Consider the following 248327-nt stretch of genomic DNA (forward strand, 5'->3'; position numbering starts at 1 on the left):
CCTGGCAAAATGCTGAATAAAGAAGGAGAGATTTTGACTCTGTGTGGCTTGAATGCTTTAAACAAACAAAAAAAAAGCTTAATTGAGGTAGAATTGACTTTCAATAGATTATATGTTTAAAGTGTACAATTTGATAAGTGTTGATGTGTAATACACCGACGAAGCTATCCCAACAATCACAATAGAGAACATATCCTTACCCCCCAAAATTTCTTTGTGGCCCTTTGTAATCTCTCCCTCCCACCCTTCCTCACCCCACCATCCCCAGGCAACTGCTGATATGCTTTCTGTCACAATTGATTAGTTTGCATTTTCTAGAATGTGACTGGCCCAAGGTCATCCCAACGCTAGCACCGACCCTAGGTTGGGGGGCTGGAGCTTCTGACTTCTGGTCTCAGCATTTTCCTCACAATGTGGGCTGCCCTCTGTGAAGGACTGGACATCTCCATCACGAGCCCAGCCAAGAAAGTGCCAGCACCGGGAATATCCCTGGGATACCCTTGATTCCAACCCCAGGGTCAATGTCATATACTTTAATATAGGCGAAGAAACACCATAGACATGTTGAAGGTCCACAAGAATGACCATTTTGCTTTTCACTTTATTCTAAAATGAGTTCTTGTGCATCATAGCAGAAAAAAATGACATAAATACTGAACCTAGCTAATTTAGTAGAAACCATTTAAAATAAAGATACTAAGTAATGGATTGCAAGTAGAATTAAAATAAATGATCCAAAATACAAGTCTCACTTTACAGACTACAAGGCTCATTCACTTGTCTTTTTCAGCCTCACAACACCCCTAAGGGTAGGAGGAAGAAAACAGCTATCTCCATTTTGTACATAGAGAGCTAAGGCCCATGATATGCTCCAGAGCTCAGACCTTTGAGTGTCAAGGCTAAGGCCACAGTCATGTTCTCAGCAAATCCAAGGTCCTTCCCAACGTGTAAGAGAAGTATAAGCACCTGGATCCCTGGGCATGTCCGCTTAAAAACGGACAAATCTGCTTGTTAACGGGACTAGACTCAGTGGACTTGGTACAAAAGTGAATTTCACAAAGAGCTTTGAAGAGCATGTGTCAGCGTGTGGCAGTGATTGGATGCGTATAACCTGTCCTTGGTTATTTGAAGAAGAGGAGGTGTGTTTCTGAGCAATCAGGCTCCCCGTGTGAGAAAGGAATATTTCCACAGCATTTCAAGGAGGTCCAAGGAGCTGGTGGGTGGACCCCAAGATGCCCTGGACCCAGGTTCTCCCACCAGGAGACCTGGCGTGCTCACAAGCAATGGACCTGCATAGGGGAACCAGGACTCCTGTAAGCCTCCTCACAGAAGCGATGGTGACACTGTCCATGGGCTCCCCTCAGATGACAGTCACATTGCTACTTGGCCCATCCCTTTGGTCTTGTGTTCATCCACCCAGAGTCCTCTTGATCTTTCTTCCTGCTAACGACTTTTTCCCCATGATGGTCCAAGGACTTGGGCCTTTCTCTCCACTCCCGCAAAATGGTTATAGCCCTCATTTCTAATAATCTTTTGAAACAACCTCTGCTTTCCCTTCTCCCTATTTACCCTCCGTGCACACGCACCCACACACAGACACAGAGCCCGTTACGGAATTGCCTTCCTTAGATACCCTCTGATCACAAGTGGGAGTGATGAATGATGCAGCAGTGGGCTGCCCCTGTGGTCAGGGAACATGTGGTTCAGCATGGTTTCTACCCTGAGTTGTTCAGAAATAAGGAACTGCTTCTCCTCACACATCCCCTGTACGTTTCATTTATATTCCAACTTCCACCATGCTAGCCTTGGCCAACCTGCCCATGGAAGCCAGGTCTGATGGCTTTTTTGAGAAAATGGATATGAAAAAAGATGAGGGGGCAAGTCACCGAGAAATCAAACCCCTTTCCCCAAATCACAAAGAAAAGCCAATCCCCACCGGGGTCAAGAGCAGGATCCAAGGGCTCCTTTTGGATGCACAATGACTTCACTGCTTATGAAACCACAAGGTCTGAGCATTGGAATGAACCTTACCAGATCTGTCCCTTAAAGAGTAAAGTCAACCCCAAAGTTTTCCGGATCTGCAAATGAAATTTGGATTGGTTAAGAAGCAGCGTGGCGTCTCTCCTCACTCCGAGCACAAACCCCTGTGTGCTTAGCTCTGTTCCAGCTCCAGATCTGCTCCTTGGCTGTGCTGCATCACTCCAGGCTCAGTCTGGGAATAAGCCACCACAACGCCCTCCTTCTCTGCACTTCGACAGCAGGACGGCGGTAAGTGTCACGAGTGGGCTCCTCACTTCCTGAAACAGTCTGCACGTATATGTGGGCTTCTTCTGCTCCCATGATATTCTTCTCCTGTGTGGGTAACCTCCTAGGATTCTTGAGGAAACAAACACGTTTTTAAAAAAATACATCAAAGACTTTTGCTTCTGGCCAAGTTGGAGTAACAGCAGCCAGATTTACCCTCCCACCTGAAACAACCAACCATCAGACAAAATGTTTGGAACAAATAGTTTTCAAGACTTTGGACATCATCAGTGTGATCATTGATAAGGTTGGGTTTTAATCTACCATCTTCCTATTTGTTTTCTATTTGTTCTATCTGTCTGCTGGTACTTAAAATTTTTTTCTGTCTTCTTCTGTATAGATTTTAGAAGCACCTTATTGAATTCTATGAAAAATATTTGTTGAGGTTTATACTGGAATTACATTTATTATACAGATCAATTTGAAGTTGTTTGATATCTGTATACTATTGAGTCTTCTTACCAGGAGCATTGAATACCAGCTCCCATTATTTAGGTCTTACTTAATATCTTTTACTGAAGTTTTATTATTCTCCATAAAGGGATTACATGTTTTTGTTAGATTTATTCCTTATCGTTCTGTGTATTTTTATTACCACTACAAAATGGTATTTTTTAAAAATTACTTTTTCTAATTAATTGTTATTGATTTTTAGAAATGTGAATTACTTTTTAATATTGATTTTATATCCAGTAAACTTGTTAAAATATCTTGTTAGTTCTATTAATTTATCTGTAGATAATTTGGCTTTTCTATGTAGATAATCATATCATCTGTAAATAATGACATTTTTGTTTCTTCTTTTCCAGTCTTATGCTTTCTGCTTCTTTTTCTTTTTTTTTCTTTAATCTTTATTGAGGTATAATTGACAAATAAAATTGTAAGATATTTAAAGAGAATAGTGTGGGCTTCCCTGGTGGCGCAGTGGTTGAGAGTCCACCTGCCGATTCAGGGGACACGAGTTCATGCCCCGGTCCGGGAAGATCCCACATGCCGCAGAGCGGCTGGGCCCGTGAGCCATGGCTGCTGAGCCTGCGCGTCCGGAGCCTGTGCTCCGCAACGGGAGAGGCCACAACAGTGAGAGGCCCGCATACCGCAAAGAAAAAAAGAGAATAGTGTGATTATTTGACATACGTATACATTGTGAAAGAATTCTCCTGCACTGAGTTAATTTCTACTTCTTTTTCTCATCCTGCTGCGTTGACTAGGACCTAAAGTATAATATCAAATAGAACTGGTAACAATGAGCATCCTTGTTTTGTTTCTGATCTGAAAAAGAATCATTAACATTTTACCTTTAGGTATGGTATTTGCTGTAATTTTTTTTAAAAAAGATGTCTTGTTTCAAGTTAAGGAAGTGCCTTTAAAATTTTTGGTTTGCTAGGAGTTCACATCACAAATGGCTGTATAAAATTTTTGAATTCTCTTCTATGGAAATGATCACATGATTTTTCTCTTTTACCAGTGAAATAAGTGATATTAAATTAATTTTCTAATATTAAATAAATCTTGAATTCCTGTCTAGCCAGTAAAAATATAATGAGAACCTCCTTTGTGCTTACCCTGTACTTCTCCTGTACACCAGAGGCTTTAAGACCCTTAGCTTGTTTGCCATGTGAATGATGTATAGTGATTATAACCAAGAGTTCTTACCTCAGCTATCCTGGGACTGTCATAGATTTCTGAAATTTCACAAGGCCTCTCACTTTCCTAAGTTGTTTTAAAAAATAAAACAAAATAAAGAAGAAGAAGAAATGAAAGGTTACAGCATTTGCCCATGACCATGATTAAAACCAGCGGTTCTTAAACCTGGCTGCACATTAGAATCACCAGAGAGCTTTAAAAATAAAACAAAATAAACAAACAGATAATAACTCCCCCCTCCCAGAAAAAACAAACAAGATATACCACTGTGAATTACTTCAAAAATAATCCAGGTTGACAGTGTGGAAAAGTGGGTGGAAGTGGAGATGAAACAAGATTGGCCGTTGTTAATAACTAGATTCATTATACTATCTCTCTACTTTAGTATCTGTTTAACGTGATCCATCATAAAATGTTGGGATATTTTTGGTACCAATGCCACAGCTCTTTTGTTCAGATATTCTGATTTAATTGGTTTTGGTGGTTGGTATTTTCATAGCCTCCAAGATGATTTTAAAGTGCCCTGAAAGACTGAGGAACCATTACTTAAATAATACCACCAACAACCACAATATTTCTTAATATATTTAAAGTTTACAGCTTGTCAACACATCTTTATACCCATGATCTCATTCCATCCTTACACCTTTGCTTACCTCTTAAAATAAGTTGGGTAGGGACTTCCCTGGTGGTGCAGTGGTTAAGAATCCGCCTGCCAATGCAGGGGACATGGGTTCAAGCCCTGGTCCAGGAAGATCCCCACATGCCCACGAAGCAACCAAGCCCTTGCACCACAACTACTGAGCCTGCGTGCCACAACTACTGAGCCTGCGCTCTAGAGCTCATGAGCCACAACTACTGAGCCTGCGTGCCACAACTACTGAAGCCTGCGTGCCTAGAGCCCGTGCTCCACAACAAGAGAAGCCACCGCAGTGAGAAGCCTGCGCACCACAGAGAAGAGTAGCCCCCACTCGCTGCAACTAGAGAAAGCCCGCGTGCCACAATGAAGACCCAACGCAGCCAAAATTTTTTTTAAAAAAATTTTTAATTAAAAAAATAAGGTGGGTATATTTTTTTCTTCTTGGCCACACTGCACAGCTTGTGGGATCTTAGTTCCCCACAAGGGCAAGGAGGGATTGAACCCTGGCCCTTGGCCTCTGAGATCACGGAGTCCTTACCACTGGACCGCCAGGGAATTCCTGAGGTGGGTAGTTTTTATGACTCTTATTTTGGAGTTGAACTAACCAAGAAACAGAAAATGTTAAGTCACTTGTCCAGGATCATATAAATCGTACAGTGGCAGAGCCAGGGTTAGAACCTACGTTTTTTACTCCCCGTTAACGCCTACCACTGTGAGAACAATCAGGAATGTTCATAAATAAGGATGGAATTAGAGCCCAGAGTCCACACAACACGGTTGTATCACAACCAAGGACCCTGGCTGGACATGGGTCAGGGTGGCCCTTGAATTCTGAGCCTGGTCTCCAGAGCAATCTGGTATTTGGATGGGGTGGAGTTGGGAGATTCCCTTGTGACTGATGTGTGTTCAGAAGTGGGGAAAGGACAAAGATAAACAGAGGCACATACTCCTGGATGTATCCCTACGATAGACACCTCAGGGTCTGTTTGTCTCCCATCTTTCCTATGATCACCTCCATCCTCTTTGTGAAGCTTGTGGCCTTGTTTCTCAAGGTTAGAGAACACACCCACTGTACTGACGTGTTTGCCGTAGCAACAAACGTCCCTCTCCGCTGCAACTTTTTGCCATTCCGGATACCATCCTCAAGTGACACAAGGGTTGTGTGACAAATCAGCTCTGCCTGGAGGATAATATCATGAGTCTGAGACAGAAATTGAGGCACAGAAACATCCACCACCTTGTCCTCAGAAAACAGACATGGGTCCTGACACCCTCAGCCCAAAGCCAGTTCATCAAATACCGATTCTTGCCAACAGGTCCAGACCCAAAGAAGCTGCTAATCACCTCGGTGGACTCACTGCTGCTTCTTCTTTGGTGAATCAGAGTAAATAGTAAGGCCACCAGCAGGGCCGTGGCCACCAGGGACGGGATGCCAGCTGCTAACCCAAGAGAGGGTCCACAGTCCTGCACAGAGAAAGTAGTCAGGTTCTCCCGGAAAAAAGGAAGAGTTCGATTGATTAAAAGTAAAACAAAACCCTACATGGACCCTAAGTATCGTACACAAAGTCAAAAGGGTAATGAAATAACAGTGAAAAATTGTTTGCAATGTACATGACAAACGGCTCATTTTCATAGGAGTTAATGTACATAGTTTAAATCAATTGGAAAAGGGTGATAATTCAGTAGAAAATTGGACAAATATATGAACAGGCCATTCCTAGGAACAGAAATACAAATGATGCATCAACACAGGAAGAGCTGAAATACAGTTCAAAGCAACGATTAGATACCATTCTTATCTATTAGTCTGGCAAAAAGTAAAAGGTTTTAGTGTATCCCACACCATTTTGATATGAATTTTTTTATTTATTTACATTAAATGCATGAGCCAATTAACTTTCAGACTCCCATTTTGCTTTGATCTGAGTGGAAATAGCCATGCTTGTAGCCCCATAAGTTTTCAGATTTGCAGATTATTTGAAAATACCAAAGATGGTGTTCAGAATCCCTACACATATGCAACTGTTGTATAATACTGGATTCTTCTTCGTTTTGGGGGGGGGTGATTTTACTAAAGAATGACATAATACGTAAAAGTATATGCATTATAAATATACAGCTTGATGACTTTTCATGTGATGAACCCACCCATGTAACCAGCACCCAGATGAAGAAACAGAACATTACCAGCCCCCCAGAAGCCCCTCGGGCTCCGTTCCAGTCACTGCATGTGTAACCTCTATCCTGAAATCCATCACCGTAGGTTAGTCTTGTCTGTTTTTCAACGTCATCTAGATGCACGTAGAAAGTATGTAGTCTCTTGTGTCTAGCTTCTTTTGTTCAACACTTTGGGAATCATCTGTGATTTTGCGTGTTCTCCTTCCCTTTTGAACTGAGTTGGTCATAAGAATAATAGTTGAGGAAGATTCTGTGCTTGGTGACAGTTCACATATCAAATTTTAATCCTCAAAATGAATGCATGAGATGGGTACAGCATTATCCCCATTTTCTAAATGACCAAACTAAGGCTCCATAATTTAAGTGATATACTTACTGCTCCTTTCCCGCTGGTAACAGCTGGGGAGGAAGTCTGGGTGGAAAAAGAACATACGTCTTAAGAAAACAAAATCTATAGAATGCACATCACACAACACAGTCTGTCCAAGGTTAAGCTGTAATGCCTAAAGTATATACCTTTGTTAAACTTTTTATTAAAAACAACTGCCGAACAGAACCCTCTTTGATTGCTTCTCAGGTAAGAAGGAATAAAATTGGGTTACAAGGAGAAAGAAATCAGAAATTCAGGTAAGGTCTTCATTATTCATCCTGTGGATTTGCCATAACAGGTTTCAGAACTCAAAAAGTTTTTCTCCTGTCCCAAGTCCCCACACCCTTCCCAGCACACTTTGGGCCTACTTGTCCCCGTTGCTAGAAGGGAAAAAAGTTAAATACCAGTGGAAGCCAGGTAAGGAGGGCTTACCTGTTTCCAAACTGCAGTGAAGCAAATGGTTTGGGCAGGTATCTGAAGTTGTGAATTATCCATGCTTCTGGGATAATTCTACATTGAATGAGTACAGTACATGTTCCCATTTCACATCACCACTCAAGGAGGGGCACTGGATTTTACCCATTTATGAGATATATCAGATGAGAGTCTTATCTGGATCAATAAATCTCAGGGCACAGAGTTCCACATTAGCAACTGACCCGCGTAAGCTACGCTAGGCGGTGCCGTGTGGGGTTAAGAGCATGAGTCCTAGGCTCACACTAGCCGGGATGAAATGGCGATTTCTCCACTCACAAGCTAACGAACCTCATTTCTTCATCTATACAATAGGACTGTGAGTACCTACCTCTAGGATTGGTAAGAGGATCAAATGAGCGCCAGGAGTATAAGCTTTTGTCATTCCTTTAAACTTGGCAAAGCTCTGGCCAGACCTGTTATATATTGAATATTCTCATCAACCTCAGTGAGTACACTGGAATTCCAGGGGCTAGGACTTTTGACAGTTATGCTCTATTTTACAAAAAAAAAAAAAAAGATCCAGATCTCAGAGAAGTTATAGGTCTTCTCCCAGGTTTCATAGATAACCATAAATCTAATCTGAATGTGGATGTTTGCATTTCAAGCCTAAGCCTCTTTCCCAGAGAGCTGCCATCAAAGGAGAGATTTGCTAACCAGGTATTGACACTTGGTACTTAAATGGCTACAGTTTTTAAAAATAGAACTACCATATGACCCAGCAATCCCACTACTGGGCATATACCCTGAGAAAACCATAATTCAAAAAGAGTCATGTACCACAATGTTCATTGCAGCTCTATTTACAATAGCCAGGACATGGAAGCAACCTAAGTGTCCATTGACAGATGAATGGATAAAGATGTGGCACATATATACAATGGAATATTACTCAGCCATAAAAAGAAAAAAATTGAGTTATTTGTAGTGAGGTGGATGAACCTAGAGTCTGTCATACAGAGTGAAATAAGTCAGAAAGAGAAAAACAAATATTGTATGCTAACGCATATATATAGAATCTAAAAAAAAAATGGTTCTGAAGAACCTAGGGGCAGGACAGGAATAAAGACACAGACGTAGAGAATGGACTTGAGGACACGGGGAGGGGAAAGGGTAAGCTGGGATGAAGTGAGAGAGTGGCATTGACATATATACACTACCAAATGTAAAGAGATAGCTAGTGGGAAGCAGTTGAATAGCACAGGGAGATCAGCTCGGTGCTTTGTGACCACCTAGAGGGGTGGGATAGGGACGGTGGGAGGGAGGGAGACGCAAGAGGGAGGAGATATGGGGATATATGTATATGTATAACTGATTCACTTTGTGATACAGCAGAAACTAACACACCATTGTAAAGCAATTATACTCCAATAAAGATGTTAAAAAAGAAAGAAAGAAAGAAAGAAAATTTAAAAAACTAAATAGCTACAGTTTTACGGAAGCGCAATCTCACCCCACCCCTACCTTAAAGCTGCATCTACCTTAAGGGTTCTATTTCTCAGGGTGATGCCAAGAGTTGCATATCGTTTTGGGTAAGACGTTCAGGTTACAGAAATTCACTTAGGCTGGCTTTGGCCCCCCAAAATGAGTTACCTCTAAGGATTCAGGGGTACCTCATGGAGCCCATGGGCAGTGGGAATCTGGCCTCTCTAGGGACTGAAGCTGGGGACCGGGAACTTGTCAGAACCAAAGCCATCCCTCCTGGGATCTCTCCATCACTCCTGGGCAGAATGGCCTTTCACCTGTACTTTTCTCTGCCTGTTGGCTTCCTTCTTTCTCTCTCCAGATGGATTTTTCTGCCCTCATGAACACCTGCTAACCGTACCAGCTAATGCTTATGGAGAACTTACTATGTGCCAGGCTGTTCAAGTACTTTTCCTGTATCAACTCATTTATTCTTCACCATAGCCAGTGAAGCAGGACTATAATGATCCCCATTTTACAGAAGAGAAGAGTGAGGCACAGAGAAGTCAAGTAACTTGTGTAAGGTCACACAGCCCTAAGTGGCAGATGCTGAGTGGTCTGGCTCCAGGGTCCAAGCTCTTAACCGTTGGACTACTCTGCCTTCCATGACCAAATGCAGCATCCCAACCCAGTTTTTATACTTGACAGTTCAGTATGACCCAGTAGGGGCTGACTTGCATACATGGCCCTGTCCCCAACTCCCTGCAGAGAAGCTCTCATGAGTATCCACTTTTCCCTACTTCCCAGGGCTCTGGTGTTCCCAGTCATCCAGCTGCACCAAAACGGAAGGGTTCTATGGTAGAAATATAACTGCCAGATAGGGTGGCCAGCCGTCCTGGTTTTCCACAGAAATTGTCTAGGTGGTAGCCCATTCAGTGCTAAAACCAGACAGCCCCAGGCAGGCTGGGGTGGCTGTTGTCCTACATAGGTTCAAAGGGAGGAGGGACAGTTCTCAGAGAAATGTGCTGTGAACCAAGGAGATGCTCCCAAAGTGATGACTCACAGCGTAAGGGCCTCCCTCTCAACCCATTCACCCTCACCACCCCAAGCAACGGCTTCTTGCTTCTCTGAGTTACCTTCGTAGGCTGAGCCAAGACAGGATAAGACAGAACCCGGGGTCTCTATGGACCTGCTGGCTTTGAGCAGCCAGGTGGAAAGTGCCAGCAGTGGCCATATTAAAAGGTTTTGACAGGTAAGGAGAGGGATAGGGGAATTTGTCTGCAGACAACAGGCAGAGGCAGAAGCAGGGAGCAGAGAGGTTCCGAAGGCAGGGCCGCCCCGGGAGGGTAGAGCAGGTGCCAGGGAGTCACGGACAGATGTCAGGGCCGCCAGTGGCAGCAGAAGGCCGGCAGTGAGTCTCGAGGTTCGACCTTTCTGCTGCTCTCCAGAATGATGCCCCCACGGTATAGTAAACATGAGCACGGGCTTAAGCATCCTCTTTCCTGGCGGTTCAGTTTATTCTCTTTGAATAACCATATGACTTTTCAGAAAATTTTGGCACAGCCAAAACCACTGAAAAACTGGGCCAGGAAAACACACCTGGCTCCATCACAGCAGCACTTCTGGTCAGAAAACAATCCTGGCGTGCTATCTCTACACAACACGAGAACAGAAGATGGAGAATCAATTCTGGATTGAAACGGTCCACCATCATCAACTGCAAATCTCCATGTGGGCTTACAACTAAATGTCACAATCCAGAACCATAAAAACATTCATTCTTCTTGACCCAATAATTCCCCTTCTAGGCTACATTCTAAGGAAATCAGCTTAAGTGCTGACAAGGATTTATCTATACCTACGTTTATCACAAAATCATTCTTAATAGTGATTAATCACTTAAAGAAATAATTCACTTGAAATATCATGGGACCACCCTCAGTATGGTTATAAAGGTGGATGGAAAATATTTATCATATAAAATTATGGGTAGAATAAGAAGACCATGGTACAAAAGCAACAAAAGTCAAAATTTATGTAGAGTCAGACAGGACTGGAATTATTGTCCCCAGTGTTTTCTGCTGATGGCAATTTAGCTGTTTTGGTTTTTTGCTATTTTCCTTTTCAAAATGTGTATTTATAATTTTTATAATTGAAAACATTTCTCTCAGCACCCCCAGCTCTTCGCAATGCCTTTGAAACCTGTGTAACTTGTTGCTCCACATGAGCTTTATGTGGTGGCATCCTGGAGGCCCAGTGTCAACTCTGCACTGATCTCTGCTGACCTGCCTGGTGAACGGGGACCGCTGTACTCACTGTGTTGGCCGGCAGTGTGAAGTTCAGTGAAACACTCTGGAAGAGAGAAAGAAACATTAAAGCTCTCAGGCATGGTCAGCCAGGCTCCTCCCCTCCACCAAATGTCACTGGCCCTGGCGGATTCCAGGAAAATTTACTGACCCACAGGCTCAGTCAGTCCCAGCCTCCCCTCCCAGTCTTGGCCCCAAAAGAGGGCAGGGGAGCAGCGGAGCCTGAGGTCATGAGCTCCTCCCTCAGCATCAAGGCAGTCTTGGCCTCTCTCCTTTTCCAGGTCCTCAACCAGGGCCAGATTAAGGGACCAGCCAGTGAAGCTATTGCCTGAGCAGTCCTGACCCAAAAGGGCAGCAGAAACATTACTAGATATTCAGCAGAGTGCTAAAAATTGTTTTTTTCCCCCGGAACTCCTTTCAGGGAGGAAACTGTGTAAAGTGATGGTGCTTTCTTCTTGGGGTGGGAAGTAAGACCCCCCAGAGGCTCCAACAAGAACACCTGCTCCGGGCTTCCCTGGTGGCTCAGTGGTTGAGAGTCCGCCTGCCGATGCAGGGGACACGGGTTCGTGCCCCGGTCCGGGAAGATCCCACATGCTGCGGAGTGGCTAGGCCCGTGAGCCCTGGCCGCTGAGCCTGAGTGTCCGGAGCCTGTGCTCCGCAACGGGAGAGGCCACAACAGTGAGAGGCCTACATACTGCAAAAAAAAAAAAAAAGAACACCTGCTCCTTCAACCTCCTCCCAGGAAGAGAAGCTGAGGAAGACAAGCTTCTGTTTTTGCAGAGTCCAAGGCAGGGGTTCCAGGCTGGAGCTGAGCTGGTCAGAATGACAGAGGAGATGCTAACCCTCTGTGCCCTCCCCTCACTCAGCACCCAGCCTTACCTCTCCCCCAAATATGGCATCAATACTTAAAGATTGTCAGCTCAATGGGACACCAACATGTTAGCCTGCCCACGTGCCCACCTACCCGGGTCAGACCCTGCCCAGGGCCTCCAGTGGCTCCTTCCTTCTCCCTTCTCCCAGTTTGGGCTCTTTGATGCCAGTTTTTCCAGGCTGTTCTTTACCCAGTCCCTTCTCTGCCTGGATGTGAAAAATGGGTGAACTTTACTCCAACTCAGCTGGTGACGCTTTCTGCCCCTTGTTCAGGGAGCTGAAGTCATGTTTCTACTTTCCGGACCCCTGCCCCACCCCCCGTGCGTGTCCACCGCCCCTGATTCATGGCTCATTCATGCCTCATTCAGCCCCAGCCTCCCTGGTTCCCCATAGCTTGGCTTAAACTCCAGCTCCTGATCTTCCTGAAGCCTCCCAAGACCTGGTTCTGTCATTCTAGAAGCAATGTGTTTGCTAAGTTTTAAAATTAAATGTTAGCCAACAATGGGAAGATTGGGAAGGATTATAGAATCCAAGAGAATCCTAACATTTCAGACCTGAGGTGCCTTCAGGATCATCTACCGCAGAACTCTCATTTTTTAAAATGCATGTTTATTAGAGTATAATTGCTTTACAACGTTGTGTTAGTTTCTGCTGTACAACAAAGTGAATCAGCTATACGTATACATATATCCCCATATCCCCTGCCTCTTGCGTCTCCCTCCCACCCTCCCTATCCCACCCCTCTAGGTCGTCACAAAGCCCCGAGCTGATCTCCCTGTGCTATGCAGCAGCTTCCCACTGGCCATCCATTTTACATTTGGTAGTGTAATATGTCAATGCTACTCACTCACTACATCCCAGCCTCCCCTCCCCCCTCGTGTCCTCAAGTCCATTCTCTACATCTGTGTCTTTATTCCTGCCCTGCCACTAGGTTCATCAGTACCATTTTTCTAGATTCCATATATATGCATTAGCATATGGTATTTTTCTCTTTTTGACTTACTTCACCCTGTATGACAGTCTCTAGGTCCATCCACCTCACTACAAATAATTCAATTTCATTCGTTTTTATGGCTGAGTAATATTCCATTGTATATATGTGCCACATCTTCTTTATCGATTCATCTGTCGATGGACATTTAGGTTGGTTCCATGTCCTGGCTATTGTAAATAGTACTTCAATGAACATTGTGGTACATGTCTCTTTTAGAATTATGGTTTTCTCAAGGTATATGCCCAGTAGTGGGATTGCTGGGTCATATGGCAGTTCTATTTTTAGTTTTTTAAGGCATCTCCATACTGCTTTCCATAGTGGTTGTATCAATTTACATTCCCACCAACAGTGCAAGAGGGCAGAACTCTCATTTTACAGAAGAGGAAGCTGAGGCCCAGGGACTCCTCAGAAATTACCTCATGGATATATGAGAACAGCTGGAGCTTATCTCTTAAAACAGGCCAAGTGGGATTGGTCCATGTGACTCAAATCCAACCTGGAAGATGGCTCTAGAGGCAATAGTCCCAATATATGCAAAATTGATGAGACACCTGTTTTAGCTAGCTTTCTGGAAGGTTGGAATTCAGAGAGGTTAATGAATGAGAAATTCCTTTGTGAACTAAAAATATTTCAGGCACCTACAATGTATAGTTCCCCCTACCCCTTGCCCCAGAGATTATGTCTTTCAATTAGGATGTCCCCAGCCAGCCAGCACGCTTCAGTGGCAACTCTTCACTTCTCTGTCTCTTAGCAACAGGGGGCCCTCACTTTATAGAGAAGAAAGTCGATGAAGAATTTGAACAAGTTGCCCAAATTCACATGACTGGGTCTTTTGGTGACAACCTCTTTCTATTACATTACAGGCTTCTTCAGGACTTCTAGAGTTTCTGCAGAATAATTGGAGCCCCCAATTATTTTGCACCTTCTCTTCCAGGACAGTATTAGGACAAGAGGGACATCTGGGCCACCTAAGGTCAGGGTCTTCCTGCTCAAGGGATCTAACCACTACCTTTCATGGTTATGCCAACTGAGCCTGCAGAGGACACTGGATGGTCTCTGCATTAAATGCAGCTGCCCAGAGCCTTACCTCATCAGTGAGCACTGGGTACTGATGTCAGCAGATCCAGGACAAAGCTTCCTTTGGGGGGGACAGCAGAAGGGAGGAGCAGCAACAAGTGGGCCATTGCACGTGCTGTTTATCAACATTCAGATGACGAAGGTTTTGGCTAATTTCAGAAAGACATTTCTATTTTGTAGAAGCACACTACAGTGCTCTCATGGAAAGAAAAACATCACATAAATGTGGGTGGAGAAGAATCTCATGCAGTGTCCTTTAGAGAGGCATCTGGGTGGGCAAGGCAACCCTGGGCTTGGAGCCCCCTGATCTGGATTTGAGTCCAGACTCAGCCACTGAGTAGCTGTGTGGCCTGGGGAAAGTGAATCAAACTCTCTGGTCTCCATTTCCTCGCAACAAATCTATTCTACCAGGCACTGTTTTTCCATCCTCAAAACAGGGATACTATTCACTAAGCCCAAAGGAAATAATGTCTGTGGCAGCTCTTTCGAAACTACAAAATACTCCAGGTGGAAGATCACGTGGTGTCATATTCTTCATGGCCTAGTCAGCACAGAGTGAGGCACAGGGAAGCCCCTGGGAAGATCTTGTTGGATGGAATTGTCTACATGGATTAGCAATATTCCAAGTACTGGGATTTGGTACAAGGCACTCATTGCTAGTCTAAGCACTAGGGGATATCTGCATAATGGTTCTGAAGGTACATCAGGATCTCAGTGGCTGAGTGTCACTCATTATGAGTCTACTGTTTGTGATGGGAAGGAGGGGAGATGGGATAACCACCACTCACTGTTATGAGCGAGTGGTCACACACTGTACTCATAACCTTCCCACAAGGAGAGCACTCTCATCTCTACATCATGGGTGAGGTGACCGAAACCAGGACAGTTTTCTCAAGGTCCCCAACTAGTAAGTGGGAGAGGCTAGACCACAGATCTTCCCAACTCCAAAGCCTGAATTCAACTCCTTTTTTTTTTCTTTTTTTAAGTTTTAACATCTTGTTAAAAGACTTTCAAGAGTGCTTCTCTGGTGGTGCAGTGGTTAAGAATCTGCCTGCCAATGCAGGGGACACGGGTTTGAGCCCTGGTCCGGGAAGATCCCACATGCCACGGAGCAACTAAGCCCATGCGCCACAACTACTGAGCCCGCGCTCTAGAGCCCGCGAGCCACAACTACTGAAGCCTGCGCACCTAGAGTCCATGCTCTGCAACAAGAGAAGCCACCACAATGAGAAGCCAGTGCACCGCAATGAAGAGTAGCCCCCGCTCACCACAACTAGAGAAAGCCCACGTGCAACAACAAAGACCCAATGCAACCAAAAATAAATAAATAAAATAAAATAAATGTATTGGGGAAAAAAAAAGATTTTCAAGAAACAAGAATGCAGAGGGCGTCTTCTTTAGAGGACAGCCTTCTTCCTAGCCTTCTGAACCCCTCCTGAACTGCCCTTTCCTCAGGAACTGGGTCCTGACTGTTGAATTCTGACCCCCAAGTCTCTACTCTGGCTACTCACCCAGTTCCTAGTAGATAGAAATGCGGCTTCTGGGTCAGGAGAGCTCTTCCAATGTGGTGCCAGCAGGCAGGGCCCCTCCCCACCCCCTGAGGCCCAGAGGTGGGAGAGGTCACCCCTCTAACCTGGGCCTGCAGCCCTTCAGTCCTCCTGTCGCTCACCCCTCCCATCCTACATTTGTTCACGTGTTCATGCTTCTAACAGACTTTACTCCTAGACGTCAACTCCTTTTAATAATCTCTTTAAAAAGGAATCACAGAAGCCTCTTCTAACTTACCAAGTTTCATTCGATTGAGTCATAAGCAAACGTGTATCAAGTCAATAAGAAAGGTGGAAGGTTTCTGATGCAACTTATGACTCTCCCTGTTGCTGATCACGCAGCAGAAGGCAGACTGAACAAATAAGGATAAAGGCATGGGTCGGACCCATTGCTTCAACTGGGAGCTGAATTTAGCTGAAACATTTACGTTGCACCCTTGTATGTGGGGTTTTAAAAACAAAACCTTATTAGTAAAATATAAGATGGAATCAGCAAATACTAGATAGACTGTTTTAAAATGATTGTACATTGGAAAAGAATGAAAAGCCAAGCTCCTTAACTTCTTGCCCCAAGGGTACAGTTATATTTGAATTAGGAGATGTGTAATGTAAAAGTCTGGGGATTGTTGTTTATAGAGAGAAATGAAGGTTAGGCAGAGGAAAGACGCTAACTCGCACTCACCATTTCCGACAGCCTCCCGAGAGCTTTCTCCAAACACTGCCGTCAGCAAGCTCCTTTCTTGCTGGTGTTATTGGCTTGTGTCTTGCATTTGTAGGAACATCCAGCTGGGAGAGCAAGGGTGACAGGAGAAGAGGTGGCTCCCACAGAGCTCTGGCCAAGCCATTTATGGTCAGGGGAGTAGCCCAGTCTTTGGCCCACCCCTTGGGGAAGATGGTCTCCTGCTTCAGGGCCACTGTGTAAGGGCCAGGTCATCTACCTTCGTTGTCTTCATTTTCTGTCTTTTTTACTTTTCAATCCCCTTCCTTGGTTACACCTCCGTCTCAGCAAAGAACCCAGAGCTGGCCTGAGAGCTTGGCGACTCCTGAACCAACATCTCTTTAGAAACAATGGGTTACACAGGCTGAGGGAGGCTGGCCACTCCACCTCCAGCTGCCAGGCAGTGGCGTGATCCCCGTCCCAGCAATGATGGAGTCAACACATCACCAGCATCGATGTAGGGGCCTGGGAGATGGGGGCTGGAGCCCGCTCTGTGTTGGAGGCTGTAGCTGCCTCAGTGAGCACACACCTCAGGCAATGAGCCGCGTGGCGGTGCGTTACCTTCACCCCCTTTCTGTTCTCAGGTTTTGATGGGGAGCCTCACAGAGCTGGAGGAAGCCATGAATGTGTGCTGTCTTATAATTCTTAGGAGTTCTTTGTTAGGAGTTTGCTTCTTTAAAACAATGAAGGAGTTGGAGTCTCATGTCCACAGAACAATTAAAACCAATCATTTGGTCATTTCAATGAGTGCATTCATTCATTTGCTAAACAAATCTTTTTGACAACTTCTCTATGTCACATGTTATTCTGGGCACTGTCCTGGGCTTGGTGATAAAGACAAATGAGGCCCGAACTCTCAGGGAATGTATGTTCCAGCGAGGCAGATGGATAACAATCTGAACAAAACAGCAAAAACCACTGTGGAGGAGCAAGCGGGGCGTCAGGGAAGAGTGACTGGAGTGACCAGGAGGCAGTTGCTTTAGATGTCTCTGAGAGCTGACATTTAACATGCACGGGAAAGATGAGAAGAGGGTCCCAGGTGGAGGGAACAGGAAATGCAAAGTCCCTGGGATGAAGCAGGCTTCCTGTGCTGGGACCAGAGGGAGGCCAGTGTACCTGCAGGGAGGGACCTGGAAGAGGTTAAAGACAGAGTGAGCTAGGGGCCCCTGATGTGAGCAGGCAGGGCATGATAAGATTTCCATCGTAGAGCAATGGGAAGACTTTCAGGGCTTTTGAGAGGGAGAGGGGATGATCTAACTGATGCTGACAATATTACCTGGTCTTCTCTGTGGAGCCTGGATTATAGGGGACACAAGTGTTAACCTGGAGACTGGTTAGCAGAGTCCAAGTGAGTGGTGATGCTGGTTGCCCTGGGATGAGGACAGTGGAGATGGAGAGGAGTGAATAGGTTTGTGGCTTATTGTGGGGATAAAGGCAGCGAGACTTGACGATGGAAGAAACGTGGGGCAGGGGAGGGGAGAGAAGGGGATGGGAAGATCAGAATGAAGCCGACTCCTGGGTTTGGGGCTTGACTAACAGGCGTGGAGGCACCATCTGCTTAGGCAGGTGATACTGGAAAACGGGGTGTGGGGATCCAGGCACTGGGATGCTGTGCTGAATAAGACCTATGTGGCCTCTGCCTCATGGGGCTCCCAGTCCCCAAGACTCCACAGTGACGGCTAAACTGAATCCACAGGTGCCTGGACGTTGGGGAGAAAGCACAGTTCAGAGAGGCCTGTGTGGAAAGCCTCGGCTGCCCTTCTGGACCGTGTGAGGTCTTAGGCAAGTGAAGTAACTTCTTCCAGCCTCCGCCTGAATCTATAAAGTGGAGAAAATACAGTTTACAATGACTGGACTATTTAAATCAGCACAACTGGTACAAATTATGCTTCTAACTTTGCTTGGTGGGCATAGAATCACACCTGGGCCCGAGAGCTGGACCAAGGAACTTGAGTTGATGGCCCCCGTTCCCTCTGACTAGGCTGTCTGTGGACAAGGCCAGCAAGGTCCTTTTGGACTCTTTTTGTTTGCTCTGCATCCACTGTTCACCAACTCTCCCTCTGATGAACACGTTACTTCTTTAGAAGAATTGCTAAGACCTCCAGTCAGAGGGTGCTCTGGCCTAAGAGTCTGGGTCAGTCATGGTTCTCTGGTCATAAGCATCAAAACAGACTCTTTTTAATTTAAGAAGAAAGTGAATTGGTTGGTTGAGTGTAGGGGAGCTCACAGAAAGAAGAGAGGGCAGGGACCCCAGTTCTGGGTTGTTCCTGAGGCTTCAGCAGCAAGGACTCCTAGACAGTCCTCTCAGGATATCCTCCCAGGGAAAACCAGCTCCGAAGTAGCTTGGCCCTTTTGCCCCTTGACCAGGACTCCCATTCCAGGAAAAGGATCTGATTGGTCTTGAGACAGACTGGGATCTGGGACCTGGGGCCCTTTGCTGCAGTGTTTGCACCTGGACAAAACTCTCCTCAAGCAACAAAATACAAAGAAACTATAAGGGACTAAAAATAACTGTGTGCATGTGTAGTTGGGGCAAATCATGAACAACAAGACACAAAAAGACCAAAAAACCCAGCTGCCACTTCTGAGATATCCAGAGCAGAAGCAGGGTACTGTGCATACACCCTGCACATGGCACCACCAACGGGGTGAGCAGACCACCTAAGTCACCCTTCTGGCCTGACCCCTACCCTCACCTCATATAAGGGACGAGCTCGCCTCCCTCAGGGAGTGAGCAAGAGAACCTGTTACATGTTTTTGCTCCCTGGCGCTGCAGCAGGAGTCCCAGTAAAGCCTTGCCTGAATTTCTCGTCTGGCCTCTTATCAATTTCCATTGATCAAAGAGTCCAAGGTCCCTGGTTGGTAACAGTCTGGTTTAGGTCATGTGCCCAAGGAGGACCTAGGCCTGGCTGACAGTCTGCTCAACGTGGGTCCTTCCAATGTGAGACGAGATGGTTCTGCAAAGGGAACTTGGCATCATCACCCAAAGAAGAGGTTATGGGCGAAGTTAGGTTATCGGCTCACTTCCTCTGGAAGGTATCGGATCTGAGAATTAACACCTTAGAAACTGTAGAAGAGATGCCCTTAGCGGGTGAGAGGTTAGAGCTGCCAATCCTGCGATTCTCTAATCATTCGTATTTAAACCTGTACAGGCCTGATCACACTGATAGTTTGCCAGGCGACAACTGGTCAGTTTAAAAAGCTGGTCCGGGCTTCCCTGGTGGTGCAGTGGTTGGGAGTCTGCCTGCCAATGCAGGGGACATGGGTTCGTGCCCCGGTCCGGGAAGATCCCACATGCCACAGAGCGGCCAGGCCCGTGAGCCATGGCCGCTGAGCTTGCGCGTCCGGAGCCTGTGCTCAGCAACAGGAGAGGCCACAGCAGTGAGAGGCCCACGTACTGCAAAAAAAAAAAAAAAAAAAAAAAAAAAAAAAAAAAAAAGCTGGTCCATTCCAAATAATAGGTGGTCTTATTCTGTTTTTTAAATATCTTTATCTAAAATATCAGTAGGGAAGTAGTGATGAAGTAAAAATGTGAAAACAAACGGAAGGATTCTGGTCATTTCCTGATCTATGAATGTCACACGTGAGAATCATTAGTGGGGTCCACCAGATAGTTCTAGTTCATTTCATTCTTAACGTGAGTTATGAGTTGTTTTGGCCAATGACATGTGAGTAGAAGTGATGTGTCACTCCTAGGCAGTCATGAGAGGCAGTGTATGATTTGTCACACTCTCTTTCCCTCTGCCACAGAAATCAGCAAGGCTCCAGGTAGCAGCTGCTCCATCAGCCTAGTCCTGACTGAGGATGGTGTGGAAGGGCTTCCAGACACCAGAGATGAACACATAGTATGAACAAGAGATAAGCCTTTCTTCTGTAAAGACCCTGACATGTGAGGGTTTTTTGTTGTTGTTGTGGCATAAGCAACCTTATCCTGACTGACACATAAAGCATTCATACCACTGGGGCTCATCCTTTAGGTACTGGTGACTGCAAAAGGGCAGAAAAGTCATAAAACCTTGACACTCTACATATAGCACAAAACAGCTGCATGTGTTAAATAGTTTTGCATTAAGACTGAGTGTTTTTTAAAACATGGTGCCATATTACCCTTCCCTGATTTGACCCACAAAAGTCCAAACACACCCTAAAGTCTCTTCACCTGGTCAACCTCAAAAGACTGTCCTTGATCAGATGGCGTCTCTATCCTTGTGTTAGAACTGGACCCTGTATCAGCCAGGGCCCCCACAGGAAATGATATACTCAACTCGCTATATGTAAGGGGACTTATTAAAAGGACTATTTATAAAGGTTCCCCTTGGGGAATAATGCAGTATGAGGGTTAGACGGGCAGAGTGTCATTTCCCCCCCCAGGTCTGAAGGGACAAGTGAAAGGAGTGGCTGCCAGAGTCCAGAGAGACAGCCCCCTTATAGGAGCCGTGACCTTCAGTTTTAGACATCACATGTGGTCCTCAGGCTCAAAACCAGGTGGAGAGAATTGCTGAGGGACAAACGGAAGACGTCTACCACATCTAGCACGGTTACAGCTGCAACCATCGCCACAACGTTCGTGTTGTCAGATTCCAGACTATCTGGGTCCAAGAAAGGGGGCAACTTTGAAGCCCTCTTTAGCTTTGCTCATGACTTTCTGGCTCCAACAGGGAGCTCTGTTCTGGAGCCAGGCACTGGGTACTCACCAGAGAGTAGAAAGCCAGAGAGAGGGTCCCCTTTTTTTATCTCCTCCCCAAGTTCTCGTGGTATTGGAGAAAATGATCACGAAGATCTTGTCTGAACTTATGATACAAATCCAGGTCACATCAATAAGTCCTCATTCTTTAATGAAACATTTCTTTCTAGACATATGTTAACTCCTCTCCCCTTTCTCTCTGAAACTGACAACATTTCATGAAATGTACAATTACACAAAATAAAAAATACAATATATTTATAGATAATGCTCTAAACGGTTTTTCTTTTCCTTTTTTCTTTTTAAAGAATCCTTCTAGGCATTTGGGATTATTTTTCAGAAGTTCAGTCTACAAAGGAAACTTGAAAAACATCTGCTGAAGCCAAAGGAACACTTGTTGACACACTGGACAATAACAATACCACGAATTATCTGAGATGTATCAAACAGACCAGATCAATGGCAAACCCCAGTGTGATTTGCTAGTTAACAAGACTTTACAAATGATTTAACCAGGCTGAGCATTTCATGAGTAATATGAAACTTAACTTTAGAGGAAAATAGTCTTACAGTGAATCGATACACAGCCTCATTTTCTGTTTGGAGAAATTCCACAAGCTGAAGTTAATTCCAGATCCTTACCCTGCCCTGGGATCCAGGTTCCAGCATCTACTAGACCAGATTACACTAGAATTGGACCAGGCTGAAGACCCAGACCCCAAATATTTCATTGGGTCATCAAGATAATTCTCTGAACTGAAGCCAGTCTTCTTGGAGCTCTGTGACAGCCCCAAGGACAAAGCAGGCAGGGGTAATGTCCCCTGGGATATGTGCAGGAAGGTCACTGGCATTTGGAAGAGCCAAGGCAGGGGCCTGGGTCTTTCTGCTGAGTGGACTTTCTCTCGTGAAGCCAGCTGTGCGTTTGTTTTAGAACCTGCACCATGCGTACGTCCTGTGAGTCTGAGTCTCCAGGGGAGTGGTCTGGCCAGCCCCAGCTGAATCAGAGCTTGTCTTTTCTAGGAATACGTCACTCACAGAAGGCCTAAATAAAGGTTTTCATAAGAGACCCATTGTTTCAAATTGGCCACAGGTTGATAATGGTTGAAGTTGTGTTTTTGAAAATATTCATACTAGAGAGAGAAAACTAAGTACCATTGTTTCATGAGGGTGGCAAATACTGAGGTGGAGCTGACTGTTTCTGACTCCCTCTCACTTTTCCAGGGAATTCACTAATCGTATTCAGACTTCTAAAGGCTGAAACTACAGAATTTTCATGTTCTTGGAGAGAGACCCTTACCAGTCACCATATGCATCCTGATTTCAGTTTCAACTCTGAAGATCAGATGGGGCAAAATAAAAGCCGCCAAAACACAAAAATCAGAGAAATGGAATCCACCCTATGAGGCAGGTAAGGCCTGAACCAGTGACAAGCTGCTCTATGTGCTGAATCAAAGTTCCCCTGGGAACAGGGGCTGTGATAGATCACAATATAAGAATGTAGGCTGAACCTCCATTCAGGGCCAAGAAAGGCCAAGAGAGAGCTTGGTGAAAGAAGACCCATAAAACACAGCACAGGGCTTCCTTGGTGGCGCAGCGGTTGAGAGTCCGCCTGCCGATGCAGGGGACACGGGTTCGTGCCCCGGTCCGGGAAGATCCCACATGCCGCGGAGCAGCTGGGCCCGTGAGTCATGGCCGCTGAGCCTGCGCATCCGGAGCCTGTGCTCCGCAACGGGAGAGGCCACAACAGTGAGAGGCCCGCGTACCGCAAAAAAAAAAAACAAAAAAAACAAAAAAAAAACCAGCGCAGGTCCAGAAGGGCCTACTCAGTCAAATCAGTGGGTCAGTATTTATCACACTGCATTGATTAAGGCTCTGACAGTTGATCGTTTACATTCATACATATATACAGACATATATTATTATTAATAATACTTTGTTTTTTTGCTGTTTTAAGGAAAAAATAGTCCCATGCATTTCTTCTACCTTTCTTTGTATTCTTTTTTTTTCATCTTTTTTTTTTTAACTCCCAGCAATCATTTTAATTAGACATAGTCCTCTGGGGGTATATTCTGATCTTTAAAAAATACCACCTTTAATCTTTTGCAAATACTTTGTTTCAAATGAGGTTGATTTATCCCAAAGGAATTCTGGTGCTTGGGAGTGATCTCGGCTCTCAGCAAAAACCCTCTCGTGCGCTGTCCTGTGTTCGATACCAATCACACGGGACTTACGGTTATGTAAACATTATTTTAAAATCATTCCAACATAAATACTCTTTTAAAGCTAACATACCACAGCTTTTAGCTCATAATGCCCATAGATGCCTTAATGAAATGCCATTCAAAACTACCTCACTGTTTAAAGTACCCCCGGAGGTTTCAAAATTATGTAAACAACATCCTCTACACTTCTCTAGGACAAGTGCCAAGTGTGGTGAATTCTGATTGCAGGTTGGTGACTGAGTGCTAGTTAGTCTGAGCAATGTCACCCATGCACTCTTGAACCCGACCGGTTTCAGGAAGTTAGTCACAGTAGACTTGTTCTACAAGGTGTTGATTCTTACATAACTTATAATTAACCAGTTTTCAATGATGTTAACCCCACAAAGGACCTGAATGGTCCCTCATTAGATATCTTTGCACGTCTTGCAAATGCAGTTTGAGTTGGTTGTCAAGAGTCAAGGTCAACCACAGCAAGTGCCTCCAAAGCTGGAGGAATAGATGTCCTCAGCCCATGGAATCCCAAGGCCAGGTGGAGTCTTCTCCAAGTCAACAAGGGCAGGAGGACAAGTCAGGATGTCTTCTTCTTGGCAGATTAGGGACTCTTACCAGCCAGTGTTCTGCTGAAGTCACAGCAGATGCCTTAGTCCTCTAATGCAGTTAGGGATGGGGGAGCCCAACGTGGGCAGGGAGAGCCGATGATGCAGAGGAAAAGCTGGAGGTCTCCTTGCTACGTGACAAGGATTCTCACACACCAGCTCCCTCTGTGCACTGCTTACTGTGATGCTTTTTTAGTCCTGACGCCCATATTCTCAGGTTTCATGCGTGACGTGTCCCTGGCAGAGAGATAGCAAAAGTCTGCAGCCAAAGCTGTGAGGAGCACATGTGCTATGGCCAGGCTTTTATCCTCATTGTGCAGTGTAGACAGAAGATGACCCGAGTCTCCAGGACATGGTCACACTGCCTGACACCTATGGAAGCACGTCCAGAAATAGAGGAAGGACCCACCCAAGAGTGGGCTTTTGCCTCATAGGAGCAAGGGACAAGGAGAAAGAACAGGCATAGCCTGAATAGTCAGGGACGTCAAATATTAATCTTTAAAACTCCATGATTGATAACATTGCAGCTGGAATCAAAGGAACATCTTCTCTCCTTGTTTTGGCTGAACTTCATCAGATACACACACCTCCAAGGCTAGATTTTGGGTTTTTGTTTGAGAATAATACTGCAGACTGCTTTAGAGCAAATCCACAAGGTGCCATTGCTATAACAAAAACATTCTCATTTCCTGTTTTTCAAGAACAACATTATTTCTTCATGTGCAGGGCATCCTGAAACTTGGTGCTCGTGTACTGGGCCTGAAAGCCCTTCTTGTTGACGGTGTCGTCCGTGTGGAATCGAATCATCAGAGAATCCCCTGCAGAGTAGATTTCTTCCAATGGCTGAGGGGAGGAGAAAGGAAAACCAGAGGGACTTTAAGCCAGTTGGCTGTGGTTGGAGTTTAAAATAAGGAGAATGAGACAGAACTTTACACAAAGACATAGGATGGCTGATGATGCCGCAAGGCATCCCTGGCACCAGAGGCTCTGAAGGGCTACAAAACAAGCTCTTTTTCAAAGGAAAGCTTTTCAAATTCTGCTCCAGAGAGCACCCCCGCCCCCTGCCCCAGCCCTGCTTTTCCAAAGACAATCTGAAATGCATAGCTCATATAGAATCTGTTATTTATTAAGTGCATAGATTAATTAAGTGCACTTCTCTAAGCACTTTCAGATCTCATCTCATGTAAACTTTACAACAACTTTATAAGGCAGGTTCTCTCTCTATTCTATACTTGAGGAAACTGAGATGAGACTCAAGTTCACACAACTAGATAGGCTGCAAGCTCAGGTTTTTCTCACTGTAAAGTGTATACCATGAATCATCCAGCTCTAGGGTCACCACTGTGATGTGTCTTCCAGGAGACCTAGGACAAAGACCATTGTTGAGGTCTATGTCCTGTCCAAGGACAAAACATGGGATGGAGTCACTACATTTGTCAGAAAGGTTTTGCCAGGTGGTGGATGAAGGGGAGCCAGGTTCTGAGGCTGCTGTCTGCCAGATTCTAACAGAACCAAACTGGGCTTCCCATACATTTCACTGCTCAGGACCCTCCAAGGTTTTCCTCTGCATGTGGACCCCACAGTTTGAAAGACTTTAGCTCTCAAAGGCACTGCATCAGCTAAGTCACACTTCGGCATCCTTTCTTCTTTGGAGGGTGAGAGAAGATGAAGGGAAATTATTCAAAGACTCATGCAAATGCCAGTCTGAGGTTCTGTTTAGCACAAGCACTAATGACTCTAAAATGATTTAATGTAAGTCCAGCCAGTTGCGAAGAAGCTTGAGTGATCAGCCCTGGAGGGGGAGGAAAGGAGAGAGCTAGGGGCCCAGTGTGGGCAGTGCCCAGCGCGGTACAGCCAGAGAGGGCCCAGGACACTGAACTGGCCGGTCCACACACTTTCACTGAGCACCAACCACATGCCAGGCCCTATTTCAGGCGCTGGGGAAATAGTGATCAAAACAGGCCTGCCCTGTCCTGAGGAGGTGGCCCAGGAAAGAGGTGATAATGAGAAAAATGATCATAACCTTGAGCATAACTAATATGTTTGGAGTAAAAGAGTGATTCATAATTTTCACAGGCACTTGGTTTTATTGGGAGAGAGAATTGTGAATATGTGGAATATGCAGAAGTATAATTAAAAAAAAATTTTAAAGCCTGAAGGCTAAAGAAAAATGGGGGGGGGGAGGTAGGGGGCCGGGAGAGACGAACCCTTTGCAAAACTAGGCAGTCCTAAAAAGGACTTGCTCTTACCTAGCTGACCTCGGTATTAGGTCCCCGGTACCTCCCAACCTCCTCTGCGACTACCCTCCAGTTTCCCTCTGTGCTCCAGCAGAGCGGGCCTCCTGGCTGGTGCTATAAGCGGCAGGAACTCTGACGCACGTGTGTCTGACCCAACAGCTCCGCGGCCCGCCTCCCCCGCCTCCCCGGGACTCACCCCGGAGCCGCAGAAGCGGCCGAGCCTGGGCGCCGTGCTGTCGTAGCCGTCGTACGCCTCCATGTAGTCGTAGCCACAGTCGGCCTCCTCCTCGACCTCAAATGTCCGGAATATCAACTCCACGCCGTAGCCGTCCTCCGCCACGATCACCCAGTCGCAGCGGGCCTGGCTCGGGTAATTGTTGTCCCCAAACTGGGCATGGGAATAGAGCTCTTTGGTCTGCACTTCGGCCTTCAGCCTGCCCCCGCACTCTAGAGCGGAGAGAGAAGCGCGATGCCCCCTCCGCACAGAGAGCACACGCTCCGCGCCCCCTCTTCCCGGCCCCCAGTCTCTCTTCACACCCTCCGTACAAGCCAGTTTTCTCCACAAAGCCTGGTGCGTGCCCTGTGCGAAGGGTTGGGAAAGTTTCATCAGCCCATTTTACTGAGGAGTAAAAGAGATCCAGGAGTTTCAGGGCTCACTGGGGAGTCCAAATTGACCCTTACGTACAAACCAAGGTCCTGTGTTCCCAGATTGGGCCATAGGGAGGCCTCGGGGAATACCGGGGCATGCTACTGACAAAAGCCTTTTCCCCTCTCCAGTTATGGAGACCTGGGGCCAATGGATGATTTGCCCGCCTGGTCGCTGGGATGTGATGGATCTTTACCACTTTACTGCCTGGAAGCGCTAGAAGCATCTGAAAAGGGCTCACACTTGCCCGGCCGACTTACTGTAATTTGTTATTTTGCCAGCAGAGGGCACCAAAAGCACATCAAAACTGCTGGTGAGCTCTCAAACCTGAAACCTCAGAATAGACCTGGCTGGAGCCTGCATTTGAGAGTCTAACTATAGGCCAGCTTTGAAACCCCTGTGAGTGTTACAGGCGAGCTGCGCCTTGTACTTTGGACTTGTATTCTGTAGCCTTGGCTTCTGCATTTTTTTCACTGGGACGGTAACTCTGGTTGGCCTGAGTCCCATCCTACCATGTGTCTAGGCTGCTAGAGACCACATAATAAAAATGTGTAAATGAGAGGGATGGGAAATTAGAAAGCAACAGAAATTCTGAAGGCAAATTCCTCCACAGCAGGTCCTCAATGTGCTCCACGCCTCCTCCCGCTGGCTGGCCTGTCTTCCACACTGTCTGGTAACATTCCCCAGCCCAGCTGGAGCTCCATGTCCAGCCTGGCCCCAGTCCTGTCTGACTGCCAACTCTTAATTGTGCTCTAGCTTAGAATTTCTTCCAGGTCTGAGCTGTCTTTGGGAAATTTCAAACTCTTGAGACATGGCTGGCAAGGAAATGGGCACTTAGCAGGGCAGGATGCCTTCCATCCATCCTGCCAGATCCCCTCTCCATTCTTCCCCACCTGCTCTGGGCCCCTGGAGGCAGACCTCTGGGTCTACACGGATGAGCCCTTTGCCTTCATGATCCAGCCACAGGGGACACCAGCAGATCAGAGGAGGGAGGAGAGAGGTCAGGGCATTAGTCCCAGGCCCCCTCCTTGCCTGGTCCTCGCTCCTGCTGGGGGGTCCTCTGTTTGCCCCCCTCTATCTCTAGGCTCCAGGAACCGTTCCCTCCTCTGGTATCCACGCCGGGGGTAGTAACAGCCTTGCAGCCTAGCCCTGGTTGCAGCACTGTCACCATGGTGTCCTCACACCCTGCCCACCCTTCTATAAACAGTCCCTATGAAATTCCCCTCAAATAACGATTCTACCTGAGTGTGCCCCCATTGCCTGCAGGACCCTGACCTACCCTGAGCGCCCACACTCAGTCTGCAGGGACAAGAGGGTGACGTCACTAGTTAGTGGCTTTTCAACTTTACCGGGGAAGTGACAACGCAGCCGTGAACAGTGGGGAGTTTTCTCCCAGGCAAGGGCCAGCCAGACGGAGAAGGTGCTGGCTGTCATTTTGTCTCGCCTGATTCATGTTTTCTGGTTCTGGGAAAAAACTGGGAGGAGGGGCTGTTAAAGGGATCAGAAAGCCTCACAGTGGTCATCACCATGATCTCAGACTCTGCGTGGGCTGCACGGTCACCGCTTTGCCAGAGGGCCAGGATCAGAGAGACAAAGTTGCTTCAAGGGCTCTAGTCCCAGGTAGTATCCTTTAAATGGCTAAACAGCAGAGCCAATGTGCTTACTGACTTTCTTCCGTTTAACACAGTAAATAATGTAAGTTATATGCATAAACATTTTCCTCCAAAGGGCTGAATAAAATTATTTATTTCAAGTGAGGAAAAATAATGGGGAACAAAAACACTTTTCATTTTCTGGAACTGGTCCTTGGAGGGTACAAGGGGCTACTCTCCACCACTCAGCACCCAGACTCAGGGTTTCACAGACCAGCAAAATTACAAGTAAAATTTTAAAGGTGCGGTGGGGGGCGGTGGGAGGAAGAAAGAAAGGGAGGAAAGAAACGTGGCGCCGACAAAGGGTTGCCCCTTTAAAAGGTTGTCAGTGAAAGACATTAAAAGAAAACAACCCTTCCCCCTATGGTTGCCTATGTTTCATGTTAAAAGGGACATGTTATCATACACTGCTCATCCCCCATAGTCAGAATGAAAGGTGGTCCTTTCCCTGCCTTCATCACCCATCTATCTCCAGTCCACGTGGGGATCAGCTGAAGGCCGGGCTCCCAGCCCACGCACCTGTGCTGTGCATGGCTTGGAATCCTCTCCTCTGCACCGAGGCGTCCGAATAAAACCGGAGAAACAGGCTGCTGCCCGAAGCCACCACTGGGTCTGGCTTCTTGCTGCCGCAGAAACGGCCGAGGACCGGGGCCAGGCTGTCGGGCCCATCGTACAGCTCCAGGTGGTCATAGGCGCATTCCTGGTGCTGCTCGATCTCAAACTCGTTAAACGTCTAGGGATGGAAGAGCAGAAAGTGAGGCAAGGTCACTTCAGCCGGGGCGGGCCCCCCTCTCCAGCAGTGGGAGAGGAAGGGGCACGAGGACACGCATCTGCCCAGCCAGCTGTGCAGGTGGCATGGAGCCCGTGGTGATGGTGGCCACATCTGTTGAGCAGGTCTCCAGCTGGTGCCTCTCTAGTCCCCAGAACAACCCTATGAGCTATTGCTACCATGACCACTTTGCAGATAAGATGGCCGGGGTCAGAGGGTTTCAGTGCTTGTTGGTGTCTGTGCTCCTTCTGGCATGTCCTGCAGCTTCTCCCTCAACAATGGGAGCAGCAGTGACCGAGGTGTTCACTCTGACCCAGGGCTGTTTTTTGTTTGTTTGTTTTTGCGGTACGCGGGCCTCTCACCGCTGTGGCCTCTCCCGTTCCGGAGCACAGGCTCCAGATGCGCAGGCTCAGCAGCCATGGCTCACGGGCCCAGCCGCTTCGCGGCATGTGGGATCTTCCCGGACCGGGGCACGAACCCGTGTCTCCTGCATCGGCAGGCGGACTCCCAACCACTGCGCCACCAGGGAAGCCCTATGGGCTGTTTTAAATGCTTTGTAAGTAGTAATCCTCACGACCCTGTGAGGTGTCTACCATGATAACCTCCACCTTACAGATGAGGAAACTGAGGCACAGGGCTGTCGGATAACTTGCCCAAGGTCACCCACTGGCAGAGTTGGGCCATGACCAGGAGGTCAAGGAGCCCTTTTGTCCTTAACCTCTGCACTGCACTGTGTGAATGAGCTTCATGAAGTGCGTGCTACTCCACGTCATTGTCCTGAGAGTGGCTGGCCAGAGTTGAATACTTTTTTCCATGCAGAGCCCCGCATTTTCTCACTCAATTCTGATAATACTGTAAGGGAAGAGCTACTATTACCTCCAGTGTGCAGAAGGGGAAACCGAGCCTTAGGAAAGTTAAGTGGCTTGCCCACATTCAAACAGCTAGAGAAGGATGGAGCTGAACTGGACCCCCAGCCAGCCTGACTCCAGGTCACACTCCTAACCATCACCAGGCTATACTGCCTCCCTCCTCTCTGTCCCCCCAAGACCGTCCCCTGAAGCAGGCCAGGGCAGCCCCATAATTCCAGGCTGTAAACCAGGCTCTGCAGCCCCAAATGTAGGGCTTCTCAGGCGCTGGGCACAAGACTGGCCAATGGCCTGCCCATGGCTATGAGGGGGATGGGACAAGGTGAGAGGGGACAGTTTAACTGAAGACTTGGACCAAATGACAGAGAGGGAGAGAGAACATTAGCTGGCGGTTGGAAGGGATCGCAATTCACAAGAAGGGGCCCAGGGTGACAGAGTAGAGATGGAGGTAGAGAGGGAGAGATAGAGGGGGCACTGGCTTTCGTAAGAATGACACACGCATCTTGTGTGTGAGCTTTGCAATGGGCAAAGCTCTTCACACTGATAGGAAGGGAGGTGGGGCCGGAGAGTTGGGGTAGGGATGGTGGCCAGGAGTAGGAAGGGGGGGCTGGTGGGACCAGGGTGGGCAATGCAATGGGAGGGTGATGGTGGGCCAGGGAGACGGGGCGCTCCCCAAAAGTCCATAGGACACCCTGTGGCTATCCCTGTGCAGTCAAACACTAGCTTCCTGGTAAGTATTCAGCCCACACTCTGGTAGCAAAAAGGTAGAGCATGATCAGTATACCCACCATCCACTTCCCAAGGAAGTATTTAAGAACTAGCGCATATGTATGTGCCTCAGATAAATTGGAGGTCTGGGTTCACTCTGGCCACTGTGATCGGTTGCTTTATTTCCTCAGTACTGTAGAGAACAGGAAAAGACGTGTGGGGCTGTTACTAAAATCCTGTGGCCCTTCCAGGGAAGCGCCACTACCAGTTGTGCAAATTGCGCGTTCCCAACCCCAGGGCGCGCCATTCCCCCGCCGTCTTCAGAGATTTGTGTTGCCATGGCGATCGTCTTCCCGCAGATGGCAGCCTTTCTCTAATGCACTCGCTTGAATTCACCCTCGCCCAGATTCAAGGCTGCTCTGACTGACCCGGGAGAGCAGCCGAAAGCATTTCCTACACGGACAGCCATGCATATGAGGTGCCCACATGGGCACCTGTGGTCAGGGGCCCTGCCTTCACCCCTCGATGCCCCAGGCCTGCACCCGTGCCCAGCCTGGGCGCCCATTCATCCACCTGTCCTCCTCACCGCTTTCGCCAGTAAAGACCCACGCAAGTCCCTGGGCGATTGTCTATTTATCATCACCTTCTCCTTTGTTCTCTCCCCTTCTCCCTGCATTATTGGTCCATAATTCAGGGGGACATCCATATACATTCTGAAGAGCTTAGCTATCTCCAGAGTTAGAATGACCCATTTAAAAACTATTTGTCTGCTGGAATACAACAACTTCTCCAGAAGGCAAGAGGGTTTGTTTTACACTCCACGATCTGGGAGTCCCTGGTGGCTGAGAAATAAGACTTGCAGGAAAAACTCATTTCTCTTTTGAAATAACTGAGCATGGTAAGCAGACCACCACAATCATATGCATAGATGGGACTTTAAAGAAAGGCTTGGAAGACATATATATTTTAATTCAAGAGAGAATTAGCATACATAACTTAACCTCCTATTGTTAACTGGAAAAAATGTAAGTTGTAGAAGAATATGAATAATAGAATCCATTTGAGAAATGTGAGCAAGAAAAAGGATATATATTTTTTCCTGTGCATACCCACACAGAAATTTCTGGAAGAATTCACAAGAAAATGTTCAGAGAAGTCATTCCTAGAGTGAGCATGGGGATCTGTAAACTTGATTTCCACTTTCCAACACTCTGACTGACTACATTTTTTTTTTAACCTTGAGAATGTTTTCTTTTTTCTTTTTTTTGTAAAATATTATAACTGGAAACTATTGAATCTCAAACAGCGCTTCAGATCTGTGTGATGGGTGCCAGGTCATACTGACACCACTGTGAACAGGTGCTATTTACAGAGCTTTTCTCACCCACCACCCTGGGCGAAGGGCTTCAGGTGCCTCCTCTCTTTTAATCTGCACAACAGCCTGGAGAGGTAGGTTTCATTAGCAGCCCCATATTCCAGATGACAAAACTGAGTCCTGGAAATGTTGAGTAACCTCCCCAAGTTTCAGAGCTGGGAAGAGGCCGAGCAGAGACTCAGACCCGTGTCAGCCTGATACCGAAGTCCGTGTTGTCCATAAACTTTGAAAATAACTCACAAGTTTCACCCTGTGGCCTGCGGTTGAAGAGATGTTCCAGGTACACTCCCTCCGGCTCGGGTATTTGTCAGGCCAGTTGGGGCTCACCAGGGTCCCCTCTGCACTGCTGATCTTGTGCACACAGCCAGCTGGGGGTGACAGGAAGGGACACAGAAGAGAGAGAGAGGTAATTCATTTGTGGGCAGCAGAAGAGGCATTCCGGAAGAGTCTCTTCCCTGACCTCTTGTCACGTGGTCATAATATGTGAGGGCAGGGTTTGGCCTCAGTAAAGAGTCCCCCAGCTCAGAGATCTGCTGATTTATTTGGCTTTGCTGCCTTCCTGGAGTCAGGTCACCTTTCTTACTACTGCTATTCTCATTGTGATTGTCGCTGGAAATATGGTAGAGTTAGTGGTTGAGACCACAGGCCCTGGGGTCAGATGGGCCTCAGTTCAAGTCCTGGTGCCACCACCTACAAGATGGGGGACTCTGAGCCTTGGTGTCCTTATTGGTAAAAGGGGTGCCAACATTGTAGTGGGGATGCATGGATTAAATGAGATAATGCATGTGAAATGCTCAGTAAGTGCTAACAAAGATCTCCATCACTATGCCTTCTGTCTTTTAGTTTCCAAAGCAATTTCAATTGGAGGCTACAGATGTTGGCCTGGTTACCATGCTATTTGCAAAGAGCGGTCCTGCGACTTGCTTAGTAAGTAACGTTTTGGCCAATAGCTAGAATTTGTCTCTATCTGTGTTGAGCGCTGCACTAAGCACTTTGATTGCATCCTTTCATTTAATCCTTTCCACCTTCTAATTGAGAAAATAAGCTGAGAGATGGCAAGTGACCTGTTGGTCGGGGGTAGAGCCAGGCCTGCCTTTGCTCTTGCTGATTAGGAAATAGAGGGCACTGAGGAGGTACCACTGTTGTCTCTGCCCTGTGGCTTCAGGCTGAGGCAGCTGGAGGTTGAGGGTGGGTGAGAGGCAGGGGCGGCTGCACGGAGGTTCCCCCTCATTGCTGCCTCTGCTCCGCAGCCCCACAGAGAATGGGCGCCAACAAGGGCAGCAGCTCAGACGTGGGATGTTGGCTGCCGCACTCCCTGCCACCCTGGGGGAACGCATACAGTTCACCTGATGGGACCTTAGCGGAGTTATATCTCTCCTGCCCCCACCCCGCCAGAGGGGCTAAACAAAGTTTTTTTTAAGTTCCAGAATGACAGTTCTTCCAACCCACCTCTCAACCCAACCTGTGACCTCCTGTGTCCAGGTCACAGCGCTGGGCTCGAGGGTGGGCTTCTGAAGATGTCTAAGCTCATTCTTTAACCTTCCGGGGAGGCCCTGACGAGTCTGTGTGGCGTCCCAGCCGGTATCTCTTAATTCTGAAATGTTTATCCCAGAACAGGGGTGTGAGGTCTTCACATCTTCCCTCACCCTGATGTGCATGCAGGGCTCTGTGGTGGGGACAAGGCCTGGAGGCCTGTGTGTTCATCGAGATGCTCAAAGTCCCTTTGCAGGATGGGGTAAGAACATGGGAAGGCCTTTCCCAGAGTGACTGGACACGAAAAGCCGTCTGGCCTCCCAGTAGTGAATGGAGCAGGGACCAAAGTCTTCCCCAAATTCTATTTTACTATTAGACCTGCAAATGGTAAATATGATTATGACATAGATGGCTGATCTCTATCAACATTTCAAGTGCTTAATATGTGTCAGCCTGTCTGAAATACTTTCTAAGCATGCTCTCATTTAACCCTCACAAAAACTTTAAGAAGGAGGTATGTTTAGTCCCTTTGAAACAGAAGAGGACACTGAAGCTCAGAGAGGTTAACTAAGTCGCCCAAGGTCGCACAGCTGGTAAGTAGCAGAGCCAAGATTTAAACCTAGGTGGTCTGATTCTGGAGCCTGGCGTTTAACCACTTTGCAATAATAACTGCAGGAGAGCACTCAAGGGCCCCTGCAAGCTTCCTGAAGGAGGGACTGCCCTGGTGGAAATCACTCTTGAGCAGGAAGGTGGGAGGAGGGAAGGCAGAAGCTGAGCCTCAGTTTGGGGCTTGCTAGACCTGGAAGAAGCGCCCCTCGCTTTCACTCTTACGCATGCACACACTCGGGCAGCCAAGGCGAGCCTCCCAGCGCCCTCCACCCCAGCCACGGTCAAGACTCACCCTCTTTGCAGTCCTGCCGGTTCTCATGGAGCCGGTAGCCGTTCCTGCACCTGCACAGGTAGCTCCCGAAGGTGTTGACACATTCGTGCTGGCACCCGCCGTTGTCCTGGGCGCACTCGTCCTTGTCTGTGGAGATCAACGGACTCTCCTAAGAGGAACCACCAACTTGGGAACGTCCCTCACAGCCCAGAACCCAGCTCAAAAGGAGTCTCCACCAGGGAGTCTCCCTGTTTGTCCCAACTCTGATTATCCTTCCACGGGGCCGAGGGTGGGGCAGCATTCCTTGGATACTATCTGGCCCTGGTACATACTGAATTCCCCATGCTCCTAAAGCACTTTAATGTATATATAGGTTCTCCCCTCCTGCTCCCCACCCAAACCAAGGAGCTCCTTAAAGGATAGGCTAGTATTAATAATAATATTAACAATAATAAAAATAACCACCGTGCACTGAGTATTTACCCTGTGATGGACACTAATCACTCTATTATACCCTCTGTATTATCTAAGTTAATTCTCACACAACCTTAGGAGGGAGGTGCCTTTGCCCCCAAACCCTCTGTATTATCTAAGTTAATTCTCACACAACCTTAGGAGGGAGGTGCCTTTGCCCCCAAACCCTCTGTATTATCTAAGTTAATTCTCACACAACCTTAGGAGGGAGGTGCCTTTGCCCCCAAACCCTCTGTATTATCTAAGTTAATTCTCACACAACCTTAGGAGGGAGGTGCCTATGCCCCCATTTTACAGGTAGGAAAACTGAGGCTGAGAACGTTAACATGCCCAAGGTTACTCAGTGAGCAAGCAGTCTGTGTGACCAGATGCCTGGGCTGTTACTCCACGGCCCCACACCTCCTCCTGCCTGTGGAGCAGGTAAGCGTGCGAGCCTTGGGCCAGGCGGCCCAGTGCCAGCCCTGCTCCTCCACTTCCAGCTGTTGTGACCTTGGGGAGCCCTTGACTTCTGTACCTCAGTTGCCTTACCTGTAAAGTGGAGTCAGTTATGGTGTCCTTACCTCACAGGATTGTTGAAAGGAGGAAACGAATTAGTACAGGGAAAGCACTTAGAACAGCATCCAGCCCCGAGTCAGTGTTAGTTTTTATTTATTATTATGGATGGACTCAGATGTCAGCTGTTGCTGTCATTATGGATCTTGTAGCTCAAGCCGGCACAGCATGCAGCCCTCTCCTAAGCCAGCTTCCTTCCCTGTTAACCAAGGACCAACCTCCATCCCCAGCCCTCCCACCAGGATAACTTCAAGGGTCAGGGACATCTCCCTGCTCTCTGTACCCTCTGCCCACTGCGGGTAATGTGTCACTGAACACTTGGTGCTTTAGTTTTGCCCTCTGATTCTATGAGGACAACTAAGAATCCTTAAAGAGCCCGTAAAAAATAAAGAGATGAAGACCACCCAACACTTCAGTGCTGGAACCACGGGCTAGAAAGAGGCAAGGAAGGCTCCTCCCCAAGCCCTCTGGGGGAGTACAGCCCTGCCCACACCTCGGTTCCAGACCTCTGGCCTCCAGAGCTGTGAGAGACAACATTTTTTGTTGTTTTGAGCCACCTGGTTTGTGGTCGCTTGTTTTGGTAGCCCTGCAATAACATAGCCACCACGCTATAAAACCCGGACCGAGGCAGAGACACTGTGAGGGCAGGGGCAGCGGGCAGAGAGGAGCGGGCGGGTGCCCCGAGGCTGGGAGCCCACAAAGCCGTGTTGCCCTCAGCCTGTGGTCTTGCCCCCAAACCCGCACACCTGAGAAGAAGTGGGCCCTGAAGCCGCGTTTGGAGACCGTGTTGTCGGACTTGAACTCCACGCGCATGTTGTTGCTCTGTGAGGTGATGACCTCGGGCGTCTCGGAGCCACAGAACTTGCCGTGCAGCCCGGCGTCAGGGGACAGGCCGCTGCGCACCTCCACGAAGTCGTACTTACACACCTGCAGGGGGGAGTCATGGGGAGCCGCCCGGTGCCCGCCAGTCCCCGCCGCAGACCCTGGCGCATGGCAGGGCTGCCTTCCTGAGAGCTGCACCCTGCCAGGTGGGCAGTCGAGCTCTGTCAGGCCCAGCGGGAGGGTCCTCTCGACTCTTACTGGGATCCCTCCAGCCCAAGGTGCAGACAGGGGGCACGCCTGACTAGCTGTCCAGCTTTAGGGCTCTGCCTGGGCCTCGGCTGGCTGACTTGATCATTCCATGACCACCGCCCAAGGGAGGGAATGGGGTTTTTATGCCACCCTGGTCCCCAGCTGCATCTCACCGCCTCCATTCCTCCCAGCTGGATGCCAAGCCCCAGATTCCTACCCCAGGGGACGGACCTGTCCTGACCACCTCGCACCCCCCGCCCCCAAGACCCACCTCCTCCTCTCCTGTCCTGATTCTCCTCGGATTTATCAGTGATGAGAGGACCAAAGCCCTCCATCTGCAGAGGGTGTGCCGCTGGAACTGCCTCACCAAACACCCCCCAGATTCCGCCCAGCTACAACCCCACGACCCTAGGAGGCCACCTCCCCACCTGCTGAGCCCCTCGGCAGTTTTCAGCCCTGAGCCACATCCCAACACGCTCCCCAGTCAACTGGAGTGCAGAAACATACATCATTGCCTTCCAGTTCAAACACTTCAAACTGAAGGGAGATCCGGTACTGAGCGGGGGCCACCACTTGCCAGACACAGTTTTTGTTGGTAGGATACTCCTTTGGCCACCCAGGACTGGTGATGGTTCCATTCAGCTTGGTAATGAAACCGCCACAGGCCACTGCATGGGGGGGGAAAAAAGCAAGATTCATCTGGTTTTATTTCCAAGTGGCTGCAATTTCCCCCAAGCAGCAATAAGCCCTGCTGTTCTTTAATAACAGCAGCAATAAGAACAACAACAAATAGACCATCTGAACTGATTACTTCAGCCTCCTTTCTTCTAGTCTGTTTCAACTGAGGATTTGGAGGGAAGGAGTGGAGGACAAGTCTTTACAGCTTTTTTAAGAAAGACGATGCGTTTGTGCTTTATCTCTCACTCAGTGGCATAGCTGGGGACTTCACATGACTTGGACCAAGGATCACACACACACTTGTAGCTGCCCAGAGTTGCAAGATTTAGAAATGTTTGCACCAAGCTAGGCAATGTCCCTGGGTTCCACGAACAAGCAGACTCATTCAGGTGGACAAGGAAAACACCACCAGCCAGGTAGGAATGGAATGAATGAAATGCACTATTCGTTGAGTCACACCAAAGTGCTCATACTTATTCTTTGCTTTTATTTGCTACCTTAGTAATCATATGAATTTCACACAGTCACAGAAGAAAATGAACCATGGTTCCACCTGCACAATTGCTGGGGTGGAGTCCGATAAAGTCATCTCACGTTTGTGGCTTCATCGAGTTGTTTTTCCCCCCAGGAAGGAGGTGGATCATCCCCACAGCTGTCCATTGTTACTTCACAGCCAACCAGCTGCTCCATCTTCATCTGCCCCCCTCTCCTAAGACTTGTCCCCCATCCCCTCTCACTCCAGCTTGGCAGGTCCAACACCAACCTTCACACGCCTTCTTGTCAGAGGCCAGCTCATAGCCAGGATCACACACACACTTGTAGCTGCCCAGAGTGTTCACACAGCGCTGCTCACACCCGCCGTGATCTGGCCAGGAACACTCATCCACCTCTGTTGGGGAGGAAGTTGACCATGGTTAAGTCATCACAAAGCTGCTGGGTCTGTTCCCTGTCGCTTTCCACATCCCGGGATTCCCTCTAAGAAAAAGAGCAACTCCTGGTGACCACCTTCCAAGGAGTCCCCTGTCCACGTCTCAGAAACCAGCAGCAGCCACAGCAGCGAGTGGGATCTTGACAACACACAAGACTAACTTGTTAGCCAGAAGCAGGGCTCCTTTGAGAGGAGACTGGGCCTGGTATAACTTCATTCTTTGCAGGGTTCAGTCAGCAGTATTTGTGATCTTAGAAAATCTCAAAGTTTTCATACCAAAGACGATCAATTTCAATGCCGTAAAATTGGGGGTCCCCCATAAATGCAGAACGTCTCAGGACATTAAGCGAAGGGTAAGGACAAAGGGACACGTTCCTAGATGAAGATGTATAAGTATTCTCCAGGGATAGAACCAGAAGCTGTGATTTAGCATTTTATCACTAATCTGAAGAGGTGACCTTCAAGGTTACAGAAGACGCTGGCGCTTAGGTGAGCCAATGCCTCCAGGAGAAACCACAGGAAGAGGCCACAGAGAGACAGAGTTAGCAGGGGAGTTACATGGGATTCAGCACCGGCAAGTGTCCGATGATGTGTCTGGGGCAATTAAATAGCAGCAAGCAGGACGCTGTCCAGAGGGAGAAGGTGGGACTCATTGGAGAATCTCCCTGGACATGTCAGCCCATGCACCACTAAAGAAAAGAAAAACCCAGTTCATTGGGCATCTCCAAGAAGAGTATCAGAAGTAAAAGGAAAAGATCATTGTTTTCTGTTGCCAAGTTGTGGTACATTTATCCCTAAAGAGCATGCAGGTTGTAGCCTAACACAGCTGCAGAGTCTAATGAAAGGACAACTAGACACAGAGACATCTTCAAACAACAATAACAAAAGCCCAGCCTAGGAAGAAGAAAGGGTTGGAGAGTGGGTGGAAGTGTTGGTTCCTAACGCCAGGGAAGGCAAGAACAGAGCAAGGACAGAATTCACGAAATCTCAAGAGACCTCGCATTACACATAAAATAAATGAGGACATTTTCAAGTTGGTAAAGACTTGAGAAGATCCCCAGTCCTGCCACCTCAGCAAGGATCCATTTAGTAACATTTCTGGTAGGTGGCTTTCCAGACCCTGCTGGAAAACACCTAGATAGGAATCTTACTGTTTTTAAAGGTATTTCTTGTCCTTTGAAATTTGAATTGTTAAAAACTCTGACTCCTTGCAACTTCCAACCCAATGGTCCAGCAGAAAATGCAAACCTTCCAACCACCATATCTCCTTTTTCCAACTCAAATAAACTCCAACTCAAACACATTTCCTTCCAATCTCCCTGATCCATGATGCACAAAATACTCATTACCCAGTGGCTCATCACTGGGTGCAGGATAGTTTGTAAATATCCCATCATTTCATAGAGTGAGGAGTAAACTTAGGTGACTCTAAGAGTGATGTGTTCTTGGGCTCAACAAAAGCTTAAATAAGTCAGTCAGTAGGGGACACTGGGCTTAGGAGACACGCTCTAGACAAGGGGTTGAAGTTGTCCATAGCTTCAAATAAGTATAGGTATTAAGTTTGCTAAAGTAGTAACAATCCTGCAATTGTTTACTACTTTACAGTAGGCAAAGTACTTTCTCTGACATTTGCTGAAAAGTATAAAAGGAGGAGAATCAATAACAATGAGGAACAGAAAAAGTCCAGTCTTTAGAGTGAGCCAGACAGACCTGGGTTGGATTCACCAGGGGATCTTCCTTCAATAAACTGGATGGTTTGACCTTTCTGAGCCTTCCTCCACTTTTAAGATGAGAATAATATCTGCTTTTAGGGTTGTGGTGATTGAAAATGATGCCTGTGAAGTACCCAGCATATAGACACTCAGTACACATTAGCTATTGCTCTAGAAAAGAGCAGGGTTCCTTTTGAAATTCCAGTGGATGGAGAGACACAGTGATGGGAGTAGTGAAAAGGATAAGGTTACCTGGCATCCCTGAATCAGGGAAGAGTAGAGTAGGCCTGGAGAGGGGAGAGAGAGACAAGGCAGGAACAGAAAGAAGGAAAAAGTGTCAAGGACGGGCCAATGAAGGAAGACTAGACGGGCAGGAAGGCAGCACAGCAGAGTCAAGAAACTGGAGGGAGGGCGGAAAGGAACCATGGAAAGAGCCCATCAACATAGAGCAAGTTAAACAAAGGGCCAAGCTAGGTGGTTGGGGGAGAGGAGACTGATGCCAGAAGATGCGATAGGCAGGACACACGATTGTCATAGGCAAGAAAAGGAGGACCACTGATAAGTCTCCTGGCACCATCTTAGCCATGTGGAGGGAGAGAGGCTGGTGGATTGGATTTGCACCTAAAGCAAAGGGAGTATATTTCTTCCAAAGACTAGAAGGGTAGGGTGTTCGGCCCAGGAAGATGGGTAAAAGGTAAACCTTTACACCTGAGCTCTCTCCAGAAAGAGCAGTGGGATGTTTGGCCATTTCCACCCCTGCTCCAGCTCGGGTATATGGTGTGGAAGTGAATCAGGGGCCCTGCTCTCAGGGGGAGCCTGGGTGTCCTCTGCATCACCTCCACACTGGAATGAAGTATCATCTGCTTCAAGCCCACAGGCTCATGCTTGCTCTGGGCTACAGGGGCCAAGGCCAAGCAACCCAGAAAAATCTGGGAGAGTGTGGGGGTGGGAGAAGAAGCTGAATCAGGGATCAGCTTTGCTGACTCTGGCCTTTTTTTTTGCCTTCTCCAAGTAGTACCAGTGAAAGAAGGAACCATTCTGAGGTTAGATAATGAGATGACTGAGGTAGGATCCCAAACATTGTTTCAGAGAGAGTTAAGGAAAGGGAAGGCAAGGCACATCCCTAAGCTTTTGAAGTACCTCGAAGGGAGCCAGTCCCCCACATCACAGATTCCATGGTGGCCCATCAGCACTGGGACTGTGGAGCATGGGAATCAAGGTGGGAAACGCTCCCATTCTTTCTGTGGGGAGTGTGGCACCAAAATGGCCTTGCCAACCCGAAAATGCACTTGCCATCTCCCCAAGTAAGTGGAGATGCGAGGTGCTTTGCCTGCTGCCCGGCCAGCAGGCTCTGAGAGGGACTTCCATCTGGCGCCAGGAGAGGGATGCAGAGGCCAACTGGCACCCTGGACAGAGCCACGTGCCAGCTGGGCCCTGGGCAGAGACTCCCGCCAACTGGCACCAAGGCAAGAGCTTCTTTGGCTGGTCCAACTCTTCTGCGTGGCCTTTGTAGTTACTCTTCCACTTTCTTTCACTGGAGAAGTCCTGACACACGCACTGGCCCCTGTGTGCTCACAGGACATCCTACTGACAGCCTTGCTGGAAAAAGGCTGACAAAGAGCTGGCTGTGTCAGGGCTCTAGACCTGGGCTAACCTGTGCTAGATCCCATGTGACTACTGAACACTTGAAATGCAGCTATTCTAAATTCAGATGTGCTGTGAGTGTAAAACACACTGGATTTCCAAGACTTAGTGTGGAAAAAAAAAGCCATAAAATCTCTCATTAATATTGTGTATATTGGTTACATATTTAAATGATAGTATTTTTGATATATTGGATTAAATAAAATATAGTATTAGGGCTTCCCTGGTGGCGCAGTGGTTGAGAGTCCACCTGCCGATGCAGGGGACACGGGTTCGTGCCCCGGTCTGGGAAGATCCCACATGCCACGGAGCGGCTGGGCCCGTGAGCCATGGCCGCTGAGCCTGCGCGTCCGGAGCCTGTGCTCCACAACGGGAGAGGCCACAACAGTGAGAGGCCCGCGTACCACAAAATATAGATATATATAGTATTAAAACTAATTTTGCCTCTTTCTTTCTCTTCTTCTTTTTTTTTGTAAGGTGGCTGCTGGAAAGTTGAAAGTTACATTCGTGGCTTGCATTTGTGACTTGCCTCCTCTTTCTGTTGGACAGCACTGCTCTGCACTGTGGTCTCTGGCCTCATTCATCTGCGTGGGAACCCTGAAAGGTAGGCAGAGCAGGGAGCAAGAAGCCCAATCCACAAACGAGAATCTGAGCCTTATTCATTCATCCGCTGCCCTGTAAGTATTTATTGAGCCCACTGTGGGTCTGGCACTGTGACTACGGCAGAGGACAAAGCAGGCAGGATCAAGTCTCAGAAAGGAAAACTGACCTGCCTGAGAGTAGTGAGCTGGTAAGAAGTGTGAGGGCAGGGCTAGACCCCGAACGGCAGAGGCTAAATCCAGGGCCCTTCTCCCTATACTCCCATGGCAGAAGGGTGACGAGTGTCAGAATCAAATCAAAAATTCAAATCCCTTCACTTTACTTTCTCTTTTCTCTGCAGAGGAAAGAGAGTGGGCTGTGAAGTCCTGCACATGCAGGGCCTACTTCTAGCTCAGCCACCTTAGAACTTCAGTTTCCTCAATTTTAAAATGGGGGTAATAATGCCAAGCAAGGGGTTGCTCTGGAGACAAAGTGAGGTAGCTGGTACAGCTTCTGGCATACTCGATAGATGTCTTTTCTTTCTCCTTTAATAGGTCCCAAAGAGGCTTCCACCAGACATGACTCCTCTTTGAAGATTCAGGGTCAAGGTCAATGCCGTATAGTTCTTTCTCTTCTAAATGTGGCTCTCTACAATCCTTCTTGACATAAAAAAGGTGTCAAGCTGGGCCTGTGCACTAAGTTAGCCTAGATGGGCTTCAATTAACACCTTTACAGGCATCTAAAAAGCTGTTTGCCAACTGACATGTCCTTGAATATCTAGGCTGGGTGCTGACCCCACCCCTATGCTGAGTGAGACCCTCCTCCGATGTCAACACTTCCCTATCACTGCCCACTGGCTCACAGGTCTCCTTTGTCACCTTGAGCTCTTAAAGACAAGGACCTTGTTCTCCTCTGTCCCACAGCCCCGAGACACAGTTTGATGACTGCTGAATAAATATTCAAGGTAGAAGAGGGAGAAGATGGCATTTTCTAACCACTAAAATGGAGCTAGTTATCATGGTTGCTCAGAGCAGGCCAAGGCTCTAGACTCAGTCCCTTACAAACCGGTTTAGCATCACAGAGAGAAACACCCCTCTCCACTGCACTGACTGGCATCTCCAGTAGGGTTGCCACAAAAAAAGCAGAAGGCTCCATTAAAGTTGAATTTCAGATGAACAATTAATTATTTCTTAGTACAGTATGCAATATTTGGGACGTACATATACTAAAAGATCATTCTTTATCTGAACTTTGAATTTAACTGGGCAAACGGTTTTTAAAAATTTGTTCAATCTGGAAACCCTAACCTCCAGTTTTAGCTGGTTCTCTCAAAAATTGCAATGCTGATCGTCAGCAGAGCCAGGGATGAGATGTGGGTGGGCTAGTGCCAACTGGTTACCAGTTCTCTTACTGGAAAGAAGCCCCAACACCTAATTTACAGACCTGGGGGTGGAAGTCAGGGAAGGAGAAGGATGGGAGAATTAGGATAAACAGAATTAGAATAAAACCTCACGATTATCTGTGACGTGGTAAGTAAAATGAGGTCTCCCAAAGCCGTCCACATCATAGTCCTGGAACCTGGGAATGTTACCTTACCCTTACGTGGCAAAAAGGACTTTGCAGATGTGATTAGATGTGATTTCAGGTTCTTGAAATGGAAGATTATCCTGGATCGTCTGGGTGGGCCCACTGTTACCACAAGGGTCCTTACAACTGAAAGTGGGAGGAGGAGAGTCAGGGTCAGAAAAGGAAACGTGATGATGGAGGCAGAGGTCTGGGATGCAGCCCGAGAAGGTCTCAGCTGCCCTTGCTGCTTGAAGACCGAAGGGCACCACCAGCCAAGGAGTGCAGGCGCCTCCCCTACAAGCTGGAAAAGGCAAGGGATTCTGACCTCAAGAACTGTAAGATGATAAGTTTGTGTTGTTTTAAGCCACCACATTTGTGGTCCTTTGTTACAGCAGCGATAAGAAAGTGACACACGGCAACTGCAAGAAGAAGTTGTCACATCATTTTTTCCAGAGAGAAGAATAACCACTTCAGAGATTCCTTCCTTAGCAAAAAAAATTAATGGGGCTAAACATGACACCATGTGTGTTCACTTAATGCTATTTCATTTTCTCCTGACAATAACTCTGCGATAACCTGGTAGTATTGTTTCTACAGGTAGAGAGATTGGGGCTCAGAGAGGTTTTATCACTTGCTGTAGGTGACCCAACCAGCGCAGCCGCTAAGTCAGATGGGGGTCTCCCCAGGCTGAGAGACACCCAGCAGGTGCAGTCTGGGCTAGGGTGAGGCGAGGGCTGTGCACCTCTACTTCTACTAAGGCATCTCTACTAAGGCACCTCTACTAAGGCATCTCTACTAAGGCATCTCTCCTAAGGCATCTCTCCTAAGGCATCTCTCCTAAGGCACCTCTACTAAGGCATCTCTACTAAGGCACCTCTACTAAGGCACCTCTACTAAGATTCCCATGTCCTTCTTCCCACCACAACCACTAGGCGAACTGCATTTGAAATACACTTGATGTGGCTTGGTTTTTTGTTTTTTTGTTTGTTTTTGCTTAGGAAAGAATTAAACTTTGTCTCCGATTACTCAGAGCATTAGGATTCTGCTCTGTTTCTGTTTGGGTTTGCTGTCCCCAGATGGCTCAAAGCAGAAAAAAAAAAAAATCCCACAAACTTGTGTGGTACTTTTCAGCTTATGAAGTGTCTCCACAGCCATCATTTCATTGGGGCTTCACAGCTGGCTGGGTAAAATGGGCAGATTTCCTTCTCCCTGTTTTACAGAGAGGAAAACAGGGGCTTCAGTAAGGACAAAGGGATGCTTGCTCAGGGTCACACAGCTTGAAGTAGGTTCTTCTGACACCATCTGCTCACCTAAAACCTGGGAGAAGGGGATAAAGAGGGGGCAGATGGGGAGACAGAGTAAGGAAGGGACCAGGAATTCTGGGTTAGCACAGCCGGGAGCCCTGGTAGAGGAGGGAGGAAGGGGCCACTGATTGGGGACCACCAGTTGCAGACTGGAGATCTCCATTCAGTGGCTGCTGGTGTGCTGGTGGGCGCCCAGTCACAATGCATTGGGGAATAGCCAATATTTCGTCTTAGCATGTGGTCTGAGGAATTCCAGGGCTCTGAGAGCAGAGAAGGAAAACCTATCTATTCAAAAGAGTCTAAGGATGGACCTAGAGTCTGTCATACAGAGTGAAGTAAGCCAGAAAGAGAAAAACAAATACCGTATGCTAACACATACATATGGAATCTAAGGAAAAAAAAAAGGTCACGAAGAACCTAGGGGTAAGACAGGAATAAAGACACAGACCTACTAGAGAATGGACTTGAGGATATGGGGAGGGGGAAGGGTAAGCTGTGACAGTGAGAGAGTGGCATGGACATATATACACTACCGAACATAAAATAGATAGCTAGTGGGAAGCAGCCATATAGCACGGGGAGATCAGCTTGGTGCTTTGTGACCACCTAGAGGGGTGGGATAGGGAGGGTGGGAGGGAGGGAGACGCAAGAGGGAAGAGATATGGGAACATATGTATATGTATAACTGATTCACTTTGTTATAAAGCAGAAACTAACACACCACTGTAAAGCAATTATACTCCAATAAACATGTTAAAAAAAAAAAAAAGTCTTAGGAAGCTCGCTCTGCTGGGGCCAGGAATGCTGGTCTTCCCATGCCATTCTGCGTCTGATTTTATCAAGATCTTACAGAGCAGTCAGTCCCTAAGGTGGCACCAAGGTTGGTTTCCTGTGTGTGCCACACCTTCTCAGTCTCCCCCAGCCCCCTGCCCAGCTCTGCCCACTTGAGGGTAGGCTTGTAGACTGGGAGCTGATGCTTCAGGAGCTGAAGACCTGGGTTGCCTTTCTGGCCCACATCAGGGCATGCAAGGCAATGTTCTAGAAAGAGTTTGAGTTTAGGAGTCAGACTGTGTTTAGATTCTTGATCTGCCACTTAACTGAGTGACCCTGAGCAGCCCTTCTCAACCCTGATCAAGCATGATCTAAACCCAACTCAGAGGTTTATTTTGGGAATTAAATGATATAGTGTAAGTCAAGTACCTTGCACCGTTCCTGGCACACAGTAGGTGCTCAATTAATGATAGTGACTACACAAATATGTATTGTTATCAATGCTCAGTTTCACTAAGGTTCATGAAGTTGACCTTGGAAACTTATAAACCTAATTTCCAAGTGCGGCAGCACAACGTTCTCCCACAAAGAAAGAAGCCAAGGCTGAGCCTGTTCCCGAGTCAGTCGTGAACCCCGCTGGGGAATCTACGCACAGCTCTGAAACGGCTTGCTGCCTCCTCACTGCAGGAAGCCTTGTTTGGTGCTAAGGTTCCCTATGGGTTTTGTGACTCTTAGGCCAGGGGGGCAATACTTCAACCTGTGACTAAAATGGAAACAACTGCTAATTCATACCCTTGAAAAAATTGGCTGCAAAGCCTGCTTTATTGATAGAGCCATCAGACACAAACTTCATCCACATTCTGTTGGAGCTGGACTTTACATCCTCTGGCTTCTCATAGCCACAAAAGTGGCCAATCAGGGCGCTCTCTTCCGCAGGGCCGTCGCGGATTTCCAGGTAGTCGTATGCACAACTGTCATGTCTTTCGATCTAAACGGAGAAACGGAGACAACGTGAAAGACAGCAGCTTGGCCTTAAGGTTTTCAATTTAAGAAAGGAACCTAAATATCACTCTTGAAAATCTAACTAAGAGACAAAAGGACCCAAACGTGTCCTGGGCTTTTCCAAGCTGTCTCCTACTTGCGCAAGTCAAGGATGAATCAAGCTGCAAAGAGATTAAGTCATGATAAACAGGGAAGAAAGATTCAACAAAACGCCCTGGGATCCCATTCTAGACTTCTGCTTCAATTATTCCCCCACCCTCTCCAGCAGCCTTCAGCAAGGAGGCAGATGTGATTTCAAAGCCTGCAGAGGCTCTGATACCAGATGTCCTGGCAAAATGCATCATGGACTTGAAATGGCCTCTCAGGTTCGTTTTCAACCAAAAAATGGAAACGTATCTTTATAGAGCACAGTGTCTAAGATCAGCGTACTCACCTCAAAAGCTTGGAAGGTAAGCCCCACGTGAAATCCCTCGGAAACCGTAATCCTCCAAACACATTCCTTGGAAGGTCTGTAGTCATCCGGGTAGTTTGGAGATTGAATCTGACCGGCATCTTTGTTAAGGTCTCCCCCACAGGTAGCTTTAGAAAAAGAGCCAGGAGGAAAGTGGGGGGTCCCTGGTCAGAGCTTACTAAGAAAGTACACCACTAGGTGGCTCCACTTGCCAACATTTTCATTTCCATTCAACCGAGACTGTGCCTCCAGAAAGGCATAATCTCATGTGTTTGCAACTCTGAATTTTTCTCATATAAAGAAAATAACCATGTAGAGCAGTGGTTCTCTAACTTTGCTGTGCATCAAAATCACCTGGGAGATTTTTCAAACTATGGGAGCCAGGGCCACATCCCAAGAATTCCTGATCAAGCGTGTCTGGGCGATCACCAGGGGTTTGAGATCCCCCAGTGATTCTGATGCAGAGGGTGGAGGCCTCTGGTACAGAGTGATGTGTACACACGCACACGCACGCTATTTCCTTTATAAAAACAAAGCTTTGGTCTCTCCAAAATTACAATTTAAGTCCCTAAGGGGCCTTAATAACTATTTAGTGTTTTCCTTTGGGTGGAGGGCGGGCACAGGGGTAACTAGCCAGAGAAACCCAATATGTGGAACAAACAGAAGCAGAATTGCCCTGGTGGCAGCTGCCTAGAGCCCAGACCTACTGGTTCCCTCAACTCAACCACCATAGTGGCCTCAGAGGCCCTTCCAAGAAATGTAGCTGGAAATTCCTTGACCTTGTCCAAAGTCCTCTTTTCACAAATGAAACTCAGATAGGTTTGGATTCTTTGCTCAGGCTCACACAGTTATTCAGAGCCTGCTTTAATTTCCACAGTGTTCTATAACCCCCAACACCATCCCCGCTGGACTGGATAAGGGTTCAGCAGGGTGGTGACAGGTAGATGGCGCCTGTCCCGAAGGGAGCCCAGCTAGCCTCTCAGCTTCCATACGGTGGGAGAAGGGGACGGTGCTGCCCCACCCTCAGGGCTTGGGCAGCTGCCACACGTGCAAGGGTGGGAAGGGACACCAGCTGCACGTGAAGGACTGAGGCACATCAGGAGCCACGCCAGCGGCTTCTCTCGTCATAAACAAACCTTCATACACCGCGAAGAAGCCCTTGCCCAGGATGTTGCTGCTGCTTCGGAATTCCACCCAGAGCCGGCTGTCTGTGGATATGAGCTGCTCCGGGACTTGGTCGCCACAAAACCTACCTGGGAAGCGGAAAAGAACGGTCAGGCTGCTGGCGGACAGCACGGAGGGACTCAGTGCAGGCAGAGAGAGAGCAGTGCTGCTTCAAATGCGGTTCAAGGTGAGCAGTCCTCGCTAGGCAACTCATCCTGTAGCACATACAGGATTAAAAGCTGGGATGGAAACAGTCACATGCCTGTATGCCTCCTTCAGGAGAGTCTCAGACTCCAATCAATCAAATACCCTGAGTGTGGCCCAGGCACCCCCTCCCCTACCAGTGGGTCTTGTTGAGGTGCTGAGGGGGATGAGGACGTCCCAGCAAGGGCAGTGGTGGGATGGTGGTCTGAGAAAGTGATGAGTGTCCCCCCTGGTATTTCTATTACATATACACCCTTCTATTTGGGGGGCATGGCTTATGCCTTCCTTGTCTCGGGGAAGGGTTGCCAGAAGACACATGATGACAAAATCAGTTCTTGGCTTTTGGATTCCACAAGTCTAGCCACAATACCAAAGATTTGGGAAAATACACAGTGAATAAGAGCACATTTCCCCTGCCTTGTAGTCTTAGAAAGATTCCTAGGATGGTGGAGCAATCCTCTCCTAGAGGGAGAGAGAGGATTGGAGAGGGCACCATGGAACCTCTGAAAGGACCCTGTGCCCTGGGTGGAGAAGGTTGATAGAGACCCCGAGGAAGTTTAAGGAGCTGGGAGAAGCAGAGAGCTGTGCCCCCAGGGCAGTCCTTGGCACAGCCTGGAGGGGCAACAAGACCCTGGATTCCCCTTGTCCGACCTGGGGTCAGAACAGGAGTGTCTGTATGTTTTCTTAAGACATTAGGCCAGGAGACAGGCATGCAGAGTTCTTCAGGGAAAGCAGGACACGATGGCAGCAACAGGACTCCTGGGAGGGGATGGAAGCGACTTTCCCATAGCCCCGAGGGCCTGGGGAGCCATACATAGCACATCTCCCATAGAATGTCTTCTAGGGAGATGTGGACTTGGCACCAATCTGAACTGGCCTATGGCTGAGACAAGGAGGAGGCACCGCAGCCACTTAGGTGGACAGAGGACTGGAGACAAGAGGGGGATGAGGACATCCCAGCAATGCCAGTTGGGATGGAAATGTGCCAGACACCATGCCCTGGCACAAAGTGTGCCCCCCACTGGCACCCTGCGGGAAAAACCACAAATTGACTGTAATTAAGTTCCCACTACCTGATGGAAAGGGGCTCATAATTGCTACTGAACTTGTGGTATTGAACATACAAATAAATGTGTATTTCTTAGACACATGGGTACATTGTGTGAAATTTGGACCCTTTACGGAGGAAAAGGGGGAAGGCCAGGCCTTCCCAGGGCATGGTCATCCTTGGCCATATAATTTCCAATGCCACAGAAGGATGGCAGCCAGGGCAAGAACAGGGGTGGGGTGGGAGATGGACTGAGTCATACGCATCATCAGCTCACAACACAGACCAGCCAAGGTCTCTCGGAATGGAAAGCGTCCGTGGCTCCACCAAACGCTGACTGTGTGAGTTATTCAAGAATCCATTTAACGTGGGGGGAGGGGGAATGACGGTTAATGGGTATGGGCTTTCTCTGGGGGATGATGAAGATGCTCTCAGCCTGTGGTGGCTGTACAACTCTGTGAGCACACTGAAACCACTGACTTACATGCGCTAATGATGAGATGTATTATGGTGCATGAATTTTATCTCCAAAAAATGTTTTAAAGTCCATCTGACAGATGTTTACTGGGTATCCTCTTATGGCCAGCACTGTGTTAGCCACTGGATCAACCCCTTGAAGCTGTAATGCTGCTCTGCCCTTCTGAGAAATGGGGCGAGGGAATGAGACTGGGGGAGAAATAAATGCCACTACAGACATTTCCTAGTGGCCAATTGTGGTCGACATTCTTTGGGGAGACACAGGGGTAGAGGTTGCTAATGTCCTTCCATTTCCTTCTGATTCTGGCTGCCTGTAGCCTTTTGGATTTGGGGAGCTTAAAATTAAGGGAGATGAGCTAAAACTGCTGTTGAGAATTGGGTAAGGAAAAATCCATCAGCAGTCTATACACTTCCAATAATGGTTCCTCGGGCATGGCCAATTAGTACCAATTAGTTCTTGGAAAACTGCATGTAAGCCTGGGGAAGTATTGCTCACGAGTGAGAAGACGGAGCCACTGAACAGCAGTGAAGCAATGCCGGTTCACAAAAGGAACTCTTTCTTAGCCAAACTGAGTTTCAAGTCCAGATTTCTCCTTTTAAAACCCCAGCTGTCGGGCTTCCCTGGTGGCGCAGTGGTTGAGAGTCTGCCTGCCGATGTAGGAGACACGGGTTCGTGCCCCGGACCGGGAAGATCCCACATGCCGCGGAGCGGCTGGGCCCGTGAGCCATGGCCGCTGAGCCTGCACGTCCGGAGCCTGTGCTCCGCAACGGGAGAGGCCACAACAGTGAGAGGCCCGCGTACCACAAAAAAAAAAAAAAAAAAAAAAAAAAAAAAAAAAAAAACAGCTATCACAGCCGCTGGGGAAGTTTTCAAAAGAGAGAGGGACTTCCACCACCTTGCTGCCTAAGAAACCAGTGCCACAGGACCAGCCACCTCTGCTCTGTACCCCGGAAGAGACAGGAAATACTGGCTCAGGTGTGTTTTACTGCCTTGGCAGAGCTAGACTTGGTAGAATAAATTACAAATTATGTCTAAGCAATGTCTCCCCAGATCACCTTGTAATTCTTAACTAGAACCCTCTACATTGTCCCTGGACTGATGTCTCCAGACTCTCACCTTCACTGTAATGGTTCTGATAAAAGCTCCCTTTTGAATTGAACCAGACTATGCCAGACACTGTCCTACACACTTTCCATGGATTTTCTATTTGCCTCCCTACTACCTTCTGAAATAGGTGCTATTATTAATCTCATTTCTGAAAAAACTGAGCTTTGGAGAATTTGAGCTGAGCTACACTCAGTGTGAGTTACACTCAGGATTGTAAGTGGCAGCAGGATTTGAATCCTGGCAGCCTGAGATCTTGACCTTCATCATCAGTCTCATGCTCTTCATCATCATCACCATCACCGCCACCACCATCCAAAGGAACTCCTCTGTTTGAGGTGCAGTTCTGAACACTGCACCTTTTTTGGATCAGTAGACATCAAATCTGCTGTCTGGAATATAATCACTATTCCCATTTCCCAATTTGGAAACAGACACATAGGAGTGAAGATCAAAGACTCAAACCATAAAGCAAACTTGTGGCAATACCAGGTTGGCCAGTTTGATTCATGCCATTGGTTCTGCTCATTTGGGGGGCCTCCCCTGCCCAGAGAGCCCTTAGTAGTGGAGCCACGCGACACTGATTGGCCAGCCTGGCCTTTCTGAACTTCCCTCCCCACTTCAGAGAAGGCGGAAGAAAAGCTTTTGTGTGCGTTGCGGCGGGACAGAATGCCCGAGGACCGTTCTGACTACAAAAGTGCGTTGTTAGAGTAATTCCTCTAGCAGAAATAAGGGAGGGGAATCCAATTAACAGGCCAGTGTTTCAGATTACTGGATGAGTTCTGTATGCAGCCACCTTCCTCCCCTCTTTAGGTGCAATCTCCTCAGTGACCCCCGAAACTGAAAAAAACAATCTGCTATCTTTAAGCAGCCGTGAAATGTTCTCAATCTACTTACATTTCCCTTTAATCACTATGTGAAAAGCTGGGCCCCAAACAGCCTTCTCCCAAGGAGACTAGCAGGCTGGAGAGAAAATGGACTAGAGAAAAGGTGTCAGATTCCTAAACTGAAATCTGGTTCCTGCCTTTGGAGGAGGAGTTTAATAAGGATATCAAGAAGAGGAAATGCAGATGAGGACACTACAAGTGGACTCCACGGGGAGTCATAAAGGGTTCATTCATAAAAAGTTATGCATCCATTATGCCTGGATTTTCACACACTGCCCTGGGAAAATATGCGATGCACAGTTTTTCAGAGCAAGATGCATACTTTCACAATCCGCCCTAATCCGCTCTCTCTCCTGCCAAAGGGGCATTGACCTGCCTCCTCCCGGCAGATTTCATGGCACTGACCCCTCCCAGGGACCAGCTCGGCCCACACAATGCACTTGTTCCAAACACAAAAGTTCACTAACAACTGCATTTGGAAACATCAGAGCAGGCCAAATAGTTGGCAAAGGAGAACTCCTGCAAATGAAGAATGACGGTTACAGGCGCGGGGCCATGCCTTGGCTACAGCACACTCGGCGCGCGCGTGCGCACACAGACACTCTCTTTCTCTCTCTCTCACATCCACACACTCTCACACACACATACACACACTCACTGCAAAAGTGTGTAAAATATAAGCAAAACAAAGAAAACCCAAACAAAAAACCATCATTGATAATGACGAACAGCAAAAGCTCCATCTAATCAATGAACGTGGAATCAGAGTTCCCAGGATCTGTAGTGAGAAAATTCTTGTTTCAAGTTCAAGGAACAGCTGGAAATCCCTCTGCCTGTGCCCATTTTCAGGAGCGTGCCTTGGCCCTCTCCATGGAACTTTAGGAACAGAGAGCTTCCCCCTCCTGAGCTTTTTAAGTCTATCACATTCCCTGGGGGGTATAGGGTTGCCAGATTTAGCAAACAAAAATACAGGAAGCCCAGTTAAATTTGAATTTCAGATAAACAACGAATCACGGCAGTCCTATGGGGAGCCCCTTCTAGATTCAGCAGTCCCCTTGCCCCATCAGCTGGACATCTAAGTTCTGACCTGATCTCAGCCACCAGCAGGCTGTGTGGCCTTAGCGAGTCGGTTTGCACTTGGGGAGTGTGGTTTTCTCATGAAGGTGTGTGATTAAGTGACTCTAAGGTCCCCGAGATTCCATGTTATCATGAAACTCCTCCCAAACAGTTTCTTTTATTAATTATAAAATAATATCTGAATGCATTCTTGTAAAAGAGCCAAATAATCCAGAAGTATACAAACCAAACCATGAGGTTGCCCCCCCCGACCCTGTGCTTCCTTTCTCGGAGTGCAAGGGCGCTCATCAAAACTTCTTTACAAATTCCTATCTATTTGTACCTTTAGGAATTTAAACTCATGGCCCTCTGAACTGAGTGGGCTTGTGTGCCTTTCCCAGTGGTAGCTGACCTGGCTGAGACCCTTTGGCCATACAGAAGCTTAGTATCTGCCAGGCTCCCCTGGGTCCAGCCAGACCCTCTGTCCCTGTGTCTTCTGATCTACCCCAGAATCTGAAACGAAGTTGGGCTCAGTCTGGCAGTGAACTACCCCCCCCTTAGCTCTCTCCCTTCTTTCCGGCCTCCATCTTTGGTCAGTTGTCCTAATAGCAGCTCACACTCAGGCCAGTCATTCGAAGCCTAACAAGTATGGCTTTTCTGCCTACGTGAAGACATGCCAGGGACAAAGCCTGCACTGCGAACTTATGCTGGTCCAACTCAGAAGCCCACCCTGAATAGCATTCTAAAAATGAGGACAACCCACTCTCAGCAGACACCCTCCCAGCTGGCCCCTTATGACTCTGCTTCTCATTCTGGCTCCACCATGGTGGACATTTCTTGGCCAAACGAGTCCCCATGTCCATTGTCCTAACACTGATGCCATTGGTCCTCTATATGATGTTAATCTTCCCTGGTCACCCTGAGAGATCTGCCTCTGGTGACCAATCCTGAGTGAACTGACTTTTCTCTTTATGCCACCTGCCTACCTTCTCTCACTCAAAGGTCCACCTGCCTTTTCATGGATGAGTTCAAGCACTGTTCATCTCCCCAAATAAATACATGCTCATCATAGAGAAATTAGAAAATATAGCTAAACCAAGAACAACAAACACAGAATAAATTTTAAAAAATACTCCATCATCCTGAAATAACCACTGTGTGTTATTTATTTATATTTCTTGTTTTACTTAATATTTATATTGTAGATCACAAAATGGTTTCTTCCAGTCAAATCCAGGCTGCACAATGTTTTCAGTAATTTTGTTTTGGTTAAGTTGAGTCAGGATATTTACTGTTCAGTTTGCCACACTCCCTGCCACTTCTTACTTTATTACACCAGCCCCATCTCACTCATTTACACCTTATACCCGAAGGCATCTGGTTTTGCAACGCCTGCATCGATATACAAGTGTATTTTGGTTAAAATGGAATCCTACATGTTGCATATCCTATTTTGCAAAACCTTTTGTGTAGCAATGTACAATGAACATCTTTCTGTATCAATAAATAGCCCCCTCCAACTTTATTTTTAATGGCTGGATAGTTTTCCATTGAAAAGATGTATTATAATTTATTCATCTAACCCCTACTGTTGAATATTTAAATTGTTTTCAATGTTTCCTGCTTCACTGAACATCCCTGTAGCGAGAGCTTTGCACACTTCCTTAATTAGTTCCCTAGGATAAATTCTAAGAAGTGGAACGGCTGGGTCAAAGAGTATTCGCAGTTTTAAAAGCTTTTAACATGTGCGGCCAAATGGAGTGTTCAGAGTTTTACAATGACACCGACCCGTGAGAGCTTCCTGTGACTGGCGGGATGGACCCTTCCAAATATTAACAGCATCGCAGACAGCATCTGAGCACTCCTCTCTTAAGGCTTTCTGAAGTCAACTCACCCAACAGGGGGGCTTTTCTCCAATAACCATCCCGGACCTCCACGTAGTCGTACCAGCACAGGCGGCTTTTAAACAAATCCATGGATGTGAAGTTTAAGACGATCTGCAAAGAGTTACCGTAAAGTGAGTTTTGGCAGCCAAGCCTGAGGAGTTTTGAAGATACGTCTGGCATAGCGGTGTTCTCACGTTACCCTTTAGCATACAGAGCTCTCAGACCACAGTAGGAGTGTCCTCTCAAAAGCACATTCACAGGAAACCTCATGACATTCAATAATAAACCTTAAACAGGATGGGGAATAAACAGAGGAGATGGGTTCTTTGGTTCTGTCTGGGGAATAACTTAGGCTTTTGAAGTAACTTGGTGGTTTATAGAAAGCAAGATGCATTAAAAAGACTGGTCGGGATGCGCTGAGACTGGGGATTTGGAAGGAGGTAAGAGGTCAATGGAGTTTAGAGATACGGAAAGATCTTAAAACATCATCAATCATTCCAAAGGGTTTGGGGTGAACCCGAGTGCATCCGAGCACCTCTGTGATCGATGTTCCCCTGGCCATGACCTCACTCTTCTGAGGTGTGGTGTGTCTAATAGCCTTCCTACAGTTAGTCCGTTCATTCATTTATTCATTCATTCCACCATTGTTAGTTGACCACCTACTGTGTGCCAGTCTGTGTTGGCCAATCAAGATAGAAAGATCAGTAAGACAGAGTACTTGCCTTTAAGGAGCTCAGAAAATGAGGGAAGGGCAGATGTGCCAAGCCAATTGGAACATTATGGAATAAATGCTGAGAAGAAAGGGATGGACAGAAAGGCATTCTGGAACCCCAAGGAAGGAGAACTAGATTCTGCCCGGGAGGATCTGGAGAAGGCTTCTCGGAGGAGGTGGCATTTAACCTAAGGAGAATAGAGGTCCAGGGGCCAGAGAAGGAGGGCCAGACAGAATTTTGATGCAAGGGACTGACACAAGCAGAGCAAGATGTCTGGGGAGCCGCACTGTGCATCCAGCAGGGTCATTGTGCACGTGTCTGGAATGAGGGGGCAGAAGAGGTGAGGAGGAGTGAAGGCTGGGGAGGTGGGTGCCGAGGGACTGGGAAGGAAGGTTTCCAGTCCCTCTGGACACACTTGAGGCCATTCAGTGGTGCCCTGGCCCACAAGCAGTGGAGGGGGAGGGGGGCCCTACAGACTTGGCACACAGGTGCTGCACCCCTTCCAACTCAGACGGCCCAGACCGAGGTCAGGTTTGCCCTCTCCCTTCACCCCGCTTCAAGCCCCGCCATGCAACGTGCCCGGGATTGTCTGGCTACAGCTCCCAAGCGGGCTCCCTGCCCATCCTCGGCGTGTACCTTGCCCGCCGCCTCTCAGCTCTTTCTCTCTCCAGAGTCCCCTGAAGCGCCCTGCCCCAGCTCCTGCACCTCTGACCCTATCTATGGCTTTTCCCACTCAGGGGGACCTTGCTATCGAGCAGTTCATTTTTTTCTAGCGTCTTCACTCTCCTCCCTCCACTGGCCACTTTCTTTTCTATTCTTACAGCCCTGGGTCCCACTGTCTCTAAGTAAACCCCTTAGGCTGGAGGGCTGTGGGTCAAAGTTTGCAGTGCCCTCCCGGCCACATCGAGAGGACTTAGTTCTTCGTCCTTGTTCTCTGGCCCCTCTGCTTTGAACCTCTCCTCTCTGGTTTCCACCACACTCTGTCCACTGTTCTCTCTCCTCGGCTGGCGCCCGTCCTCCCCGCTCCCCATTAACTGTAAGGGCACCTCAAAAGAAAGCATTGTCCTCCCAGCTTCCCTGTCTGTAGGTGACACCCTCGCCCCGATCACTGAGGTGCTGTACCTTGGGGTTAGCTCTCCTTGGCCTCTCTTGTTTATCCCAGTGCTGACGGACTTTCTTCCTTTGAGATGTCTGAGTTCCCGCTCCAGGTCAGTCTCGCTGCCCCTTCAACAGCCCTGCCTGCATTGTTCCTGCTGAGATGATTCTGGAACCCCTCCCTGCCGTGCCCCCGTCCATTCTGCACACTAGGTCTTCTGGATCAATCTTGCACTTACAGCTCATGTTTACCAGATCCCTCCTGTGCTCAGAAAACTTCAGCAGCTCCCTATGCCCCTGTCTCATAAATTAAATTCTGATTACTTTCCAGAGCCTCCAGCACCCATCCTATGTGACCTTATTTCCGGGTGCACCCTGATATATCCATGCTAATGAGACCCTCCCATGCCTGGATAGGGGGCCCCTCCCTCTCCCTTGAGTCCTTCCCTGATTTCCCAGATGGACATGATCTTTCCCTCTTTGGAACTCCTCCCTCCCTAACTTAGAGTGATTCTAGAGCAGGCATTTTAGAGGCAGGCAGATCTGGGTTTCCTCCCAGCTCTATCCTTCCTGGCTCTAGAATCTTGGGAATTGTCCTCTTGGGCCTTTAGCTTCCTCATCTGTAAAGAAACATGCACAGGGCTTCCCTGGTGGCGCAGTGCTTGAGAATCTGCCTGCCAATGCAGGGGACACGGGTTCGAGCCCTGGTCTGGGAAGATCCCACATGCCACGGAGCAGCTGGGCCCGTGAGCCACAACTACTGAGCCTGTGCGTCTGGAGCCTGTGCTCCGCAACAAGAGAGGCCGCGATAGTGAGAGGCCCGCGCACCGCGATGAGGAGTGGCCCCCACTTGCCGCAACTAGGGAAAGCCCTCGCACAGAAACGAAGACCCAACACAGCCATAAATAAATAAATAAAATTAAAAAAAAAAAAAAGAAACATGCACACCATTGGGTTGTTGAGGGGACTGCACGAGAAACTATATGGCGTGTGTATGCCTGACACATATTAGACACTTGATGAATGGCGATTTAAAAAATCAAGCCACACTGAATGTACACTTAATGCACCATGAACCGGACACATGAAGTGATCTTCACACAGGCTGCCCATCTTGAGTGTGTCCACCAGCTCCCTTGTTCAGGTCTCAGGACAAGGAGCACTGTCTTCCACAAAGCCCTGTGATCTCCTAGGAAATGAAGTCAGTACCAGAAAATAACTGGCCAGCTTACCTCCTGTGTTGTAGCGTGTGTGTGTGTGTGTGTGTGTGTGTGTGTGATGTCACTTTTCTTTCAACCTGCTTGTGGATTAGAATCATCTCAGAAGTTAAAAAGATATCAGTGCCAAGCAAATGCCCCTCCTTCAATTAAATGAGACTCCCTAGGGGTGAAGGGAGGACCCCAACTAAACTCTAAGTCTCTTGAAGACACAGGTTGTACTTAGATTTCTTTCTCTCCCACCGTGCTAGGTGGAAGGGCTCAGTAATCCTTGCTAACTGGTTGCAATATAATTCTTTAGCCTTTGCTTTTTAAAATTTCAGAAAGGAAATGTTATTACAACTTCCTTGGTTACATGTTCATGATCTGAATGAACGGATAAGTATTCAGGCTAATTATTTAAGTATGTTAGTGAACCATAAAGACCATAGGGGAAGAGGTGATGAACAAGAGGTGAAACTCGGGCTTCCCTGGTGGAGCAGTGGTTGAGAATCTGCCTGGTAATGCAGGCGGCACAGGTTCAAGCCCTGGTCTGGGAAGATCCCACATGCCGCGGAGCAACTAGGCCCGTGAGCCACAACTACTGAGCCTGCGCGTCTGGACCCTGTGCTCCGCAACAAGAGAGGCCGTGATAGTGAGAGGCCTGCGCACCGCGATGAAGAGTGGCCCTCGCTTGCCACAACTAGAGAAAGCCCTCGCACAGAAACGAAGACCCAACACAGCCCAAAATAAATAAATAAATTAATTAATTTTTTTTAAAAAAAGAGGTGAAACTCAAATCAATCAAGTTTGCTGATGACCAGCAGCTCTGGGGAAGGCTGGGTGGGTGAAGCAGAAGTTGAAATAATTGGTGCTGGAATTTCAATGATATATTCTCCCTGCACCCAGTCAGCAATAATAATTAAGGCTTGGTGAATCTCATGCAGTTCAAACATATCACAGAGCCTCTGCTATTCAGGGCAATTCAACCATTTAGGGATTGCCAGATCCCTTCCTCCCCCTCCTCCTTCCCTCCCACGGATGCCTCCTGCAGGCACATGGACCTCATCTGCCCAAGGCAGACAGGTCTGAAGTTTCTCAGGCTCATGATGACAACCACATGGTCATAAATGCTTAGAGTCAGAGGAAGGATGTGTGCGTGTGGCTGTTGTGTGTGTGTGTGTGTGTATGTGTATGTGTGCATGTGAGTCCGTGTGTATGAATGCATGTTCAAATGTCTATCAGCCTGTCCCCTTTGTGGAATAATTTAGGATGATAGTTAAGCATTCAGGCTCTCAGAGTCCAATTGCCTGGGGTCAAATCCCAATACAACAAACTGAGTAGCCTTAGGCGAGTCCATTTCCTTAACTGCAAAGTGATGTGGTAATAGCGCCAATCACATGAAGCTGTTGTGAGGATTAAAGGAGAGACTCCACACGACATGCTGAGAATAGCGCCCAGCCTGTATAAAATGCTCACAATGGTCTAAGCCATTGCTTCTCTCTAGTTATCACAGTATATTTAACTCAACATTTATGTGGACATTTTTCTTATAGTGATGAATTAGGAATATCTGAAGATTGGCTACAGGCACCTGAAAATCCAACACCTCCCACTGCATGCCCACCTGTAAGTTTTCCATTCAGCCGCTCATCCATCTTCACATCCATTCAACAAATAATACTTATTGTATGACTCTGTGCCATGGGCTGTGTTGGGTGCTGAGGTGAACCATGTCTGTACTCAGTGAGCTTAGGGTCTAGAAAGGGGACGGCCAAATAGCCAGCAGTCATGATACTGTGAGACAAGCCACGATAGGTATGACTGCAGGGAGACAGACCCAAGGGGCAGAGATGCAAAAGTAGCTGCATCTAGGTTGAGACAACATGAAGAACCCTTGGGTTTGTAGTGAAGTGTAGGGAAAAATACAAGCTTCGAGGTGCAGAAGCCCCAGTTCCCAGTTCTATATCTTCCTCTGAATGTGGGCAATTTTTAAAATGTCTGGGCCTCGGATTCCTTGTTCAAATAATGGATATAAGGAGATGAACCCTGCAGAAGGATTAAGAATATACCACCCTTGGACCAGGGCAAAAAAGGCCCCTGAGCTGGGCTCAAGTTTAGAGGGTCATGGAATCTTCAGAACCAAAGGAATGTGCCTATACAGAGTTTTCCCAGCTCCTAGACTGCACCTCAGGACCCCAGGGCCTTAGAATTCCCTGCCCAAATAGCCCTGAGGCCACTTCCAGGTGTACAAGGACCTCTGCCCTGGATCCATCCTCCAGAGGGTGGACAGCACACCTGGCCAGTCCACCTCCACTGGAGAGGGAGCCAAGGAACAGCTGTTTGCAAGGTAGGAGTGGGGGGTGCTTGGGATTGCGGGCTGGGGGTTGCCCTGGGTGCTCCTAGATGGAGCTGGGGCTGGGAAGAGGAAGAGGGGCCAGCCGTGGTTGGGGGCCAGCTCTCCCTGGAGTGCCACCTTCCAGAACAGCACTCCAAGGTGTCAAGAAATTCTAAATTGGATCCTCGCCTTCCAGGGCATCCTGATGGTGTATTTATCAAGGTAGGAGGGTGGCACCTACTTTGTTTTACATACTGTGAGCTTGATTTATAACCCCTGTAGACATTTAGTCCATAGGCCTCCATTTGTATGGGGGAGGCTGGTGGGAAAGTCCAGAAATCATGAATGTTAGGCAAGCTTGCCCAGTGACTGGCACATAGTAGGTGCTCATAACATAACAGCTATTATTATTACTATTAATAATAATACTAGTTCCTCATGCCTCACCCAACTCAAAGAACGCGCTGTAATTTCCTGAGGTGGTTTCGTACCTACCTTTTCCCCTGGAGTGACCGATATCCTCCAGACACAGTGGGAATAAGAAGGGTAGCCATTCGGGAAACCGGGTGCGGAAAAGTTTCCCGTCGTGTCCTGCAGGGTCTCCCCACATGCTGCACAAGCAAAACAACACGTGTGATCCAGGCATGTGCACACACTCCCCGCCCATGCAGCCCCCTGGACAGGGCTGCTGAGCAAATTCACCCCTTTACCAGCCAAAGCTCTCAGAACACCTTGGCAAAAAGCATGTCAGGCAGATTGACATTTTTCTGGCAAAATGTCAATAAAATAAAAGCAAATAAATGTCAATAAAAGCAAAAATCGGGCTTGGGGGCCAAAAAGTAACACCCCAGGGGTTTCTTCTGAGCCTCTCAGGATTGAGTACAACCTAGAGGTTTGAATCTCAGCTCTCTAGCCAGCTGTTTGGTGGTGGGCAAATGTCCCAGCCTTGCTGGGCCTCAGTTTTCTTTTCTGTGAAATGGGTGGGACCTACCTAGAGGGTTAATGAAACCATCTGCATTACATGAAATGGCTCAGTGCAGTGCTCAGCACACTGTGAGTTCCCCGCTACATAGCGGCCGTTATAATTACTGCTAATAATATCTGTGGCAGAGAGAATACAAAAGTGCAAGCACATGGAGCAAAAAGAAAATGCTTTGAAATTTATTTCAGCTGTTAGTTGGAATCTTGTCTCTTCTTTTTCTGCTACCCACCTCTGAAAGAGCTACGGAATAGTCAAGAAAACAGAGGAAAATGACCAGAAGCACAGGAAGCTGGAATGTTCTAGAGTAGGCTATTCTGCCCTTGAATGTTTGAGGGTTGCCTGGAGTCTAGAGCCTAGTCCTATGTATGTGAAAAATATTTCCCCTAATTTGTCCTCAAAAGAAAAGGTATCTCTATGCGTAAGCTTGGAAGCTGTAGCTTTTGTATCTCCTCATCTCTAGGGATTCAGACCCCAAAGACAGGTACATTGGTTTGCTGAGTGCCCCTCCTTTCATGGGGCCACCTCCAAAGTATGGGAAACACACTGCCTTTTTTTTTTTTTTAACAAATGAAAAGCTTCATTTATTCATCAAAGAAACAAATAAACAAAAAATATTTTGGGGTGCCTACTGTGTCCTAGGAACTGTTATAGGTACTGTGTATATAGCAATAAACAGCAACATGGAAACACACTGCCTTACACTTCTTTTCCTACGTGCAATTCAGCCTCTGCGCGGCAACCACCTTTGCTTTCAGTTACTACTTGAAACTATTTAAGATGCAGTTTTTGGAGCTGCAGGAAGGAAGAGCTGGAGAACGGCCCACATCGGCCTCAGGAAATCCTGGATATTGGGGCTTCAATATCGTGTTACCGAACAACTGCCAGGCATCATGAGGATTATGCCCAGCAGTGAACACCCCCGAGGGTTCCATGGAAATTATTTTAGAATAATCATCAACGTTCTGCAAGAACATATACATTACTGTATGGCTCCATGGTATTTACCAGCTGCTTCCAATCCTTTTGGGAAGTAAGAAGCATATACATTATAACTAAATAAATACTATGGCATTTCCCAGGGAACGCTGTAAGGTTCCTCTTTCAATTCAGCAAGGTTATATGATACATGTATCCTGTATTTCAGCCCTAACATGCCCCCAGATGACTAATAGCTGGATGGACTTATTTCCCAGAGTGCCATGATGGAGCAGTCCCACACGGTCCTTTGAGCACCCCGTCCTTTGCACACGAGCTGGGGCAGCCAGAGCCCTTTTCTGTGCAGGTGCAGGACACAGATGGTCAGGGGGTCTCCTAGAACGGTGGCCTGGAGGGAAGCAGTGCCAGCACTGCGGTCCTTTAGGGGTCAAGTATGGTTGTCGCTTTGTGAGTGAGTGTGTCCTGCCGGCAGTGTCGTTTGAAAACAAGCTGAGAGTCCAATTTTCTAAGATGGCCCCTATTCCAAATATTCTGTCCCATGATCAAACCACATGTTTGGTCTGGGAGTTTGGAAAAGATTGCTGGACCTTTTGGTAATGGAATTCCCTTCTTCCCCCCCAAACCACCAAATCGCCTTCTCTCCCATCACTGGTAAAAACTTGGCTGCTGTAAAGGAGCGCTTTACACTGAAGCTCAGCAGCTTAAACAGGCCAACGTGAGCTCCCCCCTGGGAGGCAAGGGGGGCGGGGGTGACAATGCTGAAGCCAACGAGATGGAAGCAAAGAGGGCAAAGTCAAGGGGCGGGGGGTTTTGAACTGGCAGAGAAGCAGACATCTGCTTGGATCCAGCGTACCGTCCTGTCTCCAATGGCAGAATACTGGCCACTGACTAAGCACCCTGGATGGCTAGGAGAGCCCAAGACCATAGAAATGATCTCATTTACAGCACTGAGATGCCCTCTGCCTTCCAGTGTTTGGGAAGCTGGCTTCTACCCTTTCAAAAACATTCTCCTTCACTCTTTGCCTTTCTGCAAAACCTGGGGTCCTTGTTTTACCAAACCCACATCCCCTACTCCCATAGAAAGGAGAGTGCTTTTACCCTTATGGGAGGCACACCGCATTGGACTCCCGTTCACTACTGCACCACTACGCCTCTTCCTCTTCTGAACGTCAGGGCTTTGCCGGAGAATTCCAAAGCTTCCCACAAGTTAAGCTGTGGGCTCTAAGACCTATTGTTCGCTTCATCACCTTCAGTCACTCCACCGCTGGGCTTTCTGCACTGTCCAGCACCTCAGCACACCAGAAATGACAACTGCTAAGGGGGAGACTCTTCACGTCCCCCAAGGTGTCTTCCCGGCACCAGGGATGTTTGCCCGTGGTGGTTGAGTGGAGTTGTCTCCGTGGTGCTATGGAGGCCCTGGAACCCCTGCGATTCACAGTTACCTGGGCATTTGTACAGCTTCCTGGCTTGAGCTATGTCTCCCTGACTGAGCCGCACACGCTGGCCGATGGTTGGCCTGATGCCATTGTCGTCTCGACGGGGGAGGATGGTGTCTAAGAAAACTCCTCTACAGGAAGAAAGGAGAGAGCGAGAAAGGAGAATGAAAAGTCAAGGCTGTCAGGCTGTCCGTGTGGGGATTTAGAGTCTTCATTTCCTTGCCCACAACCCCAGGAACATTCCTACCCCCTGGCCTGCTCGCCCCAGGCTGACGTGACTCATGACGTTGCCTCCCCTTGTGTTGGCATGTTAGCATTCCATTTCTTCAGCTGCCGGCTCCCTTTCCAATGGGAAAATGACTCTGCCAAGTTTAAAACTATGCCCTAGCCCAGTGGCCCTGAGGGCTTCCTTACTGAAGTATACCGAGCATCTCCACAAAGGCCCTGACAGGTCCAGGCCCCAGGGCCCCCCACTGCACAGCTGCAGGGAGCACCATTCAGAGAGACAACTGTGTGAGTGGCGCCCTCTGGAGTTGTGCGACGGGCAGCTCCCAACATGGGTAAGTCTTGGAGAGGCTCCAGAGAAAGCTTGGGAACCAGTACAGTGTGAGGTTCTCAGGGGCTGGTCAGCAAGCGCGCGCTGATGAGGTGGTGAATAAAGCAGTTCAGAGTTTGGGGGCCTTGCTGGCAAGAGGGATAATCAGATGGAAAACGGGATGAATGCGAAGAACAGGAGGTAGTCAAGAGAGCTCTGGCCTAGAGATTTCTGTGTAAGGTCTCACTGCCACCTGTAAGGCCTCACTTGCCTCGGACACGTCCCTTCCCTCCCTGAGCCTCAGTTCACCCCTCTGAACGGTAAGAGATTGGCCTAGATGGTCATGGCAGCCCCTTCTAACTTTCACATCTCATTCTGCTCCAATGGGAGCGAAACCTAAAAGGAGCAAAGCAGACAAATGTCCACCAGGATGCCTGGCTGGGTACTGGCTCCTATTCACACCTCCATTTTGTGGGTGTGGTTTACCCCCTGCCTGATCCTCCCACTCTGCTTCCAGACCCCCAACCTGGGACCTCTCCTGGAGGGTAGGGCCTTCCCTTGAAACGACACCTTCTCCAGTTACCACCCTATTCCTTTCTGTCCCTTCTTAACCAAGTTTCTGGAAAGAACTGTCTCCATTCTCTGCCTGGCTGCCTACCTGTCCTTCACTCCTCAATCCAGCTGTGATCTCACCACGCCAGCAATGGTCCCCAGTCCCCGACCAACTGGCAAGTCAGATGGACCCTTGCCAATGCTCACCTGCCCTCTCTGCAGAGGGCCCTTTGCTGGCCCCTCCTCTCTTGGACTCTCTTCTCCCTGGTTCCCAGGCACTGCTCTCTCTGAGCCGTAAGTTAGGATCTCTCCTTCTTCTGCTTCCCAGGAGTGCTATCCCTAGGGTCCTGCCCTCTTCCTCTTTTCTCCTCTCTCCTCTCTCTTGCTCCACTTGCTTCCCTGGGTTTTAACTGACACTTACAGGCTGACAGCTAATTCTCTGATTCCAGCTCTAGAACCATCTGCTAAGACAGAAGTCTGGTGACCCCTCAACTGCACTGTTCAATGGAGCTCTTATATCCAACTCATTCAAAACCTAATGCATTCCGTTCTCCTGCTCCCTCCATGAACCTGTCTCCTGAGACTGAATCTGAAGGTGCCCTTGGCTCTGTCTTCTTCCTCCCACTCCCTTGTCAAAACTGGGAACCAGGGCCTGTCCATGGCACCCTCTATACATTCCTTGAATCTATGCCTTCCTCCTCGTTCCAGACCACTGGTTTAGCAATCAGCATCTCCTTCCTGAACTCTCTTTCCAGTAGCTTCTCAACTGGCTTCCCCCCTGTAGACTCTGCCACCTCTGCTCTACCCTCCACAAGGTTGCAACGTGATCATCCTGAAATGTAAGGACAGGCATGTGCCCGCTCTGCTTACAGGCCTTTGCCGACTTCCGATCACCACCTGGATCTCCAGGCCTGTGGCTCGCTGGCTTCTGCCTTTCTCTCCTGACACCTCCACGTCACCCATTATCATAAGCAAGCTAGTACTCCTGCTAGCCCCCAAAATGCCCTTAAACAAGCTGTCCTCTGCCAAGGCTGCCCATCCCCCATCTTCTTGACCACTACCAAACTCCTGTTCATCCTCCAAAACCCCATCAGATGGCTTTCCCTCTTAAAAGTCTTCCCAAGCCCTTTCTATCCCTCCCATCCTGAGTGAACCACTCCTTCCTCTGGGCCTTATTCGCCTAATATGATATGATTCTTCTTATCATACTGTATTGTCTTTTTTGGGGTGATGATAATTGTCTGTTCTGCTAAACAATAAGTTTCTTCAGCAGAGAGACTGGGTCCTTTGTCTCTATGCCCTCAGGGACCAAAGCATAGCCAACTCAAAAAATGCTTCTTGAATTAATTTACGCAGCCAAGATAGGACACTGGCATCAAAAGATTTTGCAAAATAATTATTTATACTCAAAAGGAAATGCAAAAATGCTTGTTACCTAGTTATAAGCTGCTCTTTCCTTTTTCTTTTCTCTCTCAAACATTTCTTTTTCCCTAAATTCTGCACTACCTTGGAAAATATATATTATCCCTAGTGCCTCCTTTTTGTTTGTGTATATACTTTTCCCCTAAATCAGATTTCAAGCTCGTTTTCTTTCCTATATTAGCACACCAGAGCCTAGATCGCCTGCCGATGTCCTTTTCAGCACCGCTCTCCCCAACATTTAACCACCTGGCCTGTCTCTCTCTAATTCATATCGCCTCACCTCTGGGTCCTTTAGAGAAACTTTTGTGGAATCTTTGGTCTCCCTCAGTGACCTCACCAAGTTTGAAACCACAAGTGCTAACTCTACATAAAATTCTAAATTCAATCACATATGAATCTTAAAAATGGGTACTTCTGCCCTAACATAAAATGTGTTCGCTTGTAATCATTTTCTTGATTTTCCTGGAGAAAGACATTTTGCTGCATGAAATGCAAGGCTCAGTACAATCTCTTGGCAACTCAGGCTAAATGACCATGTGGAAGTCCACACAGTGTAGGCAACTCAGGCAGCAGCCTGCTGTGTGGAGAGTGTGTGCTCATACCCGCTGTGCGTTCACAGGACCTTCCTATGTGCCAGGCCCTGCCTGGACCCTTTAAGTGCACCATCTCATTTAATCCTCATAAACACCCTAGGAAGCAGGTGCCGTTGCTATTAGGGGTCCTCTCTACCCGTGAGAAAACCAAGCCTGCGGAGCCTAAGGGACTCACCCGAGTACAAAGCTAGTGATGGGGAGCCAGCCCTGAACTGAACGCAGGCAGGCCTGGAACCTGCCTCCTAGCATCTACCTCCCTCCAGCCAGTGTTTCCCACCACCCAAGAAACAGGTCTTAATGTCTGTTAGGTACATGGTAGAGTTAGGAAGCTTGGAAACCTCTAAAACCAAAGCAGGAGGAACAGCCTGGGCTCACACTCAGCTCTGCGAGCTGAGACTGCCTCCCCTGCACGTCCCTGAGCTGTCCGCACAGCGGTGGGCTGTGGAAGATGTTTACTACAAGAGACATCCCTGTATAAACCACTGCAATTACATCCCCCCTTTTATGTAGGACACTCTTAGCATTGACATTCTGCTAAACTAAGAAAGGGTTGGGCAGATGCCCTTAGGGAATAAAACTGTCAGCTCTGAGTTCTCCAAACAAAGAAGCCCCTGTACCAGAGAACTGTCTCCTCATCTCCTGGACCCTTGCCCAACAAAACCTCCAAAGACATCACTCCCCACAGCCTGGGTCCAACCATGGGGAGGAGGGAGGGACTGCAATAAACTAGAGGGAATAAAGTTGAAAGAATAATCGTAAAGACACACGAAGACTGGGTTTCCCATCAGCAGGAATAGCATTTGCCTCTGAGATGAGCAAATGTTCTATAGGCCATTTTCTTCTCTTTTACAGAATCAAAGACAATGTGCAGGCTAGCTCCAGGGGACACGTGACCAAGAGTAATGACATGGAACTAGGGAGCGGGAAAATCTTACAAAAAGTACCCAGTTAAAGACTCCATTGATAAATGCCCCCAATGAACAAAGTAGTTTTCTGAAAATCCATGCAGAAAATTGGCATAGGGGACAATGCTACAAAATAGATTTGCCAAAACCATTCTCAGCTCTGGGGCAGGGGTTTGAAGGTAGCTGCGGTGGATTGTTAAAATAACAAGTCATGACTCCTAACATCCGTATCCCTCTGCAACACAAAATTGCAACTCCTCCCATTCAGAGGTAGAATCTCTTTCTTCATCACTTGAATCTGGGCTGGTCCTGTGCCTTGCTCTGGCCAACAGAACGTGACAGAGGTGATGTCATGCACATCCTAAAGCCTGGGTCTTAAGAGTCTTAATGAGTATTGCTGTGGGAGCAATCCCAGGCAAGACCAGAGAAGAATGAATCAGAATGACCCACAATGTCATAAAAAATAAGTTTTTATGAACTGTTAGGTTTGGGGGTAGATTGTTGTACAACAATAGATAACATCATGTTAGCAGAAGGGGACTTCTGTCGCCCTTTGACACCTTCAGGGAAGCTGCTCCTCTCCTAACTAGCCACCCATCACACCCATGTGCTGCTCCCTTGCCAATCTCCCTTCTAGGTGGACTTTTGATGGGGAACTGTTATTTCATGTGTTTGGTCCATGGGTTTCCATTGGTCTGTGCTGATAAAATGCTTCACGCTGACAATGGTGTTAAAACAGTTGTCTCCTGAGGGGCAAAAGGGATGGCATTACGGGTTAGAACTAAGAAAAAAAAAAGAATTTTTTTTTCTTGAAAGAGAAGAAAAGAAATGTTGGTGCCAGAAGATAGTCTGTCTGCACTCTTGCCTCGGCCTCCGGCACATCGCAGGCATGGAGAAGGCAATGCAGTTTCTACATCCCATTAGTAGTAATTTATCCAAAATTTCCTACATAATAGAAACTTGTAGATTCTTCTTAATGAAGTGACCACTGTAACTGCATGTGGAAAGAACTACAATGAGACGATGGACATTTCTTCCCTCACCTAGTCCCCAGCACTGTGGATCTCCTGTCTCCTTCGACTCATTCATTAATTTATTCATTTAACAAATATTTATTGAACAGCTACTCTGTGCCAGGCACTGTATTGGGTGCTGGGGATTAGAAGAGAATGCGATAGTCTCTGTCCTCAAAGATCTCAGTCCAGTGAGGGAGAGGAGAATGCAACAGATAAATATTAATAAATAAATTTATAAGAATAATTGATAGATAAGGTATAAAGCAATATGAAGAGTTTGGACAGCTATAAAAATAAGACCCAAGGTACAAGCTTCTCACCTGGACCAACTTGACTTTGATTCCCTGAAAAAATCAATACTTTGGCTCTACTTAGCTGCCTGCAACCCCTGGGGCCGATGCGATGTGAGCTGGCTATTCCCTAAACCATTTTCCAAACCTGAATCAGTCCCACCTCCACACCCAAGCATCCCACCTCTGACATCTGCAGAGGGGCCACTTATCCTGACTCTCACACTCCCAGGGTAGGTCCCTCAAAGTCTCAGTTTCCCAGCGTGGAAGAGGAAGCCTCGGATTTCCAATATGGCAATGAGTGCGATCATATCTGTCAATCCCTCACCCATTCTGGGTAAGAAATTACAACCTGAAATGTTCGAGCTGGAAGGGGCTCAGGGAACATCTGGTCCAACTCTCTCATGAGGGAACTGAGGCCCAGGGAGGTGGCGATTTGACCCTACACACAGCTGCCCCTAATTACTGTCTGGAGCTCCTTCAACAGCAAGGTACATGGGAGAACGAGGGCTAGAGTCCAGCCTTTGACTCTCAGTTCAGTGGTCTAGTCACCACATCACATTGCCTTCTGTGTCTTCTGATAAAGAGCCAGGAGAAGAGTAAAGAAAACAGGGTAGGTCACTCCCATGCCAGTTGTTCAAAGATGCTGACTTTGGCCAAACTCCTCCCATTAGCATTCTGGAGAGCCCCTGCCTGGGTGCAGGATGGCCATCCTAACTAACTCAGCTGTGTGGCCAGAGCACAGAGCCCCCATGGAACGGGGGATGCTGAGGGTTGGAGGATGTCTCCCACGGTTCTACGACCTCATCAACAGGATGCTTTCAGCAGCCGTACCCAACAGCCAAGCAGCCTGGGTAAATAGTTTTCCTTCCACTCCCAAGAGCACTGTGTCTCCTGACCTAATGGTTTCCTTTGATCTTTATGAACACAGAGCCTCATGAAATGAATTGTTTCCCTCTTTGCTATGACTTGATAGGAAGCACAGGGCAGGGTTTTCTGCCAACCCCAACAAAGGGTACATGACTTTATGGCATATATTCTGAATACCAAATTGATGCCAAGCTTCAACTTAGCCATCTACCCTTATATTTCCCTCCTTCTATCCCCAAGTTTTCTCACCTAGTTTTTTTTCTTGTATATATTGGGAATCACCTCAAATCTTTTTTAATGATTAAATAAATAAAGAGCAAAGAAGCTGGTTTTAAGAAGAGACTGAGGGAAAAATGCCAAGAGAGAATACTCGCACTGTTTCTCCTTTAAGTCAAGAGTGGAGGGCTTCCCTGGTGGTGCAGTGGTTGAGAGTCCGCCTGCCGATGCAGGGGACACGGGTTCGTGCCCCGGTCCTGGAGGATCCCACATGCCACGGAGCAGCTGGGCCCGTGAGCCATGGCCGCTGAGCCTGCGCATCCGGAGCGTGTGCTCCGCAACGGAAGAGGCCACAACAGTGAGAGGCCCGCGTACCACCAAAAAAAAAAAAAAAAAAAAAAGAGTGGAAAGACCTACAAAACTGGGACTAGCAGGGGAAAACTTCTATATACAAAACACTTATATGATCTAGAAGCAAGGGCAATACAGAAAATACTTAACACTGGGTCCAGCACAGCACGAACTCATCAAAACAGATCCTGCTGATGCCAGCTGTAAATAACTGGTGTGACCACGCTTGAGGAAAACAGCTACCATCATGCACGGCCAGCAGGCAGGAGACCTGGAGTTGTGTTCTCACTCCAATCCCAGCTACCTGCGTGCCCACCAGCTGGCTGGAGGCTCATTTTCTTCTAAAATGAACCCATGATTTACCACCCTCCCAGCTCTGACACAGTCTAGGTTCCAATAAACCACACTGCTTCTAGGAGGACTGGTTAGCGTCACCATGCTTACATCAAGGACGTACTTTAGAAGATACCCACCCCCCCTGGAAATTTTACACAGAGCCTCTAAGTTATTATCCCAGCTAACCTCCTGATAATTTCCCTTTTCCAGTTTGCTGCTTGTGACATGAGGGCATGATGAAACACCAGCTTCACAATGGGATTCAATCTTATTAGCGGGAACCTGATTAGATTATATTTCACTGCAGCCCAGAGGCCACTGTATTTCAAGGACAGACACGCCAACTGTGTTAGGGACATGCAGAGACCCGCTCTCCGCAGACCTCCAGGAATCCGACCCAAGCCTGCGGCAGGCACAGTACAACACAGACGAGGCATAACCATAGATTCCGACCTTGAGAAGGTGTTCCGGGCGTAGTGCATGATGCTGTCAAAGTCGTACATCTCTCCCAGAGAGCTCACTTCCCCAGCTTCCATTTTTAAGAAATTATACTCCTGACCTGTGACACAACACTCTGTTAAGGCCTTTGAAAACCAAGGCAGGCACCTGAAAGGAGGCACAGGAGGGAGAAGGAGGGCCCATAGCAACTTCCAAGAGCTCTGTTAGCCCAATCAGACAAATGACAGGTTTGGCGGTGGTTCTTGTTGTTTTTAACAGATTGGAAATTTGAAACAGAACAGCACTATGTGGTCGCACCCCACCACACAACACCCCTCCCAAAATGACACTCAAAACTCCTAAACTCGGGCTTCCCTGGTGGCACAGTGGTTGAGAGTCTGCCTGCCGATGCAGGGGACACGGGTTCGTGCCCCGGTCCGGAAAAATCCCACATGCCGCGGAGTGGCTGGGCCCGTGAGCCATGGCCGCTGAGCCTGCGCATCCGGAGCCTGTGCTCCGCAATGGGAGAGGCCACAACAGTGAGAGGCCCGCGTACCGCAAAAAAAACCAAACAAACAAACAAAAAAAACCTCCTAAACTCAGTTAGCAGACAGGTTAATTATCAGTCTGATTGCTCAAAAAAAATTTGTTTTTAAATCTCTAATCTTGCTATTGATGGAACAAAAGAAAACAAATCCAAGAGTTAACTTCAACCCCACATTCACAATTCAGGCTCTCGAAAGCATTTTTAAGGCAACTATATTATTCAACCAGCTACTTTCATGTTCAATATGAATTTATATATAAAACTGTTTCACAGGAGGAGGTATTTTAAAGAAATCTAGACACTATCTGCCTTGGGATAGGCAGGAATACTGTTTTTACAAGTACTGTATCTTAATTATATTTCAGTTTCAAAAATATGTTGCCTACATCAGCAAAAATGAGTCTTAGAAAAGCAACCGGGAGAACTCTTTTTCTGGCTTATCAGCTTTGATGCTGCAACAGTGTTCTGGTAGATTCTGTTCCTGTTAGGAAATGGAATTGGATTTCATTGTCCTTTACAACGTGGAAAGTTATATCACTTCTGCTCTCTCCTAAAAGCTCTGGCAGATGACCTCCCAGGAAGGGCCACCGATGGACAGTGCTGGTGACAAAGGCCTCCATACTTATAAACGAGTGTTGTCTGCTCCCCGCCCCCCTCTCTTTACTCCTTCCTGACCCCATAGATGCCACCTGCCTGACCGGTGTCTTCCAGGCTCCATACAGACTCCTTACCTGGCTGGATGTTCTCTCTGATGATGGTGACGTGCTGGTCTCTGTCTGGCCGGGTGTGTTCATGCCAGAACCCGACCACATGGCCCAGCTCGTGCGCCACAATCCCAAACTTGTCACAGTTTTTCCCAATGGATATGGCCTGCGGGCCTCCGCCTCGGCGCCCAACATAGGAACAACAGCTGGACAGTTGCAGAAATACCCAGGTCAGCAGATCAGGGAACAGCAAGAGTCTAACACCCCTCCCTTGGGTGTGTGTGTGTGTGTCTAAAAGAAACGCAGACTTGAGAGCTGAAAATGATCTCATTGTCTAACTTCGCTCTCAACGCAGAAATTCCCTCCAAAAATGGTTCTTGACCTTTATGGTGGTCATGGATCCCCTTGAGAATCTGAAGAAAGATATGGCCTCTCTTCCAGGAAAACAGCACCTAACTTCCCCCACCCCCGAATCTCCCCTGGACCATCTCTGATGACAAGGAGGAGACAATGGTTTCTGTAAAGCATGAGTCTTGATACTATTACCAGAGAAGCCTTAGAGATGGCTCCCCTTCTGGGCACAGTTATTTTTTAAAATATATACTCATTATTCCTAATATAGAAAAGTATAAAACATAAATTAAAATGGCCCATAATCCCACCACTCAAATAACTTCTATAAAACGTTTAAAAAGTACATGCCCATGTTACAAAAGATTTAAGTATTAAGGCTCCAAAGATAACCACTGTTAACAGTTTCTTGAATGCTATTCCAAAATATGTAGTACATCTATGTACATATATTCTTTTAATTACAAAATACACCATGTACATTGTCCTTCATCTTGCCTTTTTTCCTCCTTAATTTATAGATCTTCTTATAACAGCACATGTAGACCTATCTAATTTTTTTCAAAGCAACATAGTATTGAAATTTATTTAATCAGTCTCCTATTAATATACATTTAGACTGACTCCAGTTTTTGCTATTTAAACAAAGCCTCAGGGGAGAGGGAGACAAAACAAACAACAAAATGCAAAACAAAGAAACCATTAGGGTCTTTCTTGTTTGTGGTAGGGTAAATTCCTAGCAGTGGAATTAATGGAAAAAAGAGTATGTGCGTTTGATATTTTGATAGATACTATCAAATTGCAATCCCAAAATGTTGTGTCTCTTTATATGCCCACTAATAGTATATTAAAAAGCCCTGTTTTCCCACAACTGGGCCAGCACTGGTTTCGCCAAACTATCTTTGTCAATTTGATAGGTGAAAAGTGGTATTTCACTGTACTGAGGTTGGATAGTTTTTCATGTTTTACGTGACATTTATATTTTTTTCTTGTGAACTGTGAGATCACATCTTCCCCCAATTTTGGGGGGGTTGTTCATCTTTTTACTACTGATTTGTAAGAACGCTTTGTACATTATGGGATCAAGTCTTTGACTATCAGACGTGTTACAAATATTTTTCTTGCTTTGTTATTTCTTATTTGACTTTGTTTTTTGTGTGGTTTTTGTCATATAAAAATTTAAAAGTTTAATGTCATGTCTTTATTTTCTTATGTTCTGTTTAGAAAAGCCATCTGCATTCCAAGATTACAAGTAAAATCCACTCTTGCTTCCTTCTAATACTTTTCAAATTTTTGTTTCTTTTTCTTTTCTTTCTTTTTCTTTTCAAAATGTTTATATCTTTGATCCAGCTAGAATAATTTTTGGTATAAGAAGTGAGGTAGGGCTTCCCTGGTGGCACAGTGGTTAAGAGTCTGCCTGCCAATGCAGGGGACACGGGTTCGAGCCTTGGTCCAGGAAGATCCCACATGCTGCGGAGCAACAAAGCCTGTGTGCCACAACTACTGAGCCTGAGCTCTAGAGACCTCGAGCCACAACTACTGAGCCTGCATGCCACAACTACTGAAGCCTGCACACCTAGAGTCCATGCTCCACAACAAGAGAAGCCACTGCAATGAGAAGCCCGCGCACCACAATGAAGAATAGCCCCTGCTTGCCGCAACTAGAGAAAGCCTGCGTGCAGCAACGAAGACCCAACGCAGTCAAAAATAAATAAATTTAAAAATAAATAAATTTTTTAAAAAAAGAAGTGAGGTAGGATTCCAGCTTTATTTTTTTCACAATGAGCTATTTAATTATCCCAATTGACTAATCCATCTTTCTCTCACTCATTTAAAATGCTACCTAAATTTGTGTATAAACATATTCATTTTAGGGCTCCCCTGGTGGCTGCAGTGGTTGGGAGTCCGCCTGCCGATGCAGGGGACACGGGTTCGTGCCCCGGTCTGGGAGGATCCCACATGCCGCGGAGCGGCTGGGCCCGTGAGCCATGGCCGCTGAGCCTGCGCGTCCGGAGCCTGTGCTCCGCAACGGGAGAGGCCACAACAGTGAGAGGCCCGCGTACCACAAAAAAAAAAAAAAAAAAAAAAAAAAAAATTCATTTTAAACTCTTTTGTTCCATATTATCTATTTTTTTATTGAGTTCCAAATGGTTTTCACTGTTATTATCTTCATTTGCATTTTAATATCCTATATGTTGGGATAGAATACCAAAAACTCCCCTATCTCTGTCCCTGTCACTATTGTTTGGTTTCTCTTTCTCTCTCTCTCTCTCTCTCTCTCTCTCTCTGTTATTTCTACATGAAAAACTCTAATACCATTTGTTCAAGTTCTTAAATACATGTATACACATACCCACATATACATATAAATCAGAATGGCATGAATTTATAGGTTATTTTAGGAAGTCCTGACATCTTTACTATGTTGGGCATTTCCATATCAGGAAATGGTATGCATTTTCATTTTTTCTTCCTTTTTTAAGTTTCTTTAGAGTTTTGGCATTTTCTTTCTATAGGTCTGGCATATGTTTGCATTTTTGTTAAGTTTATTCTTAGACGTATTATCTACTATGTTTCTATTAAAGTTGTGATTTTCTCCATTATGAAAGTATATCAAATTATTTCATTAAAGGAAAAGTAATTAATTATCTGTTTATTAATTTTGTAATCAGTCACTTTAATAGGGTCTCCTTTTGTTTCTGATAGTTCTTCAATTGATTTTCTGAGTTTTTTAGGCACACATTACATTAACTTCAAACAATACAAACACTGGCTTGTTCCTGCCAATATTCATTGTGTTTATCTCTTTCTCTTCTCAAATTACGTTAGCTATTATTTCCAGAAAAAAAATGTTAAATAATGGTGGTGATCATGAACATCTTTGACTTGTTCCTGACTCTAACAGAAATGCTTCTAGAATTATCTCTGATAAACATGAAATGTGCTTTAGGAATATATATATATGTGTGTGTGTGTGTGTGTGCACGTGTGTGTGTGTGTAAGTCAAGGATCTATCCTTGACATCTCTTCTTGTACTACCTTGACTACTTTTTTAAAACAACAAAGGCATGTCGAAATGTGCAGATGCCTTTTTAGCATCTATTGAGACATGAATATGGTTTATCTCCTTTGATCTATCAATATGTTGAATCATGCAAACAGATTTCCTAATGTTGAACTAGTCTTGTATTCCTTAGATAAACCTTCTTGGCAGCCTACTCTTCTATTCTTTTACTGCTGTGTTCTATGTGCCAACATTTTAGTTAGGATTTTTCATGGCTGTTCATAAGTTAGGCGAGTCAATAATTTTCTTTCTTGGTGCCACCTTTTTCATTAGGGGGTAGCAATGCCATGATACTTCATTAAAAGTAAATTGGAAGAAAGTGTTCTTTTATGCTCTAAAAAACTTAAATTGTACCAGAATAATCTGTTTCTTGAAGTTTTGAAAGAATTCATCTGTGAAACTCTAGATTGGAGGTGTGGGGGAGAAAGTTTTTCCACCAATTTTCCAATTTCTTTCAAAGTTACTGGCCTGTGCCAGCCCTTTATATTTACCTTGAAGTCATTCACATTATCCAGATTTCCACATTTCTTGCCTTAGAGTTTTATAAAGTACTCTTTTATGATTCTGCTGAATCTGTGGTTATTTCCCCCTTTTGCATGTCTGATTTTGTATATTTCTGCTTTGTCACTTTTTTGTCTTAGACTAACCAGTAAGTAGTTTGTCTACAGTTTTTTGTTTGTTTATTCAAAGAATTTACTCTTTATCAGTCCTATAATGTGTTACCTTGTCCATTTTCTTCTGCTCTCATTAGGTTTGTTTTGTTGTGGTGGTGGGTTTTATGTATTTATTTATTTTGCTTATGTCTTTGAACTGAATATTTCATTGTCATTCTTAGTGATGTGGATATCTGAGGCTGTGGGTTTTCTTATGGACATAGCTTTACCCAGATCTCTTCAATTTTGAATTGTAGGGCTTTCATTATCTAGACTTCTTATCATTTTAATCCTGATTTCTTTATGACCTAAGAGTTGTAAAAAAGGGAACTTTTAACTTACCAGGTAATGCAGGAGTATTTATTCTATCTTTTGTTGTTATTATGTTATTATGTCCAGTTTCACTGCTTTGCAATCAGAGAATATTTTAACGTTATCTCTTTTAGAATTCATTGAGGTGTTATTAATACTTAACAGATGGACAATGTCTACAAACATTCAGTAGGCATTTAAAAAATGTGTTATCAGGCTATAGAAGCTGATAGACCCATAGGATCAACTCTACTAATTATATTTTTCCAGTCCTCTACAAATCTCTACTTATTTTTTGGTCAACTTGACATTGATCTACTTGGGTTGAGAGACATGAAATAAAGTCTTCTGCTGCTAGTGTTTCTCTCAATTTACCCTTGAAATCCCTGGGGCTTGTTATATGACTTTTAATGCTATGCTATTTGGTGCATAAAGATTTATGACTGTTATATTCTCACCGTAGTTTGAATTCTTTCTATTATAAAGTGTCTCACCTTTCTTTTTTTAGTACTTTCTGACTTAAAAAAAAAAGCCTGTCTACAACTAGAATTGTGATCCCAGCTTTATTTTTGTTGGTATTTGCCTGTATGCCATCTTACCTTTTACTTTTAAACCTTTCTGGATCATTTTCTTCAGTAGTCATCTCATGTATACAGCATGTAGTTGGGTTTAAGTTTTTGAACTAATATGGGAAACTTTTCAATAGGAGAGTATATCACACTTACATTTATTGGCATAACAGATAGTCATAACCCAGTCATCTTATTATTTGTTATGTTTTCTGGAGGAAGTCTGTAAGCCCATGGAGCCCATAAAATTACATGCAGAATTTTGCATATATGTACATCCATAATGAGGGAGACCATAGCTTCATCAGATTCTCAGTGGAATCACTGGCCCCATGGTGGTTCAGAACCATTTTGTATGAAACACTCCCAATTCCTTCAACTGCTCCCATGACAGGACATACAGACATCTTGTCATTCTGGAGTCTTCCTCTTGACCTACCTACTTTGTCCCTGGATTGTGAGTTCACTGAGGGCAAGAAGAGTTTCTGACAAATGCTGGGCTTCTATATATTACAGCATATTGGAAACACTTTGTTTTAGAGAGAAAATTCAAGACTCATGAGCCATCTGACTTGTCTGCCTCAGATTCCACTGAGGTGAACTTGCTTTCACTTACCCACAGGTTCTGTAACTGAACACAATAAAGCTTTCTTCATCCGTCCTCTCTATGAAGGTCACACAGGTGTGCTTTTCCCAGTGTCTCATGGCCTGCTTAAAAATGGCTCTCTGGCTTCCTGAAATGACAGGTCCATACCTTCCTTAAATGCTGGCTGGCAACAAACCATGTTCTAATGATCAGAAAAAGCTCATTTGGGGCTTCCCTGGTGGCGCAGTGGTTGAGAGTCTACCTGCTGATGCAGGAGACACGGGTTTGTGCCCCGGTCTGGGAGGATCCCACATGCCGTGGAGCGGCTGGGCCCGTGAGCCATGGCCGCTGAGCCTGCGCGTCCGGAGCCTGTGCTCCGCAACGGGAGAGGCCACAACAGTGAGAGGCCCGCATTCCGCAAAAAAAAAAAAAAAAAAAGCTCATTTGGGTGCCCCAGAATAAAAATGAACTAGGACTAAGGATTTCCCTAGCTAAGAATACAATATAACTTTCCTGAATTACCAAAATCTAGAGAGTAGGAGTTTGTGAATTGGGAGAGAGGGTAAAAATAGATTTTTCAAAATGTCCCCAGCTTCCCAACTTTTCCTTTGCATTGAAAGTACTTTTCTAAATTTAAAAAAATGTTACTCAGGGGCTCCCCTGGTGGCGCAGTGGTTGAGAGTCCGCCTGCTGATGCAGGGGACACGGGTTCGTGCCCCGGTCCGGGAGGATCCCACATACCACGGAGCAGCTGGGCCCATAAGCCATGGCCGCGGAGCCTGTGCTCCGCAACAGGAGAGGCCACAACAGTGAGAGGCCCGCGTATGGCAAAAAAAAAAAAAAAAAAAAAAAAATGTTACTCAGGTTATTCAATTTGGCAATTTTAGGCTCTTGAAGTAAATCACCAGCACTGCATTCCACCCCTTCATTATATTTTATACCTATAGGAGGGTATTCCCATATGCTCTATAAATTCTATTTACATGTACATTCATGCTACTTTTGCATTGGGGTTCAGTGTTTGCTGGGGGATCCTTTTTTTTCAAATATAATAATCCTGTTGTATCATTATTTTTTTTAACATCTTTATTGGAGTATATTGCTTTACAATGGTGTGTTAGTTTCTGCTGTAGAACAAAGTGAATCAGCTATATGTATACATATATCCCCATATCTCCTCCCTCTTGTGTCTCCCTCCCACCCTCCCTATCCCACCCCTCTAGGTGGACACAAAGCACTGAACTGATCTCCCTGTGCTATGAGGCTGCTTCCCACTAGCTATCTATTTTACATTTGGTAGTGTATATATGTCCATGCCACTCTCTCACTTAGTCTTGCTGGGGGATCCTTGAGCCTAATTTTCTGCAAGTCCTTTGAAAACAGATAAATTTCATACTTCCTCTGAACCTTTCTTCATATTTCCCTGGTTAGAAATTGGAAAAGCAATAAGTAAATTGAGAGCAAGAATAAAGTAGTTGTAAACTCTAGGCTGATAGTTCCATCTAGTCAATAAGTATTCTTTTCAAAATCTATCAATCTGAAATAAATAATACTACTATATTTTGATTTTGCTAGAAGCAATGAGAAGGATCTAGAAAAATAGTTGTTTGGGAAGTACACAGGGTGGTTGGGGATTGGGTCTGAATTCTAGAAAGTCTTTGTTGCAAAAAACAAACCAATGAACCATTGGGAGGCTCCCATCATAGTGTAGAAGATGTGGCTGTGGTGTCATAATGTCCCCCCAAAACATACATATAGAAGAGTAACTTAGCCATCCAAGTGTCAAGTGACATCTTGACACTTTTAGTTAAAATTGTTTATAAAGCAATTACTCACCAAAATGGCAATCCTACTAATAACAAATATCTCCGTGTAAACAAAGTTCTCTATATAAAATTAGTTAATTTGGAAGAAGATTATATAAATCTTTGGCCAGAAAAGCACACCAGATCTGAAAGAACATGGTTAAGACACCAAGGAACCAAAGTTAGTAGCTGATGACAATTCCCACATTTTAATTCTTTAGGAACACATCTCTCTCTCTCTTATTAGGACTGAGGGCCCCTTGAGAGCAGGATGACATCTTAGTCATATTTTTATCACCAGCACCTAATTAAGGATCTGGCACTGGTGGCCCTGGATTAATGCCATGGGAGTGCAACAGAACCAAGGGCATGGATACTGTCAGGAAGGAGGGCAGGGACTCCACCAGAGTCATAGGGTCACCCCCTGCATGAAGCCTCAGGGACCAGGTGAGACTTCTGAGGACATAGCACCAACAGAGACTGAAGTTTCCTCAGGCCGATTGCACTAGACCCTGTGGGCAAGAGGGAGCTTCAGCAGGGGGACTGCTATGGCTCTGGGGTCTGTTCCATCCCACCTAAGTCCTTCCTGGGAGGACTTTGCCCACCTAGGAAGACAAAGCATCCAGCCCCAAACCAGACCTCATTTGGAGCTACTGACCGGTGAAGTTCCCTCCAATGACATAGGGGATGACCCCTCCTGGCCATATCCTCTCTGTCCTTGAGGTTGTAGCTCTTCGGACCCGGGGAGAGAAGGTCTCAGCTCCAGCATGCAAGGTCCCAGGGCTCTGTGGAAGCATAGCATTCTCCTTGCCATCTGCAAGAGAGTCATGATGCCGTTTACTTTGTGTGGACATATATTTACAGTTCTCTGGGGTATTTGTCAAAGAGTGGAATTGTTGGGGCCTATAGTAATTCTATGTTTAACCTTTTAGAGGACTATCAGACTGTTTTCCAAAGGAGCTGCATCATTTTACATTCCCACCAGCAAAGCATCAGGGTTCCAGTGTCTCCACATCCTCGTCAACACTTGTTATCATCAATCTTTTTGGTTATAGCCATCCTAATGGGTGTGAAGTGGGTGGCATCTCATTGTGGTTGTGATTTACATTTCCCTAATGACTAATGATGTTAAATGTCTCTTCGTGTGCTTATTAGTCATTCATATATCTTCTTTGGAGAAATGTCTATTCAAATCTTTTGTCCATTTCTTAATTGTGTTGTCTTTTTATTGTTGTGTTATAATTATTCTTTATATATTCTGGATACCAGACCCTTATCAGATATATGATCTGCAAATATTTTCTTCTATTCTATAGATTGTCTTTTCATTTTTATGATACTGTCCTTTGAAGCACAGAAGTTTTAAATTACGATGAAGTCCAATCTATGCATTTTTTCTTTTGTTGCTTTTTGTATCATATATAATAAATTACAGGCATACCTTGTTTAATTTTTCACTTTATTGTGTGTTTTTTACAAATTGAAGGTTTGTGGCAACCCTGAATTGTCAGGTGATGGTTAACATTTTTTAGCAGTATTTTTAAATTAAGGTATGTACATTGTTTTTTCAGACATAATGCTTTTGCACACTTAATAAACTACAGTATATTGTAAACATAACTTTTATATGCAGTGGGAAACCAAAAAATTTGTGCAACTCACTTTATTGCCATATTCATTTTATTGCAGTAGTCTGAAACCGAACCTACAATATTTCTGAGGTGTACCTATACAGCTTAATCCAAACTCATAATGATTTATATCTATGTTTAGTTCTATAGTTTTAGCTCTTGTATTTAGCTCTTCAATCATTTTGAGTTAATTTTTGTATACAGTGTGAGGTTGGGGTCTAATTTCATTCTTTTGTATGCAATATCCAGTTCTACTAGCACCATTTGATGAAAAGACTAGTTTTCCCCCCATGGAATTGTCTTGGCACCTTTGTAACAAATCAATCAGCCATCCTTTTCTAGCTTCTTGAGTTGAATGATTGGCACATTAATTTTCAATCTTTCTTACATTCTAATATTACCATTCTAACACTAAAATTTCTCTGAGTTCCTCTTTTCCTGCATCCCATCTTTTGACATGTACATTTCAATGTTAGACTTTGATATATTCTGTAAGTTCCATTTGGACTTTCTTCTTTGATCCTTGGATTATTTAGAGGTGTGATTTTTAATTTCTAAACATTTGTCTCTCTGTGTGTTATTGATGTCTAACATTGCTTTGTGTTCCAAGGACCTAATCTCCAAGGCACAGGTCAGCAAACTTTTTCTGTAAAAAGCCAGATAGTAAATATTTTAAGTTTTGTGGTTAATATATTCTCTGTTGCAACTACCCAACTCTGCTATTATAGTGTGAAAGCAGCCATAGACACTGTGTAAATGAATGGGTATGGCTGTGTTCCAATAACATTTTATTTGCAAAAACAGATGGCAGGCTGGATTTGGGCTTCTGGCCATGGATGGTGGCCCATGCTCCAAGGTATCAATTCTTTGGTGTTTTGAGCCTTGCTTTGTAGCCCACTACGTGATAGTTTTTATAAATATTCCTTATAACCTTGAAATAATGTGCATCAGTTTCCAAAATTAATGGTTGAAGGGTGCTACATATGTTGTTCAAATATTCTATTTACAAATGTTTTTGGCTCCTAGTGTATCTGCTACCGAGAGAAGTGTTTTAAACAACCTTGAGAACTAAGTTTGTGAACTGTCATCTTCTCCTTTATTTTTAATTTTTCCTTCACATTGTTCAAGGCTATGTTAGTTAAATAAGACAAGTTAAGGGTTGTTAAATGTTCCAGCTAAATTGCTTCTTTCATCATTAAATACCCTCTTTATCTGTAATAATGTTCATCCATAATAAAGATTATTTTGACTGATGTTAATATTGCTATGCCAGTTTTATTTTGATTAGGGTTTGCCTCATATAACTTTTCTGCATCTACATATTTTCAATCTTTTTGTGTAATTATGTTTTTTGTTTTAAATGAGTCATTCAATAGGTGTTATTCTGTGAGCAATACATTTCCCACAACAAACAATAAAACAAGTTTTGCAATGGTCATAATGTTGAGGTTCAATATTACTTTTTTACTGTGTATGAAATAGTTTTTGTAAATTGAAAAATTTTTGAAATAATTGTAGATCCACATGAAGTTGCAAGAAATAATACTGAGAGATTTTGTATACCCTTTACTCTGTTTTCCCCAATAGAAATATTTTATGAAGCTATAGTACAGTATCACAACTGGGATATGGACATCTACTGATCTTATTAAGATTTCCCCACCATTATGTATACTTGTGTGTGTGCATCTAGTTCTACACAATTTTATCACGTGTATAGGTTTGTGTATCTACCACCACATTCAAGATACTGAATAGTTCCATCACCATAAGGATCCCTCATATTGTCATTTTAAAATCACATCCACCTCCCTTCCCCTCCCTCCCAACCCATCCCTAAACTCTCAACCACTAATCTGTTCTCCATTGCAAAAATGTTTTCATTTGAAGAATATTATTTAAAAGGAATCCTACAATATATAACCTTTGGGAATTGGCTTTTCTCACTCAGTGCAATTCCCTGGAGATTCATCCAAGTTGCTGCATGTATCAATAGTTTCTTTTTATTGTTGAGTAGTACACAGTTTGTTTAACCACTCACCTGTTGAAGGACATCTGGGTTGTTTTCAGCTCTTACAAACAAACCTGTTATGAATATTCATGAACAGGTGTCTTTGTGAAGATTTTTATTTCCCTGAGATAAATACCCAAGAGTGGAACTGCTGGGTCATATAGTAATAGGGTTTATTTCTGGGTTCTCTATTATGTTCCATTGATCAATGTGTTTATCCCTCTGGTAATATAACACTGTCTTATTACTGTAATTATATACAGTCAGTCCTCCATATCCCTGGGTTTAGCATTGGAGATTCAAACAACTGTGGCTCAAAAGTACTTTTGAGCCAGAGAGGTCCAAAAAGCAAAACTTGAATTTGCCGTGCACCAGCAAATATGTAGCATTTACAATGCATTAGGTATTAAAAGTAATCTGGAGATGATTTGAAGTATATGGGAGGATGTGCATAGTTTATATGTAAATACTATGCCATTTTATATAAGGTGCTGAAGCATCCACAGATTTTGGTATCCGTGAAGGGTCCTGGAACCAATCCCCCAGGGATAATGAGGAAGAGTGATTACTCTCATTTTAGATTTCTTTTCCATTGTTTTAGCTATGTTTCCACATGCATTTTGTGTCTTTCCATGCAAATTTTAAAGTAAGCTTATCTATGTCTACAAAAAAAGTGCTGAGATTTTAATGGGAATTACATTAAAACTACAGATCAATTTGGAGAGAACTGGCATCTTTACTATATTGAGTCTTCCTTCCAATCCATGGACATGGTATTTCTCTCCATTTATGTAGATCTTTATTTCTTTCACCTGCATTGTGTAATTTTCAATACACAAATATTATACATGTTTTTTAAAGTGTATAAGTATTTCATTTTTGTTGAGTGATTATAAATGGTATTGTGTTTTTAATCTTGGTTTCTGTAGTTTATTATTAGAAATATAAGCATTTTTTTGTGTTTTGGTCTTGTATTCTGCCATCTTCTTAAACTCACTTATTAGTTCTACGAGTTGTTTGTTTGTGGTAGATTCCTTGAGATCTTCTACATAGACAAACATGTCATTTGAAAATCAGAACAGTTTTATTTATTCCTTTCCAATTTGTATGCCTTTAATTTTTTTCTTGCCTTATTACAGTGTCTACGACTTCTAGAACTATTTTGGTTTTCTGTTTGTTTATTTTTTAACATCTTTATTGGAGTACAATTGCTCTAAAATGGTGTGTTAGTTTCTGCTTTATAACAAAGTGAACCAGCCATACATATACATATATCCCCATATCTCCTCCCTCTTGTGTTTCCCTCCACCCTCCCTATCCCATCCCTCTAGGTAGTCACAAAGCACTGAGCTGATCTCCCTGTGCTATGTGGCAGCTTCCCATTAGCTATCGATTTTACATTTGGTAGTGTATATATGTCCATGCCACTCTCTCACTTCGTCCCAGCTTACCCTTCCCCTTCCCTGTGACCTCAACTCCACTCTCTATATCTGCATCTTTATTCCTGTCCTGTCCCTAGGTTCTTCAGAACCTTTTTTTTTTTTTTAGATTCCACATATATGTGTTAGCACATGGTATTTGTTTCTCTTTCTGACTTATTTCACTCTGTATGACAGACTCTAGGTCCATCCACCTCACTACAAATAAGTCAATTTCGTTTTTTTTTATGGCGGAGTAATATTCCATTGTATATATGTGCCACATCTTCTTTATCCATCCACCAGTCGATAGTCAACTTAGGTTGCTTCCATGTCCTGGCTATGATTAATAGTACTGCAATGAACATTGTGGTACATGTCTTTTTGAATTATGGTTTTCTCAGGGTATGTGCCCAGTAGTGGAATTGCTGGGTCATATGGTAGTTCTATTTTTAGCTTTTTAAGGAACCTCCATACTGTTCTCCATAGTGGCTGTATCAATTTACATTCCCACCGACAGTGCAAGAGCATTCCCTTTTCTCCACACCCTCTACAGCATTTATTGTTTCTAGATTTTTTCATGATGGCCATTCTGACTGCTGTGAGGTGATACCTCATTGTAGTTTTGATTTGCATTTCTCTAATGACTAGTGATGTTGAGCATCCTTTCATGTGTTTGTTGGCAATCTGTATATCTTCTTTAGAAGAAATGTCTATTTAGGTCTTCTACCCATTTTTGGATTGTGTTGTTGTTTTTTTGATATTGAGCTGCATGAGCTGCTTTTAAATTTTGGAGATTAATCCTTTGTCAGTTGCTTCATTTGCAAATATTTTCTCCCATTCTGAGGGTTGTCTTTTCGTCTTGCTCATGGTTTCCTTTGCTGTGCAAAAGCTTTGACGTTTCATTAGGTCCCATTTGTTTATTTTTGTTTTTATTTCCATTTCTCTAGGAGGTGGGTCAAAAAGGATCTTGCTGTGATTTATGTCAAAGAGTGTTCTCCCTATGTTTTCCCTTAAGAGTTTTATAGTGTCTGGCCTTACGTTTAGGCCTTACATTTAGGTCTTTAATCAATTTTGAGTTTATTTTTGTGCTTGGTGTTAGGGAGTGTTCCAATTTCATTCTTTTAGATGTAGCTGTCCAGTTTTCCCAGCACCATTTATTGAAGAGTCTGTCTTTTCTCCATTGTATATTCTTGCCTCCTTTATCAAAAATAAGGTGACCATATGTGCGTGGGTTTATCTCTGGGCTTTCTATCCTGTTCCATTGATCTATATTGTTGTTTTTGTGCCAGTACCATACTGTCTTGATTACTGTAGCTTTGTAGTATAGTCTGAAGTCAGGGAGCCTGATTCCTCCAGCTCCATTCTTCTTTCTCAAGATTGCTTTGGCTATTCGGAGTCTTTGTTTTTCCATACAAATTGTGAAATTTTTTGTTCTAGTTCTGTGAAAAATGCCAGTGGTAGTTTGATACGGATTGCATTGAATCTATACATTGCTTTCGGTAATATAGTCATTTTCACAATGTTGATTCTTCCAATCCAAGAACATGATATATCTCTCCATCTATTTGTAACATCTTTAATTTCTTTCATCAGTGTCTTATAATTTTCTGCATACAGGTCTTTTGTCTCCTTAGGTAGGTTTATTCCTAGATATTTTGTTGCAATGGTAAATCAAGTGTTCTATTAATTTCACTTTCAGATTTTTCATCATTAGTGTACAGGAATGCAAGAGAGTTCTGTGCATTACTTTTGTATCCTGCTACTTTACCAAATTCATTGATTAGCTCTAGTAGTTTTCTGGTAGCATCTTTAGGGTTCTCTATGTATAGTAGCATGTCACCTGCAAACAGTGACAACTTTACTTCTTCTTTTCTGATTTGGATTTCTTTTTCTTCTCTGATTGCTGTGGCTAAAACTTCCAAAACTATATTGAAAAATAGTGGTGAGAATGGGCAACCTTGTCTTGTTACTGATCTTAGTGGAAATGGTTTCAGTTTTTCACCATTGAGGACGATGTTGACTGTGGGTTTGTCAAACATGGCCTTTATTATGTTGAGGTAAGTTCCCTCTATGCCTACTTTCTGGAGAGTTTTTATCATAAATGGTATTGAACTTTGTCAAAAGCTTTCTCTGCATCTGTTGAGATGATCATATGGTTTTTCTCCTTCAATTTGTTAATATGGTGTATCACATTGATTTATTTGCATATAGTGAAGAATTCTTGCATTCCTGGGATAAACCCCACTTGATCATGCTGTATGATCCTTTTAATGTGCTGTCTGATTCTCTTTGTTAGTATTTTGTTGAGGATTTTTGCATCTATGTTCATCAGTGATACTGGCCTGTAGTTTTCTTTCTTTGTGACATCTTTGTCTGGTTTTGGTATCAGGGTGAGGGTGGCCTGGTAAAATGAGTTTGGGAGTGTTCCTCCTCTGCTATATTTTGGAAGAGTTTGGGAAGGATAGGTGTTAGCTCTTCTCTAAATGTTTGATAGAATTCGCCTGTGAAGCCATCTGGTCCTGGGCTTTTGTTTGTTAGAAGATGTTTAATCACAGTTTCAATTTCAGTGCTTGTGACTGGTCTAATCATATTTCCTATTTCTTCCTGGTTCAGTCTCGGAAGGTTGTGCATTTCTAAGAATTTGTCCATTTCTTCCAGGTTGTCCACTTTATTTGCATGGAGTTGCTTGTAGTAATCTCTCATCATCCTTTGTATTTCTGCAGTGTCAGTTGTTACTTCTCCTTTTTCATTTCTAATTCTATTGATTTGAGTCTTCTCCCTTTTTTTCCTGATGAGTCTGGCTAGTGGTTTATCAATTTTGTTTATCTTCTCAAAGAACCAGCTTTTAGTTTTATTGATCTTTGCTATTGTTTCCTTCATTTCTTTTTCATTTATTTCTGATCTGATCTTTATGATTTCTTTTCTTCTGCTACCTTTGGGGGTTTTTTGGTTCTTTTTTCTCTAATTCCTTTAGGTGTAAGGTTAGGTTGTTTATTTGAGATGTTTCTTGTTTCTTAAGGTAGGATTGTATTGTTATAAACTTCCCTCTTAGAACTGATTTTTCTACATCCCATAGGTTTTGGGTCATCGTGTTTTCATTGTCATTTGTTTCTAGGTATTTTTTGATTGCCTCTTTGATTTCTTCAGTGATCTCTTGGTTATTAAGTAGTGTATTGTTTAGCCTCCATGTGTTTGTATTTTTTACACATTTCTTCCTGTAATTGATATCTAGTCTCATAGCATTGTGGTCAGAAAAGATACTTGATACGATTTCAATTTTCTTAAATTTACCAAGGCTTGATTTGTGACCCAAGATACAATCTATCCTGGAGAATGTTCCATGAACACTTGAGAAGAAAGTGTATTCTGTTGTTTTTGGATGGAATGTCCTATAAATATCAGTTAAGTCTATCTTGTATAATGTAGTATTTAAAGCTTGTGCTTCCTTATTTATTTTCATTTTGGATGATCTGTCCATTGGTGAATGTAGGGTGTTAAAGTCCCCTACCATGATTGTGTTACTGTTGATTTCCCCTTTTATGGCTGTTAGTATTTGCCTTATGTATTGAGGTGCTCCTATGTTGGGTGCATAAATATTTACAATTGTTCTATCTTCTTCTTGGATTGATTCCTTGATCATTATGTAGTGTCCTTCTTTTTTTTTTTTTAATTTTTATTTATTTATTCATTTATTTATGGCTGTGTTGGCTCTTCGTTTCTGTGCGAGGGCTTTCTCTAGTTGTGGCAAGCGGGGGCCACTCCTCATCGCGGTGCGCGGGCCTCTCACTATCGCGGCCTCTCGTTGCGGAGCACAGGCTCCAGACGCGCAGGCTCAGTATTTGTGGCTCACGGGGCTAGTTGCTCCGCGGCATGTGGGATCTTCCCAGACCAGGGCTCGAACCCGTGTCCCCTGCATTAGCAGGCAGATTCTCAACCACTGCGCCACCAGGGAAGCCCCTGTAGTGTCCTTCTTTATCTCTTGTAATAGTCTTTGTTTTAAAGTCTATTTTGTCTGATATGAGAATTGCTACTTCAGCTTCCTTTTGATTTCCATTTGCATGGGATATCTTTTTCCATCCCCTCACTTTCAGTCAGTATGTGTCCCTAGGTCTGAAGTGGGTCTCTTGTAGACAGCATATATACGGGTCTTGTTTTTGTATCCATTCAGCCAGTCTATGTCTTTTGGTTGGAGCATTTAATCCATTTACATTTAAGGTAATTATCGATACGTATGTTCCTATTGCCATTTTCTTAATTGTTTTGGGTTTGTTATTGTAGGTCTTTTCTTTCTCTTGTGTTTTCTGCCTAGAGAAGTTCCTTTAGCATTTGTTGTAAAGCTGGTTTGGTGGTGCTGAATTCTCTTAGCTTTTGCTTGTCTGTAAAGGTTTTAAATTCTCCGTCGGATCTGAATAAGATCCTTGCTGGGTAGAGTAATCTTGGTTGTAGGTTTTTCTCTTTCATCACTTTAAACATGTCCTGCCCCTCCCTTCTGGCTTGCAGAGTTTCCACTGAAAGATCAGCTGTTAACCTTATGGGAATTCCCCGTATGTTACTTGTTGCTTTTCCCTTGATGCTTTTAGTATTTTTTTTTGTATTTAATTTTTGATAGTTTGATTGATATGTGTCTTGGAGTGTTTCTCCTAGGATTTATCCTGTATGGAACTCTCTGTGCTTCCTGGACATGATTAACTATTTCCTTTCCCATATTAGGGAAGTTTTCAACTATAATCTCTTCAAATATTTTCACAATCCCTTTCTTTTTCTCCTCTTCTTCTGGGACCCCTATAATTCGAATGTTGGTATGTTTAACGTTGTCCCAGATGTCTCTGAGACTGTCCTCAATCTTTTCATTCTTTTTTCTTTATTCTGCTCTGCGGTAGTTATTTCCACTATATTATCTTCCAGGTCACTTATCCGTTCTTCTGTCTCAGTTATTCTGCTATTTATTCCTTCTAGAGAATTTTTAATTTCATTTATTGTGTTGTTCATTATTGTTTGTTTGCTCTTTAGTTCTTCTAGGTCCTTGTTAAACGTTTCTTGTATTTTCTCCATTCTATTTCCATGATTTTGGATCATCTTTACTATCATTATTCTGAATTCTTTTTCAGGTAGACTGACTATTTTCCTCTGCATTTGTTAGGTCTGGTGGGTTTTTACCTTGCTCCTTCATCTGCTGTGTGTTTCTCTGTCTTCTCATTTTGCTTAACTTACTGTGTTTGAGGTCTCCTTTTCGCAGGCTGCCGGTTCGTAGTTCCCGTTGTTTTTAGTGTCTGCCTCCAGTGGCTAAGGTTGGTTCAGTGGGTTGTGTAGGCTTTCTAGTGGAGGGGACTAGTACCTGTGTTCTGGTGGATGAGGCTGGATCTTCTGTCTCTGGTGGGCAGGTCCACGTCTGGTGGTGTGTTTTTGGATGTCTGTGACCTTATTATGATTTTAGGCAGCCTCTCTGCTAATGGGTGGGGTCATGTTCCTGTCTTGTTAGTTGTTTGGCATAGGGTGTCCAGCAATGTAGCTTGCCGGTCGTTGAGTGGAGCTGGGTCTTGGCATTGAGATGGAGATCTCTGGGAGATTTTCACCATTTGATATTACATGGAACTGGGAGGTTTCTGGTGGACCAATGTCCTGAACTTGGCTCTCCCACCTAAAATGCACAGCCCTGATCCTGGCTCGAGCACCAAGAGCCTGTCATCCATATGGCTCAGAATAAAAGGGAGAAAGAAAGAAAGAAAAAGATAAAATAAAGTTATTAAAATAAAAAATAATTATTGAAAAAATTTAAAAAGTAATTTAAAAAAAAAAAGAAAGATGGGCTTCCCTGGTGGCGCAGTGGTTGGGAGTCCGCCTGCCGATGCAGGGGACACGGGTTCGTGCCCCGATCCCGGAAGATCCCACATGCCGCGGAGCGGCTGGGCCCGCGAGCCATGGCCGCGGAGCCTGTGTGTCCGGAGCCTGTGCTCCGCAATGGGAGAGGCCACAGCAGTGAGAGGCCCGCGTACAGCAAAAAAAAAAAAAAAAAAAAAAATAAAAAAAGAAAGAAAGAAGAGAGCAAGGAAACCAAAAAGCAAATCAACCAATGATAACAAGAGTAAAAAATATACTAAAAAAAGAACAAAGAAACAAAACAGACAGACAGAACCCTCGGACAAATGGTAATAGCAAAGCTATACAGACAAAATCACACACAGAAGCATACAGATACACAGTCACAAAAAGAGAAAAAGGGGAAATATATATATATCGTTGCTCCCAAAGTCCACCTCCTCAGTTTGGGATGATTCGTTGTCTATTCTGGTATTCCACAGATGCAGGGTACATCAAGTTGCTTGTGGAGGTTTAATCCACTGCTCCTGAGGCTGCTGGATGAGATTTCCCTTTCTCTTCTTTGTTCGCACAGCTCCTGGGGTTCAGCTTCGGATTTGGCCCTGCCTCTGCGTGTAGGTAGCCTGAGGGCATCTGTTCTTTGCTCAGAAAGGACGGGGTTAAAGGAGCAGCTGATTCGGGGGCTCTGGCTCACTCAGGCCGTGGGGAGGGAGGGGTACAGAGCTCGGGGCGAGCCTGCAGCGGCAGAGGCCAGCGTGACGTTGCACCAACCTGAGGCGCGCCATGCGTTCTCCCGGGGAAGTTGTCCCTGGATCACGGGACCCTGGCAGTGGCGGGCTGCACAGGCTCCCAGGAGGGGAGGTGTGGATAGTGACCTGTGCTCGCTCAAAGGCTTCTTGGTGGCTCCAGCAGCAGCCTTAGAGTCTCATGCCCGTCTCTGGGGTCTGCTCTGATAGCCGTGGCTCATGCTGTCTCTGGAGCTCCTTTAAGCTGCACTCTTAATCCCCTCTCCTAGTGCACCAGGAAACAAAGAGGCAAGAAGTAGTCTCTTGCCTCTTTGGCAGGTCCAGACTTTTTCCTGGACTCCCTCTTGGCTAGCTGTGGTGCACTAGCCCCATTCAGACTGTGTTCGCGCAGCCGACCCCAGTCCTCTCCCTGGGATCAGAAATACATCTACATGTGGAACAACTCCTACAGAACACCTACTGAATGCTGGCAGAAGACCTCAGACCTCCCAAAAGGCGATAAACTCCCCACGTACCTGGGTAGGGCAAAAGAGAAAAGAAAAAACAGAGACAAAAGAACAGGGATGGGACCTCCGAAGCCCGAGCCTCAGCTCCCAGCCCCTGCCCGCCCCGGCAGGTGAGCAGACAAGCCTCTCGGGCTGGTGAGTGCTGGTCCGCACCAATCCTCTGTGTGGGAATCTCTCCGCTTTGCCCTCCACACCCCTGTTGCTGCACTCTCCTCCGTGGCTCCGGAGCTTCCCCTCTCCACCACCCGCAGTCTCCACCCGCAAAGGGGCTTCCTTGTGTGTGGAAACATTTCCTCCTTCACAGCTCCCTCCCACTGGTGCAGGTCCCATCCCTATTCTTGCAGCTCTTGGGATAAACCCAACCCACAGATGTGTTTTGTTTGGCCTGGATGCTTTTGGCCTACACTTTGGGTTTTTGTTTTGTTTTGTTTAAAAACAAAGTTGGCTTCTCATTTGAGAAGCCAACTTTTAAAAATCAAGGAATTTCACATAAAAATCCAGATTTTCTAGTTTTTCTTTAAAAATGGAAAGATCTGGCAACAGTGGGCCCATCTTCCATCATTTACAACCCATAGCAGTTAAGTAGCACCTGTTCTCTACAGTCAGGGCACATGTTTTCCTGGTTGCTAGAATCTATCTCCCACTTCACAGGGTCCCATCCAGGCATTTCACCCATTGACATTACCTGCTTGGCCTCTACAGATATTCTAACTTGCTCTCCCAGCCCAGGACTACAAATTGCATCCAGATTTCAAATGTGAATTGCCCCAGTAGACTGGAAGCCCCATGGGGGCAGGGACTGTGGTTGGCTCATTCACCACTCTATTCACACCCAGCACAGCGTCTGGCTGGTGGTAAGCATTCGGTGCTCTTGGATTTTGAATTAATTTGTTAAAGAATGGATGAGTTATTCTAAAAATAAACAACCCAACAGTCTAAACAATTCTGCGGCAGAAACCTCTCCAAAATGTTGGCAGCACTGAAGTCCTTAATGTTTAAATCCTTAGAATCCTGTCTTAAGTAATCACAGGCAGTGATGTAGCAAGTGGAAGTTTGTTATTTCCCATACGGTTTTCAACAAGTCTCTTAATTTTCCTCCGCCGCCAACTCTCCTTTGGAGAATGGGAAAAAATATCAGTACTTCTCTATCTGAGGGACTAACACTAAGAAATCCAATGTTTCTCAGAGAAGCTGTGCTATATATACATGTGACCCAGTAATGTAAGGGCCTGGTGCAGCCGAGTCAGCATGGGAAAATCTTAAGTGCACCTGGAAAGAGACTGGGGTGTAATTTCCAGAGATGGGTTATTGAATGACAGCTTCCCCCTCGGTCCAGTGAGAAATTTAATTTGCTGAGGACTCAACACAGGAAGCATTTGCCGATTAAAAACATGTCTAAACAGATGTTCTGCTTAGCCTGGAAGAAGGATCTTAATGCAACTGTCATTATTGGATTTTCTTGGATTACTACTATCTGGAATTGGAGTCCAAATAGAAGGATGTAATTATTTATTATGGTCCAAGAGGGCTGCATCTGAAGAGGAGCAAATGCAGAGGAGGACTCCCTTCAGGGGTGTCTGAAGGGATTTAACATGCTGGGGGTGGGGTGGGCTGGGGGATAAAGTCCATTTAAATTCTCTGGCTCTGGGAGTGTACCCTCTCCTCTCTGAAAATCTGCCATAGCTATTCAATGTTCCGTTTCCAGCTGAAGGCACAGCCGTATTATAAATGGAACCAGGCCTGACCCAGCCTTCTCAAGCAAGGAACTGCGGATTTTCGATTAGTCAACCAGTCCTTCCTACACTGGAAGTAAACACCCTGACAGTCCAACCATCTGCATAACCCTCACCCCATGGGTGATGGGCAAATTCGCACCTTGCCTGTGGCGATCTTGAAAGGCTCAGTAAAGGGGGAGACTGTGGATTAATCTGTACGATGGTTCCCAAACTTCGCTGCACATTGGATTCAATCAGGGAGCTTTTAAAAAATTCTGGTGTCTGCCCCCATGCCCTGAGACTGGGACTCAGTTGGCCTAGAGGACTGTCAAGGCATCTGTGCTTTTTCAGGCTCCCCAGGTGATTCGGATGTATAAGGAAGTTTGAGAACCACTGATGTAGCCCAAAGATTAAGAGCAAGAGATTCAGCGTCGGGGGGACTTAGGCTCAAGGTAAATGCTGCCATTCACTACCTGTGTGGCTCTAGACGAGCCACTGTCCCCTGAGATCTCCTTCCTGCTGCATGGTGGTGTCATGGGCATGGAACCAGGCAATGAACATCAAACACCTGCCATGTAAGGGCTCGACGAGAGCTGCAGTTATCACCATCACATCTGCATTTGGGGACAGGCTAGAAAGAATGCCTGAAGTCAGGTTCAGTGGTTACACCCAGATATGCTGACATAAGTGACATTCAGGGGTTCAGGTGATGCTCTGTGCCCAAGTTTGAGGGATCCCTGCTCTCTGATGCAACCTGATTCCATTATTATTTGCTGCAGCACAGAGCCCTTAGGGACTGCTACAGAAAGTGAAAGGTCCATTCTCGTTTATGAATATGGTTCTGGAAATCAGGCTCTACCAAAACAGTCACAGCTTCATTTGAGGAACAGTTACACACTCCATTTCATTAATCCCATTATCGGCCCCGTAATGCATGCTGAGCTCTCATCTCCAGGGTAGGAAGTCTCCTCAGACCAGTCTGCCAAGGGGTGTTGAGTGAGCAATTCTCCAAGCCCCCCAGACCTCCCCAAAGCTGGAAGCACAAATCCCCGCCATCAGGGCTGAGGGGAGCAACATAATGCCAGGAAATACACCTGGTGCTGCAGCCAGCCAACCAGGGGCTTCCCTCAGATCCTTTCTCCTGCTTGGGCGATCCCTTTTTCTGGAGGTGGTGGAAGTGGGGTGGGCTGTGATTAAAGGGGAATCTGAGATTGACACAACTTGCCTTATCTTTAATTCAAACAAAAACAAGAGGCACCCAGGCTGGCACCTGACAGTGTCCTGGAGGGACAGATGGGAAGGCTGGGGGAACAAGCTAGAAGGGATGGCCTTCACCTCACCTTGGGGGTCTCCTTCCTCCTCAGGTTCACCCTGGATGCTTAAAGACCTGCTCGTCTGCTGCTGTAATACAGAGTGGAGGGACTGGCCTAACCTTGACATTATCCTCTTGAAACACACCAGGATCATTTGAGGGGCTGCAGACTATGGATGTAGCCAGCTGAAGGGGTGTGGGGCATGGGTGGGGCAATGCTGTCATCATCCTCCTTAAGACACCCAAGAAGATCTCTCGTCGCAGTGTGAATACTGTGTACAACCCAACCAGAGGCAGAATTTTAATGGGCTGCGGGAGCCTTATTCCTTCCTGCCTTCCTTAATGGTGTTTCTGTGCAGCTGTTAAACAGCTGTGAAATCCCAGTCCAGAGGTGGAGGATGCACTTTCAGTGCTGGAGAATCTAATTCTTGGAGATGAAGGTGGAGAGAAAGAAGGGGAAGAGCTACACTCATTGAGTACCTTTTAAGTTCCAGACACATGGCTATGCACTTTGAATAACTATTGTTTCTAATTCTCTCCAAACCTTAAATGAGGAGCTGGATAACTTAACCAAGGCTGTAACTACTAAGTGGCTTGCTGGGATGCAAAGCCAAGTGTGTCTGACTGTTCGTTTATTTGGTTGGGTCATATGACACCCAAAAAACCAGTAAATATTAATATTAAAAATTCTGACAATAGCTATTGCTGGCGAGCAGGAAAGATGCAGGGAGGGAAGGCAGTAGATGGTCTCCAGACATGGCCACAGCTCTCATCCCTGTAAGTTCATGCCACTTCTCACATTAAGGGGTGGAATCTATTTTCTTTTCCTTGAAGCTGAGCTGGCCCTTTGGCTTATTTTGACCAACAGAATGTGGCAGAAGTAGCATGCTGAGAGTTCAGAGTCCATGCCTTAAGTGGACTGGTGGCTTCCGTCTCCTTTCTCTGGCAAGCCAGCTACCATGCTATACAAAAACCTTAGACAACTGAATGGTGAAGGTCCATATGGAAAGACAGCATGTGGAGGCACAGTGAGGCACAAAACATGTGACTAAAGCTTTTTTTTGGCCCTCTCGGCCCAGCCCAGCTGCTAGATGAATGTAATCAAGTGAGTGACCCCAGCTGACGTCAGCCAAAGAACCACCCCGGCAAGCCCAGTCAATGCACAGAATCATGAGAGATAACAAATCACAGTTTGAAGTCACTAAGTTTGGGAGTGGTTTTCATGCCATAATAAATCACTTAAATCATGAAGGAAAAATTAGGTGTGGCGTCTACATCACTGAAGGGTAATGGCAAATCCTTCTGGTTTCATCCTCACGCCCTGTGTCTTTTTTCACCACTAAGTGCTGGTCATCTGCGGCCAAAATGAAGTGACACGGATTTTACCAGGTGTCTGGGAGCCTGAAAACACCTAAGTCAAAATACCTTTGAGAAAGCAAAGCAGAAAAATACAGATTTTAAAGGGTCCCTGCCCACGGTCCCAGCAATACTTGGTGTGACTTAGAATCAGACGCACGTTTGTCAAATGGTGGTGGTGGGGAGTGTGAGTGGAAGAGTCTGCCTCTCTCTAAAGGAGATCAGACTGCTAAGAGGGGATCAGCAAGCCAACAGGAAAATGGGCCAAGGACAGGAAGAGGCGAGTCACAGAAGTGCACCCCCAAATCACTGGCAAAGGTAGGAAAAGACGCTGAAAGTCACCAGGAGTCAGAGAAATACAAATTAACTAATAATAAGCTATCATTTCCATTATTAAAAACACTGATAATACCTAGTGCCAGGGAGGATATGGTGAAAGGAGCACACTTACACCTTTTGAAATGCATTTTAGGAACATCTATTTCAAACATACTAAGTGTGTAAGGATGTATATTCAGGTATTTTACTGCAACATTGTTTATGATGGCAAAAACTTGAAGCTACGTATTAACTGATAAAGGAAGGGTTGAATAAATTATGGCCCATTCATACCAGGAATATTTTGCAACTATTCAAAAGAATAAATTGAAGTTATACAAGTGTCTTGGAGGGGTTTTCCATGAGGTATTGATGAGTGAGAAAAGCATAATGCATAAAAAACACGTATCAAATATGATCCCTTTTTTTAAAAAATGACAAAACATATCTGTATATATGTTTATATGTATGTTTATGTATGCATATGTATACATCTCTGCATCAGTGTATATGTGAATATATGTGCATGGAGAAAAATATGAAAGGGTGAAAACAAAGTTATTAGCATGCATTACCTGGGGAAAAGTAGAGGGGTAATATGTGGAAAAAAGAAGTGAAGGAGGTAGCAAAATTAAAGGGAAAAGAAAAAAACACAACACTAAGAAAAGTATATGATGATATCATCACAGTTGTACATTACTGTGAAGTTATATATATGTTGTGTGTGTAAAATATAAAATAACATTAAAGAAAAAACATAAAATAAAGTGAATAATGATTTGTACTTCACCTCTACGGAAGCATCCCTGAAACACAGGATTCTGGCATTTAAAAATGATTCATTTTGCTCTGCGTTAATTTTATGTATCAATAGAAGAAATGCCCTTGTCGGCAACAAGCCCTGATTCCTGCAGGATGCAGGCCAGACAGAAGCCCAGCAGCCCTTCTCCTCCAGCACAGCTTCTGAACAGGAAAACCTTCTCCGAAACCGAGATGCTTCCAGTGAGGCGCCTCCCATAATCTCCAGGCTAGAATCTCTGAGAGCGCACGCGCGTCTGGGCACTGGTGTGCAGACAGGCAGAGGTGGTACCTCCAGGCAAGTCCCTGCCACAGACAGCCCCCCCGCAACTGTCCACAGGGTCTCTAGTCTACACCTGCCTCCCAGTCCCCACCCCAGCTTTAGTTCCCTTTCTTGCTTCCCAGGCCCACTCATTCTGTCAGACCCCCAGTTCCCAAAGCCTCGTCATCCCTCCTCTCCGTCCTCGGGGCCTTCAGCTCACCAGCCAAGAGCTAGAGAGAAAAGTCACGCCCAGGCTGCAGAGTCTAACTGGAGGCCATCCAGTCCCCGAGCAACCAAATACCACCCTTATACCTTTCTCTGGCAGACGGCCCACCCCACTCAACAAAAGGCCTCACTCCCGCCTCATTCACTGCTTCTAGTTCACTAAGACTGAAAGTAAAAGGTACAATAAGAGGTTCCCAAAGCCAGGATCAGCGATGGGGGAGGGAAATGGGTGAGACTGGAACTAGATAGTGGTGATGGTGGCACAACATTGTATATGTACTTAATGCCCCGAAATGGTACACATTAAAATGGTTAAAATGGTAACTTTTAGGTTGTGTGAAATTTACAACAACTGAAAAACAAAGAGTACCCCAAGGCCTGGTGGGGCCTCACATTACCCTCTCTAGCTCCCTCGCTGCTGGTATTCGTGGCTGTGGCATTCGACCAGCTCTCAGATGGCTGCTCTCCAAGCCCACCTAAAGGAACAAAGAAGAAAAGAAACGTGAGAACGCACCAGCCTTCTTTGCACCAGCACCATGAGATGAGGGAACAAACCTGGTCACCTGGGGGATGCTCAGAATCACCAGTGGGTGAGTAAAGATCTGTTTAACAAAGGATGACTGGGCCCCTACTCGATGCTCAGGCCAAAAAGAACTTGCTTTCTTATAACCATGAACATAGTTCAGAAATTATAAATGTAGCCTCTCCTCGATCAGTTCAAGGGCACTTGGAGTGAAACATACAAAGTTAACAGGCGAATCCCAAAGTCAGCTTCCTAACCCCCAACTCCCTGAGAAAGCCCAACGCAAACAGGACACTCTCTGGTTCTGGAGTCCCCCGCCCAGGATGCAGGGAGACGTCACCAGTGCCACTCCTAAATATGTGATGTGGCAGTTGCTGCTGCCTTGGCTTATACAGGCATCCTGGTTTCCTCTTTGGGGTGTGAGTCTCCTTTTAGACATTGCTCTGCTTACTTTATAAATCAGACTCTGCCGACACTGCCTCAGTCAAGGGCAGTGATGCACGTACTCATTTGCTAGTATCATCATCTAGAAACCAGGTTCACATCTGTCCCCACCAGGAAGATGGTCTATCACCATCTATTATTAGACCTACTGTGAACCAGGTACAGTCCCGGGCAGCAGGGATTCAGCAGTGAACAAGACAGACAGTGCCTAAGTTCCAAATGGGCGGTTGGACAGTAAATGGTAGCTAAGAAAATAAAGGAATAAGATGATTGCAGGTTCAGAAAATGCTCTGAAGATCAAATGCAGTATGTGGTAACATGGCCTGGAGCAGCTGCTTAGAAAGCGGTCAGAGAAGGCCCTTTAGGGAGGTGACATTTGGGTTGAGACAAGAAGGAGCCAGCCACACAGAGATCCGGGCCAGCGCGTCCCAGCTGAAGGAGGATCAGGAAAGAATCTGGACCGAGAATGAGCTTGCCATGGGGAGGGGCTGACCATGGTGGAGAGAGGGAGGCTGGATCCCCAGGGGTATTAAGAATATAGTTGGAGGCACAGCAACAGGAGAGGCTGATGGCTTAGATACGAGGGACTGAGAGGGGCCCCCAATGATGCCTACATTTGGCAGTTGAGCAGCTGGGTGGGTCGAGACACCAGGGAGCAGATTTGAGGACAAAGCCTGTGACCAGGAGAGACTATCATACACGTGAAACCACACCAAAGCATCTACAGGACAATCTACTTGTGTAAAATATTTCTTGCATTTGTTTAGAAATTTGCAGCTTACAAAGCAGTTTCCCCATCTCCCCTTTGACCTTGATGAAAACACTCTGTAGAAGTGTAACCCCATTTTACAGAGGAGAAAACTGAGTTACAAAATGATCAGCCCAGGGTTGCCAGCCCATAAGGGAAGCTGAGGGCTCAGGACAGTCTCCTGGTCAGAAGCCCGATGATATTTCCTGTGCTCCATAGGTCACAGGCTTCCAGAGCTGCTCAAGGAAGGGTCCCAAACATGGAACCCAATGCCCTGGCCCCTGACAACTACGCAAGACAGCCCTGTGGTCCTGCATCCCAACTCCTGACATGCAGACCACCTCTCTCCCTCTGGTGACTGACACTGGCGGTGGACCAGGCGCGCGCGGATATTTTTACATGCCTTCATCCTGCTCGTCCGCTGCCTTTCTGGTCAAGTCAGAATCCACTAACACACTCCCTGCAGCTGCCGGGGTGTTCGCTGCCAGCTCCCAGACCTCTGGGTATTCTTCCAGTTGCGATATCATTTCCTCTCGGGCTAAAGGTCAGGGGAAATCCTGATGGTATGAAAATCACTGGCCAGCAGAGGAATGTGCCCTGTGCAGACTGAAGGAGAGCCTGAGGCCAAGGCTCCCGGACTAGCTTAGTCTTCACTCCCTGTGTAACTGAGGATGAGACCTTGGGTGTTAGTACTTTTCATCTGTCAAATGGGCTGTTCCAGTTCCGAATGAGGTAATGGTTTGTTTAGGCATTTGCTCATTCATCGACACCTGCTGCATGCCAGATGCTGTTTCTGCTGCTCAGGATATGACACTGAACAAACTCTACCCTGACCTCATGGAAATTATATTCTGGTGGAGGGTAGAGGAGAAAATGATAAACAGGTGACTAAATATATAAGTCGGTTGTTGACAAGCACTATGAAGAAAATAAATAAGGGTGAGGGGAACATCCTAGGGGTGAAGGATTGCCATTTCACACAAGGCAGAAAAGCAGAATCCTGAAGAAAATGAGGGAGAGGGTCTGCAGATATCTGGGGAAGAGCATTCCAACTGAAGGGACAGCAGGTGCAAAGGCCCTGGGGTGGGAGTGTGCCTGACAGTAGGGAGGTGGGTATGACTGGAATGGAATGAGCCAGGGAAAGAATAATAGGTGATAAGGTGAGTGAGCAGTGGAGGGTCTGGGGGGTCAGCTCCTGGGGGACCTTGCAGGCCATTTTCAGGATTTTGGCTTTTATTCTGAGAGATCTAGATGGGAGCCAGAGGACATGAAAGGATTTTGTAACTGCACTGGCTCTGAATATGATCAGGGTTATTAGTAGCAAACAGGAGGGGAACACAGGAGCTGGGATTTGAAAGGAGATTCTGCAAAGCACTAGCCCATCAAAAATAGACCTGTAAGGATACCTGAGCACAGCCTGTTTCAAGGTTAGCTGGAGGCTGTGGCTGAGGGAGCGATGGCTGGGAGAGATTGATATTCAGCTTTGCAGCAGGCAGAGGAGGTGGGGGGATGAGGACTTCTGATTCCCTTGGCCCCCTGGCCCTTGGGGTTACAATGGGAGTAAAGCTCTGGAGCTGGGGGGAGACCAGGGGCCCTCTAGCAGATGGAAGTGGGGAAAGAATCAGTGTTTACTATGTGCCAATTACGGTGCTGACCACGTGCTAGGAACAGTGTTAAATGCAGAGTTTTGTAATTCTAGCCTCATGAAGACTCAGTGACAAAAGAGCCACAAACATCCTCATCTCACAGATGTGGAAACAAGATTCCAAGAGGTGAAGTGACTTGCCTGTCCTGAAGGTACAGCAATGGTTAGTAATGGAGAAGCTGAAGGTGGGTCCTGGTGGACCTCCCCAGATCTGTGCTCCTTTCCTCAGTCTCAGACCCAGAAAGAACAGGAGAACAAGTGGGATATCTGGGGCGGGTGGCTGCCTATTCCCAAGGGAAAGTCACTGATGAGACTGGGGTGACAGCAGTTAAGAACACACATCCCTTCTCTGTCTCAGCAAGAGACTGGCAGCTCTTGTCATTTCTCCAAAGGGCAGCAAATCGCATGCTTCTAGTACAGCTGAGCCTGGGATCTACCTGGAGTGAATGTGATTTGGCCACCCCCCTGATGAAAACCCTCCCAAGGTTTCCCACTGCCCTTGGGATGAATTCTAAGCCCTAACATGACCCATGAGGCCCACCCCTGTGATATGGCCCTGCTGGCCTCCTCCACCCGGTACCTCAGGGCTTCCTGCTACTCCCCCACTCCCACTCTGTGCTCAGCCACCTAAGCTACTCACGGTGCCTTGGATTTCCTTTCTCCTCTTGCTGATGAGCCTTCCTCTGCCACACCCACCTCTTCATCTGGCCAAATCCTACTGGACCTTCAAGGCTCAGCTTGAACACCACTTCCTCTGGGACGCCCCATTGCTCCTCTTGGGTTAGAAGCCCCCTCCTCTGTGTTACCAGCACCCTGGGCTTTTTCACATCCCTTGCCACAAGTAATTGGGATCTCCTGTCTACTCAGCTGATCCCCTAGTTTAGTTTTTAGCATCCTGAAGAAAGGGACCTTGTCTTGTCCAACAGTAAATACCCAGCACTGTGCCTGGCACATAGCAGACAATAAAATATGTGATTGATGGATGAACGGATGGATAGGTAGATGGATGAGTCAGGTAGACAGTGCTTACAAAGAAAACCCAATCATTTCTAACTCATCATCACTGATGGAAAAGTTTGTCTTTTTCAGCTTATGGAGGGAGGGAAGGAGATATTCTTGGAACAATGGCTTTCAACCTTAGCTGCACTTTGGGATCATCTTGGGAAGCTTTTTAGAAAAATACTGAGGCCTGCATCCCACCCCCCGGAGGTTCTTATTTGATTGGCCTGGGGTTTGGGATTTTAAAAAGCTCCCCAGGTGATTCTAAGGTGCAGCCAAACTTGAGATTCTCTACTTAGAGAACCCTGTAAGAGGTAGCCTCAACTCATGGTGTTTTCTTAAAACTAACCTCCTTCCTCCCAAGCTCACCAGGAATGGAAGATGTGGAGCTGAAGACAGACATCAGGTACTAAGAAAAGTCATCTCTCACATCTAAATCAATGGACTGTGTTGCTCCATTTCAGTAAAAGCAAGCAAATAAGACAGGTGTGACTGTGGCTATAACTGCAGCCATAAGCACACAGAACAAGGGAGAGAGAAATATAGTCTGATGCAGACAAAGATTGGGGGCAATGGGGGCAGGGAGTATTCAGGGTGTAGGGATATCTTTTTCCTTGGGTGTAACTGCAAGACAAAAAATATTTGAAAAAATACATATATATGCCCATATTTGATCTTTGGTTAATTACCTCTTCAGTGAGAGGCTATGCAAAGACCCTGTAGATTTCATTAGTCACAGGGGCTTATTCAAACGTCTCCTTTGCATAAGAAACCCAGGCTTACAGCTGGTCTCTGGGAAAGAATGCCCTCCAGGCCTTGAAAAGAGAGCTCCAGGCCTGTTCATGCAGAGGTCAGCAGCCCGTGATGCATGGGGCCAGGCTGAAATGTTTCTATCCAGCATTTGCAATTCAATCCCGCAGTTTCCTTTATGGAACAATTCACTAAATTCAGAGTTGTTCTTTTTTCTAATTCACCATATAATTCACCTCCCAAGTTCAATTAAGAAGCAATCTGTTAGCAACTTTGGGAGCAAGCTGCTTTTCTTTGGGAAAGCCCAATTTTCTTCCGCTCCCAACAAGAAGTGGCTTAATTATATGCATCATATGAGACATTGATGTACACACAACGCCCCTCTACATAATTAATGAAATATTAACTATATACATCCAAAGACTTCTAGGTAGAAAGGGATGGGCTTTTCCAAAGTCCGAAAAGACAGCCATGGATCAATATTGTTCATTTGAATATATGATAATTCATAGTGGCTATGAATTAATATTCATGAATATGATAATTAATAAACAAAACCTTATAGTAATTATTCCTTCTGTCTCATTCTTAGAGCCTAACGTTACTTGGCCCTCAGTTTTCTTTTATTTATTTATGTATGTATGTATGTATTTATTTTTAGCTGCATTGGGTCTTTGTTGCTGTGCACGGGCGCTCTCTAGTTGTGGCGAGCGGGGGCTACTCTTCATTGCGGTGAACAGGCTTCTCATTGCGGTGGCTTCTCTTGTTGCGGAGCACGGGCTCTAGGCACGTGGGCTTCAGTAGTTGTGGCACACGGGCTCAGTAGTTGTGGCTCGCGGGCTCTAGAGCGCAGGCTCAGTAGTTGTGGCGCATGGGCTTAGTTGCTCCATGGCATGTGGAATCTTCCCGGACCAGGGCTTGAACCCGTGTCCCCTGCATTGGCAGGTGGATTCTTAACCACTGTGCCACCAGGGAAGCCTGGCCCTTGGTTTTCTTAAACGCAAAAATAACTACCATTTTTAAATGCTGATTATTTGCAGGTACTCGCATATGTTATCCTGTATTTAATCCTCAAACTAATCCTCTGAGGTGGGTATTAGTGCCATTTTACACGCAGTGTAACTGAGGCTTAGAGCACTTAAGATATCACTGTGGACACACAGCCATTGGGTGGAGAGGTTGAGATTCTCTCCAGATCAGTCTAGTGTCAAAGCCTTTAAGATACAACACAAGTAACCCTGCCAGGACACCCTCAGCTCTCACATTTACTGACTTTTTAATACCTGTATTTACAGCTCCGTCCCATCAGAGGTAAATCTAGCACAAAACTGTTTTGCTTTACTCTAAGAAAAATTAAAAAATAATCTCTAGCACAAGAGATTAAAAATCACTTTACTGCCAGTCCATTCATTCAATAAATACTGATTGAGTGTCTGCTTTGGGCAGCACTGTGCTGGGTTCCTGAAGGCAGAGACAGGCAGTGTCTATCTTCATGGTGCCTTCATGGTGCTAGTGGAGGGAAGAAAATCAACAATAAACAATGAGATCCTGGGACTTCCCTGGTGGTCCAGTGGTTAGGACTCCACGCTTTCACTGCCATGGGCCCGGGTTCCATCCCTGGTTGGGGAAATAAGATCCCGCAAGCTGCAAGGTGCGGCCAAAAACAAAATAGGACAAAACAAACAAACAAATAAAAGGAGATCATTCCATGGAGGGATTAAGCACTTTCAAGGAACTAAAACAGTTTTATGAAAGAGCAATGGGGGATGGGAGCCCAGGGAAAGTCTGAATTGGTGACATTTGAGCTGAGATCTAAATGATGAGAGGGGGACACCCATCTGGGGAGAGTGTTCTAGCAGAAAACAAAACAAAACACCAGCAAGTAAAAAAAAGTCCAGAGGGAGGAAAATAAGAGTCCGATGGAGCTAGAACTAAGGCTAATACCTGAGGGATGCAGGGCCAGTTTGTGCAGGCCTTTGAGTCTTACCCTCACAGTCAACTTGCCATGCCCTTTGGTCATATGTAATATGCACAGCAATCCTGTGAATAAGTAATATCATTCCTCTTCTACAGAAGAGAAAACTGAGGTTCATGAATAAGTTGCCCAAGGTCACCCAGCTGGTAAGAGACTGAATTTGCCTTTCAAGGCAGCCCCTTCTGACTCCAGAATCCATGCTCCTAACCCCTGCCCTCTACCTCACACCTGTACAGGTGTGGTCTAAACAAGCATCCCAAGCAAGGCCAATGGACAAAACATCTGCACACCTCTGTCAGAAAACTACTGGCAAGACACACACAGCAGAGCTTTTCATTATTCATTAGGAGAAAAAAAAACCGAGGCAAAGCCCCCTTAACAGGTTGATTTAGGAATGAACTAGGCAACCAGTGCGGTAATCAGTGTGTAATCCTAAGCAATTCAGTGCCAAGTAAAATTTATATCTATGCCAAATTTCAAATGTTACAGAAGGGAAAGAGAAAATGGGTTAAAAGATCACTGCCAGTTTTTGTTAATGAAATGATTTAATATTGGCAAGTGTATAATAAAACAGGAATTCTTATACACTGCTGTTGAAGGAGGAACACACATTGGTAACATGTTATGAGATAATTTAGCAAGATGTATCAAAGTCTTTTAAAACAAGCAACAATATGATTTTGACCCAATAATATGACTTTGACCCAATAATATGACTTCTAAATATCAGTACTAAGGAATCGATTGACAATGAAAACAAAGGATGTTCATTCTTAACATTTTAAAGACAGACTGTAACAACCACACACCCCCAATAAAGGAATTATGATATAAAGGAACTTAATGCAACATTTTAAACTGTTTTAGAAGAAAGTTTGCTGAATGGGAAAAATGTTCATATTATAAGTAAAAAAACAGGTTAGGAAGTAGTACCCAGTACGATCCCATCTTTTACTTTTTAAAAAGCATATACAAAAAATTATGGAAAAAATACTGGAAGGAAATACCCACAATGTCCATTGTGATGATCCCTGATGGGTGATTTTTGGGTGAATGTTACTTTTTTATATACTTTTTGTAATTTCTAAATTTTATTCAACATATTACTTTTATAATCAGGAATTAAAAATAAAGAAGAACTATATTACATCATACACTTTGCCTAAGAACATGTGCTCTGCACTTTGTAGTGTATGTCTGTACACACGTACACATACACACACACACTGTTGCCGGGAAACCCTTTTCCGATGGGAAAGAAACATACTCGTGTTTATGCAGATGGAAAGGTTGTGATCCAATCTTTTTTTCTACTTTTCTGCTCTCACCATGGAAAGAAAAAATAATGAGTCCACACCTTGGCAAGATGGAAGAAAGGAAAGCTAAGCTCCTTGGTGAGAACGGGAAAGGGCTTGTTGGAAACTTCTTTAAGACAGTGTTGGCTCTGGCTCTTGGGAGATCCAGTCTGCTCTTCCCCAGTCAGTTAACTGGCTCCCACCTGTGTCCTAGCACTGGCTGATGAGGCCTTGGAATTTGCTCCGACCCCAGGCAGAAGCTCATGGGAGGCTTCTTAATCATGCAAATTTGAGCTCTCTCTTTCCAGAGCCTCCAGCCAGATGTCCGTCTTGCTTGGTGTTGGACCCTCCACCCATCCTGAATGCCTGTGTCTGCATCTTTCCTAGCCCCTGACTGTTGGTTAAGCTACACCAGACCTTCTGCTTAGGGATGCTCTTGAAGGACTTGTTGCTCACCTGGCTTCAAACCTTCAGTGCTCTCCTGAGCCCTGGACTCTAGGTATTCCTGCACACTTGGTCCACATCTTTCACACCCAGCCTGGCCTTGGCTTCTTGGCCATTTCCATCATTTATTGCTGTATAACAAACTATCTCTCTAAACAGAGTGGCTTAAAATAACCACCATTTTATGCTTGCTTCTGATTCTGAGGGCCAGGAGTTGGGGCAAGGAATAAATGGGGCTGACTTTTCTCTGCTCTGGGACCTGAGCTGGGTTGACTTGAAATGGCCGAGGGATGGCTGAGATGGCTCATGTGGAGGGCAGCATTCCAAAAGGATGAGCCCCACTGTGCAAGTGTTTGTCAGCTTCTGCTTCCATCATGCTTTCTAATGTCTTACTGGCCAAGGCAAGTCACACAACAAAGCCCAGGGTCACGAGGAATGACTATGCCAGGTGAGGTTTGTCAGGGACCATGAATGGAACAGCCTACCCCCTGCTTGATCTCTAGAGACTTAAAGTTCTAGCAAGTCAGGTGGTTTGCAAGATGGACCTAGAGTGCCAGCTCTGGAGTCAGACTGTCCAAGGTTAAACCTTTACTATGTCACTTACTAGCTGTGTGATCTTTAGTCACTTAACCTCTCTATGTTTCAGTCTCCTCATCCATAAAATAAGGATGAGAGTATTCACCTCTTAGGGTTGTTATGAAGATTAAGAGAGATGATACATTCAAGACATAGAAAAATGCCTGGCTCACGGTCAGCACTCATTGAGTTAGCTATTATTACTATTGGCTCTAACACTGTTCTGAAGGCTGAAAGAGCAGAATGGGGAAACAATAAGTCACAGAGACAAGACATTTTATACCAGAAACACCACAAGTGAAGTAAAAAGTTAAGTTCTCCTTAAAGTGCACTTAACAAAACCAAGTTTAGGCTGAGGATCCATTAATACTCATTGGCAGGCAGTGACAATAAGACATCCACTGTACCCGAGCATGTTATTTTTTAAAAACTTGCTCCATCACAATTTGAGACATCAAATAACTAAAAAAATAACCAAAGATATATGTTAAGAAAAGACTCAGGTGACTAGGCTGTGTGCAGTCATGCTGTTATCCCTGGGAGAGTGGAGTGGCTTGGCCAAGATAGTTAAGAGTCATTCACTGAGTAGTGGGTCCCAAATTACAGGCTAGAGCTTTGCTGAGAGACCCAATAATGTTTACTGGGTCTTGTGTGCCAAGGACTGTGCTTGCTGCCTTACGTGTATTTTCTCATTTAATTCTCAGCACAGTCCTGTGAGGTAGGGACTATTACTGGCTTTACTTATAAAAGAAAGAACTGAGGCTTAGAAAACTTTAAATAACTCACCCACAGTCACACAGCTAGAAAGAAGCAAAACGCAGATATAATCCCAGGCCCATCTGATTCTACTGATGGTCTTTATAATACAGGGCTAGGGATTCCAACCTTAATAATTGACAGTAAATGTCCCAATATATAAGCCTGGGAAAAATCCCAGCTCCTCATTCTCTAGAGTAAGTTAGGTCAGTGGTCCCCAATCTTTTTGGCACCAGGGACCGGTTTCATGGAAGACAATTTTTCCATGGAATGGGGGGTGCAGATGGCTCAGGCAGCAACGCGAGTGATGGGGGGAGCGGATTCGCTCGCTGGCCCGCCGCGCAGCTCCTGCTGTGCGGCCCGGTTCCAAACAGGCTGCGGACCGGTAGCAGTCCACGGCCCCAGGGATTGGGGACCCCTGAGCTAGATGATAAAGGGTCATGTTCCCAGGGAGATCTCTCTACATCTCAGGCATGGTTCTGAAGGCTCAGTCACCTGTGTTTGTATTCCAAGGTGGAATACAAGACCCCTGGAGACTGGAGCAAGACCCCTGAGGAAGAGGAGGAGAAGAGAGATGATGAATGGGAACCTGAGCTCCCAGGGAAGTTGTCCTGCAAACCACTCTCCACTCCCTGGCGGCTGCCCCAGACACACTGACAGTCAGAGCTCTCCAGCCCCAAATCAGGGATCATACCAGATGTCCTTGAAGACTGAGCAGGTTGTTCCTCAGGAATAGGAAGTGGTCCCCTCCAGGCACAAAAGAGGGCCCCTTCACTTTCGGCTGAGCTCAGGACCACTGGATTCCCTCAGAGCCATCTAAGGTATCCACCTCTAGCCAGGGCTCACCACCTGCCTTGAATCAAGCCAGTTCCATAATGGGCTATGAATCAGACACCACCCCATCCACAGGAGCCACGAGGCAGAGAACAATGAGAGCAACCCGGTGAAGGAAATCCCACTCTCAACCTGGAAGTTTAGGAGGGCTTCCTGGAGGTGGCATTGAAGGACAAGAAGGGTTTCAATAAGTAGAGACGGGAGGGAGTCAGGCAGGATAGACCATAGAAAAGAAAAGACTAGCCCAGCTTGGTAGCACAGCTTTTTTGACCTGAGTGGTCTTTGGCATGATACTTAAATTCTTAGAGCCTCAGTTTCCTCATCCATAAAAAAGGACACAATGGGATCTAACATTTTAGGTTGTGAACAACACATAATACAATGTCTGGCACCTTGTAGGGACTCCACAGCCTTACTGGAGATTATTCTTTAGGTCACCTTCGGAGACTTCAGCCTCTGATTTTTTTTTTTTTTTTTTTTGTGGTACGCGGGCCTCTCACTGTTGTGGCCTCTCCCGTTGTGGAGCACAGGCTCCGGACGTGCAGGCTCAGAGGCCATGGCTCACGGGCCCAGCCGCTCCACGGCACGTGGGATCTTCCTGGACCGGAGCACGAACCCGTGTCCCCTGCATCGACAGGCGGACTCTCAACCACTGCGCCACCAGGGAAGCCCAGCCCCTGGTATCTTGATGACCATACTAAAGTTTAAGCTCTGGCCAGGAGCACAGCTGTACCAACCTGGTATCTGTCTTCAGACCCCAGCCTGCGAAACCCAGCCTCCCTCCTTCAGGACATAATGGAGTGTCCTGACAGAATGACAGCTTTTCTCTGCCCTAGCCCTTGCCCGGAATTTTAGTAGTGTCTAAGAGCACATCCCAGTGTCATTTAGAAGAAGGAAGGGGAGAGAGGGAGGAGGAGACAGATGAGAAAGGAGTAGCTGCTCTTTCCCTCAGACAACAACTGTCACCGGAACTTCCCATGGGGTTTGGTCCTTTTTGGTTCGCAAAGCTGTAGAGGGGAAATGCTGGTCCTCAGAGGCCCTGGAGGGATTAGTTGGGGCCTCTCCTTCACATGGATTTCCAGAAGCTTCTGGGGCGGGGGGTGCTTCTAAAGCAGGGAGTGGCTGGGTGAAGAAGTGGCGGGGCAGTAGAGAGGCAGTGGGGGAGAAATTCAGACACAGTGCTCACGGCTGACGGTGAGGCAGGAAGGGAGCACAGGGACCCAGGAGCACGGTGGGACACCAATTAAATTCTCCCCTGAGATGCTGAAGGCCAAAATTTGGACCACCAAGCTGAATGCATAAGAGGAAGATTCTAGAAGAATCTTCTCGGTCCCCATTTATTTCCTTTGGGGATCACTGAGCATTACCAGCAACGATCTCATTTACTTGCTTACACGTTTATTGCCTGCCTCCCTGACACCCTCTAAAAAGCTAGCTCCATCTTCTCCCTTGATGTACCCCCTGGCCTGGGACAGTACCCAACACACAGGAGGTGGCTGCCAGTGGGAGGGGGGACTAGGGAAAGGGAGGCTGCAGGATGTGAGGCTACAGCAGACATTAATGCCTGACTCCAGTCAAGAAGTGATGGCGTCCTGGAGAGTGACAGGACTGTAGGGATGGAGAGAGTTTGCTTGGGAGGGATATTTAGGTGATGGGATGAACACAACTCGGTACCCAGCTGGATATGAGAAGAGAGATGGGGGGAACCCTCTTCTCAGCTCTTAGATGTGATAAAGGCATCCCCTTGCCCATCCTTCACACTGAAATATTCCAAAAGGAGAGAAATTTTCAGAGGGCCTGTTCAGAATAGTCAACATAAGAGACTTGGGATAACTTTAACAGGAAGTGTGGATAACTGCAAGAGGAGAATTATACATTCGTACTGCAGTTTATAAAAGTAGTAGTAAGTGAAGAAAAGACATTCCATGTTCCTGGATGAACTGGGTAAATGCTACAAATGTGTCCGTTTCTCCAAATGAAGTTATAAGTTTAATGCAATCATGATCCAAATTCAAGAGGATTTTGTTGGGATCTTCCTAGATTTTTGTGGAGAAGTGATCCTCAAATTCATGTAGAAGAATAAACAAGTGAGACTATTAAATAAATTTCTAAAAATGAAAAGCAAGGACCATGAGGAAGGATGGCCACCAAATATTAAAACATATAAAGAAATTAACATGAAAAGACACACAGATGAATGGGACACAAATGCTAACACTACATGTAAAAACACACACTATGTGGTAAAAACCCAATCCAAAAATGGGCAGAAGATCTAAATAGACAGCTCTCCAAAGAAGACATACAGATGGCCAAAAAGCACATGATGCTCAAGATCACTAATTATCAGAGAAATACACATTAAAACTACAATGGGGTATCACCTTGCACCAGTCAGAATGGCCATCATAAAAAGTCTACAAACAATAAATGCTGGAGAGGGTGTGGAGAAAAGAGAACTCTCCTGCACTGTTGGTGAGAATGTAAATTGGTACAGCCACTATGGAGAACAGTATGGAGGTTCCTTAAACTAAAAACAGAACTACCATATGATCCTTCAATCCCACTCCTGGGCATATACTGAAAGAAAACCTATTTCAAAAAGATACATGCACCCCAATGTTCAGAGCAGCACTGTTTACAATAGCCAAGACATGGAAGCAACCTAAATTTCCATCAACAGATGAATGGATGAAGAAGATGTGGTATATATATATACAATGGAATATTACTCAGCCATAAAAAGAATGAAACAATGCCATTTGCAGCAACATGGATGGACTTAGAGATTATCATACTAAGTGAGGTAAGTCAGACAGAGAAAGACAAATATCATATCACTCATATGTGGAATCTAATTTAAAAAGAAAGATACAAATGAACTTAACAAAACAGAAGCAGACTTATAGATATTGAAAGCAAACTTATGGTTACTAAAGGGGAAACATTGTAGGGTGGGGGGGAGATAAATCAGGAGTTTGGGATGAACACATGCACACTACTATATATAAGGTAGATGACCAACGGGGACCTACTGTATAGCACAGGGAACTCTACTCAGTACTCTGTAATGGCCTATATGGGAAAAGAATCTAAGAAAGAATGAATATATGTATATCTATAACTGAATCACTTCACTGTACACCTGAAACTAACATAACATTGTAAGTCAACTATACTCCAATAAAATTAAAAAAAAAATTCTAAAAATGAAAAGCAAGGAACTTGAGGAAGGATGGCCACCAAATATTACAACATACAAAGAAATTAACATGAAAAGACACACAGATGAATGAGACATAAATGCTAACACTACATATAAAAACACACACTATGTGGTAAAGGAGATATGGGGAAAAATATGAATTAGATGGCATTGAGATTATTATTCAGAACTTGGGGGGAGGGGTACCTCCAAATAAAACCCAAATGGATTGAAAGAATTAAGTATAAACAAACAAACCGTAGAAAAACTTTGGAAAAATATGTTATTTCCTAGAGCTATAGTAGGAATAATTTTATACGTTTAGAAGTATAAGAAAAAGAAAATCTGACTTGATATATTTAACTTCTAAACTTTAAAACTTTTGTATCTCAGAAAGACTAATCCCCTAAAATGAAAATAAAACACCCATACAAGTGAAAATATCTGCACTGAAGATAACAAATGGTTACTATCCATATTATATAAATAGCTCATGCAAATCAATGAGAAAAACTTTATGTCTAATATGCATTGGATAAAGGAAATTGGTGAACATGTCATAGAAGAAAAATGTAATTAGTAGGTAAATATATAGAAGTTGTTTACCCTTGAGAAATGAAAACCGAAGCAAAACTAAGGTACCGTTTCCAACTATTAAAGTAGCAAAATAAAGAGATTGACGGTAACAATGATGCTGAGTCAGCTGGAAGTGGAATTTTCATTTTGTGAAGAATCATTTATTCAGCAAATTTGGTGAGCATCTACAATGCGCCTCTCACAGGACCACACACTGGGAGGGCACAGATAAATGATAACTCACAGAGCTCACAGTCCAGTCTGGGAGAAACAGGAAGACATCGGGCGTTCAGAGGCTTCCCCGAGAGGGGCGGGCTGAGTTTGAGGGAAGGGCAGAAGTGGGTGGATGAAGACTTTCCGGGCACTGAGGCGGGGGTAGGGGAGGGCCCATGGAGGAGAGTCCAAGTCCTCAGCCAAGTGCCACAGGAGTCTGATCCCAACACTCCTTTCCAGCGTCTCTTCTCCCCCAAGTCCCACCTTCTCACCCACCTGTCAACCACCCTGCCAAGCTCCCACTTCCATGACTGTGTTCAGGCTCTGCTTTCCACCTGCAATGCCCTCCTCACTTCGATCCTAATCAAAATCCTTCACAGCCTCTTCCATGAAGCCATCCCTTGCCTCTGTTTCACCTACATCCCCCTCGTGGCCCTTTACTCATTCACCCGTTCATTCATTCCCTCATTCAACATGCTTCCTCGGGGCACCTCTCTGTGCCAGGCACTGTACCAGGTTCCAGGGATAGAAAAACAGATCAGAAACAGCCTCTCCTCTCAAGGAGCTCCCGGCCCCGATCATACCATGCCTGGAGTATAATTATTTGCAGACCAAGTCTATTGTCCCTACAAGACACTTAACCCCTTGAGGACGGAGATAACATCCTATTTCCATTGTGTGGTAACATAGCAGAGGCTTAACAAATATGTCCATTTGAATTGGACTGAATAGGATGGACTGATGCTTGCATATATTATCTCAGTTGTGTGTAATCTCGCTGCACCTGTGTGGGGTGAGGTATTATTGTTATTCCCATTTTACAGATGAGGAGACTGAGGCTCAAGGAGGTTAAAGCACTTGATCTGTGGTCACCAGCTGGTATGTAGCAGAGCTGGGAGGCTCTAACCCCCAGCCCTTGCTCTATGCCTCATCACCCTGTCCCTTGGTGTCTGACAGGAGCAGAGAAGGAATGGAAAACCCCAGGAAAGGAAGTTAACCTACAACTAAGGGTTAAGACTTTCTCACTACCTGGTAAAAAGTCCTTCAGAAGAGACACAAGTTTGTCCTCATAGAACATCTTAAAAGGATTTTATCACATGGCCTTTGCACAGATGACCAAATGGCCGATAAAGATTTACAGATGTCTCAAAGGACCCATGAACTGGGTCACAGAAAGAGTAGCAAGGAACTCAGGAATCAAAGAAAGGAAGACCAGCCCAAGCCGTCTGCAGGGAACTGGAGGAGAGAAGCAGAAAGAGGACCATGGAGCTCCGTGGCCTGTCTTTGACCTTTTGGGACAGAAGTCAGCTCAGTTCAAGGAGAAGTACAGATAAATGGCTTCACCTGTAAGAGATAATCTAAGTGAATAGAGGTTCGGGTAACTGGTGGCATATGTCAGTGAGGTGGAATGATCCTTTTGTTTCAGAAAGGCTAACACCTATTAATGGTCCCATCCCTCTGATTCACTGGGGCAGAAAGAAACTGTTTTGATGCCAATACATGTGCTGGGCCATAAACCACCCGCTGCAAGACACTGTCCTGTTGGCCTGTTTTGTATTTCACCCCAGTGCCAGCCAGAACCTGGGACGTGGCATGCTGTGTTGCAGGGGTGGGGAGGGGTTGGAGGGTGGGGTGGGGAGGGGTTGGAGGGTGGGGGTTGGGAGGGGTTGGAGGGTGGGGGTGGGGAGGGCCAGAGATTGAAAGTTCAAAGAAAGGCAGAAAAGAGGCTCCAGAAGAAGGATCGTCTTCCAGACGACCAGGCAACAGTTAAAGCTTAGGGACTCCTCTCTAGATGCAGAAAGGAGAAGCAGCCCTGGCTGGTGTCATGGGACCTGTATTAGGGCCCAAGGATGTTGTCCCTTCCCCACTGGCCCAATGTGCCAACTCAAATGCCTAGAGTTGGGGGCCCAGGCAAGGAGTACATCAGCGTGAAAGAGGTCAGTGTGAAAGATGAATAGGGAGTAATGGGGTCTCTGGCAAACCACAGAGCACCTGTTCCTCCAGAGTCCAACCCATCGTTACGCAACTCCACTGATTGTTGCCATGTGGGATTGCTAGACAAGTGTGGCCAGATATTCCAATTTTTCAAGAGAAGCCAGAGTTCTGGATTTTTATGAGAAATTTGATTCTTAAATTTTGGCAGTAAATTTTTTTAAAAATTAAGCACTACAAAACATATCTGCAGACTATATTTGTGTGGTGGACTGACCACTTAGGACCTCTGGGCTGCAGAGTGAATGGGAAAGTAGTGCCTCTAGGGGGTGCCCATGTCAGGGAAGACAGGAATTCCTCTGGCGATGGCAGTAAGGTCCAGGGATGCAGGAGGGTCATGGAGAACCTGGGAAGCAGAAGCCAGTAGCAGCAGGAGCAGGATGGGGGCTGGATAAAGTTCAAAGGCTCAGCACCAAGGTCAGCTGGGGCTTTTCTCTCACTGTTTGTGGGCAGTCTCATTAAAGGACACTAAGAGAAATAAGATGACCAGAACGCAGAATGAGATTCCACTGGCATCCCCACCACCTTCACCACCTTCTCTCTCTGGATCCCTTTGGAAACCACAGAAATAATGACCCACAGACCTCAGTGTAAATGGCCCCAGAAGAAATGTGACTTTGTCCGGGCCATCCAGCACTTCAGCCACAGGTTAGCATGATGCGGGGAGTCTCATCCCAAACTCACACTGCAGAGCCACCCCTTGAACTGCGTCTCCAGCTCTCCCGGTCCAGCCCCCTTGTCACCGGTGTCCAGTGTCTACATCCTTCACGCAGCTCTGGGGCAGGGGGCAGTCTGACCTTTCTCAACCTCCTCTCTCCAGCCCATTGTTTGCTGTTGTTTTCGAAGATGGGACAAAGGGAGGTCACAGCCACATTGCTGCCAACACCTGTGGAAGCCCACTGGAAGGTCTCTAGAAGGTCTTGTATTAGATGCAATTTGAGCAGACTGTTCTAAAGTTCCACGAGGCATCACATGAAAGGGGAGCTGAAGACACTTGCAGGTATCTAATCAGCCATGCACACAGCAGACACCATGCATTGAGTCCCCATACATTCCTGGATTATCTTTGGCAAAAGAACTGAGAGACTCATTCTTGGCCCTCAGGAAGCTTAAAGTCCAACCCTCCATTCTACAGAAAAGGAGTTCTCATGAGGAGAACTGACATGCCGTACAGTGGGTAACTGAAAAGTTGTAGCCCTGGTTTTGTTCGAAAACAATTTAGTTCATTATCATGCCCAATAAGAAAATACTTGAGCCGTAAATGCATTTGAAACAAAGGTCAATTTCCAGCTGTAACAAAATGCACACATCCAAAAGAGGCCAAGAAAAACAAGAGCAAATTTGCATGAAAACTAAACATGCTATATAAAAAATTTTAGGGGGTGATTACTTTTTGGATAAACAAATCCTTTATTTTGTCAAAAAGGATTCACCACAGGGTGCTCTTAGGTCAGGGTGGGGAATTATGTTTATATTGAGGCCACTGATGTTAGAACAATCAATTGGAGGGTTGCACAAATAAAAAGACAAAGTATGGTTTATTTCATTTCATCCTGCTTTAGAGATCACCTACTATTTAAATTAAGAACAGAAAACATAGAATTCCATTTAGTAAACACAAACAAAAACATACACAATTAACAGAGCATGAAAATAGAATCAGATTAAGAAGAAGCAAAGAGTGAGGCTCAGGGAGTGAGGTACAAACTTTCTGTTGGCCAAAACTGAGGCAAAGGTTAGATCCTCACCTGAAACAAGCCATCCCCAGCTCTCATGAGGCTGTGTTCCCAAATTCCAGGGATTAAGATGGCTAATGGGAACTCATAAAGTATTTTCCCATGAAAATAATATAAATGGCAAAGTGGGTGTGAGGTTACCAGGCTTGACCTCAAGACTAGGTTAACTCCAGAGGGAGCTACTTCCACATCTCCACATGTGGGAGGTCAGTTCACTCACCCATCCTCTCCACTAACCAGAGGCTGCCCCATCCTTCATGCCTCTCTCAAGCCACAGACACAGACCATTATCAGTTCCTTTCTTCCTCCTGCCTCCCTGGGGCACTGATCAGCTCACTTTATACTCCTTCCCTTGGCAATTTCTTCCACTCTTAGGGTTTCTTCGGTACCCTTATGTAGGCGGGTACCACAAGCTTTCAGTGGGGGACACTCGAGAAGAGGGATCATGATATGACTCGCACATGGTGGCCATGATGGGTCAGGTGCTAGAAGAAGAGAAAAAGCAAAAAAGAGATTCTCTGTGGCCCCTGAGAGAAGAAGCCAGCCTTGTTCTTTTCTCTTCAGTCTCTAGTCAAGTCCCCAACAGGCCAGTTCTTCTGCTTCTGTCCTTGGATGGCCATGAGAATATATATATATTTTTTTTGCGGTACGCCGGCCTCTCGCTGTTGTGGCCTCTCCCACTGCAGAGCACAGGCTCCGGATGCACAGGCTCAGCGGCCATGGCTCACGAGCCCAGCCGCTCCGTGGCATGTGGGATCCTCCCGGACCGGGGCACGAACCCATGTCTCCTGCATCGGCAAACGGACTCTCAACCACTGCGCCACCAGGGAAGCCCGAGAAAATATTCTTAAATAAACTCTTTTATCGACCTATTTTGAGTATGATTCTGTATCTCAAAACCGAAAGAACCTTGCCTAGAATGTCAGGCACTAAACTCTTATTTTTCCTGGTTTCTCAAGCTAATCTCCCAGTTTTGACTCTGGCCCATTGGCAGGGGCGGGGGGCAGGGGGTGGCTGGAATGACGGCTCCCTGGATGGATGGCCAAGGGTGGTCACTGCCCCTCCCCCACCTGGCTCTGCACCCTGTTGTGACTCCAAGTGGACTCCCAGCTCAGTTTCTCCAAATTCTGACAAATGCAGTCATAATAAAAATCAACCTAAAGGTGAATTTACTTTTCCCAACACTTCAAGTTCACAGTGAATTCTGGCTTCAATCCAAGGTGTAATCAGCCTCTGAATGAGGTCCCAGGGAACCAGATGATAGAATCCTTATGTTGCATTCTTTTTTCCTTCCCAAAGAGCAGATGTGCACTTTATCAGATGCCTCTTTATCATCTCAAATCATCTTACTAAACTGAAAACTTTATGAGCGGAATAACTGTCAGGCCTCACCCGGTTCCTGTACCCCAGCCCTCCTCCTCTCCAGCTGCTGACTGCTGTCTGCACACACAGCCAGCCCTGTCCTCGGGTGGGGGGATTTAAGGATTTGGGGCTCAACACTTGAGGGTCACAGCAGCACATCATCTTTGGCTCCAATTTTGATCTGAGGGATTCTGCTTAATTTCAGACCTTTGTCCCCATCTTGTTCTCTTAGGCCAAGCCTCTGACTTCTTGTCCTCCTTAATACCCACTGCACGGAAGAATCAGGGGTCCTTGCCTTGTTCTTCTGAGCTCCCAGCATAGCACTGGAACTCTCTGTGAGTTCTATTAAAGGCCACTCTGATGTTATTTGCCTGGGTCTCTGGCCTCACACAAACATTCCTGCCTCCCTTCAGGTCCTGTGTCCCAAACTGGACACCCAACACCCACTTCTGCCTGGATGCCAACTGTTACCTGGGACCTTCTCTCCAGGTGTGAGTTCTGCCCACTGGACCATGTCTCGTCTGGGAGGTCGGGGGGCTCCACACCAGCGGGGTCACAGGTCTTCCCCCACCACAGCCTGCCCCATTCCTCCAGTACCAGCAAAGCATGACCATAATCACTTCCATCATTAAAACTCCATCTCCGGGCTTCCCTGGTGGCGCAGTGGTTGAGAGTCCGCCTGCCGATGCAGGGGACGCGGGTTTGTGCCCCAGTCTGGGGGGATCCCACATGCCGCGGAGCGGCTGGGCCTGTGAGCCATGGCCGCTGAGCCTGCGCGTCTGGAGCCTGTGCTTGGCAACAGGAGAGGCCATAACAGTGAGAGGCCCGTGTACCTCAAAAAAAAAAAACTCCATCTCCTTAATGGCAGAAGAAAAAAGTGGGTATGGCTGTATCCTTGGTGCTAAGCACAGAAGAGGTCCCCAATTAGCATCTGTTCCTTGAAGGAAGGAAAGAGGGAGGGGCAGGAGAGAGAGGGAAAAGGACTGTAATCAAGAAGATGGTGTGAGAGGGTCAGCAGAACTGACACAAGGGGAGTGTAATGCCAGAGGAGCAGTGTAGCCATAAAGATGAAGTTCTAGACCATGGGAGCCAAGGTGAACTGCCACGGGGGGGGCAGGGGTGAAATGGAGCTGTCAGCTGGGGTGGGGTGGGGCAGTGGGCACAGGTCTGTGAAGAAAAGGGCTGAGCAGAGCCCTGGAGGAGTGAGCAGGAAGGCCAGCGCCCCCTCTCTGGCTTGGAAAAGGCCTAACGACCACACCTGGGGCTCTGTCCGAAGGGCTCAATAAAGACAAGCTATTGACCATGTGACCAAAGAATGCCCTTTTCAGACATTCCCTGCAAGGTGATCTGGGCTTGCCCAGCCCAAGCGCATCACCCCTGAGCATAAGCCTTTCTTCCATTGCAGGCTCCCACTCTAAGCATCACACATTCAAACAAACAGTCCTAACCCCAACTGGTCTGCGGGAGCAGAGGGACAAGGACGCCATCATGCACTCCTGAGACGCCATCCTCAACTCACAGGGGTTTGTCTGGTGCTGTCGCTGTGCCCAGGCTGATGCTGCAACTAAAGAGGGAGGGCCAAGACCAAACAAAGACAAGTCACAGCTGTTGACAGTCTGGTGGATGCAGCAAGGCACATACTGAATGGCAACCTGAGATGACAGGGGGCAGGATGAAGGGCAGCCCCAGAAGTGAGCAGAACTTGCCCATGTCTTTTATCAACACCTCTCAAAGGTAGTCGTGGGGAGACTAAGTCTTCACAGTGCAAGGCTACAGGGTTAGTGGTGATGCCAGCATCTATTTCCAGAAGCAGTGGAGTGTAGAGGCTAAAAGCAGCCTTTGACATTAGACAGAGTTAAGTCCTAATCTTGGCTCTGCCAATAATTAGTTGTGTGATCAAAGAAAGGTTACATACCTCTCTGAAAACACCTGTAGGTATCAATAGTACCTGCCACATAGAGCTGTTGCACGAAGATAAATGAGATCAGACTTCCCTGGTGGCGCAGTGGTTAAGAATCCACCTGCCAATGCAGGGTACACAGGTTCAATCCCCGGTCCTGGAAGATCCCACGTGCCGGAGCAACTAAGCCCATGCACCGCAACTACTGAGCCTGCGCTCTAGAGCCCGCGAGCCACAACTACTGAGCCCGTGTGCCACAACTACTGAAGCCTGCGCGCCTACAGCCTGTGATCTGCAACAAGAGAAGCCACCGCAATGAGAAGCCCACACACCACAACGAAGAGTAGCCCCTGCTCACTGCAACTAGAGAAAGCCTGCATGCAGCAACAAAGACCCAACATAGCCATAAATAAATAAATAAATAAATAAATAAATCTAAAAAAAAGATTAATGAGATCATTTAAGACAAGATTAGCACACAACAAATTGTAGTTATTATTATTCTTTTTGTTGCCGCTATCAAAGAAGAACCAGCATCTAATCAATTCTCAGATCTCTGTTTGGCCAACTTCATGACCTAGAGTTTGACTCAGGAGGACTAGGAAAGGCTTTATGTTGGGGATTGATAGAGATTCCCATGTGCTGGTGGAATCTAAATCCAAGGATCTGGTCAGGTCACACTGGTGCAGGTCCAGCTCCAGAGACCCCAGGGGGGTGCAGGCAGGGTACTGCAAAGGAGAAGACTTCCAAGCATCTAGGAAGTGTGGAGTCTGAGACACAGAGGTGGGCCGGGGAGGAGAGAAGGCAGGATCCAGCACACAAGCAGCCATGTGGCTACTATTTCTTGAGCACCTACGAGGTGTCAGACTCTGGGATGAGTGCTTTACCTCCTACACTTTCCCAATCCCCTCTCTCCAATCCCATTTTCCAAATAAGGAAGGAGGCTCCCTTACTCCTGCAGTTAATCAGTACAGAGCCAGGGAGGCCTGCCTGACTCCAGTATCCATGCCTTTCCACACTGAAACTCTAGGATCCAGGATGTCCACAGGAGAACACCTCCAATAGAGTGGAAACAGACAGAAAAAGGGGGCTGTGGACTTGAGGTGCATAACTTGGGATCCACGGAGTAAAATTCTTGAAATTGCAAACAAAATTGTGTGTGTACCTTTTTCTCGGAGAAGTGCTGAAAATACTCATCGGACTCTCAGAGGGTGTGGGAAACACAAAATGTCAAGTACAATATACGTAGAGAAAAGAAGTCCCCAAAACCTTATTCCAAAGCTCTTGAGGAAGACAGTGGAAAGGACGAGTAAGAGTGCCCCCTGACAGCTTCCTGTCCCTCTAATCCAGTGGCCCCAGCAGCAGAGGCCACCAGATCTCACTGAGACGGTGTTCCATGATGTGAGAGAAGACAGCCTTGAACCCAACTAACTGTCTCAGCAAGTCTAACCTGGCATTCATCCGTAAGCTCAGGACACTGTCCTTTCTACAGATGTCACAGGGAGCCACCACTGCCCCCACTTGTTTCCTGGACACTGGTCAGTCAGCAGTGCTCCCACCACCAATAAAGAAAATTAATGAAAAGACGAAGCCACGTCTACAAAGCCTGGGGAATGTCTCCATGGGAGCAGGGCCAGAAAAACCACAGCCTGTCGATAGGGCTGCTCAAAGCAGCCCCACTCATGAGTTTTCTCAAGGGCCTCAAAGCTAAAAATATGTTGGGTCCCTTTTAGACCCTCAAACCTTGGAAGGCAGGGCCCAGAAACCCGTGTAGTACATGAAGGTCTCTCACGGGTGCGCTTTAGCCTTTTGTGCCTAAATTTAGTCCCTCGATGCCCAATGGCCTTTGCTTCCCTCTATTTTCTCCAGCCTGAAACACCAGCGTTCAAATCCAGCGTTCAAACTGGCTGGAAAGAAGTAAGGATATGGTTTCAGGAGACCCTCTCTTCAGAGGGGACACTGAGACCAGGTGACGGTAGCATGTGCCCCTCCGAGTCACAGACAGCATAGGAAAAGGAACTCAAGGAGTTGAAGGCTCTGTGGGGTCCATCTCTGAGTGATGAGGCCCAGGGAGAGGAGGCAAGTTAGCCAAACTAACGTCTTCGACTCTCTCCTGCTAATTTATTATTTTGAACTCAAATGCACAAACTGTTAGGCTTATGTGGATGCCCTACACAGATGGCAGGAGTTTAGACTAAGGTTGGTTTCTTAAATAGAGATGGACATGGCCCAGTGGCTCAGAATAGACAAGACAGGAAACATCAGCTTCCATCAGAACCAATAAGTAATGAAAGCCATTTCCCCTTCCAAAGTCTTCATTACAAAGAGCAAGAAATCAGATCCATTACCCGGAGGGAGATAACTGCAAGATGAGGTTTCCTCTCCAAGTTTCCAGACATTTGCAAAGATGAGAAGGTTCAACTTTGCTTCCAGGACTCTTTAGAGAAGAAATAAACAACCAAAAAGTCCCCAAACATCAACCACACGGGGCTGTCCTCCACATCTTGTGTGGTTAGGGGGTGAGGTGTCCCAGAACTCAGAAGTGGGGGTGTCAGGTTCTGCACCACCACATCGAAGAGGATGCAAGAGGATGGGAGAGTGTCTGTGTGTGCCTGCTCATGTGTCTGTGTGTGTCCAGCTAAGTACTTCCTTCACTACACAGCTAATCCGATTAGCAGCTTTAGGAAACTCGGCAATGTTAATTCAAGGGCCCCATTCATAGAACAGCTTGGCCCATGCCTGCCCAGAACTCCCATTCTTCTCAATGCAAATAAAATGCACACAGAAGGACTTTCTCTCCCTGAAGAATGCGCTCTTGCCCCCAGGCACATCCAAAAGGCTCTGCCACTTCCTCTGGAGGCTCTCACGCAGGGGAACAGGGCTGTCTGAAAACGGGGGGGGAAAATAGCGCTCTCTCCGTCTGAAGCACAAAGTAAGGTTAATTTTAACAGCGCTGTCAACCCAGGTGGACTCCCAAGCTGGCAGTTGTGCTGACTAAAGAGGTATCATGAATCCCACCAGATGCAGGGCCCTGGGTGAGTCTTAGGCTGTCCGTGGACCTTCAGTTCTTTTTCTGTAGAATGGGGACTTGGAGCAGAGGGCAGAGCTGGAACAGAAGGCTGGAAGGAAGGACACTCGGGGCCTGTAGACACAACACCATTGCGTTTGGAAGGAGGCTGAGGGGTGGGAAGGGAGCCGGATATGTAAGTTGTGGATAAAGCGTGGAGGACCTTGGGGGCCAGATAAGGAATGTTTCTGATAAGTGATAGGCAGCCATGGAAGGGTTTTAGAAAACATAGTGGTATCAGTTATCTAGGGCTGCCGTAACAAGTTACCACAGAGGTGGAGGCTTAAAAACAGAAATCTATTCTCTCACAGTTCTGAAGGCTACAAGTCTGAAATCAAGGTGTTGGCAGGGCCGTGCTCCCTCTGCAGGCTCTGCAAGAATCCTTCCTTGCCTCTTCCTAGTCTGTGGCAGCTTCCGGCAATCCTTGGTGCCCCCTGGCTTATAGCTGCATCATTCCAGTCTCTGCCTCTCTCTTTCACGTGGCCTTCCTCTGTGTGTCTCTCTGAGTCCTCCCCTCTTCTTATAAGGACTCCGGTCATTGGATTTAGGGCACCCTTAAATCCAGGCTGATCTCAAGATCCTTAGCTAATTAGATCTGCAAAGACTCTATTTCCAAATAAGGTCACATTCTGGGGTTCAAGTAGACATAAATTTTGGGGGGACACTATTCAACCCAGTACGGTGGTTGCAAGGTCAGGTCCAGGAAGATCACCTGGAAGCAGGATGGGGAAGCAGAGACTGGAGGCAGGGAGACAGATCGGAAGTTAAAACCGCGAGCCCGGGGTCCTAAGTGAACAGTGAGGATGCTCCCTACTGGGGGCCCAAGAGCTCTCAGCAGCTTTTTTTTTGTGGCCAGCACAGCACCCTGAGTGGGCTCTCATACCAACCCGGGGACAAGGTCTTTGCTCACTTCCTGGTCCAGAAAGACTCCAGCTACTTTCCCGGGGCTGGCAAAGGAATGACTGCATGCACCTCTGTTGTTTTCCATTCCTTCCACCTGGCAACATGGCAGACGGGTTGGTACAATGGAGGACACAGCCTAGGAGATGGGAAACCTGGGTTCTCGTTCTGGTTCTTCCACTGACCGAATGTGGGACATTGGACACATCTAGGAAACGAGGGAGACTAGATCACTTCTAGGGCAATGACGTCGTTTCATTCTGCAACCAGGAAAGCAGCTTCAAGTTCACAGGATAAACCAGGGAAAGGAGGCATCTGGGCTGCATTGCATCCCATCCACCTCCAGGGATTTAGCCCTTTTCCCACGCCACCGCCCAAAAAACCAGGGGCAATTACCAAAGCTTGGAAATGAAATAACTGATATCTAAGAACACATCCTTTCACACATGTGGAAGTACAAAGAGCAGATAAATTTTTTTTAATCAAAGCAAATGTTTAAAGAACAACAGCACAGTGTTGTTCACAGCATCAACATTTCTAATAGAAAACAACACTACAGAAAAGAAGGGAAACAACCGTCATGTCCATCTGTACGGATTCATTCGATTAATGGTGGCAGAGTTGCACATTAAATGTGATAGACCTCAAAGTACCATGTGAAAAGATGTCCATGGTGTGGTGTTAAAGACGCAGGTTACACAACAGGGTGTTAAGAAGAGTTCCTTTTATGTTTAAAAAAATCTGCACATGGCCTGAGCACAGTAAGGCTGGAAGGAATCCAGCAAACAGATCATGATGGGGACCCCCAGGGCTGGGATAAAAGGGGATTTTCACTTTCTACTTTCCACAATTTTGAGCTATTGGACATTTTTTCTTTTTTTTTTTTAACAACTAGCAGTGTTAGTTTAATCAGCAAAAATAATTTAAAATATTCCCATTCTGAAAATAAAATAACTATTTTAGATAGATGCAAAGTACTATTGGCCCTCAGAGAAAATTGATCAGGGTAAAAATCACCTTGCCATAAAAACATAGTGGAAAAAAAATACATATCTCAAGCTTGGGAAGGAGGAAACACCAGAAAGGTACATGTTTCAAAGTCCTCTTGCCCTAGTCCCCAAAGTTCCCTCCAGCACATAGCAAATTTCCCCCATTCTCCACTTTAACCTTAAACCCTCCCAGGTCAGTGTTCTTTCTGCAAATACTACTAATAATAATAATTAGGAAGAGAAGGCAGAGTTGATATTTATTGCACATTTCTTATATGCCAGGCATTGCACTCAGCAATTTACACGTATTCTTTCCTTTTCTCCTCACAACATCACTCTGAGGTAAGGATTATTACTATTCCCATTTGACAGATGAAGAAACTGAGGCCCAGCTCGAGGATTCAAGCCCAGACAGTCTGAGACCAAAGGTGTGACGGTGGCCAGCGCTTTCACTGCCCTCTTTGGAGCAAAGCTCTGTGGGAGCTCTTCACCCCAAGGCCCCTGGGAGATGCTCCAGGGCCTGCCAGTCTCTGTCTATCTCTTCCCTCTCCCCTCTCCAACAATGCTGGCCAGTGCATTCTAGATACAAAGTGCCGGGCCACCTCTGTGGGATCCAAAGTCAAATATATGTGGACCCTGCCCTCTCTCAGCTCACAGGGGAGAAAGAAAAAGAAGACAGGTACTCAGGTTCTTAGACCATGAGGTTGACCATGGTGGCCTTGGGAGAGCGCCATGAAGGAGGTGAAGGCAGGGCTGCTAGGCTTCCCTTCACTGCAGCATCCTCAAGGCAACTTCCAGGCAGGCCACTCTCCAGCAGCTGGGCACACAACTGCCATGGTGGCTGGCCAAGGCCCAGACTCTCTCTGGGGTCTCTCACTCACATTTGCCAAGCTTGGGTCCCCATGCTGTGCCACGGCAGGTCTCCCAAGGACAGCAGAAGAATTGCTGACAGGACCAACCCTGAGTATTCGTGATGGTGTCCGGGCATCAACTGACTGCTGTGCAGGTCTGGAGGTGTGAGTGGGGTCCCCAAGCCAGAGAGACCAAGACCCAAAGGCCTCCTTGGATCCTGCATGGTCACCCCCGACCCCTGCCCTGCTTTCCAAATCAATATGTACCCACACAGAATGTAAACTGGTACTACCACTTGGGAAAACTGACTGATTCTAATAACTTACATATACCCTGTGACCCAGCAATTCCATTCCTGGAAATGAGTGCCTGTGTGCACCGAAGGATACGTACAAGAAAGACGATAGCAGCTTTAGTTATCATAACCCCAAACTGTCAACTGTCCACATGGCTGTCAACAGAAGAATGAATAAACTAGGGTACATTCATTCAGAAGAACACTGCAAAAGATGAAAGGACAAACCAGCGCTTCACCCAACAACATGGGGGTATTTCACAGTCACAAAGCTGAGGGAAAGGAGACAGACACAGACAACACACACTGCATGGTTCCATTCATGCAGGTAAAATGCATCTGTGGGGACTTCCCTGGTGGCGCAGTGGTTAAGAATCCGCCTGCCAATGCAGGGGACATGGGTTCGATCCCTGGTCTGGGAAGATCCCACATGCCGCGGAGCAACTAAGCCCGCGAGCCACAGCTACGGAGCCCGCGTGCTGCAATTAATGAAGCCCGTTTGCCTAGACTCCATGCTCTACAACAAGAGAAGCCCTGGCTCTCGCAACTAGAGAAAGCCTGTGCACAGCAACGAAGACCCAACACGACCAAAAAATAAATATAAATTTTAAAAAAATGCATCTGTGTGGAGAGACGTCAGACTAGTGGCTGCTGGGGGGTGGGTGCTGGCTGGAAGGAGGCATGAGGGAGTCTCCAGGGTTCTGGAAATGTTCCATCCCTTGGTCTGGGTGGTGGTTACGTGGACATGAACACATGTAAAAGTACATCACACTCTATGTTTGAGCTATGTGAGGTTCACTAGTTTTAAGTACTAAAGTAATAGTGCAAAAAGGAAAGTTAAAAAATTAAATCACAAGAAGTTACAATCAGGTCAACTTCTCTAGACCTCCAGGTAAGAATCTGGCACGGGGGTGGTGGGGGGAGTGTATGATGACTTGGAGTGACAGAATTATGAAGAGATGCTGCCTTTTGTTAGAGCTCAATTAAGGTTGTGTATATAATGGTGTGAAAAATAATCTGGATTCCAAAACCCCATTTAAAATTCAAATGGACTTTTCAAAACATCCACGAGAGGCTCCCCAAATCCGAAGAAGTGATAATCATAGAGCCAGACACCAAAAAGAAGCTCTAACGTGCCTTATCGTTCCTCCTTCCTCCCGACCACTGGTGATGAGGACCCCTGGCCTTCTGACAGCCTTTGCCCTCTTGCCTTGCCTCATTCCTACATCCTGTGTGGAGCCTGGCCTAGCTCCTGTAGCTGCTCATGTCCCCATGAGCGGTGGGAGGTGCCCCCCACTCTGGGCACAGCCCTACCACCCCCCCCACCCCAGAAAGAGGGAACCAACCACTGGACAAGAAGGAAGCATGTAACCTCCTTAGTGGAGGCTGCCATTCCAGTTCCCACCCCAAGAAGGACGGCTCCCTCGGTCTGGAATGTCCTTCTCTACCCTCTGACTCCTTCTTCTCCAGCCTGGGAAACCCCTCCACCTCCCCAGGACCCCTCCTCTGGGAGGCCTTTCTGGCTCACCCCACAGCAATGGTCCCAGGTCTTCTTAGTGCCCTCCACTCCCACTGTGCTTCCTGGGACACCCCACCTCCACCTCTCACTCTTTACCCTTTTTGGTTTCTGCATCTATTCCCTCCACTAGCTGGTAAGTCCTTAAAAAGAGAAACCTCAGTCTATACCATCTATACCTCAGTCTATACCATCTCAGGGTCTGGCACAAGACCTGGCACAAAGTGAACACTCAATAGAGGTTTCAATGAATAAGTGAGTGAGTGAGTGAGTGAATGAATTGGGACCACATGAATACAATATATTCTTCTCCTTCCCTCCCAAGTGGATACAGATCGCAGGGCCTTTTGTGCCAGGAAATACTGAAATGAAGAATTGGTGAATTAGTTCTGGTGGAATCTTGGAGCCTTGCAAGACACTCAGGGATGGGGGGCTTTGGGGATGTACTTGGAATCCACCAGGTTCATCAGCAGAGGGAAAGGGGTTGCCTTGACAACCCCTCTCCCATCATCACCACCAGCAAGCAGCATGGTGAGGCTGCCCAAGCATACAGCCCGGAACCCAGCAACCTCAGGGCAGCTGGTGGGCTGTGGAGAGCAGCGGGAGAGGGGACTCCCCCAAGACTCCCCCAAGCCAAAGATGAGCACATCACACTCCTATTCAGAAACCTTGGGCAGAACCCCTGCCACCCACAGGGGAAAGCTCCAGCTCATCAGCACAACAGGCATCGGGCATCGGGGGAGCTGCCTCCTACTATGGGCACATTCCCACCCACCCCGCCAACAGGCACCTTCATCGTCTACCCCAGCAACTTCTCCTGGTGCTTCTCTCTACGAGAGCCCCGCCAAGAGCCACCCTCCAGTGACCCACACCTTTCCTCTGTTCCTCAACTTAAGACAGCCCCTCTCATACTCCCTGCCTCTGCACACAGTTTCTCCTCTGCTGAAATATCTTTTCTTGATTCTTCGCCTAAGGAACTCCTACTCATCCTTCAAGACACAAGGCAAGAGTGCCCACTCCCATGATGCCTTTCTTGGCCCATCTTCTTCCCACTGCTCTTGATTCACTGTAGCTCTTGTCATGAGGAATTACAGTTTATCTATAAACACTTCAGTCTCATTCCTCCGGACTGAGGTGCTTAGTGATAACATCTGCTATTGCCTGAGAACATGCCATGTGCTAGGCACCAGGTTGGCCTGTTACTTTTGGAGTCGATCCTCCCAACCCCTGCTGAAGTGAGTGCTGGTTTCATCCCCATTTTACAGATAGGAAAACTGAACTTTGGAGATGTTAGCAAGCTTGTCCACCCTGTCTGCCTGGCGTGAAAGGTCTCCTTGAAGTCAGAGGTGGTCACACCTTATTCCTCTTTCTCTCACCAGCACCGCATTAGATCCATGATAGGTACTAAAAAAGGGGGACGGTGTATAAACTTCAGTTATACAAGATGAATGTTCTGGAGATCTGCTGTATCAAATCATGCTTGTAGTTTATGGTACTGTATTGTACACTTAAAATTTTGTTAATACAGTAGATTTCATGTTAAGTGTTCTTACCACAATTTTTTAAAATCGTCGAGAGAAAGGAAGGGAGGGTGGGTGGACGGGTGGCAGGTAGCAGAGACAGTATAGCATCAGGCACACACGAGACTTGGTCACCGAATAATAAGCCACAGTCAGCCACATAGCCTATCAGCTCCCACAGCTCAGTGCCTGGGGCTGCTTCTGAGAATGGAGTTTCCACAGAGGGGAGGCATCTGAGCCCAGTGGGCAGGGAGGTGAGGAGAAATCAGGAGACCAGTCTCATTACTATTCACCCCCAGGTGAAGGCAAGGAGGAAAAGTAATCAAAGGAGAAGAGTAATCAAAGTCTGACATCCAGTCTGTGTTTCCTGCCCCCAGGGAATTGTCACCTGGTTTGTAGGCCAAAAAAGTGCACAATACCACCCTGCCCCGGCCCCAGGCAAGCATCTTCCCACTGCTAATCAGTATCAGCATCACCATCAGATATGCCCTAAATGGAGCCCATCCAGGAATGCTCTCCATTTGGGAAGTTCTGGACCCTGAGGCCAGAGTCCTGAGAACAAATGTTGAGTTCAACTCTGAACTCTGAGCTCAGGGTTGAATCTTTGGATAAAGAGGCTAATGAAGATTTTCTTAGAAGGATAAGCAAACTTAGAGGCTCCAGCTTCACAGCCTGCAACAGACAAGGGGTGACCCCTCTGGTTTTCCACTGACAGGTGGGCACTGCACTGACAGGTCAGATACCTCTGACCTGTGGTCCACATCACCCCGTGCTGGAGTCCCTGACCCTTCTCTCCAGGGCAGGGGTGGAGGGCACGCAGTAGCAGTACTTACCCGTGCTGTGTCCTGTTTCCTCCACTGACTGCTTGATCCAGTCACGGGTTTGGTTGATGTGAAATAACTTCAGGTCCTCTTCATCTAAGGCAATGTCTCCCCAAAAGACAGCTGGGAAGAAAAAACAGAAATGGATCAATTTAAGCTGGAGATCAAGGAATGAATTTACTAGTGGCCCAGAGGGTATTGGAAACTGAGTAGTAAACTCTAGAAAAGATAGTCCATCCAATCAAATTTCTTCCTGAGCCTAAGGGATAGGACTGGTAGAAAAAGAACAAAAGATAATAAATCTGTGCATCAAAGCCACAGGGCTGGGGACAACCACAATAAAGATCAAAGGCCTAGGTCTGTAAGGTATTTTGAAAGGTCACCCTGTCTTACTGTCACTGTAGGCAACTGTGGCAAAACCACCACACAAAGACAGCTGTTTCTCCCTTCTTCAGAGTTTTCAGGATATTTTTTTAAAAAGCATAATATAATAAATGATACTAATGTTCACAATATTTGCTTCCCTTCCCTGGGAAAAGATTCTATTTCCCTTCCCCATTGATGTCAGGATTGGCCACTTCACCTGTTCTGGCTAATCAAATGTGAGAAGGAGCTTTAAGAGCTAGTGTATGATTCACCATGTCCTCATTCCCTCTCCCCGAGGACAAGCAGTGGCTTAGATAGGGGTGACTCTAAAACCCTAAGTTCTGGAGTAAATATGATATGGAGCAGAGGGATGGCTGATTAGGATGGATATGTAACATGAATGAGGAAAATAAAAACCATTATTTTTATAAGTACCTGAGATTTGGGGCTATTTGTCACTGCAGCACAACCTCTTTATCCTGACTAACACAGAAATTGCTATCAGAAGTGGTATGTTTCTTGGTAACAAAAACCCATTGTCTTTGGGCCAGGTAGTGGGTATCAAGGAAACTATTACTGAAGGCTGGAAGAAGGCAATCAATATTACACAGTGATGAAGTATTTGGTAAAACTACTGCCTGCATTAACTTGGAAGGCAGATGATGAACTAAATGAGCTTATGGCTTTAAGTGAAAAGATGGGGAGCCAGAATGTCAATAGCACGTCTTGGTTACCATTAGCTGTGTTTGACAAGATACTACAAGAAAGATAAGGGCTTTAAAAAGAACTGGGCATGGAGGCATCATGCTCCCTGATTTCAAACTATATTACAAAGTGGTAATAATTAAAACAGTATGGTATTGGCATAAAAACAGATACATTGATCAATGGAACCAAATAGAGAGCCCAGAAATAAACCCATGCTTATGTGGTCAATTAATTTACTACAGAGAAGCCAAAAATATACAATGGGGAAAGGAAAGTCTCTTCAATAAATGATGTTGAGCAAATTGGAGCCACATACAAAAGAAAGAAACTGGACCACTATCTTATACCATACACAAAAATTAACACAAAATGGATTAAAGACTTGGACATAAGACCTGAAATCATAAAACTGCTAGAAGAAAACATAGGCAGTAAGCTCCTTGACATAAGTCTTGACAATGATTTTTCTGAACATGACATAGAAAAGCAAAAGCAGCAAAATCAAAAATAAATAGGTGAGGACTTCCCTGGTGGTGCAGTGGTTGAGAGTCCACCTGCCAATGCAGGGGACATGGGTTCGAGCCCTGGTCCGGGAAGATCCCACATGCCACGGAGCAACTAAACCCATGCGCCACAACTACTGAGCCTGCCCTCTAGAGACCGTGAGCCACAACTATTGAGCCCACGTGCCACAACTACTGAAGCCCGTGCGCCTAGAGCCCATGCTCTGCAACAAGAGAAGCCACCATGATGAGAAGCCCGCACACCACAATGAAGAGTAGCCCCTGCTTACCGTAACTAGAGAAAGCCCGCACGCAGCAACAAAGACTCAATGCAACCAAAAATAGATAAATTAAATAAAAATAAAATAAAATTTTAAATAAATAAATGAGACTATATCAAACTAAAAGTCTTCTGCATTGAGAGGAAACCATCAACAAAAGTGAAAAGGCAACCTACTGAATGGTAGAAATTATTTGCAAACCATATTCTGATAAGGGGTTAATATCCAAAATATATACAGAACTCATACAACTCAATAGCAAAATACAAACAATCCAATTAAAAAATGAGCAGAAGACCTGAAGACACGTTTTTCCAAAGATATACAGATGACCAATAGGTACATGAAAAGAGGCTCTACATCATTAATCATCAGAGAAATGCAAAACCACAGTGAAATATCGTCTCATACCTGTTAGAATGGCTGTTATCAAAACGACTAGAAAAGCAAGTGTTAGCAAAATTGTGAGGAAAAAGAAATCCTTATGCACTGTTGGTGGGAATGTAAATTGGTGTGGCCACTATGGAAAACAGAATGGCGGTTTCTCAGAAAATGAAAAATAGAACTATCATGTGATCCAGCAGTTCCAGTTCTGAGTACTTATCTAAAGAAAATGAAAACACTAATTTGAAGCAAAATCTGTACCCCCATGTTCATTGCAGCATTATTTACAGTAGCCAAGATATGGAAACAATGTAAAGTGTCCATATTATTCAGCCATAAAAAACCCAAAACCTTGCCATTTGCAACAACATGGATGAATGTTGAGGGCATTATACTAAGTGAATATGTGTATCTATATCTATATAGATATTTCATATATATATGAAATAGGTGAAGAGAAATAGGTGGAAGAAATAGGTGAACTCTTTTTGTTTTACTGCTGTTGTTGTTTAAATAAATTGAATTTTTTTAAAAAAAGAATTGAGCAATTTATAGTGGAAATGAAAAGGAATGGAGAGAGTCCAGAAATTCAGGGACTTGAGGAGTTGGAAGAGCCAACCTATTCTCGTCGCTAAACAGTAAAACAAAAACTGAGAAGGCCTTTAAGTAACAAAGACTGATTAAAACTCAGGCTTATGGTGTAGAGAATTGGGAAACCTCATACACTGTAGTAGGGATGTAAAATGGTATACTCCCTAGGGAAAGCTACTTGGCATTTTCCTAAAAAGTTAAACTTATCACAAGACCCAGCAATTCCACTCCTAGAGACCTTCCCAAAAGAAATGAAAACATAGGTCCACACAAAGACATATACTCAAATGTTAATAGCAGGCTTATTAAGGATTGCCCCAAACTTGAACACAACCTAAACGTCTATCAACTGTTGAATGGATAAACAAAATGTGATCTCTCTATACGATGGAAAACCACCTAGCAATTAAAAAGAGCAAACTATTGACACACGCTACAACATGTATGAATCTCAAAAACATCATGCTAAAGGAAAGAAGCAAGATGCAGAAGACTACATATTATATGATTCCATTTATATGAAACGTCTAGAAAGGCCAAGTTTATAGAGCTAGAAATGCTAGTGACTTCCTATGGCTGGGGGTGGGAATGAGACTTGACTATAAGTGGCCATGAAGGAACTTTTCCAGGTGGTAGAAGTGTTCTAAAACTGGATTGTGGTGATGGTTGCACAACTTCAAATTTGCTTAAATCTTTGAAATGTTCACTTATTTTCACCTTGTTGAAATGTGTAACAAAGCTGGCTCAGCCAAAGGTGGTTTCCAGCTGCCGGTCCCGAGCCCCTCCCACCTTCCTGAAGACTTAGCACAAGTTCACAATACAGTGCCACCTCTTCCTCAAAGAAAGAATGTCTGTGTCAATGATGGTATTCACAGTGGTAGATAATCAGGAACACTTCTCACATTCTGAGAGCAGAAAGAGAAGCAAGAGGGCAGATGGAGAAGGGAGTAGATTAACAGGACCTGGGAAGACTCCAACAAGCCAAGGAAGTGCTCAAACTTTTGTGCTCATGTATTCCCAAATAATTTTTAAAAACCACATATCCTTATGTATATTGTGAGCCTGACATTTATGATTTTTCACCATGAGTTTAAATGTATTTTTTATTTTGTTCATAAGAAGTAAAAAAAATAGTAAACATTTTATAAGATGAGGATTGACTGTAACTGTAATAAATGTTTCATGATGTGATTTGGTAAAATAGATTTAACCACCTTATTGAATAACACATGCTGCATCAGAAGGAAAACAAGGAATTATTCATCTTGGTTTTTATCCACATATCTTGAAATATTAGAAGTCCAGAAAACATTTCAGTTATACTTAAAAGAATCACAGTCATTAACTTACTCTATTTCAGTTGTTCTGAATTCAAAATACTCCACTAAGCACCAAGCATCCCCCTTAACAGAAGTTCATACAGATAGGAAAAGACAGGAGAAAGCCAGGTCTAGATGCCTTGACTCATCATCAAAGAAGGCTGCTCTGTGACCAATCGTTCTCGTTTTCCCTTTAGCGTTCAGAGGTTTTTGTACCCCAGCCGATGCATGCAGTGGGATTCAGGATGAGTGACAAGTGAGGCTCTCTTCTGTAAAGTGGGGTAAGGATCACCATGACCAGGGCATCCTGCAGTAGTTTTAATAGAATCTATAGAATAGAATCTTATAATAGAATCATATAGAATCTTATATGGAAGCACCCCTTGCTAAGTCTCTGGTGTTCCTGCACACATCAGTCTGCAAACCAGAGCATGACAGAGGTCAGGGCAAGGGAGCATAGGGCTGCTCTTCAGCAACTGCTTCCTAAGTCAGAGGGCTGCAGAGAATTCTACTCTTCTTGCACTGTCCCCAGGGCTCGCTCAGCCCACCTTGGTCTCCATCTACTTTCGAGCACTTCAATGCTCAGCACTCAGGCGTCCTCTTGACCTCAAAAGGCAGTAGCCCCAGGCTGATTCCCATGCAAGGAATTCTTCCTGAAGGCACTTCCTGCCTGCAACTTTTGTATTGTTCACCTGTGGAGGCAGGTTGATTAAAAGCATGTGCTTTAGAGCCAGAGGGATCCTGGGTTCAAATCCCATCATTGCCATTTAATAGCTGCGTGACCTTCGGCAAATCACTTGACTTCTCTGAGCCTTCTCCCCAACATCAGGCTTCAAACCAGAGTGACTGGCACCCCAGAACAAAGGTCCAGAATCAGGATGCCATCTCCAATCCTACCCTGATCCCATTCCATAGACATGAGCATGTTGTGCAGACAGGCTGAGTGATTTGTTCACAATCACTTACCAAGTAATTTGGCAAAGGCGAGACTCAAGTCCAAGACAATTCTCATTATGCTCTGGTCTAACCCAGCAGAGTAGTATCTGTCCACATACAACTGGGAGCCAGGGGTGAAAACCCCAACACCAAAGGGGCTTTGGATATTCTAAATAAGCCTGAGGCAACAGTGGGGAGTCACCACCCCAGACTCCTACCACAAAGTGCTCTTCCTAACATAGTTGCTTCAAGGATCTCAACCAATGCCTCGTAGGAGAACTCAAGAATGATCAGGAGTCAGCTTGGAGGCAGGTGGTGTCACTCTGGGATTCCCCGGAGGTCACAACTCCATGTCAACGCAATATCCACTATGGCTCTATGGCTCCTCTTCCAGGAAAAAGGCACAATAAAGAGCAGACTGAGGAAGGAAGGCAGGAAGGAAGCATTTATTGAGCCAAGCACACAGGAAGGGCTCTGTTTGCAACCAGAGCCTCCGGCCAGGTTCACATCCTGAGAAATGGACTCCATCTGCACTGCAGGGACTTTGAGGGCTACATCCATGGAGTTACGGAGAGAGTGCATTTCTGAAACAGCCTCCCCTCTCAGCTAGAGAAAGCCTTTGTCTCCTGTTTTTTTCCAAGATAGTTCTTGCCGGCCTCTCCTGAATGTCCTGGAGGGTTGTTCCAGAAGGGTCACAGGACATTCTACTCCTCCTGAGCCGTCCTGAGTCATGAGGCCACACTCTGGAAAACAGCCATTCTACTCCAACTTCTCCTATGTGATCTCATCACATCCGAAGTTAATTAACTTCTATCTGTGCAGTTTCATGAAGGCAAGGACAGTGTCTGCCTGCCCCATAGGTCCATTCTCAGCACAGTCGGGGTGCAGGAAATATCTGTTGAATGAATGCCTTGAGGAAGCTTCAGAGAACTGTCTTCTGCCCTGAGTCTCTCCACCCTAAGATGGAATCTGAGACCCAGCAGAGCTTCTAGACCCTTCTTTAAAGGTTATTTACACCCGAAATAGAAAGAAGTGCACATTCTCCTGTAGGGATGGTCACTGTGTCTCAGTCCAACAGGCCGAGGCCATGTCAGGAAATGAGGACAGGCCATAAGCTCTTAACCCCATGGGAGATGGTCACCAGGCCACTCTCAAGACTAGAAAAAAGTATTATGCACAAAAATCAGGTTGAATAACTGCCCTGGCTGGGAAGCCACCATAAAACCAGGACCCAGGGTACCACTAGAAGGTCTGTTAATGTAGGCAAAGATTTTTGCCAACTTTTTTGGCTACAGTATCCCTGTAATGCCCAGAACAATGTCTGGCATTGAGAATATGCTCAGGAAATATTTATTGACAAATTAATGAAAGGAAACGAAAATTAATAGAAATTAATTCTATTTATGTGAGTTCAATCCCCAAAGCAAGGTCAGATTACCTCCCAGCCACCTCCCTGGGAAGTGACCATGTCTCCTTCCTTTTGAGATGATGGGAATGTCTGAAAACATTAAACTGGTGAATTTTCAATACAGAGTTAGTCTTGTTTCCTGCATCCATCCTGCCACTGTGGCCCCAGTGAGGGAAGAAGGGTGAAAGCTACTTCAGGGAAGGAGCTGGATATGACGCAGGGGAGTCCCCATCAGACAGAAGCGGGAGTAGGAGGAAGCCCTCCACGTCAGAGGACAGGAGCGGGACATGTGGTGGCAGGGAGCCTGGGCACATAAGGCTCTTCTTAGCCAACTCCCCAAGGCATAGCCCAGTGAGGCTCAAGTCTGAGAGAAGCTGCCCATCCACCACACACAGGGGCAATGGGACAGCATGAGTAGAGGGGAGTGTCCAGAGACGTGGGCCCAGGGTGCTCCCAAATCTGGCCCCCAGCACCTGGTGTCTGGGGTTCTGGGTGCTCCCACATGCCTAGGGAGGATGCAGAGGTGCCGAGAGGGCCAGTGGACCAGCAGAGCCCTGAGGTCAGGGTGAAAAGCCACAGAGGAGGATTTATAGCCAGAGCCAAAGGGTCAAGAGTACAGGCTTCACCAGCAGAGACCAGCATGTCAGGCTGAAATGCTAGAGCTGAGCAGATACTCCTCAGTATTTTATTTTATTTTAATTAATTTAAATTTAAACTGCCACATGTGGCTAAGTGCTATAAGTATACAATGTAAATAATATAAAATAAAATTTTATATAAAGTACAGCAATATAATATAAATAATATAAAATAAAATAATAAATTCTGTTTAAAATAGCAGCAAAAGTCATCAAATATCTGGGAAAAACCTTGACACAAAAAGTAGTACTATGTTGACATTGTAAAATTCTACTAAAAGCTATAAAAAGTGACAGGAAAGGAAAGACATACTCCGTCTTTCTCTGAAATGTTCTTTCCAAATTAATGTATAGGTTTAATACATTTTAATCAAAACCTCAATAATTTTTTTATTATTGACAAAATGATATTAAACTTCATCTGCATAATTAGGTGATAACAGTCAAGAAAAAGAGTACCAAAGGAAGGCTGGTCTCGTCTGACATCAAAATATGTTATAAAGCTTCAACAACCCTGCAACATGGGATAGTCTGGAAGCAATCCCTAGTCTATATAAGAAAATTCATTTATGACAAAAGAGGTCTCACAAATTTGTGGAAAGAGGGGGACTAATCAATGAATTACATTGAGACAAAGGGTTAGTTCTTTGAGGAAAAATCAAGTTGGCTTTGAACCTCACACTATACACCAAAATAAATCACAAATAAATAAAAATTTTAAAATTAAATCGTTATGGCTACCAGGGGGTAAGGAAGGGAGGGATAAACTGGGAGATTGGGATTGACATATATTATACACACTACTATATATAAATAGATAGCTAATAAGGACCTACTGTATAGCACAGGAAACTCTACTCAGTACTCTGTAATGGCCTATATAGGAAAAGAATCTAAAAAAGAGTGGATATATGTATATGTACAATTGATTCACTTTGCTGTATAGTAGAAACTAACACAACATTGTAAATCGGCTATACTCCAATAAAAATTAATTAATAAAAAAAACCATAGTCTAACTAAAAAAATAAATAAATAAAAATTAAAATTAAATTGACATATTGGTTGAACAGTACTTAGGATCTAATGAGCCAAGTCTATACATTCAAAACACAGAGCTACTGAATTGTTACCAAAAGGCAAAACATGTCAGCCTCCTAAGAGAAGACTCTCAAAGGAAGGACTCCTATCACCCGGGTAACTTTCTTCTTCTACCACCATCGACCCTTGGCTACTCAAAGTGTAATCTCTAGATGGGCAGCATTGACCTCATCTTGAAGACTGATAGAAACACCCACTCCCAGGGCCCACTCCAGAGCTGCTGAATGGGAAGCTGCATGTTAACAGGACGTGTGCACAGAGAAGTCTGAGAAGCACTGACTCAAGGCACCAGGGCTTTGCCTCCAGCAACCACGCCCCCGTGGTCCCAGGCTCCCCTGCACCTCTCTATGCCTGTCATGGCTGCCACAAAGAGGTCAAGCAGGGTAATTCTTCACAGAAATGTAGACCTTGAATGGATAAGCCATAGGAAAGATCTCAAAGGCACACCAATGGAAATGCCATCTGCTCCAGTCTTGGCTGACCCCACTGGACCTCCAACCTGCAATTCAAGGAGTTGTCACCTGGTGGTAGTATTTTGTTATGAAGCTCTGGATAGTGACTATTTCAGGAATAGATTATGAGATACAATAGGAAAACTGCTTTTCGGAAATCAAAAACAGAAACCTTTAAAGTACTCAAATAAAATTTTAAAGCTATTATATAATAAATTTAAAAATATAAAAGGAGACATTTTAAAGAAATACTTTCAAATGATACATAATCAAAGATGTGCTGATATTTAACAATTGCCAGGGTGAGGAGAGAGCCTTAATTTGTAGCGTTTTCTCATTTCCCTGGTGTAAATACTCCCACCGAGGCTGACTTCAAGATCACAAAACATAGAGATGGAGAATATGTGTACACTCGGCTCTCACAAGCAGGTAACAGCCAGCTCTAGCACACTACTGTAATAACAATAAATATCTGTAAAGTCTCTCAGTTTCTAAAGTTATGTCATGTTCCCCATCTGATTCCATAAGCCTGATTCTCGAGGCTGCAAAAGATGACATAATCCTTGCAGGGAAAGGCCCATCACTGCAGCTCCCATCTCGGGGTCTTCACAGCACAGCATCTTGCCCAAAGCAAACAGCCGAAGCAAACAGCACCCTGTCCCAGGGATCAGAATAAATGCCTTCTATACATTAACCTCAAAGGAAGGCCCAGAGAGGAGGTAGGAATTGGCCAAGGTCGTGTAGGCAAGATGAGGTTTCATGGGTGTTCTAAGTCAAAAAAGGCCTCCCTGATTCCCAAATCACAGCCCTCCTCCACCAAGCCAACTTTTCCCAAAGTTTCACATTCTAAGAAGTTAATAAGAAATGCTATTGTAGGGCTTCCCTGGTGGCGCAGTGGTTGAGAGTCTGCCTGCCAATGCAGGGAACACGGGTTCGTGCCCCGGTCCTGGAGGATCCCACATGCCACGGAGCAGCTGGGCCCGTGAGCCATGGCCGCTGGGCCTGCGCGTCCGGAGCCTGTGCTCCGCAACGGGAGAGGCCGCAACACTGAGAGGCCCGCGAACCGCAAAAAAAAAAAAAAAGAAATGCTATTGTAACTGAGCAGGACCCTATGAGGTCTTCCCAGAACAGACCCCCACCCATGTCCTCCACCCACCTTTTCTCTGTAGAAAAACTTTAGTCAAAGAATAAATTTAATCAGAGAAGTGAGAAAATGCAGAAAGAAAGGAAAACAGTCAAGTAAGACAAAATAGTAATACTTTAGCCGTTAAATAAAGTCAAGGACCTTTAGTTCTTCCTCAAGGACTACAGATACTATTCTGAGCTGTTTTGTGTCCTTTGAGCTGTTTTGCAGATACTGAAACCCCCCACCAGGTGGAAGAAGTTAACTGTATGCTGTCCACAAGCACGCAGACCCCAGACCCATTGGAAACAGGAGGTTGATGATGCTGACTCCCAATTACCTCACCATCAACCCATCAGAACAATGCCCACAAGCTGACCACGCCCTGCTCCTTGAACATTATAAGATTCCTCACTACCCCCTCCAGGGTGGGACACACAATCTTGAGCGCATTAGCCCCCTGTGGCCCCCTTTGCCTGGCAAAGCAATAAAGCTTTTTTTAAAAATTTATTTTTATTGAAGTATAGTTGAATTACAACGTTGTGTTAATTACTGCTGTACAGCAAAGTGACTCAGTATGCTATATATACATTCTTTTTCATATTCTTTTGCATTATGGTTTATGACAGGATATTGAATATAGTTCCCTGTGCTATACAGTAGGACCTTGTTGTTTATCCATTCTATATATACCAGTTTGCATCTGCTCATCCCAAACTCCCAATCCAACCCTCTCCCACTCCCCTCCCCCTTGGCAACCACCAGTCTATTCTCTATGTCCCTGATTCTGTTTCTGTTTCATAGATAGATTCATTTTTTTGGGCCACTTGGCACAGCTTGTGGGATCTTAGTTCCCTGACCAGGGATCAAACCCGGGCCCCCAGCAGTGAACTGCTTTTCTTTACTGCAGTACTTTTCAGAGCCTTTACAATCCTAACAAACATCACAACTCTCCAAGAGAAAAAGAATGCAGCATTTGCCAATGTGGTTGCCCTGGAATTTCTTTTCACTGAATCTTCCATCCTAAGGAACACCTTTTAGAGACTGCTGCAATGCTCAGCAATCTTCCTAGGACTAGAAGGGGCCCTACTGGTCATTGGGTCCAACCCACCATGTGATGCCTGAGTGGCCTCTTCTCACACCCCTCCATTGACAGGGAGCTCACGCCCTTCCAACACATCCCCCTTTATCTTGAAACAGCTCTCTCTGTTTCTTCCAAATCTGGTGTTTTAATTCTTCTCTCGGGACCAAGGCACTGAAAAGGAAGGGACTGATACTTCTTGAGCACCAGCCACATGCTAGGCTCTCCACACTCTTCTAACCCTCAAGACAGCAACTCTGTGCAATAAGCATCATTATGCTCTTTTTTCTGATGAGGAAAGTAGGCTCAGAGAGATTAGGCAACTTGCTCTAGGCCACCTCTCAATTCTAACTCCCAACTGCCATGCCGTCTTTGCCTTGAAGTAACCCCTGCTGCTCAGGCAGGGATGGAAGCGTGGATAGGAAGAGGGACTAACTCAGCCTTGGGGGTGGGATCAGGGAAGGGCTTGCAGAGGGGGTGACACTTGAGTAGGAAGGTGACATGTGAGCAGAAGTCTGGCAAGTGGATAACAAGAAAAAGGGCATGCTGGTCAAAGAGACAGCATGTGCAAAGGCCCTGAGGGGAGAAACGGTGAGGCACGGTCAGGCAGGAGCAGAAGGGACCCGGTGAGGGGCCCTGGCTGAAGTGGGGACCCAGTCATGTGGACCGTGAGGCTTCAGGAACCGAGAGGCTGGGCAGGGGCAAAAGGAAGTCTCAGACACAGGGAACAAAATTCCAGGGTTATTAGAGCACCCAAGGTGGAGCTGGGCACAAGGAGTCCCTCACTCGGGTGCAGCACTTCACAGTTTGTATCCCCTCCACACACACAGTCTTCCCCACCCCATCCCACCCCAGCACCCTGCTCAGGGACTGGCAAGGACCTTCAGCTCCGGGACCTTCCGTTTTCGTAAATGAGCCAGTGAGCGAATGAGTGATTCTCACCAAAGTCCTAGGGGAAGGCAAGGCAAAGACATCAGCCCTATTTCATGGGGGAAAGCCAGATTCAGGGAAGTTCACCACCAGCCTGTTCACTTACAACTGTGAGAAGGGGGCGGGGCTTGAGGGCAGACCTCTTGTCTCTAAACTTGGAGCCCAGTTCACTGCCTCACAGAGGACCCCATTTCTAGAACTGGGATTCAAGGTGGGGCCTGATCTCATGGTCAGCGGTAAGAGCTCTGTTCCCAGATGAGCTGCTGGCCTGTCCAACACCAGACAGTCCAGTGGGGGTGACTGGAGGGGACAGAGGACAGGAGGGGTTGGCCAGAGGGTCCTTCACAACCCTCCCCCCAACAGCCCCTGAGATCCAGAGAGTCTCGAGGGGTGATTCTGGGGATTTTAAGTGGCCCCTGGCTTGGGGCCTGCAGAGCTGGGAAGTCTGAGCCAGGCAGAAGCCCAGCCAGTCAGAGGGAGACCCCTTCAGCTCTACTGTCACCTTCTGTTACCAGCCACACCTTCCCCAAGACTGTTTCCTGGCACCCAGAGAGCGGGAGGCCCAGGAAGGGCTGCCACGGCTAGAGGATAACTGCCCCCCTCACCCCCTGCAGTCTTCCAGTCCATGCCAGCCACAGGCCCTGCCCTACCCCAGGGCTCACTCCAAAACCAACAGAGTCCTGGATTTATCCTGCAGGGGTGACCTCCAGCAGGTACTAACCTGGCCTCATCTCACCTCACCTCCACCAACCAGGCCGGTCCCTGATTTTCATTTCTACAGTACAGCCTGACCTTGCAGATTTATTTTTCAATTAGTTTCCCACTTATGGGCCTAATCACAAATGTTCCACAGTAGAGCTGCATCTTGGGACACGAAAGGCCAGAGTTAAAGCAGTATGGAATCACAGGCATGGTCTACACTGGGAAGAGGGCGCTTGGATGCTGCATGTGACACTGGGTGGACCACTTTTCCCTTTGGTGTCATTTTTTTCACCCATACATTGAGAAAGCTGAACCAGCTCAGGGATTCTCAAGGCGGAGCCACAGACCACTTTGTTAGAAGTGTCTAAGGAGGGTTGATACACAGATCCCAGGCCCCATCCACATCTACAGAATCAGACTTCCGGGGACAGGGCCCAGGAATATGCATGCTAAGTTCATATCCCGCCCACCCCCACAGGTGACTCACGGTCACTGAAGTTTGGAGACCAATGGAGGTGATGTCTCGAGGTCCCTCTAGCTCTAATGTTTGGTTTCTACAATGTCTATTAGAGAAGCGCAAGGCATCCACCCAGGGATTGCCATTTGTCCATCCCAATAACAAGCTGCTCAAGAAGGACCTTGCTAATGTTCCAGAAGATAGTCACCTAGAGAGAAGCTGAGATTACCGGAGGAACTAAATCTGGAGCCTTCGAACCATTGGAATTCCTCTCAGGAAACAGGGAGGGGCCGGAGGCAGGGAGAGTTACAGGGAAATCCTACCCAGAGACGCATTTAGTTCACTTCAAGTTTCCAGCAGAGGGATTTAACAGGCTTAAAGCAGTTTTCTGTGAATCTTTGTCAAGGGAGTGTATGTACAAACAAACAGGGAGGGTTTTTTTTTTAGTGAAAAGTTAATCGGCTTAAAGTGTGCAACTAAATAAGCAAAGCTTACATTAAAGTGACCCACAGAGAAAGGACCCCATGGAAAGAAAGTTCTAGGAAATACAATATGGCCTCTATGTTCTTTTGTAGTTCCATGCTATAAATATTCATGGGGCGGTGTTAATGGGGTCCACAGCTCTATGCAACCACAATAGTTTTTTTGTTTATTCTCAGGACCATGAACTTTGAAACCATGAACCTAAATTTCAGGACTCTGCATTCAGGCGTGTTTGCAGAGCAGGAGTCGAGAGGTGCAGGCTTGAGGAGGACAGGGGAGAGGAAACAGGGCGAGATATGAATCATGCCTCCTGGATCTTTTGGTTGAGATTAAAGAGGAGAATCTGTTTAGTATGGGACACCTCCGTCTCCAGGGTCTTCTGCTGCTCCAGCCTGGGGAAATGGCCTTCACAGGCATGGAGGGCTTAGTTACTCAAGCATATGGCAGAGAGGGGTGGGGAGCTGGAAATAGTTTAATTGGATCAAACAGACTTTTTGCAAGTTCTACATTGAAGACTTAAAAAAAACCCCAAACTAGTTTGAATCATGGCATTTCTAAGATGGAGAGAGTTTAAACGTCACCTAAGCCATGTCCTTGCTTTCCACGTAAGGAAACTAAGGTCCAGGAAGGTTAATTGACTTGCTCAAAGTATCACATCTAGAAGCCACATCTGCTGACTCGAAACCAGTGATGGCAAATATGATACAAACATGTACCCCTCTTAGCCCCTCTGTCCCAGAGCAAATATCCTTCATTGATCACAGCCTTCCTGTCCATCGAACCTGGACACAGCCTCCAAATCCATCTCAACACAGTCTACAGAGGGCCAGCACAAATGGATAGAAATGGCAGATGAATTGAGACCTACTTGCCATCTATGCCCTAAACCATGCTGGCAATGTCCATAACCCACTGGCCATTTGTTCCAGCTAGGAGTTTTCTATTCAAATCCACTTAAAGTCTGAACTCAGGGGTCTGAGCCTGCACACCAGAAAAGTAGCAGGACCTGAAAGTCCATAGGACTTTCCATGTTAAAAGGCAATCCTGAAAAGATGCTCAGTATGACTAATTATTAGAGAAATGCACATCAAAATCACAATGAGGTATTACCTCACACAGGTCAGAATGGCTATCATCAAAAAGTCTACAAATAACAAATGTTTGAGAAGATATGGAGAAAAGGGAACCCTTGTATACTGTTGGTGGGAATGTAAATTGGTGCAGCCGCTATGGAAAACAGTATCGAGGTTCCTTACAAAACCAAAAATAGAGCCACCATATGACCCAGCAATTCCATTTCTGGTGGAAACGAAAACACTAATTCAAAAAGATACATGCAGCACAATGTTTGTAGCAGCGCTATTTACAATAGCTAAGATATGGAAGCAACCCAAGTCCCTATCAACAGATGACTGGATTAAGAAGATATTCATATATATATATACATATATATATGTATATATATATATATAATATTACTCAGCCATAAAATAGAATGAAACACTGCATTAGCAGCAATGTGGATAGACCTAGAGAATATTATGCTTAGTGAAATAAGTCAGACAGAGAAAGACAAATACTATATGATATCACTTAATATGTGAAATCTAAAAAATAGTACAAATGAATGTATGTACAAAACACAAACAGACTTACAGATATAGAAAACAAACTTGTGGTTACCCAAGGGGAGAGGAAGGGGGAGGGACAAATTAGGGGTATGGGATTAAAAGATACAAACTACTATATATAAATAGATAGGCAACAAGGATATACTGTATAGCATAGGGAATTATACCCATTATGTTGTAATAACCTATAATGAATATAATCTGCAAAAAAACCTGAATCACTGTGCTGAAAATAACACAATATTGTAAATCAACTATACTTCAATTAAATTTTTTTAATTGAAGTATTAAAAAATTAAATTGAAAAATTGAAAAAATTTTCAATTAAGAAAAAAAGGTTTTAAGGTCAATCAGTACCTAGGAGAGCACCACACACAGATGGGTACCATAGAGCAACTGGTCTCTGAAAGCTGATTCCATCTCAAGAGAACACCTAGTCCTGCCTTCTACCTTGGCGGGCATCACCCTACTTTACAGAGGAGCCAAGAGGCCACCTTGCTCAAGGCAGACATCACCTCCTGTCTCGCCTCTTCATCTGCAGTACAATAAGGTTGCACCAATGCATTTCAGAGCCATGCTACAGCTTGGCTTTCCAAGCAGGACCCACTTGGCTTAAGAAATACCTGCTCAGCTAATTCCCCAGAAAAAAAGATTCTCTACCAGACTAGCATGAGCAGGTAGGCCATATTTGCAAGGCCAGGTAAGTTTTACACCTCCAAATATATTTCATCTCACATGCCCATCCCACTCAATTGGTGATGTTTTCTCTAAGTGCTGTGAGGTGACTTCTTGGACCCTCAAGAAAAGGAGCTGTGATCAATTAGCCATGTCTGACACTGTCCTGGGGTGGGAGTGGTATTGGAGGTGCCACACATGGGCCATTTACAAATGTATGTTGTAAAAATACTAAAAATAGTTCCATCCATGGGAAAGAATATCTGCAGCAAGGCCTGAGCTATGACTCAAGTTATTCTTTTTATACTTACTTTCCCCCCTCTCTGCCCTGCTCTGTGCCCAGGAAGGCGGATCCTGTGGACTGCTTCCTCCACGTCTCACTGCTCTCTGGCTTCTGCTTGCATTCAACCAGGAGGAGATCCTGGCAGATCAGAGGGAAGAGGGCAGAGAGCTGCAGGCATTTCTTCCCTGCTTTCTCCCTGCTTTGGTGCTGTATCCAAACTACTATATATAAAATATATTAGATAGGCAACAAGGATATACTATATAGCATAGGGAATTATACCCATTGTCTTACATACTGTCTTATGTACTGTCTTACCTATACTGGAATATAACCTGCAAAAAAAAACCTAAATCATGATGTTGTACACCTGAAACTAACACAATATTGAAAATCAACTATACTTCAAGTGACTCAGCCACCTCCCCTCCTGCACAGCTCCAGCTCCTGTACACGGCTCCCTTCCCATTTCTTCAGCCACAGGGGAGACGTGTTAGTCTCTGGGTGCCTCACACCCTTCTTTGCATCCTAACCCTGTCTCTGTAAGTAGTCCCTTCGTTAAGGTCTCTTCATTCGAAACATCTGGGGTAAAGTCTGGTTCCTGCTGGCACCTGGCTTGTACTGCTGTTCTAAGAAAATCCTCCCATTATTTCCAGAGCTACATGGGAAGACGGCATTCTGACTGGTAAACTGAATGGCTACTTTGGCCTAAGATAACACTTTTCACTGCTTCATTCCAGCGGCATATGACGTACTGCTGACTCACACCTCCTATGTTCCCATAGCCTAAGCTCACATGACTTCCACTCAGTAATGGAGAAAAGGGAGCAGTTTAGGTTCTAAAAGCCAGAAGCTTCCCAGGCTCTAATTTTGCATCTTACGTGCCTGATTTCAAGGCCAGGTATATCTCATAAGCTCTAATACCTCCACTGTGGAATGATCTCTTGTGGAGCATTAAGTTACCAGTGCAATTAAGCAGGGCTCATTCTGAAAACAAAGGCCCATGGAGACCCTAAGTAGTGCAGAGAGCGGAAACATACACTAGGTGGAGAGTAAAGGAGACCCGGGGTCCACCTCCAGGCATACCGGCAGCTATCCGTGTGAAATTGGACACATTACTGCCCTTTCAGGCCCTCAGGGTTCTCATAGGAAACATGAAAAACAGTATAAATAATTCCAAGGGTAACTTCCAGCTCTAACATTCTAAAAGATTTTACTCTAAAATCTTATCTTGTGCATCTAGTTAACATTCAATAATGGTCATGAGCCTATCATCACTTTGACTAAATTTTCTTCATAAAGTTCCAGCAAGTAGTCTATTGTGGCAGACTTATTGTCCACCAATACCTTTTCTCCCTTCTTCCCTAACAACAGAAACTATGATGTTCAGTTCCAGACCTTCCAGAAGAAATATTTCCCAGAATCCCACGTAGCTATCTGTGGTCATGTGATTAACTTCCAGCCAGTGAGATGAAAGCAGATGGCAGATGGCATCTCCTGGGAACCTCTCACATTCTTTGTTCTTTTTCTTTTCCATGCCTTCCGTGTCCAGACCGTGTTTGTGATGGTTTGAGCTCTGGCCACCGTTGTGGACCATGAGGACAAGGGCCTCAGCCCAGGGAGAGTGGAGGGGCAGGCTGGAAGGAGACTGGACCCTAGAGGACTTCCTGGAGCAGCACTGTCATACTGGCCATAGACTGCGGACCTCCAGACTTTGATGTGAGAAAGAAAGAAACTTCTGGCTTGTTTAGGCCAGTGTTCCAGCTATCAATATATTGCCTATCAGCTCTAAATCCACCCTTCTTTGTCATGCTTTGTGACACAAGCTGGACCCTGGAAACATTCCTCCTTTGTCAGCTGGCACATTAGATTTTGTCAGTAGAGGGCACTAGAGGGACCGCAAGAGGAAGGGAATTCTCTTCCTGCTTCCGGGCCTCATCTTTCTTGCTCCTATAGAGTGTAGCCACCAGCAGTGTTTGGGAAACCCACTGACACCCAACTTTCAGAGTTTTGCCCAAACTCCAGTGGGCAATTCCCCACTTGTCAGCCGCTTCCTGTAGCATCTCAACAAACTTCTCCAACTGTCAGTGGGTCACAGCCACATCCTCTCCTATGAAGTTACAGCCAGGGAGGCGTGTGTGTGGGGTGACCTCTTCCAAATGTATTCCTTCCCTAGTAGCTGCTCCCTATATCTACTATTCCTGTTTTCTTTAAAGTTCTCTCTACCTCCTTTTGCTAGTTAATAATCCTTTATATTAAATTTTTGAATTATTTCTGAACTTACTGATGTGGTTTCAGTCTCCCAACTGGACCCTTATGGCCACAGCCAATTAACATGGGTTCATTACTAGCAATATAACCTGATCTTAACTGATAGAGCCATACAATCAACTCCATGGAACAAGTGAGTGATATGGTACAGGATAAGCTTTCTGCTTTTTAAAACTCTTCTCTCCAAAAATTATTTGTGACAAATATGTCAGATAAAAGGTTGAAGTCCTAATCTCTAACAGTTCCTACAAAATGTTTAAAAAATGACCACCTAATTAAAAAATGAACATAAGCAGAAAGAAAAAGAGTCCATAAATAAGAAGAAAAAAAAAAAGCCCATGAATAGGAAATTCACACAGCAAAATAAATACAAATGGTCAAAATATATTTAAAGATTTTTGTTTCATGTGGCCATTTTTAAAGTCTTTATTGAATTTGTTGCAATATTGCTTCTGTTTTATGTTTTGTTTTTTGGCCTTGAGGCATGTGGGATCTTAGCTCCCCGACCAGGGATCGAACCCACACCCGCTACATTGGAAGGTGAAGTCTTAACCACTGGACCGCCAGAGAAGTCCCCAAAATATATTTTTTAAGGTTCAAAATTATTTGAAAAAGAAATACAATTATAATATAAATGCAAATTGAAGAAACTGTAAATTATTTTTCTTATCAAACCAACAAAGATTTAAAAAACAAGAATACAAAAGTGTTCATCTTAATGAGAGTGCAAAGGAGTAAAACAAAATTTGAAGGGCAATTTGAAAAAAAGAATCAGAAGCCCTAAAAGCATCTATACTTCTGACCCAGCAATTCTATGGGTAGAATTTTTTCTAAAAAAATAATTTAAAACATACACAAAAACCTATCAATAAGGATGACTCCAGCATGACTGTTTATAACAGCAAAAGAAATGATTAGGGAAAAAAATCTTTATGTCCAACAATAGAGGATTGATTAAATTAAATTATGGTGCATCTATACCAAACAACTTAAATTGATGCCATACAAGTACATGTATTACATAAGCATCTTTATTATCATGGAAGGAGGTTCATGGTACTAAGTGAAAGTGAAATACAAGCAGGTTCAAAACTGTATGTGTAGCATTTTTAAAACATTACAACCATGCATGAAAAAATTTTGGAAGAATATACAACAACGTGTTAACAATGCTTACTCCTCGGCCATGGAATTGCCAGAAATGTTTACTCTTGCTTGCTCTCTATATTTTCTAAATGTTCTCCAGTGGATGTATATTAGCTGTATAATTAAGAAAACTGTTTTATGTTAAAAAAAAATACTCTCCCTTTCCGGGCCATCTCCAGGGCACCCCAGTGCTTGCTGAGCATCTCTGGATGAACTCCTTTATGTTTCATTAGACTCTGAGGCAGAGCTCAGCTTGGGCCTCTCCCACACGCAAAGCCATCATCTCGCCCCCATTTTCCCTTCCTTTCCACTCCTGAGGCCCAAGTCTGAACTTCATGCTTCCAGGCCTAGAACCCCTGGTGGTCCTCCTATTTCCCGCTTCTACAGATCCTAAACATCATTTGTCTTCATCATAATGGTCGTCTGCTCAAAAACCATCAATAGCTCTCCGTCTGCTCAAAAACCATCAATAGCTCCCCCTTTCTTAAGGGGCATGATTTAAATGTCTCAGCTTGACATTCACTGTTCCAAGCTTCTTTCAATCTTGCCACTACTATTCTGCAAAGTAAATCAGGTACTCCCACCGCTCCAGACACATCCAAAGCATTCCTGCTGCCTTGCGTTGACTCATGATGTTTATTTTACCTGAAATGCCTTCCCCTGCATCCCAGTTTCTCCAAATCCTTTCCATCCTTCCAGGCCAAACTCAGGGCTCACCACCCCCCTTACCAGGAAGCCTTCCTTGACTGTCTTACAGTGATTGATCCCTTTTCCAAATCCCTATAGTATCTCATTTGCTCAGTTTTACACTTGGCAAATATTGGTTGAGCACCCACCATGTGCCAGGCACTGTGCTGGTGACTGGGAAACCAAATGAGTCTAATTTCTACCCCTTGAAGTTCATTGTCTGATATGGAGACAGACATTGAGCAAATAGTCACTCCAATACCCAGTTACGGACTGTAAAACGTGCAGGGAAACAAAGGTGATGAGAGATTTAAAAGAAGGGACCTGATTGAGATCAGGACTGAGAAGGCCTGGTGGGGAAAGGATATGTAAACTACGGGTCCTAAGTGGGTCTAATTTTGCAAACATGATCAAACGTGCATTTCAAAAAGATCATGCTGCCTGCAACATGGAAAACAGATTTTGGGAGGCAAGGGGGCAGCAGGGAGACGGGTTCAGCTACCATCGCAGTAGCATACGTGGGAGCCGGTGGGATTTAGACCAAACGGTGGCAGTAAAGATGGAGAGAAGTGGATGGGCTTAAATTTGGAAACAGAATTGGCAGGACTTGGGTTGGAACTGCATGAGAAGGGGAGGGAGAGACCCGTATCCAGGATGGCACCGGGTTTCTGGCTGAAGCACCTGGCATCACGACAAGGTGCCACCTGGCACATGCCACCATGAGGCTCAGACCTTAGCGAACCACAGCCGACTCTGAGCCCAGGGGGACAGGATGGCGAACGAGTGCCGGCTCAGCGGGAAGGAGAACTGACCCAGGGATGGGAAAAAGAGTTAGGGCGGAAGGTGACCTGCTCCTGTGGGAAACTGGCTCACACAGGACTCACATCAACTCAAGGCCAGTAACCCCGGTGGGAGGAAGGGGAGGAGGCTCGGTGCAAATTGCAGGATGAGCCGGGAGATAAGTGGCCCAGCTGGTGGAGCAGGTGAAGACTCCGGGCTGAACATCAACACTCAAGTGCTCGTGCAGGCGAGCTTGAGAATATTTATTGGTAATTGACAGAAGTGGTTAGAGGGTGGTGTGAGCACAGATAGGTCTGTAACCAATCAGCAGTAAAGTTCGGTTCCTGTTGCTGTGTTTGCATCCGGGCAGAACCGTATTATGAGCGGGCTAAGAGGATACCCTGAGAAACCTGCTTCTATGCATTTGGTTTATCTGTTATCTGCTGCCTGCTTCATGGATGAGAGCAAGCAAGCTGTGGAGCAATAAATTATCACTTGCTGCACGCTCTGGATCCCAAGAGAACTCTCTGCAGAGGGAGAGATAAGCCAACACAGGCCACTGAGAAATCATCACTTATAGGGAAATTCTTAAATGGGGAGCAATAACGGGCGTAATCATAACAGCTAGGAGAATAGCTAAAAATTAGTGACCGCTTGCTAAACACTTCTTGTTCACTGCCTCATTCAATCTGCAAACAAACCTAGTTCATGGGTATTCATATCATTCCCATTTTCTAAATGAAGAAACTGAGGCTCAGAGAGGTTAAGAAACTTGGTCAAAACCACACAGGCAGTGAGGACAGAGGCAGGCTTCAAGCCACCGGCTGCCTGATGCCAAAAGTAGTCTCTTAAACAGGATGTTTCACTGCTCTGCTCTGTTACCCAGGCTGCCACTCACCCAAGGCTTCCTTAGGAAACATGGGCCATCGAGGTCCTCTCCCTCGGGGCTGGGGAGGGTGGCTGGACCCATCGTCCTCAACTGACCTGATACCCAGGCACTGCCCCGGGCCATGTGGGAAAGGGATGGGAGAACAGAGAGGGAGAAAGTTGCATTTCAACACCTTGTATGATTCATTTATTCTTCCCTATGCTTTGGGACTAAGAGTACTCTGAAGGCCAGAAGTGTCTCATCCTTGTTGGGTTCCTAGCCAAGGACAGGGGAAAAAGTGGGGAGAAGGTGGTGAGCTATGGTGCTGTGTGGAACAAGTGTACAAATATGACCTTCAGACTGAGCAGCAGGGAGATGCTTGTTGACTGGGGGGTCAGGGATCCAGGAGAGGAGAAGCCGTTCTGGGGCTGGAGAGGCGGTGTGCTTCAAGGGGAGAACGGGGGTTTGAGATGTTTGTCCCACTGCTTACAAGTTCAGTGTCCTGTGCGGGCCCTAGCCCAGCCTCTCCCCTGGACAAGCACCCAGACCTCGTCCTGCAATGCCCACAAGATCATAAGATCTCAGAGCATCTCGCGTGAGTGCCCGGATCATCTCCTGGCTATCTGAGAGACCAATGGGGAGAACAGAAGGAAAGGAGCTTTATAAACAATGCTAAGGCAATGCTGTAACCACTGTGAGAGGTTAATATCATTGTCCTTCCTCTTGAAAAACATGGTGAAGGGTGAGAAGGCAAAGGTTTGGGGACCAATGAAGTTACAGCCTCTATTCGGATTGCCTGCCTATCTATGGTAGAAGGATGTGCATTGCCATCAATGCGACGTGGGCCCAAATCCCGCTTGTACCTCGGCTATATGGACCCTGGAGGAATGCTGCTGGAAAGAGGAGTGGCTGGGAGGAACCACTGGCTGAATGGAGGCTCAGACTCAACACCATTCACACATCTCCAGTCAGGGGCTGGCTTCTCGGGTGGGGCCTGGACATCTGGTTGGCTTGAAGTGCGTGGAACCCCTAGCGTAACACCAAAGAAGCCAGTGAGTGCCACGGCAGATTTGTTTTTAGAGCAAGGTGTCTGGATATAGAGGAACTATTGCCATCAGCATCGCTAGGAAACATAAAACTCTGAAATCATCATCTGCTCCAGTTGTTCAGATACTTGGTTTCCTGCTCTTGGAAACCTTGTTGGATTTCTGTGGGATGATAATAATAAAAACAGCAATATTTACTGAATGTTTACCGTGTTCCAGGCACTAAGTGCTTGGTCTATGTTAACTCATCCAACCTTTATGATCACCCTCTGTGGCAGACACTAGTATCCACATATTATGGGTGAGAAAACTGAGATCCAGAAAGCTTAATAGGCTGGCTCAGGGCCTCGCAGCCATTCAGTGGGAGAGCTAGGATCTGCAGCCCGGCAATTCGCCTCCAGAGTCAGCTCACTCCTCAGCGCTCTCACAGGAACAGAAACTGATGCTGTTCGTGTAATTCAATTTAATGCGCACGACAGGTTCTTCGGAGGCCACAAAACGACAGCAGTATTTCATATTTATTGAGTGCTTCTACTTGCTCAGCACAGTATCAAGTGCCTTTCACTCAACAACAGCCTGTGAACTAGGAGTATCTCTTTTTTTTTTTTTTTTTTTTGCGGTATGTGAGCCTCTCACTGTTGTGGCCTCTCCCGTTGCGGAGCACAGGCTCCGGACGCGCAGGCTCAGTGGCCATGGCTCACGGGCCCAGCCGCTCCGCAGCACGTGGGATCCTCCTGGACCGGGGCACGAACCCGCGTCCCCTGCATCGGCAGGCGGACTCCCAACCACTGCGCCACCAGGGAAGCCCTAGGAGTATCTCTTAACTGCATGATGTACATGAGGAAACTGAGACTTTAAAGGCTGCGGGACTCACTCAAAGTCTCACGGCCAGTAAGTGACAGAGCTGAGAAAGAAAATCCAAGTCAGTCTGACTCCAAAGTTTGGGTACCGAACCAACAGGCTAGCGAGGAGCTAGGCGTTCAAACAACCATGGCCCCGGGGCCGCAGAGAGTCCTGAGAGAAGCAGCGGACGGGGAAGGTCCAGAGCTGACGGGAGGCGCTGCTGGCCTGTCTGCACTCTCAGGAGCATCTTCCCTCTGAGGAGGCCACGCCCAGGAGCTCCCGGGAACAGGGCTGAGGTCTGATTGGCACGTAGCTCTTCAGCACCCACGGCGTGGCAGGCGTCCTGCAGACCAGGAGCTGTCATAACGGCTCCTCCTCTCCTCTCACTGGGCTGCACGGAGGAGTAAAGGGCACTTCCCCACACACACACCACCCCCAGGAGAGGGTGCAAGACACTGACCGCTGCACGGCTGGGCAGGAGAAAGATGAAAAACGGGTTCCACTGACATCAGAGTTGCAGACCCACATGGAGACTTTTCTGTCTCCAGTGTAGAGCTCTGCCTACAGAGACAGCGTCAGAAGTCAAAAGAGGACCAATGTCGGGCAGAGGGTCTAGACCTGAGGGTGTGTCTCCAGATGCAAAATGGGAACCGTCCCAGCTGCTTGCCTACTCCGGGGGCTGGGGTGAAGGTCAACGGGCTGGTGTTCTTACTATCATTCAGCTCTTGGAATATCCTTGCCCAAAAGGGGCTGACGCGTTCCCCTTCTGACCTCCCCTCCCCAGATGCTGCACCACCTGTACCCCCCAGCATGAGTCATGGTCCTGGCTGGGACCTCTGGGCTCTGTTGGGCACCTGATGGCCACACGTTCTCTGCCTACTCGATTAGACGAATCCTCAGTGTGGGCAGCCTGTGTCTCTCAGCCGACAGTTCCTCAGGAACCAAGACGGTGCGTTTCCTCCCCCAGCCTCTGCCCTGGCCCCTCCTCATCATCACTGGCTTTTTCCTTTTTAATCTTTATTGGGCTATAACTCACATACCAAAAAAATTCACCCTTCACTTACCTTTGAGACCCTGTTTACCAATAATTATCAGGTCTGAATTTAAGAATCCCTAACTAAATACACTACATGAGATCACTTGTTCACTTATCACAAAAATTGAAATTCCTCTAGAGCATTTCAACAAGAGTTCAAGAAGTATTGCTGAGCAGCTGCTCTGTGCTCTAGTAATGTACATATCCATCACTGAACTCTTGCCTCGTCCAGAAAATGTGCTGAGCACGTGACAAACATTCTATCATTTGACCCTTGCCATGACCCTGAGAAGTGAATATTAGTACTTCTCAAGGGAGGGAACTGAGGCTCAGAGAAGTTAAGTAACTTTCTCAAGGTCACAAAGCCTTGCATGAGCAGCAGATTTTGGATCCAGGTCTGTCAAGTGTCAAAGCCCGAGCTCTTCACCACCTCATGCCCTGCCCACTGGGCACTTCAGGGGTGAAAAATTGGAGACAGAGGTGGACTAGATGTGCCTCCTGCGTGGAGAGGTGGGAAAGATGAACATTTCACTTCCATACAGCCCTGAAATATTTTGACTCCATCAAATCAGCACCTGCCCGAATCAGCAAGGACACCATGACAAGTAGGGATAAAAATAAAGGTGTAAAACTGCCAGCCACCCTCACCTGGGTGTGGCCCCTGGGGAGAGACAAGGTGCCAGGGAGATGGCAGCTGCTCCCACTCTGGGGACAGGCTATGCCAGGGAGACAGCCTTCCAGGAGGTACCATGGAAGCCTCACATCTGTACAGAAGAATCCAGGGCACCTGCCCCTGCCATGAAGGATGGAAACTCTGGGGGAGCGCTGCCCAGGACCACATCCCCCAGCTCCACCCGGAGCGCTCTCAGGAGGGCTGCTGCCCACTGGGATGGCTCTGCTTCCCTTCCAGGCTGACAGTGAGCTTGGAGGTTCCTTCAGCCATGGACCCAACCCACACAGGGCCAGAATCATCATTCCCTCATTCAGCAAATATTGACGAGTACCTATGACGTGTCGCTGGGCACTGGGCTTACAGCAGTGACCAAAGCAGACAACAATCCCTGACCTCACACAGTTTGACATTCCAGCCTCGTATCAGTAACGTGAGGGCTGCTGGCAGGAGCTGCCCAGAGAGTGCTGTCCTAGAGGGCTCCAGTGACCCCCCAAATAAAGAGCTGATTGGTAAGGTCACTGTCTCTGGGAGAGAATGACTAGATGGAGTGGGGCCCCAAATTCCAGGCAGAAGTCAGGTCTAAAAGTGAGAGGAAGGACTACAGACTTGCTCGTGAGGAAAGAGCTAGTTCCCAGGCCAGCACCCTCACCCTGGCTCCTGAGCCATTAGCCGTCAGGGACTGCCGACTGTATTTATTGATGAAGGAATATATATGTTTATCATATGTGAAGGCCCTGGCATTTATCAAGCCACCAGCTGAAAAGTAAAGCTGTTGTCAGCCAGTTCCCTTGGGTTTAATAAACCCAAAAGGCTACAGAGCACTTTACAGTTTATAAGGTTATTTGCATATCGTTTGAGCTTCAGGTAGACAATGTTGGTGACCTGAGTCCCATATCCTCAGCTCAACTCTGGGCAGTTCCATGCATCCACTGCATGGCTCCCCACTTTTCTGCTTGAGAATTTTTTCGGAATCCATAGAGCTCAAGGCGCCCGCCCACGCAGGTGCAGGGAAGTTCATGCCTCAAGGAATGGTCATATTCTCCCAAACTGGCTGCAACAATAGCCCCCATTCCACATGCGCTTTTAACAATGTGACTTCGACATGCCTCTCGTGGAGAGATGGGCTATGTTCCCTCCCCTGAATCTGGGAGAGCTTGTGACTATGGTGGAAGTGATGATATGTAGCTTCTGAGGCAAGGTCATAAAAGGCAATACAGCTGCCATCTGGTTCCCTTGGGATGTGTACACTTAGAATCTAGCTGCCATGCTGTGAGGAAGCCTAATCAGCCCGCATGGAGAGCACACAGAGAGGCTACCTCTAGGTTCTGGCTAACAGTCCAACTGAGGCCCCAGGCAACAGCCAGCCTCAACTGACAGATGTGAGAGAACAAGAGAGCCTCCAGATGATTCCAGCTCCCAATTGTCAAGTCACCCCCAGCCTGCAAGTCTTCACAGCAGAGGCTCAGACCCTGGGTAGCAGAGGTAGACCACTTCTGCTGTGCCTTTTCCAAACTCCTGATCTACAGACCCACCAACGTAGTAAAATGGCGGTTGTTCTATACCACAGAGTTTGGGTAGTTTTTTACACAGGAATAGGAACTGGAAAAGGGAGCAAACAATGAAGGACAGCAGCCTTTGGATAAATGCTCCAGCCTCCTATTCCCTGGGCAGATAATTATGGGAGGCCTTATGGAAGGGCCGGGTGGGGACATGGCCCCATCACCTAAAGCAGCTACCTCAATTCCACTCCCTTCATTGGACTTCCTCTTTCCCTGTCATACTCGCCCTGCTCCCTCACCCTGCTCCTTGGGGTCACCTCCTAAATGATTTATCTACACACAAGTCCTGTCTAAGACTCTGCTCTCTCAGGAGTACAGCTACAACTAGCCTTATGTCTATCCTAAAAGGCAAGCAGTTTTGTTCCCACCCCCATTTTGCAGATGAGGAGACTGAGGCATGGAGACGTGGAGGACCTGCTCAAGGCCATACATACGAAGAGTAAGAGGCAGGGTCAGGAAAAGAATCCAGGCCTCTGGCCCTGAACGCAGCTAAAGAATTATGGGTGAGGGCAAGCAACCAGGAGAAGCCCTCAGAAGCTTTGCAAAAGTTGTTCTCAGGGCCCTGGTGGTTGGAAGGATGTCTTGTAATTTACTGTCAGTTGAACTCTTGACCTCACTTACAGTATCAGATGAAAAACAAACAGCAGAGCCCTGGACCACCAGACAGAGACCACACCCAGGAAGTCCCACGCATTTTACCAGCCCCAGGCCAGGAGGGCTTCCCAGGCCCACTCCCCCTCCACAATCATCTGATTTTAAAAGCGTCCCTTTTTACAGCAACAAATAGATTGTTTGCTAGTAAATTTAAATTTTACACCTTAAAACTTACTTCAAAGGTCAGCATGAAGATGTTCTTTCACAAGTTTCTAGGAAATCTGTTTATAAAGTACTTAACTACACATCAGGTACTGTCCTAAGCACATTAGTCTGTTGGGAATCATCCTCATTTACAAATGAGGAAACTAAGGCATGGAGAAATTCAGTGACTTGCCCAAGGTCACACACAGTTTGTAAATGACAGAGTAAATAGTAAAATGTGTAAATGATAAAACTGTAAATGACAGAACACAGACCCGTTTGCTCAGCCTCTGAGATCCTGAGCTGGAAGCAAAGGTCATAGAACCATAGAACACTGAGAAGGAAGGGGCCAGGGGCACAAACTCAAGCGCCCACAAAGAGTGAAGAGGGCGCAGGGCAAGACGGCGGATGTGGACTAAGGGAGCCAGCTCCCTGGACCTGTCAGTTTGCCACCCTAACTAGTCCAACAGTTTCACTCTATGGATGAGGAATTAAGGGCCAGAGAGGAGGGCCTTGCCAGGGAACACGGGTCCTGAGAGGCCAGGAACAGACCCCATGCTCTCTGTCTGTACTCTGCATCCACAGCAGAATGAAGACACACCCCGCCCCCGCCCCAGCACATGAAGGGGCAGGTGGGAGGTGTTTTAGGTTCGAAGCCCCGAGGCAGGTCCTAGGCAGAGGACTTCTGGCTGGAGGAGTCAGGGAGTTAGCATGTGACTGTGATAGGAGGAAAGGCTGCCCCTTAAGGTTTGGTTTGAATATGGAACCAGGAAAGACAGCGTTCCCCACAAGCCGAGAGGCACTTTCTTACACTGAGTCTCCAGTCCTTGGTGAACTGCTTATTGTCCTTCCAGAAGGCGGTTCCCTTGCTCAGGGAATTTCCAGAAGCATGAGTAGACTGATGGGACGTTTCCCCTAGGTCTCCCTTGCCATCGCCCTCTTCTGGTCACTCTTAGCATCAGCATGGATGAAGGAGAGGTCAAGGGGTTGGGAATATGGAGGATGGCTGCGGAGGATGAATGGAGCTGGCTGAAACCACACAGCTACTTTCCAGCCCTGCTGCCCATCCTGTCCAGTCTGTGAAGAGTCACAGAACACGCATGCCCTGGTTATCTAGCATTTTCTCCAAAATTATTGGAGAAAAATGAGGCCCCAACAGGCAGACCTGCTTTAGTGTTATTCCACAAGGCTGAGACCAGGAGCTGGAGAGCCCTCACAGACGGAACTATGCCTCTTTCACCGGGATTCTCAGGCCCTAGATCAGCACCCAGCAACCCAGAGGTGCTCGATACATTCCCAAACACACTGATTGCTGCCGCAGCCCAGGCCCCAGCTGCCCACACTGCCTCCCAGAGGCCCCAGTTCACATCCAGTAAAGTCCAGGACCTGACAGGTGCAGGTGATGGCTGATCACTTCGCCCCCATCCCAGTTTTGCAGCCCCAGTGCCCCTCATTTCAGGCAAGGGCATATTCAGTGCTCCAGAGACTCTTCAACCTGGTCAGGACGGAGGTCCCATGAGGAACTGAGATACCTTAGTCAGGGCATACTACCTGCTGATATTCTCTCAAATTAGCCAGGAATCAACTCTGCCCTCCTTCCTAACTCAGAAGCCCCACAAGGTACAGCAATAGATGGCTATACTGGAGGAATCTTCCTGCAGCATAAGCCCAGGACCCTCAAACCTGGTATGATCCTCAACCTTCACAAGATTCTCAAGTCTCACACTCTCCTAGGTCCTCCGGCCTCCCAGGAACCTGGTTTCCCCCAGACTTCACCCAGTTCTGACCTGCCCAACCCCCAGCCTGGACCACACTCGCTGCAGTGACAACACAAATAATTACAGTGTCATCACAATTATTCCATTTGCAGAGAACTTCCCCATAGATTATCTGAGTCCTCCTACAATTACTGTCCCCAATTCAGATGAGGAAACTGAGGCTACTAGAGTTTTCCAGGGAGTGAGGGAACGGGGCCACACTGGCTCACGCACGGCATTTCCCTCATCAACCGGAAGAAAAGCACCCTGCCCTTCTGCAGATGGAGGCTGCGAGCTTCCCTTGGTCCGCTCATCTCTGCGGGCCGCCAAGTGAAGCGGCCGGACCCTGCCTAGAGATAAACACCAGGACCCGCGGCCCCTGGCCACCGGCCAGGAGCCGCTCGGCGGGCTTCTGAGACCGTCCGCTCTCGGGGGCGTGAGTATCCCTCTGTGCCAGCTGGGAACTGTCCCAGACCCATCGGCTTTCTTTGGAACATGCGCTTGGGCCCTTCTGGGGCTGACGCCTCAACTATTCCGGCTCGGAAGCTGCTCCCCTTGGGACACACAAGCCGGTTGGTGGTTAGTGGGAAGCGGGAGCTGCAGTGCCCGGGCCGCGAGGTGCGCCAGAAAGACCCCCGCGTCCCGGGGCGCGGCTTCCTGGCGGGGTTAGAGCACCTGACGGCTTCCATCTCCGCCGGCCCAGGGAGACCCCCAGGCGCAACCACACTGAGGGGGCTACAGGGAAGTTTGCGGCAACTTGAGTCATACACATTCCCCCTCGTCTACCTCTTTCGTTTTGCCTGCTGTGAAGCTTTTCGCTTTTTATACTCTCTTCCCCAGAGTAACCACAAGATCTTGGGAAACTTTGCGTGAAACTTACAAATGCCATGAAATCGGAGCCAGCAACACCGTGTGAGCCTGAGAACGCCGCGCCCAGCCCGGCTCCCGCTCCTCTGCTCCAGCCCAGCGCGACCGACGGTGGCCCGTGTTGACCACCTGGCTGTCAGGAGACTCCGGCGCCCGCCCCAGTCCTTGGGAGCCCTCTCGGCCTCGGGCACCCGCCCTCATTCGCTTGGAGAACGCTCCCGCGGCCGCCACCCTGTGCGCGCCGCAAACCAGGGGCCGGGACGTCCCAGTCGGAGTGTTATTTAAGCAGCCCCTCTGGGACATTGTTTCCCCGGGGAGCTCGAGGGATCTCGGGGGGGGGGAGGGGAGGGGAGACCCGCCCCACACACGGCTGAGCTGGCTTGCCCACCACCTCATTTGCATTTCAAAGACAAACTTCTGCCGGACATCCCCGGCGGCGGCGGCGGCACCTACCAGCTTTGCACGGGTCATGGTAATGCTCCAGCTGCTGCTCCGCGCTCTCCTCGCCTTGCAGCACCGAGTAGTCCCAGGTGGCGTCCGAGCGCTCCCCGAGCCCCCAGGCGTCGCGGGGCAGCGGCAGCAGCAGTAGCAGGAGAGGCAGCAGCAATGGCACAAGGACCCCAAGCGCAGTCACCCGGGGCATGACTGCGAGGGGCCGGCGAAGACCGAGGGAGTTGGGAGCACCGAAATCTGGGCCCTAGCGGGGGACGGTGTACAGGGTCGGCTCGGCGGCGACCCGGGAGAGGCGATTACGCGCGGCTGCCCGGCATGGTTCGGGCGTGGAACCAGCAGAGCGCGGTCCGCGTCGGCGCGCCCAGGCAGCAGCAGCCGCTCGGAGCTACTTGCCCGGCGGCCGAGGCTGAGGCGGCTGCGACCGTGGCGGTGGCGGCGGTGGTTGGAGCAGTGGCCGCTCCGCCCCTCTCCACCCGGGCTGGACCGCACAGACCTCGCCAGGGGCCCCGGGCAGCCAATCACTCGGGCGCCCGAGGCGAGGCCCCTCCTCTTCCCGGCACCTCCGCAACTTCGGAGGAAGGGGAGCGAGGTGAACAGGCTGAAGGCAAGGACCCTGGGCCAGCCGCGCTGCCCTAGAGCCGAGGGAGCCCTTCTACGGGCGCCACCGCGCCTCCGGCCCCCCAAAACGCTGCTCCGGAAGATCAGGGCTGGACTTCCCGCCTTGTTGTATTCTGAAAACTCACTTTGCAACTCCCCGATGCACACGTGGGTGAAGGCAGGCGGCAGTGGTTAGAGCTCTGAGCTCAGGGCCAGGAACCCGATGCGAGCGATCCCCGATACCAAATCACTATGTGCTTTTCGGACAATCGTTTCTCTGTAGGGATGAAGCGAATCTTCTCTCTGGTTGCTTTCGGAGCAGAAAATAAATAAATAAATAAATCGAGGATTACGCTCCTCTCAGCTTTCTCAAACTTCCTTCGTCCAGCCGTGAAGGGCGCTTGCTTGCAGCGCCCACCTAGCCTAACGCGTGGCTGGTGACTTGAGTAGCTTAGGGAAGGATGATTTAAAATGACGGACTTCCCCTCTTTGTGACCCCAACCTTTAGTAAAACAGTGTAAGATGCTTCAAATAGGCAAAAAGATTGACAAACAGCTGTACGTGCTATTTGTGTTAAACTACAGACATGTTTTATTAAATAAGCCACTCACCATTAACTTGATGGAATAAAAACGACCGGTTTCTTTAGTCTGGTTAATTTTGTGCCAATTAAAAACATATGCCCAAATAATTTAAGAGAATAATCAAGAGCTATTTGAAACCCCCTCCTACGTTGTACCTTAAATGTAAAAATTGTCAGAACTGAGCCATTTCGATTTAGAGACATAAAAAGTACTATTACAGAGAGAGTTTTCAAAGACCTTTCTATGCAAGCAAAATTGCCCCAGTCATGAAGTAAAACACACCAATGTGTAGAGATTTTCAGCATCACTCCCAGTAGAATCTTTTTTCACTTAAACTGCAAGCAGAAAAAGTGGACTGAGCTTTCCTTTTAGATTTCTATATGGTTTCACAGCCACTAATGACAAAAGAGCTGACAGGCAGCCCCGAGCTGGGCTTTACACAGGATTCCGAATTTCTTGCATTATGATCATCTGTCTTCTCATCTAGTAAGTAGGGTAACAAGTCCTTCAAACCAGTAAAGACTTAAAAGTTAACCACTGGAAGGGGGCTACTGGATATTTTGTCTGGGCCCTCAGAAATGCAAGTTGACCCTGCTTCATGCTAAGTCTTCATCAAATGGGCACATACAGGATGGAGCCAGATTGGGCAAGAACTGACAGACAGGAAGAAGTAATCTGGGGTGGGTGTGTGGGTGGAATGGATGTCACCAAATGGCAGGGAAGGCCAGGTGGCCATTAAATAGGTGTGGGAAGGGGTTGAACGTCATTTCTGCCTGAACACTAGGAGTCAAACCCAACGCCATAGGTCTCTGCATTCAACCCAGTGAAGGTCACCACCTGTCAGTAGAGAAGTCCACAAAGTCAACAGCTCAAAAGCCTAACAAACTTCGGTGACACTTCCAGGTCTCCAGATGGCACTAGGCAAACAGCCAACTGGCCTCCTCATTAGCAGGGAATTCCTCCGGAAAATAGACATTACAGGCAACCTCTTGGGCAAACACTGAGGTTGTGAACTTTTATTGCCTCTAATCCCCACCTCATGAGTAGCTGCCAGGCTTCTCACCAACACTCTTTGCCCAAATATTTTGAAGACAGTCATGCTCTGGGATGAGCAAATGGCAGTTTTATGTCAGAAGCCCTGTTTAAATGCTATTTTAAAGGCTATCAAACAAATCAACAAACTATTTGAGTCACAGTACAGAAAAGTTAGGAACAACTGAAAGGGATGGTTAATATTTTTTTCTCAGTTCTATGGTTTCTGATTTCACTCACTTTTGTATTTTAAACTTTAATCAGGATTCAAATAACTTTTAAAATGTATTCTTTTAAATCCCACGAAAAGACTAGAGATAGATTTAGAATAAAAGGCTTTGTGATCTAAAGCCACTCAACTCAGTTCCATTATCACATTCATAATTGTTTGTGGGTTTCCTCCCCCATAGCTCATGGTCCTGTGGAAACCTGAAAGTCATTACAAGCTTCCCCCCCGTTAGTCAGATGTCCTCCACTCAACTCGTTCCAGCTCTACCCCTGTGCCCCGAGTGACACGGCTCTCTTGCAGCAGCTCTCAAATGCCTCCACGCCTACCAAGTTGTATCCTCCTTACCTACTCCACAGAGGCCACTTTCCTTTCCTTGTGCCTTTCCAGGTTACTATACACCATCTTCTCCAAGGCAGGGAGCAGAACCTCCAGGGTAAAGCAGGCACTTTCATTTGCTGGTTCATTTCTTAGTTTACATTAACTGACCACTGAGAAGGTACTTTGAGTTTTGTTTTGTTTTGTTTTGCGGTACGCGGGCCTCTCACTGTTACGGCCTTTCCCGTTGCGGAGCACAGGCTCTGGACGCGCAGGCTCAGTGGCCATGGCTCACGGGCCCAGCCGCTCCGTGGCATGTGGGATCTTCCCGGACCGGGGCACGAACCCGCGTCCCCTGCATCGACAAGCGGACTCTCAACCACTGCGCCACCAGGGAAGCCCGGTACTTTGAGTTTTAAAAATATTTAATACTGTTACAATTTTTAGCAGCTGTTGAAAACCTTCTGTGGCTCTCTGAAACCTCTACCCAAGCCCGTGAGGGTGGCACATCAGGTTCTCCATCCACCACCAGGTCGTCCTTCCACATGGATTCCAGCCTTGGCTCTTGCCACCTCCGTCTCTCCACTCCTGTTGCATTAAACACCTTGCAGTCATCCTAACAGGGCCTTGCTGCTTCACACCTCCATGTCTTTGCCGGGGACAACTTCATAACCACACAGCCTGCATCTTCATGCCACCATTACTGCAGCTACCACACCTATGACACTTACCTATTTATGTCTATCCTACCCTTCTGGGTCTCTAGCCTGCAGCGGACCTGTCTGACCAACTCCAACTTGGAATGCGCCTTCCACGTCTTACTCTCTAGACCCTCTCTTCCCTTCAGTGACCTCCAAGGTTAAGTCCCATAATCTTAGTGGCTTAGATTGAGCCACTAAGAACTGCAACATTGGCCAGTTTAAATGACTGACATCAAGTTCTCCCTACAACCATGTCCTCCATTTTTTAAATTTGAAACCCCTATCACTTTAAGCATGCAACTTTGCAAATAACTTTAAAAACGTTTGTAGACTACATTACCACCTTGACTCCATGTGTCCCAATGCAAGCTTATTCCCTCCCCCTTTTCTAATGTTAAACTGTAAATTAGGTATTTAATAAAAGTTCTCACTTTGAAATCCAGAAGGTGGTTGTATAGCAGATTCCTTTATACTCCTAGTTTTCCTATCAGACAAAAAAAGTGTTCACTAAAGAGATCAAAAGTAACTCAAATTTGTACCAATATAACTATTTGGTTAACAGGAATTGCCAAGTATAATATGTGTCAACTGAGTCTGGTAATAAAATCAAGGGGAGAAAAGAACGAAGGAGGTTGACAATAATTTAAATAACTAGTTAAAACCGAAGATGAAAAAAAATTACAAATAGACCTGGAGAAACTAACCACTAATTTTGAAGTAGTACAATAAAAATAATCCCTTCCGTTGGTATAGAACACTCATTTCTGATATGATCTCTATGACAATATTTCCAATATTATCTATTCCATAGGCTGGAGAGGTGATACCCCCATTTTACAGTTCCACCAGTCAAGACAATAGGACCCTAATTTTGATTACTTCTGGGCTAAAAATAAGAAACTCTTTAGCTGCTTTAGTTTCTTACCTATAAAATGTAGCTGTCTACCCTATCAGCTTCACAGGATACTTGTGAGAAAACATATGTGAAACTGTTGTGAAACAGTAGTAAGTACTAGACAAATGCAATGCATTACCAATCAGGAGAATGACAGGCATAGGGGTAGTGGGGTTTGAATGCAGGAGTCAGAGCTTGTATATAAAGAAAGTCAAAGGAATGATAATAAAAGAGAAAAATTATTTCTTAAAAAGACAAACCTTGTTCATTGTACCATTCTTTCCATTTTCTGTACTTTTTTTTTTTTTCAAAATATAAAGCTGGGGGGAAAAACCAAATCCCAAATTTTAAATCCTTTGGTTCAGGGGTCAGCCCACTATGGCCCACTGGCTGTTTTTGTTTTATTGGAACACAGCCATGCTCATTAGTTGATGTACTTTCTCCCATGGCTGTTGTGCTACAATGGTAGAGCAGTTGTTACGGAGACTGTACGACTCTCAAAGCCTCAAATATTTCCTATTGGGCTCTTTACAGAAAGTTTGCTGACCCCTGCTTTATTTAATTGTGGAAAGCTATTAGTAATCTCTTCATATGCGTGCCAATAATAATGGGTTATCCCTTATGCTTGGTTCACCTGTTTCAAAAAGGAAAGAAATAAAGCATCCAAGGGAAGAACATTTGACTTTTTATTACTTTTTAAAAATCCAACTTCAGTTAGATTAACAGATGAGATTAGAACTTCAAATGTGATACATTATACTGCACTGGATTTCTATTACTAAAAAGCCAGTTGGAATATGGCCTACACAAATCACGGGTGGGTACAAAAATGGAAGTAATCATTGAGCATTAACTGTTTCCTTTCAACTCTGTCACCGATTGTCTGTACTCTGTGGGGATTTATAGATTCATGTTTGACACAGTTGAAAGTCCCAAGTGGGAATGCTTTTCCAAAGATACTTTGTTGTCCTTCAAATAGAACGCCATGTTATTTCTTCCTTGCCTAAGCTCTTACTTGTAATGTTTATAACTTTCAAATGACCTAAACTGATGAATTACAGTTAACACACAGAATGCTGCTTTATCAGTCAATTATTAGCAAGACTCGTTCACCAGTACTTCAAGGTAAACATTCTTCACAAGTTTATTTCCATCTCCTAATACAGTGAAACAAGAACTTATAACTTTAAGTGAAACTTAAAACTTTACTTTTGTCTTTGCACAATTCTGCCTACTGTTCCAAAGAGAACGTCAAATTAGATGGCTTTTAGAAAATGCTCATAGGAGAGAACGAGAGTTATTCCTCATAATGAATTTAAATTTTATAAAATTTCTGCAGCTATACGTCAACTTTCTGAACTACCCTACCTCTAAATCTAGTCTATTTCTATACACACTTCCAAACAATCTTTATAAATTTTCACTTCTCTGATCTCCTTAACATCTCGATTGCTAAAATATAGCCTCATAAGTATGCAATTTTTATGAAGATATAAAACATTAATACTTGTGTTCTCATATGTCACTACTCCTATTTATTACGTGTTCCAATAAATCAACAGAATGAAGCACTAAGACACGCTGAAATCTAAACTTAAAACCCAGATGGAACTGCAGTGTATAGGTTACAAATAGGCTTTTCTTTCCCAGAATTCATATACAGAAGCCCTTCGGTATACAGCTTTTCCTGAACAAATGATATTAATACTTTTTTTCTTTTTTACATTTGTAAAAATTCAGGAAATCTTAAAATAATATTTATTTGCAAGACATTTGGCATAAGGTGATCAATAAACATTTAGGAAACAAAAGCTTTATCGAAATGAATACAATTTGTGGATAAACCCTGAATAAAGTGGCTTTTGGAAGAACTGGAATTTGCAGCAGCCGCCTTTAGAAAGAGGGCCGTCCACTCGCAATGGAAAACACTCAAGCATACCGTTCACTAGGTTCAGAAATCACCACAATATAATGAATTCTAAGGGCGTGGGGCTCAATTTATGGGCGAACTCAGCACAATCTAGGAGCCCAACATGATATACTAAAGAATGCTTTACCACCCTTCCAGCCATTACACTTCCACCTTATCCTACTCTTGTACTAGGATATATGTATTAACAATGTCACTAATTAATGTACCTAAATTTCAGGAGAAGCGTGCTTACGGATACAAATCCCCAGTTTTTGAGAGTGTTCAAAGCATCAGCTGATAAGTTGAGCAAATGTTAACAAATGAAAGACAACTAGCATTTATGGAGTGCAAAAACCCTACACTTTAATTAACTTAAATAACATATTTTACCATTCTACAACTGAGAGCTAGGGAGCTAAACTATTTGTGGATTACATCTTCTTCAAGAGACGCATACACACACCCAGCCCCTCTAGGAAGCCATAAACCAAAACCAATTTTTTAAAGGACTTTTCAAGGTGACTTATACTCATTTTAATGGAGCTCTTAATGTATTCGGAAATTAGAAAATTATTTTTCAGTGAAGATTCCAAAGGACTTTAAATACAGATCAATTTAGTAAAAGAATTGGTGTACCTGAAAGCAGCTAAGCCACTCATTCTTTTAAAACCCTACACCTTACTTGCAAGATTCATGAGAAACAAATTTCATTTTATTAAGACAGAAGCTTGCCACCCAATTTACAATCTATCAGACTCTATGTTCTTATAAGTACTTTACAAGTAGTTTAAAAGTTACATAATATAAACCATCAAGTACTGACTTTTAGTTCCTTTTCTTATAATATCTTAAAGGCAGGTGTGAGAAGAAAGAGAAAATGGAGGAACCAGTAGATTACACTTAATATTTTGGTTTGAAGAAGAGGATTTACCTACAGCTTTTGATAAAATTTCTGTTTGTTCATGTCAGCCATACTTAAGTAGTAAGAAATCAAATTTTTCACCCTTTATAGTCCTTACATGCTACATTTTAGGATGCAGTCTCTTAATTTATAGAAACATATTTTGTAATGAAAACACCTTACGTAACTCTGAATGGCATGAGTTTCACATTAAGGTTTAAATTACAGCTGTTTCGAGTCTTTCTAAAAATACCAATATACAGTATTGTTTTTAGGTGGTCATTTGCATAGCAAACTATTAAACTAGAAACTCAATGGTTCTAGGAAAACTTCACATTATGGATCGTTCCAGAAAGATGTATTCAAAATTAAAATTACTTCTCTTAGAAAACTATAACCTTTATTTGCTCATCCCCTAGTAAGCTAACCAGTTTTACCCATCCCCACTTTACATGGTACACCAACCTGAACAGATTTTGTGCCACAATTTCATTCAAAGGGCTTCTCATTCACTTTGTGACTGTACTGGATAATCTAGATGTAAGCAAGTTTGGGGATTTTAAAGTAATTGTCCTCTGTATTAGAAAAGCATGGTTTATAGTATAGTAAAAAATTTGCATTCAGTAATTGCCTTTTGAAAAGATATCTTCAAATTGCAAACACATGTATTTTCACAAAACAATTTGGTCAGGAAGTTTTATTTTAACATTCTAAAGCAGTAATGCTTTAGATGTTACTTAAGTGCCCCAGACAGGATTAACAAAATTAAATGTTTCTAAATTACAAATTTAGCTCCTGTAGGAGTCTCAGGAAAAAAACAAAGAAAACAATCCCCCTTCCCAAAAGAAGTATTAACACACACATTTTGAAGGAACCCCAATGTTTCATGCAGTGGTAGGCAAGATGTAAAAAGCCACCCAAATTCACACATTTCTACACCAATCATATCAGAAAAAAGTACTCCATAGTCAATCTGTACATCCAAATGCATGTGGGAATCTACACCTACGTTACATTATTTAATGTTATATACATTTATTACCCACCCCCCTTGTTTTTAATAATTTCTTATGTAAAACCTTCATTCAAACCCAAAAAAGATAGATGTAAGACTAACTTGGGGGGAGGGGGCAGATAATCACTTTAGACATTCAGTTAAAATGTAGTTTATCTAAATCACAAAATGTTTAATAAAAACAAATATCTCCTCCATTTAATACTTTGCTTTCTAACTGTACAGTAAATTGCATTGTAGAGAGTACACCTCTATCTTCAGACTGTATCTTCTTTGGATGGAATTAAGATGTAATTGGATAGTTTTAAGATAAATAAATGGGAAGTTGGTCCAACTAAGATGACAGCAGATATATTACACGCAGGATTTAATATTTTTAAATTCTCTCTGTAAAAAAAAAAAAAAAAAAAAGGATGCAGTTGAATTGGGGAAAAAAAAAAAGGCAGGTCAAAAAAGAACCCAGGTTCAATATATAAAAATGTCCCATAATAAGTTGACGATGGCAGTAAAAATAAGAGAAAAAAATTAATCTTTCTGGAACATCATTTTTCAATAACATAGAAACACTAGTGCCAGGAAGATTTCTATTCATGTAATTTTAGCATCCAAGTTTCCCTCTATTTATTTTATTGGAACAAATGCTTTAAATAAACTATTTGTCCTCTTCACTGAAGAGAGCTGGTCTATTTCATCTTTAATGAGCTAGTTTTTGGGAAGATTAGCCATGTACTGTAGTAATGCCTACTGCATAAAATCCAAGCATTTGCTGTGAACAGTTGGAGAAAGCAGTCAGTTAAGAACCTAGGATCAATGAAAATAGACGTTACTTTAAGCCATCCACGAAAGAGAGACCCACAAAGTACCCAGTGTTAAAGCCCAAATCTCTTCTTGCGCTTTTTTTGCTGTGCAAGTTCCACCCCTGTGAAAGAGAAATTGATCCAAAGTTCCAGGTTTTCTTGGGTCTTTAGTCAATTTTCACATTAGTATAGATTTTTCGGACAAAGGCACTTGTTCCCATGTAACCAATTGCTCCTGTAAAGATAAAATAAGATGTTTTGAAACAAATACATACAGAGCAGTATCCATCATTTACAAACAAACACTAAATGCTCTCTGCTCTGGAAGTTATTCGTTTTCCAAGATAACATCTTTTGTTAGTATTCTCTCTGAACTTATTAAAATAGTGTCATTTGTTCTGCAAATCACCTGTTACTGTAATACACCAAGTTTGACCTGATGTAATATTTTTATAATTAAATATCAATTAATGCATGAAATTATGAACTATATGAATTAAAATAATCTCTTATAAAGAATAATTTCAGAATGACAAAAATTTGTTAAATGAAAAAAACATGTTTTTTTTAAATTTAAGCATAGATTATTCTAGGTCATTAAAACAATATTAACATGTTCCCCAAACCATATGATACCTTATGGATAATTCGGTAAGAAGTGAATGGGGATTCTCTCAGGGAAGGACTGAGAACCACGACCCAGTGCCATTTGAAGCCCTAGAGAGGAGGCTTCTTTTTTTATGTTTAAATTGTAGAGGCTATGTGATTGGTAGAAAGGCAGGCATTTGAGGGCATGCATAAGAGAGACAGGTAAGCAGATCACGAGTTTCTGAATAATTAGCTTCAAATGGGACCCAAAACACCAGAGAGCACGGGTGTTTTTGTCTGTTTTGTTAAATTAAGTTTCTGCCTCCTGGGCCTAAAAAAGTACTTGGCACATGATAAGATACTCAATAAGTATTTGTTGAATGAATGAATTAACTGTATAGTTCTTTACAGCAAGTAGTAAGGGATCTTTAAAACAAGACAGTTGGTCATTCATATCATAGAGAAGATTCTCCACTGGATTTAGGAATTTACCATCTAAGCCCATTATTCAAAGTCTAAAAGTAAATCTTCCATGAGTTAATGATACACACATATACACCTAACTGTCCACCTATGAACTAACTTTTATTTGCCCAACTGGTGTATGCAAGGAAAAAATAAGTCTCTTCTGCCTTTACGTATGTAAACTGTACCTCAAAGGAACCAAACGGCTGATAAAAGGAAGTTTCTCCTTAGAGAAGTATCCCAGCTAATAAATATAAAAGGAACAACAGAACGAGAATATTATAACCACTAATGATTTATTTGAGCTAGGCAATAATTATCAGTGGCTGCTAACCTCACAGAGACAACCAGACATTAAGTGCCTCCTTATGAAAGTTCACAAACCACCTGCTAAGTATTCTTGGACAAGTATTAATATTCTTGAGTATGACCAAGTCTGTAGATCTAACTACCACTTTACAGAAAATATGGGGGGTAAGAAGTACATAGAGAAGCATTAAATAACACCTTAGGGATATAATCAGCAAAATCCAGAGTGTGAAAAACTCTACGGGAATTAAAACCAACCAACCAAAACACAAGTTTCTTAAATAATTTCAAGGGAAAAGAGAGCAAACTGGATCTTGATGCAAACAAACTGTATTAAAAGAGAAATGAGGATGTGTGGGATAAATCTGAATACTAAGTGAATATTTGAGCATATTAATAAATTATACTTATATATTGAATATATACTGAAATAATATTATATATTATGTTATATAACTGCATTCTTCCATATTATAGTTATATAATAATTATAGTATATAAACATTGCACATTTTATATATATACACATATATATACATACATACACACACACACACTGAAATATTTACAGTTGAAATAACATGAGGTCCAAGATTCATGTCAGAAAAAAAGTGGGGTAAGGTGGGACTATAAACCCACCCAAACAAAGCAAACCTATTTTTGCAATGAATAGACATTTATTTTTTAATATGAAATAATTATACTATACTTGAAAATAGTGATAATTCACTTTGAAATAATTATATACAAGTCCTTACAAGGTAAGAGAAAACACCATTCAATTTTATAAAAATAAACCTGAATTCTTATAAAAATATCTATAAAATTTTAAGGAGAATCAAAAATTTAACCGGCATAATACAACACTAGTCCAATAACCAAATCCAGTTTTCCAGACTTACAAAACATTGTTCCCTTTTGAGCAGAGATATGCTTAAAAGCAAAACAGTGTCAACCTAGAGTATCATTTTTCCTAATCTTATGAGTATCTCAAGAATAAGCTTATAAAAATATGGCTTTATAAAAGGAAGATACTGAATATGCGCTCTAGAAAAGTAAATGTCTTGGGAATAATACACTTTTAAACTTAATTTCCTTAAAACTAAAATGCTATGCTCAAAATATAAAGTCTACAACAATATCTAATTATTTCCCACCTTAACATAATTATTTTTCCTACATTAAAAAAATCAACAAATATTTTCCTTTCAATTACTGACTGAAAAAGCATTTTAGCAACATAACCTGATGTGTATGTATAATTTTTGTATTATGATGACATTTTAATCATTTCCACTGTGAAATGTTTCCCTTCCCCCCAAAACACAAATTAACACTGAAGGCATATAAACCCTTTAAAGAATAAATGTTGGGACATTGCCAGAACAGCAGGGAACTGGAAATGTGCCAAGACTGTTAGGCAGTAAGATGAAATTTCAACAGGAAATGCGTTCAAAAACTTCAGCTAAATTAATTCCATTTTCTTTGTAAATGTCAAGGTATTACCTCTCCAGGGCTTCCTTAAATCATATTATAGAAAGATTCAAGAAAAAAAGTAACCTTCTGCATAATCCCATGACTCCATACCTCATTGACTGCTGGGATAATCAAGAAAGATCTCAGAGGAGGAACCAAGATGGTGGAGTAGAAGGACGTGCTCTCACTCCCTCTCTTGTGAGAACACCAGAATCACAACTAGCTGCTGGACAGTCATCGACAGGAAGACACTGGAACTCACCAAAAAAGATACCCCACATCCAAAGACAAAGGAGAAGCCACAATGAGATGGTAGGAGGGGCGCAATCACAGTAAAATCAAATCTCATAACTGCTGGGTGGGTGACTCACAGACTGGAGAACACTTATACCACAGAAGTCCACCCACCGGAGTGAAGGTTCTGAGCCCCACATCAGGCTTCCCAACCTGGGGGTCCGGTAACAGGAGGAGGAATTCCTAGAGAATCAGACTTTGAAGCCTAGTGGGATTTGACTGCAGGACTTCGATAGGACTGGGGGAAACAGAGACTCCACTCTTGGAGGGCACACACAAAGTACTGTGTGCATCGGGACCCAGGGGAAGGAGCAGTGACCCCAGGGGAGACTGAACCAGACCTACCTGCTAGTGTTGGCGGGTCTCCTGCAGAGGCAGGGGGTGGCTGTGGCTCACTGTGGGGACAAGGAAACTGGCAGCAGAAGTTCTGGGAAGTGCTCCTTGGTGCACTCCTGTCATTAGCCCCACCAAAGAGCCCAGGTAGGCTCCAGTGTTGGGTTGCCTCAGGCCAAAGAACCAACAGGGAGGGAACCCAGCCCCACCCATCAAGAGTCCAGTGGACTAAAGTTTTACTGAGCTCTGCCCACCAGAGCAACAGTCAGCTCTACCCACCACCAGTCCCTCCCAACAGGAAACTTACACAAACCTCTTAGATAGCCTCATCCACCAAAGGGCAGACAGCAGAAGCAAGAAGAACTACAATCCTGCAGCCTGTGGAACAAAAACCACATTCACAGAAAGACAGACAAGATGAAAAGGCAGAGGGCTATGTACCAGATGAAGAAACAAGATAAAATGCCAGAAAAACAACTAAATGAACTGGAGACAGGCAACCTTCCAGAAAAAGAATTCAGAATAATGATAGTGAAGATGATCCAGGACCTTGGAAAAAGAATGGAAGCAAAGATCGAGAAGATGCAAGAAATGTTTAACAAAGACCTAGAAGAATTAAAGAACAAACAAACAGAGATGAACAATACAATAACTGAAATGAAAACTACACTAGAAGGAATCAACAGCAGAATAACTGAGGCAGAAGAACGGATAAGTGCCCTGGAAGACAGAATGGTGGGATTCACTGCTGTGGAACAGAATAAAGAAAAAAGAATGAAAACAAATGAAGACAGTCTAAGAGACCTCTGGGACAACATTAAATGCAACAACATTTGCATTATAGGGGTCCCAGAAGGAGAAGAGAGAGAGAAAGGACCCAAGAAAATATTTGAAGAGATTATAGTCGAAAACTTCCCTAACATGGGAAAGGAAATAGCCACCCAAGTCCAGGAAGCGCAGAGAGTCCCAGGCAGGATAAACCCAAGGAGAAACATGCCAAGACACGTAGTAATCAAACTGACAAAAATTAAAGACAAAGGAAAATTATTGAAAGCAACAAGGGAAAAATGACAAATAGCATACAAGGGAACTCCCATAAGGTTAACAGCTGATTTCCCAGCAGAAACTTTACAAGACAGAAGGGAGTGGCATGATATACTTAAAGTGATGAAAGGGAAGAAACTAAAACCAAGATTACCCTACCCAGCAGGATCTCATTAAGATTCGATGGAGAAATCAAAAGCTTTACAGACAAGCAAAAGCTAAGAGAATTCAGCACCACCAAACCAGCTCTACAACAAATGCTAAAGGAACTTCTCTAAGTGGGAAACACCAGAGAAAAAAAGGACCTACAAAAACAAACCCAAAACAATTAAGAAAATGGTCACAGGAACATACATATTGATAATTACTTTAGACGTGAATGGGTTAAATGCTCCAACCAAAAGACACAGGCTTGCTGAATGGATACAAAAACAAGACCCATATATATGCTGTCTACAAGAGACCCACTTCAGACCTAGAGACACATACAGATTGAAAGTAAGGGGATGGAAAAAGATATTCCATGCAAATGGAAATCAAAAGAAAGCTGGAGTAGCAATACTCATATGAGATAAAATAGACTTTAAAATAAAGAATGTTACAAGAGACAAGGAAGGACACTACATAATGATCAAGGGATCAATCCAAGAAGACGATATAAGAATTATAAATATATATGCACCCAACATAGGAGCACCTCAATACATACGGCAACTGCTAACAGCTCTAAAAGAGGAAATCGACATTAACACAATAATACTGGGGGACTTTAACACCTCACTTACACCAATGGACAGATCATCCAAAATGAAAATAAATAAGGAAACAGAAGCTTGAAATGACACAATAGACCGGATAGATTTAATTGATATTTATAGGACATTCCATCCAAAAACATCAGAATACACTTTCTTCTCAAGTGCACACAGAACACTCTCCAGGATAGATCACATCTTGGGTCACAAATCAAGCCTCAGTAAATTTAACAAAATTGAAATAATATCAAGCATCTTTTCTGACCACAACGCTATGCGATTAGAAATGAAATACAGGGGAAAAAATGTAAAAAACACAAACACATGGAGGCTAAACAATATGTTACTAAATAACGAAGAGATCACTGAAGAAATCAAAGAGGAAATCAAAAAATACCTAGAGACAAATGACAAGAAAACACGACGATCCAAAACCTATGGGATGCAGCAAAAGCAGTTCTAAGAGGGAAGTTTATAGCTATACAAGCCTACCTCAAGAAACAAGAAAAATCTCAAATAAACAATCTAACCTTACACCTAAAGGAACTAGAGAAAGAAGAACAAACAAAACCCAAAGTTAGGAGAAGGAAAGAAATCATAAAGATCAGAGCAGAAATAAGTGAAATAGAAACAAAGAAAACAATAGCAATGATCAATAAAACTAAAAGGTGGTTCTTTGAGAAGATAAACAAAATTGATAAACCATTAACGAGACTCATCAAGAAAAAGAGGGAGAGGACTCAAATCAGTAAAATTAGAAATGAAAAAGGAGAAGTTACAACAGATACTGCAGAAACACAAAGCATCCTAAGAGACTACTACAAGCAACTCTATGCCAATAAATTGGACAACCTGGAAGAAATGGACAAATTCTTAGAAAGGTATAACTTTCCAAGACTGAACCAGGAAGAAATAGAAAATATGAACAGACCAATCACAAGTAATGAAATTGAAACTCTGGTTAAAAATCTTCCAACAAACAAAAGTCCAGGACCAGACAGCTTCACAGGTGAATTCTATCAAACATATAGAGAAGAGCTAACACCCATCCTTCTCAAACTCTTCCAAAAAATTGGAGAGGAAGGAACAGTCCCAAACTCATTCTAATGAGGCCACCATCACCCTGATACCAAAACCAGACAAAGATACTACAAAAAAAGAAAATTACAGACCAATATCACTGATGAATATAGATGCAAAAATCCTCAACAAGATACTAGCCAAGAGAATCCAACAACACATTAAAAGGATCATACACCATGATCAAGTGGGATTTATCCCAGGGATGCAAGGATTCTTCAATATATGCAAATCAATCAATGTGATACACCATAATAACAAATTGAAAAATAAACACCATATGATCATCTCAATAGATGCAGAAAAAGCTTTTGACAAAATTCAACACCCATTTATGATAAAAATTCTCCAGAAAGTGGGCAGAGAGGGAACCTACCTCAACATAATAAAGGCCATATATGACAAACCCACAGCAAACATCATTCTCAATGGTGAGAAACTGAAAGCATTTCCTCTAAGATCAGGAACAAGACAAGGATGTCCACTCTCACCACTATTATCCAACATAGTTTTGGAAGTCCTAGCCACGGCAATCAGAGAAGAAAAAGAAATAAAAGGATACAAATTGGAAAAGAAGAAGTAAAACTGTCACTGTTTGCAGATGACATGATACTATACATAGAGAATCCTAAAGATGCTACCAGAAAACTACTAGAGCTAATCAATGAATTTGGTAAAGTTGCAGGATACAAAATTAATGCACAGAAATCTCTTGCATTCCTATAAACTAATGATGAAAAATCTGAAAGAGAAATTAAGGAAACACTCACATTTACCATTGCAACAAAAAGAATAAAACACCTAGGAATAAACCTACCTAGGGAGACAAAAGACCTGTATGCAAAAAACTAGAAGACACTGATGAAAGAAATTAAGGATGATACCAACAGATGGAGAGATATAACTACCCTGTTCTTGGATTGGAAGAATCAATACTGTGAAAACGACTATACTACCCAAAGCAATCTACAGATTCAATGCAATCCCTATCAAATTACCCATGCATTTTTTACAGAACTAGAACAAAAAATCTTGAAATCTGTATGGAGACACAAAAGACCCCAAATAGCCAAAGCAGTCTTGAGGGAAAAAAACGGAGCTGAAGGAATCAGACTCCCTGACTTCAGACTATACTACAAAGCTACAATCATCAAAACAATATGGTACTGGCACAAAAACAGAAACATAGATCAATGGAACAAGGTAGAAAGCCCAGAGATAAACCCACGCACCTATGGTCAACTAATCTATGACAAAGGAGGCAAGGATATAAATGGAGAAAAGACAGTCTCTTCAATAAATGGTGCTGGGAAAACTGGATAGCTACATGTAAAAGAATGAAATTAGAACACTCCCTAACACCATACACAAAAATAAACTCAAAATGGATTCGAGACCTAAATGTAGGACCGGACACTATAAAACTCTTAGAGGAAAACATAGGAAGAACACTCTTTGACATAAATCAGAGCAAGATCTTTTTTGATTCACCTCCTAGAGTAATGGAAATAAAAACAAAAATAAACAAATGGGACCTAAAGAAACTTAAAAGCTTTTGCACAGCAAAGGAAACCATAAACAAGACGAAAAGACAACCCTCAGAATGGGAGAAAATATTTGCAAACAAATCAACGGACAAAGGATTAATCTCCAAAATATATAAACAGCTCAATTAGTTCAATATTAAAGAAACAAACCACCCAATCCAAAAATGGGCAGAAGACCGAAATAGACATTTCTCAAAAAAAGACATATAGATGGCTAAGAAGCACATGAAAAGCTGCTCAACATCACTAATTATTAGAGAAATGCAAATCAAAACTACAATGAGGTATCACCTCACACCAGTTAGAATGGGCATCATCAGAAAATCTACAAACAACAAATGCTGGAGAGGGTGTGGAGAAAAGAGAACCCTCTTGCACTGTTGGTGGGAAGGTAAATTGATAGAGCCACTATGGAGAACAGTGTGGAGGTTCCTTAAAAAACTAACAATAGAATTACCATATGATCTAGCAATCCAACTACTGGGCATACACCTAGAGAATACCATAATTCAAAAAGACACATGCACCCCAATGTTCACTGCAGCACTATGTACAATAGCCAGGTCATGGAAGCAACCTAAATGCCCATCGACAGATGAATGGATAAAGAGGTTGTGGTACATATATACAATGGAGTATTACTCTGCCATAAAAAGGAATGAAATTGAGTCATTTGTGGAGACGTGGATGGATCTAGAGACTGTCATACAGAGTGAAGTAAGTCAGAAAGAGAAAAACTTATATCGTATATTAATGCACGTTATGTGGAATCTAGAAAAATGGTACAGATGAACCAGTTTGTAGGGCAAAAGTTGAGACACAGATGTAGAGAACAAACGTATGGACACCAAGGGGGGAAAGCTGCGGCGGGGTGGGGATGGTGGTGTGCTGAATTGGGTGATTGGGATTGACATGTATACTGATGTGTATAAAACTGATGACTAATAAGAACCTGCTGTATAAAAAAATAAATAAAATTAAATTAGAAAATTAAAAAAAAGAGAAAGATCTCAGATTAAATAAAGAGGAGTTCGGGGAACAATATTCTGAAGGAAGGATGGCCAATAATACTAAACGAAATTTTTGATTGCCAAGGGATACATAGGATGTTCCCATATAACACAAATCCAGATTTAGCTTTCAGTCCTATTCATCTTTCTCTCAAAGTTGGTTAACTAATTATCACAAGGAAAGGTTATCACAGCAGCTATAAATAAAATGTGTAACTATAATATAGAGAACTGTCTTCCCTTATAGCTGGTGAAATTAGTTTTACTACTTTGCAGTCAGTGTCATTTGTATATGTGGGTACACAGTGGTCACATACATGGTATATACGAACAAATTTTTTTTAAATTTTTATTTTATATTGCAGTATAGTTGATTTACAATGTTGTGCTAGTTTCAGTAGTACAGCAAAGTGATTTAGTTATACATATACATATATCTATTCTTTTGCAGATTCTTTTCCCATAAAGGTTATTACAGAGTATTGAGTAGAGTTCCCTGTGCTATATACAGTAGATCCTTGTTGATTATTTTATATCTAGTAGTGTGTATATGTTAATCCCAACCTCCTAATTTATCCCTCCCCTCCATCTCTTTCTCCTTTGGTAACCGTAAGTTTGTTTTCTAAATCTGTGAGTCTGTTTCTGTTTTGTAAATAAGTTCATTTGTATCATTTTTTAGAATCCACATGTAAGTGATATTATATGATATTTTTCTTTCTCTGTCTGACTTGTTTCACATTGTATGATAATCTCTAGGTCCATCCATGTTGCTGCAAAAGGCATTGTTTCATTCTTTTTTATGGCTGAGTATAGATTTTTTTAATTTAATTATCATGTAACATTACATTAGTTTAAGGTGGACATCATAATGATTTGATATATGTATATATTGCAAAATGATCACTTCAATAAATTTAGTTAACATCCATTACCTCACAGTTACAAAGGTTTTTTTCTTGTGATAAGAACTTTTAAGACTAATCTCTTAACAGCTTACAAATGTACAACACAATATTATTAAATCTCATCACCTTACTGTACATTACATCCCCAGAAGTTATTCATCTTATAATTGGAAGTTTGGACCTTTTGACCACCTTCATCTCTGGCAACTACCAATCTGCAGAACAGATTCCTCTGATGAAGGAAGAAAGCAATCTTGGTACCCTAAAGAGGTCCACAAATGTCATACCAGGACCCAGGTTTTAACAAGATCATTCTGTTTTCCTTATTCTATTGCCCATCCTATAGCTAAAGGTAGAATTACAAAAAAAAAAAAAGGTGTGTGTGTGGGGTAGTTCTGAATTATACACTATCTGGAAATGTCTCCAGAGTGATTAGTCCTTAAGTCTTACATCATTCCTATGAGGTAACTAGGGAATTAGCCTCATTTATTGGGTAAAAACCTGAACCAGAAAAAAAGTGAGCTGCTTGTACATTCTCCCTTAAGATACCTCTGCCAGGACTCAGTGTCATGAAATTGCTCTGAGGTGAAAACACAAGGTGTAGAAACCCAAAGAATATACAGAAACAAAGACACAACCCCAGAAGAGGACAGCCCAAGATGCTTGGCCCTCCTCAATCCAGTAACAGCAGCAGCCGGCACTCACTGAGCATCTGCCATCCACCTGATGTTTACCCACAGTCAATCACTGACTCCTCATCACAACCCTGCAAGGTAGGTATTACTACTGTTTTGCAAATGAGAATGTTGAGGAAGAAAGGTTAAATAACTTGGCCACAGTAACAGGGCTATTAAGTAGGGGCAATACGATTCACAACCAGGACTAATTGATCCCCCAAAGTCTAGCTCTTCCCAGAAATTCTCCACCATGTCTCCCATGTAACTGGCTATCTCTTAACACCTAATAACAGACCTGCATTACACTTGGTGCTTTACACACATGACACTATCACAAATAACTACTCTGAAAGCTATGCCCATTTTATAGATTGGAAAATGAGACTTAGAAAGGTTAATATGCCTTCCCAGGGCCACAAAAAACAGTGAGTGGCAGCATGGAGATTTAATCCAGGTCTCTCAGGCTCTTCAGTCCATGTCTTTTCCATTTTTCATGCTGCTTCCAAAAGTTCTTTCTTTATTTTCCAGTTATTTCACACATACTAGAGACTCTATTATATGGCGATAACTATCACCTCTTCCATTTAAGGGAAGATTGTGATAGACCCATGAAACAGTGATATTATCCTCATTTTACAGAGGCTTGGAGAGCTTGGGGAACTGGATCAAGGTATAGAACCACAGATGGCACAGCCAGAACTTAAGCCCAGTCTACAGACACCCAAGCATGTACTGATAACCAGTCAACTGTGCTGCCTCCTGGACACTGCTACCTCCATGAACAGTGGAACAGAAACTTCCAAACAAAAATCATTCAGCCAAGCCTTAACCTGTTTACATAATAATCTTTTCCAAAGAATCTAAACTAAACAAACAAACAAACAAAAACAACAATTCTCAACATGAATAAGAAACTAATTGTGGTATGGAAAATAAAAACAGTGCTATACACAATTACTAAAAACAGGAAAGTAAAAAAGAAATCAATGAGGTAATAAATTAGATTTTGAGGAATAGTCAAAAGGACTGAAATCAGATGCTTGAGTTTATTTTGGTATTCCTGATCAAACAACAGAAAGTAGTTTCTTCATTTCCAATTACTGTATTTTTCTGATTCAGAAACACTCGAAGATTTACTCATGATGTTCCAGGAAGTTCAGAACTTACCACACATTATCCCTAAGGCTGTGCTAAATACCGCCATATATCCAAAGTAAAATGATGTCTGAAATAAGCCATACATCCTGAAATAAAACCAAAAAATTATATATAGTATATCCATTTTTACTTTAGACATAAGGCCTAAATTCTAGTATTTAAATGACAAACTTAGCTTCTAAAATACAAAATGAAAAAATGTCTCCACTTACTTTGTTTTGAAAAAATAGTAGTAAAAGGAATACATGTAAACATAAATTGCAGTTGATGCAGCAGAGAGGAAACTTGTCCATTGCCTGAAGAAAAAAAAAAAGTAACCCTTTTGAATGGATGGCACTGAAAGATTTTAAAGCAAAGACTTTTATAAAAATATCCTTTAATAAAGATTCTGTGTATTTAAAAACAAATGCATGTATAAATGTACAATGGCATTTAAATATATCAACGAGGAGAAAGCCTAAGAATTGGAAGGAGAGATCCTAAATTTTGTCAAATTTCCTATTATAAATGACACTAAATAAACCATTTCCTTTTTCAGACCTGTCTCCTAGTGTTTAAACTAGTGACCCTCATTAATACCAAAAAAAATTTTTTTGACTGGTATTATTTTTCCTCTAAAATCGTCAACATTTTTATAATTGAAAAAAAAAATCCCTATACTATCTTAAGGAGGAAAATTTCTATACAGATCTTTTACTCCACTTGATACACTTCAAATGGAATCTTATTTTAAAATATTATGGTCCCCAGAGGTTCTTCCCAGAAATAAGTACTCACCACCTATAATCCTCTGCATTTAGTAGAAAGTATGTGCACACGATGGTCACACAGACGGTCACAATGCACAGGATGACCAGCACCAGCATCATGAAGCCATAGACATAATAGATCTTATACGCCCAGAAAGATGTGAAGATGAAATACCTAAATACAACACAACGAAGACATAGTTTTCTAGTCTTTATTCATGTAGCTCACACTGCTCTTGCTAAATCTCACTTGCATCTTAGTTCTCACTTTTTTCTCACTTAAATCTCAATATTTTTCTTTCAAGTAACTTCCAACAGTTTCCCTTACCCCCTTTTCATTAAGTTATTTAAAATTCTCTCAAAAATATTTTCTTAGATAATCTTTCAAGAACAGACTCATTAGTAGGGTAGGGTATTCATCTCTAAGCAAACTAAATAAATTAGAAGCTTAAGGAGTATATTGTGGAAAAGAAAAATGAAAATAGCTAAAAATTCTTATTTTTAAAATAAAGTCAATTTCCTCATTCTTTCATTTTTTTCTAGATACAACAGTTTATAAACAATGTATTTTATATTTTATAAAACACCCTATTAAATTAAAAAAAGGTTTGATATAGTAATAATGTATAAAATTAGGAAAATAAAAATAATTAGGAAAAGAAAGCCTATGGAAGCTTCATGCCATTTTCACAGTACCACAAGAGAAAGGGCATTAAGATTTTTATACCAAAAAAAGACCCTTTACTCTAATTCCATTACACAAGCCATAGTTAAACAAAAAAGGTTTTTTAGCCTCTTTTCTTTTTCTTGTTCCCTTCTGCTTGTTAGTTACCTTATTCATCACCCATTCTTTCAAGAGATATTTACAGAGGCCCTATACATATCAGAGAAGCAGTGAGAACAGAACTGAAGACAAAGTCTCTACTCTGAAGGAGATTAGTTCTGTGGAAACTAGCAAAGGGGCAATCATGACACACAAGTGCTTCTCCAACGCACCTAACAGGGGCAACTTCTGGTTTGGCTGGGTGGGGCTCTGTGGGTAGGGAAGGGTGGTGAGAAGAATCAGATAAGGCATGGTGGGTGGGGAGCTAGAAGAATGTTCCATGCATTGGAACAGCAAAGGCAAAGGCTCACAAATAAAAGGAATTCACTGTATTTAGAAAGACTCAAAGTAATTCAGTATGGCTAGAACTTCAAATGAACTGTGAGAGATAAGAGATGAGGCTGGAGAAGAGAACAGGGCCAGATTCTATATTATGAAGGTCTTTATTGACTATGTGATGGGGTTTGGACCTTACCTCAATGAAAATGAGAAGTCTTTAGCAAATAAGTGACATGATCAGACTGATACCTTAAAAAGACTACTGTGGCTACCAAGAGGAGAATAGGTGTGAGGGTGGTCAAAGCGGAGAAGTTAAAGATACAGCAGAGTGGCTACCAAATGGAACAGAGTACCCAAGAAAACAGGAAGAGATGTGATCCACAAGGTAGTATGGACAGGGTAGGAAGGAAAAAATAGTGGCAAGTCACATCAGGGTGAGGACACAAGTCAGAAAGTACAAAAGAATTTCTCGAACTGGTTTTATTAAACCAAGATCTAGAGTGACGTGCTCTCCAATCCCTCTAAGGTGCCGACTAATACCCACAGCTGGCAGGTGACCACCAGGAGTGGCCCAAATCTATGTCAGTTGTCCTTATTCATGTAATTAGACAATTTAAATGTTACATAAAGAAATAAACATGATAGCTAAAAGAATTATGATTTCTATGAAAATTATGTTGAATACCTTGGAAAAATTCAATAAGGTGAGCCACTAAAAAAAAAGTGATAAAACTGGGCGTGGGTGAGACAACTATAAAAGACTGGGGGACAAATGTACAAATCTAGAAGGATTCTGCACTTAGGATACTTCAGACAGGTCTTTACATTCCTGCTCCACTTTAAAAAGGTTGGAAAATACAGAAGATGCATTATGAATTTCAAAGGTAAAAATGATGGAAACGTCAACTAGGTACAAAGGCAAGACCTTGGCTCTATATTTTTTTAAAAAATCAGTGAAAGATGTACCTTTAGTTGTTTAAAGTTAAAATAAAATGTTATGTATGTATCTTTTTTTAATAATTCCCTTACATGAGCCAACTTTTTCAACTAACCAACTGTCAGATTCAATCACACCTCTTAAGGAGGCATCCACTGTACAGGAGAGAATCAGCACTGGGGCATCTGGAAACATGTAAGGAAATTTTGAGTAGTCACAATGACTGGCATTTCATGGGCACTATCCAGAGGTGTATGACTGCAGTTCTTGAAAAAGTCCCATACAAAGAACTATCTCTTCTAAAATGCCAGAGCATTCCCATCAAGGAACATTGGAACACAGGCTGAGAAAAGAAATGCTTATATTTTGCAGTGGAGACCAAGGATGCAGATATGAAGCATGGTAACTGGGCACAAGATGGCATATCTCCCACCCCCAAACACATACATAATTCCCAGCACTCCTGTGGGCCTTGATGGAAGAAGACTAGGAATGAATGTGTATCCAAAGATGTCAGGATCTTGACTAACTGGTAGGTAATGGTTTACCTAGTTCCCTGGACCCTTAGAAATATTTTAAAAATAAAAATCAGTAATTTCTTATATCATGTAGGTGATCAAAGGCTGGTCTGACATGTATGCATTCTCTAGCATGCATGCTTTGATTTCTAAGATCTCCTGTTTGGTGAGAAAGGTCTAGAACACAATACAAAAACAGTATAAACTTCACCTGAATATTTGAGAACAAAGCAGAAAACCACCTTTTGATAGACTACGCAGACCCCTTTCTAGAAGCAAGGACTTAACAAACTAACTCTGTTAGATGCCTGCCCATCTGATGATTCTTTACCTGTCCTAACTCCTAAATTTTCTTATTACAATGAAATCCCCCAAAACATAAATACATTGCCAAAACTTACATTTCAATAAAGATTGAGCCAAAAGGTAAAATTCCTCCCAGGCAAACAATAACTGCAGGCTCCATGAACCTGGAAAATATTAAAATTAACAGTAAACTTCTAGTATGATTTCCACATTATATTATATAAACCCTGATAATAGAAATCAGATGCTTGGTACTTAAAAAAATAATCTAAAGGATAGAAACAAACCAGTAAACAGAAAAACAAAAATTCAAAGAGGCACAATACTGACAGGGGACTTCAAATTAGCCATAGGTTATAGTCAAAATTCTTTTTGGCATTAAAGGCCGAGATAAGAACGTGTGGAACACAAATACTTGCTACTGGCCGAACTCAAGAAAAACTATGAGTATTTGCTCCTGTTCTATACTTTTCAGTAACTTCTAAAAATTTTCGTCATTTACCTTACAGAAAGCCATAGGGAAAGAAAATAAAAGTCTCGAGACCCCCCCCTGCATCTGAAATAATGTTTCCCAAATTGTGGCCTTGCCAATCTCTTTGCTCATGCTTTCCTTGGTTCAGTAACTTGTTCTCCTATGAATCATACAATTAAGGTATTATGGGTTCTGAGTTATAAAAGGAGCCAAAGAATGAATAAAAAATAAAATTCAAACCTCATTCATTCACTCAACAAACATTTATTGATTGCAATTGGTAATTCTCCATCTGCAATGCCTTCCCTTGTCTCATGGTTCTCTCCTGCGAGCACTGACACTCAAGTGTTCGCCCTGTAAAGCCTTTCTCGGGTCTCCCAATAAGAGGTGGGTTCTTCCACTGTCTCTTAAATGTAACTCCATGGCAGCACTTACCACACTATACTGTACTGTCTAATTAAATACCTTACTAGATTATAAACCCTGGAAGGCAGAAGCTATTCATCTAGGTATTCCCAGTGTCCAGCACAGTATGTGGCACATAAAAGATAGTAAACTACTATTTCTGAAATGAACAAACTACAAAACTGAGAAGAAAATGAGTTTGAGAGCCGAAAAAAAATTTTTTTAATTTTAAAGTCTAGTCTTCTTTCCTCCTTTTATAGAAAGCCAAGATCCACAGAGGTTAAAAATGACATGCCCGCCAGATCTAGTATTCAGATTTTGGTTCCCATACAACCATATAAAGAAAATGAAGAGACACGTGAGCCTTCCTACACCTAAATATGACCCATGGTTATTAGCAAGGTGGTGTGTTGCTCCTTCCCCTCCTTCACCAGCCCTAGTGACCCAGAGGAACTTTTGTGATATCTATGCTTTTCCTTTAACCTTATCCTCCCCAGTAATGGGTAAAGGAACAAACATTAGGCTATCCATGGGCCTTAACAGTCTAATCTTGATTTGAAGATAAAACTAAGTTTAAAAAACAGACTACCAAAGTTCTCATAAGCACCAATCTAAGAGAAAAAGAATACGGACAATTCCAAAGACTAGAACAGATCACTCTCCGTTACACTATGGGGCTATTTTATTCAGCCTCTACTTCTGCAAAGGTCTACATACCTCCAAGTCTACAAAAGACTATATAAGTACTTAAACATAAGTTATACTTACAATATAGCAAAATATCTAGGAATGGAGGCTTTTCAATATATATCCCTTATTATGAGTATGTAGAGTCTACCGTATAGCTGTTCTTATGAGATGGGGAATAAAAACAATGTACAGTAAGACTGTTCTATTTATGTCTGCAAGTAAGAATTAGGAACATAAAGAATGCAGAACAGCATAAATCAGCACCAAAACGTTCAATTTACTAATTTCATTTTTTTTATTTTTTTATTTTTATTTTTTTGGCTGTGCCATGCAGCACGTGGGATCTTAATTCCCTCACTAGGGATCAAACCCGCACCCCTTGCAGTGGAAGGGTGGAGTCTTAACCACTGGACTGCTGCGGAAGTCCTCAATTTACTAATCTTAAAAGGCAAAACATAATGAGTCCACATTTTGTTCAAATTTTAATTATGAAAATTAGAAATATAAACATATTAGTAACATCTCATTTTATGTCCAAAAGTTGAAAAAATACAAACCATCTCAAGTTAAAAATCCATCAAGAATCACTATTTCAAAGCTGAATGGTCAAATGAACTATAAACTATGCTACACTATTGCAATAGAAGAATCACTTTAGCTGTTAAACAGAAATACCTGTCATCCTTTGTCAGGATTAAATCTTGAAGTATGGAAGATCCTCAAAAATACATTTTGTGCATAAAATGTGAAAAATGTATTTGAGAGACTCTATACTATCCCAGAAGTGAAGGTAAAGAACATAGGTCAGTAAATTATAATTGGTCTCAATACTAATTCCTTTCTCAACTGATACAAAATCTATGGCTATAAGTCAATGTTGTTTCGAATAATAAAATATCTGGAAAGGCAAGTTAAATTAGAAGCCAGGGGTTGGCAATCTTTTTCTGTAAAGGTTCAGATAGTAAGTGTTTCAGGTTTCGCAGGTGATATGGTCTCTGTCATACCTACTCAACTTTGATGCCACCCTATAAAAGCAGTCACAGACAATATGTCAACAAACAGGCATGGCTATATTCCAACAAAATTTTATTTATAAAAACAGGCAGCAGGTCACATCTGGTTTACAGACTGCAGTTATACAATGGCTGCCGCTTTAGGTCCCACCCACCTCTATGCACTAGTGTACTTACCAAAGCATTTGATTTCTCTGTAAATGGCACCAATATTCAAAAAAGTGAAATAAGCATATCATTTATTACTACTCCCAGCAATATAAATTGAAGGAAAAAGTAAAAGGACAAATTCTTAAGTTTAAACTTATAAATACATGCCAATTCTAAAAATTATGTATACATAATAGCCTTAGGAATTTATATATTGTGAGAAGCAATCACATAAAATTTAGCATTCTCTTTACCATTTTTTCTCCGGTATGGGACGAGGCACGGCATTGACACGACACGGAAAGTTCGGTTGACCTGACAGATTTCGGCCAAGTATTGTACCAACAAGATTTAGAGGAAGGATAACAAAAAAACAGATGCAACAAACGGCCACCTGTAAATTAAATTAAAATATGTGTGATTTCTCAGAGAACAACAGCACTAATAAAAACAAGTAAAAACGACACTTAAAAATTTAAATACAATTTGATCACAAGAGAAAATGTTTAAGTTCAATATGGGTTAAAATTGTGCAGAATATATACTAATGGCAATAGGAAAAGAATGTGATTTAAAATATTAGAATTAAACTAAATACAAGTTGAACTGTTTCCTATCTACTGTAGTTCCCAATTTTTCCTATTCTTCCATACTGTCCCTACTACAGTCCTTTTCCCTCTCCTTTCACTTTCAGCTGTCATGCTTTTAACATATCCTTTATCTTTTATCATTATAACCAACTTATTTACTTGCCTACACTTCACTGAGCTCCTAATATGCACAAGGACTTTTATAAATGTTATTTTTCTACTTTACAGATGAAGAAAATGAGACTTAGAGAGGCTAAGTAACTTCCCATGATCACACAGTTAGTAGGTGGCTGAACTAAGATTTCAATTCAGATCTGCCTGTCTCAATCTGTCTGCTCATTTCTATTCTACAGCGCCTTAGGATCTTAAAAATAGAAGAATATCACTATTTATGTATATATGTGTATTACTAAAATAATATGAGTATTTTTCTGCCAATTAGTAATTCAAAGTCTAAAGTTACAGGGAAGACCACACAGAGATTCTAGAACCAAACTGGTTAGTTAATAAATAAAAACATTTATTTTTGTGATTTTTTTTCTTTATATAAATCTGTACACTCAAGGAGACACACTCAAGCTCTTTTCCAGCCAGCATCTGGTTAGGATTATTTCACTCTGAACTTCTAAAACTGGAATAGGACTGAATCACCTCTAAAATCTCTTTCAATTATACATTTTGGGATTCTAATAAATCAAAAGTAAAAGTGAGATGCAGCTCAATATTAAAGAAACAAACAACCTAATCCAAACATGGGCAGAAGACCTTAATAAACATTTCTCCAAAGAAGACATACAGATGGCCAAGAAGCACATGAAAAGCTGCTCAACATCACTAATTATTAGAGAAATGCAAATCAAAACTACAGTGAGGTATCACCTCACACCAGTTAGAATGGGCAACATCAGAAAATCTACAAACAACAAATGCTGGAGAGGGTGTGGAGAAAAGGGAACCCTCTTGCACTGTTGGTGGGAATGTAAATTGACACAGCCACTATGGAGAACAGTATGGAGGTTCCTTAAAAAACTAAAAATAGAATTACCATATGATCCAGCAATCCCACTACTGGGCATACACCCAGAGAAAACCATAATTCAAAAAAGACACATGCACCCCAATGTTCATTGCAGCACTATTTACAATAACCAGGTCATGGAAGCAACCTAAACGCTCATCGACAGACGAATAAAGAAGTTGTGGTACAGGGACTTCCCTGCTGGCGCAGTGGTTAAGAATCCGCCTGCCAATGCAGGGGACACGGGTTCGAGCCCTGGTCTGGGAAGATCCCACATGCCGCGGAGCAACTAAGCCCGTGCGCCACAACTACTGAGCCTGCGCTCTAGAGCCCGCGAGCCACAACTACTGAGCCCATGTGCTGCAACTACTGAAGCCCGCGTGCCTAGAGCCAGTGCTCTGCAACAAGAGAAGCCACCACAATGAGAAGCCCACGCACTGCAACAAAGAGTAGCCTCCTCTCGCCACAACTAGAGAAAGCCCGTGTGCAGCAACAAAGACCCAACGCAGCCAAAAATAAATATAAAATAAATAAATTAATTTAAAAAAAGAAATTGTGGTACATATATACAATGGAATATTACTCAGCCATAAAAAGGAACGAAATTGAGTCATTTGTGGAGACGTAGATGGATCTAGAGACTGTCATACAGAGTGAAGTAAGTCAGAAAGAGAAAAACAAGTATCGTATATTAACGCATGTATGTGGAACCTAGAAAAATGGTACAGATGAACCGGTTTCCAGGGCAGAAGTTGAGACACAGATGTAGAAAACAAATGTGTGGACACCAAGGGGGGAAAGCCACGGGGCGGGTGGGGATGGTGGTGTGCTGAACTGGGCGATTGGGATTGACATGTATACAACTGATGTGTATAAAATTGATGACTAATAAGAACCTGCTATATATAAAAAAAATTAAATTAAAAAAAAAACTCAATAAAATGGACCTTGATGGGAAAAAAAAAGTAAAAGTGAGAGAAAAGCTGAATGAAAACTGTGAAGAAACTGACTCTACATCTTCATTATATCCTTATGTGTGCTTGTGTGTGTTAAACAAGCCAAAGAGTATTATCATCTTCCTTTCAGGTAAAACTTGTATAAATGTATGAGAGTTAAGAGAGTTCTGAAATTCCATTTTAAAGCTCAGACTTAGGAATGCAAATCATTGGTGTCTCAGTTTAGACCTGTTAATAATATGAATTTTGGGGCTTCCCTGGTGGCGCAGTGGTTGAGAGTCCACCTGCCGATGCAGGGGACGAGGTTCGTGCCCCGGTCTGGGAGGATTCCACGTGCCGCGGAGCGGCTGGGCCCGTGAGCCATGGCCACTGAGCCTGCGCGTCCGGAGCCTGTGCTCCGCAACGGGAGAGGCCATAACAGTGAGAGCCCCGCGTACCGCAAAAAAAAAATAAATAAATAATAATAATAATAATATGAATTTTTGCCCATATAAATAACAAGAATATGTGAAACATAAAAAATAAGCAGACATTTTAAAGATATTTTAAATACTATGATACATTGTGAATTATACATACCTCATATTTGGGGGGTGAATTCTGTCTCAATTTTTGTTATTCATTGTTGATTGCTTTTTAAATTATTATTTTGCTATCATTAAGCATATAAAACTCATAAATATTAACACACTGTGATAGAGACCTATATATTTTCCCCTTAATTTACCAGAATTCTAATTTCAAATAAGGATTGAAGAGAAGCTGGAGAAAACATTCCTATGTGGAATGACAATGGTCTAGCAGAGTGGTCTTCCAACTGTTCCACAGAACCTCAGGTCCTGCTGAAGAGTTTCAGGAATTCCACAAGCATTTGATTTGAATATCCTTTTTTTTTTTTTCCGTATGCGGGCCTCTCACCGCTGTGGCCTCTCCCACTGTGGAGCACAGGCTCCAGATGCGCAGGCCCAGCGCCCACGGCCCACGGGCCCAGCCGCTCCGCGGCACGCGGGATCCTCCCGGACCGGGGCATGAACCCGCATCTCCTGCATCGGCAGGCGGACTCCCAACCACTGCGCCAGGAGGGAAGCCCTGAATATCCTTTTGAAAATAGTTTTTTAAAAATAACATTTTTAAGTGTAATAAAAATATATACACTCAAATTAGTTCTATACCAAATATTAATAACTGGAGATACCACAATCATGTTAACTCATTTTCATGCAAACCTCAGAATAAAGTTTCTCCTGCTATCTCTGTGTATATATTTGGACTCCTAGTAAACATGTCATTGATTAGGAAGGCTTGTAATGCTACACTGGTCTTTTGTTCTCCCTCCCCATCCTCCACCCCGACCCAATTCAAGCCTGCACATATTTGCTCACTAAAAGCTTTATAAGCAAATGCACTACAGCACATGCATGTCACAAGCAATTAAGCGGCAGGTGAAATGAGGGCATAACTCGCCTTGTGTGCTTAATCCAAGCATAAAAGCAGTAAACAAAGGAAACTATAAACGGTTTCATCAAGACAATATCAACTGTTTGGCATTTAATTTTTTCCCCTTTTCCTGACTTTTTAATGCATCATAGAAAAATGTGAGCAGTTTGTTAGAAACTGTTAGTGACTGAACTGTGAAACCAATTTCCTACTCCTTTATGTCCAAGTTCTAGATGAGTTTACTTGAAAAATACTCTGAGACTGCAAGGCAAGCTATTAAAAAAAAAAAAGTCACATGGAACTAAATTATCCGAGAAGTCAGGATTTTTCTCAATACTGATATTCAACCAAACAAACTGGTTACTGAAGAAGAATGTTACCTGTACCCCTTGGTATTAAATCTGCATTCATCACAACTTTATTGCTCTCATTAAATTTAGAATGCTAAAAAAACTGAATTTGCAAAATTTATTTATACTAACAGAATCAAGCTTGTATCTGTTTTCTTTATTGGGCTTCTGCATTAAGCTTTCATTTAAAATGAAATTTAACAACTAAGAGTTAAAAAACCATTAGTCTAATACACTGGTGAAAACCCTGGAATTCAAACTAATACAGGGCCCACCCCTAGAGCTTCCTAGCTTCTGTTCATGGACCAATGAAAAGTGAAAACAGGGACGGGGGAAGGAAGGACTAACTCCAGGTTGAGGGCCTCCCCTAGCTACAATGAGAACAAGATAGAAACAAGTACTGCCTATCACTGCTTAATACCCCAGAGATGTACCAACTGTTCAACTATTCTCAACCTCAGTCACAGACTAAGAATGTGACTATTATTCTATCTTTATTTCCAGACTGGCCTTCTAAGGAAATCTGTGGTGTGAGTGGAATGGAAAGAGAAAAGGCAGCCTAAGATAGGCTATTATGGAATACTAAAGGATATAAATTTTACTGAGGATGACAGACAGTAACTGCTTATAGGTAAGGTGATTCTCAGAAAATATATCATCTTGTCAGTCATTATGTTTAGGCACTTCCTTGACACTTGCTCTGAGTAGGCAATTTTTATGACTCCTTTTCTACCTTATACATTTTATGCCTTTATGTCTATATAAAAATTATTTAGCTTCAATTTAAGCATGTCGACAATAATCAACCTAACAATCAGGACATTGCCAACTTAAACACAAATGCTTATAAGAAGCCTATCTATTTAATAGATATTTTCAACATGCTAATTAATAACTCCCCATTCTGTTTCTTGGGCAACTTCAATACTGTAACAGAAGAAACACTGGGTTTGAAGTTAAAAACTTATTCTATAATGCTAGCGTTATCCTGATACCAAAACCATAAAAAAAGACATTATAAGAAAATTGCAGATCAATATCTCTCATAAATATAGGTTCAAAACAAAAAGCAACAAATTTTAGCAAATGGAATCCAGTTATATATAAAATGGATAATACATCATAACAAATTGAGGTTTATCAAAGGAACGCAAGATTGGTTTAAGATTCAATAATCAATCAATGCAGTTCACTATATTATCAGACTAAAAAAAGAAAAATCATAGATCATCTCAAAAGATGCAGAAAAAATCATTGCAAGAGCCAACCTCCCTTCACAATAAAACAAACTCAGCAAACTAGGAATAAAGGGGAACTTCATCAACTTGATTAAGGACATCTATGAAAAAACTACACGTAATATTTCTTGATGGCACAAGACTGAATACTTTCCCCCGAAGATTGGGAACAAGAGAAGAAGTCTGCTCTCACCTCTTCTATTCAACATTGTACTGGAGGTTCTAGCCAGTGCAATAAGGCAAGAAAGAGAAATAAAAGGCATACAGATTAGAAAGGTAGAAATAAAATTGTCTTTATTCTCAGACAACATGACAATCTATGTAAAAAAATCTTCAGGAATCTACAAAAAAGAAATTAGAACTAATAAGTAAGTTTAGCAAAGGTGCAGGATGCAAAGCCAGCATGCAAAAATCAACTGTTTTTCTATACACTAGCAACAAGCAATCAGAATTTTTAATTTAAAAAATACCATTTACAAATAGCATAAAAAATATGAAATACTTAGGAGTAATTTCAATAAAAGCTGTATAAAACCTAAATATTAAAATCTATAAAACATTACAAAGAAAAAGTAAAGACACCTAAATAAGTCAAGAGATATACTGTGTTCATTAATCAAAAGACTTAATATAATGTTAAGATGTGAATTCTTCCCAAATTGAACTATAGGTTTAATGCAATCCTAATCAAAACCTCAGGGTTTTTTGTAGAAATTGACAAGCCGATTCTAAACTTAACATGCAAATGCAAAGAACCTAAAAAATCCAAAACAACTCTGAAAAAGAATTGATTTCAAGACTTATTGTAAAGCTACAATAATCAAGACAGTGTGATATTGGCATCAAAAAACCCCCAAAAACAAATTAATCAATGCAACAGAAAAAAAAGTTCAGAAACAGATCCACATAGATATGTGGTCAATTGACTATCAATAAAAGTGCTAAGGGAATTCAGTGGAGAAAGGGTAATCTTTTCAACAAATGGTGCTAGAACAAATGAATAGCCATAAGCAAAACAAAACAAAACCCCTTGACCCTTAACTCATACAATATATAAAATTAACTACAAATGGATCATAGACCTATATTTCAGAGCTAAAACTATAAAATTTCTAGAAGAAAACATATGAGGAAAACTTACTGATCTTTGATTTGGCAAAAGATTTCTTAAAAAGGACAGAAAAGCACAAATCATAAAAGGAAAAAATCAATAAACTGGACTTCAAAATTAATAACTTTTGCTCTTCAAAAGATACTCTTGGACTTCCCCGGTGGCGCAGTGGTTGAGAATCCGCCTACCAATGCGGGGACACGGGTTCGAGCCCTGGCCTGGGAAGATCCCACATGCCGTGGAGCAACTAAGCCTGTGCGCCACAACTACTGAGCCTGAGCTCTACAGCCCAAGAGCCACAGCTACTGAGCCTGCGTGCCACAACTACTGAAGCCCACGCACCTAGAGCCCGTGCTCCACAACAAAGAGAAGCCACCGCAATGAGAAGCCCGCACACCACAATGAAGAGTAGCCCCTGCTCGCCGCAACTAGAGAAAGCCTGTGTGCACAAATGAAGACCCAACGCAGCCAAAAATAAATAAATAAATTAAAAAAAAAAAAAAGCATGTCCCTGTCTTGCCCAATTAATATCAAGCAGATGTGGGGCAAAACCATCAAAAAAAATTTTTTTTAAAGATACTCTTAAGAGAATGAAAAGACAAGCCACATAATGGGAGAATATACTTGCAAGCTACATATAAGACAAAGGATTAGTATCTACAATATATAAAGAACTCTTACCATTTAATAAGACAAGCTATAAAAAATAAGCAAAAGATTTAAACATTCATTAAAGAATATATATGGATGGCAAATAACTACACAAAAATACCTTTAACATTAGTCATTAGGGAAATGCAAATTTAAACCACAATGAGACAACACTACACTTCCACTATAATGGCTAAAATTAAAAAGACTGACCATATCAAGTACTGGAGATAATGTGGAGCAACTGGAACTCTTATAAATACAATGCTAGTGGGAATGTAAAATGGCAAAACCACTTTGGGAAAGTTTAATAGTTTCTTGAAAAGTTAAGCTATAATATGACTCAGTCATTCCACTGTAGTTATTTATCCAAGAGAATCAAAAAATATGTCCACACAAAGATTTACATATGAATACTCACAGCAGCTTGATTTGTATGTAATAGCCAAAAACTGAAAACAGTTCAAAAGTTCATAACTGGGTAAGTGGATAAACAAACTGTGGTACTTCCCTTACAATAAAATACTATTAAGCAATACAAAGGAACAAAACTATTAATATATGCAACAACATCAAGTGATTTTTAAAATAATTTTCTGAGTGAAAAAAGACAAAAAAAAGATCATACTGTGTGAGTCTACTTATATGAAATTCTAGGTAATGCAAACTAATCTAAGATGACAGAGAGCAGACCAGTGATTACCTGAGAATGAAAAAGGGAAGGGAAAAAGAAAATTTTTAAAGTAAAAAAAAAAAAAAGAAAAGAAAGAAAGAAAGAGAGGGACTTCCCTGGTGGCACAGTGGTTAAGAATCCGCCTGCTAATGCAAGGGACACGGTTTCGAGCCCTGGTCCAGGAAGATCCCACATGCTGCAGAGCAACTAAGCCCGTGCACCACAACTACTGAGCCTGCACGCCACAACTACTGAGCCCACGTGCCACAACTACCAAAATCCACGTGCCTAGAGCCTGTGCTCCGCAACAAAGAGAAGCCACCGCAATGAGAAGCCTGCGCACCGCAACGAAGAGTAGCCTCTGCTTGCAGCAATTAGAGAAAGCCCACACGCAGCAACGAAGACCCAATGCAACCAAAAATAAATAAACAGATAGATAAATAGATTAAAAAAAGAAAAAATAAAAAGGGAAGGAAGGAGGAGGAAAAGGGGATAAATTACAAAGGTATATAACAAAACTTCTGGACTTGATAAATAACTTTTTTTAAATTGTGGTGATTGTTTCCCAGATATATACATATATCAAAGCTTGCCACACTTTAAATAGATACAATTTATCATATGTTAATTATACCTCAGTACAGCTGTAAAAACATACAGACCAAAAAAAGGCATAAAACATTCTTCATTCACTGCTCTCAGCATAAATCTGATTTCCGGGCAGAAGGGAAAAAAAGAAAAAAAAACTAAAACAGATCATCACCACCACCAGCACCACAACAAAGAAAATGTGACTTTAAGTGAAAAACTGAATCCTAGTTTTTTGCTTGGTAAAACCGGGATAATGCACACCACTATCTCGATCTCTTTGAGTTCTTCTGAAAACCAGGTGAGACAAGGGGTGTGAAAGTGTTTTGTAAAGTACAAAATGCTATGCAAATGTACCTGTCCTTACTATAACTCATCTTCTTAGATATGGCACATCACTTCAGTCAGTTGAGATCATTTTAGATGCTGTCTTCATCATTCCATATTACTAGTCCCTGCCCCACAACCGTCTCATGTCCTTGTTCAATTTAATCATCAGATCATTGTGCCTTTATATGTCATCAACAATGATTTGAATAGGTCAAAGTCAAGAATATCTGTCATGTTCTACTAAAAGATAGTATGTGACATATTATGGGTAATATCATACCAATACTTTAATTCTATAATTATTTACATGTTTACCTGACTATACTATTCTACCCACATTGCTCCATCTTGACCAACAAGATATAATACTTTATTTATACTCTTTCGTTCTTCTAGTCTTGCTAAGACCTACCAAAGAGAGGAACTGAAGTTGTTCTGGCATTTTTGTTTTAATGAATCCATAATAGCTCCTAATGTTCATTACTTCCTGTGATTTAAAAAGTAAATTTTAATAACACATTCTAAAATCTTGTGCCTCATCAACATCAAGTTCACTATGTTTTATAAGGGAGAAACCACTTTCTTCATTTTCCTTCTAGAAAAACAATTTGCCTCTGCCTTACACAGTTATTCAAGCATTACTTATCATCATGATCTCTCAGTATCTCTAAAAGATCATTTATATGAGCAACTAAACTTACTGCTAAGGCAGCTGGGTACTCCTGTACAATCAATCCCCTTATCTAAGGCTTCACTTCCCTCTTATCAGGGATTATTTCCTCTTGTCTTTTCTTGTTTGAAGGTTATTTTATTTGATGAAAAATAAAAAGAGAAAGAATGAGATAGAACCATTCTTCTTTTACTCTGTTACATCACTGATCCCATGTAATGAGCCTTTGGTCTTGCTATCAAAATATTTTTACAAAATCCTTTTGTTAGCCTTAGCACTTGTCAAGAGTTCAGGTTAGGAAACGGAGGTTTTCTAACACCATTTTTATAGACTTTAGTATTCTTTTATAATTAGGTATACTGTACTCTTCTCACAACCTTTGAGAGATCACAAAATAGCATGCATCCATTACTCTGTCTCCATTTTTTCCTCACTGTGTTAATTTCTGATTATATATCATGAATTTCTTTTTTTGGCGGGGGGGGGTTCCCTGATCAGGGGTCGAACCTGCGCCCCGTAGAGTGGAAGCGCAGTCTTAACCACTGGACCACCAGGGAAGTCACCATGAATTTCATTTTTGAAAACCTCAAATTCTCAAGCCATTTTCCCAGTTATGGCCCAAGACTTGGGTCATGAGAGAGCATTTCCCTAAATATTTGTGAAATCTGATTTCCTAAAACCTCAGGCCTATTTCTGATGATTCCCCTCCCAAGCTAAAACAAACCTCAAGATGACAAATATGACATGGCTCATGACCCCTGTTACTTCTCCATCAACTATTCTACCCATTAAGAGACAAAACCATAAAGTATGGTAAGTCAAGGATTTATCAGTGCATTCTGAACTGAATAATATTTAGATTAGAAAGTTTATTAGTTTCTATGCTACCTTGCCTCTGAGTTTAAAACTCTGCAACTTGGTTCTTTGTCCTTTGAAAGCCTCCAATAACATTAAATTAAGAATCTGAGATTTACAACCCACAAAAGACTTGATGTCTAAAATGTTTTTTTCAGAATATCCTGGCAAACCCTTCCTCATTCCCAAGAAACTCTCATAGGACCAAAAACTCTGGGTATGACACCTAAATCATTTCTGAACAAATTCCAAAGGAAAAAGGTTTTTACCTTACCAGATTCAATTTAATTTGAAGTACACTCTCTCTGACTCTGTATAGTACCTCTGCCAGAACATACCAACTTCAGAAACAGGTATGTTCATCTCTGAACAGTCTCTGACCCCAAATTTCATTTAAATGCTCTCTTACATTGTTTTGTAATACTCTCTAGGAACCATGCCTTAAGCCTGGGACACTAGACATTAGCTGAGATTACCACCACCACCCTCTAGTTATGTTTCTTTTACCTTTATTAACCTGCTAAGATTGACTATTATTCAACAAGTTTAATCTGACATGGATTTAATGGCTTTTTATGTATAATCAGGTACACATGAGCAGAGAATTTGGGGTCCAGAGACAAATTTCATCCATTTTCAATCTTATCTTGGGCTAGTCCTGGGGACAAAAGCAGCATTCTGACAAGACTCCAGATCCCAAGTGGGCAAAATCCCCATTGTTCTGGTGCCTCTGTAAGGCAAGACAGAGGCTGAAGTCACTATGACTACAGCTGGATTAAGCCTTAAATTGTGGAATCTCTGAGAAAACAGAACCAGAGCTAAGCTCACCAGAGAAAAGGCTCAATGTCCAAGAGAACAAAGGAATGGGGGACAGAATGAGCTAAGGCCTCGGGAAGAGCATATAAGAGTATCTGAAGACTCCGATTTTCAAACTAGGCTATTTTAGTAGGAGAACCAGCTTCTCAGACACATGTGGTCTGGGAGCTTTTCAGCTGACAGATCCATCCTCAGATGCTGGGAACCAGGATCAGGTAAATAGTAGAGACTGGGTTTAAAGCAGGACAGATAAATTGGCATAGGATGAAGCCCTGGGCACTGAAATTTTTTAAACTCCCCAGTGACTCTAATGTGTACCCACGGTTGAGAACCATGGAGTTTATGAGAATATGTAACTATTTCCTTCATAATGTCAACAAGTCAAATAATTTAAAATATAAGTTTAAGTAGTTAAAACACTTAATGGACAACTAGGTCAAACATTAACATCAATTCTTAAATTTCATGTTCTAAACAAGTTCTGATACTCTTAAAAAGATGCAAAAAATGTTAGACCACACACCTGATTAAAATTTGAGGGCAGTGGGATGCCCTTCACTCAGCATTCCTTCATTACGAATTAGAATGCAAATTAAGACCATGACATTGTAGGAGGCTGCTAAGCACCAACAGCCAGTCTTTTATACGCCAAAGATCAATTATACAAACCATCTCTGGCTCAGCAGAGAGTCTGATATTGTATTGGAATAATTAGTAATTATTAAATTATCTAAAGGCAAGTTACAGTGAATATTAGCATTTAAAACCCCATTTACACAGTGGTAAAATTTATAATTTTAGTGAAACAAAGCATATAATTTTCACCATATCAAATTCAAAACTTTATGATGAAAATTATAACAGAACCAGAATTTTAATTTTTAAAACATTGTGAAAGTAATTAATTCAGTAGATCATCTTTAAGAAGTAACTTGAATCTATATACTTCCTGATGGCCTGGAACTACTATGAAGCAAATTCTTTTCCAGTTAATTAATGAATGTAATTAATTACTTTACCCTTTCCTAACCTTTATCAGTTACTTTGCCTTGCAAAAACAAAACCAAACAAAAGTTTTCAGTTTTGAAGCAATATGCAAAATATTCCTAAATAAAAACTGTTAAAGACTTAGTAAAAATATATATGCAAGGTGTCTTTGAAAAACCTGGACTGTAAAACAACCAATCATCTGGAATTTCTGTGAAACCATTCAATAACTCCCATACAACAGAAAGAAAGCCAAAACGATTAAAATTCAGATGGAGATATGGGTTCCAGTTACAGTTCTGCCATTAACTATCTGTATGACCTTAACCAAGTTAATTGCCTCTCTGAAAAGCAGTAACCACCTTCCAACTCGCATACGTATATGTACATGTGTGCGCACGTTTACAAAGTGTACATTAAGACTAAAGTCTACTCCAGGCCTAAAATTCTGTTTCTAGTAAAAAGACAACAGGAGGAATCTGAAGACTGTGAGTTAACTGTGTAAAGCGCCAGTATTTCTGTGCTTTAGCTTTAACATATTTAAATAATCTAAAACATTTCAAATTCTGTGATAACAGGTAAGATATGAAATAGGATTTTAATATCTATAGCACATATATTATCAATATTAACATAGATGCTTTCATAAGGTTCTAAAAATAGTACACTATTACCAAAAAAAAAAAAAATGTTATGGAAAGTCTTCACTTCCTACCACTGCACTCACCTACCACATTAAAACACCCATGTTGCTTGTGTGTCATCATTCTTCTTCTAAAATATACTCACCAGTTTCTCCCTAGCTGTTCTTTCACTTTATTGGTTGACAGAATCAAGAAAAAATGTTCTTTACCTAACTTTCCAGGACTGGGTAGGGACTGGCTGCAAATAGCAGAACTCCTAGTTAAGAGGTACTCTGGAGCGACAGCAGGCCTCACATTAGAGAACGCTTAACCTCTTCCAGTTGAAAAGGAAGATGCAAGCAACTCACCATTGTTCCAAAAGGAATGGCTCTCGAAGCATGGTAATAAATGGCTATAAAATTGATGAAGAAGGCGGTGCCACACACCATAGCTGGGATGAGGAATGCACCAACGAACATCTGCTTTATCCATCTCCTTCCTGAAAGAAAAGGGAAACTATAACAATCAGAGAGCTAGGTAGACAGACAGACATATATTAATGTTTAAAAGGTGGTTATTTAGTACCAAATTATCTCATATTTTAATGTAAAGAACTTAAATTTGACATCCTAATAGCTGTTTCAAAACAACAGCTAATAAAGACCAGTCCAGCTATTCAAGTATGTCTAGTGGAAACACGCTTTTGATGTGGGTGTACTGGAAAAGAGCAATGAACTATGGTAAAATATTCTGGTGTTTTGTCCTGATTCTGCCACTGAACCACTGTGAACGTTGGTAAACCACTCAATCTTTCTGGGCTACAAGTTGGCCTAGAAAGGTGTTTTCAAACACCTAGGTGTTACTTGGAGTTCTGGAGCTTGTAAGAGGTGCCCATGAAGTCACCGGTAAAGGAAGGGCCCAGATCCTCCAGCCCTGCTTCAACAGAACAAGTTCATTTTCAACAGTTTCACACACTGTAGTTTCATATATGCTCTCATTTGAAAAGAGGGTTACACTGCTTTAAACAAACAAACAAACAAAAATTTAAAACCCCCTGGGTTAACGTTCCCTAAATTTACTCTTAGCTCTATAATTATGATTATAAACATATATTTAAATTCATTTCTATATTTCAAAAGGAGAAAGCAACAGAATGTGTTTCATGAGCTTCCTCTCAGCAATTAGAACTAAATATTTATAAGTTTTACTATTTCTTTGAACCTCTTTGTATTGCCAAAATTGTATTCACTGAGAATCTATTATTTAAATACCCAAGGAAAGAATTTTTAAACTATGTAATCAAAAATTTTTTAATCAAGTTCATAATGACCAGGAGCACAACAGGAGCTATCTTTCTAACACAGCAGAGCGCAGGAGCAAGCACACCTCCGGGACGCATCTTCATACTGTTCAGAAATGTAATGTAAAGATTGAACATGGGATCACTATTAAAGTTCAGCCCCACAACCATAAGCAACAGGACCCAAACAGAAAGTGCTACAGGAAAAACAAGCAATATCCTAACTTTTATTTTCTTCTATATAAAGTTCTTTTCAAACATCTGTCTCATAGAATTACTACCCCAGATCTTGACATTCTTGCAGAAAAACTCCTTGATTCTGAACTTTTGCCTCTATTTAATTTCTTTCTCAGGTATGTTTCAAGAACCCCTCCTTTCTAAACTAATACTCAGCATTTGAACAACAACGCAAAAAGGGTAAGAACGAATTAAAATGATTATTTCTCTTATTAAATTCCAACCCTTTCCCAGCATTCTCTTTTCCTGCACTTTCCATTATCTTCTCAGATTCAGACACGGGTTAATAAATTCTATATTCAGCTATATTCAACTCTCTCTCTTTCTCCCTTTCCCTCCAACAGTCAAAAAGAATCCCACGTACATTCCACTGGGTACAATCAGTAGCCCAGGCATCTGCATTGTGCTTCCTACTGCTCCCCAACACCCTTGGAGACTCTGGTCTTTAAATTGGGTCTGGAGCACTATCCAGTGCACTGAGGAGAGTATGAAGTCTTTGAGCTCCACTGTAGTTCAGATCCTGAGATAACCTGAAGAATTCTTGATTCTCTGGGCTGACCTCTATATTCACCTGGTTTTAGGGATCGCTCAGACAAAATATCAGGACATGATGAGACCTCCTCAGGGCACTGTCAATCAGAAAATAACCTTTAGATTATTCCTGGTAAGATCTGATACTCCTAGGCTTAGGTCTGAACTCTGTCAACTTTCAAGAATAAGTATAGTAAAGTTTGGTTGGGTGTTCTTAACTTGCAATTGGACTAAAAGCAAATTTATGTCCAAGGACGAATAAATTTCCTGTTTTGAGTAATCTGTTTCTGCTGTGGAGACTTTTCTGGAGGTCATAAACTGTACAATTCTTAGCCTAACTAGTTTTCAGGTTAAATTCAAAGTAGGAGTTACCTTAGGCATCCTTATTTCCTCAGGATGGTAGACCTGTGTGCTAAGACTCATTTCCCATATCTAGACGTAGAACAGAGAAACTGAACAGCTAACTAAAATAGTCAGGAATCTGCAACGATACTCCCTCAGGCAATCCAGAGAACTATCTCTGCTGAAGGTATACATCACATTAAGTCTGGTAGGACCAATTTTTTTAAAAAGCCATGGTAAACCAGGATATCCTGAGGGAATTTTAAATGCTCTGAGCTCCTACAGACGATACGTCCAGTCTACTAAAAGAAGGCAGGATTCCCTAATGATGTCACTGCTTAGGATGGCCTGGGAAAATCACATTAAGAAGTCTGTATCCTTAGGAATATAATTTTAATGTCTTTCAACAACCCGTTATTCATAAACTAAAATATGCGAATCTATTACTTTTAGCACGTTTCTGACTCCAAACAATTACAGGGGGAAAAAAGGAACTTAAAAACCCTGAATGCCATCACAGAAAGAAACACCAAGGAGCAGTATCCTCGTATCATCCATGTATACCCCGTCATTTCCAGGTCACAACAGTAAAGAAGCAAGGGGGTATTCAAGATGAAGCTCTCTTAGCAAAAGATTGTGACAGAAAATCTTTGTGCATGTCCTTTGATAAGTATTTAAGAGTCAACAGAAGTAAACAGATTTCCTTCCTATGCTCCTTCACTGCCTAGACATTTATCCATAAACCATGAAACATGACTTTACACTCGGCTATGAAGCTATATATTCTATGTGGAAACCTCCCATGGAACACTACTAGGGAACTAGGCACCTGAAAGCAAAATAATATCAATAACTTAAATACACTCTCTCCTACATGTTCCTCAGGACTAATTCACAGTGGACAATGGAGAAATCTATTCATTATTCATAATTTTAGGAAATAAAATGCAAGGATTCCATAAAAGCAAATTAGAACATGTAATAGGTTTGGTGGAGATTATGTGAAATGGGATAACAAAGGACTTTACAATGGCTGTACTGCCCATTTTAAATTCCATATACCTCACAGTGTAATATTAGCATCTATAATTAAAAAATACAAAGCAGTAACTCATAAATTACCTCCTTGTCTAGCATACAGACTTCCTCCAAAATAACCATTCACTGGAGATGTAGCAGCATAGACAAATATGGCTGTACTGAGCATTGACCCCCTCCTAAAAAGGCAAAACAACACATATGATAAACTAAAACCAACGATTTAAAGAAAATATCATATAGTCTATCACATTAACATTAGTTTAATTTCAAAAATAAATTTAACAGGAACACAAAAATATCCTTCTGGACTGCAAAGGACCTCAAAAGGTTGCCTAGTGAATGGATTTCTAGTTAAAATTGCACTTAAATAATAACAGACTGATCCTCATTCTTTTTAAATTTCAAGTTAAATTTCATAATATTCTAAACAAATATTTCACATTTCTTTGGCAAACATATTAGAAGCTGGCACTAAAACTGCTTTTCAACCCTGTGAACCAATCATATCATATGGAAAAGGATATTCATCTGTTAAGAAAAATAATTAGACTATTCATCTTTATAATTTAACTGCTGGAGATTCTTGCCTGCTGATAGAAATAAAATGGAAGTACTATAACCTATATTATTGCTATTACTTTAAATGGTATAATACTGAGACTTTTCCTATTTAGTTTCCTTTACTGTTAAAAACGTTTTTAAAAATCCATAGGTCCACAAATCAACATTAACTCAGATCAACAATTTCTAACCTCCTCTTCCAATAATGATATCCAAGCAATTCAGACCAACTCTCCTATTGAATAAAACTGGACAAAATATTTTAAATGCCTAATTGCAAACAGAAATACTAAAATGATAAAATGACAGTATCATTTACTATAATACAGAAATGTACTTAACTCACTAAAAATAAAGATCATTTCTGAAACTCACCACAACTAGGAAGGTAAAAGACCATAGATAGAAAATATAACCTTGTCGGTTTGAGATAAAGAATACTATTTTAATTAGAATTTACAAGAGTATCACACTAACGTGTGCACTGGAAGGATATAGAACTTTCAAACATTAACCACCTTCTGGATAATAATTATTATTACATTCCACTGTCCACCTACAAAGGCATCATACAGTCCTGAAACATGTACCACTCTTCCGTACAAACAATTATGTTCCATTTCTTAAAGAAGATACATAAGTTAAAACACTGCAATATTTAATTACATCAATATATAGCTAAATACAAGTGTGGCATAATATAAAAGTGTGTCATTCCCATGTTTAGAAGACTGTGGGTCTCTCAGTATCAATCAGTTTAAAAACCAGATTTGCCCACAGCCAACATCATTCTCAATGGTGAAAAACTGAAACCATTTCCTCTAAGATCAGGAACAAGACAAGGCTGTCCACTCTCACCACTGTTATTCAACATAGTTTTGGAAGTTTTAGCCACAGCAATCAGAGAAGAAAAAGGAATAAAAGGAATCCAAATCAGAAAAGAAGAAGTAAGACTGTCACCAGTTGCAGATGACATGATACTATACATAGAGAATCCTAAAGATGCTACCAGAAAACTACTAGAGCTGATCAATGAATTTGGTAAAGAAGCAGGATACAAAATTAACACACAGAAATCTCCTTCCTGCATTCCTATACACTAAGGATGAAAACTCTGAAAGAGAAATTAAGGAAACACTCCCATTTGCCATTGCAACAAAAAGAATAAAATACCTAGGAATAAACCTACCTAAGGAGACAAAAGACCTGTATGCAGAAAACTATCAGACACTGATGAAAGAAATTAAAGATGATACAAATAGATGGAGAGATATACCAAGATGGATGTTCTTGGATTGGAAGAATCAACATTGTGAAAATGACTACATTACCCAAAGCAATCTACAGATTCAATGCAATCCCTATCAAACTATCAATGGCATTTTTCAGAGAACTAGAACAAAAATTTTCACAATTTATATGGAAACACAAAAAAACCCAAATAGCCAAAGCAATCTTGAGAAAGAAAAACAGAGCTGGAGGAATCAGGCTCCCGGACTTCAGACTATACTACGAAGCTACAGAAATCAAGACAGTATGGTACTGGCCCAAAACAGAAATATAGATCAATGGAACAGGATAGAAAGCCCAGAGATAAACCCACACCCATATGGTCACCTTGTTTTTGATAAAAGAGGCAAGAATATACAATGGAGAAAAGACAGCCTCTTCAATAAGTGGTGCTGGGAAAACTGGGCAGCTACATGTAAAAGAATGAAATTAGAACACTCCCTAACACCATACACAAAAATAAACTCAAAATGGAATAAAGACCTAAATGTAAGGCCAGACAGTATAAAACTCTTAGAGGAAAACATAGGCAGAACACTCTATGACATAAATCACAGCAAGATCCTTTTTGACCCACTTCCTAGAGAAATGGAAATAAAAACAAAAATAAACAAATGGGACCTAGTCAAACTTAAAAGCTTTTGTACAGCAAAGGAAACCATGAACAAGACAAAAAGACAACCCTCAGAATGGGAGAAAATATTTGCAAATGAAGCAACTGACAAAGGATTAATCTCCAAAATTTACAAGCAGCTCATGCAGCTCAGTATCAAAAAAACAAACGACCCAATCCAAAAATGGGCAGAAGACCTAAACAGACATTTCTCCAAAGAACATATACAGATTGACAAAAAACACATGAAAGGATGCTCAACATCACTAACCATTAGAGAAATATAAATCAAAACTACAATGAGGTATCATCTCACACCAGTCACAATGGCCATCATGAAAAAATCTACAAACAATAAATGCTGTAGAGGGTGTGGAGAAAAGGGAACCCTCCTGTACTGTTGGTGGGAATGTAAATTGATACAGCCACTATGGAGAACAGTATGGAGGTTTCTTAAAAGACTAAAAACAGAACTACCATACGACCCAGCAATCCCACTACTGGGCATATACCCTGAGAAAATCATAATTCAGAAAGAGTCATGTACCACAATGTTCACTGCAGCTCTATTTACAATAGCCAGGACATGGAAGCAACTTAAGTGTCCACCAACAGATGAATGGATAAAGAAGACGTGGCACATATATACAATGGAATATTACTCAGCCATAAAAAGAAACGAAATTGAACTATTTGTAGTGAGGTGGATGGACCCAGAGACTGTCATACAGAGTGAAGTAAATCAGAAAAAGAAAAATAAATACCGTATGCTAACACATATATATGGACTCTTAAAAAAAATGGTTCTGAAGAAACTAGGGGCAGGACAGAAATAAAGATGTAGATGTAGAGAGTGGACTTGAGGACACAGGGAGGGGGAAGGGTAAGCTGGGATGAAGTGAGAGAGTGGCATGGACTTATATATACTACCAAATGTAAAACAGATAGCTAGTGGGAAGCAGCCACATAGCACAGGGGGATCAGCTCAGTGCTTTGTGACCACCTAGAAGGGTGGGATAGGGAGGGTGGGAGGGAGACGCAAGAGGGAGGAGATATGGGGATATATGTATATGTATAGCTGAATCACTATGTTATAAAGCAGAAACTAACACACCATTGTAAAGCAATTACACTCCAATAAAGATGTTAAAAAATCAAATAAATAAATAAATAAAAATAAAAAATAAAAACCAGATTTGTTTTTTCAAGTATCCAATTAAACACTGCAAGTACTAACTTATTTCTTCCAGACTATCATTAACAAATTGATCCATTCTGTTTATAACTGGGTGTGTGACCACTGACAGAGAGTTCAAAAAGGCTGCTCATGTGACTGAGAGTCCAAAATGACTACCAGCGGGTTAAGTTTGTAGTCCCCAGAGACATTTCCACTAAATGGAAGTGTGAGTATAAGTTACAGTTTTAAAAATCAGACATACCCTTGCACCTCTTTGTTCATAAATATTTTATGGGTATTTTCTACCCAAAATAGACCATTTTCATCTACACTGAAAAAATCTGCTGAAGTGGGGAACTGTCCTCCTTGTTCATCTCTCCAAGACTGGGGGTGGGGGGGAGAGGGTGATATCTAAGTAGCTGCTTCACCTACACTTGCCATCTCACCACTGCAAAGCAAGTTTCAACACAGCAGCTTTATTTTACCAGACTCACCCATACCTTCTCAAGCACCACGCCTTCCCAAGGGTTACTATCACACTAACTGGCATCCCTACATTGATGCTGATCCTCTACCTATCTAAATATTCTTTTCTTCCCTGACTGCTATGACCATCATTGAGCAAAGTAATTTTCACGTTACATTATCTGCTTTTTATCCTCTAGAATCCTTTCGATTCCTACTCTGGAGTGAGTCTTACAAACTTTATGTGCAAGTTTTTCATTTTCTCACCTCTTTGCATTTTTACTATCTCTATCTTCATTTCTACAGCCCAGAAAATTAAGAGACACATTCTGGAGTAAGAGTGCCTAGGTTCAAATCCCAGCTTACTAACACCCTTTACTAATAGCTGTGTGATCTTACTCAAATTACTTAACCTCCCTGAGCTTTACTCTTCTCATCTGTGGGATGGAGCTAAGAATAGTCCCTTTATGGGGCTGACGTGAGGATTAAATGAGCTAATGAGCATAAAGCTCCTAACACAGAACCTCAATAATGTTAGTCATTTTGATATCATAATAATACTGATATAATAATACTCACAGCTGTAGTACTTACCATGTAAATGATTAAGTATGTTCACTTCAAATAAGCACAACATAGAATAACTATCGATAATAATGACAGGCTAAAATAACAATGCATGACTTGCCTACTAATACCATCTATTAGATGCGGTTTCTTATTTCTAAAAGCTGCTGAAGGTCTATAAGCAGAAGAGCTTTGGAATTAAAAAATGAACTGCCAACACTGTAACCCTAACATTTGAGAAGGAACAAAGCAAAAACTTGGATTCTAGGAGAGGTTACCCACTACTAACTTATAAGACTGTGACTACTCCAAAGAAGACATACAGATGGCCAAGAAGCACATGAAAAGCTGCTCAACATCACTAATTACTAGAGAAATGCAAATCAAAACTACAATGAGGTATCACCTCACACCAGTTAGAATGGGCATCATCAGAAAATCTACAAACAACAAATGCTGGAGAGGGTGTGGAGAAAAGGGAACCCTCTTGCACTGTTGGTGGGAATGTAAATTGATACAGTCACTATGGAGAACAGTATGGTGGCTCCTTAAAAAACTAAAAATAGAACTACCATATGACCCAGCAATCCCACTACTGGGCATATACCCAGAGAAAACCATAATTCAAAAAGAATTACTACCCCAATGTTCACTGCAGCACTATTTACAATAGCCAGGTCATGGAAGCAACCTAAATGCCCACTGACAGACGAATGGATAAAGAAGATGTGGTACATATATACAATGGAATATTACTCAGCCATAAAAAGGAACGAAATGGGGTCATTTGTAGAGACATGGATGGATCTAAAGACTGTCATACAGAGTGAAGTAAGTCAGAAAGAGAACAACAAATATCGTATATTAACACATATATGTGGAACCTAGAAAAATGGCACAGATGAACCAGTTTGCAGGGCAGAAACAGAGACACAGATGTAGAGAACAAACATCTGGACACCAAGGGGGGAAAGTGGTGGGGGGTGGTGATGGTGGTGGGATGAATTGGGAGACTGGGACTAACATATATACACTAATATGTATAAAATGGGTAACTAATAAGAATGTGCTGTATAAAAAATAAATAAAATTCAAGAAAAAAAGACTGTGACTATACAGTCAGTGTCAATTCCGTAGTGATGCATTTAATCCAGTATTTAATGTAAAGCATGACTTCTTGAAAGATTTGAAATGCTTTTCTTGAATTTGGGATTTCATTTGAAATATATTATATCCTAAAATAAGAACTACCTACCAGAACACTGAAGGTTTTGGCTAATTATTTTAAGGTTTATGCGGTAAATAAATTACAAAGGTTATATTAAAGAAATATGACAGAAACTACAGAGAAATAACTTTGTTGATTAATACACATTCACTGCAGTTCAACAAGCAATGATTGAGTACCTTGCATATACGAGGTTCTTGAGGTACTCTCAGAATGCAAAGATAAGACCCAGTCCTTGCTCTCAAGGAGCTTACTGTCCAGTGGAAGAAACAGCAATTTTGTATAGTTAAATATTTAATATACAACTTAAGAGCCATGCTTTCAGCAAAACAATTTACTGCTTGTCCACCAAATGCCAAGCACATTTAAGCAAGAAGGCATCATGAACTGAAACAGAGGTACGAGATGTAACTGGGGACAAGTGTCATTCTGACTGAGGACTTAATGGGATGGCATCTATACCCCAGGCTCAGAGCATGTTTGCTTTGCTGAGGTCATGGTTCTCTGAGCACAGGTTATAGGGCTACTAAATAGGGACTTGAGATCTTGGTGAATGTACAACTTTTCCTTATGATCCAAAGGCCTCACATCAAGAATTTCTTGCAGGACTTCTCTGGTGGTGCAGTGGTTAAGAATCCGCCTGCCAATGCAGGGGACACGGGTTCAAGCCCTGGTCTGGGAAGATTCCACATGCTGCAGAGCAATTAAGCCCATACGCCACAACTACTGAGCCTGTACTCTAGAGCCCGCGAGCCACAACTACTGAGCCCGTCTGCCACAACTACTGAAGCCCACGCGCCTAGAGTCCATGCTCTGCAATAAGAGAAGCCACCGCAGTGAGAAGCCCGTGCACCGCAACGAAGGGTAGCCCCCTCTCGCCATACCTAGAGAAAGACGCGTGCAGCAACAAAGACCCAACGCATCCAAAAATAAATAAATTTATCAAAAAAAAAAAGAATTTCTTGCAACTGGTTCAGTTTTCAAAGAAAAAATGTACCAGAAAACCATGTAAAGATAGGATAAGAAGTCATCCAATTGTTTTTCTAACCTCATGTGCCTTTTCCACCACTCTTTTTACTGTTATTTACAATGCTTTCTTCTGTCTGTAGAGTCTACAAGTTTTGGAGGCAGATGTGAAGTACTAACTCAGTAAATGTGTAATCCTTGTGCGTTTCTTATGAAGACCTAATTGGATCTTCAGATTTCAAAAAAGTGCCTATTCACTTTGTCAAACAACTCTGATTTGTAACTAATTCTGCTCATACCTCTAATGGAATATAACCTTTATAACCAACCAACATGTTCAGTAAGGCTAATAATTTTAGGATATAACAGAAAAATATACTTACAGCTAAAGAATACTGCTCATTATTTAATTTGTTTTTAATAATGATATTTAGGCTATTTAAATTCTAAGATAATTGAAATCAGCAAATATTTAATTATGATTGACTTAAAGGTTCCAATTATTAAAACTATTCAAGAACAACAAAAAAGTAATAAAGTTAAGCACATGAACTTACTCTGTATACAAATCTTCTATCATTGCAACAATAATAACAATGAGAGACACAGCAAATATCTGACATCCAGAACCAATGAGAGAGGAAAATATCAGCGGGTGACTTGATGGTCTAAATACATCTCCATGCACCTGCTTCCATCCATACTCATCTCCTAGGTCTCTATCCTATATACATATATATGTTGAGAGAAAAGAAAATAATTCAGAATGAAATTAAAATACATAAAATAGGTAAAAATTTACAATTACTGTCATAAGTTCCCTCACTACAAATTTAAAGGTATTAAAAAGGTTTCAAAATACCAAGAAAAGACATTTGTTCAAATTTAAAATAATTTCTGCCTTAATAACTTATAATGTTAAAGTGTTGTAATATTACTGAGGCTCAGGAAGGTGGATCCTGGTTGTACTCAGAGAATCTCAAAGAATGGAAAAAGAAAAGGTCTAGGCGCAAAAAGAAATGGTCAAACTGGGAGAAAAGCCCAATGGCTCTCTGAATGTTACATTCAGACACTACTCTTGACCTTTACATCATGACTAAGGCTCACATATGAGTGGGGGCCAGGTGGAGAGCAAAACTGAAGAAGATTAAAACCAGTACTAGATGGCCTAGCAATGCAGAAATCTCCCTTATAGCCTGGAGCCTAAGAAAATACACAGGGAATATATCAAATAGTTAAATATTTAACTGTCTATAGCATTTTCTAAAAAGGATTCAATTTTGCCTTTTCAACCCAAGTAAGCAAGTATCCAAAACAGTGTTTCTTAAGAAATATCAGTCCCTCAAGATAATCTTCGTGGCTTTTTTGGCCTTGGCGGGGGCTGGGTAGGGGGGTCCTGGTCAGCTATGTTTGAGAGGCACCAAATATTTCATCTACCCTCTGATACTTCACAATTCACATGAGCATATTAAAATTTTAGTTTGTTTAACTGTTTTCCAAACTTATTTAATGATGGAGCATATCTACACAGAGTAGCCATTAACAACTGAATCACTCTGCTGTACACTTGAAACCAACACAACATTGTAAATTAACCACACTTCAATTAGAAAAAAAAAAAAAAAAAAGAATAGCCATTAACATTCCCTGGCAGTCCAGTGGTTAGGACTCCAAGCTTCCACTGCTTAGGGCACGGGTTCAATCCCTGGTCAAGAACTAAGATCCTGCAAGCCACACAGTGCAGCCAAAAAAATTAAAAACAAAAAAACACCACTTTTGCTCATTTACGACACTGTTCTACAATTTAGTAAAAATAATTTAGAAACAACCCTCCCCTTTGAACCTACTAAACTAAATGTAAATCAATCCTTCCACCTACTCCCTTAATTTTATGCAATACTTAACAGCATTAGAAAGATACCAATACAAGTCTACGACCTCCTAGCTGCAATTCTGAAATCAAAAGCTCTGAAAAGTGAAAAGTCTGCCTCACAAGTCTGACATATCCTTATTTGGTGGCAAATCTTGGAGCAAACTAACAAGAGGTTATTTATACTGTTTATTTATCCCACTTAGGGTGAACATTCATATGTTTTGCTGAAAACACATTAATATATTTGATTATAGGACATGTAATCAGGGCATGTAAAAACATTTAAAATATTTGGTTAGAGACCCCTCAGGGAGCTTTCTACCTTTCTAAAACCTGAAAATTCTGAATTCTAAAGCTTATCTGACCTCAGGATTATGGACTTGCTTCCAACATTCAATAACACTGAGTTAAACTATTTTAAAAATACAATGTAAAATGTTTGCTTACCATGTCATCCATTTCTTCTTCTTTACTGTACCGGGCATAATCTTTTCTTAAAGTTCTCATTAAAATCATTGAAACTAAGCCCACCAAGAAGATAACCATCATGAAGGAGTTGAAAATTGAAAACCAGTGAATCTAAAATAACAGAAAATAAAATATTACTTACTTGAAATACCAGTTACAAAATTCATAGGTTTCATGAGGACAATGGGATGTTAATGCAAAAAAACCCCACAAAAGTCTTCTAAAAACTTTTACATGAAAAGCCAAAACTAAGATATACTGGGAAAGAGTAATCAAAGGGATTGGCTTTCTTTCCAGTAAGCTTTAGATGCATTAAAAGTATGATACTGTTTACACGGATTATCACAATCAAATTTATTGTACAAATAAAATACAATTTGGCCACACGGAATATGCTATTCAGCATTAGAGAGAAAGAACATGGGTTTTGGAGTCAAACAGGTCTGAGTTTTAACACAGGCCCTGACCCCAGTTTTCTTACATCAAAAATGAAGGAAATAATACTATATCGTAAGTGATTTGTACGGTTTAATACATATATAAACTGTACGGCACCGTGACTGGCGCAGAGCAGTAAATACTCAATAAATTTTAGTCCCCTTCCCTCTAACTAAGCAACAACCTGAAAACCTCTTTAAAATTATAAGACTAAACCATCATAGCTGCCCGCCATGAACTTAGGCCACCTTCCTGAATGACCTGCTTCACTTGCTTCCAGTTCATCCTCTTCACCCTGCCGCCACCATCATGCACTCCTCTCCAAAGCAGCTATCCATGGTACAGAGAACTCTGAGGTACCCTATAGTTTCTCAATGCCCCCAAGGCTCTTTTTTTTTTTTTTTTTTTTTTTTTTTTTGCGGTACGCGGGCCTCTCACTGTTGTGGCCTCTCCCGCTGTGGAGCACAGGCTCCAGACACGCAGGCTCAGTGGCCATGGCTCACGGGCCCAGCCGCTCTGCGGCATGTGGGATCCTCCCGGACCGGGGCACGAACCCGTGTCCCCTGTATCGGCAGGTGGACTCTCAACCACTGTGCCACCAGGGAAGCCCCCCACAAGGCTCTTGACTTAGATTTTACCCACACATTTGTCACAAAATTATGTCCAGATTCAGTACATCTGACTTCAACTGTCTGTGGCACTGTCCAGCAATTCCTTTATATTTTAATTCCCAAAATTTCCTTATGGATAGTTCCAAAATTTCTCTTCTCTCTCAATTTCATTTATTTTTCCCTTCCTCTCTATTTCCATGCCATCACCTCATACCTGATAGCTCTAATGGCCTCCTAGTTGACGACCTTTATGTTTGTTCTTTCTCCTTCCTTTCAATCTATCCGACAAAAGCTTATCCAGCAAATCTTTCTGAAACATCATGTTCATATATCACTTCTCTATTCTAAAACTTACAGTGACATTCCCTGTTTTCTCACATAACAAACCTAAACTATTTTCCCTAATATTCTGTACCCCTTGTAAGACGGCCACCTCAGCTTAACTAGCCAACCTTTCTTTCCTCTGTATCTTATATTCCAATCAGGCCTACCGTTCCTCAATGACCTAAAAGTACAGCTTATTCACTTCCACCTCTGTATCCTTCTCAGAATTTCTTCTCACATGGGATCCACTTCTATCTATCTTTGTAAATTCTATCTACAATTTAAAACCCAACTCAAAACCCTTCTCCTCCATAAAACCTCTCATGCACATATTTTAATTATTCACAGATATTCTCCTGCTCTAAACATCTACAGATACATAGAATATTTAACATAAAGGAGGTACTGTTCTGTACAATTAGGATTTTAATTAGATTTTAACTTGGGCTAACATGCTGAGCATGTGCACTAAAGTGAAAAGCAGTACTGGCTGTTATCCACCCCGAGGCTTCAGGCAACTGATAAACTATGGCTTCCCCTGAAAAACAAGGGGCAGTCAACTGCCTCTGCCTCTTCATAAGGTCATTTCTTCCTTCATTCAACAATTTATTTATTAAATACCTATTGAAATTATAAAGGATATAATGAATGCATTATATTTTGAAATATTTACCAAAAAGGGTTGTATAAATTTATCACAAAAGTATCACTTAAGATTTATAAATGCAGGCTATAATAATAGGCTTTTCCAAAGGTTTGATTTTGTTTCTACTCTGGGAAATTAATGACCCCGAAAAGGACAAGAGAGAAAAAAATTTACACACATACACATATATATATATATATACACATATATATATAACTCATATCTCTTTTCAGTCAATTTATCAAATTTTTGAAGGTTTATATAGTTACTACTTAGTAATAAGAAAGATACACCCCAAAATGCAAAAATTTCTAGCAAAGCTCTCTATCTTCTAATCTAAGATACAAACATTAAACTAATACAGATTATAATGTACTACTAATAACCTGACATTTTATAATATTCCTTTATCCCCCAAATTATAAAATGTTGTATGATTCTGAAATTGTTAACCAAGGGAAATATTTCTTTAAAACAATAAAGTAATGAGCTGTCACAGAGGGGTTACTAACCCTATGAACTGCTGACTTCAGCACCCCTAGTGTTGCTAATCCGAAAGCAGCACCCCAGGTTTGTCATAAATGTTAGAACACTGGAGATAACTAACTATACCACCAGGGCTGCCTCTTCCTGAGCACCTGAACCAGGTGCTTTATATACACTGTCAAATGGAATTTCACAACAACTCTGCAAGGTGTATAACCCCTGCTTCACTACTGAAAAGAAGCTGAACAACTGAGTCATCTGACCACAGTTACAGTAAATGGCAGAGACAGAGTCTGTATCCAGCTGGGGCTCCTAAGTCTGTGTTTGTAGTCACTGTATTAGAAACAATCCCAATTCTTACACAGTAGATCCCATCCACTCCTGCCTACTCAAGGAAAATGCTTCAGTAATTCTCCCCCATCTCCTGAATCATCAGTTTTGTACTCTCTACTGAACCCCATCAACATAACAAACATATTTTTCTTACATTTCAAAAAAAAAAAAAAAAACCAAAACAAACCCCCACCCCCCTCCTGATTCCATCTTTCCTACCGGCTACTACACCATTTCTGCACTCCCTTTAGTAGCAAACTTGCTGCCTCCAATTCCTCTCCTCCCACTCCCTCTTAGACCAGCTCTGTTGAGATTTTGCCCCACCACTACACCAAACCTGCTCTTTGTCAAGTTCACTGACGACCCCAGATGAATCAACAGGTACTTTCAGTACTCATCTTACCTGACCCATCAGCAACAATTCAGAACTAATCTTTCTATCCTCTGTGACAGACTTTCCTCTCTTGGCTTCCAAGGTACCATACAATCTTTTTTTCGCCCCATACCTTACCAATATCTCCTCAGGGCCCTTAGCTGGTTTCTCCTTTTCTCCCTGAACTTACACGACTGCTCCCAGGGCTCAGTCCTTAGTCCTCTTCTATTTGTACATACTCTTCCTTGGTATTGCATTCAGTCTCGCAGCTTTAAATACTATTTATATGCCAATGGCTACAAAATTTGTAGGCCTCTCTTTTGAACTCCAGATTGATATATCCAACTAGCTGGTCATTATCTCTGTCTGGATATCTTACAGACACTTCAAAACCACCATGTCCCAAACTGTACTATGATCTTCCCCTCCATCTCTCCAAATACAGCTTTTCCACCCCACTGACAGCAGCTCCACTCTGATAGATGCTCAGGCCAAAAACTGTGGAGTCTCTCAAACCTTCTTTATCTTTCTATCCATCAGGAAATCTTGCTGGCTCTACCTTCAAAATACGTTCACAATCTGGAGTCTTCTCGCCACCTCCACTGCTATGCCTTGGTCTGAGCCACATTTACTTCTTTTTTTTTTTTTTGCGGTACGTGGGCCTCTCACTGTTGTGACCTCTCCCGTTGCGGAGCACAGGCTCCGGACGCGCAGGCTCAGCGGCCATGGCTCACGGGCCCAGCCGCCCCGTGGCATGTGGGATCTTCCCGGACCGGGCCACGCACCCGCGTCCCCTGCATCGGCAGGCGGACTCTCAACCACTGCGCCACCAGGGAAGCCCCACATTTACTTCTTATCTGCATTAATGCGACAGCCTCTCCAGTGGTAACCCTGTTACTCCCCGTTTCCCACACAACCCATTTTCAACATCACAACCTGAAGGACCCTTTTTAAAAAGAAGTCAGATCTGCCATTACCCTGCTGAAAACACTATCCTGCCCCCTTTGCATTTCAAGTCCTTAAAGCAGCCATGGATGATCTGGCTCCTGCTGCCTCTCGGACTTCATCTCCTGCTTCTCGTCCCCTTGCTCTGCCCCAGCCATACGGGCCTCCTTGCTGTTCCTCAAGCACACCAAGCACGTTCCCACCTAACAGGCCTTTCCATGGTGTTGCTTCTGCCTGGAATGCTCTTTCTCCAGATGGCCACATTCCTTATTTCCTTCAACTCCTTCAAGCTTTTGCTCAGAAGTCCATCTCAGAGGCTTACCCTGTCCTCCGTACTCAAAACTACAACTTGCTCTACCCATGGCACTCTTACCCAACTGCTCTTTTTTATTTCTCCACGTACACATTTTTCAACATACTATACATTTTAGTTATTATGTTCACTGCATGTCTCCCCCATTAGTATGTAAGCTCCAAGAGGGCATGGATCTTTGACATTCATTCTCTAATGTATTCCACTTACTGAGTACAGTGCTTGACACACAGCAAGTGCTCGATTAATATTTGTTTAAAAATATATATATGGTATACAGTTCTACTAGTGAAAATGCCGAAAGGCAGCCTTTCCACCAAGCTGTCACTACCCCATGAGATTAGAAGCAAGTAGACCTAGGTGTTCTGGTAGGGAATGTCAGTTGGAAGCCCTCATATTCTCAAATGCTACTTGAAGTTATTTGTGCCTGTACCTTTAAATGGACTACCATGCTCAGGACTGCCTGAGCGCTGAATCTGAGGAAAAGCCCTGGGAGGGTGGGGGAGGGAACCGTAGCTCCAGGAGTAGCACACTAAATCTTTCAGTAGGGGCTAAACCCCAAACAGCTTCATTTTTTTCTCCTAGGACCCCGTGGAAGATTAGAAGTAGTAACAGTTTCTGGTGGAGTCTAAAGGTGGAAACTGGCTGCAATGATATAACTCTGAGACAAAAAAAAAACTTATAAGCCATCTCAAAAATTGGTGACTAATAAACTTCAGGATTTCAGTCCAAAAGAGAGAAGAGGCAAGTCAGGAAGAAAGTCAGAAGAATGGATATATCCCCTTATACCTTGTAGTTTTTTCAGGTCCATCCTTGAAGGAGTGAACCACCAAAATAAAATCTGTTTTTTGCTAAAAATAACCAAAGCTATCTGTACAAAACCAGCAGCAATACCACTAGACTAAGGATCTGAGATCCAGTGTATACCTGCAGGTGGGGGGGTGGGAGGCATCTTTCCATTCTTGGTGTTGCTTTGTATGTGGAAGGATTTCCCCTGGCAAAAACTCCTGGTATCACTCCACTCTTGTATTCATTCCTTCCTAGAGGATGCATACATTCTGCTCTGTTTCTCCACACTGTAATTTTTACACACACAGGCGCCTAGGTAGGAAAACTTGGAACAGTCCAGCACTGCCTGAGTGTGTTAAGTTTCTCCAATTCTGAGTTTCAATATTAAGAAGGCCACTTGACCACAGTTACAGCCACATTCTCCAGTATTAGCCTCATTAGCAATAAAAGTGGTATCTTGGCTTCCCATATGCTGTATTCTTCCTTGTGTATCTCTTCACTGGTTTAAACCAGGCATGATGAAGGGAGCTTTTGACTGCTCCTCTAAAACTCTCTAACACTCTTATGACTCTCAGCTCACATCTGAAATCAGCATTAGTTAAATCTTTGAGATCCACAGCCCTAGCACAGTGCCCTATACGTGGCAGATGCTCATTGTTTAACTGATTGAAGCACACACTGAACGTCTTAAAATACACAATTTACCTACCCTGTGTTGAAAAAAGGATGGATCAAGGTATTTGTCAAATCGATCTTCAAATTTTACATCTGACTTTTTCCATTTTACCTGAAAAAAATTTTCTTCATTTGAAAATCAAGGCCAGTAAACAATAATCTGATAACAAAACTCTGAGCAAAATTTGAAAAGATTTACACACTTAGAATAAGATACTAGAGAAATAGTAGAAAGTTACTACCAATTTGAGAAGTTGAAATACATGATAAAAAAAACTAGCCAACTTTCCTCTCTGTGTATTAACAAAACTTATCACTTAGAGGGATCATTTCAGTTTTCAAGGACTATTAACTGTTGCTGACTTACATTCTCTGACCTCATAAACCTGATAACTCAATTAAACAGACCAAATAAAATAAGAATCTGTACATCTTTGACTTTAGATTGCATTAGTTTTATTACAATGATGTTTCTTTATAACTACGGTTATGCAAATATTATTTGCACTAGGTACATATGCACAAAGCTTGAAAAACTTTCAAAACTGTCTACTAGCAATGGATTCATTCCAGTTACCTGGAAAAAAACCACCAAAGAGAGAGGCTACCTACGTCGGATTTCTCTTCTTTCCACTACTTTTAATCCTAACAGAACAGAATTAACTTGACAGTTGCAAGGGTCTCTGACAAGCTCTTACTCTGCAGGAGTATCTTATTCCAACTGATAAAGCAAAATATGGTAAACTATACTCATCCAGAAATTTTCAACATGGCATCATCTCTTAATCTGCAACAGTAAAAAGGAAAGAGAAACAAGGAGTAATGTAATCTAAAAAGTAACCATGAAAACACATGGCTGGGTTAGCTAACTGCCCAGTTATAATGGTAAAGTTTGCTGAAGCAAATGGTAGGTCCTGCCAATGCGTAACAGGTATCTAATACTACAGACCTGAAGTAAACCTCCCTGCTTTTAGGAGGCTTACTTACATACATTAATAATATTCTGTTGCATCCCATTTCAAGCTCCAATTTCAATTACTAAAGTTGTAAAACATACTTAATTGTTGATATTAAGTGACAAACACTGCTTCCTGTATACAATTATTTTAATACTTACCGAATATGACATCTGGATTTTAGTATTGGGAACCAGTTTCACTTTTCCTTCACTAGTTAGATTAACATCAACAATTCGATTTCCATTAAAACCTATTTCAAGTTTTTTATAGGTCCAAAGGTAGTAATCTTCCCCATTTTCATCTGCTTCACCAACAATACCTTCAAAAGAAATAACACTTCATACAAGGTATGTAATATCACTTAGTATTTAAAATACATTAGAAGCTAAAAGCTCATTAAAAAACATTTTTATAAAAAAGCAATACTACCATTATTCCTCATGGTTAGAACAATGAAAAGGTACAGGCTGGACTTCTCTTTGTTAACTACTTGGCAAACACAAAACTATTTTCACATCATGGTAAAAAAAGTGATGCACAGCTCAGCATAACCTATCACTAATTTGATCCTCAAAGTTCATGCTCCGTCATTAGTATCACCTTCATTGTAATAATCATGACTGTGTAGTTTATATCCCTTAATATCTCAAAATTTCAGGGAGCACTATATCACTATCTGGCAAGGTTCTCAAGGTTTGTGGTCAAACTAAAATTAAAACCAAGGTCTCCAGAGGTCTAGTCCAGTACTTTCTCTAATAACCTATGATCAACCCATTCCTAATAAGCTGCACATATGTGTATAGTGGGTACCAAAACTTAAAATGCCTCCCCTTTATACCTCAAGCATTGGACTTATCTCTGGGAAGTCAACAAAATGAAAGGAGAGTTGAAAATAAATGGTAATGAGGCAAAAGTTAAAATGATCATTTTGATCACAATTTGGGATACTGAAGGAGAAGACCCGGACAAGGGAGTAGGTAGTACCTGAGGATCTATCTCTTGTGCCCTCATACTGTCAGCTATTTATCCAATGTTCCCTACCCAAGCCTATATATTCATTCATTAGCGCCTTAGGCTCTAAAAGTTACTCCTTGGGCCTTCCCTCTACGGTCAGTGCAACTCATGAAAAGCATTAGTGGGAAGAAAATGATCATTTCTTATTAAGAATTATTTGCTTATTAACCAAAGTTGCTCTAATTGGTACAAGTTCAAGGAATACAATTTCACTTTGTTTGAGGTGGTAGAGGGATAATAAAATCCTTCTAATAATTAATTTCACCAAAGTTTATTTACCTATCTACTCTGAAAACTCTGAGGGTGGAGACATAATTATACCAAATAGGAAAGTATTCTCTAAATGACTTTTAAAAGACTCTGAAACCTTTATCCCAAGAAAAGCCAGATAAAGGTTTTTTTTTGACAGGGTTTCCCATGGTTCAGACATTGTAGGACATCCAAAAGTATCTGCCCTAAACATGGCAGAAACCCAGAGCTAAAAAAGATTTATGTTAAGACAGGGAAGTACAGCTGCCATGTTGCTCATGGAGGCCCACAGAAATGACAGAAAAAACCTAAGGTTCTAGACATGAAACCCGTAAGCAATGCAAAAGACTTGCTCTCTCACCAAAAAAAGAGAAAACCCAGATTAATGCGTTCTCCTAAAACTACAGGCTCAGAAGTCTTCAGCGAATATTCAGCATATCTTCCTACTACCCTCAGAGCCAATCACAGAAATGTCTATTATACTAATTACAGCCATTTACATGAAACGCTTACTATTTATACCTAATTAACATGTAACACAGTAACGACGATGCATACAATTATATCTTGAGATTAGCTTTCTTATAAATTCCATCTTAGTACCATATTAAACTCTGGGCTGATATGTTCAATCTTTCAGTTTGCTGCTCATGAATACAGTAGTCTGCTAATAACTTTAAGAATTAGAATATTAATTATATATTATTTATATATAAGAACAAGTATCCAAAGACCAAAAAACAAAAACAACAACAACAAGCCATTAAGAGAAAAATGTGATCAAACATGCTGGCTGTGATAGCTGGCTTTGCTTTGCATATTAAGTAATTTAATCAAGCCCAGCACAAACAATGTTTGGATTATGAATAAGTTGGTATTAACTACTGCATTGTTCCTCTCCATTAACACAGATGAACAAGGACATAAAACATAAAAAAGTTTTTAAAATTTTAAGCATAATAGACTTTTGGAAAATAACATAGGAACTAGCAAAACAAGTCATTCAGGAGACTATTATATCTAAAAACCATACTACCACAGTGCCACATGAGAGAAAGCCAGAATATAACTTTAAAATCCTATTCAGTCCCTTTGATTGTTATTTGATAAAATAAGTCAAAAGAAGATGTGAGAAAAATGGAGGGAGGGGGAATATTTCGGATCGTTCAAAGCACCTTTTGACCTCTTGAATATGAAAAGTTACACTGTATAAAAGTTATATTTTCAGGGATTTTCATGTAAAGTTTGACAATGTCAAAAACCCTTCAAGTAACAGGAAACCATAAAATTGATGTTAAAATCATTCTGTGGAAAACAGTGAAAACACATTTAGTGATTCAGTGTACAATCACCTGAATAGGCATTACATAAATCTTGCTTATTATGCAAATATTCCCCAAACTTTAAAAATCACATACAATACTTACCCCATATTGGTAAGTCATCTATGTACATCTGGTACCAGTAGTGATTTTTGATAGCATACACAAATGCATCTCTCTTTTCTTTATCTAAGTCAATTTCACAGTAAGTGGCTGGCATCACATCATCTGCATAAAATAAAAATTGCAAATCAGTACACTCATTGGCAAAATAGTTACAGGAAGAGTAACACACAAAAAAGCCAACATTTCCTGAAGTTAAAATTTCTACTCATAATAGCTGAATCTCGGTGATATATATATATAGGGATGCAGTATACAATTCTTTCCTTTTTTGTGTATGTTTAAGATTTTTCACAATAAAAGAATTTTAATCATCTTTACTTTCAAAGATTATCTTACTAAGTGAAGAAAGCATCTCTTATATAAAGAAAATCATACAGAACATTTACAAAGTAACTTTAAAATGAATAAACTGATTTAAAAACAGAAATGAAAAAGCTTAAAACACATAGGAAAGTTTTCACTTTATACAAAAACTCAAGAATATGATCCTAAGTAGAGCTAACAATTTCTAGCTATGAGATCTCTGAGATAAATATTCATTTGAACATTCTTGGAAGTGCAAGTCACTGGAGGCCACAGATTCTATGAGGAATCCCAGTGACTCTTCATAATTCGGAAGATTAAAAGACAAACCTCTATCTAGCAGGCATCACTGTTTATAAATTACCCAAAAGTTCCCTGGAGATGAGTCATTTCCACTCTTGACTGCTTTTAAAAATACTCCTATCTGAAAATAATATTCAGATGGTCTCTAACTTATAAACCTTTCAAAAATATGCTTAGGATCATTAGTTTCTAAATAAAACAAAGCAAAATCTGAAAAGCACTCTAGATGTCCATCAAAAGGACTGAACCGTTTTTGTATGTTACTTAAGCAACTAGGGGAAAAAAAAGAGAAATCAATCTTAACAACAACAACAAAAAGCACAGATGTTTGTTTTTAAGTTCTCCTGTACTATAATATTGGTTATTTAGAACATGAAATACAACTTCCTCCAAGAAACAATGTTAAATTTCCCAAATGTTCATTAAAACAACTTAAATATAAATTGCAGCCAAACTATAATTAATAGCCATCTATAATGTTGTTTCTACGAGAATAACAATCTGACATATAACTCCAGACACCACCAACATGTTTCCCCAGTTCTCAACAGAGAGAATAGCTTATTATGGCTCAGCCCAGAGTGGACACCCCAAAACTACAAAACCAAAGATGGCAGGAAACACTGAAGTCCCATGAAAGAGGGATAGGGAAATTCTCTATCCCAGTGGGAGAAGAAAACTGCTTTGTATCGAACAACAATGGCTCCCACACATATTTTCTTTCTACCCAGGCATTTTTAGGCAGCAAGAAATTTAGGGTTTTCATAATGGCAAAAACTGAGGCTGAGCAGAAGAGAAGGCAGGGAGAGTTAAGACAGAGATTACTACAAAGGATGCCTATAGCAGGAGCTAGGAGAACTGGCAGCAGGAAGTTATAGCCACAGAGGAGAGAGCAAGAACCAAAGGAAGGTCCAGGTTGAGCAGCAGCGAATGGCCACAGTGGCGTGGGAGGACTCACAGCTACCTCTGCGAAGCCACCAAATTCCTTGCTGTCACAATCAGACATTCACTGATAACTGTCATTAACAATACAGCAGTATGAAGTTCTGAGATATGCAATATGACATTTACCCGTATATAAAGCTTTTAAAAGATTCCTTACAGTCTGAACTTTAGTTCAACTCTCTCTTTCCCCACTCTCCACCATCCTCTCCCCCTATACTCTAACCAGACTCAGCCACCTGCAGTTCCCACACACTTTGTGCTCCCTTGGCCTCCGGATTTGTTGTTTGTGCAGTAAACCCCACCTCACATGTCCATCCTAAAATCTTTCCCATGCCTCTACCCTGTCCCCCAGAGTAACCCCTGATTCCCCAACCCTCACTCCTCTCACCACACAGCCTGCCCCCTTCACTGAAGTCCCGTGGCTTTCTCTCCATATCTCCTATGGCACCTAGGCCTACACCACACACAACCTCACACCAGTATCTTAGCTCCTCAAAAAGACCATTAGGTCTTGAGAGCTACGTCTATAACTGATCATAACCTTTGTGGCCCCAGCTATGCCTGTTTCAGTATGCTGCACAGAGCAGGCATTAAACAAATAAAATATTTTAACAAATTTTAAGAGCATAATTTTCCATTTCTTTGGCAAAGGAAGTCACTAAGTACATCAGAGTATGCACATATACATGCATCTGTGTGTGAATGGTGTGTGTGTTTGTGTGTAAGGACAAAATGCCAATATAAACAAATGAAATTTTTGAGCTGAGTATCTCAGAAGGATTGACAAAGAAGTCTTGAAGAGTATCTTACACTGATACAAAACCTAGAAAAGAAATGTGGTAAAAGAGAAAACATCATTATGGAAGGCTATAATAAGGGCCTGGGTTGGTCATATTTTAATGAAATTCCTCTTGCAGGCATGTAAGCAAATACAAACATCACAAATAATTAAAGAGCCTGGTTGCTCAATTGAAAAAGCACTTCTCTCAGGAGGGAGCCGCTTTGAAGATAGGAATGTAATGTGCCTAAGTACACCAAACCACCACTCAGCATTCTATATGACTGGAAAACACTCTGAAAGTCTATTACCACAAATCACTACTTTAAAATTACAATAGGGCATACCCTTCTCACAGGAAATACACACCTATGAATCCTGAAGGGGATGCAATTAATATCTTACCAATGCAGATACTTTTTATGAGGGAAAAAAGAAGAGAACCAAAGTTATAAAGTGGCAAATGTCATTACTGATTTTTCAAACAGAAAGCAAGGGTAGATTCTGGAAACAACATGCCAATAAGTCTGTCATCAATTCTCAACAACACTCCAGACTAACAACTAAATAGACAGTGAAAGCATTGAAAAAAGAATGTGACAATTATTCATGAGTTCTCTAAGAACATATCATGCCTTACTTTGTTTAGTTTCTCTTTTAACAGCATTACTGAACTGGAAAATCAGAAATACTCTACCTCAAATTCAGCAGCACTTTGCAAAGTTTCTCATGAAGTCGCTACAGACAAACTATAGAGAAATGGGCAGAAACTTGGGTTTTAGTCTAGGTTCCACTACTTACTAGCTCTGTGAATATAAGCAAGTCACTTAACCTCTGTGAACCTCAGGTCCCTCAACTGTAAAACAGATAACATCTATGCTATCTCCTTCCCAGAGTTGTTTTAAGGACGAAAAGTGCCAATATATTCACAGTGTTAAGTTTTCTTGAGCCACACACCCCTTTGAGAATCCAATGGAAGTGATATCTCCCTTGCCCCCCCAAAATGCACAATCACTCAAAATTAAGTGTACAATTCCAGAGGTCCACAGACCCCTGACACCAGAGCTTCTGGTTCAATTTTGTATACCCAGAGTCTACCACAGGGCTCTGGAATACAGTAAGCTCTCAAAACTGCTGAATGAACTTTTTACAGGACTGGAAAAACTGGCATATTCACCATTAATTAATCAACCATCTACATAAACCAATATTGATTAACTGACCAAACTGGCTGGCAGTATAAACTGTACACTTTTTTTTCTAGATGGCTATTTGGCAACACGTATCAAGAACTGCCTTAAAAATGATTATACCCTTTGATTCAGTAATTCTACTTCTAAGAATTTAACCTAGTGAAAGATTCATAGATGCATTAAAATACTTATGTGCTAGTATAGCCTAATGCATTCTTATTTCTAACAGGAAAAAAAAAGCAAAAGCAAGGAAGAAAAGGAAGAAAGAAGAAAACAATGAATATCTTGTCATTGGGAAATGGGGAGAAATTACAATATCAAGTTATAGAATACTATATAAATATATTGTAAACAGAGTAATTAACAATAGGAGGATAAGCTGATAAGATGTTGTGGAAAAAAAAGAAGAGTAAAAACTAATTTATACATAACTTATTAAACGAGCCAGCAAGTGCTTAGAACGGTATCTAGCACATAATAAACACTATACACGTGTTCATTAAATACATTTTAAAAAATCATATATGGAACATGAACCCAATATTTAAAAATTTTAAATAATGTGGATGAAAGTAAAGATGGTCAGAAAGAAAGAAGAAACTGTTACTGGTATTTATATCCAGGTGATTTTTATATTCTTTACACTTCTCTGTAGTTTCTAAATTCTGTACATTGATCCCGTATCACTGTTAAAATCAGAAAAAATATATACACATACAAAAAAAGACAGATGTCAATCTGAAAAGAACAATGTTAGCAATGGTTTAAATAAGAACTTATAAAAAGAGCATGCTTATCAAATTTGCAGTTAGCACAAAGTTTTAAAAATTGCTAATACCAAGAATTCAAAATATCTAGAGTCAAGATTCAATACAAGATTCAAATTATTTGGTCCAGCTAAAACACTTCAGTTGAAACCAATAGGACAAAATATTGCATCAAGTTCCCAGACTTCCGATTAAACAAGGCAGATTAACCAAGTGTCTTTTACCTCCTGAAACTCCATTAAAATGTCAATAAAGGAATAAAAAGGATGTAGGCGCACAAGGACAAAAAGAGGAGAAGACAGTGAGAAAAGATTTCAATCAATGCTGGGGAAATGGAAGACGGTGAATGACTAATAAGGCAGAGGAAACCATAACAGAAGGGACAACAGGATTGTTGTCACAGAACACAGGAGACACTCAGAGCTTGGAGGCACCACAGAGGTCGAAAGGTAGAGGAGAGACAGATGTAGGGCTGAACATATAGGGGAACTGTATAAAAATATGTTTATGGAGAGGTTGGATGCCTAGGTCCCCTCCTGCACCCATCACACAACTAGATGAATAATCTCCTCAACTTCCCCTCTGCAGACCAGAGGCACTTTCCCCTAAAGAACTTCAGCAGAGGCTCCAGAATCAGGAAGAGCAGGAATAGTAGAATCCAGGGACTGGAAACAGGGTGGGGTTCACCTTAAGCAAAAATCTTCATTCAGGCTGAATGAAAAGAACTGCCACCTCCCAAGCCCCTTCCCCATCCTTTGGCAATCAGGCTTAACTACCCAGCCAGATATCTGGAGGGAAATACCGCATAGTAGTTAAAAGCTCAAACTCTTAACGCTAGGCTGCCTGGGCTCAAATCCTCACTCCGCCACTTTCCATCTGTGAATCCTTAGACAAGGTTACTTAGCCTCTGGGCCCCAACTTCCTCAACTGAAAAATAGGTATAATACACCTCCATAAGCTCATTTCGAGGATGAAAACAGACTAGACTGAGAATCACTGAACTAGAAATACATAAGGCTCTAAGCAGCCCTTGGCATATCTACATAACTGCAGTACTCTCAACTTACCATTTCACTCTAGAGAAGTAGAAGAAATACTAATAAAATAATTTCACCCCTCTGTTAAGTTGGAATACTCACGGAAGAGAAAATTCAAGGGAAGATCAATAAAATAAATGGAAGGAAGGAATCCTCTAGAAGTCAACTTTTCAACAATTAATATCCTTCATTATACTGCAAGAATTCTCAAATGAGAGGGAAGGGACTGGGTGGTGACCTCCCCTGCTTAGGAATTACTATTCCAGATCACCTAATGATCATAATGAACCAATTATAATAAAGAACAAGTAGGCACAAACTAGGTGCTGGACAATTTATTAAGAGCTCACCATGTCTTGATAGCTAAGGATGCAACAGTGAACAAGAATGCAACTGTCCCTGCCCCAGTGGAAGCAGCTAAATTACGCAGCAGGCTAGTGTAGCAGCTTGAGGATAAATCAAATCCTACACTCAATAAACTAATTTAACATTTCATAATTGCTAATACAAAATCAAGTTGGAAGCACAGACACATACTATGTGCTATTAGTATTCATAACAATAACCATTTCTTGAATGTAAACTATCAGGAACTTTGATAAATGATGTACATGCGCTATCTCATTTAAACATGACAATTCTACCAAGTGGATATTATTTCCCTCATTTCATAGTTGAGGACAATGAGATCAAAGAGACTGAATACTCTGTCCAGGACTACATAGGTAGGCAGAGGCAGAGCTGAGACGCATCAAGTCTCTCTGACTCTAAAGCACATGTTCTTTCCACTCCACAGTGGCAATATTCTAGGAGGTACCCTTGAAAATTATAGGGTAATGATTTCAGGTCTGGTTCAAGGATATCCAGTTTAAGTCTGCCCTTTTCATTTAATTTTGTCTAAATGTTCTCAATGTAGCATTTTGTCTAGCAATAGTATAAAAACTTTTAGGGAGAAAAAAACAAAGTTGTGCATAAAACCTCAAAAGGGAGCTTTTGAGGCATCCCACATTAGACTCAAAACTACTGCTAGTTCCCTAAAATAGTCTATTTAGTGACTTTCATTTTACAAAACCATACTAATCCATTTAGCCTGACAGAATCTACTAGGTTAAAAAAAAAAAAAAGTTGTGTGTTTGTGTGTATGCACATATAAGTGGGTATGTATATGTATAGTTTTTCCTAGTTTCACAATATTTCTAAAATTTTATTTTCTTACTTGAATATGCCTTCAGAAGAACCTTTAAAAATCAAATACTTAAGGGATGAAAGATTAACAATATAAATATTTCTACAGTTTACACAGAGCCAGAGGGTTCAAGTTTCCACACAGCATTAGTATGCTGTGATACGCCTTGGGTAATTCATCTTTGGGCCTCCCTAACAGGAAATCAGATGACACAATCTCTAAGGTGCATCCCACCTTTAAAATTCTATGATACTATAAAGAACAACCAGGAAACCTCACAAAACACTTTTCAAAGCACGATCAACTTTATCTTTGAACGGGGTAATCAAGGGTCTGCAAGAGAAAGAGAAATCTAATCAGCATTTACTATTGCATCTGGACCACTTAACGTGGCAGCTTCTTTAGCAGCATATCCATGATGGAGTGTAGAGTTGACAAGACTCCAAGGAACCGCCGACTCTTAGGGAGTAACATCTGGCCAGTCCTGATTCTTTTCATCTAAAGGTGTTTAGTCTGAAAGGAAAATAAATCCCACTTTTATAGCCCATGAAAACCATACCCCTCTGTCTAAATAATCTTTCCATCTCAGTCTCAAGAAACTAATAAAAGAATGGTTAAGACAGCTGAATGAGTACTCTTCTTTAGTAAATAAGAGTGAGGATTGCAACAAGTGATGAAATCTGTCCATAGCAGCAAAGTAAGACTTGGGGTTTTTGCCTGTTTTCTCTCTGGTTCCTTTTAAATAAACTAGAAATGTGTACCAAATATGGAAAAGGAGAGAGTATGTGAATAAATGCAGTATTGAGGTTCCCAAAGATCACATACTCTAGTCTAACTTTTCTCCTTACCTTTAATTAAATATTTAAATTAACTCATTAAATTAAAACAAGCCTCAGGGCATGTTTACAATAATTCATAAAGTTATAAGCCATGCCACTGTGGTTTAAATTTACAACTTAATTTTATAATTAAGCCCCAAGAAATAATACACGGGAAAAAATGTAAATATGTATACCTATTTTCAACAACAGTAAGAAAAAAAAAATCCTAAAAACAAGAACAGAATTTAACAAATCAAAATTAAACATTATCTTCAAAATATTATCTTTAAAATATCTCATTTCACATTCTCCTCCCAAAGGGCTAAAAATATCAGAGGTCAGTTACTATTCATTTTATACATGTGGACAATGAAGTCAAAACTGGAGTAAAGAACTTTACTAAAATCAATAGAGTAAAAGAAATGGGATTAAAATTCAAAGCTTCTGATTATAAGATCCATGCTCTATTCAAAAATCAAGACACCTAATCAAAGATCCTCCAAAAATTCAATTACTCAAGCTTCTGCTTACCAGGTTAAAAATGTCCATGCAGGAAATACACACTCTGACAAACTTCACAGAGAAAAATAAAAAATATAAACACACTCATAGGAACTCATAACAAAGAAGATACCTGCATAATAAATAGATACGGAGGATTTTTTTCCAATTTTAACAAGTCCTTGACCTAAAATTTTAAACCACACAATCTAAAAGGTATTGAAGATAAATTAATACAACACTGATAAATACATTGAGCCAATGGTGCAAGTTTGAATTTGAGGCTTTACACATAATTTTTAAGTATCCATATAGCCCATTACATCCCCACTCCTCTTGAAATTACCTCATTAGGGATCTATGAAGGCTTTCCCTGACCACATTATGTCCAATCCTTAAAGGATTTACTAGAAAACACTTTTCAGAAATAAATATGTTAAGGAAATGTAATTTTATGAACAATCATTTATTTTATTGTTTTATAAAGATTCAAAATAAATCTTTGTTAGTTACTAATATACTTTTCTACATGTAATACACTTAACTTAGAGATTAAAACACATTTTAGGGTCTAGAGCAGTGGTTCTCAACCAAGGGCAAGTAGCAATGTTTACAGACTTTTCGGTTGTCACAACTGGAGAGTGCTACTGGCATCTAGTGGGTGTGGGCCAGGGACTCCGCTAAATGTCCCACCCTGTACAGGACAGCCCCCACAAAAAAAAAGAATTATCTGGCCCCAATGTCAACAGTGCCAAAGTTGAGAAACCCCGGTCTACGATCTAACTTTTATCATAAGGACTATTAAGGTTTACGTACCTTTGAATTTAATATCCAGACCACTAAATTCCAATTCAACTCCTTGAAGTGCTTCTCCCAGAGTTTCATGGTAGTGACTGATGCTTTTTTTTGACCCCACACAGAATGGAAGTGAAAAGTACTTATATGTCTCTTGGCGATTATGGTAGGGCCCAACAGTATTCATCCATAAGACAACTTCCTCTTTATCTTGATACTGAAACCAAAAAAAAGCAAGTAAGAATATGTTTTTTAAAAATCTAATTCAAATTAAGGGAATATATATTATTTGTTCTAAACAGAAATGTACTATCTCTGTTTGGGAAGCTTTAAAATAAAATGCTGGAAGCTTGTTTCAAAAGGATGGTCAATGTCTACACATTAAAAATGAAATTCGGTGAATTTTAAAATTATATCCTCTGATTGTGGTCTCAAGCAGATTCATGTCTTCCAAACTTCATTTTACAGAAGATACTGTTTAAACAAAACCCAATAACCTATAAGAATATGTTTATAATTAATATTTACAGTATCAAATAACAATAAACCTAGAACCAACATGATTCACCATGCTAACGTGGACAAGGAAGGAGGAAACAAAATCAAAAGCTTATCCAGAACCTCATGTTAATCACTAGAAACTCCAAAAACTTAATGCTGTCAGCAAGCACAAATAAAATTGCATCTCCTTTTTTTCCCCACAGCCATTGATCAAAGTAGTAGAGAGGAGAGAAATGACTAAACAAGAGGAAGAAAAAGCCATACTATGAAATCTCCACAGCCCATTCAAGTCATCATTCTATCTTCCCCTTTATCAGCCTGAAAGATAGGTACTGCATGCAAATTTTCTTGAATAAATATTATGGTTTTACCCATCAGTGAATACTATATGTAGCTAAACCTGGAGTGTGGTCTGATGACTTTGGGTAGATGACCTCACCTTTCCAGGGTCCAACGGTGGGGGGGGGGGGGAAGTGCCAAAGATTTCTAACATCTCCTCAAGTCTAAAATTCCAGTGATTCTATGAAAAGCAGTTACCTGAGTAATTTTAAAACTAGTATTCCTAATTAGCAATACAAATTAAAGACAACTAACAGTTGCAGCTTAAGTCAACTAACAGGGCAGAAGTTAAATCATTGAACAATTATCTACTGAGTGCCTACCATGTGCCAATAATTGTGTTTGTTGAGGATACAGCTTTGAATAAGACACGTTCCCTGACCCACTGGAGCTTAGAGCCTAAAGGGAAAGATGGACACTGAACAAGCAATTATAGTAACGTAGGGTGCTGTGGAGCACATAACAGAGGAGCCTATCCAACTAGCCCAACTACCAAACATTACCTCCAGTCCTCCATATAAAATGAATAAACATTTTCCATCAAAATCCAGCATCTCCAAAACCAAACTCATCCCAGCCCCCCAAACTTTGTTTTTCTAATGGTACAATCCTCTCAGTCATGGCGACTCAAACCCCAAGTCCCCCTGCATTCCAAAAAACACTGACTTGTCTACTCTTATCCAAAGCATCTGCCTCTTTGGATTCATACCACCACCACAGTAGGACTTAGATCTAATCACCTCACCTTCAAACCTAATAAATGTCTCATTGTTCATAAGACATCATCCAGGTACCCCATCAAGGAAATAAAAAACTACCTGACTTTTTGAATACATGAGACATGTACCAAGCACAGCATTAGGTGTTAAGGTTATAAAGATAAATAACATACTGTCCTTTCCTTTAAGTAGTTCACAATCCATAGTGGAGCCAGACAAGTAAATGATTAACAATGAAGAAATAAGTGTTACAATTAAGGTAAAAAGGGCTATTGTAGGGCTTCCCTGGCGGCGCAGTGGTTAAGAGTCCACCTGCTGATGCAGGGGACACGGGTTCGTGCCCCAGTCCGGGAGGATCCCACATGCCGCGGAGGGGCTGGGCCCGTGAGCCATGGCCGCTGAGTCTGCGCGTCCAGAGCCTGTGCTCCGCAACGGGAGAGGCCACAGCAGTGAGAGGTCCACGTACCGCAAAAAAAAAAAAAAGGGGGCTATTGTAGCAACAATAAAAATGATTAATTCTGCTTTGGCAGAGAAGGGTCAGGATGAATCACAATATAGAAAATCATAAGCTGTTTCAAGTGAATTCAGAAAAACAACTGTAGATAACCTTCATGTATGAAGGAACCAATCAAAGGTCTGAACGTATACATAGATACCCATTCATAACTACTCTTGTCACTTTAGGGGGTTGACAAATATACGTATGCCACCACTCTTCCATCCAATGTTAAGGGTTACACTGCACTAATCAATCAAGGTACTCCTTTCTGCACAGACATAGGTATAGGTATAGATATATAGATATAGATAGGGATATAGCATAAGAATTCTCAAAACGGTTCTCTAAACCAATCACTATCCACTGAACAGGGCTGGTATTAGAATTGAAACCTGTTCACTGAGTAAAAAGCTCTTGGCATAGTATCATGTACACAAAAAGTATTGAATATGATGAAAAAACACTGAAGAAATGCTGAAAAGAAAGTTTGTTAGCAACTTAGTGAAAGAAGTTTGAAGTATGTGCACTGACTGAGATAGTATCCTTCGAGAGAAATGAGGAAGGCGAGGTAACCAAATGCATCCATTTAGGATTACCACACTGAAAGAGAGGACCTATTCTTGCCATTAATCCTGCTGAGTCTGCAGAAATTTTATAAATGTAACTTGTGAAAATAAACACAAAAACACTTTCTCTATAAATCCTAATACTCATATTCCTTTAAAAATAGACAAAAACTTGAACATAAATACTTGTTAAAACAGAGCATTCATTTATTTCATACAAACTGAAACACAGGACTAAAATAATTTAAGGGTCACGGTATGTGTTAAACTACACGTTCTGAAGTCACTCATTTTAAACATTCATGAAACCTTGATGGGGTAGTAAAGCTCTGACAACATGATGCAAACTGTACTATAACAAAATGTGTACCATTCTTTAGCCTAGGATTCCTTCTGGGAAGAGGACTGAAATAGGGATGAGAAAGAAATATATATATATATATATATGTGTGTGTGTGTGTGTAACATAGACACAAACACTCATATATATACACATACAAACACACAAAGATTAGGGTGAATATTAAGGCTAAAACTGTTTCTTTTCTTTTCAATTGCTCCTTATGCAGACCACAGTCAGATTTCATGAACTTAAAATGTTTACTTTTCATTATAGTTCTTATTTATCCCTGAGAATAAGTGTTCCCAAGACAAGGTCAAGGGAAGAGTTCTTTTTCAAGAGAGAAAACGTGTCTTAAAATATCCTGAAATTAGAAAATACCAAATGGAAGAAACTTTTTAAGGAGAAAAGCCTTTCCTTTCCCTAAGCTGCCAGGAAAGTCCCTGGGCTCCCCCACCTCAGTGGGAAGACAGCAACAGGTAAGGCTCTTCCCTCCACTCTTGGCTGAAAGGCTAGTCTAATTTGCTTTCAAAACATTCCACAACGTCCTAGCAAGCTCTTTTTAAATACTTTCCTCAGAAAAACTCTGAGTTGCCAATGACACGGAGAAAGATGGAATTTTATAACTTACCTGCAGAGTGTAACCAGAAGAAGGGGAGAGAAAAACTCAAGCAGGCACAGCAGTGGATCAGGAGATCCCTGAGCATGGGGGTGGCTCCTTCCATGAGGCCTCCCTGGGAAGCAGCCAAAGGACAGGAGGCCAATTGAGACTACCTGCATTCCTCACTTCGTTCCATTCGTTTCCAGTTCTCAGAAGTTTCACTGTTACACTCAACTTCTGCACTGGCCACTCCAGCCAAAATGGCTTATAACATTGTCTTCCTTTCCTTTCCTGCTCCACCTTGTTTTTTTTTTTTTTTTTCTTTTTGCGGTATGCGGGCCTCTCACTGTTGTGGCCTCTCCCGTTGCGGAGCACAGGCTCCGGACGCGCAGGCCCAGCGGCCATGGCTCACGGGCCCAGCCGCTCCGCGGCATATGGGATCCTCCCAGACCGGGGCACGAACCCGTATCCCCTGCATCGGCAGGCGGACTCTCAACCACTGCGCCACCAGGGAGGCCCTCCACCTTGTTTCTTACGTCATTCCCCCAAGTCTATAATGCCCTCCTCCTACCCACCTGGCAGATTTCTACTTATCCTTCAGAACTGCCCAAATCCTCCTTTCTCCAATCTTCAGGTCAAACTTGAACTGACCAATCACTAACATGCACGTGCTTACCGTCTTTTGGGATAATATCATTATTAGCCAAAACTTAATAAGCACATACCATGTGTTGGGCATAGTTCTAAGGTCTTTATATAAACATTTAATCTCTCAAAGCTCTGTAAGACAAGTCCTATTATTTCCCCCATTTTACAGATTCAAACAAACTAAATAGAGATGTTAAAGAATTTGTCCAAAATCATTCTAACTAATTAGTATCACATTTACAAGCTTAGGACTACATTTTTGCTAATCCTTAGTCAGCTTCATTAACTGAAGAGCAAAAACTAAATGAAGAAATATGGGAAAAATATAGCTGTACAAAGCACCTAAGGAAGTGCTGAATGCTGAACAACTTTTCTATTTGAGCCTTTAATCTGCCCTAAGGAAAAAAACCTTCCTAAGAAGCTCCTTGTCCTCTGATCTCAAAAGGAATGACCTTCATTCTCAAGAAGTCACCAATGTTGGATCTCTCATTTAAAATACTGTTTATGTGCTGGGTAAGTGTAGGTACAGAAGTTTCCCTCCTTGATAGAGATCGTGAATTACTTTTTCTCGGAAGGAACACTTCAGGAGATAATGTTACTGAATTTCTCGTGTAAAATCCGAATAAAGAAATCAGAATTTATGTAGACAGGCAAAGGACTGAGGGCTCAGACTAAGCACCCAAATGCCATCATTTTTATGGGATGAGAGGAAAGATATATGCTTACTTTAAAATACATATCTGAGAAAGCAAACTCCAGTTCAGAAAAATATTTCAGAAATCATAATTTCAATGTCTTTTAATTATTTAAAACACATACATCAGAATTCTAATACATATAAATTATTAGTGTATTTTTGGAAAGTCTCTTGAGATAACTGCTCTCTCCCTCTCAAAATAGCTTTGTACCTAAATAAACTTTTAGTCTACCATAGAGTACAGCTGAAAATAGGACAATGAATTATGACACTTCCTAAAACTAGATCCGTATTAAAGCACTCACAAATTCACTTGTAGTAAACAGCTTATCCTCTTTATAAATCTTCACATATGTTTTACTAGTTCCCATACTCCCGACAGAGACGAAGACTAAAGGCTTCCATTTGCCTAAGTAAAGCAAACAAAACATCTTTTTTTCAGCCAGTAGTGTCATAGTGCTTATGGCAAAGGTTGAGAGCAGGCTATCCTAAGCACAGATCGGGTCCTTTCAACATCACCTACCAGAGATACAATGGGCCACAAAGAAATGGGGTTTTAACCTAGGTAAATCACAACAGGCATCCCCAAGACTATGCCTCTTAAATGAACAATCGTCTGCGTTTGTTCACTGCTTTAAGCGGTAGGGTTATCATGCTTCCAACACTGCATATTCTTATCCCTGGTAGATCCCTAATTACTCAAGTCACTCAACAAGCACTGATTAAATACCACTTGCTGTGCCAAGCACAGAGCCTGGTATGTAACAGACCCAGAAAAATTTTTTTTGATTTTGTGACCTTGAGGAAACAGAGCAAAAAAAAAATTCAAGGCTCCAGTGTAAACCATAAAATGCTTTTAAGATTCCTGTGCCACTGATTACTGGGTTTTTGGCGCTGATATTTTTACATAGTATTACTATGGAAATTATATGTTCAAGACAGGTAGAAAAAACGACTAGAAATCAGGTAGCTCAGACTCTTTCTGTGGCCCTGGGCCAGCCACTGGGCCTCTTCAGGCCATTAGGAAAATGAGTGTGTTGAATTCAATGGTCTCGAGTCTTTCCAGTTCTAAAATTCTATGATTCTCAATTTGCAATCCTTTTAATGGAGTCCTTTGGAATCTTAGGAGACATGATAATCTAACTCTAGATGTTTCCAAGTGCTCAACTGTCAGAAAACCAAATAAGCATAAGCCATACCCTATACATCTTTCACTCACTCTAAAGTGTTCTTTTTATGATCCTTTGATCACCTATTAAGAGCCTGTCTTTCATGAAAGTGTTCTTTAATTTTTATTTAAAACAGTATATTTGGGACTTCCCTGGTGGCACAGTGGTTAAGAATCCACCTGCCAATTCAGGGCACGGGTTCGAGCCCTGGTCCGGGAAGATCCCACTACTGCGGAGAAACTAAGCCCATGTGCCACAACTACTGAGCCTGCGAACCACAACTACTGAGCCTGTGTGCCACAACTACTGAAGCCCGTGCGCCTAGAGCCCATGTTCTGCAACAAGAGAAGCCACCGCAGTGAGAAGCCCACGCACCGCAACGAACAGTAGCCCCCGCACGCTGCAACCAGAGAAAGCCCGTGCGCAGCAACAAAGACCCAATGCAGCCAAAAATAAAATTAATTAATTAATTTAAAAAAACCCCAAAACTAGTATGTTCTGTAATTCATATATGATTCAACTTTTAAAAACCGAAAGGAACCCGCTTTTATATATTCTACATGTGTATATACTCTAGAAGTTAGCAGCACATTCCCTTCTCATTATTCTTCTGAGAATATTAAGAGTGTTGGATAAATAAGCACATAAAAAAATGCCATATGAGTCAAATGGTCAGCTGAATCCTAATTCAGTAGGTAAAGTAAGAGAAATCAAGGGTTTTCTGGAACTGCATGAAGTAGTCAGTTGCTCCTTCTTAGGACCAGCTACAGAACTTGTGGGGCCCAGCACACAATGAAAATGCAGAAAGTATTAAGAATTTCAAATGGTGACAGCGGAGCATTAAACCAAGCAGTCTTTATGTCTTATACACATTAAGCGACTGCAAGGGTCACATGCCCACTGCAGCCCTGTCCCTCTTCAATGCTAACCCAAACGCATCCTCAGTAACAACCCACTATGGAGCTAAACTTACGCAAACATTTAAGCACTTAAAGATACTATCAATACAGAGAATTATTCAATTTAATGCCAAGTGTATTACTATCCTATTTTCAGGATAAAAGGCCATAGAGCATATCCTATGAGAGCGTAGAAGACTATTAATTCAGTTTGCCTGAGTTCAAATCCTACCTCTACCTGTACTGGTTGTGTGGTCTCAGGCAAGTTACTTAACTTCTCTGGCATCCGTTTCCTCATCCATTCAAAGGACATAAGATCACTCACAAGATTATCAATGTATGTTTAAAATATGAGTTAATACATATAAAGTACTTAGAACGGTGCCTACCACATATTGCTACAAAAGCCCTATTCGTTATTATTTCTATCTGGAAACTGTCTTCATAAAAAGTTAATCTAAAGGGCAAACTTTAACTTCTAGAGATTGTTCTTTAATTTATAATCCAATTCCACAAGTATTTATTAAACACTTACTCAGCAACCTTCCCTTGACAATTTTTCTCCTCCTTCAGTATCATTCTGTCTTCATTAGCTGCTTCTGCCTTCTTGGTGGAAAAAAAATTCACTTGACCATAGGCTTTTCAGTATTATTATCTGCTTAAGGTGAATGCCTAATTTTCAAGAAATATTTTCAAGAAACTTGTAAGAAATAAAATATGTTGGCTAACAGCCAAAAAATATATGAATGACAAAATTTTTAGTTATATCTTAATGCTATTCTTCCTATAATTTTTAAAATAATAGGTAACCAAGTGAGAGCAGTTCTATGTAAACATGACTGAAATCAAATGGATTCTAAACGTTTTTGTCCAAGAATTCTCTCATACGTGTCATATTCCCTCAAAAACCTTTTATCCAATATTTTATATTCAATTTCTGGCTTCAAAAATTTAAATGTTAAAGCAGAAACTAACACACCATTGTAAAGCAATTACACTCCATAAAGATGTTTAAAAAAATTTTAATGTTCCTGGCAATAAAATTTCAATGAAATTGGCGTTTACATTTTAAATCTGTAAATTAATCTAAGACCTTTTTATTCACCTCCAATTTGTGAAATTTTAATTAATACGTACTTTTCCCTATTACAGCAGTTTATATAAAACACGAGATAAAAAAGTAAAATACTACTCTTAAGCTTATACGCCTGTATGGTGGAACTACACTTGAGACAATTCTGAGTTTTACACAGCAACTTTCCTTAAGTGTTCAAAAAACTGGAAAAATATTAGTAACCACTGGCTAAAAGAATGCCCATTGGAAATGAACACTTCTTACACTTTGAGACAAGTTACTTGACAGAAAAAACAACAAGAAAGCGTTTTTAACTGTTTAACCTGTGAACAAAATTATCTTAAGGTGAAAAGTCAGAAGTACAGCACAAAAACATGTCACCAGCTCAGGATTGTGTCCCTTAAAAAATATACAGGTAAGAAGTTTCTGGCTGTTGACTGAAGGTACAAACGCCAAAAGTTTAGAACTGTTAGCTAAAATAAGAGCCCAGCTAACCTACCGACTAGAGAAAAGAAGTCTGGTTGCTTCATTTCCTCACTTGTCAGGAATGACAGGAGACTTGCAGATTTAGTACCACACAACCTCTCATGCAAAATCGTATCATTAATTAGTTAAGGTCTAAAAACACAACTACTCACAAGCACCCTCTAATTTACATGACTTTACTGCCCTGCTCAGATCTACCTTTCAGAAAGCCACCGACTTGCATCCCTAAGTGAAAGTCACTAGAGGAGTCGTTAACATCCAAGCTTTGATGTAGAAAATGCCAATTAAATAAACAGCCAACCAATTTTAGGCCAAATGCAAAAGGGACTGTTCCCAGCCAGACAAGAGGACTGGGAAACTCAAGACCCCTCACAGTCAGAAGCCGCCTGGTTAGAGACCACCGGGATGGGAGCCTCATCTAGGAGCCAGAAGAGGGTGAAGAGAAAGTTACAAGAAAGGCCTCGCAGGCGGGTGCGTGTGGCTGAGTGCCTGTACACGTGTAAAGTGCTCCTCACCGCAAGTTTATCAAGGCTGTCCCCACGCCAGGATTATGATCCGGTTTGGGCAGGAGGAGGAAGAAAAAGGCCGGTGAGCACCATAAAGTGGTGGGTATTTCCTGGTTACTGTAAGACGGGTAATACGTGGTGCATACATCTTCCGCCGTGTCGTAGTCCCCAGCAGCCCGGGCGCTGCTCCCTTTCCTGGGGGGCACCAGCTCCGAGCCTGGCTGCTTGCCGCCCCCACTCCCGCGGCCAAGTGAGCCCCGACCCTCGGACCCCGCTTCTTTCCCGTCTCCCGGGGCCCCTGGACCCAGGGGTGCGGCGCCATTTAGGTCCGGGTTGGGGAAGGAAGCCCAGGCACTTAGGGAGAGGAGTGCTGTCCCGGGAGCGCACGGAAAGGCCTCCTCCCCGCTCCCGGAGTTCCTGCTCCGCCAGGCCCAACCGGAAGGCGCCCTCGGGCGGCCGCGGGGCTCGGCCAGGCCGCTGGGCCCTCCAGGCCTAGCCGGGCCCGCCGAGGCGGGGGGCCGGGGGAGAGGGTGGAAGCGGCCGCGCCGGCCGGGAGCAATTCTTACCGTGTGTTCGTGCTCGTCCGCCCGGGCCCGGGGCAGCAGCAGCAGCAGCAACAGCGCGGCGGCCGCCGCCACGCCGGGAGCGCCCGGCAGCGGCCTCATCCTCCGCGCTCCCACCGGCCCGGCGCCGGCCCACCGACTCCTCCGCCGCCGCCGCTTCCGCCGCGGCCGATTCGCATTCACGGGGCGCGGACAGACGCACGGGGGCCCAGGCCCAGCCTTTGGCTCCTCCGCGCCGCCGCCGTCACCGCCCGCTTCGGAGCCTCCCCCGCCCCCCGGCGCCTCCTTGCCTCTTCCTCTGACTCAGCCACGTCATCCGGCCACCCCGGCACACGCCGGAAGTGCCTCGCGTTGCGGGGCCGCAGCCGGCGCCGGCCGCCCCGCCCGAGAGGCGCGACCCCCGCAGCCCCGGAGGACCGCGCGAGGGCCCGGCCCTCCCGCCGGCCGCTCTTGGGTCGCGAGAGAGGCGGCGCGCACAGTGGCCCCGGCCTCGCTTCCCTCGTGGGTGCCTGGCCCGCGTCGCAGGGCCTAAGCCGCCTCCATTCAACTTGTGCGACCTAGGTTCAAAACGCTTTACTCTTCCTGGCCTCATTTTCCTCGGCTGTGAAGTCGGGTAATGGTCTGACCTGCCGCCTTTCGGTGGGGTCGGATCAAGTAGCCCTCACAAGGAGCTCGGCTCCCGCCGGGCATGAATCACCAGCTCTATAATCGTCATTAAGGGAGATTGTTAAACTGGTATCGGGTTGGATGAGTGTCTTAAAGTCAGTGAATATTTACCGAATATTTATTTCAATCTTGTTGAAATTCTTGTTCGTTTATTTATTTATTGTTTGTTGGGTCTCCAGTGCACAGATATAAACACCTCTTAGAATCTAAGCTTTTCTCCTAAGCAGGGATTCTGTTCACTGACATATACTAGAACTGTGTAAGACCCATAGTGGAAACTCAGAAGATATTTGTTAAATATATACATGAATATGGCACCACCATCTACACAGTCCTCTAAGCCAAAACTCTGGAAACTGGAGTCGGATTGTCTCCATCTCTCAGCCATCAGCAGGCAACAAGTTTTAGCATTTGTTATCTTAGAAATGTATCAAGAATTTATTTTTCCTCTCCTCTGCCAGTAATAGCCAGTCTTCTACACCTCACTCACTATGTATTACAGCAGCCTCCTACCAGGATCCCTATCACCAATCTTCCCTCCCTGTTTATCCTCCCCAACAGGTGCCAGTGAGTCTTCTAAAAAGAAACCTGATTATATCACTCTCTTGCTTAAAACACTCCTTGAATATTGTTTACATAAATCAAGGAATCACAGCTAAGATTTTCATCTGCCAGGCACTATTCTGAGTACTTCACATGTATTGACTCAATCCTTATGCAATAGGCACTGTGAGTTATGTTCATTTTACAGCAATGATCGCTGAAGCCCGGGGCGGGGTGGGGGGGGAGGGAGGGGGCGGGGTTTAAGTGGTTGCCGAAGGATTGTATCCAAGCATCTGGTTCCAGAATCAGTCTTTCTTACTACTCATGGACTACCATCCATACAGTCATTTTAAGAAATGAAATAGAGGGGCTTCCCTGGAAGCCCCTGGTGGTGCAGTGGTTAAGAATCCACCTGCCAATTCAGGGCACACGGGTTCGAGCCCTGGTTCGGGAAGATCCCACATGCCGCGGAGTAACTAAGCCCGTGTGCCACAACTACTGAGCCTGTGCTCTAGTGCCTGTGAGCCACAACTACTGAGCCCTTGTGCCACAACTACTGAAGCCCGCACGCCTAGAGCCTGTACTTCTCAACAAGAGAAGCCACCGCAATGAGAAACCCGCGCACCGCAATGGAGAGTTAGCCCCTGCTCACCACAACTACAGAAAGCCCGTACGCAGCAATGAAGACCCAACGCAGCCAAAAAATAAAATAAATAATTTTTTAAAAAAAGAAATGAAATAGACTTGTATGTACTGGCATGGAATGATAGCCAAGAGATAATTTTAAGTGAAAACACTTGAAAATATAGAGTATGATTCCATTTTGAATGGTATTAGTCTACCCATAGAAAACAATCTGAAATATTATGACTCAAACTATTAACAATGCACATGCCTACAAATATTTGCACGTGAGTATGTGCTACGTGTGTAATCAGGAAAAACAAATCTTTCCTAAAGTATACTCCTGTTAACATGCAGCTGCAGAATCGGATCCCAATTTATCTCCTCAGCTTCACCTCCCACTGATCTCTTCTACCTCAGGCTATAGCCCTATATTTCCCAAATACACCAGGTTCTTTTATACCTCTGTGCCTTTGCTCTTTTTTTTTTCTTATTGGAGTATAGTTGATTTACAATGTTGTGTTAGTTTCTGCTTGCAGCAAAGTGAATCAGTTATACATATACATATATCCACTCTTTTTTAGATTCTTTGATTTCCCTTTGCCCAGAATGGAAATGAATGGACAAACTCTGTTACTCGTTTTCCAGGCCTAAATGAATGACCTCTTTAGTGAAAACTTGCATGATGCCCTCAAGAAGTTGAGCATCCCTTCTTCAGGATTCCAGTTGCATTTATGTCATAACTACCATAGTCCCATTTCCTCTTCTGTACTACATTCTGACCTTTGTTGATGGCAGCCAACAAAGCACTGTACTACTATTTGTTTATATCTGTCCCAGCTGTTGGGACAGTGCTTGTCACATCATAGACATTCAATAACTATTTACTGAAGACATTCATAAGTAAAAAGTCAGAGAGCACAGAAGGATTTAAAGAACACTTTCTAGATAGTCTAAGATGCATCACAAGGCAGTACATGATTAATTGCTGAATGAATCATATGCCAGTAATTGCAATAGAAATCAGAGCCGGCGTCTTATACATCTTTGTATATCCCCCAGGGCACCTAGCACAGTGACTTGTTCATAGTGGAAGCTCAGTAAATGCTCCGTGAATGAATAATCACAGTTTTGAATCACGTGATGATGGGCAATTGAAGAACAAGCAGTGTAAGTGCTGAATTGAGATGCATGAGTAGTTTCTTGCTTAAACATCCATCACCAGCCTCCACAGATTTGAGGCAGTAAGCATTTGCTAGGTGTTGTCAGGAGCTCTAGGTTAGCAATTACTTGGGGGTGGGAGGACACAAGAAAAAGTATGAAGTATTCATTTGGGGAGTGTAGACCTAAAACCAGGAAGCATTACACACATAGAAGAGAACAGGGATTACATTGTACAAAAAAAGAACTGCACAAAATGTGACCAACTCTGCAAATGTTCGATAGGCAATAAGAGCAAAGGGTGATACTCTCACCACTCTTACGCAACATAGTTTTGGAAGTTTTAGCCACAGCAATCAGAGAAGAAAAGGAAATAAAAGGAATCCAAATTGGAAAAGAAGAAGTAAAGCTGTCACTGTTTGCAGATGACATGATACTATACATAGAGAATCCTAAAGATGCTACCAGAAAACTACTAGACCTAATCAGTGAATTTGGTAAAGTAGCAGGATACAAAATTAATGCACAGAAATCTCTGGCATTCCTGTACACTAATGATGAAAAATCTGAAAGTGAAATCAAGAAAACACTCCCATTTACCACTGCAACAAAAGAATAAAATATCTAGGAATAAACCTAACTAAGGAGACAAAAGACCTGTATGCAGAAAACTATAAGACACTGATGAAAGAAATTAAAGATGATACGAACAGATGGAGAGATATACCATGTTCTTGGATTGGAAGAATCAATACTGTGAAAATGACTACACCACCCAAAGCAATCTACTGATTCAATGCAATCCCAATCAAATTACCAATGGCATTTTTTTACGGAACTAGAACAAATCATCTTAAAATTTGTATGGAGACACAAAAGACCCTGAATAGCCAAAGCAGTCTTGAGGGAAAAAAACGGAGCTGGAGGAATCAGACTCCCTGACTTCAGACTATACTACAAAGCTACAGTCATCAAGATAATATGGTACTGGCACAAAAACAGAAATATAGATCAATGGAACAGAATAGAAAGCCCAGAGATAAACCCACACACCTATGGTCAACTAATCTATGACAAAGGAGGCAAAGACATACAATGGAGAAAAGACAGTCTCTTCAATAAGTGGTGCTGGGAAAACTGGACAGCTACATGTAAAAGAATGAAATTAGAACACTCCCTAACACCATATACAAAAATAAACTCAAAATGGATTCGAGACCTAAATGTAAGACGGGACAGTATAAAACTCTTAGAGAAAAAACACAGGAAGAACACCCTTTGACATAAATCACAGCAAGATCTTTTTTGATCCACCTCCTAGAGTAATGGCAATAGAAACAAAAATAAACAAATGGGACCTAATGAACTTCAAAGCTTTTGCACAGCAAAGGAAACCATAAACAAGACAAAAAGACAACCCTCAGAATGGGAGAAAATATTTGCAAATGAAGCAACTGACAAAGGATTAATCTCCAAAATTTACAAGCAGCTCATGCAGCTCAGTATCAAAAAAACAAACGACCCAATCCAAAAATGGGCAGAAGACCTAAACAGACATTTCTCCAGAGAAAGTATACAGATTGCCAACAAACACATGAAAGGATGCTCAACATCAGTAATCATTAGAGAAATGCAAATCAAAACTACAATGAGGTATCACCTCACGGCAGTCAGAATGGCCATCATGAAAAAATCTACAAACAATAAATGCTGTAGAGGGTGTGGAGAAAAGGGAACCCTCCTGTACTGTTGGTGGGAATGTAAGTGGATACAGCCACTATGGAGAACAGTATGAAGGTTCCTTAAAAAACTAAAAATAGAACTACCATATGACCCAGCAATCCCACTACTGGGCATATACCCTGAGAAAACCATAATTCAAAAAGAGTCATGTACCACAATGTTCATTGCAGCTCTATTTACAATAGCCAGGTCATGGAAGCAACCTAAGTGTCCATCGACAGATGAATGGATAAAGAAGATGTGGCACATATATACAATGGAATATTACTCAGCCATAAAAAGAAACAAAATTGAGTTATTTGTAGTGAGGTGGATGGACCTAGAGTCTGTCATACAGAGTGCAGTAAGTCAGAAAGAGAAAAACCAATACCATATGCTAACACGTATGTAAGCATCTAAAAAAAATGGTTCTCAAGAAACTAGGGACAGGACAGGAATAAAGACACAGACGTAGAGAATGGACTTGAGGACATGGGGAGGGGGAAGGGTAAACTGGGACGAAGTGAGAGAGTGGCATGGACATATACACAGCACCAAATGTAAAATAGCTAGCTAGTGGGAAGCAGCCGCATAGCACAGGGAGATCAGCTAGGTGCTTTGTGACCACCTAGAGGAGTGGGATAGGGAGGGTGGGAGGGAGACGCAAGAGGGAGGAGATATAGGGATATATGTATATGTATAGCTGACTCACTTTGTTATAAAGCAGAAAAAAGTTATGTCTGGAAAGTTCTGAAGTTTGCATTGATTATTTACACTGAGTGGCATTTCTCTTCAAGACTAATATGAACTTACTAAAACATGAAACAAATTTCCCACTGTTCTCAAAAAAAAAAAAAGAGCAATGGGCGAGGAGAGGAAAGCAGACCCTATTTTGGTGGAGTATTTGGGAAAGTTTAATGGAGGGAAGAGCATGTAGGGCCATTAATTCAAGGAATATTTATTGAGCATCTATTATGTGCCAGGAACTCTGGTAGGTACTAGGAAATGATGATGATAAATGGCTTTAGGGGATAAAAGTCTGATAACAGTAGGCTTGGGAAGAAGGAATAGGGATAAAATAACTGATTAGAGGAAAAGGAATATTGCTTCAAAGATTCTTGGAGGCTGATGACCCACAGGGCTCAAAAATTGTTAGGACTCAGGGGCACCATCAAAATCAGGGTTGTTCTGCCAAACTGGAGAGTGTAAAACATTGATAAATCTTATTTCATCAGTTTATTGATCTAGATTAATCATCTCATTCCCTGACACCAAAAAGGTTGAAGGGGAAAATGCCAGTGAAAGGAATCCCCTCCCAAATGGCTGTACAACTTCTTTTTCATGATAGTTCTAATAAGACTCAATTGGTTAAAGAGTTTATGACCAGCAAATGATCCAGAAAACCAGAATTTCAAACTTTTATTCTTATTCTTGATAAACATGATCATCAAAAGTCTTGGTCTATAGATGACAACATATCTTCTGATTTCCATCCTCAGCTACCTTTTCTCTGAAACTTTATTTCTTCTTTCTACTTTGTTATGTTTGTCTTGCTAGTAACTTTTCTATTGCTATTTACCACCTTCTACCTCTACCTTTTCTGTTCTAGATGAAGTGTTCTAGATCCTGAAGAACTTTATAATTGGTCTGAATTCTTTCTTTAGGAAGCAATCACTTAAAACATTGGCTCTTAGACCAAAGAGCAACTAAACCTGTTAATTTCTTTGTACAGTTCCCATTTCACTGTTTCTGACACATTTCTTTTAACTGATCTGTCATAACACTGATACAGAGCATGGAATGGGAGTTGCCACATAATAAGATCCCTTGTTAATTAGGTGGTGAGTCTAGTAAGGTTGTCTCCCTCCTTCATCAGAATGAGGTATTCCCCACCCCTTGCCTTAGTCCTAAACTTAAAGAGGTGAAGGGACCTGGGTTATTACTAAACACAAAACATTTTACTTCACAGATGATGGGGAGCCAAGTTAAGTGAATTCAGCAAGTCAGCAGCAGTCCAAAATAAAATCCAGGTTTCCTGACTTTCAAACCATGTTCTTTCTCTACATCATGCTAACTCATACTGCATGGCTAGCTAAGACATTTTCTCCTATATTGTGGGTTAAATGGGTTCTGGCGAGCTAGCCAAGGAACCTATTTATTACGGTTTCTATGAGAAAACTAATTCTGAGTTTTGCCTCAGAATTCAGAACAGATCTTTCTACCTCCTACTCATCTTCTTACCACTCTGATGAACATGGTATCTGGCCATCAGGAATGAATGAGGAAGGCCATTTTATATTCTTAATAACTCACCTGGAAATGAATAGAACACTATTTATCAAACCAAAGCAAATACTTATACAGGAA

General features: G+C 43.3%; 3 protein-coding genes across 4 annotated transcripts; all 3 read right to left on the reverse strand.

Moving 5' to 3' along the window:
• Positions 1 to 770: 770 nt before the first annotated feature.
• Positions 771 to 16557, reverse strand: OPALIN (oligodendrocytic myelin paranodal and inner loop protein). The gene is made up of 6 exons (XM_082610924.1): positions 16491 to 16557; positions 11331 to 11366; positions 7143 to 7178; positions 5933 to 6052; positions 3958 to 4014; positions 771 to 2376 (listed from the first exon to the last, which is right to left on the reverse strand). The coding sequence occupies exons 1-6, from the start codon at positions 16491 to 16493 to the stop codon at positions 2197 to 2199; spliced, it is 432 nt and encodes a 143-aa protein (XP_082467050.1). The 5' UTR covers positions 16494 to 16557; the 3' UTR covers positions 771 to 2196.
• An 8179-nt stretch (positions 16558 to 24736) lies between these two features.
• Positions 24737 to 161302, reverse strand: TLL2 (tolloid like 2; the record flags this gene model as incomplete). Of its 2 annotated transcripts, none has more annotated exons than XM_082604196.1 (21): positions 160892 to 161302; positions 130068 to 130178; positions 98521 to 98598; positions 80663 to 80818; positions 78230 to 78347; positions 72692 to 72870; positions 71429 to 71534; positions 63896 to 64020; positions 61031 to 61146; positions 55202 to 55304; positions 48503 to 48619; positions 47349 to 47494; positions 46706 to 46901; positions 38173 to 38298; positions 37239 to 37399; positions 36407 to 36587; positions 34656 to 34781; positions 32522 to 32649; positions 29083 to 29296; positions 26462 to 26712; positions 24737 to 24871 (listed from the first exon to the last, which is right to left on the reverse strand). In XM_082604196.1, exons 1-21 carry the CDS (start codon positions 161079 to 161081, stop codon positions 24737 to 24739), a joined length of 3063 nt encoding a protein of 1020 aa, XP_082460322.1. In that variant the 5' UTR covers positions 161082 to 161302. The 2 variants fall into 2 exon arrangements, with proteins under 2 accessions (XP_082460322.1, XP_082460323.1); XM_082604197.1 differs by having other exon boundaries at positions 78230 to 78343; positions 80659 to 80818.
• A 4615-nt stretch (positions 161303 to 165917) lies between these two features.
• TM9SF3 (transmembrane 9 superfamily member 3) lies at positions 165918 to 241546 on the reverse strand. Its single transcript, XM_082611353.1, has 15 exons — positions 241248 to 241546; positions 231658 to 231853; positions 222987 to 223109; positions 220455 to 220615; positions 219372 to 219449; positions 213384 to 213515; positions 211621 to 211787; positions 204278 to 204372; positions 201114 to 201244; positions 188107 to 188246; positions 185218 to 185286; positions 182288 to 182434; positions 181723 to 181806; positions 181520 to 181596; positions 165918 to 170104 (listed from the first exon to the last, which is right to left on the reverse strand). The coding sequence occupies exons 1-15, from the start codon at positions 241344 to 241346 to the stop codon at positions 170037 to 170039; spliced, it is 1767 nt and encodes a 588-aa protein (XP_082467479.1). The 5' UTR covers positions 241347 to 241546; the 3' UTR covers positions 165918 to 170036.
• Positions 241547 to 248327: the final 6781 nt, after the last annotated feature.

Source organism: Mesoplodon mirus (assembly GCF_964341445.2).
Source record: "Mesoplodon mirus genome assembly, chromosome: 2".
NCBI lineage: Eukaryota > Metazoa > Chordata > Mammalia > Artiodactyla > Ziphiidae > Mesoplodon > Mesoplodon mirus.

Coding starts and splice junctions, on each gene's coding strand:
- TM9SF3 (XM_082611353.1), bottom strand. CDS start 241,346: ATGAGGCCGCTGCCGGGCGCTCCCGGCGTGGCGGCGGCCGCCGCGCTG. Junction 231,854..241,247: donor CGGACGAGCACGAACACACG/GTAAGAATTGCT, acceptor TTTTGGTTTCAG/TATCAAGATAAAGAGGAAGT. Junction 219,450..220,454: donor AAATCCAGATGTCATATTCG/GTAAGTATTAAA, acceptor AATTTTTTTCAG/GTAAAATGGAAAAAGTCAGA.
- OPALIN (XM_082610924.1), bottom strand. Junction 6,053..7,142: donor TTACCAGCGGGAAAGGAGCA/GTAAGTATATCA, acceptor TTCTCTGTGCAG/GACTGTGGACCCTCTCTTGG. Junction 4,015..5,932: donor GCAGCAGTGAGTCCACCGAG/GTGATTAGCAGC, acceptor AAAACAACTTAG/GAAAGTGAGAGGCCTTGTGA.